This window comes from Amblyraja radiata, chromosome 4 (genome assembly GCF_010909765.2).
Source record: "Amblyraja radiata isolate CabotCenter1 chromosome 4, sAmbRad1.1.pri, whole genome shotgun sequence".
Lineage (NCBI taxonomy): Eukaryota > Metazoa > Chordata > Chondrichthyes > Rajiformes > Rajidae > Amblyraja > Amblyraja radiata.
Genome location: NC_045959.1, coordinates 102,217,455 through 102,505,812, shown reverse-complemented (window position 1 = coordinate 102,505,812; position 288,358 = coordinate 102,217,455). Strand labels below are relative to the sequence as shown.

At 46.3% G+C, this 288,358-nt stretch overlaps 2 protein-coding genes across 2 annotated transcripts; both read right to left on the bottom strand.

The window, feature by feature from the left end:
• Positions 1–68,904: 68,904 nt before the first annotated feature.
• Positions 68,905–189,446, bottom strand: cdh17 (cadherin 17). Its single transcript, XM_033020111.1, has 18 exons — positions 189,152–189,446; positions 173,960–174,029; positions 155,760–155,861; positions 155,369–155,503; positions 149,228–149,366; positions 145,389–145,544; positions 136,081–136,271; positions 128,690–128,827; positions 126,415–126,565; positions 125,754–125,984; positions 121,948–122,024; positions 117,948–118,139; positions 115,362–115,606; positions 108,849–108,979; positions 106,028–106,258; positions 103,429–103,548; positions 81,111–81,227; positions 68,905–69,952 (listed from the first exon to the last, which is right to left on the bottom strand). Exons 2-18 carry the CDS (start codon positions 174,014–174,016, stop codon positions 69,840–69,842), a joined length of 2,526 nt encoding a protein of 841 aa, XP_032876002.1. The 5' UTR covers positions 174,017–174,029; positions 189,152–189,446; the 3' UTR covers positions 68,905–69,839.
• Positions 189,447–248,025: 58,579 nt separating this feature from the next.
• Positions 248,026–288,106, bottom strand: gem (GTP binding protein overexpressed in skeletal muscle). The gene is made up of 5 exons (XM_033020110.1): positions 287,435–288,106; positions 281,273–281,647; positions 258,825–258,901; positions 253,180–253,384; positions 248,026–248,869 (listed from the first exon to the last, which is right to left on the bottom strand). Exons 2-5 carry the CDS (start codon positions 281,598–281,600, stop codon positions 248,592–248,594), a joined length of 888 nt encoding a protein of 295 aa, XP_032876001.1. The 5' UTR covers positions 281,601–281,647; positions 287,435–288,106; the 3' UTR covers positions 248,026–248,591.
• Between the last annotated feature and the right edge of the window lie 252 nt (positions 288,107–288,358).

Here is a 288,358-nt window from a genome sequence, read left to right as displayed (position 1 = left end):
CTGCGCTCCAAGGAATAGAGTCCCAGCCTGCTCAACCTATAGTCCTGGCAACATCCAGCTCACACCCTCTAGTTCTGGCAATATCCTCGCAAATCTTCTCTGTACCCTTTCCAGCTTGACAACATCTTTCCTATAACATGGTACCCAGAAATGAACACAATACTCTAAATGTGGCCTCACCAATGTCTTATACAACTGCAACATGACCTCCCAACTTCTATACACAATACTCTGACTGATGAAGGCCAATGTGCCAAAAGCCTTTTTGTCCACCTTATCTACCTGCGCCTCAACCTTCAAGGAACCATGCACCTGCACTCCTAGATCCCTCTGCTCTACAACACTACCCAGAGGCCTACCGTTCACTGTGTAGGTCCTGCCCTTGTTAGACTTCCCAAAATGCAACACCTCACACTCCTCTGTATTAAATTCCATCAACCATTCCTCAGCCCACCTGACCAACCGATCCAGATCCTGCTGCAATTTTTCCACAACCACCCACTTTTGTATCACCCACTATAGCTAGAATGTCCGCCTAGGCCGCTGAATATCCCAGATACCGGCCTACAAAGTCGGCCGTGGAAGTCAGATATGGGAACGGATCTACCGGCTCCAGAGCCCCGGCTACAGGGGGTCAAATTCAACCCACCCGTCTTCCGAGGAAGGATTTCAAGTGCGCGCTCGTAATTTTGTCCGGATTGAAGGAGGTGCCGGATCACCAGTTGCCGGAAAACCGGTTGGTGGACCAGTATTATGTAATTAGATTTCAGAGAGCGGTGATCGGCAAGTCATTGATGATCCTTTAAATGGCAATGTGAGGTATATGCACTGTATGGTCTGAATCATCAGGTCAGGCGGCATCTGTAGAGATCATGGATAGGTGACGTTTCGGGTCGGGACCCTTCCTCAGACCTGAAATGTCACCCTTCCATGTTTTCCAGAAATGCTGTCGGGCCTGCTGAGTTACTTGGTGAATAATTATTAGTCAATTCTTCTTTATTATCTCATGTACACATGTACAGTGAAATTGCTTTTTTTGCATACAGTTCAGTAAAATATTGTCATATCTAAGCACAATCCATGATTAGTACAAAGTGCATACAGAAATAGTCCACTGAGACCGCATGCAAGAGTCGCCAGGTTTTGGCGCCAAGCCCGGTCCGCGCGCTGGGTCTCCTGGAGCGGGGCCCGATCCAGGCGAGCCCCAGGCTGCTGCAGGGCCTCCAGCCCTCGCCTCCCTCGGGATCGTCCAGCGAACCGTCGTCCATCTCCTCGCCCGGCCACCTTCAGCCTACGTGCCCCCGGCGTGTCTCCCGCAGCTGACCTTGAGGGCGAGGAAGGAAGGTAAGAGCTCAGTTCACTCTCTTACCGGCCCTTGCTCATGAGTCCAACACCGCCGGCTCCTTCCATCTGCCTCAAGTCCCTGGAGGAGAGAAGATGTTGGTTTACCCCATGCGTAAACCAGCGTCTGTAGTTCCTTGGTTCTACTTTCTACTATCTACCATGTTTCTACCTACTTTCTTTCGGGCGGCACGGTGGCGCAGCGGTAGAGTTGCTGCCTTACAGCATTTAGCACCATAGACCCGGGTTTAACCCGGGCTACAGGTGCTGTCTTTCTGGAGTTTGTACGTTCTCCCCATTACCTGCATGGGTTTTCTTCAAGAGCTTCATCATGCAACGGTGAAAGCAACAGGTGTCCTAAACTTTCTGAGGCGCAACTTTCATCATTGTTCAACTTCTGTCAAGGAGAAGCTATACTTCACCCTCGTTAGACCTCATTTGGACTACGCAGTTGCAGCATGGGACCCATACACAAATAAAAACATTTCTTCCATCCAACGTGTCCAAAGACAGGCAGCTCGATTTGTTACTAACACCTATGAGAGAGAAGCGAGTGTCACCAAACTTCTGAATTCTCTGGGGTGGAACCCTCTCCAAGACAGATGTGAAGCTCACCGTTTGACCCGTTTTTACAAAATGTTAAATGGTCAGCTCGACATAGATTACAAGACCTACACCAAACCCAAACCAATTAGGAGCAGACGAGGGCATTCGATCCAATTTGTGATCCCAGCTACAAAGACAGATGTATATAGCAATTCGTTCTTCCCCCGCACAATTAAAGCATGGAATAATCTCCACCCAACTATAGTTACCCAACCAGATGCAACTAAATTTAAAGTAGCTCTTTCTTCCCAATAACCCTTTCTGGCTTAAGCCCTCCCTCCACCACCTCCAGTTTAAATTCCATTTGGAATATTTTGGAGGACCAAGAAATCAAGAACCAAGCTTTGGTTTCCTCCCATATTCCAAAGATGTACAGGTTTGTAGGTTAATTGGCTTGGTATAAATGTAAAGATCGGCCCTAGTGTAGGATAGTGTTAATGTGCGGGGATCGCTGGTCGGAGCGGACTCGGTGGGCAGAAGGGCCTGCTTCCGCGCCTGTATCTCTAAACTAATAAGGCCTGAATCACCTTTTACAGCTGATTTCTTTCAATACAATTCAATCTCATCGTGGATAAAGCATCCACTTGGGTATTGTCTTTCGGTGTCAAGTATTTCCATTCTAAGGACAGTCGTTTTAGTCATTTGAAGCAAGCTGCTTCATCTGATGAATGTGAATCATTCAAGACTCACCCTGTCTGTGCCGAGAAGGATTTAGAAACAGGACAGTTAACAAACTGATATTTGGAAGAAGCAATTATGAAGCTATAATTAAAATAGATTCAAAAGAGACCTTAGGAATATTGAGGCAATGGAAAATTGTGTAACTCATTTTGTTGCCTGAAGCTATATTTTGGCATTTGGTGGGCTGGGACGTAGCCATTAGGCTTTTCTCCAAGATGATGATACATCAGGGGCCAATGCATTTCTGTTGTAAGAAATTTCCATCAGAAATTGATATCTTTTGCTAGTTTGTGAATAGTTCCATTGAAAATGCTGTTGACTGCAAAGTCTTTCTTTTGTCAAGCAAACACCGATCGTAATTAAGTGTAGGAAGGAACTGCAGATGCTGGTTTAAACCGAAGATAGACACAAAAAGCTGGAGTAACTCAGCGGGTCAGACAACATCTCTGGAGAAAAGGAACAGGTGGCGTTTCAGGTCGAGACCCTTCTTCAGACTGAGATTCAGGGGAGAGGAAAACGAGAGATATAGACGGTGATGTAGAGAGATGTAGAACAATTGAATGAAAGATATGCAAAAAAGTAATGGTGATAAAGAAGACAGGCCATTGTTAGCTGTGTGCTAGGTGAAAATGAGTTACAGACAATGAGACTCAACAAGACGACTTTGAAGCTGGTACGATTTGGGTGGGGGAAGGGGAGAGAGGGGGGAAGGGGAGAGAGGGGGGAAGGGGAGAGAGGGGGGAAGGGGAGAGAGGGGGGAAGGGGAGAGAGGGGGGAAGGGGAGAGAGGGAGAGAGGGAGAGAGGGGGAGAGAGTTGAAGTTAGAGAAATCAATATTCATACCGCTGGGTTGTAAGCCACCCAATCGAAATAATGAGGTGCTGTTCCTCATATTTTGTTTGGCCTTAGTCTGACACTAATTAAACTGATTCAACTGATACTTATTAAACTAATTAACCATTGCATGAACAAATTAACCATTGAATTAACAGGCACTATCTCTGGAGAGATGGAATGGGTGACGTTTCGGGTTGAGACCCTTCTTCAGACTAGGGGAGAGGGAGAGGGAGACATGGAGGTATGGGAGGGTAAGATGTGAAAACAAAGTTCAAAGGGAACTAAGTTCAAAGAAAATGTAGAATAGATCATTGTTAGCTAGGGTAAGGTGATAACGAGGCAGAAAAAGATAAAATGTAATTAAAATCTAGTCTACTCCACCGTTCAATCATGGCTGATCTGCCTTTCCCTTTCAATCCCTTCTCCCCATCACACCTGACACCCGTACTAATCCAAAACCTGTCAATCTCCACCTCAAAAAATACCCAATGAAGGTCTCCACGGCATTCTGTGGCAATGAATTCCACAGATTTACCTCCTCGTTTCCTTTCTAAAGGTATGTTCTCTTATTCGGAGGCTGTGGCCTCTGGTCCTTGACTCTCCCACTAGTGGAAACATCTTCTCCACATCCACTCTATTGTGGCCTTTCGCTATTCGGTAAGTTTCAATGAGGTGCCCCCTCATCCTTCTAAACTCCAGCGAGTACAGGCCCAGTCCCTTCAAAGATTCAAAGGACAAAGGGCAAAGGACATTTATTGTCACATACACCAATTGGTGAAGTGAAATTTGAGTTACCATGCAGCACACAAATAAGATAAACACAACACTATAGAATTTAACATAAAACATAAAACATCCCCCCACAGCGGAAGCAACGTTTCCCACTGAGAGGGAAGGCAACAAAGTTCAGTAAATAGTTCTTGTAAATAGACACTAAAAGCTGGAGTAACTCAGCGGGATGGGCAGCATCTCTGGAGAGAAGGAATGGGCAGCATCTCTGGAGAGAAGGAATGGGTGACGTTTCTAGTACTGAACCCTTCTTCAGATTAGTAAACCTCCTCTGGACCCTCTAAATAGTTGCTCTTCATATTCCCTTCCCAATGGCTTTGTAATCCTTTGTCTGCAGTGGTTGGTTCGTACACACACAGGGGATCATATTTCCATTCTAACTGGCCAATCCATTTGTTAACAATAATATTTTTTGCAGTATGAGCTTATTCGGAAAAAATGCCCTACGAGCAGTTTCTGTACAAATCTCTTTTTTTCCGCTTTTGGTTGTGTGATTTGATCTGTGCTGACAAGTGGTAATTGAGGCATTGAACCTTATCAATGTTTGCATTATGGAAAGTTGAGAACTACTGTAAGTGTTTATAAAAAGAATTCCAGAGCCCAAAACATCTTGCATTTAATGTACGGAAAATGTTAGCAACAACTTCTTCCTGCCCATCCGTCTTATTTTTAGAAGATAGACACAAAATACTGGAGTAACTCAGCGGGACAGGCAGCATCTCTGGATAGAAGGAATGGGTGACGTTTTGAGTCGAGACCCTTCTGCAAACTGAGAGTCAGGGGAGAGCAAGACACAGAGATATAGAAACATAGAAAATAGGTGCAGGAGTAGGCCATTCGGCCCTTTGAGCCAGCACCGCCATTCAATATGATCATGGCTGATCATCCAAAATCAGTACCCCGTTCCTGCTTTCTCCCCACATGCCTTGATTTTGTTAGGCCTAAGAGCTAAATCTAACTCTCTCTTGAAAACAAAACAATTGGCCTCCACTGCCTTCTGTGGCAGAGAATTCCACAGATTCACAACTCTAGGTGAAAAAGGTTTTCCTCCTCTCAGTCCTAAATGGCTGACCCCTTATTCTTGCATTGTGACACTGTGACATTCTTGCTATTGAGGGAGTGCAACGTAGGTTTACAAGGTTAATTCCCGGGATGGCGGGACTGTCATATGCTGTGAGAATGGAGCAGCTGGGCTGGAGTTTAGAAGGATGAGAGGGCATCTCATTGAAACATAAGATTTTTAAGGGCTTGGACACACTAGAGGCAGGAAACATGTTCCCGATGTTGGGGGAGTCCAGAACCAGGGGCCACAGTTTAAGAATAAGGAGTAAGCCATTTAGAACGGAGACGAGGAAACACTTTTTCTCACAGAGAGTGGTGAGTCTGTGGAATTCTCTGCCTCAGAGGGCGGTGGAGGCAGGTTCTCTGGATGCTTTCAAGAGAGAGCTAGATAGGGCTCTTAAAAATAGCGGAGTCAGGGGATATGGGGAGAAGGCAGGAACGGGGTACTGATTGGGGACGATCAGCCATGATCACATTGAATGGCGGTGCTGGCTCGAAGGGCCGAATGGCCTGCTCCTGCACCTATTGTCTATTGTTTATTGTGACCCCTGGTTCTGGACTCCCCATCCAATGGAAGGGTAAGGTACGACAACGAGAGGTCAAAGAGCACGAAGAAGAAGGAAAATGTAGAATAGATCATTGTGAGCTGGGGGGGAAGGAGGCCACGAGGTGTACAAAGGTACAATTTAATCAGGAGGTCAGTCAAACTGGTCGGAGATCGAGGATGGGGGGGGTGGGGGGGGTGTAGAGAGAGGGAAAGCAAGGGTTACTTGAAGTTAGAGAAGTCAATAATCATACTGCTATTTTTGGCATTTTGTCCATACACAGAAATCTTGCAAAGTATTTTTTCCCCATTTGCACCAAAGATGTTCATTAATTGCTTTGAAGATAAGAGTTTTGCGGTCAGCAGATGTCTTTTCCGCTGCTGCTGGCTCAAATGAATGGAAATCACAAGCCATCAGAAGCCTTATTTTATCATAAAGCACAAGTCCTTTAATCAGAAAGTTTGACATTGCACAAAGTACACGTTAAAACTTGCCTATTTATGGCCATCTGCTCTAAACAATAGATTATTTCTGAAAACAGGAAATTCTTGGCTATGTTTGGAGACACAATGAACTGCAGATGCTAGTTTGCAAAACAAACACAAAAAGTGCTGGAGTAACTCAACGGGTCAGCCAACATGTGTAAGAAGGAACTGCAGATGCTGGTTTACACCAACGACATACACAAAATGCCGGATTAACTCAGCGGGTCAGGCAGCATCTCTGGAGAACATGGATAGATGACGTTTTGGGTCAGAACGCTTCTTCAGAGTCCTCCAAAGAACATCCTCTTCTTCGGGAGATTTGTTTTATTTGATTGTGATAACCCTTTGGCAATTATTAAGGATATTATTTTCAAAAGTTGGCAGTGTTATATTTAGTTTAGTTTAAGTTAGTTTTAGTTTAGTTTAGTTCATTGTCACGTACCGAGGTACAATGAAAAGCTTTTTGTTGCATGCTAACCAGTCAGCAGAAAGACAATACGTGATTACAATCGAGCCATCCACAGTGTACAGATACATGCAATAGTGCAAGATAAAGTCCAGCAAAGTCCGATCAAGGACAGTCTAAGCATGGGCGGAAATCGCTTTTAAAACATGAGGGGGACACAATTTCCTGGTGGCCCAATGACGTGCATGAAAACTAACAATTTTATCTCCTCCCACTCCCCCCCCCCCCTTACACACACACACGCATCTTACTATAACAATCCTGGGGCCTGGGGAAGACTTGAGAGACAGTGAAAGAAGGCCAAAAGTGGTGTAAATTAAATGAGATATATATTGGCGCTGAGGCCTGAAATCGAGGAGCTGGCGGCCTCCAACTGGAATCGACCTTGAGGGCTCCGGTCGCAGAGCCTGTGGACTTACCATCACGGAACTGGCTGACTTCGGAGGCTGTGGTGGTGTTGCGGCTGCGACTCGACTTCGAAAGCTTCGGCCGCGGGCCCTGTGGATGGTAACATCGGGAGCTCGCAGGTCCCTGGTTGGTGACCGACTTTCGGGAGCTCCAGCAACAACAGCAGCTTCTTCAGCCCCGAATCGTAGGGCTTGAATCGACCCGTTCGCGGGGCCTTTCATCGCCCGGTGCGGCTTAAAATAGGCCGCGGGATCTACCATCACCCGGCAGGGGCTTCAACATCGAGAGTCTCGATCGCCTCGACGCAGCAGTTTGACTGCCTGACCACGGGAGAAGAAGCAGGGAAGAGATAACATGGGGGGGATTGTCCCCCACCTCTCAAAACATGGGGGGACACGCCCCCCGTCCCCCCCCGGGATTTCCGCCCATGTGAGTGCGAGGGTCTCCCATGAGGTTGAGAGTAGCTAAAGACTGCAAGTTTAGGGATAAAGGAAACAGGTCCAAGCTAATGAGAAGATTAGTGTGTGACTAACGGGCCGGCACAGTGGCGCAGCGGTAGAGTTGCTGTCTTCCAGGGTCAGAGTCCCGGGTTCGACCCTGATTACGGGTGCTGTCTGTACGGAGTTTCTACGTTCTCCCTGTGATCTGCGTGAGTTTTCTCCCGCTGATCGGTTTCCTCCCACGTACAGGTTTGTAGGTTAATTGGCTTTGGAACAATTATAAAATTGTACCTGGTGTGTAGGATGGTGTTGATGGTTCAATAGGGCTTTATTTGTCACCTACCCAACTGCACAGTGGAGTTCTCTTTGCATGTATCACACATGCAGGCACTGCCATTATTGGCTCCATTTTTCAAAGTCCCAAGTCTGGTCGGCCCTTGCGCTCGATGTACTGGAGCAGTTCCTGCCAACCGACGCCCCTCTCCTCTCCTCGCCCGGCCATCTTTGTGTCCCGGGGGCGCCTCCTGCAGACGACCTTGAAGGCGCTGGAGGCATTACCCCGGTTCACCCTCCCACCGGTCCTTGCTCCTCGCGCCCAACGTCTCTGGCCCCCTCCCGGTTACGCCGACCAAAGGGACTGTATCTATAAAGTCTCTAAAATCTGAAAAATCTCTAATCAACATCTGTTCCCTGGTTTCTTATAATGAGGAAGTGGTTCACTTGCACCTCCTCCAACCTATTCTACTGCATCTGTTGTTCAAGATGTGGACTCTGATACATCGGCGAGACCAAACGCAGACTGGGCAATCGTTTCGCAGAACACCTTCGCTCAGCCCACCTGAACCAACCTGATCTCCTGGTTGCCGGACACTTGAATTCTTCTTCCCATTCCTACGCAGCATGATCTGTCCTCGGTCCCCTCCATTGTCAAAGTGAGGATAAACGCAAATTGGAGGAACATCCTCTCATATTTCGCTTGGGCAGCTTACAGCCCAGTGGTATGAATATTGATTTCTCTCACTTCAGGTAGCCCCGGCATTCCCTCTCTCTCTATCCCTCCCCCACCCAAGTTGCACTAGCTTCTGATTTTCACCCTGCAAACAGCTTACAATGGCCTGATTCCTTTATCATCGTTACTTTTTTGCATATCTTTCATTCATTGTTCTTTATCTCTCCACATCACTGTCTATATCTCTCGTTTCCCTTATCCCTGACCAGTCCGAAGAAGGGTCCCGACCCGAAACGTCACCCATTCATTCTCTCCAGAGATGCTGCCTGTCCCGCTGAGTTACTCCAGCGTTTTGTGTCTATCTTCCTTATTAAATTTAAGGGCCTGTCCCACTTGGCGATTTTTTTCGGCGACTGCCGGCGTCATATCAGAGTCGCCAAAAGATTTTGAACATTTCAAAATCCAGCGGCGACAAAAAAAATGTTGCGACACTTGAAAAAACACCGCGCGCCAATACGTCATCAAGCCGCGCCACGCCGTGTATTTTTTAGTGACCTGATACCTCAGTCAATGATGCCGGCAGTCACCGAAAAAATCGCCAAGTGGGACAGGCCCTTAACTATACGGCACCCAGTTACTGCAAACTTCTCTGCTCCTTTACTTGAACCAGAGGCCAACAGCATATTTATTTAGCTTAAACAAAACCTAATCTGCACAGCAAAACTGACTTGAAGTTCTTTAACCAGCAGTTTAATGTGACAATGTCTGATGTAGGAGAGAGGATGTTTCTGGGAAGCCTTTACAGAGAAGATGAAAAGAGTCATAGTGATCCAGCGTGATAAATAGGTCCTTCGGCCCAACTTGCCCACGCCGCCAACATGCCCCATCTACACTAGTCCCATCTGCCTCTGTTTGACCCACATGCCGCTAAACTTATCCTATCCATGTACCTATCTAAATGTTTTGGTTTTTTTTTAGTTTAGTTTAGAGATACAGCATGGAAACAGGCCCTTCGGCCGACCGAGTCCGCGCTGACCAGCAGTCCCAATACACTGGCACTCTCCTACACACAGGGACAATTTGCAATCTTTTCCGAATCCAATTAACCTATAAAACCTGTACGTTTTTGGAGTGTGGGATGAAACCAGTGGACCTGGGATAAAGCCACGTGGTCATGAGGAGAACGTACAAACTCTGTACAGGCAGCACCCATATTCAGGATCGAACCCAGATCTCTGGCGCAGTAAGGCAGCAACTCTACCGCTGCGCCACCGTGCCTTCAAAAACGTTTCTTAAACGTTGAGATAATACCTGCCTCAACTACCTCCTCCAGCAGCTCGTTCCATACGCCCACCGCCCTTTGCGTAATAGCTTGTCCCTCGGGTTCCTATTAAATCTTTCCCTCCTCACCTTAAAGCCATGTCCTCTGGTTCTTGATTCCCCTACCCTCGGTAAAAGACTGTGCATTTGTACTATCTATTCCTCTCATGATTTTGTACACCTCTATAAGTTCACCCCCCATCCTCCAGCGCTCAGAGGGAAAGATTTCTTATAGCCGTGACATGCTTCTCAGAAAGATGGTTGCAAGGCAGCAGAAATAGGTAGTTCTGAAGTTTGAAGAAGGGTCTCGGCCCGAAACATCACCTGTATATTCCCTCCACTGATAGTTTAGTTTAGAGTGTGAACCGACCAGCGATCTCCGCACATCCTACACACATCCTACACACACTCTACACTTATACCAAGCCAATTAACCTACAAACCTCTACCTCTTTGGAGTGTGGGAGGAAACCCGAAGTTCTCGGAGAAAACACATGCAGGCCACCAGGAGAACGTGCAAACTCCGTACAGACAGCACCCGTAGTCAGGATCAAACCCGGGTCTCTGGCGCTGTAAATGCTGCAAGGCAGCAACTCTACCGCTGCGCCACCGATGCTGCCTGAGCCGCTGAGTTACCCCAGTACTTTGCGTCTCTTTTCTTAATGATAAACTGCTCGCGACACATGTACAAGTGTAAAATTCAACGTTTAATCTGTTCAATATAATCAGAGGAAATATCAAAGCAGCTATTCCTTCACTAATATTTCATCTTCAAACTTTCCAGAGGCATTTAAAATTCACTCATTGGATGATTGTAAATGAGTTGTATGGAACTGCCTTTATACCAGTAACTTGTTTAAAATACATTGAAATGTTTTTATTCCTGACAAGGTTACACATATTCAAACTGGAAAAGCACTTAAGATGACTTAGATCTTGCATTCTGTCTTTCTATTATCATTTGGAACGCATGATTAATTTACATCCACAAAGTATCGCATTAAAAGTTGTCAGTTTTCATGTAAAACTGTGCAGCCTGGGATTAGTAAATCCTGGGGTCAGGTCGGGGGGGGGAGTTCCCCCTCCGCCACGGGTACCATGTAATCCCGTGCTACTTGCTCCATGGTCGGGTAGTCGGCGTCTAAACCGTCTACCACACCAAGTTTTCCAGGTGAGGAGAGGGCTGTGGACCCCCAGCAGGACCAAAAACAAGACCTGTCAAAGAGCGGATGAGGTCCTAACAAGCCGACGGCCATCCACACTTCAGTAGAAGTTGTGACCACTGTCCTACACGGCATTGTACGGAATGATGATAAAGCACACACTCCAAAATCCTGTACTTCCAGCGGCGGAAGTCCACAGGAACTGGAGGACAGAGACGTGTGGTGCGTCCGTTACCGTTCCTGTCAGAAACCAGCACCACTGCGTCGCTAATGTTGTCAACGGACGAATGGAATTTTTTTTTTAATGGAAATTCATAAGTGATAGGAGTAGAATCAGGCCATTTGGCCCATACGGGCAGCTTCATTCCTTACAGCGCTTGAGACCCAGGTTCGATCCCGACTACGGCTGCTGTCTGTACGGAGTTTGTACGTTCTCCCCGTGACCGCGTGGGTTTTCTCCAAGATCTTCAGTTTCCAAAGACGTACAGGTTTGTAGGCTAATTGGCTTGGTGTACGTGTAAAATTGTCCCGAGTGTGTTTAGGATAGTGTTGATGTGCGGGGATCACTGGTCAGTGTGGGCTCGGTGGGCTGAAGGGCCTGTTTCCGCGCTGTGTCTCTAAATAAAGTCTACTCCACCATTCAATCATAAATGGTTGATTTATCTCTCCTTCCTAACCCCATTCTCCTGCCATCTCCCCATAACCCCTGACACCCGTACTAATCAAGAATCTATCTACCTTGGCCTTAAAAATACCCATTGGCTTGGCCTCCCCAGCCTTCTGTGGCAATGAATTCCACAGATTCACCATCCTCTAAAGAAATTCCACCTCATCTCCTTCCTAAAGGAACGTCCTTTAATTCTGAGGCCATGACCTCTGGTCCTAGACTCTCCCACTAATGGATGGAAAAAGTAGGGGGTCTATTGTGACTGTTGAGATCATATTTCTGCATTCTAACATTTGACTTAGAGGGACCATTTTAACAATCAACAACCCAAACATGGCAGGCTTAGTGGAAACTAGTGACCTGACCTTGGGACACAGCCAAAAGCTAATTCTGTCAGAATTTCGCTGCTGCCTATTTGGACTTACGGGTTATTTTGCTAGATCACTTACTTATCGAAGCCTTCTCCTCCAATTTAGTTTGATCTGACCATTTTGCACTTGGCTGTGTTCAATAAATGATCTAAAAACAAAGAATAATGTTTATCTTTCTATATATGTTCCTACTACTTTGACAGGCATGCCTAGCTTTTGGACACAAAATGCTGGAGCAACTCAGCGGGACAGACAGCACCTTTGGAGAGAAGGAATGGGTGAAGTTTCAGCTCGAGACCCTTCTTCAGACCAACGTTTTAGTCTTGCAGAAGCAACGAACTGGAGTTGCCGGTTAATACACAAAAGGACACAATGTTCTCAAGTTATAGGAGTAGAATTAGGCCATTCGGCCCATCGAGTCTACTCCGCCATTCAATCATGGCTGATCTCTGCCTCCTAATCCCATTTTCCTGCCTTCTCCCCATCCACTGACCTGGCCTCCTCAGCCCTCTGGGACAATGAGTTCCACAGATTAACTACCCTCTGACTATAGAAGTTCCTCCTCACCTCCTTTCTAAAAGAACGCCCTTTAATTCTGAGGCTATGACCTCTCCCACCAGTGGAAACATCCACTCTATCCATGCCTTTCATTATTCTAACATTTAGAGTAACTCAGCAGAGACAGGCAGCATCTCTGCAGAGAAGGAATGGGTGACGTTTTGGGTCGAGACCCTTCTTCAGACTAGCGTTTATGGTCAGGTTCTTTCTTCAGACGTATCACATCATCAGTATTTTAGCTCTGATCATGCTTTCAAATGTCAATTTTTTACCCATTGTTCTTCTGTCATCTCTCATGGAGTCATAGAGTGATACAGTGTGGAAACAGGCCCTTCGGCCCAACTTGCCCACACTGACCAACATGCCCCATCTTTACTAGTCCCACCTGCCTGCGTTTGGCCCATTTCCCTCTAAACCTGCCCTATCCTCTCCACCTTCCCCATCTTCAGTCGGGAGAAAGAACCATGCCCGGGCACTCCCCGATTTACGTGAAGGTCACGCCCTGTGAACCCTTATGTACGTCAGATTTGACGTAATTCGGAATCACCAACTAACCAACTGTTGGGGCACTTTCTGTGGCGCATGGCCTTCTGGGTAAGCACTGCCTCCATTGCCGGCCTGTTTCCGGTGAGTGATCGCACAATGCTGTGGAAATTGCAAACGGCCTTGATTGCATCGGATTAGGGCAGCATAGTTGCTGCCTCTCTGCGCCAGGATCGATCCTAACTACTAGGGTGCTGTCTGTATAGAATTTGTACATTTCTCCCTGTGACCACGTGGGTTTTCTCCGAGTGTTCTGTTTTCTTCCCACACTCCAAAGACGTACGGGTTTGTGGGTCAATTGGTTTAAGTAAAATTGTAAAATTGTCCCTAGTGCGTTGGATAGTCCCTAGTGCGTTGGATAGTGTTAGTGTCCGAGGTGATCATGGACTCCGTGGACTGAAGAACCTGTTTCCTTGCTGTATCTCAAAAGTCCAAAGTCAACAGGGAGAAATGTTTTAATGTAAGTGTGAGTTTAAGTAAGCTGCTTAATGTGTAAGTCGAGTAGTGTCTGTACATAGAATGATTTGACAGAGGAGGTAGTTGAGGTAGGCATTACAAAAAACATTAGATAGGCACAAAACTCTGGAGTAGTCACAAAACGGGACAGGCAGCATCTCTGGTGAGAGGGAAGGGGTGACGTTTTGGATCGAGACCCTTTCAAGGGTCTTGACCCGAAATGTCACCCATTCCTTCTTGAAGAAGGGCCTCAACCCCAAACGTCACCCATTCCTTCTCTCCAGAGATGCTGCCCGTCCCGCTGAGTTACTCCAGCGTTTTGTGTCTATCTTCGGTTTAACTTCATTCCTTCACATCACAAAAGCATCGACAAGACACTTGGGCAAGTACACAGATAGGAAAGATTTAGAGGGACCAAATGGACCAAAAAGAGTCATAGAGTCATGGAGTGATACATTGTGGAAAAAGGCCCTTCGGCCCAACTTGCCCACACTGGCCAACAATGTCTCAACTACACTAGTCCCACCTGCCTGTGCTTGGTTCATATCCCTCCAAACTTGTCCTATCCATGTACCTGTCTAACTGCTTCTTAAATATTGGGATAGTCCCAGCCTCAACTACAGTACCTCCTCGGGCAGCTTGTTCCATTCACCCACCACCTTTTGTGTGGAAAAAGTTACCCCTCAGATTGCTATTAAATCTTTTCCCCTTCACCTTGAACCTATGTCCTCTGATCCTCGATTCCCCTACTCTGGGCAAGAGATTCTGTGCATGTACCAAATGGGACAAGCTTGGATGGGGCTTCTTGCTTGGCCTGGATGGGTTATGCCAAAACGCTTGTTTCCATGGTTCTAATAGCATGAGATCGAAGACGACGTGAAAAGAGAAAGTGACGGAGGTGTAAAATTACATTCTTAGTTTTAAAAAAAGAAATTTCTACAAACATTGAACATTTCGCAACAAAAATAGAAAATGCTGAAAAAACAGCAGCAATTGCTTTGACGCTCAAATCTATGTCCTTTTTATTTCTCCCGAGATGTTGTCTGATCTGCTGAGTATTTCCATGGTTTGAGATAAAGGCTTCAGTTTTATTCATTAGAAAGAACCCTGGTGGGCATGGAGTCATACAACGTAGATACAGGCCCTTCGGCCCAACGTGCCCACATCAAGGATAAGGCAGGTTTGGAAGGATATGGACCAAACGTGGGCAGGAGGGACTAGCGTTGCTGGGACATGTTGGTCAGTGTGGGCAGGTTGGGCCGAAGGGCCTGTTCCCATGCTGTGGCACTCTATGACTCACTGACCAACATGTCCCATCCACACTAGTCCCACCTGCCTGCATTGGGCCCATATCCCTCTAAACCAATTCTATCCATGTTACAACAGTCCCAGCCTCAACTACCTCCTCTGGCAGCTCGTTCCATGCACCCACCACCCTTTGTGTAAAAAGGTTATCCCTCAGGCACCCATTAAATCGTTACCCCCCTCACCTTCAACCTATGTCCTCTGGTTCTCGATTCCCTCTGCGCAAGAGACTCTGTGCGTCTACCCGATCTTTTCCTCTCATGATTATGTGGTCGTCTGGATAGGAAGTTAAATATTTTTTTAAACAGGATTTTAATTAATAGCTTAAGTACCCACTGGTATTTTTTCAGCTGTAGTTTTGAATCGAGCAATGGTGGAACACTTGATTAAAATATTTAAGCATCATGCACTCGATGGAATCGGGAAGTTTATTGAAGTATAACAAGAATTTCATAGAACAGTACAGCACCGGATCAGGCCCTTCGGCCCACGATGTCTGTGGTGAACCAGATGCCAAGGCCAACCATTGTGTGCCTGCACATAATCCACGTCCCTCCCTTCCCTGCATATCCATGTGCCTATCCAAAAGCCTCTTAGATGCCTCTATCGTATCTGGCTCTACCACCACCCCCGACAGCATGTTCCAGGCACCCACCACCCTCTGTGTACAGAAGTTTGTTGGCATGAGCAAGTTGGGCCGAAAGGCCTGTATCTACGCTGTATGACTATATACGCCCCGCACATCTCCATTTCCTACGGTCTGGAAGCCCATCGGTAAAATGAACAGTGGCGCAGCGGTAGAGTTTACAGCAAACGCAGCACCGGAGACCCGGGTTCGATCCCGACTACGGGTGCTGTCTGTACGGAGTTTTTACGTTCTCCCTGTAACCTGCGTGGGTTTTCTCCGAGATCTTCGGTTTCCTCCCACATTGCAAAGACGTGCAGGTTTGTAGGTTAATTGGCTTTGGTAAATGTAAAAATTGTCCCTAGTAGGTGTGGGATAGTGTTAATGTGCGGGGATCGCTGGTCGGCGCGGACCTGGTGGGCCGAAGGACCTGTTTCCGTGTGGTATCTCTAAACTGAATACAACTCTAAACTAAACTAAGCTCAGTCTCAGTTTTGCCGTCAAGAGCACAGCCTGACCTGCTGAGTATTTCCAGCATTTTCTGTTTTTATTTCATGAGAACACAGTAACATATAAAACGCCATCAGGACTGAGGTGCCGGCTTCACCGTTCAATATGATCAAGGTTAATCATCTTCTCCTGCCCCTGTGATATTCAAGTTCAGGAACAGCTTCTTCCCAACAACTACACAGCTATTGAACATTTTGAACTCCCTAAAGACCATAAGTCATAGGAGCAGGATTAGGCCATTCAGCCCATCGAGTCTCCTCCGCCATTCGATCATGGCTGAGCTATCTTTCCCTCTCAACCCCATTCTCTTGCCTTCTCCCCATAACCTTTGACGCTCTTAAAAAATCAATATGAGATTCTGAAATTATGAGAGACATATCTCGGGAACCTTATTCCCATAGAGAAAAGATCAAAGGCTGTAGGGCACAGCTTTAGGCGAGAGGGGAAAAGTTTAGTGGAGGGGTGCGGGACATGTGTTTTACACCGGCGGTGGTGGGTGCCTGGAATGTGCTGCCAGGGATGGTGGCTGAGGCAGACATGAAAGTGGCATTAAATGAGGATTTTAGATAGGCACATGGATTAAGCGGGGCGGATATAGATAAGCAAGGTGGATATAGGTAATAGTGGGCTGAAGGACTTGTTTCCAAGCTGTATCATTCAATTGAATTCAAAATAGACACACTGGATAGGACAGGTTTGGAGGGATATGGACCAAATGCTGGCAGGCACGACTAGTGTGGCTGGGACATGTTGGCTAGTGTGGGAATGTTGGGCCGAAGAGCCTGTTTTCACGCTGTATCACTCTATGACTCTAAGAAGCTGCAATCCCAGCTATTTACTCTAAGTAGTGCACAACTTCATCATTTGCATAACTTCCTCTCCCATTCCCACACTGACCTTTTTGTCCTCCATTGCCAGAGTGAGGCCCAGCACAAATTGGAGGAACACCACCTCATATTTCGCTTGGGCAGCTTACACCCCAACGGTATGAACATTGACTTCTCTAACTTCAAGTAACCCTTGCTTTCCCTCCATCCCTCTCCCTTCCCAGTTCTCCGACCAGTCTGACTGTCTCCGAGTACGTTATATCTCTGTTTGCTTTGTTGTTGCCTTCTCCCAGCTGACAATGATCGATTCTACATGTTCCTTGATCTCCATCCCCTTTGTCCTGTGTTCGCACCTTACACTTCCTTATCTGTGTATCTCCCTCTTCCCTGACATCAGTCTGAAGAAGGGTCTCGACCCGAAACGTCAGCCGTTCCTTTTCTCCGGAGATGCTGCCTGTCCCGCTGAGTTACTCCAGCATTTTTGTGTCTCTCATCGGAGGGGAGCAGGCAGTGACAGCTTCGAATGTTTCCGATAACTTGTTACACAAAACAGGCACCTCAACTTTCAGCTGCGTATTGTCTTTCTTCATCTTTTCATTGGACAATTTTTGTCCTTGTCAAAACTGACAGCTGTTCTGTACTTACGACACCCGTAAAACATTGAGCAGAGCACAACATCGCTCTTGTGCAGGTTCTGTCTGTAATTGCTGCAAACGCACACCAAACACATGAATCACCATACATTCCCAGCACCGCTTACACATTATTTTGCCCACTGCCTCGCTAGTCAAGGCATTAAAAAAACATTTGCCTGCTTTCAACAGAAAGTGTTTTTGCAGTATAAATTACAATTATTAAAGTCATTGATATTTATTACCTGTTTGTGGAAGGTTTACATGTGTTTCCATGGGATCTTTCTGGTTTGAAATAGTTTAGTTCAGTTCAGTTTCAATAAGTTCATACGTTTCAGGTGCGGAAATAGGCCATTCCGCCCATCAAGTCTACTCTGCCATTCAATCATGGCTGATCTATCTTTCCCTCTCAATCCCATTCTCCTGCCTTCTCCCATAACCCCTGACGCCAGTACAAATCAAGAATCTATCAATCACTAAAAGCTGATTGATCTCTAAACTATCTAAATTAAAATCTCTAAACTAAACTAAATTAAACCAAACACGGCTGACCTACCAGGTGTCAAGATTTGATGAACCTGCCGAAAATGTAGATGGGCGGGCATGTCTTGCGTACCTCGGGTACTGTCTGTATGGTGAGTACATGTTCTCCCTGAGACCGCGTGGGATTTCTCCAAGATTTTTGGTTTCCTCTCACACGTACAGGTATGTAGGTTAATTGGCTTGGTGTAGTGTTAATTGGCTTGGTAAAATCGTCCCTAGTGTGTGTAGGATAGTGTAAGTGTGCGAGGATCACTGGTTGGCATGGATTCAGTGGGCCGAAGGGCCTGATCAACTGTTCCTCTAAACTAAACTAAACTAAACCAACTTGTCCTTTGACTCTAATGGATACACTGTGTTCTCCCACAACAAACTGTGTGTTAAAAATATTATAATTCATATTGCATAATGCCACAAAAGTCATGAAATGATTCTCACAAAGTTTTTGTACCGGGTGCAACCTTTGAAGACCAATTATGTAATGGCCGTATAAATGTATTTAAAACACCCACTGCACTAACAAGAACTCTGGTGATGATTAGGTAATAATGTGCGCAACTAATCATTCTGAAGAAACATGTCGGATTAGTTTACGACGCTGAAACTGTAATTACATGTAAATTGAGAAAAGATAACAGGCTAAAAGTCGTGTGGCAATCGAATAAGAAATTGAAACTTTTCCCAAACTGACAAAACCCATGAATCAGTAAAGTTTGCAGAATGTGACGATGTTTAAATCGGAGAAGCCTTGTGTTTTTTTAACACTCTTTATAGTTTTTCTCCTCTCTTTTATAACTTTGGATCTTTCGCGGGGGTTTTGTCTAAATCATTGTTAAACTCTCCATGTTGATCTCAAAGTCTGCCAAGCCTTACTTCAAATGTCAGTTGACTTTATATGGAGGGCTGAGGTCAGAGTAAGGCAGTATCTAGGATACGTGTTTCCAAAACAGTGGTCCATACAAATGATCGAATGGGTGATAATGCGTGTAAAAGGAAAGGACCAAGATTACAAATCTTCATCAGTCAAAGTAAGTTTAAAGTGAAATACATAAAGTGCATGCTCAGGAACACTGGATAAAGACCATGTTTGGCTTTGATTTTTCGCCACCACCTCTCTCATTCACTTTTAGCATTTTGAGGACCATGGTTTAGTTTAGAGATTCAGCGCGGACACAGTCCCTTCGGCCCACCGGGTCCGCGCCGACCAGCGATCACCCGTGCACTAGCACTATCCTACACACGCTAGGGACAATTTGCAACTATACCAGGCCAATTAACCTGCAAACCTGCACGCCTTTGGGGCGTGGGAGGATACTGGAGGTACCCAGAGAAAACCCAGGCAAGTCACAGGGAGAACGTAAAAACTCCGTACAGACAGCACCCGTAGTCAGATTCGAACCCGGGTCTCTGATGCTGTAAGGCAGCATCTCAACCGCGGCCGCCCCCTAGTTAGAAATGTTTCGCAAACATCCTTTGTTTAAAAGAAATAAAATAATCTAAGACGCTTAACAGAAAGAAAAGTGTTTCAACCTAAGTTTAAAATCTGCTACTCACACAATGTCACCGTGTTCTTTTAGTTACATTGCGGTAATGAAGGCCTGAGCTGTAGGGAGAGGCTCTTTTAGTTACATTGCGGTAATGAAGGCCTGAGCTGTAGGGAGAGGCTCTTTTAGTTACATTGCGGTAATGAGGGTCTGAGCTGCAGGGAGAGGTTCTTTTAGTTACATTGCGGTAATGAAGGCCTGAGCTACAGGGAGAGGTTGAGCAGGCTAGGACTCTATTCCTTGGAGCGCAGGAGGATGAGGGGTGATCTTATAGAGGTGTATAAAATAATGAGAGGAATAGATCGGGTAGATGCACAGAGTCTTTTACCCAGAGTAAGGGAATCAAGAACCAGAGGACATGGGTATAAGGTGAGGGGGAGGGAGATTTAATCGGAACCTGAGCGGGCAACCTATTTACACAAAGGATGCTAGGTGTATGGAACGAGCTGTCTGAGGAGGTAGTTGAGGCAGGTACTACCACAATGTTTAAAAAACATTTGGACAGGTACATGGATAGAATAGGTTGAGAGGGACATGGGTCAAACGCAGGCAGGTGGGATGAGTATAGATGGGGCACGTAGGTCGGTGTGGGCAAGTTGGGCCAAAGGGCCTGTTTGCACACTGCAGGACTCTATGACATTATCCCGCGTCGAATTCAGGAATGATTTGAATATACAATCACGATGCACCAGATATGAGGTTAGAGAAACTCCTGTTTAGCATCAGTTTAGCACTGGGTAATTCCCAGTGGCTGATCATGTGCAACTAAAGTAAAAAATATTATTTGGTGCATTGAGACCACACATATAATTTTGGCCATCTTAGAGCATAGTCATTAGGACACCATTTATGCTGTGCTTTCAAAATCGCACGTAACCATCAGATCAACTTAGTGTGTAGGAAGGAAATGCAGATGCTGGTTTAAACCGAAGATAGGCACAAAATGCTGGAGTAACTCAGCGGGTCAGGCGGCATCTCTGGAGAACATGGAGAGAGTCATAGTTGTGCAGCACAGAAACAGGCCCTTTGGCCCATCTGTCTCACTGTCCCTCTGTCTCTCCATCTCTCTGTTTCTCTCTCGAGCTCACATCTCAGTTTCAGTGCGGGCAAGTTGGGCCGAAGGGCCTGTTTCCACGCTGAATGACTGTATGACCCTGATTTATGAATTTAAGAGTCAAGAGTGTTTTATTGTCATGTGTCCCAGATAGAACAATGAAATTCTTACTTGCTACAGCACAACAGAATATGTAAACATAGTACACTGTGAACAATATGATAAACGAGAGAGAGAAAAAATAGTTCAGTGTGTATATATACACATACTCAGAAGTAAACACACACACATACTCTCAAAAAAAAATAATAATAGTACAGGTAATAATAAAAATAATAGTCTATTGTAATTCAGAGCTTACATGTAGTTCAGAGGTTATCCTGGCATTCAAATTTCCTTCACCGAATCCGTCCCTCCCCGACCTATCCTGTAACATGAAACTAATTTGACCAAGGATCTAATTCTGCCCTAGGGTCATCGACCTGATGTCAACTCCTCTGAACTGCTGAGTATGTCCAGCATTTTCTGTTTTCATTGGAGTATCTGGGTCATATTCCGATGGCACTCAAGAGGATGGAGATGGGGATAGACACGAAATGCTGGAGTAGCTCAGCGGGACAGGCAGCATCTCTGGAGAAAAGGTAAGAGTAACGTTTTGGGTCGGAACCCTTCTCCAGACTGGAGTGGAGGCTGTGGCCCCGCTGAGTTACTCCAGCACTTGGTGGTTTGCTCAAGATTCCAGCACCTGCAGTTCCTGGTGTCACCAGTTACCCCGAGGCCAGTCCTCTATCTTCATATTAAGCTAATTCGCAGTAGATTCATTAATTCATGTTTTCCGATGTTCCACAACCCCCTTTCCCGTAAGCCGATATAAAATTGGCAGCATCCTGTAGATGAATGGTGAACTTTACTGGATCGCTTTGGAGCTGTTTAGTATCATTCCTGTTGATGTGTAAACCGAAAACATAAGCTGCCACCAGCGGCTAATCAGCTGGAAAGCAACATCACTGCCAAAAACTAACAGACAACTAACTGCGTAAAAGGGCTGTGGAAGTTAAATCATAAGGTTCATAAGGTAATAAGTCATTTGGCCATTTTACCCATCAAGTCCATTCCGCCATTCAATTTTACTTCGGAGTCACATGAGTGACTATGTGAAGAAGACCCCGGTCGTCCGCATGTGCGTCATTACGACGCTCGCATGGCCAAGCACCGGACTGGCAGGCACGTCGCTCCTGCCAGCGGTAAGTTTAAACTTTAGGTAAGTCTGTATTTCTTACCTGTTTTTTGATTTTTTTGCAGGAACCTCTTGTTACAGAGGTTTCCTGTCCGATCCTTCGCGAAGGCCGACGAGGGAAACCAGCGATGGGCTGTGGGGAAACCCGGGTCTGACCACGGAAGCGGGTAGCTGGCGAATGTCGGGTTCGTGATTACCAGTCACTGACAAGACGGTCAGTGGCTTCCAGACGCTGTGGTTCCCGTGGAGGGGAAATCCAGCAGCAATGCGGCGCCCAGACCGCAGTGGTCCCCAGGATATGGGGTAAAACCGACCAGAACAGTCAGCCCTGGTGCCGGGAGGGTTCCCCTCCGGTAATGTAAAAAAATTGGAGGTTGGCCAGGATGGAGATCCTTATGGAGAGGATGCTCCATCTAGATACACTAGCAGGAGTTGTGTAAGCGCGGGCCTATGGGAGAGCCCGCGCCAGCAGCGCCTTGGACAGGGCTGCTTAATGTGGATGCCGAGTCTGCGGCAGAGCCGGGCATATGGAAGAGCCCGCGCCAGCAGCGCCTTGGACAGGGCTGCTTCATGTTCATGCCAAGTCTGAGGCAGCGCAGGGCCTTTGGGAGAGCCCGCGCCAGCAGCGCCTTGTAACAGGGCTGCTTAATGTCAATGCCGAGTCTATGGCAGTGCCGGCCTATGGGAGAGCCCGCGCCAGCAGCGCCTTGTAACAGGGCTGCTTAATGTATGACAGCAGCACCTGTAGAAGGGCTGCATAATGTCCCCCTCATGGAGGAGGTGAGCTTACCAGGGCAGTTTTGTTCTGACCCTGAGGTTGGAGGTATTGCAGAACAGCATACCCCAAGGCATGGAAGGCGCCGGGTCAGGATTAGTCTGACGCCGAGTCTATGCCAGCGCCGGCCTATTGGAGAGGCCGCACCAGCAGCACCTTGTAATAGGGCTGCTTAATGTCTCCCTCTTGGAGGAGGAGAGCACGCCGGGTCAGTGTAAATCTGACGCCGAGTCTGAGGGTATAGCCGTGGAGCATACCCCAAGGGATGAAGGGCACGTGTCAGAGGTGCCATTCCTGGCAGCAAGGTTTGCCATCCCAACACAATGCAGTGAACACCGCTATCAGGGGGACATTAGAGCCACCCGCCGAATCTTCTATTCAGGTAAGACCTATTCAACAGGAAAAACCTGGAGGACGAAGCACAAGCTGTTGGACCAATCAAGGCCAACGACGAGCAAAGCTTCATAGTTTTGGCGACAACGCACCCCACGTCTTCATCAGCAGTAAGTGGTTCACTGAAGCTGGTGGCAGCATGAAAGCTGGCCAGAGGTTCCACGGGCTCTACAACTAAGGGACCACTTACAAGTTGGTAAGATTTACACTTCGTTGTACAATACACAAATGATTAAGACATTGTCATCTACTTAGAGGCATCTAACCATGTAAAACTGGACAATACTAGCATTCCAAGCAGGTTGGAATTGGGCCAGAATTGTGTTTTGAGGCAGGCTCAGTATTTGGCCAGGATTGCATTCGAGACAGGGTCAGCAATATGGGCAGAGTGGTCTTTCGAGGCAGGCTCAGAATTGTGGCCAGAATTGTCTTTCGAGACAGGCTCAGAATTATGGCCAGAGTTGTCTTTTAAGACAGGTCAGAATTATCAGATAGGCTCAGTATTATGGCCAGGATTGTCTTGCAAAACAGACTCGGAAATCGGGCCAGAATTGTCGTTCAAGGCAGGCACGAAATGATGGCAGGTGTGGCCTGTCGTTATGAAAGATGGCTGATTAACAACTGATTTCATAGGGTGTTCCCATTTACAGCGATCATCTGAGATATTTGGAGGAGGCAATTGCTATGATGAGGCAATAATAACAGTATGATGACAATAAGCACTCAAAGCGGACTACTCACAGTTCAAAAACACTTGTTATGTCTTGTTTGGGTGATATTTTAACGCTGTATTTTGCTAAAATCCACTGTTTCAGTCTCAAACTATATTTGAGAAATTAGGCTCCTCTATCCAGTAATAATAAAGTTTTACCAAATTAAGTTGGTCATTGGGATTTATTGGCCTATGACTCCGCCCTGGGCAACATATTGGAGTTAATAGAAACCTGTAACAGCCTTGTTGTTATAAAGCAGCCTTCTATTCATTAAGACTAATTGGCAATATAATAGCTGTGATTCAGCTGTGCAAGTGGGAGAACTGACATCATGCTAAATGGTAAACTCTAAAGTGCCATGTAGGTCATTGTTAACACACCTATGCTATTACCAGTTGAAGCTACCAAAGTCACAATGATGGACAAACAGTATTCAGTATTGCATCCAGTAGTTTGGTCAGTAAATATTTCAGTTATATTGCAAAATGATGCTAATGGCCGTAACGTGGGAAATTGCGAATGTCATCTCTAGTTTGGAGGTGGAGGAGATTTGCATGAGTTACCAATTCTTCAGTTATTGGTATCAACTATCTATACCACGTGCATTCTATGGGTTAAAGAGCGATTGAGCGAATATGCATAATCTGCATGCTCAACTTCAGGTTGATACACTATGATGGTGGCAAATGTTAGTCACGTGGGTGCAATCAAGTAAAAGTATCCTGTAATAGTTACCTAATCTCATTTTCCATTGGAGTATCATCAAGTACAGATCAATGACAACACAGAATGGGTGTTGGGTCGCACAGTGTTTATGAAATTCTGGTTCAATGGAACATCGAATATCGATATGTTGTTTTCATGCTTATTCACAGGTTGCAAAAATATGTGGCATAACAGTGGCGAAAGATACATTCTCGCTACAAAGAGGAGGAATGGTCTTTATGTCTTCCTCCATTTTGCTTCATCAGTCGGGTCTTCAAATAAAGTCATCAAGAGCCCGCTTTAGGTTTCCTACTGTCTGATTGGCCTATGCAGCTTTGATTCCAGATTTGTTGGGAATAATAATACAACCTTATACGGTTATTCTAAACGTGAACTTTGCTGGTTCAGCCTGAGGCTCGGGAAATCAGCCGTTGCATGATAAAATCAAGTTATGTTCTGCAGATTCTCAATAGACTGCCCTACGGCTTCGGTTGTCACACCTATCTTTGTATGTGTTCAGAGTGCTGGGATAGCACCAGAAAAGCAGTACATTTTCTCTTCAGGAGATGGGAAGCGTTTGTTTAATGCTCATGTTACATTTAAAACGGTACAGATTACTGACGCCTTGGAGTTCATTTTAAATGGCTTTTGACAATAATTGAGTTATAGGGTCATTAACGTGCCTTCTCATCATATTTGCTGCAGCAAACGAGTCCCACTCTGTCGGGTTCACCCCGGATATCGAGTTTGTAAAGGATATCTTTAACACAAGTTCTCCCAGGACAAGTACAATGCAGTATAGGATGTTGACATTGTGTTAACACTATTTCACCAGGGGGTTCCAACTACATCCTTAGCTTTGGCGGATCTCATAGGGTAGTTATCCTTCTGGCGCTGGTTTAGCGCAACAGGTCAGTCGCTGCATAATTGCGACGGGGCAGGATGATTACATCTGTAAATAATATGTATAATATTTTATGTTTATAATTTACTTAAGCAGAGCAGAAGGGGTGTCAGGTCTCAAAATAGTTCAAGGCATACCCAGGGACCTTTGGTTATGTGAGGGCACACATATACAACAATATGTCAAGGTCACCAAGAGCCTTTGAGGCTCTGAACTAGCAATGCTTGTTAGTTGCAAAAAAATTTATAAGAACGTATCTGTTCAGAACATTTCCAGGTGATAAAACGGAGTTTGATTATGCAGGAGTAGATACTGATTCCAGATCTCACTCCACCAGGGCTGCTACAACATCAGCAGCAAGGGTTATTTACGTTCCACTGGACCACATCCTAACGGCTGCAGCATGGTCAAACGAACAAATTTCCAAACATTTTATAATAACCCGTTGCCACACCAGGGGTATTTGTCAACTCTATTTTACGTTCTATTTATAGTTTCCATCCGGATGAGAGATGTGACTATTATTATTACTTCATTTAACAGCATCAGCATGTTTTAAATCTATGTCATGACTGTATGCATTATGAATGTTTCCCTCATTTGTCAATGAAGCAGTTGTGGTTGTGTAGACTTGTTTCTCACGGCATGAAATCACAGAGCTTTGAAATCTTCACGTAGTCACTCACATGACTCCGAAGTAAAATAGTAAGATTAAACGAGAACTTACCAGTTTGAAGTTTGATCTTTATTTTATGAGGAGTTACGATGAGTGATTACGTGCCCTCTGCTCCCAACCCTCATAAAGGTCATCTGGTAGTTCTAGTCTTCTTTAATCTTACTATGTTACTTCAATTACTGTTATCTGTGATTTCACACCGGTGCTTTGAAGATTGACGCGCATGCGGATGACCGGGGTCTTCTTCACGTAGTCCCTCATCGTAACTCCTCATAAAATAAAGATCAAACTTCAAACTGGTAAGTTCTCGTTTAATCTTACTATTATGGCTGATCTATCTCTCCCTCCTGACACCCGTACTAATCAACCAACAATTACTTTAGAGTCATGGAAGGGGTTTTACCAGTGGGTCAGAGTTATGTTGTTGTATCAATATTACGTGGCCCATTATTTTATGTGTATGTGTGAGTATAGTATGTGTGTGCGCGCGCGCGTGTGAGTGTATGTATATATATACACATCGAACATTTTTTCTTGTTTATTATACTGTTTACAGTGTATTATGTTTAAATATTCTGTTGTGCTGCTGCAAGTAAGAATGTCATTGTTCTATCTGGGACATATGACAATAAGACACTCTTGACTCTTGGTCCGGCCAAACAGATAATACAACTGGGCTCTGGAACCAAGTGGAGAAGCTTGTGTGGAAAATCAGCGGTGGACCTGTTTTTGCAGAGATTATTTTTTTATACGTTTCTCAGTTTGTGTCCTTGCTAAAGTTGTGTTGTTTATTTTAAAGTTAAAATATGGTCTGAGATGATGCTTCAACATTTATTTTTATGTTTGAATTATTGAAACTGTGCGGCACGGTGGTGCAGCGGTAGAGCTGCTGCCTTACAGCGCTAGAGACCCGGGTCAGATCCTGGCTACGGGTGCTGGCTGTACGGAGTTTGTACGTTCTCCCCGTGACCTGTGTGATCTCCCCGTGATCTCCGAGATCTTCGGTTTCCTCTCACGCTCCAAAGTCGTGCAGGTTTGTAGGCTAAATGGCCTGGTGTAATTGTAAATTATCCTTGGTGTGTGTAGGATAGTGTTAATGTGTGGGGTTTGGTGGGTCTGTTTCTGCGCTGGATCTCTAAACTAAACTAAACTTCCAAAGACTGGAAAAACCCAGTGGCGATCGAGTGACTGAAAATAATGATCAAACCAAATTAGGTGTTGGTTATCTCATACTTGCTACTGAAGCAGTAATTAGTTCCCAGAATTAGGCCATTTCCCCCTGATGATACATGACATTATCCCAGCAGCAGCTGTTACAAAACGACTGCCGTTGGTTCACTGTGCAGAGTGGGAGGCAAGTGAGGGATCAGAGATAAGGGGGGAGACACTCCCTATGCCAAACAAATGAGATCCTCACCAGAACTGTGATATACCAGTGTGTACGGGGGAACCACAGATGCTGGTTTATACTGAAGATAGACACAAATGTTGGAGTAACTTAGCGGGTCACGCAGCATCTCTGGAAAAAAAAGATGGGTGGCGTTGTGTCAAAGGTCGGGGGGAGTTGCAGTTGCAGTTGCAGCATGGGACCCATACACAAATAAAAACATTTCTTCCATCCAACGTGTCCAAAGACAGGCAGCTCGATTTGTTACTAACACCTATGAGAGAGAAGCGAGTGTTACCAAACTTCTGAATTCACTAGGGTGGAACCCTCTCCAAGACAGACGTGAAGCTCACCGTTTGACCTGTTTTTACAAAATGTTAAATGGTCAGCTCGACATAGATTACAAGACCTACACCAAACCCAAACCAATTAGGAGCAGACGAGGGCATTCGATCCAATTTAAGATACCAGCTACCAAGACAGATATGTACAGTAATTCGTTCTTTCCCCGCACAATTAAAGCATGGAATAATCTTCACCCAACTATAGTTACCCAGCCAGATGCAACTCAATTTAAAGTAGCTCTTTCTTCCCAAAAACCCTTTCTGGCTTAAGTCCTCCCTCCACCACCTCCAGTTTAAATTCCATTTGGAATATTTTGGAGGACCAAGAAACCAAGAACCAAGAGTTCCCCCCCCCCCGCCACGGGTACCATGTAATCTCGTGCTACCTGCTCCAGGATCGGATAGTCGGCGACTAAATCGTCTCCCCCACCTGGTTTACCAGGTGAGGAGGGGGCTGTGGACCCCCAGCAGGACCAAAAACAAGACCTGTCATAGGGCGGATGAGCTTCTAGCGAGCCGACGGCCATCCACACTTCAGTAGAAGTTGCGATCACTGTCGTACATAGCATCGTAAGGAATGATGATAAAGCACACACACACCAAAATCCTGTACTTCCAGCGGCGGAAGTCAGCAGGAGCTGGAGGACAGAGACGTGTGGTTTGTCCATCACCGTTCCCATCGGAAACCAGCACCACTGCGTCGCTAATGTTGTCAACGATGATGATAATCTAAACTAGAGAGCATACGTGTATGGTGAGAGGGGGAAAGTTTAACAGGAACTTGAGGAGCAACTTTTTCAGGCAGAGGATGGTCAACTTGGGGAAAGAACTGCCCACGTGGGCATCACCCATCCTTTTTCTCCAGAGATGCTACCTGACCCGCTGAGTTACTCCAGCACTTTGTGACTATCTGCTGTGATATACCAGTCTCCATATAACACAGTGTTATTTCGGCAACTTCAATTATAAATCTGCTTATTTTGAAAAGCCAATTACATTGAATCAGTCAGCACCAAAGTGTGGTTTAATTAGGCGATGGTGTTGGTTAAGTCCAATTTTTGATTTGTGAAAAGTTTGAAAATATTTTTATTTGCAAATAAAAATATATGAATTATACATGAATCTGAAAAATACATAAATATCAATCAACATTTGAAACATCATTGAGATTTAGAACATACATCATAGAACAGTGCAGCAGAAGAACAGGACTGAAGAAGGGTCTCGACCCAAAACGTCACCCATTCCTTCCAAAGGGCCTGTCCCACTTTCATGACCTAATTCACGACCTTTTTTACTCGTGGACATTTTTCATCATGTTGAAAAATGCCCCGACCTACTTGATGCCAAGAGTACCTACGACTAGCATCACAACCTGCTACGACCTACCTACGACCTCGTGACGACCATGCTGCGAGTACGAGTCAAGGGCAAACTCGGCAGAGGTCGTGAATTAGGTCGTGAAAGTGGGACAAGCCCTTAAACAGAGATGCTGCCTTTCCCGCTAGGTTACTCCAGCATTTTTTGTGTCTATCTTTGGCAAGAACAGGCCATTCGGTCCACAATATCTATGCTGAACGTGATGCCAAGACCAACTCTTATCTGCCTGCATGTCATCCACATTCCTCCATTCTATGCCTATCCATGTGCCCTTAAAAAACACTCTGAAATGCCACCATTGTATGTGGTTCCACCGCCACCCCACCCCCAGCAGCAAGCTCCAGGCACTGTGACCAGGTTCAGGAATAGCTACTTCCCCATAGCCATCAGGCTATTAAACCTGGCTCGGACAAAACTCTGATTATTAATAACCACTTTCTGTTATTTGCACTTTATCAGTTTATTTATTCATGTGTGTATATATTTATATCATGGTATATGGACACACTTATCTGTTTTGTAGTAAATGCCTACTATGTTCTGTGTGCTTAAGCAAAGCAAGAATTTCATTGTCCTATACAGGGACACATGACAATAAACTCACTTGAACATGAACTTGGACTATGTGAAAATGTGACCACTGTGGAGATGGGACTCTTTGATCTGAGCAACTTTTAGCTACCATCTACACAAATGAATGAATGATTTCACTTTTCAAAGGCCAATGCCATTATTATTGTCAGGAAAGGTAAACCACTTGACATTTATTGGGATTGAAATGCACCCAATCATGGATAATGGTTTCAAGGTTTATCAAAGTTCTAAAAATGTCTTGTTTTAAACTAGTCATAAATATTAAAATCCGAAGAATCTCAGTTTAGAATCCAATATTGAAGTCATTGAGTCGTGCAGCACGGAAATAGGCCCTTCGGCCGAACGCATCCATGCCAACCAAGATGGCCCATATAAGCTTGTCCCATTTACCCGCGTTGGCCCATATCCCTTTAAATCTTTCCTGTCCATATACCTTTCCAAATGTCTTTTAAATGTTGTTGTTGGACTTGCCTCAACAACTCCCTGTGGCAAAGATAGACACAGAGTGCTGGCATAACTCAGCTGGTCAGGCAGCGTCTCTGAAGAAAATAGCAATGGTGACATTTTGGGTCGGGACCCTTCTTCAGACTGTGTTCAGAACGGTCCCGACCCGAAACATCGCCCATCCTTTCTCTCTGAGCATGATGCCTGACCCGCTGAGTTACGCCAGCATTTTGTGTTTGTCTTTGGTGTAAACCCGCATCTGCAGTTCTTTGTTTCTCTTTCCTCTGGCATTTCATTCCATTTACCCACCATCCTCTGTGTGAAAATGTTGCTTCTCAGGTTCCTATGAAATCTTTCCTTTCTCCCTGTAAACCTATGTCCTCTAGTTCTTGATTCTGCTGCCATGGGATTACTATATGTTCTTGATTCACCCTATTTATTTCCCTCGTCATTTGATACATCTCTATAAGATCACCCCTCAGCCTCAGTAACCGAGACACAGTAAAGCCCCTGTCCCACATAGGCGATTTTTTCGGCGACTACAGGCGACTAGGCTGTCGCCAGATGGTCGCGGGGTGACGCCTGTATTGTCGTGAGTAGTCTCCTTCAGTCACCTAAAGAGTCGTAACGTTTTTCTGGTCGCCGCTGGATTTTGAAATGTTCAAAACTTTTCGGCGACCGTGGGCTTGACGTAGCTTGTCCTTCTCCTGTCGTAGATGCTGTCACCCGTTGTCGCCAGGATGACGCAGGTTGTTGCCGGGTGACGTTGGTTGTCGCCGGTGCAGACTCCGGTGAATTCCATTGACGACTACCTACGTCAACCTACGTCAACCGGCGACAGGTACCGGCGACTGAGTTGTCTTCAGCTGTCTTCAGTTGTTGCCGACAGGGTCATAGCTTGTCGCGGGTGGACGTAGGTTGACTTCAGTTGTCGCCTGTGTGGTCGTAGGTTGTCGTAGGTGTGGTCGTAGGTGGGCGTCCTAATGGGTCGCCAGTTGTCGGTAGCTTGACTAGGTGGTAGGTTGCCGTGGCTTGTCGTAGACATTGTCGTAGGTGGGGTGGGGGGGGGGGGTCCAGTCGCCACTTTTTCGGCGACCTGCTACGACTATGACATTTGCTGGCAGTTGCCGAAAAAATCGCCTCAGTGAGACGGGCCCTTAAAGATCAGTGTTTCTCCTCATAGATAAAGAACAGTGAAATTCTAAACAGTCTCAGTCATGCCAGCTGAGTTCATGCTTTAAAATCCGGACAAAAGGATGAGAGCAAGCTATTATCTGGTTTCTGTAGTCTTTTGGTGATTTATAGTCTTTCGTCAGCCTTTAGTCAAGAAGGTGGTGAATCTGTGGAACTCTTTGCCACAGAAGTCTGTGGATGCCAAGTCAGTGGATATAGTTAAGGCAGAGATAGATTAGACCTTGTCAGAGGTTAAGGGGAGAAGGCAGGAGAATGGGGTTCGGAGAGAGAGATTGATCAGCCATGATTGAACGGCGGAGTAGACTTGATGGGCCAAATGCCCTAATTCTGCTCCTATCACTTATGCTCTTAAAATAGACACAAAATGCTGGAGTAACTCAGCGGGACAGGCAGCATCTGAAGGAACGGAGTGACATTTCGGGTCAAGACTTTTCTTCAGACAAAGTAGTTCTGCAGGGTGGCCAGTAGGAGGTGTCCATTGCCCAGAAATGTGTCAGTTGTGTTTATATGTTCTTCAATTGCTAATTAACTGAACACAAATTATTTCAAATTGGAGGAACAGCACCTCATATTTCTCTTGGGCAGCTTGCAACCCAACAGTATGAATTCTAATTTCAAGTGACTCCCACATTCCTTCTCCCCCTCCCCTCCCCTCCCCTCCCTCCCCCCCCAACAATCTCTCCCCCACCCTAGTCATCCTATTGGTTCAACCGTTGGCACATCTTCCATGGCCCATTGTGGACACCATCCTTTCCGAGGCATTTATCGCAAAGGTGGACCTGGATGAAACTATTACTGTTGCCCTCTTCCGAGATTATTTTGGAAACAAAGACTGACTGCATCTTTTCTCAACACTCGAGCCTGCAAAATGAGTCATTGGAGCAGAGTGCATTCAACCCAGATGTGAAAGTTTGCCAAAATGTGAGAAGCCAATTGATTCTAAATATCCACAACTGTTTTCATGTCAGCAAACATTAAACAGATTTGCACTTCCCGCATCCATCTAATCCCATGGTGGGAAAAACTACGGCTCAAGTAACACTCCAAATGATTCCCGGATTACTCATAGATACCAATTTAGTTGAGTTTAGTTTTGTTTAGTTTAGTTTAGTTTAGAGATACAGCGCAGAAACAGGCCCATCGCCCCACCGAGTCCGCACCGACCAGCGATCCCCGCACATTAACACTGCCCTACGCACATTAGGGACGCGGGTGCTGTCTGCCCCGACTACGGGTGCTGCCTGCACGGAGTTTGTACGTTCTCCACGTGACCGCGTGGATTTTCTCCGAGATCTTTGGTTTCATCCCATACTCCGAAGACGCAGGAAAAATGTTCCCAATGTTGGGCGAGTCCAGAACCAGGGGCCACAGTCTTAGAATAAAGGGGAGGCCATTTAAGACTGAGGTGAGAAAAAACTTTTTCACCCAGAGAGTTGTGAATTTGTGGAATTCCCTGCCACAGAGGGCAGTGGAGTCCAAATCTCAATGGGGTTAGGTCAGGTAAGGGGGAGGTGCAGCGAGACTTGGGCGTCCTTGTACACCGGTCACTGAAAGTTGACTTATAGGTACAGCAGGCTGTGAAGAAAGCTAATGGAATGTTGGCCTTCATAACAAGAGGATTTCAGTATAGGAGTAAAGAGGTTCTTCTGCAGTTGTATAGGGCTCTGGTAAGACCACATCTGGAGTATTGTGTACAGTTTTGGTCTCTTAATTTGAGGAAGGACATCGTTGTGATTGAGGCAGTGCAGCGTAGGTTCACGAGATTGATCCCTGGAATGGCGGGAATGTCATATGAGGAAAGATTGAAAAGACTAGGCTTGTATTCACTGGAGTTTAGAAGGATGAGGGGGTATCTTATAGAAACATATAAAATTATAAAAGGACTGGACAAGCTAGATGCAGGAAAAATGTTCCCAATGTTGGGCGAGTCCAGAACCAGGGCCACAGTCTTAGAATAAAGGGGAGGCCATTTAAGACTGAGGTGAAAAAAAACTTTTTCACCCAGAGAGTTGTGAATTTGTGGAATTCCCTGCCGCAGAGGGCAGTGGAGGCCAAGTCACTGGATGGATTTAAGAGAGAGTTAGATGGAGCTCTAGGGGCTAGTGGAATCAAGGGATATGGGGAGGAGGCAGGCACGGGTTTTTGATTGGGGACGATCAGCCATGATCACATTGAATGGCGTTGCTGGCTCGAAGGGCTGAATGGCCTCCTCCTGCACCTATTTTCTATGTTTCTATGTACAGGTTTGCAGGTTAATTGGCTTGGTATGAATGTAAATTGTCCCTAGTGGGAGTATGATAGTGTTAATGTGCGGGGGTCGCTGGGCGGTGTGGACTCGGTGGGCAGGAGGGCCCGTTTCCGCGTTGTATCTCTAAACTAAACTAAACTAGCCGGTGAAGAAGGGCTCGCTGGTGCAGACCAGCAGCATCGACATCTAGTTTCAAAGTGAAACAATACAAAGTGCTGGCATAACTCAGCTGACTGAACCAGACTGTGGAAGGGCCCCGATGTCACCTCTCCGCGTTCCCCGGAGATCCTGAGCTGCTGAATCACTCCAGCACTTTGTGTCCTGGCGGTGGGTGAAGAAGGCTTCACGGGTGCGCCTTGTGAGTTGGGAGTGGGGTCAGAAGCCGGGGCTCTAATCAGGTGGGGAGACGGTGTGAATCGGGGATGGGTTGGCAGCTCCGGCTGCTATATCTGGCATCTGTTATAAGCGGGTCGTCAAAACGAGGACTTACTGTATAGGGGGGTGGCACGTAAGGTCATCGGGTCAAAGGGTGTGAAGCACGGACCAGCACAATCCATGTGGAGGACAAGGCAGCTTCCAGCATATATTGTTACTACACGAAACGCATAATTTCTTACCCGTTATAAAACGCCGAAAAAGTCATTTTTTGCGCTGTAAATAATTGTGGAAATCGGGGTAAGCGTGAGAGTCATTTATCCTACTTCAGAATTGCAAAAGTGAGGAGAGATTATGGTGGAGAGAAGCGAGAGCTGAAGGGAAAACAACAGCTTGGCGAACATTGGCCGTGCAGATATCGAGATTGAAAATATTGGGAATTATCGGGTTTGCTCGCTGCATTTCATCAACAGCAAGGCATTATTTGTGTTTTTTCTTGATTCCTTTTGTATCTAAAAAGTTTCAGAAGTGATAAATCGCTTCACTACCGTCATTTCTCCTCGCTTTTGGAATTCTGAAGTAGGATAAATGTCTCTCACGCTTACCCCGATTTCCATAATTATTTACAGCGCAAAAATTGACCATTTTGGCGGTTTTTAACGGGCCCGCTACGCTGGAAACAATGGTAAGTGCTTACCTGCAGTTCATCGCGTGTACTACAGTTGGCGTAGCGTGGCAACAGTATGGGTCACGGGTCGTGACCTGACTGCCGTGCAAACTCCCTATTGTCTTTGCCAAACAGTTGATGTTCGTAAGTGATAGGTGCAGAATTAGGCATTAAGCCCATCAAGTCTGCTCTGCCATTCAATCATCCACTCAATTCTTCCCTCTTAGCGCCATTTTCCTGCCTTCTCCCCAGACCTCTGACACCCGTAATAATCTAGAATCTGTCTCCATCATAAAAAAAATCCACTGACTTGGCCTCCACCGCCTTATGTGGCAAAGAATTCCACAGATTCACCACCCTCTGACTAAAGCAATTCCTCCTCATCAACTTCCTGAGGACCGTCCCTTAATTCTGAGGCTGTGACCTCTAGTCCTAGACTCTCCCACTAGTGGAGACATCCTCTCCACATCCACTCTATCCAAGCCTTTCCAATTAGGAGGTAAGATTGAGAGCTCCACTCGCAACGCCATCTGTGGCCGCTATGGGAATTCCAACTGAGCACTGGGAATTTTATCCAGATTGGGCAGGTGGGTTGGGCGGAAAACCAGTTGCCGGAAAATCGATTTCAACCTGTACCACCAAGTCAAACTCGAGTACTAGGGAGGCATGGTGGCGCGGCGGTAGAGTTGCCGCTTTCCAGCACCAGAGACCCGAGTTCGATCCTGACTACGGGTGCTGTACAGAGTGCAGAATATAGTCGGCAGCATTGTAGCATTGTTCCATGGACAATGTCCGAAGTCTACAATGAAGGATAATAATAATAATAATAAATTTTATTTAATGGGCGCCTTTCAGACATCTCAAGGACACCTTACATAGTAATCGGAATAAAAACATATAATCGGAATAGAACAGGTAAAAAAGACATCACAGAGACACAAATTAAAAACAGAATTCAATCCAAAAACAGAAAATCAAAAACACAGTGTGAAGAGAGAGCAGCGGCAGCCAAAGCGCGCCAGCGTCCACTCTCCCTTCACGGCAGCCATCTTGGACACAGACCTACAGGACTACAATTAGACAAAAAAATCATCCCCCCACACAGGATAGCACTGTGGGGGAAGGCACAATGTCCAGTCCCCACCCCATGTTCACCCCAAAGTCAGGCCTATTGAGGCCACCGCAATTGCCTCTACGGAGGCCCGATGTCCCTGGCCGTTCTCACCGGGTGGTCTTGCCCCGGCGTCGGGAGAGTCCTTTCGGCGGCTGGGCCACCTGGAACGGCCGCTTCCTGGTTGGAGCCCGCGGCTGCCGAAGCCGACAAGGCCGCGCCGGTTTGTGAGAGGGCTGTTCAGAAGCCTGAAAACAGAGGGGAAGAAGCCACTCCTGAGCCTTTTAAGCTTCTATATCTTCTTCCCGATGGGAGTGGGATGAAGAAGGAATAACCAGGGCTGGACAAGTCATTGATTATGTTTAAGAAAGAACTGCAGATGCTGGTTTAAATCGAAGGTAGACACAAAATGCTGGAGTAACTCATCAGGTGAGGCAGAATCTCTGGAGAAAAGGAATGGGCAACGTTTCGGGTCGAGACCCTTCTCCAGAGATGCTGCCTCACTCGCTGAGTTACTCCAGCATTTTGTGCCTATCATTGATTATGTTGGCATTTTTTTCAAGGACGTGCAATGTGTAGATGGAATCGGTGGTAGGAAGTCTGGTTAGTGTTATGGCCAGGGGAAGGAACTGTTCCTGAGTCTGGTGGTGTGCGCTTTGAAGGTTCTGTACCTTCTGTTGGAGACTAGTCAGTGTGATGGATTGGACTACATTTACAACTCCCTGCATTTTCTTGCGATCTTGGGCAGAGCTTGCCCCACACCAAGCTGTGATGCAACCCGTGTTTTTATGGTCATAATAAGGTCATAATGTCATAAGTGATAGGAGCAGGATTAGGCCATTCCACCCATCAAGTCTACTCCACCATTCAATCGTGGCTGATCTATCTCTCCCTCCTAACCCCATTCTCCTGCCTTCTCCCCATAACTTCTGACACCCATGCATCTGTAGAAGTTTGTAAGGGGCATTTGGAGACATGCTGAATTTCCTCAGTGTCCCACATAAGTAGACACTTGAAACAAAAGGTTGTTTGGAGTAGGAGGGGGAGTGAAGTGGTGCAACTTGCGAGAAAACCAGCCCTGAAACTGAAGCAAGAAACCTCACATTGCAAAGTAAATATTACTGACACGATTTATTGCAAACACAATCAGAACCTCACACAGTAAAACGCTTTTATGTGACAGGGAGAATTTGCCCTGCCTAACTGTATCCTATAAAAATCGCAAAGCAATTAGAAACTCATCACATTTTGAGGGGAAGTCCCTGTTTGTCAAGATATGAGTTATGGGATCATTGGTTTCAACTCACCATGGTTACAAAATATATTTAGTGCAGCAAATTGGAACCATATGCAATAGTCTTCAATTTGAGAACGTCTTTTCTCACGAGTTGCAGGGTGTTTTTGGGAGGCACGGTGGCGCAGCAGTAGAGTTGCTGCGGTTCGATCCTGACTACGGGTGCTTGTCAGTGCGTTCCCCCCGTGACCTGCCTGGGTTTTCTCCGAGTGCCTTGCTTTCCGCCCACACTCCAAAGAGTGTAGGTTAATTGGCTTAGTTAAAATTGTAAATTGTCCCTCGTGTGTGTGTGTAGGATAGTGTTAGTGTGTGCGGATTGCCAGTCGGCACAGGCTCAATAAGCTGTATCTCTAAAGCTAAAAACCGAAACTAAATGTTAGACTTTAGACTTTAAAGTTTAGAGATACGGCTTGGAAACATGCCCTTCAACCCATGGAATCCGCGCAGAACAGCGATCTCAGTTCGATACTGACTACGGGCGCTTGTCTGTACGGAGTTTGTACGTCCCCCCCGGGACCTGCGATCAAACCTGGGTCTCTGGCGCTGTAATGCAGCAACTCTACCTCTGCGCCGCTGTGCCATTGATTAAAATTAAAATGTATTTACTTCCATTTCGTACACATAGAAACATAGAAACATAGAAAATAGGTGCAGGAGTAGGCCATTCGGCCCTTCGAGCCTGCACCGCCATTCAATATGATCATGGCTGATCATCCAACTCAGTATCCTGTACCTGCCTTCTCTCCATACCCCCTGATCCCTTTAGCCACAAGGGCCACATCTAACTCCCTCTTAAATATAGCCAATGAACTGGCCTCAACTACCTTCTGTGGCAGAGAATTCCAGAGATTCACCATTCTCTGTGTGAAAAATGTTTTCCTCATCTCGGTCCTAAAAGATTTCCCCCTTATCCTTAAACTGTGACCCCTTGTTCTGGACTTCCCCAACATCGGGAACAATCTTCCTGCATCTAGCCTGTCCAACCCCTTAAGAATTTTGTAAGTTTATTATAAGATCCCCCCCTCAATCTTCTAAATTCTAGCGAGTTCAAGCCGAGTCTATCCAGTCTTTCTTCATATGAAAGTCCTGACATCCCAGGAATCAGTCTGGTGAACCTTCTCTGTACTCCCTCTATGGCAAGAATGTCTTTCCTCAGATTAGGAGACCAAAACTGTACGCAATACTCCAGGTGTGGTCTCACCAAGACCCTGTACAACTGCAGTAGAAACTCCCTGCTCCTATACTCAAATCCTTCATACACATTATATTTCATACATATAATCTCTTACTAGGGTGAACTGTTTTAAATATCTGGGAGTCCACATCTCCAATCCAATCCAATCCAACTTTATTTGTTAAGCACTTTAAAACAACCAATGTTGACCAAAGTGCTGTACAGAAGAATAAACAAGACATCATAAACAGACAACATAACAGCAAAGTGCTTTACATAAATTAAATAATAAGTTCCATTACAAACCATAGAAAATGGTTAAAAAAAATGAATAAAATGGACACAACACATTTTAGAGTTCAACACAAACGTCCCCCCACAGCAGAATCAAAACTTTCCACTGTGGGGAAAGGCACCAGAAAGTTAAGTCCTCTTCCTCTGTGAAACACCCGAGGTCGGGGCCCATTTGTGGCCTTGCAGCCAGTCCGATGATTTTCAGAGCCCTCTTGCCATGAAGATGGAACTTCGGCGTCGGGTGAAACATTCCTCAGCGGCTTGGAGAAGTCTGGAGCGGCTGCGTCCTCCATGGGGACCGGGGCACTCGTAGTCCTCAGGCCGCGCCGGTTGTAGCTCCGACCCCGGCGAACTCGAAACCTGGCTCTGCGGCGCTCCAAATCCAGCGCCGCCCGCGGCCAGACGCCCGCAGCCCCAGCTCCGCGATGTTGGGATCGACAGCCACAGCGTTCCGGAGCTTACCGCACGGCGACCCGGTAAGGCATCGCCCGCTCCCTGTTGGTATCCCAGCGCTGCACCACCGCCGCCGAAGCTGTAGTCCCGGCCGGTCCCGACAGGAAACGCCGCTCCATTCTCGATGGTAGGCCGCGAGGACGGGGTGAAGAAGCAGCTTGGAGGAATGCTGCCTCTCCGACCAGGTAGGGGACTAAGAAATAAAGTTTCCCCCTTCCCCACCCCCACCCACCCACATAGAAGACCTCCACTAACATTTTTTAACAGGACTTAAAATAAAATAAAATAAAAAAGGAATAGAGACGGACTGTGGACAGGCAGCCATACACAGACGGCGCCCACTCCCGCATATCCGCCATCCGAGGATATGACATGGACATCACACGCCGCAGCACTCGTGAGTAAGGCAAGGCAGCGCCTTTACCACCTCAGGCAATTGAGGAAATTCAGAGTGTCTCCGAGGATCCTCCAGTGCTTCTACGCAGCGGCGGTAGAAACCATCTTGTCCGGGAACATTACCATCTGGTTTGGGAATTGCTCTGCCCAGGACAAGAAGGCTCTGCAGAGAGTAGTGCGTTCGGCCAAACGCACTATGGGAACTTCACTTGCCCCCCTGCAGGAACTCTACATCAGGACGTGCAACTCCAGAGCCAACAATATCATGAGAGACCCCTTCCACCCCTGCAACGGACTGTTCCAGCTGCTATGGTCAGGCAAACGCCTCCGTTGCCATGCGGTGAGAACGGAGAGGTTGAGAAGGAGTTTCTTCCCAGAGGCCATTCGGACTGTAAACGCCTATCTCACCAGGGACTAACTCGACTGAACGTTTTTCCTTCCATTATTTATTATGTAAAAGAATATGTGTGTTATGATTGTGTTTATAGTTTGTTTGGTTGTTTGTCTTTTGCACAAAAGTCCGCGAGCATTGCCACTTTCATTTCACTGCACATCTCGTATGTGTATGTGACAAATAAACTTGACTTGACTTCATGAACCTGCTGTAGTCTACTGTAAGTGTGGGGCACTCCTGCGCATTGGTTTCCGCCAGTTGAGAAATAAAATAAATATATTAAATACACATTAGACTTCAGAGATGCCGCGTGGAGAAACAGGCCCTTCGGCCCACCGAGTATGATCACCCTGCACACTAGCACTATCCTACATCACTGGAGACAATTTACTATTTACAGAAACCAATTAACCTACAAACCTGCATATCTTTGGAGTGTGGGAGGAAACCGGAGCACCCGGAGGAATCCAACGTGGTCACGGGGAGAACGTACAAACTCCATGCACACAGCACCCGCAGTCAGGATCGAACCGGGTGTTTCTGGCCGCTGCAAGACAGCAACCCTACTGCTGCGCCACTGTGTTATTTAAAATAAATTATTTTAAAGCTTTACTATGCAACAAACATGTAATTGAGTTCCTAAAAATGAAAATAACCAGCATTAAGGTGACCATGTTCCAGACGTATACCCATGACTGCGTAGCCGGTCATAGTGCGAACTCCATCATCAAGTTCGCCGATACCACCACTGTGGTTGGATGAATCACAGATGGGGACGAGTCAGAGCATAGATGTGAGATCGACCGATTGACCATATGGTGTCAGCACAACAACCTGGCTCTCAACACCGGCAAAACCAAGGAACTGATTGTGAACTTTAGTAGGGGAAGGATAAGGACCCACAATCCTGTTTATATCAACGGGACAATGGTGGAGAGGATCAATAACTTCAAATTCCTGGGCGTGCATATATCAGAAGATCTTTCTGGGGCCCAGCACACCGATGCAATTGTAAATAAGGCACATCAGCGACTCTACTTCCTGAGAAAATTATGGAGATTCAGCGTGTCGAAGAGGATTCTCCTAAACTTCTACAGGTGCACAGTAGAGAGCATTCTGACTGGTTGCATCCTGGCCTGGTTCAGCAACTTGAACGTCCAGGAGCGAAAAAGAATGCAAAAAGTTGTGACCACTGCCCAGTCCATCACCGGCTTTGACCTCCCCACCGTCGAAGAGATCTATCGTAGTCGCTGCCTCAAAAAGGCAGCCAAAATCATCAAGGACCCACACCATCCTGGCCACACATTTATCTCACCCCTGCCATCAGGAAGAAGGTACAGGAGCCTGAAAACTGTAATGTCCAGGTTCAGGAACAGCTTCTTCCCCACAGCCATCAGGCTATTAAACACAATGAATAAGCTATGAGCTCTGAACTGCAAAAGACGATATTATTATTTGTTATTTGCACTATATTTGTTATTTATTGAACTTTTTCTTTTTTTCCCCCCATTTTATACAATGTTTACATATTCACATATTCTGTTGTGCTGCAGCAAGTAAGAATTTCATTGTCCCATCCGGGACATATGACAATAAAACACTCTTGACTCTTGGCTCTTGAACAAAGAACTGTACAACACAGGAACAGGCCCTTCGGCCCACAATGTCTGTGCTGTGCACGATGCCTACTTGAACTCCTCCATTTCTACCTGCTCCCATTCCCTCATTTCCCTGCACATCCAACTAAAGGCCTCTTAAAACGCTACAATCATGTCTGCTTCCACCACCACCACCCCTGGCAACACATTCCAGGTACCCACCATTCTCGGTGCAAAGAAACCTGCCCCCCGCGCATCCCCTTTAAACTTACCCCTTTCACCTTGAAGCTATGCCCTCTAGTATTTGACATTTCCAGCTTTGCATCACTGCCCTCTCTCTTCAACGAGTATGAAAGTTCTGAATCCAAGCCACCCCAAGTAAACATGAATCCCATGCATTTTAATCTTCTGGATCAACCTCCCATGAGGGACCTTATCAAAATCCATGTCGACAATATCCACTGACCCGCCCTCATCAAACACCACCACCTTCACAAAGAACTCAGTTGAGATTGTAAGACATGACTGACAAACCCATACTGACTGTCTCTAATTCATAAATTCGTGGCCATAGGTTTCAGGAGCAGAATTAGGCCATTCGGCCCATCAAGTCTATTCCGCCATTCAATCATGGTTGATCTATCTTTCCTTCTCAACTCCATTCTCCTGTCTTCTCCCCATAATCCCTGACACCCGTACTAATCAAGAACCTGTCAACCTTCGCCTTCTGTAGCAACTTCTACAGACTTCTGTAGCAATGAATTCCACCGATTCACCACCCTCTGACTAAAGAAATTCCTCCTCATCTCCTTTCTAATGGAACATCCTTTTATTCTCTGGTCCTAGACTCTCCCACTAGTGGAAACATCCTCTCCACATCCACTCTATCCAGGCCTTTCACTATTCAGTAAGTTTCAATGAGGTCCCCCCCCCCTCGTCCTTCTAAACTCCAGCGAGTACAGGCCCAGTGTCGTCAAACATTCATCATATGTTAACCCAAACATTCCAGGGATCATTCCCGTAAACCTCCACTCGACCTAATAACTCTAATTGCCCATTCTGGATTAATTAACCCTCGATGATCAAGGAAAATTTAGAATGGTTCATTGTTAGCTGAGGGGAAGGTGACAACGAGGCATACAACAGTAAAATTTAATCAGGGGACAATGACAAAGATTCTGACAAGCGCGGTCTTTGAAACATAGGGATAATTAGGGTTTTTTTTGGTAATGGTTTGTAAAAACTAGATTAATATAGACAACAGCCTCGTGTGAACTGTAATATACTACCTGGCATCTTTTTATCGACTAAAAAACACTGGTCCAAGTGCTTACATCTGGTGTAGGAAGGAACTGCAGATGCTGGTTTAAAGCAAAGATAGACACAAAATGCTGGAGTAACTCAGCGGGACAGGCAGCGTCTCTGGAGAGAAGGAATGAGTGACGTTTCGGGCTGAGACCCTTCTTCAGACTTCTCTCCAGAGATGCTCCCTGTCCCGCTGAGTTACTCCAGCATTTTGTGTCCATCTGCTTATGTATAATGATACTTGTATTGAACTGTATACAAAAATGAATGTCACCGTATCTCGGTACATGGGACAAATCAAGTGCCATTGTACCACTGGTGTTGGCCATAGCAAGTATGCTCCATGAATCTAATGCGTACAAATAAAGCTGTGATATATAAAATATATATTAAGGTGGGTTTAGATTTGGAGATAAATACACTAACAGCAGAAGCAGGAAAGGGAATAAGGAAACAAATTTCTTTGGTTCTCTCTCCACAACTTCTCGATTGCATGTTCCGCGCCCTTCCTAAAGAGCTGTAATAAAGATTCTATTAGGACATATTTCCCCTTCCTGATTATCTTCAGTGCAAATGAAGCAAAAGACATTTTTTAATCCTTAACAAGCGGCCACAAATTACCTTCCAACTCTTTGATGAATTGAAAAACAGACCACTTACTGCAGCTTGCAGTTCACCACTAAATATAATTGCATTCAAAAGATTAACCCATATTAACCCAAATCAGGATATGGAGTTTGCATTACGCTTGGGACCCCACTGACACAAACGTCATAGGAGCAGAATGAGGACATTTGGCCCATTTGGCCCATATTCCATCATTCGTTTTAGAAAGAACTGCAGATGCTGGAAAAATCGAAGGTAGACAAAAATGCTGGAGAAACTCAGCGGGTGAGGCGGCACCGATGGAGCGAAGGAATAGGTGACGTTTCGGGTCGAGACACTTCTTCAGAAGTAGGGTCTCGACCCGAAAAGTCACCTATTCCTTCGCTCCATTGATGCTGCCTCACCCGCTGAGTTTCTCCAGCATTTTTCTCTAACTTCGATTCCATCATTCAGTCATGAGAGATTTTTTAGTTTCCACTTCCGATAATCCAGCTTCCTTCCACATCCCAAAGATGGCCCGGTAGTTCAAATGGCTACTGTAAATTGTTTATTTTAGTTTGGAGATACAGCGCGGGAACAGGACCTTCGGCCCACCGAGTCTGCGCCGACCTGCGATCCCCGCACACGAACACTATCTTGCATGAACTATGGACAATTTACGCTTATACCAAACCAATTAACCTACAAACCTGTACGTCTTTGGAGTGCGGGAGGAAACTGAAGATCGCGGAGAAAACCCACGTAGGTGACGGGGAGAACGCACAAACTCGGTACAGACGGCACCCGTAGTCGGGATTGTACCCTGGTCCCTGGCGCTGTAAATCAAATCAAATCAAATCAAATCAACCTTTATTGTCATCTTGCAAGCAACAGTTGTACAGTGCAAAATGAAAAGACGTTTCCCAGGGAATAGCGGAGCATCGCACATGAAATTTAAAACGTTTCACACATAATAACACTAAAAACAATCCAGTCCCTGATGGAACAGTATAAATAGTTAAAAGCAGGTAAAACACAACGTTAAAATACAATAAAACCAATCATAAAAATGTCCGGGGCAGCTGATTTGAGTGGCCAGTGCCAGTTATTAAAGTGTCCGTGCCAGCCGCAGAATCAAGTGACTGAGTACAGAGTGACTGTTTAGCAGCCTCACAGCCTGTGGTAGGAAGCAGGCTTTGATGCTTCGATATCTCTTGCCTGATGGCAGGAGATCCAGGTGTATGTGGAGGGGGTGCAGTTTGTCCTTAGCAATTCTCTGAGCTTTTTTCAGCCAGCGGCTCCTGAACAGTTCTTGTACCGAGGGTAGGGAGACGCCAATGATCCTCTCTGCACCCCTCACTACCCTCTGCAGAGCCTTCCTGTCCGAGCAGTTGTAGGTGGAGTACCACGTATTTATGCAGTACGTGAGTACAGACTCCACCGTACCCCTGTAGAAAGTCCTGAGGATGTTGGTGGGGAGTGAGGCCTGTTTTAGTTTCCTCAGGAAGTGCAGTCGCTGATGGGCCCGTTTGACGGTCCCAGTGGTGTTCCTGGACCAGGTGAGGCTGTCTGTAATTTGCACACCGAGGAACTTTATGCTCTCCACTCTCTCCACTGCAGTGCCACTGATGTTGAGCGGTGTATGCTTTGGCTGCGCCCTCCTGAAGTCGACAACCATCTCCTTCGTTTTGTCGACATTTAATTCTAGATTGTAAGGTAACAACTCTACCGCTGCACCACCGTGCCGCTTTCTTAGCATAGGTAAGGGGCAGCAGATTCAAAGGGGATCTGATGTCATGCTGGAGACACCAAAACGGCGGCACGGTGGCGCAGCGGGAGAGTTGCTGCGTCACAGTTGCCAGACACCCGGGTTCGATCCTGACCTCGGGTGCTGTCTGTGCGGAGTTTGCACGTTCTCCCTGTGACCGCGTGGGTTTCCTTCGGGCGCTCCGGTTTCCTCCCACACTCCATAGACGTGCAGGTTTGTAAGTTAGCTGGCCTCTGTAAATTGTCCCTAGTGTGTGGGATAGAACTAGTGTAGGGGTGATCGCTGGTCGGTGGGGTGAAGGGCCTGTCTCCACGCTGCATCTCTAAACTAAACTAAACTAAACTAAAAATCAAAATGGAAGAATGCTAGTGACTGGATTGCAAGAGAGGGTTAAATGGTGTTTTCTCTGTACAACAGTAGATAGGTAAGGATTACCATGGAGATAATCCTTGCATCTGCCAAAAACAAAACTATTGAATGTCACACTTTGAAATTGCATCAATATTTTGCTGCAGTTTGGAGAGCATTGTCCACATTTAAACTCTCATCCCTCTGAAAATTAAAAATATTTACAAGTTGATACGTGCATTAAAGGATTACGCCAACATTCATAATAGAATGAACATTAAGCATTCATCATAACAATGTTCTAATTCTTTAAATGTGGAGTCACGCCAGGATTTGAAAGCCGATTTAATTTTATTCCAATTGATTGAATTTGTTTGGTACGGGCGTCAGGGATTATGGGGAGAAGGCAGGAGAATGGGGCTGGGAGGGGAGAGATAGATCAGCCATCATTGAATGGCGGATAGACTCAGTGGGCCAAATGGCCTAATTCTCCTGTTATCACATGATCTTATGATGCTATGTTCATCTGAAGCAATAATTATGCAAAATGGACCATCAATTGCTTATGCATGAAGAATGTTTTCAGTATGGGTACTTTTAAAGCGGAGATTGACTGGTGCTTGATTAATAAGAGTGACAAAGGTTATGGGGAGAAGGCAGGAGAATGTGGTTGGGAGGGAGAGATCGATCAGCCATGATTGAATGGCGGAGTACACCTGATGGGCCGAGTGGCATAATTCTGCTCCTATCACTTATGATCTTATACTGAAAAACCTCCAGCGTATAAACCTCTGAAAGTTAACTCTATTCTCACCAGGTACCACGAGCACTATACGACAAAGCGCAGGTTTTATGAATATTTTTACTGATCTTAGATTTCATGTTGAAGATAGATGCAAAGTGCAGGAGTAATGCCCCTGTCCCACTTGGGAAACCTGAACGGAAACCTCTGGAGACTTTGCGCCCCACCCAAGGTTTCCGTGCGGTTCCCGGAAGTTTTTGTCAGTCTCCCTACCTGCTTCCACTACCTGCAACCTCCGGCAACCACCTGCAACCTCCGGGAACCGCACGGAAACCTTGGGTGGGGCGCAAAGTCTCCAGAGGTTTCCGTTCAGGTTTCCTAAGTGGGACAGGGGCATAACTCAGCAGGTCAGACAGCATTTCTGGAGAAAAAGGTTGTGTGACGTTTTGGGGTCGGGACCCTTCTTCACGCTGAGATCCAGACTATCCTTTTTCTCCAGAGATGCTGCCTGACCCACTGTGTAACTCAGGCACTTTGTGTCTATCTTAGATATCAACTAACATCTGCATTGCCTTTCTACACATATATTTCACACTAACAGATTCTTAAATATTGATCTGCTCACGTGATATCCATGTGAACAGGAGTCTCTCCCAAGACTATGTTAATCCTAATCAATTAACTTATTTTACAACGTCTCAGACATATAGTGCCAGAGGAACTCAGCGGGTCGGGCAGCATCTCTGGAGAACATGGATAGGTGACGTTTCAGGCCAGGACCCTTCTTCAGACTCTTGGCTGGAGGTTACGGACAGATAATGGGTCTGGGGTCTGAAGAAGGGTCCTGACCTTTGGGGAAAAATGTTCCCCATGTTGGGGGATTCCAGAACCAGGGCTCACAGTTTAAGAATAAGGGGTCGGCCATTTAGGAACAAGGTGAGGAAAAACATTTTCACCCAGAGAGTTGTGAGTCTGTGGAATTCTCTGCCACAGAAGGCAGCTGAGGCCAATTCACTGGATGTTTTCAAGAGAGAGTTATGCCCCTGTCCCACTTAGGCGATTTATTAGGCGACTACAGGCGACTAGGCTGTTGCCACATGGTCGCTGGGGTGTCGCCTGTATGGTCGTGAGTTGTCTCCTCAGTCGCCCAAAGAATCGTAGCTTGACGTCGACTGGGTGGTCGGTTGTTGTAGACGTTGTTGTCGTGGGGTCCAGGCGCAGGTTTTTCGGCGACCTGCTACGACTATGACGTTGCTCAGGATTGAACCTGCGTCTTTAGCAGCAACTCTACTGCTGCGCCACCGTGCCGTGTGTTCGCAGCATTCTATCTCAAAATCATCTCAGAAGAGTGTGTGGTCTAAAATCTTGCTGGCACTGCAGCTCGAATGGTGTTGTGTTGAAAATGCCCCGTTTGCCTCCTCTGGAGCATGTGAAAACATCTCTTGGCACTGTTTCAGAGAAGATCAGGAAAGATAACCCTGAGAAAGACACAAGCAAAGAACTGTAGATGCAGGAATCTTGAGTAAAACACAAATGGCCAGAGGAACTTGGGTCAGGCAAAAGGTCATTCAGAATTGGAGTAGAATTAGGCCTTTCAACCCATCAAGTCTACTCCGCCATTCAATCATGGCTGATCTATCTCACCCTCCTAACCCCATTCTCTTGCCTTCTCCCCATAACCTCTGACACCCGTACTAATCAAGAATCTATCTATCTCTGCCTTAAATATATCCACTGACTTGGCCTCCACAGCCTTCTGTGGCAATGAATTCCACAGATTCACCACCCTCTCACTAAAGAAATTTCCCCTCATCTCCTTCCTAAAAGAACATCCTTTAATTCTGAGGCTATGACCTCTAGTCCTAGACTCTTCCACTGGTGGAAACATCCTCTCCACATCCACTTTATCCAAGCCTTTCACTATTCTGTACGTTTCAATGAGGTACCCCCTCATTATTTAACAAGGTCCGCCCTCATCTGCAGCAAATTGTGGACGCTGCCCAGATCATCACATAAACCATCCTTCTGTCCATTGACTCCATTTATACCTCATGCCGCCTCGGCAAGGCCAGCAGCATAATCAAGGACAAGTCGCACCCTGGCCCCTCCCTCTTCTCCCCTCTCCCATCAGGCAAAAGGCATAGAAAACGCACACCTCCAGACTCAAGGACAGTTTCTTCCCAGCTGTTATCAGGCAACTGAACCATCCTAATGCAAGCAGAGAGCAGTCCTGAACTACTATCTACCTCATTGGAGACACTTAAGAGGCATTTAGATAGGCACATGGATATGCAGGGAATGGAGGGATTTGGATCACGTGCAGGCAGATTAGATCAGTTCAGCTAAGCAGCATGATTGGCACCGACATTGTGGGCCGAAGCACCTGTTTCTGTGCTGCACTATTCTATGTTCATAAGATCATATGGTCATAAGTGATAGGAGTAGAATTAGGCCATTCGGCCCATCAAGTCTACTCCACCATTCAATCGGGGCTGGTCAATCTCTCCCTCCTAACCCCATTCTCCTGCCTTCTCCCCATATCCCCTGACATCCGCACTTATCAAGAATCCAATGTTCTATGTTTACGGGGCAATGTTCTGTGTTGTTAGCTTACACTAGTTCTATGAATAACCCATTTTGTTGACCACCCCCTACACATGTGCCTCTCTGTTGCTGTGAGGCAGCAACTCTACCGCTGCGCCACCTTGCCGACCTGACGGATTGAAAAGGACTTTTGAAAGGAAGTCACCTTTGGAGTATTTAAAACTTTAAGTCTTCTCTTGCACAGGGATTGGCACACGTACTTTCCACTCTATTGATAGCTATGGTTTTTCCACATTACCTTATTTAATTTCAAACAAAAGAAGTAAGGATTATGAAAAGAGTCATTTTAGTACTTTTATTTCTGGTTAATACAAACATAACGTTTGGCAGTTTATTTTCCATGATACAACTTGTCTTTTTCCATTACACGCTGAATCCAGTACGCGTTTGTACTTTTCATCTTCAGTTTAGTTTAGTTTGGAGATACAGCGCGGAAACAGGCCCTTCGGCCCACCGAGTCCGCGCCGACCAGCGATCCCCGCACAATAACGCCACCCTACACACACCAGGGACAATTTTACATTCACACCAAGCTAATTGACCTACAAACCTGTCCGTCTTTGGAGTGTGGGGAGGAAACCGGAGATCTCAGAGAAAACCCACGCAGGTCACGGGGAGAACGTGCATACTCCGTACAGACAGCACCCGTAGTCAGGATCGATCCCGGGTGTCTGGTGATGTAAGGCACCAACTCTATTGCTAAGCTACTGTGCCGCCCGGCTTCTCGAAAGTTTATGAAGGAACATGTTTTACCAAGAAACATAGAAACATAGAAAATAGGTGCTGGAGTAGGCCATTTGGCCATTCGAGCCAGCACCGCCATCCAATATGATCATGGCTGATCATCCAAAATCAGTACCCCGTTCCTGCTTTCTCCCCATATCCCTTGATTCCGTTAGCCCTGAGAGCTATATCTAACTCTCTCTTTAAAACATGAAGGGCAACTACCACAATCATGTATCGTCCTTCCGCTGCCTGGTTAGCACGCAACAAAAGCTTTTCACTGTACCTCGGTACACGTGACAATAAACTAAACTGATCATTTGATTCTTGCCATGTTATGCAAAGTCAACCTGATGTCTGGAATGCCGACTGGTTTGAGCTTTTCACTTCTTTCTGCTTCTTTGTCCAAATCCACACTTGTTAGCTTTAACCATAATTGACTTGGCTTCATATCTTGCCATTTGTTCCTTACTTTTCACTGAAGAAAGTGTTAGAACTTGTGGCCAACAATCAGTCAATCAGCAAGCAAGAAATGCTCACCCCTGCCAGCGTATTGACATTCAAAATCTCTTTCATGTGTTGCCTTAAGTAACATTGACATTGTTACTGAAATCTTGAACCTGCCAACAACTTCACAATGCTCAAACAACTCCAGATTCAGCGACAGCTTCTTCCCAGCCGTTATGTATTGTCTTTCAGCCGTCAGAATTAAAGGACGTTTTTTTGGGAAGGAGATGAGGAGAAATTTCCTTAGTCAGAAGGTGGTGAATCTGTGGAATTCTTTGCCACAGTAGGCCGTAGAGTCCAAGTCAGTGGATATTTTTAAGGCAGAGAGAGATAGATAGATTCTTGATTAGTTAAAGCCCTGTCCCACGGTACGAGTTCATTCCAAGAGTTCTCCCGAGTTTGCCCTGATTCGAACTCGGAGATTTACGGTAATGGCCACTCGTCGGTACTCAGGGCTCTCGTGGAAATTTTTCATCATGTTGAAAAATCTTCACGAGTCTTCCCGTGCTTACCTGCCGTTAGCGAGTCTTCCCGTGTACCTGCCGTTAGCGCTAAGCGACATCCCGAGCTCCGACGTACCCGCTACGTTCATTCTCCATGCTTACCACGAGTTTGATTTTTTTTAAACTCGGGAGAGCTCTTGGAATGAACTCGTACCGTGGGACAGGGCTATAAGGGTGTCAGAGGTTATGGGGAGAAGGCAGGAGAATGGGGTTAGGAGGGTGAGATAGATCAGCCATGATTGAATGGCGGAGTAGACTTTTAATTTAGTTTAGAGATACAGAGCGGAAACAGGCCCTTCGGCCCACCAGGTCCGCGCCAACCTGCGATCCCCGCACATTAACACTATCCTACACCCACTAGGGACAATTTTTACATTTACCAAGCCAATTAACCTACAAACCTGGACGTCTTTGGAGTGTGGGAGGAAACTGAAGAACTCGGAGAAAACCCACGCAGGTCACGGGGAGAACGTACAAACTCCATACAGACAGCACCCGTAGTCGAACCCGGTACACATGACAATAAACTAAACTGAACTAAACTAAACAATATACAAGACAACAGAGAACAATCCTACCAACTACTAGAGAGCGGTCCTGAGCCACTATCTACCTTTGTGGAGACCCTCGGACTATCTTTAATTGGGTTTTTACCTTACACTAAACGTTATTGGCATTATTCCTTTCATCATGTATCTGTACACTGTGGATGGCATGACTGTAATCATGTATTGTCCTTCCGCTGATTTGTTAGTACGCAACAAAAGCTCTTCACTGAGCCTCGGTGCATGTGACTATAAATTAAACTGAACAATACACAAAGCAACAGAGAAACAAAACAAAAGGACATTGCCAACTATTTTAACTCCCCTTCCTATTCCCACACTGACCTCTCTGCCCTGGGCCTCCTCCATTGCCAGAGTGAGGCCACACGTAAACTAGAGGAACAGCACCTCATAATCTACTTGGGTCGCCCACACACCTGCAGTATGAACATTGAGACACAAAATGCTGGAGTAACTCAGCGGGTGAAGCAGCATCTCTGAAGAGAAACAATGGGCGGCGTTTCAGGTCGAGACCCTTCTTCAGACTGATGGCAGGGGAGTGGGCGGGACAAAGATAGAATGTAGTCGGAGACAGTAAGACTAGTGGGAGAATTGGGAAGGGGAAGGGGATGGAGAGAGAAAGCAAGGGCTACCTGAAGTTGGAGAAGTCAATGTTCATACCGCTGGGGTGTAAACTACCCAAGCGAAATATGAGGTGCTGTTCCTCCAATTTGTGCTGGGCCTCACTCTGACAATGGAGGAGGCCCAGGACAGAAAGGTCAGATTCGGAATGGGAGGGGGAGTTGAAGTGTTGAGCCACCGGGAGATCAGGTAGGTTAAGGCGGACTGAGCGGTGGTGTTCAGCAAAACGATCGCCAAGCCGATGTGAGGAAGTTGACACCTGGAACAGCGGATACAGTAGATGAGGTTGGAGGAAGTGCAAGTGAACCTCTGCCTCACCTGGAATGACTGTCGAGGTCCTTGGATGGAGTCGAGGGGGGAGGTAAATGGACAGGTGTTGCATCTCCAGCGGTTGTACCTGGGGAGGGGCTGGTTTGGGTGGGAAGGGACGAGTTGACCAGGGAGTTATGGAGGGAATGGTCTCTGCGGAAAACAGTAAGCAGATGGGAAGACGTGGATAGTAGTGGGATCCCGTTGGAGGTGGCGAAAATGTTGGAGGTGAAAGGTGAGGACAAGGGGGACTCTGTCCTTGTTACAAATGGGGGGAAGGGGAGTAAGAGCAGAGTAAGAGGGTATGAACATTGAATTCTCCAAATATAGGTAACCACTAATTAGCAATGTTACAAAATTTTGAGATTTTAAAAATCGTCTGCAAACGCACACCTCCAGATTCAAGGACAATTTCAAGGGCAAGGACTATCCCATCAGATAAAGCATAAAAAGAAGTTTAATTTGACACCTAATTCACTTTCATATCTTCAGTATTAAAAAAGTTATGGCCATTTTCATACTCGGAAATTAGCATCTTGTTCCCTATTGCTTTTCCATTGACAACACAAAAGCTGTGATCGAGGACAGTCAAAAGCCCATAACTTTCTTTAAAAATTAAGAGAACTGAAATAAATTTTCAGTTATTATAGATTGAAGCATCCTGAAACAAATATGAAACAATCTTACTTGGATGACCTGAAATTAAAGCATATAATTAGTTAGTTACCCAATTGTAGTTAATTACATAATTCAATTACTAGATCTAAACATCTATCCATTTCTTAAGAAAAGATCAACATTATTAAATAGCCTGTGTCCAAATAACATACACACAAGAATTCACGATATAACATGATTTTTAAATCTCATTGTCATGGATTTATAGGCCAAATGGAAGGAATTTAGTGTTTAATACCTGCAAATTAATGGCCATTTAAATCATCTTGCGAGTGGGTTTTTCTGGAACGCGATGGTTTGGAACGTTGCCATTGCAGTGAATCTGAACCCCATGTCGGCATGAAAAATACTGCCAGTTAGGATGGGCTCCAAGTCACCTTCTCGCAACTTAAAATTTTGATTAAAGGGATCTTAAGAAGCACTTTTTAATGTAAAAATAAACAGCCTACCTTGCCTTGTCCCCTACATAAGATGCGTCCCGTTGTCGGCGTTCGCGGCTTTAGAAGATGATTTTTAATTTACTATAGCAATTAAATTATCCAACTTAGTTTAAAAATAAGTGCAGAGAACGGCAGTCGCAGCTATTGTTCGTCAGCAATTAAACAGGCTGATCAACATCGATTTAAACAGCCTGGAGGAAACGGCGTTTTAAACCCGCCCCCCTCTCAAAGGCGCCAAAGTCGCGCACACGGGCAGTGACAGAACTGCAGCGCCGCTGAAGGTAAGTTTTGCAACATACCTACTCTAACTGACCACACCCACCCCTTTTCTTACCCCTCTCCGTCCCTCACCCATCCCCTGAGCCCCATCTGGATTCCCACCTATTTCTCCATTCCTCCCCCCCCCCGCTACTTTTCTCACAGGTCTTCACAATTTGCATCTCTTCCAGCCTGTCTCACAACTTCTGTTTTTATCTCTGCCCTTTGTCCAACCATCTGCCTACACAAACAAAAACCTTCACCTGTGCCCACTTGTTACCTGTTAAGTTGCGTCCCGCCTCGCCCCTCTTGCAGCTTTCGTGTCCCCCCTGAAGGGTCTCGACCCGCAACGTCACCTAATCCATCCATGTTCTCCAGAGAAAATGTTGCCATGACTCGAGGGCCTGAGTTACAGAATAGGGCGAGGTTGAGCGGGCTAGGACTCTGTTCCTTGAAGCGCAGGAGGATGAGAGGTAGTGTTATAGAGGCGTACAAAATCACGAACGGGTAGATTGGGGAGTCGCTTGCCCAGTGTAGTGGAATCAAGAACCAGGGAATGGCGGTGCTGGCTCGAAGGGCTGAATGGCCTCCTCCTGCACCTATTTTCTATGTTTTTATGTTTCTAGAACACAGGTTTATTAGTGGGGAAAGATTTAATAGGAACCTGAGATGTAACTTTTTCGCACAATGGGTGGTGGGTGTATGGGACAAGGTGCTGGAGGAGGTAGTTGATGCAGGTACAATCACCGTTTTTATGAAACATTTGGACAAGTACGTGGATGGGACAGGTTTCAAGATTCAAGAAAGTTTATTGTCATGTGTCCCTGATAAGACAATAAAATTCTTGCTTTGCTTCAGCACAACATAACATTGTAGGCATGACTACAGAACAGATCAGTGTGTCCATATACCATTAAATAAATATATACACACATGAATAAATAAACTGATAAAGTGCAAATAAACAGATAATTGGCTATTAATGTTCAGAGTTTTGTCCGAGCCAAGTTTAATAGCCTGATGGCTGTGGGGAAGTAGCTATTCCTGAACCTGGTCGTTGCAGTCTTCAGGCTCCTGTACCTTCTACCTGAAGGTAGCGGGGAGATGAGTGTGTGGCCAGGATGATGTGGGTCCTTGGTACTGCCAGCCTTTTTGAGAGGGATATGGGCCAAAACGCAGGCAGGTGGGACTAGTATAGATGGGACATGTTGGCCGGTGTGGGCAAGTTGGGCCGAAGGCCCTATTCCCTTGCTATAAGACTCTAGATGTTGCCTGACCCGCTGAGTTACTCCAGCACTCTGTGTTAAATCTTTCCCGGTTCATTACGCCAACACATTTTGCATTCCAGAGGCATTATAAATTAATTAATTTCCTTCTGAATGCAACAGTTTCTCGGGGGTATAAGGATGGAGGAGAAGATAAGGCTGTGCATGTGGGTGATCAAGTTACAGGAGTGTGTGTAAAAAAAAAATCAAAGGTAAAAAGAACAAAGCTGTTCCACATTTTAACTTGCCTCAACATTTCAACCAGTCAGAAATGGTATCAGTTTTGTGGATCAGATTACAAGAGATTACTAAATGGAGAGATAAGGTTAGGAAGGCACTATAGCATATACATCGTTCCTCTGGGTCAGTGGAAAAAATGCAATAGGGTACATGTTGTGCTTTCTGAAATGACCTGAATTAATGTAGATCAAAAACCTCACGTAAGCCACGATTACCACCGAGGTTTAGATTTCTTTAATTACGAACGTTTGCCAATGCCAGATGTCCTTTTATGCCTTCTGCTCCCATTGAACTGAACGCCAGTACTGGAGACTGAATCTTTCTACAGAGCGCGAGAAACTGCAGCAAATTGTGGACGCAGCCCAGACCGTCGAACAAACCAACCTCCCTTCCAGCAGTGACTCCATTTACATCTCACGCTGCCTCGGCAAGGCCAGCAGTATAATCAAGGACGAGTCGCACCCTGGCCGCCCCCTCTTCTCCCCTCTCCCATCGGGCAAAAGGTACAGAAGCGTGAAAACGCACACCTCCAGCTTCAGGGACAGTTTCTTCCCAGCTGTTATCAGGCAACTCAATCATCCTACCACAACTAGAGAGTGGTCCTAAACTACTACCTACCTTATTGGTGACCTTTGGACTATCTTTGCTGGCTATATCTTGCACTAAACTTTTTCCTCATCATGTATCTATATGATGTTAATGGCTCGATTGTAATCATGTTTTGCCTTTCCGCTGACTAGTCAGTATCTCTAAACTAAAACTATACACTCTGATGCACAGCTGACTTCTTAAAGGATTAAATCGATGTTGGTCCTGAAATGGAATAGGTAGGCAACTGGGGTAAAACTTAGCGAGGTTGCTGTGTAGTATTCCAACAGATTACTGAAGATCCACACTCACGTAAAACACTTTGTATTAATTTGTTTCCTAATCCCTAAACGCTTTGCCTAAGCATTTTTCTTCATTAATACTGGAATATAAGAAAATGACAGCAGAAGAAGATTGAAAATGTTCGTCTGGTAAATTCTAGTAGAAGAAAGCATTATTTGAAGGATTTTCAGTGACCTGATTTCAATATTAGTAGAAACTAGACCAAGTGGGACCCGTTGAGTCCCGTCCCCTCAATGCCCGGTTGCGGGGGGGGGGGGGAGGGGGGGAGCCTGCGGCGTCACACACACACACACACACACACACACACACACACATACACACACACACACACACACACACACACACACACACACACACACACACACACACACACACACACACACACACTAACCACCCCCCACATACACACACTAACCCCCCCCACCCCCCGTGATATTATATTAATATTATTCATTTGCTCCTTTTCCCCCATCCCCCACCCTATCCACTCACGCATAGCCCCCAACTGCACAGGTGCGGTTAGAGAGGGAGGGGTGTAGAGAGGGAGGGGGAGGGGTAAAGAGGGAGAGAGTGAGGGGGTAGAGAGGGAGGGGGAGGGGGAGGGGGAGGGGTAGGCGGTAGAGATTGACGGGCGGGGGGAGCGCGCGGTGTCACAGGGAAGGGCTGGTCCCCGAACGCAATACTTCACCACTCACCCATAGCAGAGCTGCCAACTCTCACGCATTGAGCGTGAGAATCACGCATTTCGCCAAATTCTCACGCTGATCACAGAATTTCTCACGTTCTGTCGTGAGAAATTCTGTGATCAACGAGAATTTCTAAACGAATATCAACTGCACGGGCCGCGGGTGTTGGAGAGCTGGGGCGGAGGGAGGGATGGAGCGGACGGGGAGCCGGGGTGGCGAGTGTGTGCGAGGCTGGCGAGTGTTTGCGAGGCTGGCGAGTGTTTGCGGGGCTGGCGTGTGTTTGCCGAGCTGCGAGTGTTTGCTGGGCTGGCGAGCCGCTCGCTGCAGCTCCCGCCATGGAGCAGCCTCAGTGCAAGAGTCCCGGGCCATCGGAGGCTGCCGTGAGAGTCTCTGTGCTGAATTCGCCCTGTTGACCGGCATGGACCAGGCTATGGCTCGGTGCATCCAGGAGGACAACCAGTGGCTGCTGGAAGTAGGTACCAAGCACTGGGTAGAAACGGTGGAAGATAGTGGACTTCAAATGGGGGTGGTTGGAGAAAGCATCCTGCTTGCCTGCTAGATTTTCACTTACTGTAACTGCAGGAAAAATGTTCCCGATGTTGGGGGAGTTCAGAACCAGGGGTCACAGTTTAAGAATAAGGGGTAGGCCATTTAGGACTGAGACGAGGACAAACTTTCTTCACCCAGAAAGTTGTGAATCGATGGAATTCTCTCCCACAGAAGGCAGTGGAGGCCAATTCACTGGGTGTTTTCAAGACAGTACCCCATTTAGCTCTTGCGGCTATCAAAACCAAGCGATATGGGGGAAAAAACAGGAAAGGGGTACTGATTTTAGATGAACAGCCATGATCATATTGAACAGCAGTGCTTGCTTGAAGGGCCGAATGGCCTATTCCTGCACCTATTTTCTTTGTTTCTATGCTTGAGTATATGGTAATAAAACTCGACCACTTGATTTTGAAGCATTCATGCATGGTGGAGGTATTTAGAGTGATACAGTGTGAAAACAAGCCCTACAGCCCAACTTGCCCACACCTGCCAACATGTCCCAGCCACACTACCTGCTTTTGGTCCAAATCCCTCCAAACCTGTCCTATCCATGTATCAGTTTAACTGTTTCTCAAATGATGGGATAGTCCCTGCTTCAGCTAACTCCTCTGGCAGCTTGTTCCATACACCCACCACCCTTTGTGTGGAAAAAGTTACCCCTTAAAAAGTTACCTTAAAAATACTTCAAACAAAAAATATTGAAATCATATTTCTACAATCCACTAAAACATGATTTTAATACATCAAATTTCAAAAAGTCCCTACCGTGGGAATGGAGCACCCCCCTCCCACACCCTCACCCACTCGGTCGCTCCACCCGCTCGCCGGTTCCCTCAAAGCCAGTGATCAGTGATCGCTCAGCCTCCCCCCTTTCAAAAACGCTCCAATCCAATTTAAAGCATATATATTGCAATCAAGTGTAAGTTAAAAGACTCGCTACAGTACAATTTCAAGCTGAAAAATGCAAAAGCTCCATACCAATGGGAGAAGGGACACCCTCCTCCCACCCCCCCCCCCCCTCCTCCCACCCCCTCCTCCCACCCCCCCCCCCCTGTAATATAATAATGTATGCATGTTGGTAGGTGCAATCAAAACAAAGATCTTTTTATTATTGTTGTGTTATGAATACCACAGAAAACATAATGTATTCTCAAGATCACATTAAATAGAATATTATTGCTTAAATATATATTTATTGGACTTTGCATTTCGGAAAAGTCCCAGCTGAGAGGAAGACAGCAGATTACTGAAAATATTCAGGGTGAAAATGACAAGGACAGTTTGTTAGGAAAATGAATGAAATGGTAACAGAATACTTATACAGCTGAGTGAGTATAATTTTATGGATGAGAAATTGTGTTCAACCAATTGATGACGTATTTGACAAAGTAACTAGCATGCTAGATAACAAGGAAGTCAATTGTTATGCAAATTTTGATATACAAAAATTTGGTCCGTGAAATGCCCCATAAAAGATTACCGCATTAGATAAGCACCTGTGGACTTGAACGTAATAGGTTAAGTCCAGGGAGTCAGATATGGGGCTTCATGTTTGGGCCAGATATATTGTGCAGAGGGGCTAGGAATAAGGCCACGTGTGCATCCAGAGTCAAGGTCTGGAATGCAGTCAAAGGTGGGGCAATGGGAGTGTTCAGCACTGGGAACCTAAGCAGGTAAGGAGCTATGATCAGGGTAGAATAGGGGGCCAGGTGTAAGGCTGGACTTGGGGTCAGGTATGTGAGAAGGTATGCAACTGGAGTCAGGGTCAGGAGTCGTACCAGGTGTGCAGTGAGACCCAGGTTGGTCAACATCGGCCAAGTGCTTGATTATAATCTGATCTCCATACATGAATACACTAAGATCATTCATGTGCTACACCTGTTGATCAGAGCCCGGCTCTACTGTGGAATGTAATTAGGAATGTAATTTAGCCTAACCTTATTCATAGCTAATCCAAATTAAAGCATAAATATTGCATTCAAGTTAAAAGACTCACTACAGTATGCACCAGATTGCACAATTTCAAGCTGAAAAATGCAAAAGCTGCATACCTCCCACTGCTTGGATAGCAGTAACAGGATCGGTCCGAGTCAGCATGGATTTACGAAGGGGAAATCATGCTTGACTAATCTTCTGGAATATTTTGAAGATGTAACTCGGAAAATGGACAAGGGAGAGCCAGTGGATGTAGTATACCTGGACTTTCAGAAAGCATTTGATAAGGTCCCACATAGGAGATTAGTGGGCAAAATTAGGGCACATGGTATTGGGGGTAGAGTGCTGACATGGATAGAGAAGTGGTTGGCAGACAGGAAACAAAGAGTAGGGATTAACGGGTCCCTTTCAGAATGGCAGGCAGTGACTAGTGGGGTACCGCAAGGCTCGGTGCTGGGACCGCAGCTATTTACAACATACATCAATGATTTGGATGAAGGGATTCAAAGTAACATTAGCAAATTTTCAGATGGCACAAAGCTGGGTGGCAGTGTGAACTGTGAGGAGGATGCTATGAGAATGCAGGGTGACTTGGACGGGTTGGGGGAGTGGGCAGATGCATGGCAGAAGAAGTTTAATGCGGATAAATGTGAGATTATCCACTTTGGTAGCAAAAACAGGGAGGCAGATTACTATCTAAATGGCGTCAAGTTGGGAAATGGGGAAGCACAACGGGATCTGGGGGTCCTTGTACATTAGTCTATGAAATTAAGCATGCAGGTACAGCAGGCAGTGAAGAAAGCGAATGGCATGTTGGGCTTTATAACAAGAGGAATCGAATATAGGAGCAAAGAGGTCCTTCTGCAGTTGTGCAGAGCCCTAGTGAGACCACACCTGGAGTATTGTGGCAGTTTTGGCCCCCTAATTTGAGGAAGGACATTCTTGCTATTGAGGGAGTGCAGCGTAGGTTTACAAGGTTATTTCCTGAGATGGCGGGACTGTCATATGCTGAGAGAATGGAGCAGCTGGGCTTGTACACGCTGGAGTTTAGAAGGATGAGAGGGAATCTTATTGAAACATATAAGATTGTTAAGGGTTTGGACACGCTAGAGGTAGGAAACATGTTCCCGATGTTGGGGGAGTCCAGAACCAGGGGCCACAGTTTAAGAATAAGGGGTAAACCATTTAGAACGGAGACGAGGAAACACTTTTTCTCACATAGAGTGGTGAGTCTGTGGAATTCTCTGCCTCAGAGGGCGGTGGAGGCAGGTTCTCTGGATGCTTTCAAGAGAGAGCTAGATAGGGCTCTGAAAAATAGTGGAGTCAGGGGATATGGGGAGAAGGCAGGAACGGTGTACAGATTGTGGATGATCGGCCATGATCACATTGAATGGGCCGAATGGCCTACTCCTGCACCTATTGTCTATTGTCTATTGCCTCTCACAATTTCTCACTCCCAACTCTCACCCAATGTTGCCAGCCCTGCACATAGGTCCCGATACTCACCATTCCCTAGAGAGGGAGAGGGGGCAGAGAGGGAGAGGGGGCAGAGAGGGAGAGGGGGCAGAGAAAGAGGGGGAGCAGAGAGGGAGGGGGTAGAGAGGGAGGAGGTAGAGAGGGAGGGGGAGGGGATAGAGAGGGAGGGGTAGAGAGGGACAACTTGTTCTATTTGATCTTATTTGATTGTGCACACCAGGTTGATTGCATTCGTGGAAACACGTGAAGGTTGCAATCTCCCACACCTGTCCCATTGTGATGTCATATGTAAATGAGGTCCATTGTGATTGAACGTCTGAGAGATGGCACTGTGACATCATCAATGGAAAGTGCTGCGAGTCTCCCACTGAAAAGCAGATCATTTTTTAAAATAAACGATTAAAACTTTTAAAACTTTGGAAATTTACGTCGGACTGCGACGGGAAGATGTTTATCCCGTCGAGGGAATAAATGTGTGTGGCATGTGTGAAAATGGGAAGGCTGTGGCCAAGCGTTTTGGAAGAAGATACAAATTAAGGAGATTAAGGAGATTAAAAGAAAGAAACATAGAAAATAGGTGCAGGAGGCTATTCGGCCCATTGAGCCAGCACCGCCATTCATTGTGATCATGGCTGATCGTCCCCAATCAATAACCCGTGGCTGCCTTCTCCCCATATCCCTTGATTCCACTAGCCCCTAGAGCCCTATCCAACTCTCTCTTAAATCCATCCAGTGATTTGGCAGGGAATTCCACAAATTCACAACTCTCTGGGTATTTTTTTTTTTTCTCACCTTAGTCTTAAATGGCCTCCCCTTTATTCTAAGACTGTGGCCCCTGGTTCTGGACTCACCCAACATTGGGAACATTTTTCCTGCATCTAGCTTGTCCAGTCCTTTTATAATTTTATATGTATCTATAAGATCTCCCCCTCATCCTTCTAAACTCCAGTGAATACAAGCCTAGTCTTTTCAATCTTTCCTCATATGACAATCCCGCCATCGCAGGGATCAATCTCGTGGCCAACACAACCCTGCATACACAAGGAAATTTAGAATGGTGAGAACAAAGGGAAGAGTTTTAGTATTAAGAGCGGCGTTTTATCATACTAGATGTATAAAATTTTAAAATGGGTTACATCAACCTAAAAACTGAGGATTCTTACACTGCAGAATTTAAGTTGGTTAATCAAAATACAAAATATCAATTAATTCTGATGAAAGGTGTCCAACTGAATAGCCAGCCATTGTACCATTCCAATACTTCTGCCTTTAATTAAAACATAGTAGTCACTGAAAAAATCAATTTGAAGAGCAAAGGAGAAGAAATATATAAGGAGTGCAGAATATATGAGCGTAGTGCTGCACATATTGTTGGGCCTACTCCCGCACATATTGTCTATTATCTAATGTAGGTCTCAGCATTGTATTCAATTGGACTTTGGGTATGGAATTGTATTACAATGATGAGAACCATATTTAGTTTAGTTCAGTTTAGAGATACAGTCCGGAAACAGGCCCATCAGCCCTTCAAGTCTGCGCCGACCAGCACACCAACACTATCCCACACACTAGGGACAATTTACAATCTTACCAAAGTCAGTTAACCTGCAAACCTGTATGCCTTTGGAGTGTGGAAGGAAACCGGAGCACCTGGAGAAAATCCATTCAGGTCACGTGGAGAACGTACAAACTCCATACAAACAGCACACGCAGTCAGAATTGAACCGGGGACTCTGGCGCTGTCAGGCAGCAACTCTACCACTGCGCCACCGTGCCACCCCAATTTTTGCACCTTCTCGTTTGCTCTACCTATTGAGCGTGTACTTGAGTTTGGCTTGATTGGATTTACATATAGTATGTGATTTGCTTGGATACCATTCTAAACAAACCTATTCACTGCACCTCGCAAACATCCAGATTCAGAGACAGTTTCTTCCCAGCTGTTATCAGGCAACTGTTATCAGGACCCTATCAACAACTAGAGAGCGGTCCTGAGCTACCATCGATCGCATTGGAGCCCCTTGGACTATCTTTAGTTGGACTTTACTGGACTTTATCTTGCACTGAACATTATTCCCTTTACCATGTGTCTGTACACTGTGGATGGCTTGATTGTAAACATGTATTATCTTTCTGCTGACTGAATAGCACATAACAAAATCTTTTCACGGTACCTCGATACACGTAACAATAAACTAAACTAAACTAAACTTAATCAGATAACACAATAAACTAGCTCTACACATTTGAATTTCTATGCTTCTATTTTTTCAGACAAAGCACAGTGGTGCAGCGGTAGAGTTGCTGCCTTACAGAGTCAGAGAACCGGGTTCGATCCTGACTACGGGTACCGTCTGTATGGAGTTTGTACATGACCTCCCACACTCCAGAGATGTACAGGTTTGTAGGCTAATTTAGACAATAGACAATAGGTGCAGGAGTAGGCCATTTGGCCCTTCAAGCCAGCACCACCATTCAATGTGATCATGGCTGATCATCCACAATCAGTACTCCATTTGCATGGTAAAATTGGCCCTAGTGTTTGTAGGAGAGTGCTAGTGTCGGGGGGTCGCTGGTCGGCACGGACTCGGTGGGCTGAAGGGCCTGGTTCTATGCTGTATCTCCAAACTAAACTAAACTAAAACGAAACTAAATAACGTGACAAGGAATACTGTCATATATATGATATACGGTGCAGGCTCGAAGGGCCGAATGGCCTACTCCTGCACCTATTTTCTATGTTTTTTTCTATGAGGAGCTGTTCACAACGGAGGCTAAAATAAATTGATATTAATGTAGCCTTGGGGCACGTCATGCTTTTTATTTGTTGTGTCACTGATTCTGCTGCTATTATATTTTCCAGTTTGGTTATCTTTACTCGTTGTTAGTCAATGACAATGGGTGGAAAATTACGACACATCACAGCCCCTCCTGAATGCTTGATCTTCGATGGCACACGACAAGGGAATACTCAGCACAAAGGAGGGGAGGGAAAAGCTGATTTCCATGTGTGGCGCGGCGGCACAGCGGTAGATCAGCTGCCTCGCAGCGCCAGAGACCCCTGTTCGATCCTGACCTCGGGCGCTGTTGGTATGTTGTGCAGTGTTCAAGACTCTGATAGATGCTGGGAAGAACCATGTTTTCTGGCTCCTATACCTTTGGGCTGCATGGTGGCGCAGCGGTAGAGTTGCTGCCTTACAACGCCAGAGACACAGGTTCAATCCTGACTACAGGTGCTTGTCTGTATGGAGTTTGTACGTTCTCCCTGTGACCGATGGGGTTTTCTCCGGCTGCTCCGGTTTCCTGGAAGGCGACTCCGGACTGTCAAAGCTGCCACAGCCAGACGTAAAACAGCTTTATTCCACGAGTAGTAGCTCTGCTCAATAACCAAAAATCTGTAACCTCCTTTTGCTCTGGTATTTTATTTAATTCACATGTTTAATCAATAATGTTTTATTATTAATGTTTAATGTTTTATATGTCATTCCTAACTGTCACTGTATGTCATGTTGTCACTTGTGGGCGGAGCACCAAGGCAAATTCCTTGTATGTGAATACTTGGCCAATAAACTTATTCATTCATTCATTCCTCCCACACTCCAAAGACGTACAGGTTTGTAGGTTAATTGGCTTCGGTAAAATTGAGAATTGTCTATAGTGTGCGTAGGATAGTGTTAGTGTGCGGGGATCGCTGGTCGGCGAGGCCCCGTGGAGCAGAAGAGCCTGTTTCCGGGAAGTATTTCTTAACTAAACTAAACTAAAGGCTGAAAAATCAACCCGTGCAAAATGTGAAAAACGGTTGAAGAAAGTAGTTTAAAAGCACTTCTGGGGCGGCACGGTAGCACAGCTGGTAGAGTCGCTGCCTCACGACACCGGAGACCCAGGCTCGGTCCTGACCTCGGGTGTTGTCTGTGTGGAGTTTGCACGTTCTGCCTGTGACCGCGTGGGCTTTGTCCGGGTGCTACAGTTTTCACCCACATCCCAAAGATTTGCGCGTTTGTAGGCTAATTGGCCCTCATGGGTTTAAGGTGAGGGGGGAAAGACTTAATAGGAACCTGAGGGGTAACGTTTTTACACAAAGGATGATGTGTGCATGGAACGAGCTGTTGGAGGTGGTGATATCGCAACGTTTAAGAAACATAGGCACATGGATAGGACAGGTTTAGAGGGATATGGGCCAAACGCAGGCAGGTGGGACTAGTGTAGATGGGACATATTGGTCGGTGTGAACAAGTTGGGCCGAAGGGCCTGTTTCCATGCTGTATGACTATGACTATGATTCTGTAACTTGTCCCTGGAGTGTAGGGAATGATGAGTAGAACGTGGGATAGCATGGAACTAATGTGAGAATGGATTCACCATGTACTCGGCGGGGCGAAGGGCCTGTTTCCATGCTGTATCTCTAAACCAAACTCTAAAACCAGAATACTGCACTCCTTGCGATTGTAAAAGTTACCATTCTCTTTCCAGAGCCTGGGAAAATGAGGCAATGAGCCTTCAATAATGTGTAGTAGGAACTGCAGATGCTGGATTAAACCAAAGATAGACACAAAATGCTGGAGTAACTCAGCGAGACAGGCAGCATCTCTGGAGAGGAGGAATGGGTGACGTTTCGGGTCGAGACCAGTCTCGACCCGAAATGTCACCCATTCCTTCTCTCCTGAGATGCTGCCTGTCCCGCTAAGTTACTCCAGCTTTTTGTGTCAACCTTCAATAATGCTGTAAATCGAGTCTATCATTACAAATCAGAAGTCAGTCTTGGTCTGTGCGAACAAGTTATCCTCTGGATTGAAAGCAAACATTTCCTGAGCAAATGGAGTGTGATTTCGTCAGCAATTACGTCAATAATCTGGGTCACAAAGTCTCTCTATCCTTGCCGCAGAATGCTTTCCCACAAATCCAGTCTTTAATTTTTACTGTGTGGGAAGCAACTGCAGATGCTGGTTTAAACCAAAGATTGACACAAAATGCTGGAGTAACTCAGCGGGACGGGCAGCATCTCTGGAGAGAAGGAATGGGTGATGTTTCGGGTCGAGACCCTTCTACAGTCTGAAGGGTCTGGACCCGAAACGGCACCATTCCTTCTCCCCAGAGATGCTGCCCGTCCCACTGAGTTACTCCAGCATTTTGTGTTTAATTTTTACTGACTGTTGAGACAGTTTTGAGTCAGCATACTGTTCCATGTTCAAGGCCTGTGGCCAACCTAAATGAATGCAGATGCACTGTAGAAGGCATACTGTCGGGTTGGGGTATGGCTTGGCTTGGGAACGGCTCTGCCCAAGACCCCAGGGCGGCACGGTGACACAGCGGCAGAGTTGCTGCATACAGCGCTTACAGCACCGGAGACCTAGGTTCAATCCCGACTACGGGTGCTGTCTGTACGGTGTTTATACGTTTTCCCTGTGGGTTTTCTCCGAGATCTCCGGGTACGTCCCACACTCCAAGGATCCAAAGGTTTGTAGGTTAATTGGCTTGGTATAAGTGTAAAATTGTCACTAGTGTGTGTAGGACAGTGTTAATGTGTGGGGATCGCTGGTCGGTGCGGGACTCGGTGGGCCGAAGTGGCCTGTTTCTGCGCTGTATCTCTGAACTAAGCCATATTAATGGATGGTACACAAAATTGCTGGGGAAACTCAGCGGGTGCAGCAGCATCTATGGAGCGAAGGAAATAGGCGACGTTTCGGCCCGAAACGTCGCCTATTTCCTTCGCTCCATAGATGCTGCTGCACCCGCTGAGTTTCCCCAGCAATTTTGTGTACCTTCGATATTCCAGCATCTGCAGTTCCCTTTTGAACATATTAATGGATGTATTGGATCTTATCTAAGCAATATAATACTCAAACCACAAAACGGAAAACGTCACATTCAAGTTTATTTCAAAAGGTTACCTTGCAGAATATAAACCCTCACAAAAGCTAAATATGCCACAGCAGAAGATTCCGTGTTGACTTTTTACAATGACTTTGTTGCCCACCAGCTTTGAAACGGTACGCACCTCCTAACAAGACTTCACAATGAAAAATTGCCCTCGGCCCAAAAGACAGATCTGCTTATTCAAGAAAGGAGCAGGTGGGCTCGTATTCTGTGGGTTCATCCCATGGAGTGTCTATAAGTTTTAAGTTCATAAATGATATCATAGCCCGCCGAAAAATAAATGTAACCTGATACAGAGCCATCATGATAACCCTGATGGCTGCTGTTATTTATAATGCCAGTAATCCCTGAGAGGCATAAGAACACAGGAAATAAGCACAAGATTACGACATATTACTCGTTTAAGCTTGCATCAACGTTTAACTTTTCGACTGGTCTTCCAATTCATCTCCATCTTCCCATATTCCTTGATTCCGATAAGATTTTTTTTTTTTTAAACTCTCCCTTTCCCAAGATATTATCTGAATTATCAGGGTTTACTTGTGCAGAACATTGCAAAAATTCACGGCAATTTGAGTGAAGAAATGTCTTCTTTGATGACGAATTCCTTCTTCTGAGATCTGAACACGAGTTCGAAACACAGGCAGGGTGAAAATATTCTCCCTGCAATCCCTCATTAAGCACATGAAGAATTCTGCATGCTTTAACAGTTCAAATTTCACTCTTCTAAACTCTTGACATCATGACCCAAGTCTCCTCAAAGGACAACCTCTTTTTCCCGGGAATCAATGTTTTGTTGCACATGTACAGTATGCTTACTTAGAAGATAGACACGAAATGCCGGAGTAACTCAACGAGACAGGAAGCACCTCGGGATAGAAGGAATGGGTGACGTTTCGGGTCGAGATCCTTTCCTTCCACCCAGAGATGCTGCCTGTCCTGCTGAGTTACTCCAGCATTTTGAGTCTGTCTTCAGTGTAAACCAGCATCTGCAGTTCCTTCCTACACATCTGCTTGTTCAAGATGGGAGACCAGAAGGCAAGCTGTTTTAGCCGCAGTAAGACCTTCGAGACCTTAACGTAATTATAATACGGCTTTGCCCTTATCCCTCTTCAAACCCTTTACATTGAAGACAGACACAGCATTTGTTTCCAGAATTAGTTGCAAATACTTGCATGCTATTTTTTTGTATTTAGATGCAAGAACAAAAGGGTTTCCCCTTATCGCCAACATTTCCCATTTCCTTGCTATTTAAAATATTTCTATTTCTCCGACTAATCTAGATAACATTTCTGTACACATACTGAGGAGTCCATTCAACACAAGATGATCACTGCAAGTCAAAAATAAACTCGGCAGATAGCTGTATTCTAAAATGAGCATATATAGCCACCAACCAAAAAATAAAAGTGGCTACAATGAGTACGTACACATTTTTTACAAGCAAAACAAGCAGAATAACAATTGCCACCTCAAGCATGCTCACACCAAATTACAAGCATTTCCGCGGAACTATTTCTCAAAGGCTTGTCCTTCGAAACCCTCAGCAGCAAAACAAAAGCACTATAATCATCCTTCTTCTCATGTCATTAACATTATTAACACAGAGAAGGAAAATTTAGAACGACCGACACAAAAATATCATTCAAGCATAATTCTTATTTACACGGTCCTTTCATTGACAGGAAGAGCCAGAAAGATTATGAGATAAAAATTGTTCTTGGCCCAACGAAGCCCGCCCAACTGGATGATGGTCTTTGCACATCCACAAGCCTTTCCACTACTCACTTTTTAATTTCACGTTTCGTGTATTTTGTTTTTTTTATGACTGTCGGCAGATCAATTTCCCTCCTGGGATAAATAAAGTTCTATCATATCGTATCGGATTGCCACGGGAGAGCATTAGTTCTGTAGCCACAGTTTCCCCACAGCCTACCCAAAACATGATCTCCCCGGCCACTGTACCCGCTAAATCTCTTTCCTAATTCACCTTTTCCAGCTGGCACTGAGACACACCAGCAACCATCCCCCAACATTTTGTTCAGGAGCAGTCTTCGTGTGAGAACCCAGGCAGTGTTTGGCATTAGGGTGCTCACCATGATCATCATATCTAGGCCCTCACCCAGTAACCCTACACCGCCATTTTGTAGAGGACAATGGATAACAATCGTGAATAAGACTTCTTTGCCACAGCTCTGTTTCTCCATCCACGGATGCTGTCTGACCTGTTGCATCGTTCCAGAATTTGTTTCATTTTTAATTTAAAACTCAACGGTACCTGCGCCTTGTTATTTCTTGTTTGTTTCCTTATCGCAGGGCCGTTAGTAGTCATGGCTACAACCGCCTGAGCTCACCTGTCAGAATGTTCCCGATCACCTGGATCTACGGTGGCGCAGCGGTAGAGTTGCTGCCTTACAACGCTTACAGCGCCAGAGACCCGGGTTCGATCCTGACTACGTGGCTCCTGGCTTGTCTGTCCGGAATTTGTACATTCTCCCCTTGAACTGCGTGGGTTTTCTCCGAGACCTTCGGTTTTCTCCCGCACGCCCAAAGACGTAAAAGTAAATTGTCCCTAGCGTGTGTAAGATAGCGGGGATCGCCGGTCGGTGCTGACTCGGTGGGCCGAAGGGCCTGTTTCCGCACTACATGTCTCTGAACCAAACTAAACTAAACTAAACCTCAGATCAGATCACCTATCAGGGTCAGAATGGTCACATATTGTGCGTGTGCGAAGGCTTTTTTAGCAAGTTCCTTACAAATCAAACATAAATCACATAAATCACAGAAGAAAAGTAAAAATCATTTCAAATTGTATCATTACATCATTGTAGTGACTTCATCAGAATGGAATTGATGCAAGGTGTGAAACAGTCATGTACAAAAGTAAACAGGCATTTTGTAAAAAAAAACTATAAATCCTTGATCATTTCATCTCCGAAGCCAAAAAGAAACAGAGATTTGAAGCCCCACGTCAGGATGAAGATTGCGTTCATTGAGAAATTTTCCCTGATTATTTAACAAATAAAGTATTTAAATGAACAATGACTGCTTTCTTTTTGGCAATGAAATATTTGGGGTACAGACCATTTCTCAATCCCAAATTAATTGATAATAAATTGTGCAGATCAGCGGAGCCGAACAAAACTCTAAAAAACCTGCATTGTCAGTCCGAATAAGATGGAAATTTAAACACTGGAAAATGACTCTTATGGGTAATATTCCAAGTATAATGTAATGATAATAACAGCAGAGGGTAATGTAATGATCGCACACAAAGCACACAACCCTACGCTCTTTTCAGGTCCTGTGAGATTCTATTCATAGATGTGTGCGCCATGGTAAAAATCGAAAGTTATTTTAGTGTTTCAAACTTGTTTGCACGGTAAAAAAGAATAATCCCTGGTTGAAGTTGTGACGGGGTCTTCAATAAGTTGGCAAGCTGACCCTGTGAGATCATTTCTTTCCCGTGGAGTGGACAGGTAAAAATCTGCCGTTATGCAGTCGTCAAGGGCTCAGCTTCCTTATTAGTAAGCTCCAGTCGATATGGATCGGTTTTTTCCTTCTTTTTCGGTTTCATTTTTAAAAACACAAACAAGAGGATCAAAGCTGTGGAGAGATTAATGAACACGTCAAATTACTTCTCCGCAGGCGCTTATAAAACTGTATATTTGTAACAGAAACAGTGTCGGACATGCACGGCTTGGGCCTTGATCAATGGGCAGGAGCCTCTGACAGTCCGCGGGCCGTCACCCTATCCCACGGCGACAGGCCCGGCCCGCCCGCCGCGGAACCGGGAAACCCGACCGGAGAGCGAAGCCGCCGCGCCCGGCCCCGAATGCATTTTATCCCTGGACGCATCACGGCCGGGTTTGGGAACAGCTCCATCCAAGGCCGCAAGATTTGTGGATGCAGCCCAGGCCATCGCACAAACCGACCTCCCTTCCGTCGACTCCATTCACACCTCACGCTGCCTCGGCAAGACCAGCAGCATAATCAAGGATGTGTCGCACCCTGGCCACTCCCTCTTCTCCCCTCTCCCATCGGGCAAAAGGTACAGAAGTGTGAAAACGCACACCTCCAGATTCAGGGACAGTTTCTTCCCAGCTGTCATCAGGCAACTGAACCATCCTACCACAACCAGGAGCAGTGCTGAACTACTATCTCCCTTTTTGATGACCCTCGGACTATCCTTGATCGGACTTTGCAAGCTTTACCTTGCACTAAACGTTATTCCCTTATCAATTACACAGTAAATGGCTCGATTGTAATCATGTATTGTCTTTACGCTGACTGGTCGGCACGCAACAAAAGCTTTTCACTGTACCTCGGTACACGTGACAATAAACTAAACTGAACTGAACTGAACTGTTCATGCCGGAGGACCGGAGAGGAGGGCGGAGGGAGACGGCGATGGCTGTGGATGCAGGAACAAAGGGACGGGAAGAAGAAACAGCCAAGGGGGGGGGTCTTACCTTCCGCACCCTCAATGTCGGCTGCGGGTGGCGCCCCCTGGTTTACGGAGGCTGAAGGTGGCCGGGTGAGAAAATGGACGACAGTTCACGGGACAATACGGGCGGAGGTGACGGCTGCAACGGGCCTCTATGGCGCCAAAACCTGGCGACTCTCTTGCATATGGACTCAGTGGGCTGTTTCTATACCTTCAGTACATAATCTCGGAACGCATTTACGTACGGCAATAATTCTAATGAACTGTATGCAAAAAAAGTTTTTCTTTGCACTTTAGAGATACAGCGTTGAAACAGGCCCACCAATCCGTGCCGACCAGCGATCACCCTGTACACTATCACTATCCTACAAACTAGGGGAAATTTCACAATTTTTACCGGCCAATTTGCCTACAAACCTGAAAATAGGCGCAAAATGCTGAAGTAATTCAACGGGACAGACAGCATCTCTGGAGAGCAAGAATGGGTGACGTTTCAGGTCGAGACCCTTCTTCGGTCTCGACCCGAAACGTCGTCCATTCCTTCTCTCCAGAGATGCATAGATACATAGATACATAGAAAATAGGTGCAGGAGTAGGCCATTTGGCCCTTCAGCAATATGATCATGGCTGATCATCCAACTCAGTATCCCGTACCTGCCTTCTCTCCATACCCCCTGATCCCTTTAGCCACAAGGGCCACATCTAACTCCCTCTTAAATATAGCCAATGAACTGGCCTCAACTACCCTCTGTGGCAGAGAGTTCCAGAGATTCACCACTCTGTGTGAAAAATGTTTTTCTCATTTCGGTCTTAAAGGATTTTCCCTTATCCTTAAGCTGTGACCCCTTGTCCTGGACTTCCCCAACATCGGGAACAATCTTCCTACATCTAGCCTGTCCAACCCCTTAAGAATTTTGTAAGTTTCTATAAGATCCCCCCTCAATCTCCTAAATTCTAACGAGTATAAGCCGAGTCTATCCAGTCTTTCTTCATATGAAAGTCCTGACATCCCAGGAATCAGTCTGGTGAACCTTCTCTGCACTGCCTCTATGGCAATAATGTCCTTCCTCAAATTAGGAGACCAAAACTGTACGCAATACTCCAGGTGTGGTCTCACCAAGACCCTGTACAACTGCAGTAGAACCTCCCTGTTCCTATACTCAAATCATTTTGCTATGAAAGCTAACATACCATTTGCTTTCTTCTACTACTGCACCTGCATGCCTACTTTCAATGACTGCGGTACCATGACACCCAGGTCTCGTTGCATCTCCCCTTTTCCTAATCGGCCACCATGCAGTCTACTTTCCTGTTCTTGCCACCAAAGTGGATAACCTCAGATTTATCCACATTATACTGCATCTGCCATGCATTTGCCCACTCACCCAGCCTATCCAAGCCACCTTGCAGCCTCCTAGCATCCTCCTCACAGCTAACACTGCCCCCCAGCTTTGTGTCATCCGCAAACTTGGAGATGTTGCTTTCAATTCCCTCCAAATCATTAATGTATATTGTAAATAGCTGGGGTCCCAGCACTGAGCCTTGCGGTACCCCACTAGTCACTGCCTGCCATTGTGAAAAGGACCCGTTTACTCCTACTCTTTGCTTCCTATCTGCCAGCCAGTTCTCTATCCACATCAATACTGAACCCCCAATACCGTGTGCTTTAAGTTTGCATACTAATCTCTTATATGGGACCTTGAATGCCTTCTGAAAGTCCAAATATAACACATCCACCGGTTCTCCCTTATCCACTCTACTAGTTACATCCTCGAAAAATTCTATAAGATTCGTCAGACATGATTTACCTTTCGTAAATCCATGCTGACTTTGTCCAATGATTTCACCACTTTCCAAATGTGCTGCTATCCCATCTTTAATAACTGACTCCAGCAGTTTCCCCACTACCGACGTTAGACTAACTGGTCTGTAATTCCCCGTTTTCTCTCTCCCTCCCTTTTTAAAAAGTGGGGTTACGTTAGCTACCCTCCAATCCTCAGGAACTACTCCAGAATCTAAAGAGTTTTGAAAAATTATAACTAATGCATCCACTATTTCTGGAGCTACTTCCTTAAGTACTCTGGGATGCAGCCTATCTGGCCCTGGGGATTTATCGGCCTTTAATCCATTCGATTTACCCAACACCACTTCCCGACTAACCTGGATTTCACTCAGTTCCTCCATCTCTTTCGACCCACGGTCCCCTGCTTTTTCCGGCAGATTATTTATGTCTTCCTTAGTGAAGACAGAACCAAAGCAGTCTGCCATGCCCTTGTTCCCCATGATCAATTCACCTGTTTCTGACTGCAATGGACCGACATTTGTTTTAACTAAACTGTTTCTCTTCACATATCTATAAAAGTTTCCTGACAATTTTCTTTCATAATCTATTTTCCCTTTCATAATTAAGCCCTTTGTCCTCTTCTGCTGGACTCTGAATTTCTCCCAGTCCTCTGGTAGGCTGCTTTTTCTGGCTAATTTGTATATCTTTTGTTTTCATACTATCCCTGATTTCCCTTGTTATCCACAGATGCACTACATTCCCTGATTTATTGTTTTGCCAAACTGGGATGAACAATTGTTGTAGTTCATCCATGCAGAACCCTTGTTTCTGAATTAACTATGTCACTCTCCATCCTAATGAAGAACTCAACCATATTATGGTCACTCTTGCCAAAGGGGCCACGCACAACAAGACTGCTAACTAACCCTTCCTCATTACTCAATACCCAGTCTAGAATAGCCTGCTCTTTCGTTGGTTCCTCTACATGTTGGTTTAAAAAACTATCCCGCATACATTCTGTAGATTGGTTTATGAATGCAACCAAGCATATATATCTTAGCATCACTAATCCCGCCTCACTGTATCATTTATACTAACACCCACTTCTCCCGCTACGCAGTTCAGTAGCAGGCTATATTAAAGACTATCTTGAAGTTACACGTGTGTAATGTCTCATTTACATGGTGTCAGATAAGAGACAACTCGCGTCTCCTGTTTACTGATTTTTATTTCTTTCATTAAGTGTTCATTTTCATTTTGTCGATGGCTTCTTCCTGCCGGAAGCCTGCCCAGCTCATCTTCGATTCGGATATCGCGGAGCGCTGGGCTACTTTTGAATTGGACTACCGCCACTACATGAACATCGCTCATCGCAATGAACCAGACGAAGTTAAAGCCTCTCTTCTACCCAACCTTGCCGGCCCAGATGCCATGAGAAGAGCGAGAACTTTCCAGTACTCCCCAGCGGTCCTGGGTGCCGACAATCAGGTACTGATACCCATAGAATCAGCCGACGACCCGAATGTCCTGTTACGCAAATTCAGGGAGATTTGCGACCTGCCCTCTAATCACATTTTAGAAAGGGCGCGATTCTTTACTCGCAAACAGTTGCCAGACGAACCTGTTGAGAGCTTTATCGCTGACTTGCGTTATTTAGGCCAGAGGTGCCGATTCGAAGCCATGACTGTCCAGTTGACCAGAGACATTTTGGTGACAGGGATGCTCGATCAAAAGCTGAGATCTGAGCTCCTTCGCAAACCCAATCTGACCTTAGACGAAGCCGCACACGCCTGCAGAATGGCAGAGGGCATTGACCCACCAAACAGTCAGCGCGATTCAGACACCAAATCAATGAATCTGACTGGGTTCAATAGACCGCGGGCTCGAACGGAGAATGCAAAGTTTATGTCCCGGGCCAACCCTGCATCTAGTAGTGAGCCCCCCATGAAGTGCCCAAACTGCAACTATCTGCACTCCAGGCAGTCGCCCTGTCCTGCCTACGGAAAGGCCTGTAACTATTGTAAGAAAATGAACCATTTCTCTGCTGCCTGTCGTTCTCGTGGGAAAGTTCCCCCAGGTTCCAGACCTAACCTAAACATGCTGATGCAGGTCGATAACAAATACGGCTCCCCGTCCTTGCTCGGCGCTGCCCACGATGCCGATCCAATTAATTCGCAAGGGGAGGCAAGTGTGTACTCACTCCTTCATGCACCTGGCCGACTACCCGATCCAACTGTTCTGATAACTGTCAACAATTTCGACTTTCATGCTAGCTCGACACGGGGGCGAAAGTGAACGTAATGTCAATAAGCCTTTTCAACAAGATAAGGAATAATGAGCTCATGATTGCAGACCGCTCCACTCTGCATGCCTATGGGGGCGAGGTGCTGATACCGCTGGGAAGAGCAACTTTCACTTGCGTGCTGAAAAAGACAACGCGCGCTTTGACCTTCTACGTTTTGAACTCTAACTCTGTGACTTTGCTGGGCAACCAGGCGTGCCAGGATCTGGGACTGGTGTTGTTCGACAAAACTGTCCACAAATTGCTACTATCGATGGACCCGATAAAGGAATACCCTGATCTGTTTGATGACAAACTGGGCAAGCTGCCCGTCACCTACAAAATATCTACCGACCCGAAGGTAGCGTCCGTTATTCGTGCACCACACCGTGTGTCGCACGCCATGAAGGACAAAGTTGAGTCCATGCTAGACAACATGGTCTCCATGGGTGTGCTAGAAGCGGGCAGCGAGCCCACCGAGTGGGTGTCTACCATGGTTGCCACATTAAAAAAGGATAAGAATGAAATTCGTGTGTGCATCAACCCAAAAGGCTTGAACCTTGCCATCAGGCGCCCTCACTATCCCATGAGGACAGTTGAGGATGTTGCAGCACAGGTCGTGCAGGCCACCATCTTCTCTGTCCTCGATGCGAAGAGCTCGTTCTGGCAGATACCGCTGGACAAAGAGTCATCAGACCTCACCACGTTTTCAACACCGTTTGGCAGATTCAAGTTTCTGCAAATGCCATTCGGCATCAATTCTGCCAGTGAAGTGTTTCAGAGGACCATGGAGCAGCTTCTCGCTGGCCTACCATGCGCTATCATCGTTGCCGATATCCTGGTCTACGGCAAAGACGTGATAGAGCACGACCAAAACCTACGGTGCGTCCTTGAGCCGGCTCGCCAGATCAACCTCAAGCTCAACCCCAATAAGTGCAAGTTCCGGGTCTCCGAGGTCACATACGTTGGTCACGTATTCACTCCCGCCGGACTCAAGCCCGACCCACAGAAAGCTGCTGCCATCACTGAGATGCAGGCCCCCACCGACGTGCTTGGCCTGCAGCGCTTCCTGGGTATGGTGAACTATCTTGGTAAATTCATACCAAACCTCAGTAAATTGAGCTCGCCCCTGCAACAACTGACTAGAAAGAACACCGTTTGGTCCTGGTTCCCGCAGCACCAACAGGCTTTCAATGCTTTAAAGTCCAAGCTGACCAGTGCTCCAACTCTGACATGTTTCGATTTGAAACGCCCTGTAACTGTCACCTGTGATGCCTCACGATTCGGGCTCGGTGCAGCCTGCCTACAGCCTTCTGCCGATGGTACCCTGCTTCCTGTTTCCTATGCCTCCCGTACCATGACCGACACGGAACAACGCTACACGCAGATCGAGAAAGAGCTGCTTGCTGTCGTTTTCGCCTGCTCTAAGTTCAAGGACTTTGTCTTTGGGAACACTTTCACGGTCGAAACGGACCACCAGCCACTGGTGACGATCCTGAACAGACCCATCCACGCCGCACCTGCTCGACTGCAACGCATGATGATGCAGCTCCAACGTTTTGACTTCACCCTCGTTTATAAAAAAGGTACTGACATGCACGTTGCCGACACCCTCTCCCGTGCACCTCGAGCGTCCTGTGACCGCCACCCCCATGAACGGGAAGACCTTCTGGTACTCGGCGTTGACTTCGTTCCCACTAAACAACTACAGTGCCTAGCCGAACATACTGCCCCGACCCCACTCTCCAAAGACTGTCATCAGTGATTAAAGGGGGTTGGCCAGACAAGCGCGCTAGCGCTCCAGCAGAGACACAGCCGTTCTTTCTAGTCCGCGACGAACTGGTCATACAGGACGGCGTTATAGTCAAGGGCCACAAAGTCGTGATCCCTTCATCGTTTTACGACAAATACTACTGTGAGGCACACAGCGGTCACCCGGGAGTCGATGCTACACTCGCCCACGCACAGAGCCGATTCTACTGGCTGGGAATGGCCAAATACATACGAGACCGTGTCTCGCCTTGCCCCACCTGCAACAGTCTCGCACCCCACCAGCAGAGGCAGCCCCTACTGCTACAGCCTGCACCAGCCCTGGCCTGGACTTCGATGGCAGCTGACATTTTCGAGTGGCGCGGTAAGCACTACCTCGTCCTTGCAGACTCGTTCTCCAACTGGTTTGAAATAGAACTCCTGACCTCCCTCATGTCTGAAATGGTCATCCGCAAGCTGCGGAAACACTTTTCTACATTCGGTTCACCTGTCCGTCTGCAGACCGACAATGGTAGACAGTTTACCAGCCACGAGTTTAAGCTCTTTGCCAACCGATGGAACTTCGACCACGTTACGAGCAGCCCTGAGTACCCGCAGAGTAACGGTCCTTGCTGAGCGCGCTGTCAGGAGCGCTAAACAACTGATGAAGCAAGCGCAGCCTGGCGAATTCGGACTTTTACCTTGATCTGCTGAACCTCAGGAATATAGCCAGAGACGCAACCCTGGGATCACCAGCCCAGCGGCTTATGTCCAGAACGACACGACCACCGATTCCGATTGCCTCAGCACAAGCTGATACCTCGTGTGCTGGAGGCCTGCCTCCATCCAAACGCGCATTCAGGAGAAGCACGATATTCAGAAACGGTCACACGACAGGTCGTGCAAACCCCTCATGCCTCTGCTGCCGGGACAGGTTGTTTGTCTACAAACTGCGAGTGGATATTCCCCCCTGGCCACCGTGGTTGGCACAGCTGACGCGCCTCGATCTTACCTTGTGGACTATGAAGGGACAGTTTACCGCAGAAGTCGTCAACACCTGTTGGCTGTGCAGGAACCCCGTCCGCCGCCAGCTGGTCCCTACGCTCCACCACTTCTGTTCCCGCCGTCTGCTGCAGATCCAGTTACCAGCCCCTGCACGTCCCCCACCCCTCGCATATTCCGTTCTCCTCTGCGTGGCGCGGCTATCACTAACCGCAGATTCACCCCTCCTGTTTGTGTATCCGCCCAGCCGCCTCCAGCCTACTCCACGTCCTTCTTGCCTCCGGTCCTGTCGCCGCCCTCTAATCTTTCCGATGATGGGGGGGAGGGTTTGGTCCGTACGCATTCGAGCCATGTCAGTAAACCGCCTGTTAGATATGGTGATTTTGTTTAACTTTAATGGCACGGGTACCCACCATACTCAATCTTCTAAGGGGAAGGATGTAGATTGGTTTATGAATGCAATCAATCATATATCTTAGCATCACTAATCCCGCCTCACTGTATCATTTATACTAACACCCACTTCTCCCGCTACGCAGTTCAGTAGCAGGCTGGAGCCAGTGACTACTAATATGTTGTTAAGTCTGAATGTATATTAAAGACTATCTTGAAGTTACACGTGTGTAATGTCTCATTTACAGATACTATCCTTGATTTCCCTTGTTATCCACGGATGCACTACTTTCCCTGATTTATTCTTTTGCCAAACTGGGATGAACAATTTTTGTAGTTCATCCATGCAGTTTTTAAATGCCTTCCATTGCATATCCACCGTCAACCCTTTTAGAATTAATTGCCAGTCAATCTTGGCCAATTCACGTCTCATACCCTCAAAGTTACCTTTCTTTAAGTTCAGAACCATTGTTTCTGAATTAACAATGTCACTCTCCATCCTAATGAAGAAATCAACCATATTATGGTCACTCTTGCCCAAGGGGGCACGCACAACAAGACTGCTAACTAACCTTTCCTCATTACTCAATACCCAGTCTAGAATAGCCTGCTCTCTCGTTGGTTCCTCTACATGTTGGTTTAGAAAACTATCCCGCATACATTCCAAGAAATCCTCTTCCTCAGCACCCCTGCCAATTTGATTCACCCAATCTATATGAAGATTGAACTCACCCATTATAACTGTTTTACCTTTGTTGCACGCATTTCTAATTTGCTGTTTGACGCCATCCCCAACTTCACTACTACTGTTAGGTGGCCTGTACACAACACCCACTAGCGTTTTCTGTCCCTTAGTGTTTCACAGCTCTACCCATATCGATTCCACATCCTCCAAGCTAATGTCCTTCCTTTCCATTGCGTTAATCTGCTCTCTAACCAGCAACGCTACCCCACCTCCTTTTCCTTTCTGTCTATCCCTCCTGAATATTGAATATCCCTGGATGTTCAGCTCCCAGCCTTGGTCACCCTGGAGTCATGTCTCCGTGATCCCAACTATATCATAATCATTAATAGCTATCTGCACATTCAACTCATCCACATTATTACGAATGCTCCTTGCATTGAGACACAAAGCCTTCAGGCTTGTTTTTACAATTATGTTGAAAAGTGGCCCTTTTTGATTTTTGCCCTGGATTTGTCTGCCTGCCACTTTTACTTTTCACCTTGCTACCTATTGCTTCCACCCCAATTTTACACCCCTCTGTCTCTCTGCTCACCCATTTAAGAACCCCACCACCTCTTATTCTCTGTTTATTATTGTTTTCTTCTTTCCCCCTACATGTTGAGTCTGAGTGCTTTCCTTCTCTGCCTCCTGCCTCACACACTGTCTACTAGCTTTCTCTATTTGAGTCCCTCCCCCCAACCGTTCTAGTTTAAAGTCTCCCCAGTAGCCTTTGCAAATCTCCCCGCCAGGATATTGGTCACCCTCGGGTTCAAGTGCAACCCGTCCTTTTTGTACAGGTCGCACCTTCCACAAAAGAGGTCCCAATGATCCAGAAATTTGAATCCCTGCCCTCTGCACCAGTCCTTCAGCCACGCATTTATCCTCCACCTCGCTCCATTCCTACTCTCACTGTCGCGTGGCACAGGCAGTAATCCCGAGATTGTTACCTTTGCGGTCCTTCTCTTTAACTCCCCTCCTAACTCCCTAAATTCTCCTTTCAGGACCTCTTCATTTTTTCTACCTATGTCATTGGTACCTATATGCACCACGACCTCGGGCTCCTCTCCCTCCCATTTCAGGATATCTTGGACACGTTCAGACACATCCCAGACCCTGGCACCAGGGAGGCAAACTACCATCCGGGTCTCCCGACTGCATCCACAGAATCGCCTGTCTGACCCCCTAACTATAGTCCCCTATTACTAATGCCCTCCTCTTCTTTTCCTTACCCTTCTGAGCAACAGGACTGGTCTCTGTACCGGAGGCCCGGCCGCTGTCACTACCCCCAGGTAGGCTGTCCCCCCCAACAGTACTCAAACAGGAGTACTTATTGTCAAGGTGTACAGCCACCGGGGTACTCTCTAGTCCCTGCCCCTTGCCCCTCCTAACCGTGACCCACTTGCCTGCCGCCTGTGGTCTTGGAGTGACCACCTCTCTGTAACTCCTCTCTATGACTTCCTCGCTCTCCCTGACCAGCTGCTGCTCCAGGTTCCTAATATGGTCCCTTAGGAGCCCCATCTCGACGCACCTGGCGCAGATGTGGACGTCTGTAAGGCTGTCAGGTTCCTTGATCTCCCACATCTGACATCCAGAACAGTAAACTGCCCTGGAACTCATACTCCCCTCTTACCTAGGATACAATACAATACAAACTGCCACAATACAATCAGCAGGGATCTGACTCCAAATCAGCTCCCTCTTGTCAGCTTCCACCAATCAGCGGCTTCCTCAAGGCCACTTGTTTTTGAAGTGCGAGCGGAACTTGGAACGTTGCAGATTTGGGTTCCTCTCCTCCCTCGGCGACCTCTCCAACGGCTCTCGGGCCTCTGTAAGCAACAAGCCCCGCGCTCGGGTTTTAACCCTACCGCTCGGGTGTAGCTCCTCCCTCGGCGACCTCTCCAACGGCTCTCGGGCCTCTGTAAGCAACAAGCCCCGCGCTCGGGTTTTATCCCTACCGCTCGGGTGTAGCTCCTCCCTCGGCGACCTCTCCAACGGCTCTCGGGCCTCTGTAAGCAACAAGCCCCGCGCTCGGGTTTTAACCCTACCGCTCGGGTGTAGCTCCTCCCTCGGCGACCTCTCCAACGGCTCTCGGGCCACTCCCGAGATGCTGCCTGTCCCGCTGAGTTACTCCAGCATTTTGTATCTATCTTCGATTTAAACCAGCGTCTACAGTTCTTTCCTACACAACCTACAAACCTGCACGTCTTTGGAGTGTGGGAGGAGACCGGTGCACCCGGGGAAAACCCACGCAGTCGCAGGGAGAACGTACAAACTCCGTACAGACAGCACCCATAGTCAGGATCAAACCTGGCCACCGTGCTGCTCTGCCAATGTACCTTGGTACATGTGGTAAATAAAAAAAACATTGAACCATTGAACACTCACCTATAAGAGCGGCCGTTCCAAGGAGTACTCCAACTGCAAGTCCAACTTTGGAATAAGAGGAATCATTTTCCACGGGAATGAAGCACACTTTGTTGTCTGTGCACTTGCACACTTGAACTAAGGAGGAAAACAAAGAGACTCATTGAAGATATACATGATGTAAGACCGATAAGAAAGCGCCGATTGAGGACCTCCGAGTGTGTTCGACCATGCCGACGAGAGGGCCTGTACATCCGGCCGTCCGTAGCGGCGACTAAGGAGGGTTTATGGCCCCGACCACGGGTGAACAAGGAGGAGGACTGACTGAACTTTGTGCCTTCCACCACAGTGAAGAATGCTGTGGTGGATGTTTGTGTGTTCTTCTTTAATTGTACAACCGCTGGCAAGTTCATTTCACTGTATGTGTACGTGACGAATAAAACTGACTACTGACTATGGACTATTGTCTAAGACCAATAATAGGTCATTAAATTCCCAAATCGTAGAAACATAGAAACACAGAAAATAGTTGCAGGAGTAGGCCATTCAGCCCTTCGAACCAGCACCGCCATTCAATGTGATCATGGCTGATCATCCAAAATCAGTACCTCATTCCTGCTTTTTCCCCCCCATATCCCTTGATTCCATTAGCCCTAAGAGCTAAATATAACTCTCATCTTGAAAGCATCTCTCTTGAAAAAAATCGACGTTGTTACTTTGAGCGAGGAGATCACCCAGAGACAGCCACGAAAGTGAGAGACTGAAAATCTCCCGGGTGACGTCCAAATCTTCTCTGGAGCCTGAGAGGTTGAGGGGTAGACTTACAATACCTGATAGAAGTATATAAAATTATCAGAGGCATAGATAAGGTAGACAGTCAAAATCTTTTTACCAAAGTAAAATGTCCAACTAGAGGTTGAGAACTAAACACTAGGTTAGTCTAAGGTACACAAAACTGCTGGAGAAACTCAGCGGGTGCAGCAGCATCTATGGAGCGAAGGAAATAGGCGACGATGTACTAGCCCTGGAGGCAGTGCAGCGAAGGTTTACAAGATTAATTCCTGCAATGAGGGGATTGACATATGAGGAAAGGTTAAGTAGGCTGGAACTCTACTCTTTGGAGTTTAGAAGAATGAGAGGCGATCTCATTGAAACATATAAGATCGTGAGGGGCCTTGATCGGGTGGATGCACCGAGGATGTTCCCAATGATCGGGGAAACTAGAACTAGGGGACATAGTTGCAGAATAAGGGGGGGCTCTTTTAAAACTGAGATGAGGAAGAACTTCTTCACCCAGAGGGTGGTTAATTTATGGAATTCACTGCCCCAGGGAGCAGTGGAAGCAGAAACGTTAAATATATTTAAGTCTAAAATAGATGGTTTTTTAGCTGCCAAGGGGATAAGGGGCTACGGGGAGAGGGCAGGGATATGGACCTAGGTATGGTTAGTATAGTAAGACCTGAGTGATCTCCTGGACAAGTGTCGATCGCCTGGATTGGGGTCGGAGAGGAATTTCCCGGATTTTTTTCCCGAATTGGACCTGGGTTTTTATCCGTTTTTTTGCCTCCCCCAGGAGATCACGAGGTTCTTGGGGTGGAGAGGGGTGATAGCGGTATAAAGGGGAGGGTAGTGTCTTGTGTTCTGTGTCTTGTGTCTACTGTTTGTGGGTAAGTGTGTCTGTTTAGTGTTCAGCCATGAGCGAATGGCGGTGCGGGCTCGACGGACCTGGTGGTCTACTCTCGCACCTACTTTCTATGTTTCTATGTTAAGGGTTTCGGCCCGAAACGTTGCCTACTTCCTTCGCTCCATAGATGCTGCTGCACCCGTTGAGTTTCTCCAGCACTTTTGTCTACCTTCAATTTTCCAGCATCTGCAGTTCCTTCTTAAACACTTAACCTACAAACCTGTACGTCTTTGGAATGCGGGAGGAAACCAAAGATGTGGTACCGTGGTACATTCGACAATAAACTAAACTAGACTAACCTAGTGTTCATGAAGGAACTGCAGATGCTGGAAGATCGAAGGTACACAAAAATGTTGGAGAAACTCAGCGGGTGCAGCAGCATCTATGGAGCGAAGGAAATAGGCGACGTTTCGGGCCGAAACCCTTCTTCAGACTGATGGGGGGTGGGGGGGAGAAGGAAGGAAAAAGGGAGGAGGAGGAGCCCGAGGGCGGGGGGGATGGGAGGAGACAGCTCGAGGGTTAAGGAAGGGGAGGAGACAGCAAGGGCTAGCAAAATTGGGAGAATTCAATGTTCATGCCACCGGACGCAAGCAACCCAGGCGGAATATGAGGTGCTGTTCCTCCAATTTCCGGTGTTGCTCACTCTGGCACTTCCCGTTCTTCAGGGAACGGGGATTCCCCTCCGCCAGCATAGATGAGGCTCGCACCAGGGTCTCATCCATACCCCGCAACACTGCTCTCTCTCCCCATCCCCGCACTCGCAACAAGGGCAGAGTCCCCCTAGTCCTCACCTTACACCCTACCAGCTGGCAAATACAACAAATAATCCTCCGCAATTTCCGCCACCTCCAACGTGACCTCACCACTTGCCACATCTTCCCATCTCCCCCTATGTCTGCCTTCCGCAAAGACCGCTCCCTCCGGAACTCCCTTGTCAATTCTTCCCTTCTCTCCCGTACCACCCCCTCCCCGGGCACTTTCCGTTCCGTTGCAACCGCAAGAAATGCAACACCTGTCCCTTCACCTCCCCCCTCGACTCCATTCAAGGACCCAAGCAGTCGTTCCAGGTGCGACAAAGGTTCACCTGTATCTCCTCCAACCTCATCTACTGCATCGGCTGCTCTAGATGTCAGCTGATTTACTTCGGGGAGACCAAGCGGAGGTTGGGCGATCGTTTCGCCGAACACCTCCGCTCAGTCCGCAATAACCTACCTGAACTCCCGGTGGCTCAGCACTTCAACTCCCCCTCCCATTCCCAATCCGACCTCTCTGTCCTGGGTCTCCTCCATTGCCAGAGTGAGCAACACCGGAAATTGGAGGAACAGCACCTCATATTCCGCCTGGGTTGCTTGCGTCCGGTGGCATGAACATTGAATTCTCCCAGTTTTGCTAGCCCTTGCTGTCTCCTCCCCTTCCTTAACCCTCGAGCTGTCTCCTCCCATCCCCCCCGCCCTCGGGCTCCTCCTCCTCCCTTTTTCCTTCCTTCTCCCCCCCACCCCCCATCAGTCTGAAGAAGGGTTTCGGCCCGAAACGTCGCCTATTTCCTTCGCTCCATAGATGCTGCTGCACCCGCTGAGTTTCTCCAGCATTTTTGTGTACCTTCGATCTTCCAGCATCTGCAGTTCCTTCATGAACACTAGGTTAGTCTAGTTTAGTTTATTGTCGAATGTACCACGGTACCACATCTTTGGTTTCCTCCCGCATTCCAAAGACGTACAGGTTTGTAGGTTAAGTGTTTAAGAAGGAACTGCAGATGCTGGAAAATTGAAGGTAGACAAAAGTGCTGGAGAAACTCAACGGGTGCAGCAGCATCTATGGAGCGAAGGAAGTAGGCAACGTTTCGGGCCGAAACCCTTAACATAGAAACATAGAAAGTAGGTGCGAGAGTAGACCACCAGGTCCGTCGAGCCCGCACCGCCATTCGCTCATGGCTGAACACTAAACAGACACACTTACCCACAAACAGTAGACACAAGACACAGAACACAAGACACTACCCTCCCCTTTATACCGCTATCACCCCTCTCCACCCCAAGAACCTCGTGATCTCCTGGGGGAGGCAAAAAAACGGATAAAAACCCAGGTCCAATTCGGGAAAAAAATCCGGGAAATTCCTCTCCGACCCCAATCCAGGCGATCGACACTTGTCCAGGAGATCACTCAGGTCTTACTATACTAACCATACCTAGGTCCATATCCCTGCCCTCTCCCCGTAGCCCCTTATCCCCTTGGCAGCTAAAAAACCATCTATTTTAGACTTAAATATATTTAACGTTTCTGCTTCCACTGCTCCCTGGGGCAGTGAATTCCATAAATTAACCACCCTCTGGGTGAAGAAGTTCTTCCTCATCTCAGTTTTAAAAGAGCCCCCCCTTATTCTGCAACTATGTCCCCTAGTTCTAGTTTCCCCGATCATTGGGAACATCCTCGGTGCATCCACCCGATCAAGGCCCCTCACGATCTTATATGTTTCAATGAGATCGCCTCTCATTCTTCTAAACTCCAAAGAGTAGAGTTCCAGCCTACTTAACCTTTCCTCATATGTCAATCCCCTCATTGCAGGAATTAATCTTGTAAACCTTCGCTGCACTGCCTCCAGGGCTAGTACATCCTTTCTTAAGTATGGACCCCAGAACTGTACACAGTATTCCAAATGTGGTCTCACTAATACTGTGTACAGCTGCAGCAAGACCTCCGTGTTTTTATACTCAATCCCCCTAGCAATAAAGGCCAAAACTCCATTGGCCTTCCTGATTGCTTGCTGCACCTGCATACTAACTTTTAGTGATTCATGTACTAATACCCCTAGATCCCTTTGCGTTGCATTACAACGCAGCTCCTCCTCATTTAGAAAATAACTTGCCCTATCATTTTTTTTCCCAAAGTGAATGACTTCACATTTATTAGTATTAAATTTCATCTGCCAAGTTGTTGCCCACTCACCTAGCTTATCTATATCCTTTTGCAGACTCTTCCTATCCTCCTCATCCCCTACTTTTCCTCCCATTTTTGTATCGTCCGCAAATTTTGATATATTACACTTGGTTCCCTCCTCCAAATCATTTATATAAATTGTGAACAACTGGGGTCCCAGCACCGACCCTTGCGGAACCCCGCTAGTTACCGGTTGCCATCCCGAGTATGAACCATTTATCCCCACTCTCTGCTTCCTATTTGTTAGCCAATCCTCTACCCATGCTAATATATTACCCCCAATCCCATAATTTTTTATTTTTAGCAATAGTCTCTTATGTGGCACCTTGTCAAAAGCCTTTTGGAAGTCCAAGTATACCACATCCACCGGTTCCCCTTTATCCACCCGGGTTGTTACTTCCTCAAAGAATTCGAGCAGATTCGTTAAACAGGACTTCCCCTTCACAAAACCATGCTGGTTCTGTCCGATGAAGTCATGTTTATCCAAGTGCCCCGTTAGTGTTTCTTTAATAATTGTCTCTAACATTTTACCCACCACCGATGTTAGACTAACCGGTCTATAGTTACCCGCCTTCTGTTTACTTCCTTTTTTAAATATAGGTGTTACATTGGCCATTTTCCAATCCACTGGGACCGTTCCTGCCTCCAGGGAGTTTTGGAAAATTATCACCAATGCATCCACAATCCCCACCGCTATCTCCCTCAAGACCCTTGGATGTAATCCATCAGGCCCAGGGGATTTATCCTCCTCCAGTCTCATTAATTTCCCTAATACCACCTCCTTGGTGATCTTAATAGTATTTAGCTCCTCCATTCCTACCGCCCCCTGTTTATCCAGCGTTGGAATATTTTTTGTGTCTTCTATGGTGAAGACTGATACAAAATACTCGTTTAATGCCTTTGCCATTTCCATGTTCCCCACCAACAACTCTCCAGTCTCACCCTCCAATGGACCAACGTTCACCTTAGCCACCCTTTTTCTTTTTATATAGCTATAAAAACTCTTACTATTAGTTTTTATGTTGTTCGCTAAATTCCTTTCATAGTCTATTTTCCCCGTCTTAATTAATCTCTTAGTTATTTTTTGCTGACCTTTAAATGCTTCCCAATCCTCTACCCTCCCACCCTTCTTCAGATTTGCTGATTGGTGGAAGCTGACAAATGGGTGCCTATTTCCTTCGCTCCATAGATGCTGCTGCACCCGCTGAGTTTCTCCAGCACTTGTGTCTACCTCAGGTTTGTAGGTTAATTGGCTTGATAAATGTAAAAAAATTGTCTAACTTCCAGTAGGTGGACTCTTCGGAAGGTACAAGGTACAAGATACAATGAAAAGCTTTTGTTGCGTGCTAACCAGTCAGCGGAAAGCCAATACATGTTTACAATCGAGCCATTTACAGTGTACAGATATATGATAAGGGAATAAGGTTTAGTGCAAGGTAAAGCCAGTAAAGTCTGATCAAAGATAGTCTGTGGGTCCCTGATGAGGTAGATGGCAGTTCAGGACAGCTCTCTAGTTGTTGGTAGGATGGTTCAGTTGCCTGATAACAGCTGGGAAGAAACTGTCCCTGAATCTGGAGGTGTGCATTTTCTAACTTCTGTACCTCGTGCCTGATGGGAGAGGGGAGAAGAGAGAGTGGCCAGGGTGTGACTCATCCTAATTCTACTCCTATAACATGAATTTCTGAACTTACAACTGAACCATCCTGGACACACTAGAGGCAGGAAACATGTTCCCGATGTTGGGGGAGTCCAGAACCAGTGGCCACAGTTTAAGAATAAGGAGTAAGCCATTTAGAACGGAGACGAGGAAACACTTTTTCTCACAGAGAGTGGTGAGTCTGTGGACTTCTCTGCCTCAGAGGGCAGTGGAGGCAGGTTCTCTGGATGCTTTCAAGAGAGAGCTAGATAGGGCTCTTAAAAATAGCGGAGTCAGGGGATATGGGGAGAAGGCAGGAATGGGGTACTGATTGGGGATGATCAGCTATGATCACATTGAATGGCGGTGCTGGTTCGAAGGGTCGAATGGCCTACTCCTGCACCTATTGTCTATTGTCTATTGTCACCAACTAGAGAGCAGTTCTGCCCTCCCATCTACCCCAATGTAGACCTTCGGAATATCTTCAATCAGACTTTACTGGACTTTATCTTGCCCCAAACGTTTTACCCTTTACCCTGTATCTATACGCCATGGACTGCTTGATTGTAATCATGAATAGTCTTTCCGCTGCCTGGCTAGCACGCAACAAAAAAAGCTTTTCACTGTACCTCGGTACACGTGACAATAATAAACCTAAACTTAAACATTTAAAAAAATCATCCAGATATAATTGCTGGTTTTAGTGTGTAAAACAGAATTCTCTGTGTTTGACGTCCACAAACAGGATTTTCTTCACATTCTTATATTTTAGGAATAAATTCTTCGTAACAGCAGCAAGTAATGAAGCAACAAATAAATAACCTCTCCCACCCAGACTGATGATTAAAGGGCCTGTCCCAATTTCACGACCTAATTCACGACCTCTGCCGAGTTTGCCCTTGACTCATACACGCAGCATGGTCGTCACGAGGTCATAGGTAGGTCGTGATGCTATTCGTAGGTACTCGTGGCATCAAGTAGCCCGATGAAAAATGTCCACGAGTAGAAAAGGTCGCGAATTTGGTCGTGAAAGTGGGACAGGCCCTTTAAGGGGAGTAAGTGATGGGCATAGAATCTAATGCCCCTGTCCCACTTAGGAAACCGGTTGCGATGCTAGTTGAAGGTGGTTGCCGGAGGTTGCAAGTAGTGGAAGGTCTTACCTTCCACTACCTGCAACCTCCGGCAACCACCTGCAACCTCCGGCAACCACCTTCAACTAGCATCGCAACCGGCTTCGACTAAAAAATTACTGATTTTTAAAACGGCAACCTATTTTTAGTCGCGGCCGGTTTTGAATGTTTTGAACTAATTGCCGGAACATAGAAGAGGCTGAAACCACTTTCGACCATTGGGGAGACTGACAAAAAACCTCCGGGAACCTCCGGGAACCGCACGGAAACCTTGGGTGGGGCGCAAAGTCTCCAGAGGTTTCCGTTCAGGTTTCCTAAGTGGGACAGGGGCATAAGTCTAGACAAGGTTGTAAAGCTTGGGCTTGTAAATTCAGCACACTTACTTAGCACACTAGTTTTTAACATGTCCGGATAGTGCAATTCTCTATTGGCAACCAAAGAGGAAATAGTCATTAAATGAGTCCCAAACATGAACTAAGGCACACATTTTTGGTGAGGTTGAGGTGGTACTCCATTAGTTTAGCCGTCCACTGTTAAAGTCATAGAGCACGTACTGTGGAAGAGAGAACAGTACCGCACAGGAACAGGCCCATCGGCCCACAATGTCCGTGCCGAACATAATGGCAAACTAAACTAATCTCATCTGCCTGCATGTGATCTACATCCCTCCATTCGCTGCTTGTCCAATTGTCTATCTAAAAGCCCCTTAAATTCCATTATCGTATCTGCCTCCACCAGGAAACAGATAGGCAAATCATGCAATACAGCGTGGAAACAGGCCCTTCTGCCCACCGGGTGATCGCCGACCAGCGATCGCCCACACACTAGTTCTATCCTACAATCCGAGGGATTTCCAGAAGGGATTTCCATTATCCTGCAAACCTGCACGCCTTTGGAGTGTGGGAGGAAACCGGAATACCCAGAGAAAACCCGCGCAGACAAGCATCCATAGTCAGGGTGGAACCCAGGTCAGCAACTCCACCCTCTGCGGTAGGCCCAAGAGGTAGTTCCATACCACATTCTCAAAGGTTATTATGGAAGAGCTAGCCAGCCACATCCCTGACCAAATGAATAAATAAATGTCTGAAATAAATGCTGTTTTAATTTAATTTAGCTGGTTTAGTTTAGTTTGGTTTATTGTCACATGTACTGACGTACAGTGAAAAGCTTTTTGTTCTGTGCTATCCAGTCAGCAGAAAGACAATACATGATTACAATCGAGCTGTCCACAGTGTACAGACACAGGATGAAGGGAATGAAGTTGAGTACAAGATCAAGTCCCTGAAGTAGACAATAGACAATAGACAGTAGGTGCAGGAGTAGGCCATTCGGCCCTTCGAGCCAGCACCGCCATTCAATGTAATCATGGCTGATCATCCTCAATCAGTACCCCGTTCCTGCCTTCTCCCCATCTCCCCTGACTCCGCTATCTTTAAGAGCCCTATCTAGCTCTCTTTTGAAAGTATCCAGAGAACCGGCCTCCACCGCCCTCTGAGGCAGAGAATTCTACAGACTCACAACTCTCTGTGTGAAAAAGTTTAGTGCAAGATAAAGTCAGACTGAAGAAGGGTCACGACCGGAAATGGCTCCCATTCTTTCTCTCCAGAGATGCTGCTTGTCCCGCTGAGTTACTCCAGCATTTTGTGTCTATCTTCAGTGTAAAGTCCCTGAATGTTATTCACATTATTCCCTTTTTCATGTATCTGGATTCTGGATGCTATGGATGGCTCAATTGTAATCATGTATTGTCTTTCCACTGACTGGTTAACATTCATCAGAAGCTTTTCACTGTACTTTTCGCTATATCACATGTGACAATAAATTAAACTCAAACTCAAATTCCAGTAAAGTCCGATTAAAAATAGCCCAAGGGTCTACAATGAGGTAGATAGTAGCTCAGGACCACACTGTAGTTGGTGATAGGATGGTTCAGTTGTCTGATAACAGCCGGGAAGAAATTGTCCGTGAGTCTGGAGGTACAGTGGCTTGCAAAAGTATTCATACCCCTTGAACTTCTCCACATTTTGTCACGTTACAACCACAAACGTAAATGTATTTTATTGGGATTTTATGTGATAGACCAACACAAAGTGGTGCATAATTGTGAAGTGGAAGGAAAATGATACATAGTTTACAAATTTTATTACAAATAAAAAACTGAAAAGTGTGGCGTGCAAAAGTATTCAGCCCCCCTGAGTCAATACTTTGTAGAACCACCTTTCGCTGCAATTACAGCTGCAAGTCTTTTGGGGTATGTCTCTACCAGCTTTGCACATCTAGAGACTGAAATTTTTGCCCATACTTCTTTGCAAAATAGCTCAAGCTCAGTCAGATTGGATGGAGAGCGTCTGTGAACAGCAATTTTCAAGTCTTGCCAGAGATTCTCAATTGGACTTTGACTGGGCCATTCTCACACATGAATATGCTTTGATCTAAACCATTCCATTGTAGCTCTGGCTGTATGTTTAGGGTCGTTGTCCTGCTGGAAGGTGAATCTCCGCCCCAGTCTCAAGTCTTTTGCAGACTCTAACAGGTTTTCTTCCAAGATTGCCCTGTATTTGGCTCCATCCATCTTCCCATCAACTCTGACCAGCTTCCCTGTCCCTGCTGAAGAAAAGCATCCCCACAGCATGATGCTGCCACCACCATGTTTCACAGTGGGGATGGTGTGTTCAGGGTGATGTGCAGTGTTAGTTTTCCGCCACACATAGCGTTTTGCATTTAGGACAAAAACTTCCATTTTGGTCTCATCTGACCAGAGCACCTTCCTCCACATGTTTGCTGTGTCCCCAACATGGCTTGTGGCAAACTGCAAACGGGACTTCTTATGGCATTTTTTCAACAATGGCTTTCTTCTTGCCACTCTTCCATAAAGGCCCGATTTGTGGAGTGCACGACTAATAGTTGTCCTGTGGACAGATTCTCCCACCTGAGCTGTGGATCTCTGCAACTCCTCCAGAGTTACCATTGGCTGCTTCTCTGATCAATGCTCTCCTTGCCTGGCCTGTCAGCTTAGGTGGACGGCCATGTCTTGGTAGGTTTGCAGTTGTGCCATACTCTTTCCATTTTCGGATGATGGATTGAACAGTGCTCCGTGAGATGTTCAAAGCTTGGGATATTTTTTTATAACCTAACCCTGCTTTAAACTTCTCCACAACTTTATCCCTGACCTGTCTGGTGTGTTCCTTGGGCTTCATGATGCTGTTTGTTCACTAATGTTCTCTAACAAACCTCTGAGGCCTTCACAGACAGCTGTATTTATACTGAGATTAGATTACACACAAGTGGACACTATTTACTAATTAGGTGACTTCTGAAGGCAATTGGTTGCACTGGATTTTATTTAGGGGTATCAGAGTAAAGGGGGCTGAATACTTTTGCACGCCACACTTTTCAGTTTTTTATTTGTAAAAAAATTTGAAAACCATGTATCATTTTCCTTCCACTTCACAATTATGCGCCACTTTGTGTTGGTCTATCACATAAAATCCCAATAAAATACATTTACGTTTGTGGTTGTAACGTGACAAAATGTGGAAAAGTTCAAGGGGTATGAATAATTTTGCAAGCCACTGTATGTGTTTCCACACTTCTGTATCTGTTGCCTGATGGCAGAGGGGAGAAGAGGAAGCGACTGCTGTGACTCGTTCAGAGGGTCATTTCAAAACTGAGAGCACAAGAGTAAAATTGTCAACCCCCAGGGCGCAGAGGTAGAGTTGCTGCCTTACAGCGCCAGAGACCCGGGTTCGATCCCGACTACAGGTGCTGCCTGTACGGAGTATATACGTTCTCCCCGTCACCTGCGTGGGTTTTCTCCAAGATCTTTGGTTTCCTCCCACACTCCAAAGACATACAGGGTTGTAGGTGAATTGGCTTGGTATAAATGGAAATTGTCCCTAATGTGTGTAGGATAGGGTTAAGGTGCGGGGATCGCGGGTCGGTGCTGGCTCGGTGGGCCGAAGGGTCTGTTTCCACGCTGGATCTCTAAACTAAACTGAACTGAACTATATGACCCAACAGGCTGAAACATGATCAAATGGGCTTCAGTGATCAGGATAGACACAAAATGCAATGTAAAAATGCAATGGAACTCAGCGGGTCAGGCAGCATCTCTGGAGAAAAGAAATAGGCGACGTTTCAGATCGAGACCCTTCTTCAGTGATCAGGTTTTTCTCTACAAAGGCAAATCTTGTTTTCCTTGCACAATGTATCAGAATTGATCTTAATGCTTTGAAATGTATTTTCATTCATACGTATTATATATTTGGTAGCCTGGTTGTATCTCACTGTTTACTACATGGCACATCATGAGACAAATCCGTACAAATAAATAACCATGATTATTTTCAATTTAGGTTTAATCAGGTTTATAACAATCATGGGAATATTTTCTTATGTGTGTTATCTTTCCGTCACTTGCAATCTGAAATATATTATCTTTGCAAATGTTGCGTGACTAAAATTATATCCATATTGCAAAATGGAAAACACATTTAGTTAAAAGGTTATTTCTCACGGGACTTGTGGTTTAAAAAATATTTTAACCACTGGAACAGGAAATAAACTTAATGAATATGCATTGAAATACAAACCTTCTGTTGATATTTAAGACAATAAAATATAAAATGTCTGTCCTTGAAAAGACTGTCTCAATGCAAAATATGTTCACCATATGGGCGGCACGGTGGCGCAGCGGTAGAGTTGCTGCCTTACAGCGCCAGGGACCCGGGTTCGATACTGAACTTAGCTGCAGTCTGTACGGAGTTTGTACATTCGCCCCGTGGGTTTTCCCCGGGAGCTCCGGATTCTTCCCACATTCCAAAGACGTGCAGGTTTGCAGGTCAATTGGCTTTGCTGTAATTGTAAATTGCCCCCCAGTGTGTGTAGGATGCTGCTAGAGTGCGGGGATCGCTGGCTGACGCGGACTTGGTGGGCCGAAGGGCCTGTTTCCACGCTGTATCTCTCACTTAAACTACATGAAATCCCCAAGTAGAGCAATGTGTACTGAGAATACACATAAGGTGATGGAGCTTTGCTGTGATATTTTTCATTGAATTGGAAATGATAGATTAGAAACAAAGAAAATAGGTGCAGGAGTAGGCCATTCGGCCCTTCGAGCCAGCACTGCCATTCAATGTGATCATGGCTGATCATCCAAAATCTGTACCCCGTTCCTGCTTTATAACAAGATCCCTTGATTTTGTTAGCCCTAGGAGCGATATTTGAATGCAGATTATACATTGAGGACATATTCCTGTGTCGCCAATGTTCCAATGTGTTATACTCTGCCCTGTAATGGATCAAAGAGGAGAACCCATGGACCTCTTATCTATATGAGAGGGAAGGAACAAGAGTCCAAGGAGTCCAAGCATCGTGGCAGGTGACTCGACAGTGTGGGGAGCAGACAGGCGCATCTATGGATTTGGACATGAATCCAAGAAAGCGAGTTGCCTCCCTGGTGCAACCAACAAGGATGTCACAGAATAACTTCTGGCCTTTCTAAAGGGGAAGGGTAAATAGTCAGATGGTAGTACTGAAAGCTTTCGTTAAAATAGGGGATAAAGTCCTGTGAATTGAATTTAGGGAGTTTAGTTTAGTTTGGTTTGGTTGTCTAAAGAAGGGTCTCGACCCGAAACGTCACCCATTCCTTCTCTCCAGAGATGCTGTCTGACCCGTTGAGTAACTCCAGCTTTTAGTGTCTTTCTTCGGTTTAAACCAGCATCTGCAGTTCCTTCCTACACATTTGGTTTGGTTTAGTTGAGTTTAATAATAGTGTGGAAATAGGACTTTGGGCCACCGAATCACAGACGTACAGGTCTGTAGGCCTATTGGCTTCTGTAAATTGTCCCTAGTGTGTACGATAATGTTAGTGTACGGGGTGATCGCTGGTCAGCGAGGACTCGGTGTGCCCAAGGTCTTCTTTCCACGCTGTATCTCTAAAGTCTAAAAGACTCCATGATTCTAAATGTGTAAAGGGCCTGTCCCACGAGCATGCGATTCCATGCGGCAAGCGCAACCTAACGTGGTCGCTTGAGCCGTACGGCCCCGCGGGGCCGGTCCCACTTCGATCGCCGGAGCCGTATGGAGTTGTGCGGAGCTGGTCCCGACATCGCGTGGGGCTCCAAAAAACTGACCGTTCAAAAATTCCGCGCGGCAACGGCCTGCCGGCCCGCAGCCGCCTCAACGCCGTACGCCGGGCGTGCGCAGTGCCTCGACGCTGTACGCAGCGTCTTGACGCCATACGTCACACGCGAACTTACTGCAGACTTCGCTCGAACTTCACGTCACTCACTCAACCTCCGCGCGGCCCCTGCTTCCGATTTGGTCACGCTTGTCGCATGCAGGTGCATGCTGGTGGGACCGGCCCTGTACGGGGATCACTCGACCTCCGCGCGGCCCCCGCTTCCGGTTTGGCTTGCCGCATGCAGGTCGCATGCACGTGGGACAGTCCCTTAAGAAAGAACTGCAGATGCTAGTTTAAATCAACGGTAGATACAAAATGCTGGAGTAACTCAGCGGGTGAGGCAGCATCTCTGGAGAGAAGGAATGGGCGATGTTTCGGGTCGAGACCTTTCTTCAGACTGATGTCAGGGGAGGGGGTCAAGACAAAGATAGAATGTAGTTGGAGACAGTAAGACTAGTGGGAGAACTGGGAAGGGGAAGGGGATGGAGAGAGAAAGCAAAGGCTACCTGGTTAGACACCTAACCCTCACCTTAATGATTCTAAATGCTGTATTAACTCAGCGAGTCAGGCAGCATCGATGAAGGGAATGGGACAGGAGTTTTCTGCAGACTGATTCCATATTGGTATTAAAGTGTTAACAACTGGGAAATAGTTACAATAAACAGATTAAGCAACTTACTAGATATCATAAGATGATAACTCAGGCTCATGTGACCAAAGGCTAACAGATGCATGGTGACGTACAGGTTTGTAGGTTAATTATGTTGGTAACCATATAACCATATAACAATTACAGCACGGAAACAGGCCATCTCGGCCCTACAAGTCCGTGCCGAACAATTATTTTCCCTTAGTCCCACCTGCCTGCACTCATACCATAACCCTCCATTCCCTTCTCAACCATATGCCTATCCAATTTATTTTTAAATGATACCAACGAACCTGCCTCCACCACTTCCACTGGAAGCTCATTCCACACCGCTACCACTCTCTGAGTAAAGAAGTTCCCCCTCATGTTACCCCTAAACTTCTGTCCCTTAATTTTGAAGTCATGTCCTCTTGTTTGAATCTTCCCATTCTCAAAGGGAAAAGAGTGTCCACATCAACTCTGTCTTTCCCTCTCATCATTTTAAAGACCTCTATCAAGTCCCCCCTTAACCTTCTGCGCTCCAGAGAATAAAGACCTAACTTATTCAACCTTTCTCTGTAACTTAGTTGTTGAAACCCAGGCAACATTCTAGTAAATCTCCTCTGTACTCTCTATTTTGTTGACATCCTTCCTATAATTGGGCAACCAAAATTGTACACCATACTCCAGATTTGGTCTCACCAATGCCTTGTACAATTTTAACATTACATTCCAGCTTCTATACTCAATGCTCTGATTTATAAAGGCTAGCATACCAAAAGCTTTCTTTACCACCCTGTCTATATGAGATTCCACCTTCAAGGAACTATGCACGGTTATTCCCAGATCCCTCTGTTCAACTGCATTCTTCAATTCCCTACCATTTACCATGTACGTCCTATTTTGATTTGTCCTGCCAAGGTGTAGCACCTCACATTTATCAGCATTAAACTCCATCTGCCATCTTTCAGCCCATTCTTCCAAATGGCCTAAATCACTCTGTAGACTTTGGAAATCCTCTTCATTATCCACAACACCCCCTATCTTGGTATCATCTGCATACTTACTAATCCAATTTACCACACCTTCATCAAATCATTGATGTACATGACAAACAACAAAGGACCCAACACAGATCCCTGGGGCACCCCACTAGTCACCTGCCTCCAACCCGACAAACAGCCATCCACCATTACCCTCTGGCGTCTCCCATTCAGCCACTGTTGAATCCATCTTGTTACTCCTGCATTTATACCAAACAGTTGAACCTTCTTAACCAACCTTCCATGAGGAACCTTGTCAAAGGCCTTACTAAAGTCCATATAGACAACATCCACTGCTTTACCCTCGTCAATTTCCCTAGTAACATCTTCAAAAAATTCAAGAAGATTAGTCAAACATGATCTTCCAGGCACAAATCCATGTTGACTGTTCCTAATCAGACCCTGTTTATCCAGATGCTTATATATATTATCTCTAAGTATCTTTTCCATTAATTTGCCCACCACTGAAGTCAAACTAACAGGTCTATAATTGCTAGGTTTACTCTTAGAACTCTTTTTAAACAATGGAACAACATGCGCAGTACGCCAATCCTCGGGGACTATTCCCGTTTCTAATGACATTTGAAATATTTCTGTCATAGCCCCGGCTATTTCTACACTAACTTCCCTCAATGTCCTAAGGAATATCCTGTCAGGACCTGGAGACTTATCCACTTTTATATTTTTCAAAAGTGTCAGTATTTCTTTTACTTTGAAACTCATAGTATCCATAGCTACTCTACTAGTTTCCCTTACCTCACATAATTCAATATCCTTCTCCTTGGTGAATACCGAAGAAAAGAAATTGTTCAATATCTCCCCCATCTCTTTTGACTCTGCAGATAGCTGTCCACTCTGTCTCTCCAATGGACCAATTTTATCCCTCGTTATCCTTTTGCTATTAATATAGCTGTAGAAACCCTTTGGATTTACTTTCCCCTTACTTGCCAAAGCAACCTCATATCTTCTTTTAGCTTTTCTAATTTCTTTCTTAAAATTCTTTTTACATTCCTTATACTTCTCAAGTACCTCATTTACTTCATGCTGCCTATAATTATTGTAGATCTCCCTCTTTTTCCGAACAAGATGTCCAATTTCCCTTGAAAACCAGGGCTCTTTCCAGTTTTTACTGTTTCCTTTCAACCGAACAGGAACATAAAGATTCTGTACTCTTAAAATTTCCCCTTTAAATGTCCTCCATTTCTCTTCTACATCCTTCCCATAAAACAAAATGTCCCAGTTCACTCCTTTTAAATTATTTCGCATCTCATCAAAGTTAGCCTTTCTCCAATCAAAAATTTCAACCCTAGGTCCAGTTCTGACCCTCTCCATAATTATCTTGAAACTAATGGTATTGTGATCACTGGACCCGAAGTGCTCCCCAACGCATACCTCCGCCACCTGTCCCACCTGGTAGAAATGTATATTTATGGTATATCTCTGAACTAAACTAAACTAAAAAAGAGGCATTTAATTACATCTTTGCAGAGCAGAGGAAACTAGTTTTGCTGGAATAGGAACTTGGCCCAGAGACAAGATGGGCATGAATGTGCAAAGTCGGCAGATAAATGAGATTGAGTTAAACAAATATGGATCAAACGGCTAATTAGACTCAATGCCAAAGTGGCCCAACCAATGCTGCAATCAACAACAGACTACAAAGCCTCCTCAGTTAAATATATCAGTAGAAAGAGTCATAAAGCGATGTGGAGCACTAGTCCGACCGCACCTTAAATATCTCATCAACTTTGCTTCTTCAAAGAAAACGTGACAAGCAACCGAACGGCTGCAAGATGAGCAGAGACAAAGGGTGAGGCTGATGTGTAGATTTGCAAGGAGGTCATTTATTCAGTGTTTTTAGTTGAGAGATACCATGTGAAAACAAGTCCTTTTGGCCCACCGACCAGCAATCCCCGCACACTAAAGGGCCTGTCCCACTTGGCGATTTTTTTTCGGCGACTGCCGGCGTCATATCAGTGTCGCCAAAAGATTTTGAACATTTCAAAATTCAGCGGCGACAAAAAAAAATTTGTGACACTTGAAAAAATCATTATCACGGTGACCTGAGACGTCAGTCAATGATGCCGGCAGTCGCTGAAAAAAAATCGCCAAGTGGGACAGGCCCTTAACACTATCCTACACATACTAGGGACAATTTACAATGTCATCAAGCCAATTAAGCTGCAAACATGCGCGTCTTTGGGGTGCGGGAGGAAACCGAAGATCTCGGAGAAAACCCACGCAGCTCAGGTGGAGGACGTACAAACTCCATACAGGCAGCGCCCGTAGTCGGGATCGAACCCGGGTCTCAGGCGCTGTGAGGCAGCAACTCCACCAGTGTCGCTGCTAGTTCTTCGACAGAGTGGTGCAATCAGTCTAAGTCTATCACTTTATCCCCAGTACATTTATTTATCTATTTATTTATTTATTTATTTATCTATTTATTTATTTATTTATTTATTTATTTATTTATTTATTCCGAACAAGTAAAGACATTAACGACATTAATATTAACAAAATCGAAATTATCAAACAATTGGACATTACAATCAATATTTACAAAGCAATGAGAAGAACAAAATCAAAGTTCCAATGTCCAACTCTGTGTCTGTACAAGCTCGAAAAGGAGTGAGAAGAAGAATAACTTATGCAAACAACTTATGACGTTGCATAAATGGTTTAACATTGATATTTCTTAGTCATCAATAATTTGAATTATTATAGGATAATAATATGGATACAGACTGAAGAAGAGGCCCAACCCAAAACGTTGCCCGTCAATTCCCTCTTGACTTGCTGAGTCACTTTGTGCTTTTCATATTGGAAGGGTTCTATTGGTTCTGCTTCCTCCACCTCTTTGACTTAAATATTTCAGATTATTTGGTGCATTAGATAAATTCTCACCTCTCTTGATTGAACAGTGGAGTAGACTTGATGGGCTAAATGTCCTAATTCAGTTAGAAACATAGAAACATAGAAAATAGGTGCAGGAAGAGGCCATTCAGCCCTTCGAGCCAGCACCGCCGTTCATTGCGATCATGGCTGATCGTCCCCAATCAATAACCCGTGCATGCCTTCTCCCCATATCCCTTGATTCCACTAGCCCCTAGAGCTCTATCTAACTCTCTCATAAGTTCCTAGAACTTATGAACTCTTGTTCAATTTATGAGGTCTAGCAAGATGAATATCTCTGGAAAAATGCATCTAAAAAATATTATTAGTGCAATATAATCATGATCATAATCATACTTTATTAGCCAAGTATGTTTTGCAACATACGAGGAATTTGATTTGCCATGATAGTAAATAGTATTCATAGGAATAAGCAGAACTATTGCGCTAGATTAAAATCATTTAATTTAGTTTTGTTGAGAAATACAGCATAGAAACAGGCCCTTCGGCCCACCAAATCTGCCCCGACCAGCGATACACTAGCACTATCCTGCACACAAGGGGTAATTTACAAACTTTATCAAAACCAATTAACCTACAAGCCTGTTCATCTTTGGAGTGTGGGAGGAAACCAGAGCACCCGGGGAAAACCCACGTGGTCACAGGGAGAGCGCACAGACTTTGTACAGATAATACCCTTAGTCAGGATTGAACCCGGGTCTCTCGTGCTGTGAGGCAGCAACTCTACAGCTGCGCCATCCTGCCGCCCCCACTCTTCATCTTCTTTTAGGAAGGAGATGAGGAGAATTTTCTTTCGTCAGAGGGTGGTGAATCTGTGGAATTCATTGCCACTGAGGGCTGGGGAGATCAAGTCAATGGATATTTTTAAGGCGGACATAGATAGATTCTTGATTGGTACGGATGTCAAGGGTTATGGGGAGAAGGCAGGAGAATGGGGTTAAGAGAGAAAGACAGATCAGCCATAATTGAATGGCGGACTAGACTAGATGGGCCAAATGGCCTAATTCTGCTCCTATCACTTATGAACTTTTAGCTCTGCTCCATTGTGGAAGAAATCCACAGCTCAACACTTCATATTAACATGCACCTTATTAGTTAATGGCATTTACAAGTAGTGTCATAGAGTCATAGTCATACAGCGTGGAAACAGGCCCTTCGGCCCAATTTGCCTATGCCGACCAACATGCCCCATCTACACTGGCCCCACTTGCCTGATTTTGGCCCATATACCCCTCAACCCATTCATGTGTCTGTTTTTATGTTTCGTAAACATTGCGATAGTATCTGCCTCAACTACCTTCTCCAGCAGTTTGTTCCATACGCCCATCACCCTTTGTGTAAAAAAAGTTCCCCCTCAGGCTTCTATTAAATATTCCGCATATTGAGGGAGTGCAGCGTAGGTTCACGAGGTTAATTCCCGGGATGGCGGGACTGTCATATGCTGAGAGAATGGAGCGGCTGGGCTTGTATACCCTGGAATTTAGAAGGATGAGAGGATATCTTATTGAAACATATAAGATTATGAAGGGTTTGGACACGCTAGAGGCAGGAAACATGTTCTCGATGTTGGTGGAGTCCAGAACCAGGCGCCACAGTTTAAGAATAAGGGGTAAGCCATTGAGAATGGAGATGAGGAAAAACTTTTTCACACAGAGGGTTGTGAATCTGTGGAATTCTCTGCCTCAGAAGGCAGTGGAGACCAATTCTCTGGATGCTTTCAAGAGAGAGTTAGATGGAGCTCCTAAAGATAGCGGAGTCAGGGGATATGGGGAGAAGGCAGGTTCGGGGTACTAATTGTGGATGATCAGCCATGATCACAGTGAATGGCAGTGCTGGCACGAAGGGCCGAATGCCTACTCCTGCACCTATTGTCTATTGTCATTGGAAATCTCTGGCGCAATCTGCCTACCCTGCACCCGTGTCGCAATGTTCTTCCCTATATGGTCCCCAATACATCTCACACCAAATTGTGCGCAAGTAACCCAGAGGCCATAGAAAGCAAACAGTAGGGTAGTATCACAGTTTAGTCTGGGAACAGTTCTGCCCAAGACCGCAAGAAACTGCAGACAGTAGTGGACGTAGCTCAGTCCATCACACAAACCAGACCTCCCACCGTTGACTCCATCTACACTTCACGTTTGGAGATACAGCATGGAAACAGGCCCTTCGGCCCACCATGTCCACACTGACCATCGGTCACCCGTCCATACTAGTTCTGCATTTTCCCACTTTTGCATCCACTCCCTGCACACTAGGGGTAATTTACAGAGGACCGACGAACCTACAGACCCGCACGTCTTTGGAACGTGGGAGGAAAAGGCATAGAGTGGATGTGGAAAGGATGTTTCCACTGGTGGGAGAGTCTAGGACCAGAGGCCACAGCCTCAGAATTAAAGGCCGCTCTTTTAGAAAGGAGCTGAGGAGGAACTTCTTTAGAAAGAGTTAATCTGTGGAATTAATTGCAACAGAGGGCTGTGGAGGCCATCAGTGGATATTTTTAAGGCAGCGATAGACAAACTCTTGATTAGAACGGATGTCAAGGGTTATGGGGAGAAGGCAGGAAAATGGGGTTAAGAGGGAAAGATAGATCAGCCATGATTGAATGGCGGCATAGACTAGATGGGCCTAATGGCCTAATTCTACTCCTATAACTTGTGAACTTGCGAACGTGAAAATGGAGCACCCAGCAGTCACAGGAAAAACGTGCAAACTCCACGCAGATAGCACACGAGGTGAAGGGTCACGGTGGTGCAGCGGGAGAGTTGCTGCCTTACAGCATTTGCAGCGCCGGACACCCAGGTTCGATCCTGACTACGGGTGCTGTCTGAACGGAGTTTGTACGTTCTCCCCATGACCTGGGAGGGTTTTCTCCGAGATCTTTGGATTCCTCCCACACTACAAAGACGTACAGGTTTGCAGGTTAATTGCCTTGCTGTATGTTTAAATTGTCCCGAGTGTGTGTAGGATAGTATTAATATGCGGGGATCGCTGGCCGGTGTGGACTCGGTGGGCCGAAAGGCCTGTAACTCTAAACGAAACGAAACGAAAAGATTGAACCCGGGTGCCTGGCGCTGTGAAGGAGTGGCAACTATGATTTCTTCATGAGAAGGTAATTGATGCCAAATTGCACATGAATAATGGAGGAGAATTTTAAGGAGGCAATAGACAATAGACAATAGGTGCAGGAGTAGGCCATTCGGCCCTTTAAGCCAGCACTGCCATTCAATGTGATCATGGCTGATCATCCATAATCAGTACCCCGTTCGTGCCTTCTCCCCATATCCCCTGACTCCGCTATCTTTAAGAGCTCTATCTAACTCTCTCTTGAAAGCATCCAGAGAATTGGCCTCCACTGCCTTATGAGGCAGAGAATTCCACAGATTTACAACCTTCTGTGTGAGTTTTTCCTCATCTCCATTCTAAATGGCTTACCCCTTATTTTTAAACTGTGACGTCTGGTTCTGGACTCCTCCCTGGACTAATTGGCGATGAACCAACTCTCTCAACAGACTCTTGACATTCTCCCTCCACACCCCCAACCACCATCCACGCATTGGTGTTCTATTACTGATGAACAAAAAGATTAATTTTGATACATTTTATATATTACTTGGCAACCTTAATTATTATGTTTGAAATAATTTTTTGTTACATTAAGTCCCAATATTATTATGTTAAATGTATTAATACATAACACAGGAAATAGTTATACTTTTATTGCAGATTTCAGTTAGTAAAAATTATAGTTTAACAAAATTTTATATCATTGCTATTTTTCATAATTTTCTTAAGGCTCAGAAGCAGTCATTAAAGTTTTGAAACCTCATGAATAAAGGTTAGGCATAAAATGGGTTGATGTGCATGAAGGAACTGCAGATGATGGTTTAAACCAAAGATAGGCACAAAATGCTGGAGTAATTCAGCGGGACAGGCAGCATCTCTGGAGAGAAGGAATGGGTGACGTTTCGGGTCGAGACCCTTCTTCAGTTTGGTTACTGGAGATATAGAAGCAGGTGGAGGGCATTTAGCCCCTTGATTAGTACGGGTGTCGGGGGGTTAAGGGGAGAAGGCAGGAGAATGGGGTTGTGAGTGAGAGATAGATCAGCCATGTTTGAATAGCGGAATAGGCTTGATGGGCCGAATGGCCTAATGCTGCTCCTGCAACTTATGAGCTTATGAACCCTTACCTGTCATGAAATCGTTTCCTTGTAGAGGCGGGGTGCCACTATCAGAAATCACCACAGAAATCTTGTATTGCGTTTCATCCTCATGTTTGCCAAACTTCAAGGTGACGGAGGCGTGAGTATCTGGAAAGATAAACTCTGTGGTGATTTTTGTTCAGTAAGGGAAGTCGAAAATAGATCAGTCCCTAATATTAATTCATTACAAATGGTTGAAATGGGAAAATAAAATCTGATATTTTAAGTATTATTTCGAAGTAACGTAGAAATTATTTGCTGATGCGATTTCTTTAAGAACCTGAATATCAGATGTTAAGAGAGAGTTTTCAAGAGAGAGTTAGATATTCAGATTCAGATTCAGATTATTTAATGACCACACAGTCAAGCTGGTGGAATTCATATTCAGTACAGGATGTTACACAATAGGCTGATTCCCGTCAAACATAACATAAAACACAAACAACATACAGTATACAGTACATGCACGAGGTGGCTTTGTGATATTATCATAGAGTGTTCAGAGTTCGAATTGCATATGGATAGAAACTGTTTTTAAATATAGCTCTTAGGGCCAAGGGAATCAAGGGATATGGGGAAAATGCCAGAACGGGGTACTGATTTTGGATGATCAGCCATGATCATATCGAATGGCGGTGCTGGCTCGAAGGGCTGAATGGCCTCTCATGTTTTCTATGGTTCTATGTTAACTTTGAAAAAATGTTTGGATAAAGTAAGACTGTGTTTACACTCAAGATCTAATCAAGAAGAAGACTGCAACTGAACCATCCCACCACCAACTAGAAAGCAGTCCATCTTTGAGGTATCTCAGCAGACCTATCCATTTGAGGTACCATATACCTTATTGGAGAACCTCGACTATCTTTAATCAGACTTTACTGGGCTTTATCTTCCACTAAATGTTATTTCCTTTAAACACTGTGGACGGCTCTATTGATAACGGGCTGTCCCACTAGGAGGTTGAAGACCTCCTTCGACTATGTTGAAGACTAGCTTCAACTAGCTACGACTAACTTCGGGAAAATTGGCCACCAAATAGTGGAGAGTGAAGACGACCTCCTTCGATCTCCTTCGACCTCCCATCGACTATGATGAAAACTATCTACGACTACCTTCGACTACCTTCGACTACCCTCGATTACCTACGACCAACATGCCAACCTACTACGACCTACTTTGACTAAACCTACGAGTAAAAAAAGTATTGATTTTTTCCATGGAGACCTTTTTTTACTCGCAGGCATTTTTCAACATGTTGAAAAATATGCATCGACCTAGCTGAGGCCTCGAGTATACGGGGACTACTCTCGAGCATGAAGGAAAGTTACAAAGACATCCTACGACCTCGTGTCGACCATGCTGCGAGTATGAGTCGAGGGCAAACTCGCCAGAACTCGCGGATTAGGTCGCCCAAGTGGGACAGCCCCTTTATGATGTATAGTCTTTCTGCCGACTGGATAGCATGCAACAAAAAAGCTTTTCACTGTACCTCGGTACACATGACAATAAACTAAACTAAACGAGACTGAGATTTCCAGCCATTGGTCCAAGCCAGAGGAACACAGATTCCAGCAATTTAAGATATGCCAACTAAACGTAATTCGTCGCATGAAGTCTCTCAAATTGCTGCCATGGTATGCACGGAAGCAAAACAACTAGCTTTAAAATGCAGTTTAGCTTCTAACAAAGGGCCATTTTCAAAATGGCGGCGGACGGAGGAGAGGATCAGTGTCGCCAGGACAACGGGCCTATAAGGCCAAGATAAGCCTTCTTAGAACTTTGGAACTTTGTTCGTGACAGAAATGTTGCTCAGTGAATTCTACTATTACACTACAATCATTGCACTTTTGTACTTATCTATGATTGTGCTTGTCTACAGTATCCACAGTATCTACAACATCTTCCCGAGGTGCAGTGGCCCCAACGCTGCAGATCCTCGCGGTTAGCGGCAGTACCTTGCCCGAAGGATCGCCGGTTGGCGTAATCGGGCGTGAGCTGGAGAAGTCAGGCGTGAGAAGACTTCTACCACATGGAACTCATTGCCACAGAAGGCTGTGGAGGCCAAGTCAGTGGATATTTTTAAGGCAGAGATAGACAGATTCTTGATTAGAATGGGTGTCAAGTATTAGGCAGGAAAGAAGGCAGGAAAATGAGATTAGGAGGCAGAGATCAGTCGGAGTGCTCGAAGGGCCGAATGGCCTAATTCCACTCTTATAACTTGTGAACTTATGAGCACGGGCCAGTGGGAGGGTGAACCGGGGCAATGCCTCCAGCGCCTTCAAGGTCAGCTGCAGGAGGCGCCCCCAGGACACAAAGATGGCCGGGCGAGGAGAGGAGAGGAGAGGAGAGGAGAGGGACGTCGGTTCGCGGAAGCTGCTCCAGTACATCGAGCGCTCGGGCCAACCGGACTTTGAATAATGGCGCCAAAATGGCGGAGCCCACATGTGTGATACATGCAAAATTGATTTCACTCCGCAGTTGCAATAAAGCACTATTGAACTATATGCAAATGGCAAAAAACGGTGACAATAAGCATAGAATGACATTATTAAAAATAAACAAAACCGAGTTATGAGAACCTACTTACCATTTATTGGATACATTTTCAGCGCTTTTCCATGTACTTGACCCAAAGAAAACTTGAATGGAGGACCTAGTTCTATATCGTCATCAACGGCACGGATAGTCACTTCCTTTTCTTCATCGCCTGGCATGCAGATGAAAAATGACGAGGTATCTTCCGCTAATTTGGGACGGTTGTCATTAACATCTCGTAAATTAACGTAGATGTCCACCGTAGATTTTTTCCTCGGATCATCTGTAAGAAAAACGAAAGCAAAAATTTGCATCGCGTGAAACATTGAGGAGGTTTTACTTAAAACGAAATTTCCTGGGCCGCACGGTGGCGCAGCGGTAGAGTTGCTGCCTTACAGCGCTGGAGACCCGGGTCCGATCCTGACTACGGGTGCTGTCTGTACAGAGTTTGTACGTTCTCCCCGTGACCTGCGTGGGTTTTCTCCGGTTGATCCGCTTTTCTCCCACACTTCAAAGAGACGTACAGGCTTGTAGGTTAATTGGCTTTGGTAAAATTGTAAGTTGTCCCCAATGTGTGTAAGATAGTGTTAGTATGCGGGGATAGGTGGTCGGCGTGGACTCAGTGGGCCGAAGGGCCTGTGCCGTGCTGTATATGTCTCAACTCTAATTTCTTACCGTCTTGGATGGAGCTATTCCCAAACCATGCTGTGATGCATCCCAATAAAATGCTTTCTACGGCTCATCTGTCGTGGTTAGTGAGAGTTATTGGGATACGTCAAACTTCCTAAGCCTACTCAGGAAGTTGAGACGTTGCCGTGCATTCTTGGCCTTTCTTGGGGTTTCTTCAGACTGAACTTTACTAAATAGTTTTATTATTGAACTGAATGACTTCCTGGAGTTTTGGCAGTACTGATCTTTGTGTATGATGCAGGATTAGTACAGGTGTCTGGGGTCATGTGTGTATATATTTATACAACGGTATATGGACACACTGATCTGTTCTGTATTCATGCCCACTATGTTCTGGTGTGCTAAAGCAAAGCAAGAATCTCATTGTCCTATCAGGGACACATGACAATAAACTCTTTTGAACTTGAACTTGAAGGCAGGAGAATGGGGTTCAGAGGGAGAGATAGATCAGCCATGATTGAATGCTTGAGTAGGCGATGGGCCGAATGGCCTAATTCTGCTCCTATCCTTTATGAACATTAATTTATAATCCGTTCTCTACTATCCTCCACATTTCATGCCAATCCACTTTGTTGCCCTGTGTTATTCCTTCTTTGCCTCCCATTCTCCCCACCTGATTGCAGATACAGGCGATCGCACCTCTTCAGCTCTTGACACTGAAGGACCTTTAGGTCACAGTGGCACAGCGGTAGAGTTGCTGCCTTACAGCGAATGCAGCGCCGAACACCTGGGTTCGATCCCGACTACGGGTGCTGTCTGAACGGAGTTTGCACGTTCTTCCCATGACCTGCTTGGGTTTCCTCCGAGATCTTCGGTTTCCTTCCCCATTCCAAAGACGTACAGGTTTGTAGGTTAATTGGCTTCGTAAATGTAAAATTTGTCCCTAGCGGGTGTAGGGTAGTGTTAATGTGCGGGAATCGCTGGGCGGCACGGACCCAGTGGGCTGAAGAGGGGGCGCCGGAGGAGCAAGATGGCAGCCCTGCCGGCAGTCTGTTCGTTTTTTTCATCCTTCTTTATTGTTATTTTTATCGTTTGTTTAAAGTTTGTTTTAATATTCTTCTGTTTGTTTTATGTGGGGGTCGGGGGAAACATTTTTTTTTCAGGTTCTTACATTCCCGGAGCTGTGATCAAGTTTAAGATCACATTCTCCGGGCTCTGCGGCCTACCATCGATGGAGATGGAAGCCGCCTCGGACTGTCGTGAGCCCCAACATGGGGCGCGGACTTACCATCGGAGCGGATCCCTTGCCTGAGATCGCTCCCACTGCGGCCTGCTGACTTACCATCAAGGGCTCACAGTCTCGGGAGAGGCTAGTCAGGAGCTCCAACGCCACAGAAGGTTCGTCCAGCCCCGACGCGAGATTTGATCGCCCGGAGCGGGGGAGCTGACATCGCCCCGATGCGGGAGCTGAACTCCTCGACGCGGAGGGCCCAAACGCCGCCGGCTACGGGAGTTAAGACCATCCCGTCAACGGGGGGCTCGAGGCCCCCGACCAAGGAAGAACAACAAGGGAAGGACTTGGAACTTTTTTTTCACCTTCCATCACAGTGAGGAATGTGTAGAAGTCACTGTGATGGATGTTTATGTTAAAATGTGTTTTCTGAGTCTGTTGCCTTTTTAAAATTGTATGACTGACCTGGCCAGTGAATTTCACTACACCAATTGGTGTACGTGACAATAAATGAACTTATGAACTTATGAAGGGCCTGTATCTCTAAACTAAACTAAGCTAAACTTTCGCCAGAGGGTGGTGAATCTGTGGAATTCATTGCCACAGATGGCTACGGAAGCCAAGTCATTGAGTATTTTTAAAACAGAGATTGACAGGTTCTTGGTTGGTAAGGGTGTCAAAGGTTCCAGGAGAATGGGGTTGAGAGGGAAAGATAGATCAGCCATGATTGAATGGCGGAGTAGACATGATGGGCCAAATGGCCGTATTCTGCTCCAGCAACTTAAGAACTTATGAGATCAAGAGTCAAGTCGGATGTGTTTTATTGTCATATGTCCCTAAAAGGAGCAATACAATTCTTACTTGCAGCACCACCACATATTACTCTGTAAAACCCATAATAAACAACAGAGAAAGATCAATATGGTTTGTTTTTTTAATGGGCCGATTGGCCTAATCCTGTGTCTCATGAACTTATGAACATTACACTTGTAGAATTAATTCCAGTGCTTACCTTTCTCCATTGCGGTGACAATCATTTTGTAGATTCTTTCCTTCTCCGCATCAACATCACCATTTACAAAAATCTCCCCAGTTTCGGCGTCAATCTTGAACCATTTGCGTGGATCGTGTGTTAGATGATAACTAAGGCAAGGCAAGGCAAGGCAAGGCAACTTTATTTATATAGCACATTTCATACACGAGGCAGACTCAAAGTGCTTCACATAAAAACATGTCATACAATAAATGAAATAATAAAATGAAATAAAATAGAAGAACTAAAAGAAAAGAAAAGCAAAATTAAAAATGCATTATAAAAAGTGCAAAAGTTAAAAGTGCAATGTAGTTAAGATTTAGCTGAAAGCTAAAGTAAACATAAAAGTTTTCAGTCTTGTTTTAAAAGTGGTCAAAGTTGAGGCAAGTCTTAAATCTTCAGGAAGTTTATTCCAGCTATTTGTTGCATAGTAACTAAATCCTGCTTTCCCATGTTTTGTATTTACTCTGGGAATCACTAAGCAAAAACCAGTCCATTAGCATCAGTGCACACAGTCAGAATAACATGCAGTTCCTCACATAAGCCACACTGTGCAATTAATAAATACTGGAAGTTCTTGTAGAAAGCAATTTTGTACTGATAGTTTGTACAAGGCTTACTTTGATTTGAAGTAAAACAAAAGTACTGTAAATATTCAATGTGTCAGGCAGTAGCTGTGGAGAGAGAAAGTTATGGGCCTGTCCCACTTAGGCGATTTTTTGGGGCGACTACAAGCGACTGCCGCAAAATTTTCAACATGTTGAAATTTTTTCGGCGACATTGGCGACAATTTTTACTGTCGTAGTTTGTCGTAGATTGTCGCCAGGTGTCATAGGTGAATGTTCAAGAAGGAAACATAGAAACATAGAAAATAGGTGCAGGAGTAGGCCATTCGGCCCTTCGAGCCTGCACCGCCATTCAATATGATCATGGCTGATCATCCAACTCAGTATCCCGTACCTGCCTTCTCTCCATACCCCCTGATCCCTTTAGCCACAAAGGCCACATCTAACTCCCTCTTAAATATAGCCAATGAGCTGGCCTCAACTACCTTCTGTGGCAGAGAGTTCCAGAGATTCACCACTCTCTGTGTGAAAAATGTTTTTCTCATCTCGGTCCTAAAGGATTTCCCCCTTATCCTTAAACTGTGACCCTTGTTCTGGACTTCCCCAAAATCGGGAACAATCTTCCTGCATCTAGCCTATCCAACCCCTTAAGAATTTTGTAAGTTTCTATAAGATCCCCCCTCAATCTCCTAAATTCTAGCGCGTGCAAGCCGAGTCTATCCAGTCTTTCTTCATATGAAAGTCCAAACATTCCAGGAATCAGTCTGGTGAACCTTCTCTGCATTCCCTCTATGGCAATAATGTCCTTCCTCAGATTTGGAGACCAAAACTGCAGATGCTGGAAAATCGAAGGTAGACAAAAGTACTGGAGAAACTCAGCGGGTGCGGCAGCATCTATGGAGCGAAGGAAATAGGCAACGTTTCGGGCCGAAACCCTTCTTCAGTCGTAGGTGAATTCCATTAAAACTAGTCCCTGGCACTCGCCTAAAGAGTCGCCTAAGTGGGACAGGCACATAAATGACACAGGACAATTACCTTGCGGGGGAACTGATGATATATCATCTATGTCAAATCTTTTTAAGATTTAATCCATATAGTCATACAGCACGGAAACAGGTCTTTCAGCCCATTTCTCTCGCCGACCAACATACCCCATCTAAACATCCCTTTGACCAGTATTTGGCCTACATTCCTCTAAACATGTCCTATACATTAACCTATTTAAATGCCATTTAAATGCTGTTACAGTACCCACCTCAATTACCTCCTCAGTCAGCTAATTCTATATACCCACCACACTCTGTGTGAAAATATTGCCCCTCAGGTTCCCATTAAATCTTTCCCCTCTTGCCTAAACATAGGGTCATTAGTTTTCAGTTCCCCTGGGCATTCACTCTATTCCTATTCTAGGAATCTATCTATTCCTGTCATGGTTTTAGTCTATCCAGTCTATCTATTCCTGTCATGATTTTATAATATCTATAAGATCACCACTTATCCTCATGCACTCCAAGGTATAAAGTCCTAGCTTGCCCAGCCTCTCCATATAGCTCTCAGGCCCTTGTGTCCTGGCAACATCCTTGTAACTCTTCTCTGCGTTCATTCTAGCTGTCCAGTTAATCCACAAACTCGCATGGCTTTGGGATGTGGGAGGAAACCGGAGCACCCGGAGGAAACCCACACGGTCACAGGGAGACCGTGCAAACTCCACACAGACAGCACCCGAGGTCAGGATCGAACCCGGGTCTCAGCAGCTCCACCTGCTACGCTGCTGGGCTGACCTGACTTCCAACTGAACAGATTGGCAAACGGTTTGTTTTAGTAGTGGCTTGTTTTAGAAATGAACGGCTTAATGGACAATTTTACTCATTTAGAGTTATCCATCCATAGAGCCTTACAATGTGGAAACAAGCCTTTTGGCCCAACCTGCCCACACCGGCCAACATGTCCCAGCTACACGGGTATCGCCTCCCTGCATTTAGCCCATATCCCTTTAAACTTGTCTTATCCACTTAGCTGTCTAAATGTTTCTTAAATGTATCTTCCATACAACCTGCCTTAACTACCTCCTCTGGAAGCTTGCTCCATACACCCATCACCCTTTGTGTGAAAAATATACCCCTCAGGTTCCTATTAAATCTTTTCCACCTTCACCTTAAACCTATGCCCTCTGGTTCTCATTTCCCCAACTCTGGGCAAGAGGCTCTGTGCATCCACCCAATCTATTCATCGCATCATTTTGTTCGCCTCTATAAGACCAGCCCTCATCCTCCTGCGTTCCAAGCTGTCCCAGCCTGCTCAACCTCTCGCTATAGCTCAGACCCTCGAGTCCTGGGCAACATGCTCATACATTTTCTCTGCACCCTTTCCAGCTTGACAACGTCTTTCCCAAAACATGGTGCCCAAAACTGAATACAACGCTCTCAATGCAGCCTCACCAATTGCAACATGACCTCCCAACTTCTCTACTCGATATTGGCAGCCTTGTTTCTAACATTCACATGTTGGGACCTGTCACCAGCAATCTGTTGCTCCGGGACTGGACTTTGAAATGCTTCCTTTACTGGCAACTCCCTCAATAGAAATTGAAAGCACCTACAATAATATTAAGCAATCAAATCCACACAGCTTACTGGTACAGCCAACTGCGATGCCACACGTTGCATTTCCAGCTATGATCTTTTTGCCATTCATTTAGAATCTTGGGGCGGCACGCTGGCGCAGCAGTAGAGTTGCTGCCTTACAGCGCATACAGCGCCAGAGACCTGGGTTCGATCCCGACTACGGTTGCTGTCTGTACGGAGTTTGCACGTTCTCCCCGTGACCTGCGTAGATTTTCTCTGAGATCTTCGGTTTTCTCCCACACTCCAAAGACATACAGGTTTGTAGGTTAATTGGCTTGGTATAAATGTAAAAATTGTCCCTATTTTTGTTTTGTATATTTTAGAGATACAGAGCGGAAACAGGCCCTTCGGCCCACCGAGCCCGCGACGACCAGCGATCCCCGTACATTTACACTATCCTACGCACAGAATGGACAATTTACACTTATACCGAGAATACAAACCTAAGCCAGTTAACCTACAAACTTGCACGTCTTTGGAGTGCGGGAGGAAATCGAAGATCTCGGAGAAAACCCACGCAGGTCACGGGGAGAACGTAGAAACTCCGTACAGACAGCACCCGGGTCTCTAGTGTGTGTAGAATGGTATTAATTTGCGGGGATCATTGGCCGGTGCGGACTCAGTGGGCCAAAGGGCCTGTTTCCGTGTTGTATCTCAAAACTAAACTAAACTAAACTAAACTAAACTAAGATGAATCAAAGGAAAGGCATCCTATCCATCTATCCCACCAGGACCCCAACACTGAGCCCGTTTCCCAATTAAAATCAGCGTTGTGCTAGAAATCACTTGCTTTATGTATTGTATTCAAATGTGTAATAGAGGAATGATTCATATCCTTTATACCATTCATAAGCACACCAACCCTCCTTGCTCCACAAAGATAATACCACTCCCCTGTAGTCACCTCTGCCCTAGAGAAATAGTCACCAATAGCCTTTGTCACAAATATTAATAGGACACTCACCAGCTCACCAGCAGTCATAGGTTCAGAGGTGATGGGAACAGAGTCAGGCCATTTGCCCATCAAAACTACACCGCCATGGCTGATCTATCTTTCCATCTCAACCCCAATCTCCTGCCTTCTCCCCATAACCACTAACATCCTTTGCCCCGCTCCTCCTCTCTCCCAGCCTATCACCACCCCCCCACCACCATAAGACTGAAGAAGCATCCTGATCCGAAACGTCACCTATCCATGTTCTCTAGAGATGCTGCCTGACCTGCTGAGTTAAGGGCCTGCCCCACTTTCACGACCTAATTCACGACCTTTTTTACTCGTGGACATTTTTCATCATGTTGCCAAAACGCCCCGACCTACTTGATGCCACGAGTACCTACGACTAGCATCACGACCTGCTACGACCTACCTACGACCCCTGCACACTAGTTCCATCCTACACACTAGCGCCAATTTATAGATGCCCATTAATCAACAAACATGCATGTCTTTGGAGTGTGGGAGTAAAGCGGAGCTCCCAGAGAAAACCCATGCAGGTCACAGGGAGAACGTGCAAACTCCGTGCAGACACCACCCGTAGCCAGGATCGAACCTGGGTCTCTGGCGCTGTAAGGCAACAACTCTACCGCTGCGCCACCCTGCCGCCATGATGAAAATATCACTCCATATCAATAGTTAATGATCTCACCTGATTTAGCTTCCACTGAAGGTAGACACAAAATGCTGGAGTAACTCAGCAAGTGAGGCAGCATCTGTGGGGAGAAGGAATGGGTGACGTTTTGGGTCGAGAAGAAGGGCCTCGACCCGAAACATCACCCATTCCTTCTCTAATTAGATGCTGCCTCACCCGTTGAGTTACTGCAGCATTTTGTGTCTACTTTCGATTTCATCCATAATCTGCAGTTCTTTCTCACATTGCTTCCACTGATACCAGTTTAAATCTAAATCGTAATCTTAATTATTCTTTGTGACTTTGATTTTTGGATGGTCTAGGATTCAAGTGTTGTGTGAACGGTCTTCCAGGAAAGTGAAAGAACAAAAATAATGATCAGGTCATCCACGATCTTATAGAATGACAAACTGGTTTGAAGGTTCCTGTTCTTATTTGTTTTGTTCTTATCTACATGTTGATTTCCTTGCCAAGTGTATCAATGACTTTGTACCCACATGTTATTTTAACAACAGAAAGATCATTCAGCTTCTTTCGATTTTCAAAGCAATCAAATTTTCAAGCAATCAAACCCCCTGTATAAGTAATATTATTTCATACACTTCCCCTTCCGTCTGCTATACAAAATTTCAAACCAGGTCTATATACTCTGGTTTAGAATCTAAAGAAGGGTCTCTACCCGAAACGTCACCTATCCATGTTCTCCAGAAATGCTGCCTGACCCGTTGAGTTACTCCATCAGTTTGTGTCCTTCTATGGACCCTGAATACCCGATCAAAAGGTCAATATTTTTATTTTATTCTGCTATAAATTCTATTACAGGCACTGATATCATCTTGACAAAAATTGAGTTATTAAAATCATGTTGGTACCTATAATTTTCAAAGATATTTACAAATCAATGAGGACACCGATTCCTTTTCACAAAGTAATCAATATTCTATTAAATATCTTTCGTGGGAGTTTTCTTTATTGACCCATTTTTAACCTTTAATAACAATTCGATAATAACCTGAATCATAACTACCCAAGTGAACTGTTACCAATATTTATGTATATATGTGTGTGTGTGTGTGTATATATATATATGTGTGTGTGTGTATATATATGTGTGTGTGTGTATATATATGAGTGTGTGTATGTATATATATATATATGTGTGTGTGTGTGTGTGTATGTACAGTAGTTGTCTATGTCTGTCTGCATATATGTATACAATTATGTGTATATATGTGTGTATATGTGTGTGTGTGTGTGTGTGTATATATATCTCTGTATATCTGTATATCTCTGTGTGTTCATTTATATATATATATACATATGCATATACACATATGCGCACGCACACACATATATACATATACATGCATAAATATACATACACACACACACAGGTAGACACAAAATGCTGGAGTAACTCAGCAGGTGAGGTAGCATCTCTGGAGAGGAATTGGCGACGTTTCGGGTCGAGACCCTTCTTCAGAATGTGTGTATGTGTATATGTATACATGTATATGTGTGTGTGTGTGTGTGTGTGTGTGTGTGTGTGTGTGTGTGTGTGTGTGTGTGTGTGTGTGTGTGTGTGTGTGTGTGTGTGTGTGTGTGTGTGTGTGTGTGTTTGTGTTTGTGTGTATCCATGTATGTTCCTGAAAATAAATCATAGCTGTTTAGTACCTTATGTTACCACCTTCAGGATCAACAGCCTCCACCTTAAACAAGAAATCTCCTTTGGAGGCATTTTCAGATATCCATACGTGATATAAAGGCTCCTTGAAACATGGCGGTTCATCGTCATCGGTCACATTAACAAACAGTAAAGTGAATGAGCTGGTGTTGTAGTACACTCCAGTGACCAATGGTTCAGGGTTTGTCGCACTGATGTTTAATCTATAAACTGGATGCGTTTCGAAGTCCAGGCGCTGAAACAACAGGGTAGTGGATAATGAATGGCTCAAAAGAGACTTTTACTCATTGACTAAAATCTTACTGCTATCTGTAAGATTCACACAACAAATGTTACTGATGTAGTTGCTGTGTGATATTAATAAATGTGAATAGTATCCATGTAACAAACAAACATTCTTTTTTTTCTAAATGATGCATTATTTCATTCACCTTTTACTGTGTTTAGTTTTAGCTCTAGAGATACAGTGTGGAAACGGGCCCTTCAGCCCACCGAGTCCATGCCGGCCATCGATCACCCGACCACACTAGTTCCACCCTACACACTAGGGACAATTTACAGAACCCAGTTTAGACTTTAGTGATGCAGCGGCGGAAATAGGCCATTCGGCCCAACGGGCCCGTGCCGACCATCGATCACCAAGCACTAGTTCTATCCTGCACACTCGGGACAATATACAGAAGCCAATTAATCTGCAAACCTGCACGCCTTTGTAGTGTGGGAGGAAACCGGAGCACCTGGAGTAAACCCATGTAGCTGCAGGGAAAACGTGCAGACTCCATATAGACAGCACCCGTAGTCATGATTGTAGTGGCCATTTGGCTTAACTTAGTATGTTATGAATTATGGCATTTGCCTTTAAATTTTGTCTGCCTGTACTGATGTGGGTGGGATTTATTACGCAGTCGGAGGCGTGTTTGCTGCTGGGATTCTTGCGCAGAAGCTTGGCGGTTTTTAGTTTTCGATCAGAAGGAGCATGGAAGAATGGCATAGCTTTCAACCATGTCAGGGCTTTCTACCATTTCGTAGCCACATGCCGGAGTTTGACTACGAGTAAGATTAAAATGTACTCAAACAAGAAGAAGTTTGGATGAATATTTCACTGTTTTACTTCGACAACTAATCGACAAGAAACTATTAATCAACTGTGTTTTGAAGATTTATCTTTGGACGGCTTTGAATGTCTCGCGGAGAGCTCCCATGCATAAAGACGCTATCTCCTTACCCCCTTTGTCTTCAACATAATGGCTAGAGGAAGAAATTCCTTGAACGATATAATAATCCGCCACTACAATGATCGGACCCGGGTCTCCGAAGCTGTAAGACAGCAACTCCACTGCTGCGCAGCTGTGCAGTGCTTGTATAAATATTAGCAAATCCTACATTGCTGAAAGATTCATGCATGTTTGGCCTCTTGCCCTCAAAAGCAACACTTCCCCTGCACTGTCCTTATTTTTTCCCTTTCAATGGTTCAATGGCACTTTATTGTGACATGTACCCAAGTCAAGTGAATTTTATTTAGATACACTCTTCAGTGACAAGTCTTCTATAATTCAGGCACAATCATACCAAGTGTAAGAGTGTAAGATAATAGACCAAACTGGAGTCAGTTCAAACCAAAGCTCTCTGGATTCTTTCAAGAGAGAGCTAGACAGCTCTTAAAGATATGGGGAGAAGGCAGGAACGGGGTACTGATTGTGGATGATAAGCCATGATCACATTGAATGGCGGTTGGCTCGAAGTTGGCCTGCATCTATTGTCTATAAATCAGTATAAGTACCTTTGTGTCCCAAAGACTGTATCAATTTCCCAAGACACATCCTTTAACATTCAACTCTATCATTTATCAAAATCAATGTATCATATACCATAATTTGCCATCTAACCTTACCTGATGTATCACACAGTAAGACTTACTTCACTTGATGTTGAGGAGAGAACTGCAGATGCTGGTTTACATTGAAGATAGACACAAAACGCTGGAATAACTCAGCAGGACAGACAGCATCTCTGGACAGAAGGAATGGGTGACATTTCGTATCAAGACCCTTCTTCAGACAGGGTCTCAACCCAGAACATCACCCATTCCTTCTATCCAGAGATGCTGCCTGTCCCACTGAGTTATTCCAGCGTTTTGTGTCTATCTTAATTTGATAAGAAATAAAAGATTGATGCAGCATTCCACAAACTATGTTACGCACAAACTATGTTAATCTTGCATCATGTGGAAGAAAGAACTGCAGGTGCTGGTTTAAACCGAAGATAGACACAAAAAGCTGGAGTAACTCAGCGAGACAGGCAGCATCTCTGGAGAGAAGGAATGGGTGACGTTTCGGGTTGGGTCTGAAGAAGGGTCTCGACCCGAAACGTCACCCATTCTCTCCTTCTCTCCAGAGATGCTGCCTGTCCCGCCCGGTTACTCCAGCTTTTTGTGTCTATCTTCGATTTAAACCAGCATCTGCAGTTCCTTCCTACACACCAGGTACATGGATAGGTCAGGGATATGGGCCGAACGCAAGCAGGTGAGATATCTTTAATCTTGCATCACTTTTGATGATCACATTTTCAGTACTTACCCTAGATAATCGTACAAAGCCTCTATTTGTATGTTCATCGGTTACTATTTTGAACGTTCCATTTTCATCTCCATCCACAACCGTGTACAGTATTTCCGAGCTTCCTGTTAAAGGCTCATCGTCATCTGTAGCCTGGATTTCCATTACAATATGGTCTAATTGAGTGGTTTCTGGTAAAGTGATGGAACCATACTAGGAAAGAAAAACATAAAACAGATAAAGCTGAGGCTCTATAAGGCGCAGGTCAGACCACATTTGGAATATTGTGAGCAATTTTGGGCCCCATATGTGAGAAAGGATGTGCCGGTGCTGGAGAGGGTTCAGAGGAGGTTTACGAGAATGATCCCAGTGGGTTAACATATTAAGAGCGTTTGACAGCACTGGGCCTGTACTCGCTGGAGTTTAGAAGGATGGGGGGGACCTCATTGAAACTAACCGAACAGTGAAAGGCCTGGATGTGGAGAGGATATTTCCACTAGTGAGAGGGTCTAGATCAGAGGCCACAGCCTCAGAATAAAAGGACATACATTTAGGAAGGAGATGAGGAGGAATTTCTTTAGTCAGAGGGTGGAGATTCTGTGGAATTCTTTGCCACAGAAGGCTGTGGAGTCAGTCAATGGATATTTTTAAGGCAGAGATAGATAGATTCTTGATTGATACAGAGTCAGGGATTATGTGGAGAATGCAGGAGAATGGGGTTGAGATGGAAATACAGATTAGCCAAGATTGAATGGCAGAGTACACTTGATGGGCCGAATGGCCTAATTCCGTTCCTGCCGCTGATTAACATAAAGACATTGTTGCATGCATCATCAACAACAAATTGCTTTCATAAGTTCATGTTCATAAAGGATAGGATCAGAATCGGGCCATGCGGCCCATCATGTTTACTCTACCATCCAATCATGGCTGATCTATCTCTCCCTCCTAACCCCATTCTCCTGCCTATTCCCCATAACCCCATAACACTGCTTTCTGCTGTATCTTTGAGACTGCAGGTACCCAGTGCAGGCTTGATAGGGGACATGCAAGGATGATGCTTCCCCTAACCAGGGTTGTCTCGAACCAGGGGTCACCCTCTCAAAGTTGTGACATGTTGAGAAGTTAAACCAGGGTAGGACTTTCAGAGTGAATGCTGGAGCGCAGGGGAGTGTTATAAAACAGAGGGACCTCGTTGTATCTCCAAACCAATAGTTCTTGGTGTACAACTCCACGGTCCCCTGAAGCTGGTATCACAGGTGGATACGATGATGAAGGCGGCTTTTGGTACATCGGCCTTCATCAGTCAGGGCATAAAGTATAGAAGTTGCAACATTATGTTGCAGTTGTATCAGACGTTGGTGAGGCCACACCTCAAATGTTGTGTTCACTTTTGTTCACTCTGCGACTGGAAAGATATCATTAAGCTGGAAAGAGTACGTAAAGGATTTATGAGGATGTTGCCTGGACTTGATGATTTGAGTTACAGGGAGAGGTTGCAGAGCCTAGGACTATATTCCTTGATGGAATGGGTTTAGAAGAATGGGGGGGGTGGGGGGGAGGGGACCTCATTGAAACGTACCAAATAGTGAAATGCTTGGATAGAGTGGATGCGGTGAGGATGTTTCCATCAGTGGGAGAGTCTAGGACAAGAGGTCATAGCCTCAGAATTAAAGGGCGTTCTTTAGGAGATGAGGAGGAATTTCTTTAGTCAGAGGGGAGTGAATGTGTGGAATTCTTTGACACAGAAGGCTGTGGAGGTCAAATCAATGGATATTTTTAAGGCAGAGATAGATAGAATCTTGATTAGTGCAGGTGTCATGGGTTATAGGGAGAAGGCAGGAGAATGGGGTTAGGAGGGAGAGATAAATCAGCCAAGATTGAACGGCGGAATAGACTTTCGGCCCGAAACGTCGCCTATTTCCTTCGCTCCATAGATGCTGCTGCACCCGCTGAGTTTCCCCAGCAATTGTGTGTACCTTCAGCGGAATAGACTTGATGGGTCGAATGGCCTAATTCTGCTCCTGTCACTTATGACTTTATAACCTTGTGATGGGTAGGAACTCATAGAGGTGTGCAAAATCATGAGCGCTATAGATCGTGTGAATAGGGTGAATCATTTTCCCTGGGACGGGGGATTAAGAACTAGAGGGCGCAGAGTTAAGGTGAGAGGGAAAAGATTTAGCAGGAATCGGAGGCGCAACATTTCCACCCAAGCGGTGATATGTGTTTGGAATAAGCTACCAAATGGAGTGCTTCAGCCGGGTACAACACCAATGTTTAAAAGTCATTTGGGAGGGTTATACAGATAGGTCAGGTTCAGAGGAATCAGGGCCAAATGTGGGCAACTGGGTCAAGCTCAGATGCGGCATGGATGAATTGGACCGATTCTGTGCTGAATGACCTGAAGACTCAATGACTCTAAAACATCTTTAGATATGTAAAAAGGAAAAGATTAAAAAGTGGGGGAGTCCAGAACCAGGGGCCACAATTTAACAATAAGGGGTAAGCCATTTAGAACGGAGATGGAGAAACACTTTTTCACACAGAGAGTTGTAAGTCTGTGGAATTCTCGGTCTCAGAGGCCGGTTTTCTAGATACTTTCAAGAGAGAGCTCTTAAAGACAGCGGAGAGGATATGGGGAGAAGGCAGGAACGGGGTACTGATTGTGGATGATCAGCCAAGATCACAATGAATGGCGGTGCTGGCTCGGAGGGCCTATTGGCCTACTCCTGCACCTATTGTCTATTGTCTATAATAAGGGGTAAGGCCATTTAGAGCTGAGATGAACAAAACCTATTTCACCCAGAGAGTTGTGAATCTGTGGAATTTTCTGCCACAGAAGGAAATGGAGGCCGATTCACTGGATATTTTCAAGAGAGAGTTAAGAACCTGTCCCACTTTCACGACCTAATTCACGACCTCTGCCGAGTTTGCCTTTGACTCATACTCTCAGCATGCTCATCATGAGGCCGTAGTAGGTCATAGTTAAGTCGTGATGCTAGTCGTAGGTACTCGTGGCATCACGTAGGTCGGGGCATTTTTCTAACCTGATGAAAAATGTCCACGAGTAAAAAAGGTTGTGAATTAGGTCGTGAAAGCGGGACAGAGCCTTTAGATGTAGCTCTTAGAGCTAAAGGAATCAAGGGATATGGGGTAAAAGCAGGAACGGGGTACTGATTTTAGATGATCAGCCATGATCATATTGAATGGCGGTGCTGGCTCGACGGGCCGAATGGCCTATCCTGCACCTATTGTCTATGTTTCTATGTTTCTATAAGGGGGCGAGGAGATGAGAAAAACTTTCTTTACTCATAGAGAAATGAATCTTAGGAATTATCCACCCAACTGGGCTGTGGCCACATAGCAAAACATCCACATCGCGGGGCTGGGAACTGGAAGTATCCCGAGCTAATTCTGCTACCACCATCATCTATTACAAGTGATGGCTCCCACTGATTGTCACCGGAAGCTTGCGTCCTTTTCAAGACGGACGATGACAGCGATGTCAACATTTGAAACATGGAAAATGGACAGGAAGGAAAAAGACTGGGCTGTGGAGATAGAAATAAATAGATTTTAGCCATCAGGAGAATCGAATGATATAAGCTCAGTTCAGTTACGTGGCCAGCCGCGATCCTCTTGAATGGTCAAGCAGCCAAGGAGGGCCAAGAAGGGCAGAATGGCCATCTCCTTTTGTTTCTCACATTGTTCCTATGGATCGATCAGCGACGTGGAGAGGGGGGGACGTATGCTGCATGGGCAACAGCCTGTCCTCCATATGATATCGCCTAGGCTTGCATCCGACCAGGATGCATCACCCATGGTCAGTCATGACCGAGAGACGCCTACTACTGTGACTACTGTCACGATAAATATATGGCCTGATACAAAAACATTCATAAACTCCGGTTTACAATCAGGCCGTGCCTTAGATTTAACCGCATAATACCCCCGGCATCGCAAACCATTCATTATCCAGCGACTGTTTCAAATAATCTTAGTTTAATTTGACATTTACCTCCATTTTTTCAAAGATAGGGATCTTGTCGTTGATGTCAATGACGGAGATATTGACGACGCATACGGTGCTTAGACCTAGAAATATTTAAAAAATGTAATTACAAAATAGTCCTGATTTAGAATAGGACAAACTCTCCATGAAATAGAAACCACCCCTAAATTAACCTGGTGTTTGCCAACATTTGAGCATCCGGATGTTGAGGAATAACGGCTTCAAACCCAGAGCAGGATTCAAGGGCAGAACTATTCATTTGGAGACAAGATTTCAAATCTTGGCATGTCATCTGAGGAATTTACGTTCGATTAGGTGGGTTTTCTCCGGTTTCCTCCCACATTCCACAGGCAGGTGGGTTTGTAGGTCTGAAGAAGGGTCTCGACCTGAAACGCCACCTATTCCTTTTCTCCAGAGATGCTGCCTGACCCGCTGAGTTACTCCAGCATTTTTGTGTCTGTCTTCGGTTTAAACCAGCATCTGCAGTTCCTCCCTACACGGGTTTGTTGGTGAATCGGCTTCTGTAGATTGTCCCCTTGTGTGTAGGATAGAACTCAGTGTACGGTTGATCGCTGGTCGGCACAGGCTCAGTGGGCCGAAGGGCCTGTTTCCGCATTGTGTCTCTAAACTAAACTAAACTGAACCAATTTGATGAGGGACATGACACCCAAGGGGATGTTTTTTGGTCACGTTGCCATTTAGAACGGGGACGAGGAAACACTTTTCCACACAGAGAGTTGTGAGTCTGTGGAATTCTCTGCCTCAGAGGGCGGTGGAGGCCGGTTCTCTGGATACTTTCAAGAGAGAGCTAGAATGGGCTCTTAAAGATAGCGGAGTCAGGGGATATGGGGAGAAGGCAGGAATCGGGCACTGATTGGGGATGATCAGCCATGATCACATTGAATGGCGGTGCTGGCTCGAAGGGCCGAATGGCCTGCTCCTGCACCTATTGTCTATTGTCTATTGTTGCATTGAAGGAACTGGATATGGTGGAGGATGATCCAGTGAATGCGGAGGTTGGTGTGGTGGAAGACAATGATATGATTCCCTTTAGTATTACCCCCAAATAACAGCAGCCTGGTTCAGGCCCTCCGTCCTTGCCAAGGGACACTGTGCAGCGAGACCTGAATGCTCCACAAGGGGTGGAAGATTGCAACCTTCACGTGGTCGACTAATGCAATCAACTCGACGTGTACAAAGGGAAGATCAAATAGAACAAGTTATCCAACAACTTTAGGCTGTGCACGCCACACGAAAGAAGAAGAAGAAGAAAGCTCCACAAGGGTTCTTCCTGGTTAGCAGCATATGAAGCAAGATGCAAACGCATGTTGCTAATTCCCAATCCACAGCCCTCTCCTAGCCCGTAGCAGCTCCAACTGAGCTCCACAAGCTAAAATCGGCTGCCTGAAACCACAGGCAAAAAAATAAACAGGATGACTGTCGCACTTAAACCGGTTTCAGAAACATTTAAGACAGACACAAAATGCTGGGGTAACTTAGCGGGCCAGGCAGCATCTCTGGAGAGAGGGAATGGGTGATCTTTCGGGTCGAGACCTTTCTTCAGACTGATTAAGAAACATTTAAACAGGTACATGGATAGGGTAGGTTTAGAGCGATGTGGGCCAAATGCAGGCAGGTGGGACTAGTGTCGATGGGGCATGTTGGTCGGCGTGGGCAAGTTAGGCCGAAGGGCCTGTTTCCACGCTGTATGATTATGACTCTAAGATCAGCTCCAAAAGGAAATGGCTCAATTTTGCGATCCTTTCGACCAATTTACCATAGAAAGGATGTGGGAATTTTTTAAAATTTGATTATTGTGCTTTTAAGTAGCATAGATTTGTATTGTTCAGAAAGAACACCAAGGTATTATAAACGTGAAGGTGGACAAAAATGCTGGAGAAACTCAGCGGGTGAGGCAGCATCTATGGAGCAAAGAAAATGTTTCAGGCCGAAACCCTTCTTCAGACTGATGTGAGAGTGGGGGGGGGGGGAAGAAGAAAGGAAGTGGGGGAGCCAGTGGGCTGAGGGAGAGCTGAGAAGGGGAGGAGAAAGTAGGGACTACCTGAAATTAGAGGTCAATGTTCATACCGCTGGGGTGCAAACTGCCCAAGCGAAATATGAGGTGCTGCTCCTCCAATTTACGGTGGTCCTCACTCTGGCCATGGAGGAGGCCCAGGACAGAAAGGTCGGATTCGGAATGGGAGGGGGAGTTGAAGTGCTGAGCCACCGGGAGATCAGGTTGGTTATTGCGAACCGAGCGGAGGTGTTGGGCAAAGCGATCGCCAAGCCTACGCTTGGTCTCACCGATGTAGAGCTGCTGACATCTAGAGCATCGGATGCAATAGATGAGGTTGGAGGAGGTGCAGGTGAACCTCTGCCGCACCTGGAAAGACTGCTTGGGTCCTTGAATGGAGTTGAGGGGGGGGGGGGGGGGGGTAAAACGTAAATGCATTTTGTTCTGCTGAAGTGATCCAGGAGACTATAAACGATAAGCATTTTATTACTTTGTCTAATTGATCAATATCTTTTCATACTGTTCACTGTTTAGGGAGATCCCTGGTCACAGGTATTTAAAATGGAGGATGGATGATCAGTGGTTAGCATGGACGTAAGGGCCTGTTCCCACTTGCCGATTTTTTCGGCGACTGCCGCCGTCCTTGACTGACGTATCAGGGTCGCCGAAAGGTGTTGAACATTTCAAAATCCAGCGGCGACAAAAAAAATGTTGCGACACTTGAGGAAACACCGCGCGTCATTACGTTGTCACGCAACGTCACGCCGCTCCACGCCGCAACTCTTTGGGTGACCTGATACGTCAGTCAATGATGCCGACAATCGCCAAAAAAATTGCCAAGTGGGACAGGCCCTTCACTGTATCTCTAAACTAAACTAAACTAAACTGAACTAAACTAAACATCTCCAGTTTGTTTTTCCCTAGTTTGTTCTTGTCAAAACATGAGCATAATCAGGAATCCTGCAAAATCATGGCGATCAACATTTTGCAAACCTGTATTTCTGAAATAAATCCCTCCAACAGCACGTTTGAGGAGAGTCCTGAGATTCTGCAGATGCATTGCTAATATCCAGACATCAATGAGCCATAGAGTCATACAGCGTGGAAACAGGCCCTTCGGCCCAGCTTGTCCACACCAACCAACATGCCCCATCTACACCTGCCTGCTTTTGGCCCATATCCCTCTAAACCTACCCTATCCATGTACAGTACCTGTCTAGATGTTTCTTAAACATTGCGATAGTCCCTGCCTCAGCTATAGCTCATTCTTAGTTTAGTTTAGTTTAGTTTAGAGATACAGCGGGGAAACAGGCCCTTCGGCCCACAGAGTCCGCACCGACCAGCGATCCCCGCACATCAACACTGTCCTACACTCACACTGGGGACAATTTACATATACACCAAGCCAATTAACCTACATACCTGTACGTCTTTGGAGTGTGGGAGGAAACCGAAGATCTCAGTGAAAACCCATGCGGTCATGGGGAGAGCGTACAAACTCCGTACAGACAGCACCCGTAGTCGGGATGGAACCCGGGTCTCTGGTGCTGCAAGCGCTGTAAGGCAGCAACTCTACCGCTGCGCCACCGTGCCGCCCTGTAAATTGTCCCCATTAAATCTTTCCCCCCCTCACTTTAAACCCATGTCCTCTGGTTATCGATTCCCCTACTCTGGGCAAGAGGCTCTGTGTGTTTACTCGACCCATTCCTCTCACGATTTTGTACACCTCTAGCAGATCACCCCCTCACCCTCGCATACTGTACCGCACTAGTTTTAGGTAGTTGAGATTCATACAAACCTCCCGCATCTCCCAATTGATCTGTGGCTTGGACTCTTATAATGTAGTCGGGTGCATTTTTCTTTTCCAGCATCCCATTGAAACGTTGGATATTTCCATCATAATCACCAATCGTGAACATGTCAGGTGCAGGAATCTTTGGCTCTTGATCAATGATTTTATACTTCAGCATGGAGTTCTTTGTCCCATCTTCATCAAAGTCCTTCACGATTACAGTTCCAATAACGCTTCCTGAATTTAGAAAATGTGTAAATATATATATACTTCATTAAAGCTCACCTTTTACTTAGAGCGTAGAACATAGGTCTGGATAGGGTGGATATGGCAAGGAGGTTTCCACGTGGGAGAGTCTAGGCCCAGAGGTCGCAGCCTCAGAATTTAAGGATGTTCCTTTCGGAAGTAGATGAGGAGGAAGTTCTTTAATCCGAGGGTGGTGAATCTATGGAATTCTGCCACCGAAGGCTGTGTAGGCCAAGTCAATGGATATTTTTAAGGCAGAGATAGATAGATTCTTGACTAGTACAAGTGTCAGGGATTACGGGGAGAAGGCAGGAGAATGGGGTTGAGAGGGAGAGATAGGTCAGCCATGATTGAATGGCGGAATAGACTTGATGGGCCGAATGGCCTAATTCTTCTCCTATCTCTTATGGGTTACACTCACCTCTTTGTTCATTTTCTTGCACCTCAAGGAATGTCACTTGTTCTTGACAAAATGGTCTGTTGTCATTGATATCCTTAACAGAGACCGCAATTTCCAATGGGTCTTCCAGCTGTTCTCTATTATTATCCAGAGCGAATGCCAGCAGCACATACTAAGCACGTAACAAAAAATTAATACACTCAATGATGAAGATTATTATGGGTCTGTCCCACTGCGGCAACCTAATTCGCGAGTTTAGAAGAGTTTAGGAGAGTTTGAAAAGATGTCATGTAGAAGACATCCTTCGACTATGTAGAAGACCTCCTTCGACCATGTTGAAGACTAGCTTCGACTAGCTTCGGGAAAATTAGACACCGAATAGCGGAGAGTGAAGACGACCTCCTTCGATCTCCTTCGACCCCCCTTCGACCTCCTTCGACTATGTTGAAGACTATCTACGACTACCTTCGATTACCTTCGACTACCCTCGATTACCTACGACTCACATACCGACCTACTACGACCTACTTCAGGACGACAGATGGCACAATGGGCTAAGTGTTCGGCTGGCAACCGGAAGGTGGCCGGTTCGAACCCCGCTTGGAGTGCATACTGTCGTTGTGTCCTTGGGCAAGACACTTCACCCACCTTTGCCTGTGTGTGAATGTGTGTGAGTGATTGGTGGTGGTCGGAGGGGCCGTAGGCGCAGATTGGCAGCCACGCTTCCGTCAGTCTGCCCCAGGGCAGCTGTGGCTACAGAAGTAGCTTACCACCACCGAGTGTGACTGAGGAGTGAATGAATAATGTGATGTAAAGCGCCTTGAGTATTAGAAAGGTGCTATATAAATCCCATCCATGATTATTATTATTATTACTTCGATTTAACCTATGAGTAAATAAGTATCGATTTTTTCCATGGCGACCTTTTTTTACTCGCGGGCATTTTTCAACATGTTGGAAAATACGCCACGACCTAGCGGGGACTACTCTCAAGCATGAAGGAAAGTTACAAAGCCCTCCTCGGACCTCCAAGGACCTCGTATCAACCAAGCTGCAAGTTGGAGTCGAGGGCAAACTCGCCAGAACTCGCGGATTAGGTCGCCGCAGTGGGACAGCCAGTAGATAGAAAAATATAAACATGTTGAGATCACAATAAATATTTTGTTATGTAAATAATCGAGCAAGATATAATTGTCTTATCATGTAAATTCTTAACGCCATGATGGCACGGTAGAGTTGCTGCCTTACAGAGCTTGACACCTGGGTTCAACCCTGACTACAGGTGCTGTCTGTACGGAGTTTGCGCATTCTCGCCGTGACCTGCGTGGCTTTTCTCTGGGAGCTCCGGTTTCCTCCCACACTCCAAAGACTTAGGTTAATTGGCTTTGGTAATATTGTAAATTGTCCCTAGTGTGTGTAGGATAGTGCTAGTGTGCAGGGATCGCTGGTTGGTACAGACTTGGTGGGCCGAAATGCACTATTCTACACACACTGGCCAATTAGCCTACAAACCTGCACGTCTTTGGGGTGTAGGAGGAAACCAGAGGACACGGAGAAAACCTAAGTGGTCACAGGGTGAATGTACAAACTCCTTACAGACAGCACCCGTAGTCAGGATCAAACACGGGCCTCTGGCATTGTAAGGCAGCAACTCTACCGCTGTGCCACTATGCTGCCCTTAAAAGAAAATCCTCGGTAACAACATTTATCGTTGTATCCATTGGAATTGGTGAGTTAATTTTATACTCAGGCAGGAGCCTTGCCTCCTATTTTTCAACACCTATCTTATCAAAATCTATTTAATTTCTAAACTCTACATTAGAGTTAAGTGGCTTTGGCGATAACTTGATTGACTCGGTTAATTGGCTTTGGTATAAAATTGTAAATTGTTCCTAGTGTGTGGGGCCAGAGGCTATAAGCCTCAGAATAAAAGGACGTACCTTTAGAAAGGAGATGAGGCGGAATTTCTCTAGTTAGGGGGTGGTGAATCTGTGGAATTAATTGCCACAAGACAATGGAGGCCAAGTCAGTGGATATTTTTAAGGGTGGAGGTAGACAGATTCTCGATTAGCATGGGTGTCAGGGGTGATGGGGAGAAGGCAGGAGAATGGGGTTGAGTGGGAAAGATAGATCAGCCATGATTGAATGGCGGAGTAGACTTAATGGGCCGAATGGCCTGTTTCTGCTCCTGGAACATAACAACATGTGATTACATTCTTGAACATCCAATAAAACTTTGCGGCATCTCAGAAAGTAGTTGGTCCTGTGACATAATCCAACATTTCCATGTACTTACTTCACTAATCTCTTCTCTATCCAGTGGTTTGGTCACATTAATGTCACCGCTGGCATCAATTACAAATGGAAAGTCGGGATAAAGCCTCTTGTCCTTTGGCTTCAGCTCATATATTGCACCAGGTTTATTCCACTGCACCTACATTGAGAAAGAAACAATGAATGCTCGCATTTTCCTACTACGTGGAAGAGTAGTAAATAGGAGACAGACACAAAATGCTGGAGTAACTCAACGGGACAGGCAGCATCTCTGGATAGAAGGTGTGGGTGACGTTTCCGGTCGAGGCCCTTCGTCAGCTTGACCTGAAACACCACTCATTCCTTCTCTGCCGCTGCCTGTCCCGCTGAGTTCCTCCAGCATTTTGTCTCTATCGTCGGTTTTAACCAGCATCTGCAGTTCCTTCCGACAACAGTAGTAAATAGGAGATCAGTTCAGATGTCGCGTGGGCCCAGGTACAGTGAAAAGCTTTTCTTGCGTGCTAACCAGTCAGCAGAAAGACAATACATGATAACAATTGATCTGTTTATAGTGTCTAGATACATGTTTAGTGCAGGGTGATAGAAATAGAGATTTAAGAGTGTGGAACGATTGTAATTATGAGTTTGTTGATCTGCTTCTGCGGCTGGCACGCAAATAGTCGCCTGGGTGGGGCGCCATCTTGGATTCAGAATGCTCTCATTATTTTAATAGAGGGCATAAAGTCAGGCAAGTATATTATCCTTCATCTTCATTTCCACACCTGGCTACAAAAAAAGGCAACTTAACAATTAGTTCAAAAACTAGATACGATATCTTTGTTCCATCAAACTCACAGTCCCAGTCCCAGTTTACGCACAGATTTTTCGTGAAATTTTTCGTGAAATCGCATCGCAAACATCGCAAACATTGTCTCCTTTATTCGAAACAAGCAATTATTCATATAGTTATCTCAGACATTGTTTAATTACTCATTTAATTACTTCATTCTATTTATCTCCAAAATGAATTGCGCTGTTGACACGAGGAGAATTGCAGATGCTGTTTTTTTTTTTTTAAAGATGCAAAGTGCTGGTGTAACTCAGTAGGTCAGCCAGCATTTCTGGAGGACATTGATAGGTGACGTTTCGGATCAGGACCCTCCTTCAGACTGTCTTAAGTGGGAAGCTGGAAGAGAGGAAGGGCAGGACAAAGCCTGGCGAGTGATAGGTGGTTACGGGTGTGGGGTGTTTTAGATAGACCTGTGATGAAAAGCCAGAAGGTGTGAGATAAAAGGATTGAATATCAATCAATCAATCAATCAATCAATCAATCAGATTTATTCATCAGATACACAATAAAGTTCAGTGAAATGAACTTTGAAAATGAATAGGTGTGAATTGTGAAGCCAGATGAGGGAATATAGGTGGAAGGGGAGGGGAGAATAGCGAGAATTGGGTGCAAGTCCAGGTGGGACACAGGGAAGAGAGGAGAGGGGAGGTTGGGGGTGGAAGGAATAAAGGGGTGATTTGTTTGTAGGTTTGTTACCTAAAATTGGAGAATTGAATGCTCATCCCAATGTTGATTTTGATTCGGCAGTGGCGTAAATCAATTTATTTTGTATTATTGACAATATTATGGTAGATGTAAAACCACTTGCTTCATGCCTCTGCACATTGGTATTGATCTTTGCTGGGGTGTAGGAAAGAACTGCAGATGCCGGTTTAAATAGAAGGTAGACACAAAATGCTGGAGTAACTCAGCGGGTTCGGCAGCATCTCTGGAGAGAAAGAATGGGTGACGTTTTGGGTCGAAACCCTTCTTCAGTCTTTCCTTCTCCTTTCCTGTCCAACGCATTCCTTCTCTCCAGTGATCTTTGCTGGAATTAGTTTACAGCAGGATGGACAGAAGCTAGTTTAGCTGCCACAATGGCTCGTGATTCCTCCCACCACTAGACACTGAGGGACCACGATCCTCTGTTAAAATCTACTCAGATTTATTACAGATAGAATGTTTGGGGGAAAAAAAATTATGCCAGGTTGGCTCAATGTAAGAAATTATGTCAATTATATAATCATCTTTAATTTAGTTTAGTTTAGTTTAGAGATACAGCACGGAAACAGGCCCTTTGACCCACCGAGTCCGCACCGACCAGCGATCCCCGCACACTAACACTACGCTATGCATGCTAGGGAAAATTTACAATTTTTACCAAGCCAATTTGCCTAAAAAACCTGTACGTCTTTGGAGTGCGGGAGGAAACCAGAGAACCCGGAGAAAACCCAGGCAGGTCACGGGGAGAACGTACAAACTCCGTACAGACAGGGCCCGTAGTCAGGATCGAACCCGGGTCTCTGGCGATGTGAGACAGCAACTCTACGCTGTGCCACCGTGCCGCCCCTATAATAATGTATGTGGTTGGAGTGAAGGAAGCACAGAATTGCCCCCTGTTGTATGATTGGAAAAATGTCATGAATAAAATATAGTTGGGAAATAAAAGTTGTTCCACGTCCGAATGAATTTACGTGAAAGTCCACATTACAGCGTTAAGAATAACCAAACCTCTATAATCAGACTTGGAATGTTTTCTCTGGAACGCCAGAGGTTAAGAGGAGACCTGATGGAAGTATATTAACATTATGAGGTCATTTAAGTGCCTTGAGTATTAGAAAGGCGCTATATAAATCCCATCCATTATTATTATTATTATTATAGACGGTCAGGATGTTTTCCACAGAGTTGAAATATCAAATATTAGAGGGCACAGCTTTAAGGTGAGAGGGTCAAAGTGTAATGGAATTGTCTGGGGCACGTTTTTCACACATTGGACTGGTGCCAGGGCGGTGACACGGTGGAAGGCTGGGGAGGCCAAGTCAATGGATATTTTTAAGGCAGAGATAGATAGATTCATGATTAGTATGGGTGTCAGGGGTTATGTGGAGAAGACAGGAGAATGGGGTAGAGAGGGCGAGATAGATCAGCCATGATTGAATGGCGGAGTAGACTTGATGGGCCGAATGGCTTAATTCTGTATCTATCACTTATGAACGTATGATAGTGGCATTTATGAAGCTTTTGTATAGGCACATAAATATGCCAGGAATGGAGCGGGTAGATGAGATTAGTTTGTATTGAGATTATGTTCCAGCACGATCATTGTGGGCCAAAGGGCCTGATACTGTGCTCTATTATTCTATGGTCTATATTTCATTGTAACATGAATTTCATTGTATTTCATTTGGGAGATCTGCCCAATGATATACTGCTTTGCTCCTAGTTTGATTGTAGGTCAATAACCAAGATGGTATTAATTGGCCTAATTGCGTACTATGCATGTTGACGGTGTCATTACATGTGCAAACAACACTGGGGAGGAAACATAAGATTAGCTACCAGGACACTGTACACACAGAAGTGTATAAAGAGGAGGTTGGACTGGGGTTGGTAAACAGCATCCATTACACACTCAATGATTAGAACAAAACACCAGAGGCCAGCCTATTAATAGAAGAAGCAATGATAAACACAAGGCAAGTATGCCTGTGGCAAACCAAGGCACATCTGCAGAGCAAACCCCCTACTGAGGAAGCGCAGGAAAAATAAATGATGGGCATGTAGTCTGAAGAAGGGTCTCGACCCGACACGTCACCCATTCCTTCCCTCCAGAGATGCTGCCTTTCCCGCTAAGTCACTGCAGCATTTCGTGCCTTGGATTTCGGATATTGGTTTGCCAATGGAGACAGACCCCTTCACACAACCTCGGCCTGGCCACCAGCGTACTCAAGGACCAGTCACTCCCTCTTCTCCCCTCTCCCATCAAGTGTGAAAACGCACACCTCCAGATTCAGGGGCAGTTTCGTTCTTCCCAGCTGTTATCAGGCAACTGAACCATTCTCTCACCAGCTTGAGAGCGTACCTGACCTCCCATCCACCTCATCAACCCTCGGACTACCTTTAATCGGATTTTACTGGACTGTTTTACAGTTGGATTGTGATCGTGTAGAGTCTTTCCGCTGACTGGATCGCACGCTAAAAAAAAATGCTTTTCGCTGTACCTCGGTGCACCTGACAAGAATAAACTAAACTAACATAAAGATGGGCCCAGTTGACTATCGTTGTTAGTTTAGTTTAGAGATACAGAGCGAAAACAGGCCCTTCGGCCCACCAAATCCGCGCCGACCAGTGATCCCGCACACTAACACTATCCTACACACACTGTGGACAATTTACAATTTCACCAAGCCAAGTAACCTACAACCCAGTACGTCTTTGGATGTGTGGGAGGAAACCGAAGATCTCGGGGAAACTCATGAGGTCACGGGGAGAACGTGCAAACTCCGTACAGACAGCGCCCGTAGTTGGGGTCGAACCTGGCACTCTGTAAGGTAGCAACTCTACCGCTGCGCCGCCGTTAACGGGATAATTGGCTTGGTATAAATGTAAAAATTGTCCCGAGTGTAGGATCGTGTTAATGTGCGGGGATCGCTGGTCAGTGCAGACTCGGGGGTGGGGGGGGGGGGGGGGGGGGGGGGCGAAGGGCCTGTTTCCACGCTGTATCTCAGAACTAAACTAAACTTATCTTGTTTTCCCTCTTTCCTAGATTCACCTTAAATTTAAAAATCAGTTTCACTTTCCACAGACGGTGCCCAACCTGTTAAATTTATCGAGCATTTTCTGACTTATTACTACATGCCGAAATGAGTCAGTCTCAGATCCTGTCACATAAATGTTGACCCAGTTAGTTACACAACCTGTTATCACCACTGTTCCTAAGCTGCACTGATCTATGTTCTATGTGTCATCCATTATTTGTCTTGGTCTCCAAGGCCTCAGCTCCTTCTCTCTCTACAAATGTTCAGTTTTTAGTATAGTTTAGAGATACAAGGTGGAAACAGGCCCTTCGGCCCACCGAGTCCACGCAGACCAGCGATCCCCACACATTAACACCATCCTACACACACTAGGGACAATTTAAATTTGTACCAGTCCAATTAGCCTACAAACCTGTACGTCTTTGGAGTGTGGGAGGAAACCGAAGATCTCGGAGAAAACCCACGCAGGTCACGGGGAGAACGTACAAACTCCGTACAGACAGCACCCGTGGTCAGGATCGAACCGGGGTCCCTGGCGCTGTAAGCTCTGTAAGGCAGCAACACTACCTCTGCGCCACCGTTCCGCTCTTAGGTCTTAGCTTTTTCCTCTGCGCACAAATGCAGCTGAACCGCTGAATATTACCCGAAATTTTCAGGCTTTTGTCTTGTTAGCTCGCCTTGTTTGTGCAAGTATGAAGTTAATTTTAGAAATGTTACCAAGATTGCGGCAAGCAGATCCTTATCGCTGAGTGAAAAATGGGATGAACGCCTTTATAATGGACGATGACGAATAAAATAAGGAGGAGGAAGTGTGATTCAGAGTAAAGTGACTGAAACCAAAAGTCAGAACATGAAACTGAACACTAATGCAATTAATTCTAAACGATTAATACTCCCCACTATATATTTTGCACTTTGGAAGAAGGCAGCTTAATTGACCATCATGAATAATAATTTCCTTTTCGAGTACATATTCTGCTAATTCGCAGATAATTTTTTCTGACAGATGAAATGGCCAATTATTGCGTAACTGCAGCAACCATAAAAAATAGTTGGGAAATTTACCACAAAATTGCTTTGATTGGGGTTCCCTCCCTTTGTCTCATCATTACTCATAATCTCAGACCAAAATACACTCAGACATGATTCTTTTTTCAGGAAATTTTCAGCCACTTTTAATTCTGACACAGCAGATAACCACCAGTCAGTACAGCAACATTAATGTGGAGACCAAGAGAGAGCTTAATAGACAGTCTTAAAGACAGCGGAGTCAGGGGAGAAGGCAGGAACGGGGTACTGATTGTGGATGATCAGCCATGATCACATTGAATGGCGGTGCTGGCTCGAAGGGCCGAATGGCCTACTCCTGCACCTGTTGTCTATTGTCTATTGTCTATTAATGGAGACCATTAATGGTGGTGCCGCATTTGGAGTATTGTGTTCAGTTTGGTCACCCTGTTTTTGGAAAGATGTTGTCAAGCTGGAGAGGGTGCAGAGGAGATTTACAAGGAACTTGCCAGGACCTGAGGGCCTGAGCTATAGGGAGAGGTTGAGCTGGCTGGGACTCTATTCCTTGGAGCGCAGGAGGCTGAGGGATGACCTTTCAGAACTGTGTAAGATCATGAGTAGTATAGGCAGGGTGAACGCACAGAGTCTTTTACCCAAGGTAGGGGAACCAAGAACCAAAGGACATTGGTTTAAGGTGAGAGGGGAAAGATTTAATAGGAAACGTTCATGCTCAGAGGGTGGTGGGTGTATGGAACAAGCTGCCAGAGGAGGTAGTTGTGGCAGGTACTGTAACAACCTTTAAAACACATTTGGACAGGTACATGGATAGAGTCATAAAGTGATAGAATGTGGAAACAGGCCCTTCGGCCCAACTTGCCCACACCACCCCAGCTACACCAGTCCCACCTGCCTGCGCTTGATCCACATCCTTCCAAACCTGTCCTATCCATGTACCTGCCTAACTGTTTCCTAAACGTTGGGATAGTCCCAGCGTCAACTACCTCCTCTGGCAGCTTGTTCCATACACCCACCACCCTTTGTGTAAAAAAGTGAAGCCCTCAGATTCCTATTAAATATTTTCCTTTCCACCTTGAACCTATGTCCTCTGGAAAGATTTTGAGGGATATGGATCAAACACAGCTCTGTGGGAGGTATTTCTGAAGAAGGGTTTCGACCCGAAACGTTGCCCATTCTTTCTTCCAGAGACGCTGCCTCACCCGCTGAGTTACACCAGCATTTTGTGTCTACAGGTATGTGGGACTTGAGTACATAGGGCATCTTGTTCGGTGTGTGGGAAAATTGGGCCGAGGGGCCTGTTTCCACGCTGTATGGCTCTATGGCTCTATTCTGTCCATTTAGATATGATGGTCATGATGGTTCTTCTCCGTGGATTGTCACCTTGTCGAGGGGGAGAAGCTTGTGTGGTCCTGAGATCCTGAGAGCGATGCCGTCTGGAGCTATGCTCCTGGTAGGGCCACCCATGGCGGTAAGGTCGAGGGGGAGGTCTCCGACAAAGAGCAATCCAACCAAGACCTCAACGGTGGAACAGGCGGAGGACGATGGCTGACCTTAGTGGAGCGTCACGACGGTTGGGAAGGCGGATGAAGGCTGCAGCAGAAAAGGGTCTCCGATCGTCTTGGACTCCACGACACTGGATCCTGTCCCAGATCTGTCAAGGACCGTGGTGGGGTGGTTGTCTGTGCACCAGTCTCCCCACGTTAAACAAAGTCATGCACAGGTGTCGTCCCAAAAGAGGACAGTCATACTGGTTTCAAGTGACTGCCGATGAATGGTCATGGATAGAACTAACTAATTCCCAGCAGTCGAAGGTCTTACCTTTGTGATTGCCTGGGGGAATGGACCAGTAGAATTCTCCACAACATCTATTTCTCCAGGTGACTTCCACAGATTCTCTTTTACGGCAATCGTTACCACTACGTTTGTACTGAGAGGTATTTTGGCAGCATCCTTTGCAGCAACGATCACATTGTACTCACTTTCCTTTAATGGATCGAGTGACTCATATCCTGAAATAAAGCATTTTAAGAAAACATTAAGTCAAGGGTCAAGTCAAGTCAAATATAGAGAGTTAGGGGTCAAGAGTGTTTTATTAGGTCATATGATCATAAGGAATAAGAGTAGAATTAGGCCATTCGGCCCATCAAGGGGCGGAACTGTGACCCAGCAGTAGAGTTGCTGCCTTAAAGCCCTGTCCCACGGTGCAAGTTCATTCCAAGAGCTCTCCTGAGTTTAAAAAAAATCAAACTCGTGGTAAGCACGGAGAACGAACGTAGCGGGTACGTCGGAGCTCGGGCAGGTACTCGGGAAGACTCGCTAACGGCAGGTAAGCTCGGGAAAACTCGTGAAGATTTTTCAACACGTTGAAAAATGTCCACGAGAGCCCCGAGTACCGACGAGCGGCCATTACAGTACCGACGAGCGGCCAGTACAGTACCGACGAGCGGCCATTACAGTAAATCTCCGAGTTCGAATCAGGGCAAACTCGGGAGAGCTCTTAGAATGAACTCGTACCGTGGGACAGGGCTATTAGAGCGTTTGCAGCACCTGAGACCCGGGTTTGGCCCCGGCTACATTCTCCCCGTGACCTGCGAGGGTATTCTCCTACATTCCAAAGACGTACAGGTGTGTAGGTTAATTGGCTTGGTATAGTGTACAAATTGTCGCTGGTGTGTGCAGGGCAGTGTTAATGTGCGGGGATCGCAGGTCGGTGTGGAATTGCTGTATCCTCGCTGTATCTCAAAAACAAAAAACTAAAAACTAAAAGGTCTACTCCGCCATTCAATCTCCCTCCTAACCCCATTCTCCTGCCTGTTCCCTATAACCCCTGACACTAATCGACAATCTATCTAGCTCTGCCTTAAAAATATCCACTGACTTGGCCTCCACAGCCTACTGTGGCAATGAGTTCCACAGATTCACCATCTTGTTGTCATATGTCCTATGTTCTGAAATGGAACAATGGAATTCTTACTTGCAGTAAACACAACAGGAACGTAAGCATAGCACTCTACAAGCTCCAGAATAAACAACAACAAAAGAGGGGATCTTAGTGAAACATATAAGATTATTCAGGGTTTGGACACCCTAGAAGCAGGAAACATGTTCCCGATGTTGGGGGAGTCCAGAACCAGGGGCCACGTTTTAAGAATAAAGGGGTAAGCCATTTAGAACGGGGATAAGGAAACACTTTTTCACACAGAGAGTTGTGAGTCTGTGGAATTCTCTGCCTCAGAGGGCGGTGGAGGCCGGTTCTCTGGATACTTTGAAGGGAGAACTAGATAGGGCTCTTAAAGATAGCGGAGTCAGGGGATATGGGGAGAAGGCAGGAACGGGGTACTGATTGTTGATGATCAGCCATGATCACATTCAATGGCGGTGCTGGCTCAAAGGGCCGAATGGCCTGCTCCTGCACCTATTGTCTATTGGCTATTGTCTATCAGTTCAGTATTTATATATTATATATATAAATGTTTTGTATAATTTTAGGTATATATTAAATAATATAAGTATACATAATACATATGTATATACATGTATACATGTCTGAGGAAGAGTCTCAACCAGAAACGTCACCTATTCCTTTTCTCCAGAGATGCTGCCTGACCCGTTGACTTACTCCAGCACTTTGTGTCTATTTTCGATGTAAAACAGCATCCGAGTTCCTTCCAACACACTGGGGTTTTTTTCTTAATTTAATTTAATTTAGGTTTTTTTGTATCATATATTTACTCTTGCATTTACAGGCCGGTTACGTTTAGTTTAGTTTAGAGATGCAGCGCGGAAACAGGCCCTTCGGCCCATGTCGGGGAGCGCTGACCAGCGATCCCCGCACACTAACACTATCCCACACTCACTAGGGGCAATGTTTACATTTACCAAGCCAATTAACCTACAAACCTGTACGTCTTTGGAGTGTGGGAGGAAACCGAAGATCTCGGAGATAGAAAACCCACGCAGGTCACGATGGAGAACGTACAAACTCCGCACAGACAGCACCCGTAGTCGGGATCGAACCCGGGTCTCCGGCGCTGCATTCGCTGTAAGGCAGCAACTCTACCGCTGCGCCACCGTGACAGCCTACTGCAAGTAAGAATTGCATTGTTCCATTGTCAGTACAATTAAATACACTTGGCTCTTGACAATATAACAATGGACACAATGTGCTGGAGTTACTCCAGCACTTGATGTCCTTTTGTGTATTAACCCGCAACTGCAGTCCCTTGTTTCCACAATGTAACAATGGAAATGATGGCGCAGCGATAGAGTTACTGCCTTGCAGCGCCAGAGTCCTGGGTTCAATCCTGACTACTGGTGCTGTCTGTATGCAGTTTGTACTTTCGCCCTGAGCGCGTAGGTTTTCTCCGGGTGCACCGGTTTCCCCTCACATTCTAAAGACCTACAGTTTTGAAGATTAAAGGTACACAAAAATGCTGGAGAACCTCAGCGGGTGCAGCAGCATCTATGGAGCGAAAGAAATAGGCGACGTTTCGAGCCGAAACCATAGATGCTGCTGCACCTGCTGAGTTTCTCCAGCATTTTTGTGTACCTTCGATCTTCCAGCATCTGCAGTTCCTTCTTGAACAGTTTTGAAGATTAATTGGCTTGGGTAAAATTGTGAATTGTCCTTATTGTGTGTAGGATAGTGTGCGGAGTGATCGCGGGTCGGCACGGACTTGGTGGGCCGAAGGGCCTGTTTCCACGCTGTATCTCTAAAGTCTAAAGTGTCTTCACCAATTGCCAGCCAGAGGTTCATGAAGATAGCGTTGAACTCTCAAAGCCTAATAGTGATGGGTAATAAAAGCAGGTGTAGCCAGTAACACACACACCCCTGACTCTATTGAAAATATAATCAGTCAAAGGCAGATAAAATGTGGAGGAAAGAACTGTAGATGCTGGTTTAAACCGAAGATAGACATGCAATGCTGGAGTAACTCAGCGGGACAGGCAGCATCTCTGGAGAGAAAGAATGGCTGACTTTTCGGGTCGAGACCCTTCTTCAGACTGAAGCTGAAGATGGGTCTCGCCCCGAAACGTCACACATTCCTTCTCTCCAGAGATGCTGCCTGTCCCGCTGAGTTACTCCAGCACTGCATGCCAATCATCAGTCAAAAGCAGCTTGATTTAAGTATGAATACCAGCAAAAGGCAAGTGACTTCAATTGATTTCTAGTGCACATCGGTAAGGACACGTTCCTCCTTCAAAGGCAGAAATCAAAGGGAAGGAATGAATACACCTTTTGTATGGGTTGGCAAAGTGTTATTAGAGGGCAGCTACAGGGATCATCTTTGAATTTTCACTATCTATGTAGATGATGTACATGAAAGAGCAGGGGGCAACATGACCATATTTGCTGATGATGTGAAGTTGGGTGGGAAAGTGAGGAGGTCTAATGAGAAGTGAATGTGTTTGGGCTAGGTGGGTGGGTGGGCAAGAGCACAAAAGGCAAAGCACCCTCTTCTCCCCTCTCCCATCAGGCAAGAGGTAGAGAAGTGTGAAAACGCACACCTCCACATTCAGGGACAGTTTCTTCCCAGCTGTTATCAGGGCAACTGAACCATCCTACACCAGCGACTGGAGGCATGTCCTAATCTACATCTACCTCACTGGAGGCCCTCGGGCCATCTGTAATCAAACTTTACTGGACTTACAGTAGTTTAGTTTAGAGATACAGCGCGGAAACCTTTGGCCCACCGGACACGCTAGAGGCAGGAAACATGTTCCCGATGTTGGGGCAGTCTAGAAGTCAGGGGCCACAGTTTAAGAATAAGGGGTAAGCCATTTAGAACGGAGACGAGGAAACACTTTTTTTCATAGAGAGTTGTGAGTCTGTGGAATTCTCTGCCTAAGAAGACGCTGGAGGCCCGTTCTCTGGATACTTTCAAGAGAGAGTTAGATAGGGCTCTTAAAAATAGCGGAGTCAGGGGATATGGGGAGAAGGCAGGAACAGGGTACTGATTGGGGATGATCAGCCATGATCACATTGAATGGCGGTGCTGTAAGGCAGCAACTCCAGAGCTGTGCTACTGTGCCACTCTGTAGTCAGTGGGAAACGCATCCAATTAACATCAATAAAGTTGAAATATGCTGTGTCAACCGCAAGCATACAGGAAAAAGGAAATAATGAAAGAATTTTCAAACTAATCAAATATTGCCGAAACAAAAGGTTGTGGCTATTTGTATGTAACGAACAGGTGCAGTGCCTCGACAGGACCAATTCAGAAAGATATGACAATATGACTCATGGTACACATTCTCAAAGCATTAGTGTAGGAAGGAACTGCAGGTGCTGGTTTAAACCGAAGGTAGACACAAAAAGCTGGAGCAACTCAACGGGTTGGGCAGCATCTCTGGAGAAAAGGAATGGGTGACATTTCGGGTCGAGACCCTTCTTCAGACTGAGAGTCAGGGGAGAGGGAGTCACGGCGATAAGGAAGTGTAAGCGATCAAAAGAGATGAAGATCATGGAAAATGTAGACAAGCTGGGAGAAGGTAGCAAAAAAAAAAAAGATAAAATGTAATCAGGGACAGTCAGACTGGTCAGAGAACTGGGAGGCGGGGAGGGGGATGGGGAGAGAGGGAAAGCAAGGGTAACTTGAAGTTAGAGAAGTGAGTATTCATACCGCTGGGGTGCAAGCTGCCCAAGCGAAATATGAGGTGCTGTTCCTCCAATTGGCACTGGGCCTCACTCTGACATTAGTTTAGGGCGGCACTGTGGCACAGCGGTAGAGTTGCTGCCTTACTGCGCCGGAGATCCGGGGTTCCATCCTGACTACGTGTGCTGTCAGTGCGGAGTTTGCACGTTCTCCCCGTGACCTGCGTGGGTTTACCCCGGGTGCTCCAGTTTCCTCTCACACTCGAAAGACGTACAGGTTTGTAGGTTAATTGGCTTCGGTAAAAATTGTAAATTGCCCCTAGTGTGTGTGTAGGATAATGCTAGTGTGCGGGAATCACTGGTCGCGTGGACACGGTGGGCCGAAGGGCCTGTTTCTGCACTGTATCTCCAACTAAAATTAAAAAATGTGTTGTTTCCAACACATTTATTTCATGACGACAATAAAGAACGTGACATAGAAATTCACGTTGGCTGATAATAAATAGAGACATTATTGTCTCAGCTGTCCAATTTACTGTGTTATGTGAATAATATTAAATGGCTTATTTATTATGTGCGATACTGCCCAAGACATGAATCACTGCTCTTAAAAATTTCACGATCGATCGGTAATTCCTCCGGAGGTTGACTGGACTTGTTTCCAGTTACAATGGTTCTGGGAATACTTGGCACAGTGTTCACTCTTTCTACTTTATACAACAAGCTGGAATCTAGATACATAAAGTGCTGCAGTACAGAAACAGGCCCCTTTCGCCCACCATGCTGACTATCTACCACCCATTCACCCCCCCTCCCCCTCCACTCACCTCCCTCTACCCCTCTCCCCCCCCTCCCACCCTCCCCCTCACCTCCCGCCCCCCCCCCCCCCCACCTCCTCTCACCTCCCCATCCCCCCTCCCCCCCCTGTGGGGGTGGTTAGTGTGTGTGTGTGACGCCGCAGCCCCCCCCCCCCTCCCCATCTCCCCGCAACCGCACGTTGAGGGGACGGGACCCAACGGGTCCCCCTTGGTCCAGTTTACACTAATCCCGCACTAATCTATTAGTTTAGTTCAGGTTTTTTTTTAGTTTAGTATAGTTTAGAGATACAGAGCGGAGACAGGCCCTTAGGCCCACCGAGTCCGCACCGACCAGCGATCCCCGCACACCATCATTATCCTACACACATACTAGGGTCGATTTACATATATACCAAGCCAATTAACCTACAAACCTGTATGTGTTTGTAGGAAACCGAAGATCTCGGAGAAAACCCACGCACGTCATGGAGAGAAAGTACAAACTACGTACAAACAAGTACCCGTGGTCAGGATTGGACCCAGTTTTTTTTTAATGTAAATACTGGTTCTGTTCTGTTCTGTTGTTCTGTTTTCAAGAATTTCATTGACCTATCTGGGACACATGACAATAAAGCTCTCTTGACTCTTGGCAATGACGCTTTCAGTTCACTGTACATCAAGTATGTGTATGTGTCAAATAAACTTGACTTGGCTTGACTTGACTTGGGTCTCTAGCGCTGTAATAGCCCTGTCCCATGGCACGAGTTCATTCCAAGAGCTCTCCCGAGTTTAAAAAAAATCAAACTCGTGGTAAGCACGGAGAATGAACGTAGCGGGTACGTCAGAGCTCGGGGACGTCTCTTAGCGCTAACGGCAGGTACTCGCGAAGACTCGCTAACGGCAGGTAAGCTCAGGAAGACTCTTGAAGATTTTTCAACGTGATGAAAAATGTCCACGAGAGCCCCGAGTACCGACGAGTGGCCATTACCGTATATCTCTGAGTTTGAATCAGGGCAAACTGGGGAGAACTCTTGGAATGAACTCGTACCGTGGGACAGGGCTTTAAGACAGCAAGTCTATCGATGCGCCAGTGTGCCGCCTTAATCTGAAGAGGGTTCCGACCTGAAATGTCACCTATCCATGTTCTCCAGAGATGCTGCCTGAACTTCCAACACAATGAGTCTTTTTTTGTAAACCAGCATCTGCAGTTACATGTGTCGACACTCGAGTTCTAAGTTATCTGACTTTCTCATCCACTTCCTATACTGTGTCTATTTTTGTACACCAGCCTCTTGCAAAGCAGCATCCTTGTGTCTACTGACCTAATCCAACTATATACTCTCCACATTGTTATCGGTTCCACCCCCCGATTCTACTGCTCACCTGCACACTAGGAGCAATTTACAGCAGCCAATTAAACTACCAGACCACACGGGCTCGTTTCCCTGCTGTATCTCTAAACTAGAAACTAAATTACATGTCCATGGCTCCATTCAAAAGAATGGGGTTCCTGCACTTGTGATACCTTCAGGGGCAGAACAAGAGGTCCATTGGTCCACAACTAATTCATATTCATAGGAGCAGAATTAGGCCATTCGGCCCATCAAGTCTACTCCGCCATTCAATCATGGCTGATCTATCTCTCCTTCCAACCCCAATTCTCCTGCCTTCTCCCCATAACCCCTGACACCTGTACTAATCAAAAATCTATCTATCTCTGCCTTAACTATATATCCACTGACTTGGCCTCCACAGCCTTCTGTGCCAAAGAATTCCACAGGTTCACCGCCCTCTGGCTCAAGAAATTCCTCCTCATCTCCTTCCTAAGGGGTAAGCCATTTAGAACGGAGATGAGGAAACACTTTTTCTCACAGAGAGTGGTGAGTCTGTGGAATTCTCTGCCTCAGAGGGCAGTGGAGGCAGGATCTCTGGATGCTTTCAAGAGAGAGCTAGATAGGGTTCTTAAAAATAGCACAGGGGATATGGGGCGAAGGCAGGAACGGGGTACTGATTGGGGATGATCAGCCATCATCACATTGAATGGCGGTGCTGGCTCGAAGGGCCGAATGGCCTACTCCTGCACCTATTGTCTAATGTCTAAAAGAACGACCTTTTATTTTGAGGCTGCGGGCTCTGGTCCTAGACTCTCCCACTAGTGGAAACATCCTCTCCACATCCACTCTGTCCAAGCCTTTCACTATTCTGTATGTTTCTGTACGTTTCAATGAGGTCTCCCCTCATTCTTCTAAACTCCAGCGAGTACAGGCCCAGTGCCGTCAAAGGCTCATCATGTGTTATTGGCAGTTCTCCTCTGTACCAGCTGGTAGAGCTGCTGCCTCACAGCACCAGAGACCACGGTTCAAACCTAACTCCAGGTCCTATCCGTGTGGAATTTGCACACTCTCTCTGTGACCACCAGGGTTCCCTTCTGGTGCTCTGCTTTCCTCCCACATGCCAATGGATAATTGGCCCTCTGTAAGTTGAGCGTGTAGTGTGTGGGGAGTGGATGCGGAAGTGGGATAACATAGAAACAACGTGAATGGGCGATTGATGGCCGGTGCAGGCCCAGTGGGCCGAAGGGCCATTTCCATGCTGTTTCCATCTTTCAAGCAATCAATCATTTCAATGATCCAGCTGTGTATGAAGGAACTGAAGGAGCTGGTTTAAATCGAAGGTAGACACAAAATGCTGGAGTAACTCAGCGGGACAGGCAGCATCTCTGGAGAGAAGGAATGGGTTCTTCAGTCTGAAGAAGGGTCTCGACCCGAAACGTCACCCGTTCCTTCTCTCCAGAGATGCTGCCTGTCCCGCTGAGTTACTCCAGCATTTTGTGTCTTCAATGATCCCACTTCTGGCTACCGATAAGATCCAGCCCATATCACATATGCATGATTTAATACTGATGCAAAGTGAATGCAAAAAAAACCCCACAACTAATAATAATAATAATAATAATGGATGGGATTTATATAGCGCCTTTCTAATACTCAAGGCGCTTTACATCGCATTATTCATTCACCCCTCAGTCACACTCGGTGGTGGTAAGCTACTTCTGTAGCCACAGCTGCCCTGGGGCAGACTGACGGAAGCGTGGCTGCCATTCTGCGCCTACGGCCCCTCCGACCACCACCAATCACTCACCCACATTCACACACATTCACACACAGGCAAAGGTGGGTGAAGTGTCTTGCCCAAGGACACAACGACAGTATGCACTCCAAGCGGGATTCGAACCGGCCACCTTCCGGTCGCCAGCCGAACACTTAGCCCATTGTGCCATCTGTCGTCCCAAATTAAACAATAAGCTTTAATGATATTTATATTCTAACCTTGCCAGATACATTCTGATATCTCCAACACTGGGTGGACCTCAAAAATCATGCTGTGGTTCAGTTTAGTTTAGTTTAGTTTAGTTTAGAGATACAGCATGGAAACAGGCCCTTCAGCCCACCGAGTCCACACCATTCAGCAATGGCCTGTATACTAGTTCCACCCTACACACTGGGACAATTTACAGAAGCCAATGAGCCTCCAAACCTGTACGTCTTTAGAGACCCGGAGAAAGCCCACGTGGCCACAGGGAGAACGTTACAAACTCTGTACAGACAGCGCCGGTAGTCGGGATGGAACCGGGGTCTTTGGCGCTGTAACTTCTACCACTGTGTCGCTGTGGTGTAATGTTTTGAAAGATATATTACAACATTAGCACTGAAATGCTTTTTGTGTTAACGCACCTGCTTGAGTGGTGGAAATTTTCCCAGTTTCTTTATCGATCTGGAAAAAGTCAAATTCAGTTTTGGGCAGCTGGCTTTGGATGCTGTACTGGATTTGACCATTAAGAGTATCGGGGTCATCCAAATCCGTGGCTTCTACCTTCATGAATGGCTTGCCTGTGAATGCATAAAAAAGAAAGTGTCTTCGGGTGATAAACATTAGTCGTCAAATTTTATTTCTATAGCACATCTAAAAACAACTCTCGTTGACCAAAGTGCTTTACATCAGTGCAGGTACTAACGTGCTACATACAGTGGTACATAGATCTAACAATACATACATAAATACATCCATACAGCGCTCCCTCAGAGGACCTCAAAAAACGCTTGTGAGTTTCAAGTCTAGACTTAAAAGAGTCGATGGAGGGGGCAGTTCTGATGGGAAGAGGGACGCTGTTCCATAGTCTAGGTGCTGCAACCGCAAAAGCGCGGTCGTCCCTGAGCTTATGCCTGGACCGCGGGATAGTCAGTAGCCCCAAGTCAGCCGACCTGAGGGACCTGGAGGTAGAGTGGGGGTTAGCATATTTTTGATGTAGGAGGGGGCAAGCCCGTTAAGGGCTTTGTATACATATAGAAGGAGCTTGAAATTGATTCTTTTTTTTAATTTTTTTTTAAATATTTTTTTATTGGAGATAGGTACATAGGTACATAGGTACATAACCTATTTACATCATTACACTTACATTTTTGAATTGATAATATTGTCAATTATTATTACATTGTCTCCAATACTTTTTGCCTTTTTTTTTTTTTAAACTAGATAGAACTAAAGAGATAGATGAAGTAAAGAAATAAAAGAAAAAGAAGAAAAACAAAAACAAAAACAAAAAAAAAGAAAAAAAGGAAAAAGATAGTTAAAGAAGAATGGAAAAATGTATTAAAATAAAAAAGACTTCATTCGAGATATATTCGTACATTTCAGAGTATAGTATTTCATCCATTCTTTAGCCCGCGTGCTAGTCAGGTTCCTGTGCTGAACCATTCTGACCCTTTAAATAATCAATAAAAGGAGACCATGTTCCAACGAATAATTCCTGTTTGTCCAACAGGGAAAATCTGATTCTTTCCACGTTTAAGGTCTCCGTCATTTCTATAATCCACATTTTGATTGTGGGGGCCGTAGGGCCTTTCCAAAATTTTAGAATTAATTTTTTTCCTGTTATTAAACTATAATCAGTAAAGTTTCTTTGTGTTGTTCTAAGTGTTTGATTTAATTCTAATATTCCGAGTATTATTAATTTTGGATCTGGGTCCAATTGTGTGCTGGTTACTTTAGATATTATACTAAAAATATTTACCCAGAATTTTTTAATTTTTATACAGTTTGCAAACATATGAGATAATGTAGCTTCTAAATGTTGACTTGAAATTGATTCTAACTAAGTTATTGGCTCAGTTTGATTTAGTTCAGTTTAGTTTATTGTCGCGTGTACCGAGGTACAGTGAAAAGCTTTTGTTGCATGCTAACCAGTCAGCAGAAAGACAATACATGATTACAATCGAGCCAGTTGCAGTGTACAGATACATGATAAGGGAATAACGTGGCAAAATCTAATCAAGGATAGTCCAAGGGTCATCAAAGAGGTAGATAGTAGTTCAGCATTGTTCTCGGGTTGTGGTAGGATGATTCAGTTGCCTGATAACAGCTGGGAAGAAACTGTCCCTGAATCTGGAGGTGTGCATTTTCACACTCCTGTACCTTTTGCCTGATGGGAGAGGGGAAAAGAGGGAGTGGCCGGTGTGCGACTCATCCTTGATTATGCTGCTGGCCTTGCCGAGGCAGCGTGAGGTGTAAATGGAGAAATTGAGTTCTTGAGCCCTCGAATCCTGGCAACATTAGGACGGCTCAGTAGCTCAACGGTAGAGCTGCTGCCTTACAGCGCCAGAGACCCGACTTCTTCCCAACTGTTATCAGGCAACTGAACCATCCTACTATCTACCTCTTTGTTGACCCTTGGACTATCCTTGATTGGACTTTGCCTTACAGCGCCAGAGACCCGGGTTCGATCATGACCTTGGCTGCTGTCTGTACGGAGTCTGTACGTTCTCCTTGTGACCCCGTGGGTTTTCTCCGGGTGCTCCGGAATAAATAAATACACGAGAAAAGAAAGCAGGAAAAGACCCCTCCCCTCCCTCCCCTCCCTACAATCCGTCTATAGAAGGGTCCTGACACAAAGCGTCACCTATCCATGTCCTCCAGAGATGCTGGATGACCTATCAGACAACTGAGCCATTTGTTTAAGAAGGAACTGCAGATGCTGGAATATCGAAGGTAGATAAAAGTGCTGGAGAAACTCAGCGAGTGCAGCTCTCCCTCAGCCCTCTGGCTCCTCCTCTTCCTTTCTCCTTTCTTCTCCCCACCCTACATCCGTCTGAAGAAGGGTTTCGGCCCGAAACGTTGCCTATGTCCTTCGCTCCATAGATGATGCTGCTGCACCCACTGAGTTTCTCCAGCACTTTTGTCTACAGACAACTGAGCCATCCTACCACCAACTAGAGCGGACCTGACCACCTATCTGCCTCATTGGACACCTTCAGACTATCGTTAATCTGACTTTATCTTGCATTATACGTCATTCCCTTTATTATGCATCTGTACTCTGTGAACAACTTAATTGCAATAATGTACAGTCTTTCTGACTGGATAGCATGCAACGGAAGAGCTTTCCGCTGTACCTCAGTGCATGTGACAATAAACTCATCTAAACTAAGTTGTTCACCTCTAATACAATTTCTAAACCGTAACCAATCTAAACTACACTGAGTTCACCTTCAGTACAATGCCCAAACTTTGTCTTGAAAGTAAACTAAGCTGCAATGTGCTTATGTGGCCCAGCATGGATTTAATAATAACAGCGTCAGAGATCGGGTTCGATCCTGGCCCCGCGAACTGTCTGTGTGGAGTTTGCACATTCTCCCTGCGACTGTGTGGGTTTCCTTCAGAAACTCTGGTTTTCTCCAATTTGCAGGTTTGTAGCCTCTGTAAAATGTCCCTTGGTGTGTAAAGAGTGGATGAAAAAGCGGGGATAACGTGGAACTAGTGTAACGGTCAGCATGGTGGGCAGAAGGCCAGTTTCCATGCTGTATCTCTGAACTAAACTAATTTGACGAACCGTTTGGGAAAGAACCACAGATGCTGGTTTACACCGAAGATAGACACAAAATGCTGGAGTAACACAGCGGGACCGGCAGCATCTCTGGAGAGAAGGAATGGGTGACGTCTCGGGTCTGAAGAAGGGTCTCAACCCAAACTATCACCCATTCCTTCTCTCCAGAGATGCTGCCTCTCCCGCTGAGTTACTCCAGGATTTTGTGTTAAACTAATTTTGCACTCCCAAAACATCCTCTCATACTTTCTTTCCTCTGACGTAAATACTAATCCCACCCCATCTTCTCCACCTTGACTCCGACAGGACAGTCTCGTTGATATTTAGCGGACAATTTAAAAAAAAAATCGATCTTAAAAGGCGGTACGGTGGCGTAATGGTAGAGCTAGTGCCTGAAAGCGGCAGAGACCCAGGTTCGATCCCGACTACGGGTGCTGTCTGCACGGAGTTTGCACGTTCTCCCCGTGACCTGCGTGGGTTTTCTCCGAGATCTCCGGTTTCCTCCCGCACTCCAAAGGCGTGTACGTTTGTAGGTTAAAAGGCTTGGTATAAATGTATGAACGTAAAACTGTCTCTAGTGTGGGTAGGGTAGCATTCATGTGCTGGTCGATGCAGATTCGGTGGGCCGAAGGGCCTGTTTCCGTGCTGCATCACTAAATATAACTAAACTAAATGATTCAAAGCGTTACTAACCGGGTCTGGAATTCTGCCACACGATCCCTTCATACTTGCTCTCCACAAATACAGGTTCGTTGTCATTTATATCTTGAACTATGATTGTCACCATGGCAGGTCCTTCAACCACCTCTTGTTTCTCATTGAGACCTTCTATCTGTATACGAAGAAACCAAGAAAGCAATGATTAACCACGTTAAATTCTTCTGTTGACCAAATGAATGATAGGGGATGAGGTGGGAGTGGATCAGCCGCATGTATGAATTAGCATTAGCCAAGAAGGCACACCCTCCAGGGGTTAGGAGGGAGAGATAGATCAGCCATGATTGAATGGCGGAGTAAACGTGATGGGCCGAATGGCCTAATTCTACTCCTATTCCTTATTAAACTTCTACTTCCTTCGGAGACTGACGACATCTGACATGTCTCCAATGACTCTCACTAATGGCCCTGTCCCACTTACGCGACTTTTTCGACATTTCAACATGTTGAAAATCCAGCGGTGACCAGAACAAGGTACCACTCTTTGGGTGACTACTCACGACCATACAGGCTTCACCCCGCGACATGCCACCAGGGTGTCGCCTGTATGGTCGTGAGTCGTCTCCTCAGTCGCCCAAAGAGTCGTGGCGTCTTTCTGGTCGCCGCTGAATTTCCAACGTTGAAAATTTTCGCTGACGTGCAGTCACCGAAAAAGTTGTGTAAGTGGGACAGGCCCTTTACTTCTACAGATGCACCACAGAAAGCACGCCATCCAGTTGCATCACAGCTTGGTTTGGGAACAGCTCTGCCCAAGACCACACAAAATTGCAAAGTTGTGGATATAGCCCAGCCCATCACGCAGACCAGACTTGCCAACATTCAGAAAAGATTTACGAGAATGTTGCCAGGACTAGAGGGCATGAGCTATAGGGAGAGGTTGAGTAGGCTGGGTCTCTATTCCATGGAGCGCAGGAGGATGAGGGGAGATCTTACAGAGGTGTACAAAATCATGGGAGGAATAGATCAGATAGATGCACAGAATCTTTTGCCCAGAGTAGGGGAATCGAAGACCAGAGGACATAGGGTCAAGGTGAAGGGGAAAAGATTTAATAGGAATCCGAGGGGTGACTTTTTCACACAAAGGGTGGTGGGTGTATGGAACAAGCTGCAAGAGGAGGTAGTTGAGGCTGGCACTATCCCATCATTTAAGAAACAGTTGGACAGGTACATGGATAGGACGGGTTTGGAGAGATGTGAACCAAGCGCAGGCAGGTGGGACTAGGGTAGCTGGGACATTGTTGGCTGGTGTGGGCGAGTTTGGCCAAAAGGCCTGTTTCCGCACTGTATCACTCCATGACTCAATGACTCTATTTACACTTTACGCTGTTTTAGAAAAACAGCCAATGTAAATCGAATCCTTGTCCCATCCCAGTAATCCCTCCTTCTCCCGGCTCTCGTCGAGCAGGAGGTGCAGAAGCATGAAAGCGCACACCACCAGACTCAGGAACAACTCTTCCCCTCTGTTATCAGGCTTCTGAATGGTCCTTCCATAAGCCAGGCTACTGTCCGATTCACCTCCACCCTTTTGATAGCATTGGACTTTGTCCATGAACCTGATGCATAGCAATGCCGAAAACTATATTTTTAGTCAGAGGGTGGTGAATCTGTGGAGTTCTTTGCCACAGAATGCTGTAGAGGCCAAGTCAGTGGATATTTTTAAGGCAGAGATAGATAGATTTTTGATTAGTACAGGTGTCAGAGGTTATGGGGAGAAGGCAGGGGAATGGGGTTAGGAGGGAGAGATAAATCAGCCATGATTGAATGGCGGAGTAGACTTGAAGGGCCGAATGGCCTAATTGTACTCCTATCACTTATGACCTTATTTTCTGCACTTTGTATTTTTCCCTTTGCTACAACTATTGTACTTGAGTTTGACTTTGATTATACACAGCATAGTAGTTTGTTGTACAATCTTTGTAATTCATTTATTTAATTTCCAATACAAACTTATGGACTTCCAACAAAGAGATATTGACTGTTTCTGCCACAGAACAATATGTATGGGACACCCATGAATCTAAATTAACAATACAATATAGTCATAGAGTGATACAGAGTGGATACAGAGAGGTAGTGCAACTTGCCCACACCGGCCAACATGTCCCAGCTACACAGTCCCAGCTACACTAGTCCCAACTGCCAGCATTTGTTCCATATCCCTCCAAACCTGTCCTATCCATGCACCTGTCTAATTGTTTCTTAAACATTCGGATAGTCCCAGCCTCAACTACCTCCGCCGGCAGCTTGTCCAATACACCCACCACCCGTTGTGTGAAAAAAGTTACCCCTCAGATTCCTATTAAATCTTTTGCACTTCACCTTAAACCTATGTCCTCTGGTCCTCGATTCACCTACTCTGGGCAAGAGACTCTGTTCATCTACCTCTCATGATTATATAGACCTCTATAAGATCACCCCCCCCCCCCCCCCCCCCCCCCCCCCCCCCATCCTCCTCACTCGCTCGTGTGTCAGACGCCGTTCTGCCATCGCTTTTCCACAGCCAGTGCCTCTGCGGAGATCGTCCACAGTGCAAGCCCATCCTCCTGCCCTCCAAGGAACAGAGTCCCTGCCTACTCAACCTCTCCCCATAGCTCACGCCCTCTAGTCCTGGCAACAGCTTCTTAAATCTTCTCTAGCTTACAGTATTCCCAAGAATATTATTATGCATCTCCAAACCATGACAATTGCTCTAAATTCTTACATTGAACATCAGGTTCATAAAGTCTTACAGCACGAAAGTCTTACAGCACAGGTTCATAAAGTCTTACAGCACTTTAACCCAACTCGTTGATGCCAGCCAAGTTAGTCCCAATATAACATTACGTTATAAATTCAAGTATTCATTTCTCCTTTTGGAGATTTAGTTTTCACGAAGGGGTTTCATATGGGGAGAAGGCAGGCACGGGTTATTGATTGGGGACGATCAGCCATGATCACAATGAATGGCGGTGCTGGCTTGAAGGGCCGAATGGCCTCCTCCTGCACCTATTTTCTATGTAATAAGCATGAGTTTTGCATTATATCGGTATATATTCTGGGAAAATGCTGCAACATATTTTAATAAGAAAGAAAAGAGATTATAATCACCACCATTTCAGTTTTAATGCAAAGTGGTTCTCAGTCTCCCAATTTTTACAAGTCTCATTTACAGTCTCAGCAAAAAGCCGACCACTCCCTTCTATGTATTCACACACAACTTTCAATTCACAAATGTATTAAAGTTGCAACATCCCCAATTATATGATCTTTACACCACCTATTCTTGCGTAAGAATCAGAAAGGCAAACCCTACTGCCTGGGAATTCTGCAAGCTATGTAGTACACTTTCATTGAAAAATATCAGTCCAGAACCAGGGGCCACAGTTTACGAATAAGGAGTGAGCCATTTAGAAGGGAGATGAGGAAAAACTTTTTCGCCCAGAGAGTTGTAAATCTGTGGAATTCTCTGCCTTAGTGGAGGAGGCCAATTCTCTGGATGCTTTCAAGAGAGAGTTGGATAGAGCTCTTAAAGATAGCGGCATCAGGGGATGTGGGGAGAAGGCAGGAACGGGGTACTGATTGTGGATGATCAGCCATGATCACAGTGAATGGCGGTGCTGGCTCGAAGGGCCGAATGGCCTACTCCTGCACCTATTGTCTATTGTTTATTGTCTAAAATACAAAGGGAAATTTGGGGTCATAGAGAGTCATGGAGTCATACAATCCATAAACAGGCCCTTCGGCCCAACTCGGCCTTGCTGACCAAGATGCTCATCTAAATTAGTCCAATTTCCTCTATTTGGTCCATATCCTACTAAACCTTTCCTGTCCATGCACCTGCCCAAGTGTCTTGTAAATATTCTTATTGCACCAGCCTCAACCACCTCCCCTGGCAGCTTGTTGCATATACCCACCGACCTCTGTGTAGAAACGTTGCCCCCTGGGTTCCAATGAAATCTTTCCCCTCTCATTTTAAACCTAGGTCCTTTAGTTCCTGATTCCCCGACCCTATGCATTCATAGTATCAATGGTCCCCTCATGATTTTATAAACTTCTATACCATGACCCCTCAATCTCCAGTCCTACAAGGAACACAGTCCCAACCTCTCTCTACATCTCAGTCCATCAAGTCCTGTCAGCATCCTCGTGAATCCCTTCTGCACTCTTTCCAGCTTAAGGAAATCTTTCGCAGAGCAGGGTGGCCAAAACTGAGCACAATATTCCAAGTTCAGCTTCACCAATGTCCTGTGCAACTGCAATACATCGTCCCAACGTCTATATGCAATGCCCTTACTGATGAAGGCCAGCATTTCAAAAGTCTCTTCACCACCCAGTTCACCTTTACACAACTTTCAAGAAACTATGCCCTCGTACTCCGAGGTCATTGTGACTTACGACACTCCCAGGGCGTTACAAATCACAGTGAACGTCCATCTATGGTTCGACTTCCTAAAATACAAAACCACACACTTAGGCGTATTGAACGCCACGTCTCATCCCTTGGCCCGCATACTTAGCTCAACAAAATCTTCTGCAACTATTGCTAACCTTTCTCACTGTCTACAATGGCACCTGACTTAGAGTCAGCTGCAAACTTACTAACCATCCAACACTAACATGCCAGACGAAACCTCCCCCAACTAATCCGTAATATCACTTCTGCTTGACTAATCATATTCGTTTAGGAAGGAACAGCAGATGCTGGTTTACACCAAAGATAGACACAAATGCTGGCGTAACTCAGCAGGGTAGGCAGCATCTCTGGATAGAAGGAATGGGTGACATTTTGGGTCGAGACCCTTCTTCAGACTGAGAGTCAGGGGAGAGAACAAACCATATTTGTTCTATGGTTTCAGTGATTTTGTATAGGTCAAAAGGTCATAAGTGATGGGAGCAGTATTAGGCCATTCAGCCCATCAAGTCTACGCCATTCAATAATGGCCGATCTATCTCTCCCTCTTAACCCTAATCTCCTGCCTTCTCCCCATAACCCCTGACATCCGGACTAATCAAGAATTTATCTCAGGATAAATGGATAGGTTGGGTGAGTGGGCATGGCAGATGCAGTATAATGTGGATAAATGTGAGGTTATCCACTTTGGTGGCAAGAACAGGAAAGTAGACTATTATCTGAATGGTGGCCGATTAGGAAAAGGAGAGATGCAACGAGACCTGGGTGTCATGGTACACCAGTCATTGAAAGTAGACATGCAGGTGCAGCAGGCAGTGAAGGAAGCGAATGGTATGTTAACATTCATAGCAAAAGGATTTGAATATAGGAGCAGGGAGGTTCTACTGCAGTTGTACAGAGCCTTGGTGAGACCACACCTGGAGTATTGCGTACAGTTTTGGTCTCCTAATCTGAGGAAAGACATTCTTGCCATAGAGGGAGTACAGAGAATGTTCACCAGACTGATTCCTGGGATGGCAGGACTTTCATATGAAGAAAGACTGGATAGACTCGGCTTGTACTCGCTAGAATTTAGAAGATTGAGGGGGGACCTTATAGAAACATACAAAATTCTTAAGGGGTTGGACAGGCTAGATGCAGGAAGATTGTTCCCGATGTTGGGGAAGTCCAGAACAAAGGGTCACAGTTTAAGGATAAGGAGGAAATCTTTTAGGACCGAGATGAGAAAAAAAAATTTCACACAGAGAGTGGTGAATCTTTGGAATTCTCTGCCACAGAAAGTAGTTGAGACCAGTTCATTGGCTATATTTAAGAGGGAGTTAGATGTGGCCCTTGTGGCTAAAGGGATCAGGGGGGTATGGAGAGAAGGCAGGTACATGATACTGCGTTGGATGATCAGCCATGATCATACTGAATGGTGGTGCAGGCTCGAAGGGCCAAATGGCCTACTCCTGCACCTATTTTCTATGTTTCTATGTTTCTATCTATCTCTGCCTTAAAAATATCCACTGACTTGGCCTCCACAGCCCTCTGTGACAAAGAATTCCACAGATTCACCACCCTCTGACTAAATAAATTACTCCCCATCTCCTTCCTAAAGGGATGTCCCCTGGGTTGGGGAAGAAAAGAATAGGTTTGCTGTTTGACATTCCATATAATATTTTCAACAACCAAAAAAAAACCCTTTCCCAAATAATAATTATATTTCCTCATAAGATTACTTTTACCTGTACTTTGTGGACAGCTTGTGTTTCACGATCCAGGGTTTTATTGAGATACAATAGGCCGTCTTCAATTCGTAGGGTGTCTTGGACTCCATCCGTAATATTAAACGTTTTTACAGCACTGTTACTTGATGTAAACTACAGTAAAAAGAAACTTGATAGTAAATGCACGATAGATCACGATTTTCTTGGCCATCCAAAGTACAAGCGGCAAGAAAAAAATAATCAGCATATCTGTATATTCACTTAATCAGTACACATGACAATAGACTAACCTCAAACTCTAAATGTACAGCAATGTATGTAGTATAAAGTCTTAATCCATTTATTTGTCACTGTTTAGATTTGCTTTTGCACAATTTGTCCATATTGATTGAAATTCTAAAAGATTTACCAGATATATCATTAACGGGACAGTGGTTCCCTCAAGAACAGTCAGATCCATTGTCTTCAAAGGTCCTTTTGGAAGTTTTCCATTAATTTCCGTGAGTAGTACCTGCAGTGAATATAAATAAATGAATCATACGCAGTCGGAGGCTACGTTGATAATGATGAGCTGTTGCAAAAACACAATGACACGTCTTATAAACGGGGATTATGTCTTGGCATCTTGTATTGGTGAGTCATAGTGAACAGGTACCTACTGTATGCTGCCCGCAGGAGATCTGAATGTACTTGATATTGAAATAATATTACCAGTTATCCTGACCAAATATGTTCAGCGCGACAAAATGGCACGTCTCTATTTCACTGCACCAAGCATAACGTCCGATAAATTCTGCAGTTTTAATTGATTGAGGTGATTGAAAGATACAGCATGGAAGCAGGCCCTTCAGCCCACCGAATCCACGCGGACCACCGATCACCCGTTCGCACGATGTTTGCCACTTTCTCACCCGCTCCATACGCACTGGGAGCCATTTTGCGGAGGCCACTTAACCTGTAAATGGATTGACTGTGATCATGCGTTGGCCTCCCGCTGACTGGTTAGCACGCAACAAAAAGCTTCCCACCGTACCTCGGTACGCGTGACTATAAACTAAACTGAACTCATAAACTAAACTGAACTACAAACTCCCACCTCTTTGCAATGTGGGAAGAAACCGGAGCACCCGGAGGAAATCCATGCGGTCACGGGGTGAGAGTACAAACTCCGTACGGATAACACCCGTAGTCAGGACCGAACCCGGGTCTCTGGTGCTGTGAAGCAGCAGCACTACCAGCTGCACCACTGTGCCGCCCAGCTCTCTATAAGGACAGCCACCACTGTGTAAATCAAAGAATGGAGCGCAGATGCTCAAATGTGGTCGCTTATTTCAGTAACTTCTCTATGGAAGTGATACTGGGGACTGGGACCTTATGCGGGGAAATTCTGATCCTTTTTAACAAGAGTTTAAGGTGCATATGCGGACAAGAAGGCAACAGAAGGAATGCGGTGATTCACTTGTGGGAAACGTGGTTTAAACAAATGCACAGGGGATAGTAGATGCTGGAATCTTGTCTGAATCAGACTGACGAAAAGTTCTGACCCAAAACATCATAGTCATAGCATGATGCAGCGTGGAAACAGGCCCTTCGGCCCAACGTGCCCACACCGGCCAACATGTCCCAGCTACACTAGTCCCACCTGCCCTGCACTTGGTTCATATCCCTCCAACCCTGTCCTATCCATGTCTCTTATCCCCTATCTAACTGTCTCTTAAACGTTGGGATAGTCCCAGCCTCAACTGCCTCCCCGGGCAGCTTGTTCCATACACCCACCACCCTTGGTGTGAAAAGTTGGTGAGTTACCCCTCAGATTCCTACCAGCTTTCAAGAGAGGGTTAGATTTAGCTCTTAGGCCTAAGGGAATCAAGGGATATGGGGAAAAAGCCGGAATGGGGTACTGATTTTGGATGATCAGCCATGGTCATATTGAATGGCGGTGCTGGCTCGAAGGGACAAATGGCCTACTCCTGCACCTGTTTTCTATGTTTCTATGTTTCCATGTTTCTACCAAGTTTCTACCATGTTTCTACCATCAGCGATCCTACTCACTAGGGCCAATTTACAATTTTTCCGAAGCCAATTAACTTACAAACTGTACGTCTTTGGAGTGTGGGAGGAAATCGGAGCACCCGGAGAAAACTCACACATTCACGGGGAGAACGTACAAACTCCATACAGACAGCATCCATAGTCAGATTCGAACCCGGGTCTCTGGCGCTGTAAGGCAGCAACTCTACCGCTCTGCTACCATGCTGTAGCTGCTGAATTTCACTTTGTATTTAGCTTTGATTGTGCTTATCTATAGTATAATCTTACCGGATTATACTCTTGCCAAGAGTAGGTGAATCGAGGACCAGAGGACATAGTTTTAAGGTGAGGGGAGAAATATTTAATAGGAATATGATCACAAAGGGTAGTGGGTGTAAGGAACAAGCTGCCAGAGGAGGTAGTTGAGGCTGGGACTATCCCAACGTTTCGGAGACAGTTAGACAGGTACATGGATAGGACAGGTTTGGAGGGATATGGACCAAACGAGGGCAGCTGGGACTAGAGTAGCTGGGACATGTTGGCCGGTGTGGGCAAGTTGAGCCGAAGTTTATTATTGTCAATAACTCTGACTCTATGATTCTATAAACAAAACAAAGAATTTCACTGTACCTAGATACATGTGACAATAAAGTATTGTTGAATCACTGACCTTCTTCATACTATCTATATCACATTACTCATTACACTGGCTCATCGTAAAATAACTCCCTTTGCTTCCTGACTGTGCATTTCAGCACATCCCAATGTCAATGAAAGTAAGCATGCAGGTACAGCAGGCAATGAAGAAAGTGAATGGCATGTTGGCCTTTATAACAAGAAGAGTTGAGTATAGGAGCAAAGAGGTCCTTCTGCAATTGTACAGAGCCCTAGTGAGACCACACCTGGAGTATTGTGTGCAGCTTTGGTTCTCTAATTTGAGGAAGGACATTCGTGCTATTGAGGGAGTGAAGCGTTTATTACAAGGTTAATTCCCAGGATGGCGGGACTGTCATATACTGAGAGAATGGAGCAGATGGGCTTGTACACTCTGGAGTTTAGAAGGATGAGAGGGCATCTTATTAACACATATAAGGTTATTAAGGGTTTGGACATGCTAGAGGCAGGAAACATGTTCCCAATGTTGGGGGAGTCCAGAACCAGGGGCCACAGTTTAAGAATAATGGGTCAGCCATTTAGAACGGAGATAAGGAAACACGTCTTCATACAGAGAGTTGTGAGTCTGTGGAATTCTCTGCCTCAGAGGGCGGTGGAGGCAGGTTCTCTGGATACTTCAAGAGAGGGCTAGATAGGGCTGGTAAAGATAGCGGAGTCAGGGTAAATGGAGAGAATGCAGGAACGGGGTACTGATTGGGGATGATCAGCCATGATCACATTGAATGGCGGTGCTGGCTCGAAGGGCCGAATGGCCCACTCCTGCACCTATTGTATATTGTCTATTGTCTAAAACTTGATGCTCATCTTTCTGCCCTGCCATGGCCCTCCCTTATGAGCGTTTGTCAGCACTGGGCCTGTACTCGCCTTGGTCTTCTATAATGAGGGGGGACCTCATTGAAAGTTACAGAATAGTGAAAGGCCTGGATAGAGTGGATGTGGAGAGGATGTTTCCACCAGTGGGAGAGTCTAGGACTAGAGGTCACAGCCTCAGAATTAAAGGATGTTCCTTTAGGAAGGAGATGAGGAGGAATTTCTTTAGTCAGAGGATGGTGAATTTGTGGAATTCTTTGCCAGAAAAGGCTGTGGAGGCCAAGTCAGTGGATATTTTTAAGGCAGAGATAGATGGATTCTTGATTAGTACGGGTGTCAGGGGTTATGGGGAGAAGGCAGGAGAATGGGATTAGGAGGGAGAGATAGATCAGCCATGATTGAATGGCGGAGAAGACTTGATGGGCCGAATGGCCTACTCCTACACCTATTGTCTATTGAATGGCCTAATTCTGCTCCTATCACATGACCTTATGACCTTATAATCACATGGAATGGTATCAGGTTTGGCACGGACATTGCGGGCCGAAGGGCCTATCACTGTGCTGTACCTTCCTCTCTTGCAACAATGGACCATTGTAGCTTTCTTTGATCATCTTCTGCTTAGATCTGTTCTTTTCACACCTTACATGTTCTTTGTATCCTTCCACATCTCGTTTCCCTCTCCCCTGACTCTCAGTCCGAAGAAGTGGGCCTCAACCCGAAACGCCACCCACTCCTACACCCCAGTGATGCTGCCTGAGCCCTTGACTTACTCCAGCTGTTTAGAAACATAGAAACATAGAAAATAGGTGCAGGCCATTCGGCCCTTCGAACCAGCACCGCCATTCAATGTGATCATGGCTGATCATCCAAAATCAGTACCCCATTCCTACTTTCTCCCCATATCCCTTGCTTCCGTTAGCCCAAAGTGCTAAATCTAACTCTCCCTTGAAAATATCCAGTGAATTGGCCTCCACTGCCTTCTGTGGCAGAGAATTCCACAGATTCACAACTCTCCGGGTGAAAACGTTTTTCCTCATCTCAGTCCTAAATATCCTACCCCTTATTCTTAAACTCTGACCCCTGGCTCTGGACTCCCCCAACAGCGGGAACATTTTTCCTGCATCTCGCCTGTCCAATCCCTTGGGGATGTTATATGTTTTTATAGGGTCTAAGAATCTCTGCAATCCGTTTAGCTAAAAGCCGCTGCTGTATCGTGTAGTTACCGGACACATGATTTGGAAAATAGCAGATTTTGATTTTAATTTTACTTTTTTCCCCCCATTCTATAAAACAGATGACGCACAGGTCTATTTCGTGCTTCGGTAGGAATTGTGTGCGCGCGGTAACTTTGGAATGGTCCAAAACACACATGGCTACACCTCGTGTGTATAAACTATTCCAACGTTATCTTGTGCACACAATTCCTACCGACGCACTCAGACCTGTGCATCATTTGTATACTATAAGAGCAGGGAGGTTCTACTGCAGTTGTACAGGGTCTTGGTGAGACCACACCTGGAGTATTGCGTACAGTTTTGGTCTCCTAATCTGAGGAAAGACATTCTTGCCATAGAGGGAGTACAGAGAAGGTTCACCAGACTGATTCCTGGGATGTCAGGACTTTCATATGAAGAAAGACTGGATAAACTCGGCTTGTACTCGCTAGAATTTAGAAGATTGAGGGGGGATCTTATAGAAACTTACAAAATTCTTAAGGGGTTGGACAGGCTAGATGCAGGAAGATTGTTCCTGATGTTGGGGAAGTCCAGAACAAGGGGGTCACAGTTTAAGGTTAAAGGGGAAATCTTTTAGGACCGCGATGAGAAAATCATTTTTTACACAGAGAGTGGTGAATCTCTGGAATTCTCTGCCACAGTAGGTAGTTGAGGCCAGTTCATTGGCTATATTTAAGTTAGATGTGTCCCTTGTGGCTAAAGGGATCAGGGGGTATGGAGAGAAGGCAGGGATGGGATACTGAGTTAGATGATCAGCCATGATCATATCGAATGGCGGTGCAGGCTCAAAGGGCTGAATGACCTACTCCTGCACCTATTTTCTATGTTTCTATAAGATCCCCTAACTTTGGTGCGAACCAGCATCTGCAGTTCCAACCTGCGCTGCACTGCTCTATGTTCTCCGTCACTGTCATGGCCTTCATGTAGTCGGAGATGCCCTGCAGCCCAGCCTGATGCTGCACAGGTGCAAGTCAAGCAGCCAGCCTGCAGTGTGGTCTCCCCCGATGTTCCGTAGCCCAGACAATGTCAGAAATTGCTGGAGGCTCTACACAGATCAAACCCATGAAGAGAAGAGACAAGGATCCCTCATCACAACTGGAAATGTGAGAACACAAGCAATGGTTTCATTTCCAGAGACGGGGACGGCTGGAGATAACAGAGGGAATGTCTGCAGAAGAGGGCAGACCTGGATTGTCTCGGTAAAGAGAAATGAATGCCCTGACAGCCCAAAACAAATATATTCCTGTTAGGTTTTAGTTTAGTCTTAGCGATACTGCGCCGAAACAGGCCCTTCGGCCCACCGAGTCTGCGCCGACCCACGATCCCCGCATATTAACACTATCCTACACACACTAGGGACAATTTACAATGATACCAAAGCCATTTAACCTACAAACCTGCACCTGCACATCTTTGGAGTGTTGGGGGAAACCGGAGCACCCGGAGAAAACCCACGCAGGACACGGGGAGAACGTACAAACACCGTACAGACAGCACCCGTAGTCAGGTTAGAATCCGGGTCTCTGGCGCTGTAATGGGCCTGTCCCATTAAGACGATATTTTAGGCGATTACAAGCGACTAGGCTGTCGCCACATGGTCGCTAGTGGTCGCCGGGGTGTCGCCTGTATGGTCGGGAGTAATCTCCTCAGTCGCCCAAAGGGTCTTTCTGGTCACCGCTGGATTTTCAACATGTTGAAAATTTCTCGCCGACTGTGGCGACCGTGGGTTTGACGCCAATGAGCGTAGCTTGACGTAGGTGCTATCGTAGGTTGTCGCCCGGTTAACGTAGGTTGTCGCCAGGTGACGTAGGTTGTCGCCGGTGCTGACTTTGGTAAATTCCATCGTCGTATTCACCGACAATTGCCTACAAATCGTGGGACAGGCCCATAAGGCAGCAACTCTACTGCTGCACCATCGTGCCGCCCGTTATGGGAATATCCAAAGGCTAACTTTGGATTGGAGTATAAGAGCAGGGAGGTTCTACTGCAGTTGTACAGGGTCTTGGTGAGACCACACCTGGAGTATTGCGTACAGTTTTGGTCTCCTAATCTGAGGAAAGACATTCTTGCCATAGAGGGAGTACAGAGAAGGTTCACCAGACTGATTCCTGGGATGTCAGGACTTTCATATGCAGTAAGACTGGATAGACTCGGCTTGTACTCGCTAGAATTTAGAAGATTGAGGGGGGATCTTATAGAAACTTACAAAATTCTTAAGGGGTTGGACAGGCTAGATGCAGGAAGATTGTTCCCGCTGTTGGGGAAGTCCAGAACAAGGGGTCACAGTTTAAGGATAAGGGGTAAGTCTTTTAGGACCGAGATGAGAAAAACATTTTTTACACAGAGAGTGGTGAATCTGTGGAATTCTCTGCCACAGAAGGTAGTTGAGGCCAGTTCATTGGCTATATTTAAGAGGGAGTTAGATGTGGCCCTTGTGGCTAAAGGGATCAGGGGGTATGGAGAGAAGGCAGGTACAGCATACTGAGTTGGATGATCAGCCATGATCATATTGAATGGCGGTGCAGGCTCGAAGGGCCGAATGGCCTACTCCTGCACCTATTTTCTATGTTTCTATGTTTCTATGTTTCTAACACCTCAAACATAGCCACTGTTTGCACATAGGTTAAACTGACCTTTCAGCTGACAATTCTGATCACTGGATGTTTCTTTATATTAAATTGCATTGGCAATTTCTTGAGCCACTGATCAAGCCTGCCAAGATCCTTCAGTACATATTTGGAGTTTATCATTACAGCTCTATGTTCCCTGAGGCTTTGTATGCACTGGGCATGGATGCACTATAGAAAGCCCACTGTCACGTTGCCTCACAGCTTGGGTAACAGCTCTGGTCAAGACTGCAAGGAATTGCAGATGGTGTCGATGTCACTCTGTACTACGTAAGGTCATAAGGTCATGTGATCGGAGTGGAATTAAATCATTCGGCCCATCAAATCTACTCCGCAATTCAATCATGGCTGATGTATTTCTCCTTCTCCTGCCTTCTCCCCATAACCTCTGACACCCGTACTAATCAAGAATCTATCTATCTCCGCCTTACAAATATCCACTTGCCTCCACTGCCTTATGTGGCAAAGAATTCCACAGATTCATCCCCCTCTGACTAAAGACATTTCTCTTCATCTCCTTCCTAAAAGAACGTCCTTTAATTCTGAAAGGACTACCTCGGAAAAGAAGCCAACATAATCAAAGAACTTGTCCCATTCCTTCGTCTCCCTGCTCCCATCGGGCAGAAGGTACAGGAGTTTGAAAACATGCACCACCAGACTCAGGAACAGCTTCTTCCCCTCTGTTATCAGGCTTCTGAACCGTCATTCCATAAGCTAGGGTACTGTCCGATTCACCTTTACCCCATTGTGGACATTGGACTTTGTCAATGGAACTGATGTGCGACAAAGCTGAAAGCTGTATTCTGGCCTCTGTGTTTCCCCCTTGTTTTGTTTAGAGATGCAACCTGGAAAGAGGCCCTTCGGCCCACCGAGTCCACTTCGACCATCTCACACTCTTTCAATGATATCCCACTTTCCTACTCCCTAGACAGCTTGCGGACGACAATTAACCTGCAAACAAGCACATCTTTGGGAATAGGGGAGGAAAACGGAGCACCTGGAAGAAACCCACGGGTGTCACAGGGAGAAAATGCAAACTCCGCACAGACAGCAGCCAAGGGCAGGATCGAACCCGGGTCTCTGGCGCTGCGAGGCAGCAACTCTACCAGCTATGCCACCGTTCCGCATGTTGCTTATATATAGAATTATTTTATTGGAAAACATGCAAAACAAAGCTTTTCACTGTACCTCAGTACACATGACTGCAATAAACCTAAACATAAACCTTTCCTTCCTACTGAAGAAAAGCAAGATTTCTTGGTTTGAGAACAGCCCCTTCCACGACAGTAAGAAATTGCAGAGAATTGTGGACGCAGCCCAGACCATCACACAAACCAACCTCCCTTCCATTGACTCCATCTACACATCACTCTGCCTCGGCAAGGCCAGCAGCGTAATCAAGGACCAGTCTCATCCTGGCCACTCCCTCTTCTCCCCTCTCCCATCAGGCAAGAGGTACAGAAGAGTGAAAACGCACACCTCCAGATTCAGGGACAGTTTCTTCCCAGTTGTTATCAGGCAACTGAACCATCCTACCACAACTGGAGAGCAGGTACCATATACCTAATTGGAGACCCTCGGACTATCTCTAATCGGTCTTTACTGGACCGCATCTTCCACTAAACATTAGTCCCTTCAACCTGTATCTGTACACTGTGGACGACTTGATAGTAATCATGTATAGTTTTACCTGACTGGATAGGGCGCAATAAAAAAGCTTTTCACTGTACCTTGGTATAGGTGCCAATGAATTAAACTAATCTAAATCATTTATAATATATATGTATAAGCAATGCAGCACGGTGGCGCAGGGGTGAAGTTGCTGCCGACAGTGTATTTATGCAGTGTAAATGGATTGATTGTAATCATGTATTGCCTTTCTGCTGACTGGTTAGCACGCAACAAAAAATGTACCTCGGTACACGTGACAATAAAATAAACTGAACAGTGCCAGAGGCACAGGTTCGATCCTGACTACGGGTGCTGTCTGTACATAGAAACATAGAAACATAGAAAATAGGTGCAGGAGTAGGCCATTCGGCCCTTCGAGCCTGCACCGCCATTCAATATGATCATGGCTGATCATCCAACTCAGTATCCTGTACCTGGTTTCTCTCCATACCCCCTGATCCCTTTAACCACAAGGGCCACATCTAATTCCCTCTTAAATATAGCCAATGAACCTCAACTACCTTCTGTGGCAGAGAATTCCAGAGATTCACCACTCTCTGTGTGAATTTTTTTTTCTCATCTCGGTCCTAAAAGATTTCCCCCTGATCCTTAAACTGTGACCCCTTGTTCTGGACTTCCCCAACATCGGGAACAATCTTCCTGCATCTAGCCTGTCCAACCCCTTAAGAGCTTATGCGTTCTCCCCGTGACCTGCGTGGGTTTTCTCCAGCCGCTCCGGTTTCCTCCCACACTCCACAGACGTGCAGATTTGTAGGTAAATTGACTTCGGTAAGAATTGGAAATTGTCCCTAGTGGGTGCAGTAGGATAGAGCTAGTGGACGGGCATCGCTGGTCGGTGCGGAATCGATGGGCCGAAGGGCCTGTTTCCGCGCCGTATCTCTTCGCTAAACTGAACCAAACTAAACTAGGTGACGCAAACGTTTATGAATCCAACGCAGAATTAGTTTAATGACATAGCAAAGTCGGCAAAGGCAAGTGCAATGGTGCGGATTGTTTGTTGCTCATTGGTAAAGATCGTTAAAAGAACATCGGGAGTTTCACATCACACGCAGGTGTAAATGCATCGCAGCAACGACGTCAATTATATTGCCTACAGATTCCTGCAGCACAAACCGCCCCGAGGCAAAACTCTGAGAGAAGTGAAATTGTAAAGAAAGAGATGCCAAACAAACATGTCCGTTCATGAAGAAAGAAGCCTTTTAGCTTCCAGGGGAAATCGGTGCATAATTCCCATGAATAACAAGTTACAGGCAAGGAGACCATAAATATCACACAGCGAAATGCTCGCCTTAGCTCAGAGGGTTATTCTCTAATCGGAGAGTGCGTAGGAAGAAACTGGTTTAAACCAAAGATAGACACTAGCCTGCCACAGAAGGCAGTCGAATGGTCTAATTCTACTCCTATCACTTATGATCTTATGATCCAGACACAAAAGCTGCAGTAACTCAGCGGGTCGGACAGCATCCCTGGAGTAAAGGAATAGGTTCTTTTTAGGGTTTTTTTGAGATACAGTGAGTAAACAGGCCCTTCGGAACACCGGGTCCGCGCTGACCAGCGATGCCCACACATTAACACTAGGGACAATTTTTACATTTATACCAAGCCAATTAACCTACAAACCTGTACGCCTTTAGAGTGTGGGAGGAAACCGAAGATCTCGGAGAAAATCCACGCAGATCACGGGGAGAACGTACAAACTACGTACAGACAGCGCCCGTAGCCGGGATCGGACCCGGGTCTCCAGCGCTGCATTCGTTGTAAGGCAGCAACTCTACCGCTGCGCCACCGTGACGTCTCAGGTCGAGACTTCAGACCCGACCCAAAACTTCAGCTGTTCCTTTACTCCAGAGATGCTGTCTGACCTGCTGAGTTACCGCTGAGTTACTCCAGCAGTTTGTGCCTATCTTTGGGACAAATGAGCATCTGCAGTTCCTTGTTCCTATGATGGTGCACTTTAACATTGTTTCAGCGATTTAATCTCGGCTGACACCTGGAGAGTGGGTGAACATTTGCCCGGTGACTCACCTGCTTAACCCTGGCTTGGTTCCAGCATCTCCCATGCAGGTGGAAGTTGTACCCGCCTGAAGCTAGTAGGTCTCACATTAAACGTATGGATCAAAGCACATTGGCATCAGCGAGATCAAAACCAAAGGTTTAACCCTTGACATTGAGTCCAGCATCTCGCAACAGATGAAACTAATAGGAAGTGCCACAGAGGGCTGTGGAGGCCAAGTCAGTGGATATTTTTAAGGCAGAGATAGATAGATTCTTGATTAGTACGGGTGTCAAGGGTTATGGGGAGAAGGCAGGAGATGTGATTAGGAGGGAGAGATAAATCAGCCATGATTGAATAGCGGAGTAGCCATGAGAGGCCTAACTCACCTCCTATGACCTTTGAACTTGAATAGGTTTAAGGTGAAGGGGAAACGATTTAATGGGAATCTGAGGGGTAACTTTTTCACACAAAGGGCGGTGGCTGTATGGAACAAGCTGCCAGAGGAGGTAGTTGAGGCCCGGACTACCCCAACATTTAAGAAGCAGTTCGACAGGTACATGGATAGAGGGCTTAGAGGGATATGGACCAAGCACAGGCAGGTGGGACTAGTGTAGCTGGGACATGTTGGCCGGTGTGGGCAAGTTGGGCCGAAGGGACTGTTTCCACGCTGTATCACTCTCTGACTCCAAAATGAACTTATGAAGGGATTTAAAGGCAGGAGTTTAAAGGGAGCTGTTGGACAAATTGTTTTTAATACACAGTGGGTGGTGGATGCCTGGAAATTGTGGAGGCAGATACAATAGTGGCCTTAAGATAGGCAAATGGACATGCAGGGAATGGAGGGATATGGATCATATTCCAGGCTGATGAGATGACTACACAAAAGGACACAAAGTGCGGGAGTAACTCAACAGGTCAGGCAGCATTTCTGGAGAACATGGATAGGTGATATTTCGGCTCGAGATCCTTCTTCCCATTGATTGTAGGGGGGGGGGGTGGGGAGAAGAAAGCTAGAAGTGGGGTGTGGCAGGTAAATAGGTGGACACGGCGGGGGGGGGGGGGGGGGGTTGATAGGCAGATGGTTGGAGCAAAGCCCAGAGATAAAAGCAGAAGGTGTGAGACAGGTTTGAAGAGATGCAAATTGTGAAGCCAGAGGATGGAAAATAGCAGCAAGGGAAAGAATTTGGTGGGAGTCCAGATGGCACCCAATGGATGGGAGGGGAGGGGAGGGGAGGGGAGGGGAGGGGAGGGGAGGGGAGGGGAGGGGAGGGGAGGGGAGGGGAGGGGACAGGACGGGAGGGGAGCCGAGGGGACTATGGGTCAATGAGCCTGTTCCTGTGCTGTTCAATGTTCTATGTTCTATGTAAGTGGCTTCTTAACCTAAGATTTCATGATTCTGATATAAAAATTATAGAATAATGTAAAATATAATAAAATAAAAAATTATAACATTATGAAGGGCATAGATAGGGTAGACAGTCAGAACCTTATTCCAAGGGTGGAAACTGCTTTAAGGTGAGAGGGGAAAAGTTCAAAAGAGGTGTGTGAGACAGGGCTTTTTGCACTAAGAGTGGTGGGTGCCCGGAATGCACTTCCACGGGAGGTTGTGGAGATAGATACGATAGTGGTGTGTAAGAGGCTCTTAGATAGGCACATGGATATGCAAGGAGTGGAGGGATATGGATCATGTGCAGGCGTAGGAAATTAATTTAACATGGCGGTGTGCTTAGCACAGACATTGTGGGCCGAAGGGCCTGTCCCTGTACTATACTGTTCTATGTTCTATAATATAACCCAAGACCCTATGCTTACCTGAATGTTTCTGATTTTACATTTTCAACTATTTCCTGCAAAATCCATGTGAGAATTTACCCACTGGGTCATTTTGAATGGCACAAAGCCACTCCACCAAGCTGGAGGTCTAACACATTTGCACACCATTTCCAACTAATAATCTTTTTGTTCCGTTTGGAAATATAGCACGGAAACAGGCTCTTCGGCCCACCGAGTCCGTGCCAGCCAGCGATCCCCGCACAATGACACTATCCTTCACACACAGGGGACAATTTGCTCTTATACCAAGCCGATTAATCTGCAAACCCGTACGTCTTTGGAGTGTGGGAAGAAACGGGCGATCTTGGAATAAACACAGGCAGGTCACGGGGAGAACGTACAAACTCCGTAGAGACGGTACCCGTAGTCAGGATCGAACCCGGGGCTCTGGCGCTGCAAGCGCTGTAGGGCAGCAACTCTACCGCTGCGCCACCATGCTGCCCCTTCTGCAAGTTAATCGCACCCCCTCCCCTCCCCCCTTCTCCAACAGAATGTGTAAATCAGTCTCATAAATCAAGGACACTCCTTATCTACACTGGAACAGACAGACTCAATTAAAACGTTTAATTTTTAACCTTCTCTGCCACGGCCATTGGTTGCTGCGTGAGTTTACTAATCTAACCTCGCTTGATAACCAAGTCATTGCTGTTCACTTGTGAAATAAGTCATTGTAAGAAAATATTTATGAATGGATAACATATTAATGTGCATAATTAGGGCTTTTCTTTCAGTGTTTTATTTAGTTTAGTTTAGGTTAGAGATACAGCGCGGAAACAGGCCCTTCGGCCCACAGAGTCCGCACCGACCAGCGATCCCCGCATCACTAATCCCACACACACTGGGGACAATTTTACATTTATACCAAGCCAATTAACCTACAAACCTATACGTCTTCTAGTTTGGGAGTAAACCGAACATCTCGGAGAAAACTCGTGCAGAAGACTATACAAACCGGGAGAATGTACAAACTCCTAACCCTAACCCTAACCACTACAGACAAGCACCCGTAGTCACGAACGAACCGGGGTCTCTGGCGCTGTAAGGCAGTAGCTCTACTGCTGCGCCACCAGGCCGCCGTAATATTGTCCTAAAGGCCCTGTCCCACTTTCACGACCTAACTCACGACCTCTGCCGAGTTTGCCCTTGACTCATACTCGCAGCATGGTCGTCACGAGGTCGTAGGAGGTTGTAGGTAGGTCGTGAGGTTAGTCGTAGGTACTCGTGGCAGCAAGTAGGTCGGGGCGTTTTTTCAACATGATGAAAAATGCCCACGTGTAAAAAAAGGTCGTGAATCAGGTCGTGAAAGTGGGACAGGGCCTTAAGGATGAATTAGTCAAAATGTCTGCAATGTCTCAAACAGATGCCAAACAAACTTGTCCATTCTTGAAGAAAGACGAAACGCTTAATAATTCCCCCCGGTTATCAATAAAGCCTAATTTAATGAACAAGCTTCTTGTTTATTGCTGGGTGAACACATAGTTCAAGGTGTTTATTAGAGGCATTAAAAAGAGATGAGTTTCACATTTTCACAGTGGGCCCAAGCCCAGAGCCCAGAGTTGTTGTTTTGTGAAATTGTTTCCTCAGGCAAACTCTTTCTCAATTGTTGTCTATCTGGGACTGAACAAAGAAGACCTGTTTCTGAATTTAAATTCAGGTTATGCAATCCGTGCCTGGTTCCCACTGCTGAAGGTGTGGCAGGAAGATAATTGGGTAAATATTTGTGCAGGAGCATTCAATGCCAGGCGAGAGGTGAAATAATTGCTTGTCTTTCTTTGACACTAAAGTCCTGAGAGCATTAGGTGCTGCAACGCCATTGACCAAAAATAAATAAATTAAATTATCTCATGTAAATGCTCATCGTCAGACTAATTAGGAGGTGATCTTACAGAATTATGAGAGGAATAGATCGACTAAAAGTCTCTTGCCCAGAGTAGGGGAATCGAGAGCCAGAGGACATATACCTCTGAGCCAACAGTGTCGAAACAGGCACTTCGGTCCAACTTGCCCACACCGACCAACATGTCCCATCTACACTCGTCCCACCTGACTGCCTTTGGCCCATTTACCTCTAAACCTATCCCATCCATGTACCCTGTCTAAATGTCTCTTATACGTTGCGGTAGCCCCTGACTCAACGACCTCCTCCGGCAGCTCATTCCATGCACCCACCACCCTTGGTGTAAAAAAGTTACCCCTCTGGTTCCCATTAAATCTTTCCCACCTCACCTTAACCAGCGGACAGAGGAACATAAGGCATTCATTTTTTTTATGCCAAGGTTGTTGAAGTGTGGAAAGAGCTGCCAGAGGAGATAGTTGAGGCAGATACTATTGCAACGTTTAAGAAACATTTAGACAGGTATATGACAAGTACACGGATAGGACAGGTTTAGAAGGAATATGGGCCAAATGTAGGCAGGTAACACTATTGTAGATTGGGCATGTTGATTAGTATGGGTTCTTGATTAGTCAGGGTGTCGGGGGTTATGGGGACAATAGACAATACACAATGGGTGCAGGAGTAGGCCATTCGGCCCTTCAAGCCAGCACCACCATTCAATGTGATCATGGCTGACCATCCACAATCAGTACCCCGTTCCTGCCTTCTCCCCATATCCCCTGACTCCGCTACCTTCAAGAGCCCTATCTAGCTCTCTCTTGAAAGTATCCAGAGAACCGGCCTCCACTGCCCTCTGAGGCAGAGAACTCCACAGACTCACAACTCTCTGTGTGAAAAAGTGTTTCCTCATCTCATTCTAAATGGCTTACCCCTTATTCTTAAACTGTGGGCCCTGGTTCTGGACTCCCCCAACATCGGGAATATGTTTCCTGCCTCTAGCGTGTCCAAACCTTTAATAATCTTATATGTTTCAATAAGAACCGCCCTCATCCTTCTAAATTCCAGAGTAGACAAGCCCAGCCGCTCCATTCTCTCAGCATATGACAGTCCCGCCATCCCGGGAATTAACCTTGTGAACCTACGCTGCACTCCCTCAATAGCAAGGATGTCCTCCCTCAAATTTATAGACCAAAACTGCACACAATACTCCAGGTGGGGTCTCACTAGGGCACTGTACAACTGCAGAAGGACCTCTTTGCTCCTATTCTCAACTCCTCTTATTATGAAGGCCTACATGCCATTCGTTTTCTTCACTGCCTACAGTACCTGCATGCTTACTTTCATTGACTGATGATCAAGGACCCCCAGATCCCATTGTAGTTCCCCTTTTCCCACCATTTAGATAATAATCTTCCTTCCTGTTTTTGCTACCAAAGTGGATAACCTCACATTTATCCACATTAAACTGCATCTGCCATGCATCTGCCCACTCACCCAACCTGTCCAAGTCACCCTGCATTCTCATAGCATCCTCCTCACAGTTCACACTGCCACCCAGCTTTGTGTCATCTGCAAATTTGCTAATGCTACTTGTAATCCCTTCATCTAAATCATTAATATATATTGTAAATAGCTGCGGTCCCAGCACCGAGCCTTGTGGTACCCCACTAGTCACTGCCTGCCTTTATGTGAGGTTATCCACTTTGGTAGCAAAAACAGGAAGGAAGATTTCTGAAAGGGATCCGTTAATCTCTACTCTTTGTTTCCTGTAATTGCCAACCAATTTTCTATCCATGTCAGCACTCTACCCCCAATACCATGTGCCCTAATTTTGCCCACTAATCTCCTATGTGGGACCTTATCAAATGCTTTCTGAAAGTCCAGGTACACTACATCCACTGGCTCCATTTTCCAAGTTACATCCTTAAACAATTCCAGAAGATTAGTCAAGCATGATTTCCCCTTCGTAAATCCATGCTGACTTGGATCGATCCTGTTACTGCTATCCAAACGTGCCGCTATTTTATCTTTTATGATTGAATCCAGCATCTTCCCCACCACCGATGTCAGGCTAACTGGTCTATAATTCCCTGCTTTCTCTCTCCCGCCTTTATTAAAAAGTAGGATAACATTAGCTACCCTCCAATCCACAGGAACTTATCCTGAATCTATCGAACATTGGTAAATGAACACCAATGTGTCCACGATTCCTAGAGCCACTTCCTTAAGTCCCCTGGGATGCAGACCATCAGGCCCTGGGGATTTATCAGCCTTCAGTCTACCTAATACCATTTTCTGCCTGGATTTCCTCAGTTCCTCCGTCACCCCAGATCCTCTGGCTAGTACATCAGGAAAAATGTTTATGTCCTCCTTAGTGAAGACGGATCCAAAGTACATGTTCAACTCATCTGCCATTTCCTTGTTCCCCATAATAAATTCAGCCTTTTTGGTCTTCAAGGGTCCAACTTTGGTCTTAGCTAATTACTTCCTCTTCACATACCTAAAGAAGCTTTTACTATCCTCCTTTATATTCTTGGCTAGCTTACCTTTGTAGTTCGTGTTTTCTCCCTGTATTGCCTTTTTAGTTATCTTCTGTTGCTCTTTAAACGTTACCCAATCCTCTGGCTTCCTCATCATCTTTGCTACGTTGTACTTCTTCTTTTCTATTTTTATACTGTCCCTGACTTCCCTTGTCAGCCACGGTCACCCCTTACTCACCTTGGAATCTTTCTTCCTCTTTGGAATGAACTGATCCTGCACCTTCTGTATTATTCCCCGAAATACCTGCCATTGTTGTTCCACTGTCATCCCTGCTAGGGTATCTTTCCAGTCAACATTGGCCAGCTCCTCCCTCATGGCTCCATAGTCCCCTTTGTTCAACTGCAACACTGACACCTCCGATTTACCCTTCTCCCTCTCAAATTGTAGATTAAAACTTATCATATTATGGTCATTACTTCCTAAAGTCTCCTTAACCTCAAGTTCCCAAATCAAATCCGGTTCATTACATAACACTAAACCCAGAATTGCCTTCTCCCTGGTAGGCCCCAGTACAAGCTGCTCTAAGAATTCATCAAAGAGGCACCACAAACTCCCTTTCTTGGGCTCCAGTACCAACCTGATTTTCCCAGTCTACCTGCATGTCCCATAACAACCGTAGCATTACCTTTACGACATGCCAATTTTAACTCTTGATTAACTTGCACCCTATGTCCAGGCTACTGTTTGGGGGCCTGTAGATAAGTCCCATTAGGGTAATTTTACCCTTACAATTCCTTAGTTCCATCCATACTGACTCCACACCTCCTGTTACAACGTCACCCCTTGCAAGGGACTGAATTTCATTCCTCACCAACATTCCCCACCCCCTCTGCCCAGCTGTCTGTCTGTTCGATAGGATGTATACCCTTGAATATTCAGTTCCCAGCCCTGGCCCTCTTGCAGCCATGTCTCTGTAATTCCCACAACATCATACTTGCCAATTTCTAACTGAGCCTCAAGCTCGTCCACTTTATTTCTTATACTTCGCACATTCATATACAGCACTTTGACTTCGGTATTCACCTCCCCTCTCACCTCCGGTCCCTATCGGCCCTGACCTTACTCTCTTAGCCCTTCTCGAACTTTCCTTCCCATTAAGTCAGGAGAATGGGGTTGAGGGGGAGAGATAGATCAGCCATGATTTAATGGCAGCGTGGACATGATGGGCCGAATGGCCTAATTTTGCTACTATCACTTATGAACTTATGTTGGCCAGCATTGACAAGTTGGGCCGAAGGGCCAGTTTCAACACAGTAGACTCTATGACCCTATGAATAATTAAATATTAATTGCTAAATAAATACCGATACAAGATTTTACAAAACTTACTAGTGCAACAGAAAGGAAAAGCAGCTGTTCACAGAGTCGATGACGGTAATTCTTCATGGTTCAGCTGTACCTGTAACAGAGAGATAAATGAATAATAAGACTACGCAATATCAAACAAAAGAGGGCAGAGTTAAAACAATTCATTGTATTTCACTGGATGATTTTAAACCATTCTCTGCAGAAATAGCAGATGAACATGTATAAACTGTGGGAGGCACGTAGGCGCAGCGGTAGAACTACTGACTTAGCCAGAGACCCGGGTTCGATCCCGACTACGGGTGCTGTCTGTACGGAGTGTGCACGTTCTCCCCTTGACCTGCGTGGGCTATCTCCGAGATCTTCGGTTTCCTCCCACACTCCAAAGGCGTACAGGTCTGTTAGGTTCAATGGCTTGATATAAATGTATAAATGTAAAACTGTCCCTAGTGTGTGTGTAGGGTAGTGTTAATTTGCGGGGATCGCTGGTTGGTGCGGACTCTATGGGCCGAAGAGCCTGTTACCTTAATTAACTAAATTAAAACAAGACTAAACTAAATGATCTCCAATGATGTATTATTAGTAAATCATTCCATTTTTTTTTATCTTGACATTTGTGGGGTTTTTTCTCTTTCTTTCTTTCTATCTATTAAAAATAACTAGAATCAATCTACAATTGATAATATTAATAATGTACGACTGATATACATGAAATGTTTTTACCATAATATGTGTTTGCTTCTAATAAAAATAATTTTTAAAAATTAAAAAAAAAGACTAAACTAACTTTGAAATCATTTCAAATACCGAGTCTGAACTTCTCTGTAATGTGAAAAGAATTATTGTCAATGACTAAGTTGTGATTTAAGAGTAAAAACAGGCCACTTTGCTCATCAGGGAGGCTCCATTAAGGTTACCACTGATCTGATTGTAACCCCAACTCCACATTCCCAACTACCACCGTCACCTTTTACTCCTTTCCTTATCAAAAATCTATTTGTCTCTGTCTTAAAAATATTCAACGACTGACTAAGGAAGAGACTTCCAAAGACGCAAGGCCCTGCAAGAGATAAAATATGCCTCACCTGGGCCTAATGTGCATTTTATCCACATCCACCTTTGAGATTTTAAGGACGTAAGGTCATAAGTGATAAGAGCAGAATCAGGCCATTCGTCCCATCAAGTCTACTCCGCCATTCAATCATGGCTGATCTATCTCTCCCTCCTAACCCCATTCTCCTGCCTTCTCCCCATAACCCCTGACATCCGTACTAATCAAGCACCTATCTATCTCTGCCTTAAAAATGTCCACTGACTTGGCCTCCACAGCCTTCTGTGGCAATGAATGCCACAGGTTCACCACCCTCTGACTAAAGAAATTCCTCCTTATCTCCTTTCTAAAGGTATGTCGTTTAGACTGGTCCTTGATTATGCTGCTGGCCTTGCCTTGCTGAGGCAGCGTGAGGTGTAGATGGAGTCAATGAAAGGGAGGGGCCAGATGGGTGGAATAAGTGACAAAGGCTGCAGTTGAACATACTTGATTAGAACGGGTGTCAAGGGTTATGGGGAGGAGGCAGGAAAATGGGATTAGGAGGCAGAGATCAGTCATGATTTAATGGCGGAGTAGACCCGATTGGTCGAATATCCACTGATTTTGCCTCCACAGCCTTTTGTGGCAAAGAATTCCACAGATCTACCACTCTCTGACGAAATAAATTCCTTCTTATCTCCTTCCTAAAGGAACGTCCTTTAATTCTGAGGCTGACCTCTGGTCCGAGACTCTCCCACCAGTGGAAACATCCTTTCCACATCCACTCTATCTATGCCTTACTCTATGTAAGTTTCAATGAGGTCCCCCCTCAACCTTCTAAACTCCAGCGAGTAGAGGCCCAGTACCGTCAAATGCTCAACATATGTTAACATAGGTGGCATGAAGGCGCAGCGGTAGAGTTGCTGCCTTACTGCGAATGTAGCGCCGAAGACCCGGGTTCGATCCCGACTACGGGCGCTGTCTGTACGGAGTTTGTACATACTCCCCGTGACCTGCGTGGGTTTTCTCCGAGATCTTCAGTTTCCTCCCACACTCCAAAGACGTACAAGCTTGTAGCTTAATTGGCTTGGTAAATGTAAAAACGCTCTCTAGTGTGTGTAGGATAGTGTTAATATGCGGGGATCGCTGGTCGGCGTGAACCCAGTGGGCCGAAGGGCCTGTTTCCGTGCTGTATCTCTAAACTAAACTAAAACTCATTCCTGGAATCGTTCTTATAAACCTCCTCTGGACCTTCCCCAGAGCCAGCACATCCTTCATCAGATATGGGGCCCAGATTTGCCCACAGTACTCCAAATGTGGCCTGACCAGCGCCTTATAGAGCCTCAGAATTACATCTCTGTTCTTCTATTCCAGTCCTCTTGATATAAATGCTAGCATTGAATTTGCCTTCCTTACTACCGATTCGACTTGCAAATCAACTTTTTCAGGAGTCCTGCACCAGCACTCCCAAGTTATTGTGTTACATAACGAGATGTGCACTGGATAAAGGATAAGAAATAATGGATAAGGCATAGGAAGCGAGAAATCGGAAAATGAACAGGCCATTCGGCCCTTCAATCCGATGTGATATTTAGTGACTTCAGGTCCTGTCCCACTTCGGCAATGTTTTAGGCGACTACAGGCGACGAGGCTGTCGCCACATGGTCGCGGGGTGACGACTGTGTGGTCGTGAGTCGTCTCCTCAAGTCGCCCAAAGATTCGTAGCGATATTCTGGTCGCCGCTGGATTTTGAAATGTTCAAAACTTTTTGGCGACAGTCGGCGACAGTGGGCTTGAAGCCAATGAGCGCAGCTTGCCTTCTCCTGACGTAGGTCCGGGGTCGCAGGTTGTATCCAGGAGACGTAGGTTGTTGCCAGTGCTGACTTTGGTGAATTCCATTGGCGACTACCTATGTCAACCGGCGACAGGTACCAGCGTCAAGAGATGTCTTCAGTTGTCTTCAGTTGTTGCCGACAGGGTCGTAGCTTGTCGCGGGTGGAGGTAGGTTGACTTCGGTTGTCGTAGGTTGTCGCCTGTGGTGGTCATAGTTGTCGTAGGTGTGGTCGTAGGCGGACGTAATATGTCGCAACGATTGGGTCACCGGTTGACGTCGAGTACGTGGTAGGTTGTCGTAGACATTGTCGTAGGGGGGGGGGTCCAGTTGCCGGTTTTTCAGCGACCTGCTACGACTATGACAGTCGCCGGCAGTCGCCTAAAAAATCGCCTAAGTGGGACAGGCCCTTTCCTCTTTCAATTTCACCACTTTCCAAGTGGTGACGGCAAGGCAAGGCAAGGCAAGGCAAGGCAACTTTATTTATATAGCACATTTCATACACGAGGCAGACTCAAAGTGCTTCACATAAAAACATGTCATACAATAAATGAAATAATAAAATGAAATAAAATAGAAGAACTAAAAGAAAAGAAAAGCAAAATTAAAAATGCATTATAAAAAGTGCAAAAGTTAAAAGTGCAATGTAGTTAAGATTTAGCTGAAAGCTAAAGTAAACATAAAAGTTTTCAGTCTTGTTTTAAAAGTGGTCAAAGTTGAGGCAAGTCTTAAATCTTCAGGAAGTTTATTCCAGCTATGTGTTGCAATGTAACTAAATCCTGCTTTCCCATGCAAAAACCCTATATACCAAAACACTCTACGCACAAAATAATATCCGCTATCTATCGATCTCTGCTTTGACCACAGCAACCAAGTATAAACAGGCTGTTGGAGTAGAGAATTCCAACGTTTCAAGGATTCAGTCTTCTGGTTGGCCAGTCGAGGGGATCTTATTCCATGGGGTGCAGGAGACTGAGGGGTTACCTTATAGAGATGCAGAAAATCATTAGGGGAATAAATAGAGTAAATTTACACAGTCTTTTACCCAGAGTAGGGGAATCAAGAACCAGAGGATATAGGTCTTAGGTGAGACGTGAGAAAGATTTAATAGGAACCCGAGGAGCAACTTTTTCACGCAGAGGGTGGTGGGTGTATGGAACGAGCTGCCAGAGGAGGTAGTTGAGGCAGGTACTATAACACCATTTGGACAGGTGCATGGATAGGAAAGGTTTGACCAGTATGGGCCAAGTGTGGGCAGGTGGGAGTAGTCTAGGAGGGATCTTGGTCGGCATGGGCAAGTTGGGCCGAACGGCCTGTTTCCATGTTGTATTACTCGATGATGTCTATATACAGAAATGTATTCCCATCTCAGTCCCACATGGTCAGCTTCTTGATCTGTGTTGAATCTGAGTTCTCTAGTTAGTGAAAATAACCCTATGATTGAGAGGGACTGGATGGATCAGCCATGATTGACTGGCGCAGTGGACTTGGTTTAGTTTAGTTTAGTTTAGTTTAGTTTAGTTTAGTTTAGTTTAGTTTAGTTTAGTTTAGTTTAGAGATACAGTGCGGACACAGGTCCTTTGGCCCATCGATTCTACGCCAACCAGCGATCCCCGCACACTAACACTATCTTATATGCACTAGGGACAATTTACAATTATACCAAGCCAATTAACCTATAGACCCGTAGTGTCTTTGGAGTGTGGGAGGAAACCGGAAATCCTGGAGAAAACCCACGAGGGTCACGCGGAGAACGTAAATCTCTGTACAGACAGCACCCGTAGTCAGGATTGAACCCGGGTCTCTGGCGCTGTAAGGCAGCGACTCTACCGCTGCGCCACAGTGCTGCCCTGTCATCCTTCAAATGTTGTTGAGGGATCTCACTGGTACTCCACCTGAAGCCTTTGCACTGCTGTATCTCCTTACACCAAGCTCCTACGTGGGAAGGATTAGCTTGACTGCCCCTTCTACTCTGGCCCAGGGGGTCTGGAAGGGCAGGTTCTACAAGTCAGCGAGTCCAGGTGGGATAGCATCCCATCATAGAGTCACAGAGTCGTAGAGTGATACGGTGTGGAAACAGGCCCTTCGGCCCAACCTGCCCACACCGGCCAACAATGTCCCCGCTACATCTGCGTCACATCTTGCATCACATCGTTGCATCACATCTTGCGTTGGGAACAGCTCTGCCCTAGTCCACAAGGGCGGTACGGTGGCGCAACGGTAGAGTTGCTGCCTTACAGCGCTTGCAGCGCCGGAGACCCAGGTTCGATCCCGGCTACGGGTGCTGTCTGTACGGAGTTTGTACGTTCTCCCCGTGACCGCGTGGGTTTCCACCGGTTGCTCCAGCTTACTCCCACACTCCAAAGACCTCCAGGTATGTAGGTAAACTGGCTTGGTATAAGTGTAAAGTGTCCCTAGTGTGCTGGATAGTGTTAATGTGCGGGGATCGCTGGTCGGCACGGACTCAGTGGGCCGAAGGGCCTGTATCCGGGCTGTATCTCCAAACTAAACTAAAACTAAACTAAGAGTTGTGAACATAGCCCAGTTCATTACACAGATCAGACTCCCCACCATCGACTCCATCTGCACTTCACGCTGCCTCTGGAAAATGGCCAACATAATCAAGAACCATTTTGACCCTGGTCACTCCATCTTCTCCCCTCCCTCTCCCGTCAGGCAAAATGTACAGAAGCTTGAAGCACGTGCCATCGGATTCAGTACCAGCTTCTTCTCCACTGTTATCAGCCTACTGAACCATCCTCCACAAGCTAGGGTGTAGTCTTGATCTTCCAGCCTACCTTATTACAGATCTTGCACTTTTCCTCTGTGACTATTACATTATAATCTGCACTCTGGTATTTTTCTCATTGCAGTCTCTACGTATGGCTCAAGTGTACAACGATAACCAAACTCCCTTCCATTGACTCCATTTATACCTCACGCAAGGCCAGCAGCATAATCAAGGACGAGTCGCACCCTGGCCAATCCCTCTTCACCCCTCTCCCATCAGGCAAAAGGAATAGACATGTGAAAATGCACACTTCCAGATTCAGGAACAGTTTCCAGGGAACTGAATCATCCCACCGCAACCAGAGAGCAGTCGTGCATTACCATCTACCTCATCGGGGACCCCTCAGACTATCTTTGATTGGACTTTACTGGACTTTATCTTGTACTAATCATTATTCCCTTATCATTGAGTCATAGAGGGATACAGTGTAGAAACAGGCCCTTCGGCCCAACTTGCCCACACCGGCCAACATGTCCCAGCTACACTGGTCCCGCCTGCCTGCGCTTGGTCCATATCCCTCCAAACCTGTCCTATCCGTGTACCTGTCCAACTGTTGGGATAGTCCCAGCCTCAACTACCTCCTCTGGCAGCTTGTTCCATACACCCACCACCCTTCATGTGAAAAAGTTACCCCTCAGTTTCCTATTAAATCTTTTCCCCTTCACCTTAAACCTATGTCCACTGGTCCTCGAATCCCCTACCAGAACTGAACACAATATTCCAAATGCGGTCTCACCAACGTCTTATACAACTGCAACATGGCCTCCCAACTTCTATACTCAATACTCTGACTGATGAAGGTCAATGTGCCAAAAGCCTTTTTGACCGCCTCCACCTGCGACTCGACCTTTAAGGAACCATGCACCTGTACTCCTAGATCCCTCTGCTCTACAACACTACCCAGAGGCCTACCATTCGCTGTGTAGGTCCTTCCCTTGTTAGACATCCCAAAATTCAACACCTCACACTACTCTGTATTAAATTGCATTAACCATTCCTCAACCCACCTGGCCATTCGATCCAGATCCTGCTGCAATCTTTCACAACCACCTTCACTATCTGTAAAACCACTCACTATTGTATCATCAGCAAACTTGCTAATCTTGCCCTGCATGTTCTCATCCAAATCATTGATGTAGATGACAAACAGTAATGGGCCCAGCACCGAACCCTGAGACACACCACTCATCACAGGCCTCCAGTCTGAGAAGCAACCTTCCAACATCACCCTTTGCTTCCTTCCATGGAGCCAATTTGCTATCCATTCAGCTATCTCTCCTTGGATCCCAAGCGATCTAACCTTCCAGAGCAGCCTACCATGCGGAAACTTGTCATGTATCTGTACACTGTGAATGGCTCGATTGTAATCATGTATTGTCTTTCCGCTGACTGGTTCGCAGGCAACAAAAGCTTTTCACTGTACCTCGATATACGTGACAATAAACTAAATTGAACTGAACTGAACTGATTTGGTTTGATTTGACTGTTTCGAACACAGACAAAAGTATCAGTGCACATTAGATCAGATTAGATTATTTAATGACCACACAGTCAAGCTGGTGGAATTCAGGTTCAGTACAGGATGTTACAAGGTAGGCTGATTCCCGTCAAACATAACATAAAACACAACATCATACAATATACAGTACATGCATGGGGAGGATATGTGCTGTTGTCATAGTGTGTTCAGAATTCGGATTGCGTGTGGGTAAAAACTGTTTTTAAATCGAGATGTCTTGGCGGGCAGTGAGCTGTAGCGCCTTCCTGATGGCAGCAGGTGGAAGATGTGGTGAGCTGGGTGGGAGGGGTCAGAGATGATTTTCTTCACCCTTGACACGGACCGTTTGTGATGGAGTGATTCTATTGATGGAAGGGGAGTGCTGATGATTTTGGATGCTTTGTTAACTATGCGCTGTAATTTATTACAGTGACAATTATAAACCAATACGAATACCAATGAAGACTATATGTCTCCCATTGCTCCACTTGTAAGAAAAGCCTTCGTCGCAAGATTCAATCAAGTTAATCTACATTCCAACGGCTAGAAAAGTTGTATCCTCCTTTAGCTGATCCTTCACACCACACTCTGAGTGTGATCTCACCAACACCTTAACGGGCGACACAGAGACGCAGCAGGTAGAGCCGCTGCCTCACAGCACCAGAGACCCGTGTTTGATCCTGACCCCGGGTGCTGCCTGTGTGAAGTTTGCACGTTCTCCCTGTGACCGCGTGGGCTTCATCTGGGTCCTCTGGTTTCCTCCCACATCCCAAAGTTGTGCGAGTTTGTAGGTTAATTGGCCCGCTGTAATTTGCCCCCTAGTCTGTCGGGAGCGGATGAGAAAGTGGGACAACATAGAACTAGTGTGAACGGGTGATCGATGGTCGGCATGGGCTTGGTGGGCCGAAGGGCCTGCTTCCATGCTGTATTTCTAAACGTATCTAAACTAAACTAAACTAAAAACTGTACCATTTCAGCTAGACTTTCCTCATCTTGTGTCCCAACCTCCTGTAATTCAAACTATTATATAATTTGCCTTCCAAATCACATTGCATATTAATAGGTTACTAGTCTCCCAATACTATCTCTTTAATTACAATCTGCTTCCACTGAAATGTATAACTTCATATTATAACACAAAGTGCAAGAGGACCTGGGTGGGTTAGTCTGAAGAAAGGTCACATCCTCAGTCTAAAGAAGGGTCTCGACCCGAAACGTCGCCCATTCCTTCGCTCCAGAGATGCTGCCTCACCCGCTGATTTTCTCCAGCGTTTTGTCTGCCTTCTCACATCCAGAAACGTGACCAATCCACATCCTCCAGAGATGCTACCTGACCCGCTGAGATTAGTTTAATTTTCGAGATGCAACGTGGAAACGGGCCCTTCGGCCCATCGAGTCCCCGCCGACCAATGATCACCCGTTCACTATTTCTTTCCTACGCACGAGGAGCAATTTACAGAAGTCAATTAACCTACAAACCTGCACGTCTTTGGAATGTGGGAGGAAACCGAAGCACCTGGAGAAAACCCACGCGGTCACAGCGAGAACGTACAAACTCCGTACAGATAGCACGGGTAGTCAGGAGCGAGCCCGGGTCTCTGGCGCTGTAAGGCAGCAACTCTACCGATACACATTTGCACTGCCCCTGTGCCTTACTTCAGCACTTTCTGTTTTTTTGTAAACCAGCATCTGCAGTTCCTAGAGTCTCTATACAATCAGTTTTATTCGTTTTATTCATAAAGTGCAAGTGAAATGAATTTGCCAGCAGCGGTACAATGAAAAAGAACACACAAAAACACAATAAAAATGTAACACAAACATCCACCACAGCATTCATCACTGTGGTAGAAGGCACAAAATTTGGCCAGTCCTCCTCCATTTTCCTCATGTTATAATCCATTTGTCATTATCTTGCCCATTCATCTAATCAGCTGTTATCAGGCAACTGAGAGTAGTCCTGAGCTACTATCTATCTCAAGGAGACCCTCGGGCTATCTTTGATTGAACTTTTCTGGACTTTATCTTGCACTAAAAATTATTCATGTTATTCCATGTACACTGTGAATGGCTCGATTGTAATCATGTGTAGTCTTTCCGCTGACCGGTTAGCACGCAACAAAAGCTTTTCACTGTACCTCGGTACACGTGACAATAAACTAAACTCATTCTCCTTTGTCTTCCCTTTGTTTCCTGTTCATAGTTAACTTCACATCAGTAAATTTACATACAATACACATTGTCCACTCCTTACATGTTATGTTCAGATTTAGGAACATAGACAGGATAGACTTGCCCTTCAGCCCACAATGTCTCTGCCAACCATGACACCAATTTAAGCTGCACATCAGTGCAGTGAGTATAGCAGTTGGGAGGCCATGTTGCAGTTGTATAAGACGTTGGCGAGGCCGCATTTAGAGTATTGTGTTCAGTTCTGGGCACAGTGTTATAGGAAAGATGTTGCCAAGCTGGAAAGGGTACAGAGAAGATTTACGAGGATGTTGCCAGAACTAGAGGGACTGAGCTACAGAGAGCGATTGAGTAGGTTGGGACTCTATTCCTTAGAGCGCAGGAGGATGAGGGCTGAACTTTTGGATGTGTATAAGATCATGAGAGGAATACATCGAGCAGATACACAATCTCATGCCCAGAGTAGGTTTAAGGTGAAGGGGAAAAGATTTAATGGGAATCTGAGGGGTAACTTTTTCCACAAAGGGTGGTGGATGTGTGGAACAAGCTGACAGAGGAGGTAGATGAGGCTGGGACTATCCCGACATTTAAGAAACAGTTATACAGGTACATGGTTTGGACAGGTTTCGAGGGACATGGACCAAATATTTCCACACGGAATCACTCTATGACTCTATCACCATTCGAGCCAGGTTATATTTCTGAGGTCACCAATGTTTGTCTTTATTGCCACAGTTACGGTACTTGTGGGAGAGTCTTGCACAACAGGCCATAGCCTCAGGGTAAAAGGAGGCTATGACCTAATCGCATGACAATAGAAAGGAGATAAGGAGGAATTTCTTTAGTCAGAGGGTGGTGAATCTGGAGGTCAAGTCAATGGATATTTTCAAGGCGGAGATTGACTTGATGGGCCGAATGGCCCAATTCCGCTCCTGTAATTTATGGACTAGATTTTACTTTGTGTTGTTGAAGACGACACTGCCCATTTTTATTACAATCCAGAATTGGCCACATTTTGAATGGTTGGTTTTGCAGAATCTGTGTTGAGGCCTCACTTTGAGACTATAGCATTGCTCCATTCAGACCTACTTTATTTGAAGAAGAGTCTCGACCTGAAACGTCACCCACTCCTTTCCAGAGCTGCTGCCTGTTCCGTTGAGTTGCTCCAGCATTTTGTGCCTACTTTCGACACCAGCATCTGCAGTTCTTTCCTACATACTTTATTTGATGCTGTTTTGGTTGTTCAGTTCAGTTTGGTTTATTGTCACGTGTACTGAGGTACAGTGAAAAGCTTTTGTTTCGTGCTAACCAGTCAGCGGAAAGACAATGCAAGATTACAATTGATCCATCTACTGTGTACAGATACACGATAAGGGAATAACGTTTAGTGCAAGGTAAAGCCAGCAAAGTCTGATCAAGGATAGTCCGAGGGTCACCAATGAGGTCGACTATAGTTCAGCACCGCTCTCTGGTTGTGGTAGGATGATTCAGTTGCCTGATAACAGCTGGGAAGAAACTGTCCCTGAATCTGGAGGTGTGCTGTTTTCACACTTCTGTACCTCTTGCCCGATGGGAGAGGGGAGAAGAGGGAGTGGCCAGGGTGCAACTCATCCTTGGTTATGCTGCTGGCCTTGCCGAGGCAGCGTGAGGTGCGGATGGAGTCAATGGAAGGGAGGTTGGTTCGTGTGATGGTCTGGGCTGCGTCCACAATTCGCTTCAATTGCTTATGAACTTATGAAGTAGGACTAGATTTGAGTTTGTTTTGTTGTAAGAGACGGCGATATCGTCACTGTCCGTTTGTATTCTTCTTCTTCTTCTTGCGTATGGCGTGCACAGCCTAAAGTTGTAGGAAAACTTGTTCTATTTGATCTTATTTGATTGTGCACGCCGGGTAGATTGCATTTGTCAAAACAGGGCGGACCACGTGAAGGTTGCAATCTCCCACCCCATCCGTTTGTATTCCAATCCAGCCTTGTCCACATTTTGAATGGTTGGTTCTGCAGAATCAGTGTTGAGGGACTACAGCATCGCTCCATTCAAACCAACTTTATTCGATGCTGTTTTGGTTGTTGGTATCTCTCACGGCGATACCCTTGATTTGTTTTGCGATTCTAACAGCCTCCTGACCTGTGGTGTATTGAGTACGGCAGGTGTGCTAAGATTCAACTGGCGAGGCACAACAAAGACCTTGTTCCTACTGTCTAGGGGAGGCGTGTATCAGGTGCGTGTTGATGTCTATTGACGTCCGTGCTCGGATAATGGTGCATATGGCCATGCTCAGCTGCACATCTGTTCCTTCCGTAAGGTGACCATTTATATCCCACGGTGAATTCCACCAGGGCCAAGCTCGTTACTTGCAGGGTCTTTATTCCGGCATCGCACAAGCAAAGGCTTGTCCCACCTCAGCCATTCCTTCGTCTCCCCGCTACCTTCGGGCAGAAGGTAGGGAAGCTCGAAAGCGCGCTCCACCAGACTCAGGAACAGCTTCTTCCCCTTTGTTATCAGGCTTCTGAACGGTCCTTCCATAAGCTAGGGTACTATCCGATTCACCTCTACCCCATTGCGGACATTGGACTTTGTCTATGGAACTGATGAGCTACAATGCTGAGAAATGTATCCTGCACTCTGTATCTTCCCCTTTGCTCTCCCCTTGTATTTGTTTGACAAGTGTATTTGTCTATAGTATATCTGATTTGTCTGGATAGCCTGTAAAACAAAGCTTTTCACTGTACCTCTGTACACTTGATAATAATAAACTGAAACCTAAATATTGCAGTTTCCACGGGTTTCTGTGCCGAGTTTGCTCATGTCTTCATTGTTTCATGGTGGCATGTACTCAGTTAATTATTCATCCATTCTATTTGGCACTTCGCAGAGTCCATTGACCCAGGTACTCCCCAGAGAGAGCTTCCGAATAAGGTCATAAGGAATAGGAGTAGAATTGGGCCATTCAGCCCATCAAGTCCACTCCGCCATTCAATCATGACTGATCTATCTCTCCCTCCTAACCCCATTCTCCTGTCTTCTCTCCATAACCCCTGACACCCGTACTAATCAGGAATCTATCTATCTCTGCCTTAAAATTGTTCACTGACTTGACCTCCACAGACTTCTGTGGCAATGAATTCCACAATGGTGGTGTTTAAGAGGCTCTCAGATAGGCAAAGTTTAGAGGGATATGTGCCAAATGCAACCAAATGGGACTAGCACACCTCTTTGTAATTTCTTGGACGGCATGGATGGGTTGGGCTGAAGGGCCTGTTTTTGTGTTGTATAACTCTCTCTCTCTTGCTGCGTCACATGAATCTGCAGGGAATGGAGGGATATGGATCCTGTGCAGGCAGTGGAGATCAGTTAAACTTGGCATCATGTTCGAAGGATGTCTCTCACACAACACATTGGGGGGTTTAGAAGATACGTCAGAAGCTGAAATCTAGGTGCTGCTTGTGCTTGGACAAATGTTAAGGCCAATAAACTTTAAATTCTTCCATTTCTCCCAGCTCCACCCTTCAATTATGGCACATCTAGTTGGAGTAGCTCAATATCGCAAACAATAATTTAAAGCCAGAGGCAAAAGTGAGCTGGCACGGAATATTGTTAAGACAGGGGCCAACGCTACAATAACCATGCCAGGAAGATAAATGCTCATGACATGAGTGTAAGAAAGGTAAGCTATTTTCAGTCCTGTTCACAGCACAACATAGAACTTAGAGCCCAGAACATGGAATTTAGAACATGGAATTTAGAACATAGAACTTAGAACATGGAACAGAGAACTTAGAACATGGAACTTAGAACATGGAACATGGAACTTAGAACATGGAACTTAGAACATGGAATTTAGAACTTAGAGCCTTGAACATGGAACTTAGAACATGGAACTTAGAACATAGAACTTAGAACATGGGACAGAGAACTTAGAACATGGAACTTGGAACATGGAACTTAGAACTTATAACATGGAACATGGAACTTAGAACATTGAACATGGAACTTAGAACTTAGAACATGGAACATGGAACATAGAACAGTACAGCACAGGAACAGGCCCTTTGGCCCACAATGTCAAACATGATGCCCAAATAATCTAATCTCCTCTACCTGCAAAGTTCAAAAACGTGTAAATTAAACATATCGACTATGCTATCAGCAGTAAATTTACAAGTGCAAACGGGTGATGGATGGTTGGCATGGACCCAGTGGGCCGAAGGGCCTGTTTCCATGCTGTATGTCTAAATTGGTAAAATCAACAATTTGCAGTAACTACAACGAGGCCTCAAAAACTACTTCTGAATTAGTAAAAAGAGTACATGAGATTCCTGTTGATTTGCTGGAAGTTGTTGAAGACCAGAGTTACATATTTTAAACTACAAAGAAGCTTCCATAATAGCGGAGTCAGGGGATATGGGGAGAGGGCAGGAACGGGTTACTGATTGGGGATGATCAGCCATGATCACATTGAATGGCAGTGCTGGCTCGAAGGGCCGAATGGCCTACTCCTGCACCTATTGTCTATTGTCTATTGTCTATAATGGACTAACTCGACTGAAATACCACAAGATGGTCTCGTCTATGAGCTCTTATTGCAAAGAACAACCATCTTGCGGCTTTCCATAAAACAGAAACTTAACCTACATTTCATTTTACTTCCCTGTTTCCATCAATGCATCAACATCGCTGAACACATGAGGAAAATGGCAGCTCTGAAAATCGATATAAATGAATAAAGCAAGTGATCATGCCGCTGCACCACACACCTCTCGGGCAGAGGCCTACCCAACCAATATCCACCTTTCCTAAACTTCAAGCCATGCCTTAGTCATTGTTCTGGTAACCCAACACGATATTATATGAAATTGAGAGTTTAAATACAAATTTAAAGAAATCAATTTTTAAACAAAACTATCCCGAGGTTTAGACGATCTCGATAAGGAGGGAAACATTTTGAAACGTAGTTACGCTGACAGAAAACATGAGCCTGAAAGCAATTAGTTCTGAACATGGTAATTACACTGCTCAAGGTCTGGGCTCGATTTTATCCCATTTTATTTTATTTCCTGTTTTACTGGAGACACTAAATGTTTTCTTTCTGCATTACAAAATCATTACATGCAAAATTATTCCCACTCATTCTTACTGTAAGCTGGTCAAGACAGCCATGCTACATGCTACAGCACAAAAATATATCAGGATCATAGAAAGCCCTGCATTTCACACGTTAATGTAGAGAAGGTATACCAATGATGAAAGTAAGACTGCATGCAGAAGCATGTACAAAAGGAGGTATAGGAACCGGCTGCTGTAAACTTGTTTGACCAGATTGTAACAGGTTGTATTAATCGGGTGGGGTCTCACCAAACCAACCACCTACAGTCACCATTTTTCTTTACATGTACAAGAACTCATTGCTGATCCTTCCCTTTCAAAGAAATGCCTCACTACGGTCAGAGTCGTTAAACAGCAAACAAAGATAGCACAAAAAAAAAGTCGATCGCCAGGGATGGCGGAACGAAAACATGAAACAAGAGCGCACGGACTTGCGTTTCCATCATCCTCGCGTCACTGAAAATATTTTCAAGGGAAATTAACGAAATGCTTTCTCTTTACATCTGTGATTCCATGTTTTGGCAGGTAAAACCATTTTAACAAAGGAAGATTGCAAATCAGCTGCAGGGACATTTTCTTTAACATATTATAAGTTTAAATGCGAGCTTGCAGCCAGCTGTCCTGTCAGTCGCACCACATTAGCTAAACAACACAACCCATAGACTCTGTGGATCAACACAAAGGTTTAGTTTTAAGAACCAGCGCGAGATTGCCAATGCTCGCACGGCCGAGCGTTCATCCCACACGCGCGCATGGAGTGAGTTTTCAGTTACCTGTTGCTCAGGTGGCTGCCTCTTGCTTTATCCCCACTCCGGTTCAGAGTCTGAGAGGAACAGGGCCAGACGCTGATTAGCAGTTCGACTTTGGCAAACTTTAACCACCGTCACTTCCCTGCAGCTTAATGATCTGCCCAGGCGCACAGCTCGTAAAACCCAAATGACATGCTTCTGACAAATAAGGCGGAAAAAAAAAGGTCCCTGATTCAAATTGTTTCAGACATACACAAAAGTGCAGCAACAGTCAGTCAGTCCTGCCGAGCTGCCACACCTACTGTGCAAACATCAATGGATAAGACACACCTCCTTGCCGTTACCATGCCCACTTTTGAATTTCCATATCGTTTAAACGGTTGGGATTTTTTTTTTTAAATCCAGTTTAGGGATTTGCATTATCCATTTATTCCCAGCACAACAACAAGCAACAAAGAAGTGTCTCGGCCTCGAAAACGTCGCCTGTTCCTTTTGTGTCTTTATCTTCGGTTTAAACCAGCATCTGCAGGTCCTTCCTACACCTATTCCTTCCCTCCGGAGATGCTGCCTGACCCGCTGAGTTACTGTACTCCAGTTGCCCCAAATCACCAGCCACCGAATGGCGAATGAGGTCTGATTGACCTGGACAACGACATGTTGGCCTGGCTCGCCTCAACGGAGCTGCAGGTCTAAAAGACATACGACAGAAGAAGAAGTGTTCGTATTAACGTGTAACCCTGCGCATATTTTAAACATCTTTATTAGACAGCACCTCTGTGGGGGGGGGGGGGGAAAGAAGAGGTGACTTTTCAGGTCGTGACCCTTCTTCAGATCCGAAACGCCTCCCATTCCTTCTCTCCGGAGATGCTGTCTGACCCGCTGAGTCATTCCAGCATTTTGCGTCTATCTTCGGTTTAAACCAGCACCCGCAATTCCTTCCGACACGTTAAGCAACAAATAATCCTCTGCTTTATTCCACCAGGATTTAATTTTTTTCCAATAAAAAGAGGCAATCGTGACCATTGCTTCGATATACACGTGTGTGTGTGTGTGTGTGTGTGTGTGTGTGTGTGTGTGTGTGTGTGTGTGTGTGTGTGTGTGTGTGTGTGTGTGTGTGTGTGTTTTTTTGCTGTAGTGCCTGCCTCAGTTTACCCTCACCGGTAACCTCTCGTAGACCTAGGCCTTGTTTGAAAGAGACTGGGGATTGAACATTCCTGGGTGGTCCTGTATGTCTGGGCTGATCTGGGCCAAGGGAGAATGTCTTCCCACGCATTGAACTACCTCCTCTGGCAGCTCGTTCCACAAACCACCAAAGTTTATTGCCATCAAAGTGTGAAAAAGTTGCCCCTCAGGTTCCTATTAGGGGATATGGGGAGAAGGCCGGAACGGGGTACTGATTGGGGATGATCAGCCATGATCACATTGAATGGGGGTGCTGGCTCGAAGGGGCGAATGGCCTACTCCTGCACCTATTGTCTATTGTCTATAAATCTTTCCCCTCCAACCTTAAACGCATGTCCTTCATTTAGTTTAGTTTAGAGATGCAACGTGGAAACAGGCCCTTCGGCCCATCGAGGCCGCGCCAATCAGCGATCCCTACACATTAACACTGCCCTACACACACACTCTAGCAACAATTTACATTCATACAAATCCAATTGACCTATGAACCTATACGTCTTTGGAGTGTGGGAATGTCGGAGAAAACCAAAGATCTCGGAGAAAACCCACATTCTCATGCCCTCTGGATCTTGATTCACCTGCTCTGGGTAAAAAAAGACTTGGAGGAAGTTTGAATATTTTAATCGGTTTTATTTGCTTCTTCTGCCATTTTTAGGATGCCAGAAGCTAATTGAGAGGTTTACACATTTTCTAGCCAGTTACACTAACTAATTGTAACTCCAATTGTAGAGATAGAGACCATTAAATGGCCTGTGCTCCAGTAATTAGTTGCGCATTTTCTGTTCAAAGAGTACTTGGTTTAGATGGGGCGGCACAGTGGCACAGTTGCTGCCTTACAGCGCCAGAGACAAGGGTTCGATCCTGACGACGGGTGCTGCGTGTATGTACGTTCTCCCCATGACCCGTGTGGGTTTTCTCCGGGTGCTCCAGTTTCCTCCCACACTCCAAAGGCGTGCAGGTTTGTAGCCTAATTGCCTTGGTATAATTGTAAATTGTCCCTTGTGCATGTAGGATAGCATTAGGGTGCGGGGATCGCTGGTCGGCGTGGACTCGGTTAGTTTATTTTACACCAGAGTGCAATGAAATTCCTTGTTCACATGAAGCTTACAGGGTAAACAATGATGATAAATACACGATAAGTGCAAAACAGAAGAATGGTGTCAGATTGTAGGCAACATTGGTGGTGAATCTGTGGAATTCATGGCCATAGAGGCTGTGGAGGCCAAGTTCATGGATATTTTAAAGGCAGAGATAGATAAGATTCTTGATTAGTACGGGTGTCAGGGGTTGTGGGGAGAAGGCAGGAGAATGGGGTTAGGTAGATCAGCCACGATTGAATGGCGGAGTAGACTTGACGGGCCGAATGGCCTAATTCATCTCCAATCACATGACCTTATGACCTTATAACATTCCAGTAATGCAAAAAGAAAATGTAAGTCTAAATCTGGAATGAATGAATGAGGTTGAGTTAAGAATAAAAGATTTGGCAGCAACTCAGGAGTCAAAATTGTTTGATTGTCATATGTACCAACATGTCTGTAGTGCAAAAGAATATTAAAATACAAATATGGAATAAATGAATGAGGTTGAATTAAGAATAAAACGCCTAGGCAGTCCCTCAAGAGTCAAGAGTCAGGAGTATTTAATTGTCATATGCACACAACGAAACAATGAAATTCTTACTTGCAGCAGTATAACACACTGTAAATAAAATATTCATAGACAATAGACTATAGACAATAGGTGCAGGAGTACGCCATTCGGCCCTTTGAACCAGCACCGCCATTCACTGTGATCATGGCTGATCATCCCCAATCAGTACCTCGTTCCTGCCTTCTCCCCATATCCGCCTGACTCCGCTATCTTTAAGAGTTCTATCTAACTCTCTCTTGAAAGCATTCAGAGAATTGGCCTCCACTGCCTTCGGAGGGAGAAAATTCACAACCCTTTGTGTGAAAAAGTTTTTCATAACATAAAGTTTTTAGATAACATATAACAAACTAAAAAATAATATATTAGAAACATAGAAACATAGAAAATAGATACAGGAGGAGGTCATTCGGCCCTTCGAGCCAGCACCGGCACCTGCTGAGTTTCTCCAGCATTTTTGTCTACCTTCGATTTTTCGAGCATCTGCAGTTCTTTCTTAAATATATAGAATTGGGGTCAGTATTTTAGACTTCGCACTACTATTGTCTATTTAATTGTCCGATAGAATTTTTTTAAATACATAATGATATTTTTGTTGTTGTTTATTATGGGTTTTACAGAGTAATATGTTTACATGCCTGTGGTGGTGCTGCAAGTAAGAATGTCATTGTTCCTTTTCGGGACATAGGACGATCAATAAAACACTCTTGACTCTTCATCTCTTAAGTTTATAGGTTGCAGGAGCAGAATAAGGCCATTCGGCCCATCAGGTCTACTCCGCCATTCATTCATGGCTGATCTATCTCTCCTTCTCAACCCCATTCTCCTGCCTTCTCCCCGTAACCCCCGACACCCGTACCAATCCAGAATCTATCTATCTCGGCCTTGAAAATATCCGCTGACTCGGCCTCCACAGCCGTCTGTGGCAATGAACTCCCAGAAGGTAAATGAGAATAAAGGGAATGACTGGGGTGGCAGGCATTCCTTGACGATACATCCAGCCTCTCTGATGAGACGTACTGTGAAGATGGCTGGGCCGTGTTCACCACTCTACGGGCTCAGGCAGTCGAGATCAGAGCATTCCGCCTCACCAGGCTGTGATACTGCCGGCTGCCTGCCCCTTTTCCGGGGTAACGTCCAGGTGGTGGTGTTAGTGAGGCTCCCTGGGGGATTGCCAGGACTGCCGGGCACCGCGGGGGGGGTAGAATGCATCCTGGACAAGGATTGTAACATAAGCTGTCGGTAGTCGTTTATTTAGTATATTTGTTTGCCGTGCATTATGGTGGTGGATTCTGGTTTGTTTTACTGTACTGTAAATTTTATTTTTAATAATTAAACACATTTTTGGTTTAAAAAAAAATCTGTGATACTGCCGGCGACCTGCTCCTTTTCCGGGGTTACGTCTGCGCCCGGGGGGTACTAGTAAAGGACTACACGCTGTCCACGGGCAGCCAGGGGGATTTCCGGGACCATAGAAACATAGAAACATAGAAACATAGAAAATAGGTGCAGGAGTAGGCCATTCGGCCCTTCGAGCCTGCACCGCCATTCAATATGATCATGGCTGATCATCCAACTCAGTATCCTGTAACTGCCTTCTCTCCATACCCCCTGATCCCTTTAGCCACAAGGGCCACATCTAACTCCCTCTTAAATATAGCCAATGAGCTGGCCTCAACTACCTTCTGCGGGAGAGAATTCCAGAGATTCACCACTCTCTGTGTGAAAAAGGTTTTCCTCATCTCGGTCCTAAAAGATTTCCCCTTTATCCTTAAACTGTGACCTCTTGTTCTGGACTTCCCCAACATCGGAAACAATCTTCCTGCATCTAGCCTGTCCAACCCCTTAAGAATTTTGTAAGTTTCTATAAGATCCCCCCTCAATCTTCTAAATTCTAGCGACTACAAACCGAGTCTATCCAGTCTTTCTTCATATGAAAGTCCTGACATCCCAGGAATCAGTCTGGTGAACCTTCTCTGTACTTCCTCTATGGCAAGAATGTCTTTCCTCAGATTAGGAGACCAAAACTGTACGCAATACTCCAGGTGTGGTCTCACCAAGACCCTGTACAACTGCAGTAGAACCTCCTTGCTCCTATACTCAAATCCTTTTGCTATGAATGCTAACATACCATTCGCCTTCTTCACTGCCTGTTGCACCTGCATGCCTACTTTTAATGACTGGTGTACCATGACACCCAGGTCTCGTTGCATCTCCCCCTTTCCTAATCGGCCACCATTCAGATAATAATCTACATTCCTGTTTTTGCCACCAAAGCGGATAACCTCACATTTATCCACATTATACTGCATCTGCCATGCATTTGCCCACTCACCCAGCTTATCCAACTCACCTTGCAGCCTCGTAGCATCCTCCTCACATTGGGCTTCCTCAGTAAAGATGGGGAAATAGGAATTTGAGATTATTTGTTTTGCTTGTATTGTGGTGGTGGGTTTGTTTTGAATAGTTTAGTATTGTACATATTATTGTAAATAGTTGCATAAATTATTTTTGGTTAAAAAAAAAGGCGGTGATACATCCCATCACAGAGCGAAACGGTGGCGTAGCGGTAGAGTTGCTGCCTCACAGTGCCAGTAAACCTGGTTCGATTCTGACTACGGGTGCTGTCGGCACGGAGTTTATACGTTCTCCCTGTGACCGCGTGGGTTTTCTCTGGGTGCTCCACTTTCATAGAAATATAGAAACATAGAACCATAGAAATTAGGCGCAGGAGGAGGCCATTCGGCCCTTCGAGCCAGCACCGCCATTCATTGTGATCATGGCTGATCGTCCCCTGTGCCTGCCTTCTCCCCATATCCCTTGACTCCACTAGCCGCTAGAGCTCTATCTAACTCTCTCTTAAATCCATCCAGTGACTTGGCCTCCACTGCCCTCTGTGGCAGGGAATTCCATAAATTCACAACTCTCTGGGTGAAAAAGCTTTTTCTCACCTCAGTCTTAAATGACCTCCCCTTTAATCTAAGACTGTGGCCCCTGGTTCTGGACTCGCCCAACATTGGGAACATTTTTCCTGCATCTAGCTTGTCCAGTCCTTTTATAATTTTATATGTTTCTATAAGATCCCCCCTCATCCTTCTAAACTCCAGTGAATACAAGTCTAGTCTTTTCCATCTTTCCTAATATGACACTCCCGCCATCCCAGGGATCAATCTCGTGACCCTACGCTGCACTGCCTCAATCACAAGGATGTCCTTCCTCAAATTAGGAGAGCAAAACTATACACAATACTTCAGATGTGGTCTCACCAGAGCCCTATACAACTGCACCCTCCCGCATTCCAAAGGCGTACAGGTTTGTAGGTTAATTGGCTTCTGTAAATTGTCCCTAGCATGTAGGATAGAACTAGTGTACGGGTGATTGCTGGTCAGCGCGGACTTGGTCGAGTTTCGTCTATTGTCACGTGTAGTGAAAAGCTTTTGCTGCGTGCTAACCAGTCAGCGGAAAGAGATCACATGATTACAATCGAGCCATTCACAGTGTTATCCTTCACATGATAAATGGAATAACGTGGATATCGTTTAGTGCAAGATAAAGCTAGTAAGTGGCGGGCAGAAGGGCCTGATTCCATGCTGTATCTCTAAACGACATTGTTTCTATAGCGCACCTTGTGAACATGCCGAATCTTCTCAGCCGCATAAGAAAGTAAACAGGCTGATAAGCTTGCTTGAGCACAGCATCAGTGTGAAGGGACCAGATTAGGTTGCTGGAGATTTGGATGCTGAGAGAAACCTGAAACTCAACCTCTATCTCCAGAACAGATCCATCGATGAGGACATGGATAGGAGAAGTTTGGCGGGGTATGGACCAAACGCGAGCAGGTGGGACTAGTGTAGCTGGGACATGTTGGCCGGTGTGGGAGTTGGGCCGAAGGGCCTGTTTCCACACTGTATCACTCTATGACTGTAGGACAGGGCTGTGTTCACCCCCTCACTTCCTCAGGTCAATGATCTACTCTGCCGGTCCTGCTGATATAAAAGGCTGACGTGAATGCATATCAGACCTCTGCCACTGAGACGCAGGGACGGGGAAAGGTGCCTAAGTGGAGCTTTGTTTGCCTGTTCAAAACAGACATGAGAGGCATGTCCCAGCTCACCCAGAAGAGCTAAGCATTCTGATGGTGAATCAAGTGTGTTTTACTGTCATGTGTGCCAGAACAGATCAATGAAGTTCTTACGCAACAGGGCAGCAACAATACAATACACAATACCATTTATTTGTCATTTGAACCTCACATGAAGTTCAAATGAAATTTGGTTTCTGCAGCCATACAAGAAAAGAACCAAGACACACACCAACACAATTTACACAAACATCCATCACAGTGAATCTCCTCCTCACTGTGATGGAAGGCAAAGTCTTGTCTCTCCCCTGCTCTCAATTCTTCTCCCGGTGTCAAAGTCAAAGCCCCCGGCGGGCGCTAGCAAGTCCCGCGGCTGTTTAAACCGCGCCGGGCGATGTAAGGCCCCGCTCCAGGCCACTTTCACTCCGCAATTCGGGCGGGAGAAGTCGCTGTTGCTGGTGCTTCCGTAGAGCGGGTCTCCCACCGGGGACCCGCGAGCTCTCGGTGTCACATCCACCGGAGTCGGTAGCAGCAGCGCGCCATCACGCTCTGCCACGCTCCGAAGCCGGCCGCTCCACGATGGTTGGTCCGCAGCTCCGCCGCTCCGTGATTGAGCCCCAGTCGTTCCAGTTGGAGGGCCGCTCCACGGTGCTAGGCCCCAACGACTACGGAGACCCGACAGGGAAAAGGTCGGGTCCCCGTACAGGGAAGAGATTTAAAAGTTTCACAGCCGTGTATCTCTGGCTTCTTAAAAGTTGTCTGCACTTCTTCTCCTCGCTTCTCCCTCCCCATTCCCCCCCCCCCCCCCCCCACTTTTAAAGGACATACCATACACTGTGTTTTAGCTGTCTTAATTACAGCGCCAACGGTATGTGTATGTATCACTTTGGCTTTGCACCGTGTGAATTTCAGACAGCGTTCCCCCGCTTGCCCTGTCCCCCGCCTTTGCGATGTGTGTGTGTTAAAGTCGTCTTAAAAATCGCCTAAGTGGGACAGGCCCAAAAGATACTGCCTGTCCAGCTGAGTTACTCCAGCATTTTGTATCTATCTTTGATTTAAATCAGCATCTGCAGTTCCTTCCTACAAAGTTTAAGGAGATGTGCGGGGAAAGTTTTTCTTCACACGGAGGCCTGGAATTCACTGCCAGGAGTGGTAGTTGAAGTAGATACAGAAGTGGCTGTTGAGGCTTTTAGATAGGCACATGGATATGCAGGAAATGGAAAGATATGGATCATATGCAGGCAGAGGAGATTAGTTTTTAAGTGACATTAAGTTTGGCACAGACATTGTGCAGGGCTGCCAACATTGGGTGAGAGTTGGGAGTGAGAAATTGTGAGAGACCACGCCCGATGGAGCATAGCGACCGGGGGGGGGGGGGGGTGTGAGGAACCTCCCATTGGTACGGAACTTTTGCCTTGTGCAATATGGTGCATACTGTAGCGAGTCTTTTAACTTACACTTGAATGCAATATATATGCTTTAAATTGGATTGGAGCGTTTTTGAAAGGGGGAGGCTGTGCGACGATCACTGATCACTGGCCTTGGGAGTACCCGGTGAGGGAGTGGAGCAACCGAGTGGGGAGAGGGTGTGGAAGAAGGGTGTCCCCCCTCCCTGGGTAGGAAAGTTTTGAAATTTGATGTATTAAAATTATGTTTTAGTGCATTGTAGAAGTATGATTTCAATGTTTTTTGTATGATGTATTATTAAGAGGTAACTTTTTATGGGGTAACTATATCCACACAAAGGGTGATGGGTGTATGGAACAAGCTGCCAGAGGAGGTAGTTGAGGCAGGGACCATCCCAACATTTAAGAAAAAGTTAGACTGATACATGGATAGGACAGGTCTGGAGGTATGGACCAAAAGCAGGTAGCGTAGCTGGGACATGTTGGCGGGTGTGGGCAAGTTGTGCCGAAGGGCCTGTTTTCACACTGTATCATTCTATGACTACATTATACCTCCACCATGCATGAATGCTTCAAAATCAAGTGATCGAGTTTTATTGCCATATTCTCAAGCATAGAAACATAGAAAATAGATGCAGGAATAGGCCATTCGGCCCTTCGAGCCAGCACTGCCATTCAATATGATCATGGCTATTCATCTAAAATCAGTACCTCTTCCCTGTTTTTTCCCCATATCCCTTGATGTCGTTAGCCCCAAGAACTAAATGTAATTCTCTCTTGAAAACATCCAGTGAATTGGCCTGCACTGCCTTCTGTGGCAGAGAATTCCACAGATTCACAACTCTGTGTGTGAAGAATGTTTGTCCTCATATCAGTCCTAACTGCCCCCCCCCCCCCTTTATTCTTAAACTGTGACCCCTGGTTCTGAACTCCCCCAACATAGGGAACATTTTTCCTGCAGTTACAGTAAGTGAAAATCTAGCAAGCAAGCAGGATGCTTTCTCCAACCACCCCCATTTGAAGTCCACTATCTTCCACCGTTTCTACCCAGTGCTTGGTACCTACTTCCAGCAGCCACTGGTTGTCCTCCTGGATGCACCGAGCCACAGCCTGATCCATGCCGGTCACCTGGGCGAATTCGGCACAAAGACTCTCACGGCAGCGGCGCAACACTTCGACGCCTTGCACTGAGGCTGCTCCATGGCCGGAGCTGCAGTGAGCGACTCACCAGCCCGGCAAACACTCGCCAGCCCCGCTCCCCGTCCGCATCTGTCCCCGCCGCTGCTTCCGCTTCCAACACCCGCGGCCCATGCAGTTGATATGAGTTTTGACATTTTCGTTGATCACAACAGTGCGAGATAAATTTGTGATCAGCGTGAGAATTTGGTGAAATGCGTGATTCTCACGCTCAATGCATGGGAGTTGGCAGCCCTGCCTCTCAATCCCCATCTCTCTCCCCCTCTTTCCCTCTCCCTCTCTCTCTCCATCTCTCCCTCCCACCTCACTCTCCCTCCCGCTCTCTTCAGCTTTCTCTCCTCTCAACCCCCCTCCCTCTCTCCCCCTCTATCTCTCCCCTCCCCCTCTCTTTCCCCTCTCTCTCTCCCCCTCTCTCTCCCTCCTCTCTTCCCCTCTCCCTCCCACCTCACTCTCCTCCCTCACTCTCATCCCCTCTCTCCCCCTCTCCTCTCTCTCCCTCTCTCTCCCCTCTCTTTCCCCTAACTCTCTCCCCTCTCTTTCCCCTAACTCTCTCTCCCCCTCTCTCTCTCTCCCCTCTTTCTTCTCTTTCTTCTCTCTCTCCTCCTCCCTCCCTCTCTATCTCTCTCCTCTCTCCCCCTCGCTTCCCCCTCTCTCTCTGTCTCTCCTATCTCTCTCATCTCTCTCTCCCCCCCTCTCTCTCTCTCTCATCTCTCTCCTCTCTCCTTCTCTCTCTCCCTCTCTCCCTCTCTCTCCCATTTCTCCCACCTCACTCACCCCCCTGCTCTCTCTCCCCTCTCTCTTTCTCCTCCATCTCCTCTTTCTCTTTGACCCCCATCTCTCTCTCTTCCCTGTTTCTCTCTGTCCCCCTCTCTCCCTCTTCCCCCTCTCTCTTTTACCACCCCTCTCACTTCCCCTCTCTCTCCCATTCTCTCCTACCCTCTCCTCCCTCTCCTCCCCTCTCTCTCTTCCCCCTCTTCCCTCTCACCCCTCTCTCTCTTCCTCTCCTCTCCCACCTCACTCTCCCCCTCTCTCTCCCCTACCTCTCTCTCCCCCTCTCCCTTCTCTCTCTCCATTCACGCCCCCTCTGTCTCTTCCCTCTCTCTCCTCTCACCCCTCTCTCTCCCCCCTGTCTCCCTGTCTTCTTCCCCTCTCTCTCTCTCTCTCCACCTCCCTTTGAGAGTCTATCCCTTCGGCACAGAGACTCTCGCGGCAGCGGCGCAACGCTTCCGACGCCTCCGACGGCCCGGGACTTGCACTGCTCCATGGCCGGAACTGCAGCTAGCGACTCGTCAGGCCCGCAAACACTCGCCAGCCCGGCAAGCACTCGCCAGCCCGGCAAACACTCGCCAGCCCCGACTCCCCGCATCTGTATCCGCCCGCTGCTTCCATCCCTCCCTCAGCCCCGGCTCTCCAACACCCGCGGACCATGCAGTTTATCTGAATTTTGAAATTTTCGTTGATCACAGAATTTCTGATCAGCGTGAGGGCGTGAGAAGTTTATTCAAATGCGTGATTCTCACGCTCAAAGCGTGAGAGTTGACAGCCCTGCATTGTGGGCCAACACCCTGTTCTTGTACTGTACTGATCTATGTTCTATGTGGAAGACAGACACAAAATGTTGCAGATGCTGCCTCAGCGGGACAGGCAGCATCTCTGGAGAGAAGGAATGGATGACGTTTTGGATCAAGACTCTTCGTCAGACTTATGTTCTTTGTGGATCGACTTTTGTTTAGTTTAGTTTATTGTCACGTGTACCGAGGTACAGTGAAATGCTTTTTGTTGCATGCGAACCAGACAGTGGAAAGACTATACATGATTACAATCAAGCCATCTGCAGTGTAGTTTAGTTTAGTTTATTGTCAGGTGTGCTGAGGTTCAAGTGAAAGCTTTTTTGTTGCGCGCTAACCAGTCAGCGGAAAGACTTCACATGATTATAATCGAGCCGTCCACAGTGTTCAGATACATGATAAGGGAATAATGTTTAGTGCAAGATAAAGTCCAGTAAAGTCCATTTAAAAATACTACGAGGGTCTCCAGTGAGGTGGATAGTAGTTCAGGACTCTCTATTTGTGGTAGGTTGATTCAGTTGCCAGTTAGCAGCTGGGAAGAAACTCTCCCTGAATCTGGAGGTGTGTGATTTCACACTTCTGTACCTCTTGCCCGATGGGAGAGGGGAGGAAAGGCAGTGGCCAGGGTGCGACTCGTCCTTGATTATGCTGCTGGCCTTGCCGAGGCGGCGTTTGGTGTAGATGGAGTCGACGGAAGGGAGGTTAGTTTGCGTGACGGGTCTGGGCTGCGTCCACAATTCTCTGCAATTTCTTGAGGTCTTGGATGGAGCTTTTCCCAAACCAAGCTGTGATGCGTCCCGATAAAATGCTTTCCCCGGAGCGTCTGCAGAAGTTGTTGGAGACATGCCGAAGGAAGGAGAGGTGTTGGTGCGCCTTCTTGGCCATTGCTTCGAGGTGGGTGGTCCACGACAAATACCTGGTTATAATTTCTCCGAATCACTTGAATATTTCAACCAACGCTACTTCAGCGCCATCAGTGCATAATGTTTACCGCTTCGCTTCCTGAAGTTGATCACTATCTCTTTTGTCTAGCTGACATTGAGAGAAAGGTTGTTGTTTTGCTCTGGTTACCACCCACACTCCAAAGCCGTACAGGTTTGTAGGTTAATTGGCTTTGGTAAAATTCAAGTTCAAGTTCAAGTGAGTTTATTGTCATGTGTCCCTACATAGGACAATGAAATTCTTGCTTTTCTTCAGCACACAGAACATAGTAGGCATTTACTACAAAACAGATAAGTGTGTCCACATACCATAATATAAATATATACACACATGAATAAATAAACTGATAAACTGATAAAGTGCAAATAACAGATAATGGGTTATTAATAATCAGAGTTTTGTCCGAGCCAGGTTTAATAGCCTGATGACTGTGGGGAAGTAGCTATTCCTGAACCTGGTTGCAATTGTAAATTGCTCCTAGTTTAGTTATGTTTAGTTTAGAGATACAGTAGGTACGTTACAAAACTTACCTTCAGCGGCGCTGCAGTTCTGTCACTGCCCGTGTGCGCGACTTTGGCGCCTTTGAGACGGGGGCGGGTTTAAAATGCCATTTTCTCCAGGCTGTTTAAATCGATGTTCATCAGGCTGTTTAGTTGCTCAAGAAAAATCGCTGCGACTGCCGTTATCTGGAGATATTTTTAAACTGCGTTGGATAATCTAATTGCTAGAGTAAATTAAAAATCATCTTCTAAAGCCGTGAACGCCGACAACGGGACGGATCTCACGTAGGGGACAAGGCAAGGTAGGCTGTTTATTTTTACATTAAAAAGTGCTTCTTAAGATGCCTGTAATCAAAATTTCAAGTTGCGGGAAGGTGACTTGGGACCCATCCGAACCAGCAGTATTTTTCCTGCCGACATGGGGTTTAAATTCACCGCAACTGCAACGTTCCAAACCAGCGCGTTCCACAAAATCCCACTCGCAAGATGATTTAAATGGTCATTAATTTACAGCAATTAAACACTAAATTCCTTCCATTTGGCCTATAAATTCATGACAATGAGATTTAAAAATCATATTGTGAATTATTGTGTGAATGTTATTTGGACACAGGCTATTTAAAAATGTTAACCTTTTCTTAAGAAATTGATAGATGTTTAGATCTAGTAATTGAATTTTGTAATTAGCTACAATTAGGTAACTAACTAATTATATGCTTTCATTTCAGGTCATCCAAGTAAGATTGTTTCAAATTTGTTTCAGAATGCTTCAATCTATAATAACTGAAAATTTCATTCAGTTCTCTTAATTTTTAAGAAAGTTATGGGCTTTTGACTGTCCTTGATCACAGCTTTTGAGTTAAGTCAATGGAAAAGCAATAGGGAACAAGATGCTAATTTCCGAGTATGAAAATGGCCATAACCTTTTTAATACTGAAGATATGAAAGTGAATTAGGTGTCAAATTAAACTTCTTTTTATGCTTTATCTGATGGGATAAACTGAAGACTTGATTTTTAAAATCTCAAAATTTTGTAACATTGCTAGATACAAGCCCTTTGGCCCACCGAGTCTGCGCCGACCAGCGATCCCCGCAAACTAGCACGATCCTACATACACTGGGCACAATTTACAATTATACTAAGCCAATTAACCTACAAAACCTGTACCTCTTTGGAGTGTGGGAGGAAATCGAAGATCTTGGAGAAAACCCACGCTTGTCACGGGGAGAATGTACAAACTCCGTACAGACACGTCCCGTAGTTGGGATCGAACCCGCGTCCACGGTGCTGCAAGCACTGTAAGGCAGCTACACTATTGCTGCGCCACTGTGCTGCCCCTAGTGTGCAAGACAGTAATAGCGTACGGGGTGATCGCTGGTCAGAATGGACTCGGTGGGTCAAAGGGCTCTGTATCTCCAAAGTCCAAAGTCTAAAGTCTTCAGAATGTTAACCTTAAAGATCCCAACAACAAAAGCATTCGTAATTATAGGGTTCTAACCCTTGGTTTTGTTGGATACAATGCATTGTCCCAAACAAAGATAATTGGACCAGAGTGCGGCACGGTGGCGCAGCGGCACAGTTGCTGCCTTACAGCGCCGGAGAGCCCAGTTTGATCCTGACTACGGGTGCTGTCTGTACGGAGTTTGTACGCTTTCCCCGTGACCGCGCGGGCTTTCTCCAGGTCCTCCAGTTTCCTCCCGCGCTCCAAAGACGTACGGGTTTGTAGGCTAATTGGCTTCGGTAATATTGTACATTGTCCTGAGTGTTTAGGATAGTGCTAGCGTGCGACGATCGCTGGTCAGCGCGGACTTAGTGGGCCAAAGGGCCTGTTTCTGCAATGTATCTAAGAAGTCTAAAGTCTTAAAGGTCCCAACAACAAGTGCGTTAATAATTATAGGGTTCTAAACCCTGGGTTTTGCTGGATACAATTCATTGTGCCAAACAAAGACTGGGTGGAGTGGAGTAGATCAGTACTTTCTGCCTTAGACATTTTCTCTCCTGATTCTGAGAAATGTCAATTGGGGGTTGTAGATTAATGTCACTCATACTGTGGCTTCGCCCACAGGCTTATCAGAGAGTGCTCTCTCTCTCTCTCTCTCTCTCTCTCTATTAGACTAGTAGTATGCACGCTGAGATGAAAGCTCTTTGAGTTACCTCTGCAGAGTCGCTAATAAAAGACTATGGATCCTAATCACTTTGTGTGAGCCTGATCTTTATCCAACGTAGTGTCAGAAGTGAGATCCGCTCCCACGCCTCCACTCGGAGACCAGTGCTTGGTGCGGGGGGGGGGGGGGGGGGGGGTGAGATGTTGCTGGAGTATCAGAGGAACAAAGGTCCACAGAGAACTGCGTAAGCTAAATCATAAGGTCATAAGGTCATAAGTGATAGGAGCAGAATTAGGCCATTCGGCCCATAAAGCCTACCTCAACATTCAATCATGGCTGATCTATCTCTCCCTCCTAACCCCATTCTCCTGCCTTCTCCCCATAACCCCTGATACCTGTAACAATTCCCACTAACAATTGAGAGAAAATTCTGTGACCAGTATTGGCCTGTACAGAAGGTTTGCTAGACTAATGCCTATATTGTGTGAGTTATCTTATTGAAGGTAGACAAAAATGCTGGAGAAACTCAATGGGTGAGGCAGCATCAAAGGAGTGAAGAAATAGGTGACTTTTCAGATCGAGACCCTTCTTCAGACTGATGTGGGGGTGGGGGGGGGGGGGGGCGGGAAGAAGAAAGGAAGAGGCGGAGACAGTGGGCTGTGGGAGATATGGGAAGTGGAGGGGAAGGAGGGAGAAAGCAAGGACTACCTGAAATTGGAGAAGTCAATGTTCATACCGCTGGGGTGTAAACTACCCAAGTGAAATATGAGGTGCTGCTCCTCCAATTTGCGCTGGGCCTCACTCTGGCCATGGAGGAGGCCCAGGACAGAAAGGTCGGATACAGAATGGGAGGGGGAGTTGAAGTGCTGAGCCACCGGGAGATCAGGTTGGTTAATGTGAACTGAGCGGAGATGTTGGGCGAAGCGATCGCCAAGCTTACGCTCAGTCTCACCAATGTAGAGCAGTTGTGAGCATTGGACAGATTGAACGTACCTATGTAGGAAGGAACTGCGGATGTTGGTTTAAACCGATGAAGGTTGAATGAACTTGTACCTGTTGGAATTGAAAAGGGGGAAAGAATTTTTGATGGAAACATGTAAGGTTCTGAAGGATCTGTTTATGTGGAGAGGATTTTTCCACTGGTGGGAGAAGATGAAACTAGACCCTGAACAATTCCAGTTTTACTGTCATGGAAGCTGGGGTGGGATAAGCATTCATCTAATTTAGTGTAGTTTAGAGATACAGCATGGAAACAGGCCCTTTGGCCCACCGAGTCCACGGCGACCATCGATCACACGTTCACACAAGGTCTATATTATCTCACTTCCTCATCCACTCCCTACACACGAGGGACAATTCTCATCCATTCCCTACATACTAGCTGAACAGAAGCCAATTAGCCTAAACACCCATAAGTCTTCGGGATGTAGGAGGAAACCGGAGCACCCGGAGGAAACCCAGGCAGTCCACAGGGAGAACGTGCAAACTCCACACAAACAGTACCTGAGGTCAGGATTGAACCTGGGCCTCTGGCGGCGCGAGGCTGCAGCTCTATCAGCTGTGCCACTGTGCCCCTCCCTCTCCCCCCCCCCCCCCATTTTATACTATTATTGATTGCCCTATTATGACTTTCCATCCATAATTCAGTGAAATCACGAGAACTGAACTGAACAACTCTCAGTCTGAAGAAGGGCCTCGACCCGAAACGTCACCCGTTCATTTTCTCCAGAGATGCTGCCTGACCCGCTGATCTACTCCAGTTTTTTGTGTCTATCTTCAACGTAGAAGTCTTACTGATTGCTGGAACTGTTTGCAAACCATCGGAAACATTCTGTGGAATAACATTTCCAAATAAGCACCCCGCACGTTTTGAACAGTTATATTTTAGTTTTCCATTTTAGTTTTTTTTCGATTTTAGGGACATAGCGTGGACACAGGCCCTTCGGCCCACCGAGTCCATGCCGACCAGCGACCGCGCGAACACCAACACTATCCTGCACACCAGGGGATAGTTTACAGAAGCCAATTTGCCCACCAATCTGCACGTCTTTAGAATGCGGGAGGAAACCGGAGCACCCGAAGGAAACCCACGCGGTCACGGGGGAGAACGTGCAAACTCCACAGACCCGATAGCACGAGAAACTCTTAACCTCACGCCAACCGGTTCACTAGATGCGAAAGTACTTACAATTTTAGACTTCTGTTCCCGGATCTGTTGTTGCTTTATTTGTCTGTCGTGTTAGGCTGAGGAGACATTGGCAGTTTGATCGTTGAAATCCCTGTTCGTTTTGGGATCCTCGAGTCACCAGGAAGTGTGAAGTGAATGGAAAGAGCATTCGCTCCACAAATTCGGAACCGCTGGAGTGTCTCAAAGGAACAGAAGGTGCAGGAATAAAGAGAGTAGGAGAGGGCCGAAGGTAACGCTGAGAGAGTTCTGTGCGACTTAAACAGGCTGCTGCCGTCACCCGTAGCAATGTTGTCGGGTTTTCGTTGAACTTGTGAAGGAGGTGGAAGCAGCTGATGGCAAAAACACGAGCATTGTCAGATGTTCCAGTCAGAAGAGAGCCTCCAAAGGAAATGAGGTCCATTGCAGTACAGGAAACGATGATTTAATGTCGTGGAATGACATGATGGATTGAATTGAATTGAATTGCCTTTTATTTGTCATCCAGACCGAAGTCTGAACGAAATTTAAGCAGTCATTACATATAATACAATACAATAAAAAACAACAATAAACACATATTAACATCCACCACAGTGAGTCCACCCAACATCTCCTCACTGTGATGGAGGCAAAAGTCTTAGGGCTGCAGTCTCTTCCCTCCTCTTCTCCTTCTGCGCTGAGGCGATACCCCCCGGGCGATGTTAAAACCTGTCCTGCGGCTCAAACACCGCGGCCCGGGGTAGTCGAAGCTGCCGCTCACCAGACCTGCTGACGCAGCCGCTGGCCCGCGGCCGAACCCCCGGTCTCAGGCCACCGCCGCCAGAACTGCCGTCCCAGCCCCCGGAGCATCGTTCCAGCCCCGAGCCGGATCGCCCTCACGTGAGTACTGCCACCGTCTCAGCCTCGCGCCAGGCCGCCGCTCCTCCCTCGCGCCAGGCCGCCCCGACCGGGCGCCGCTCCTCCCTCGCGCCAGGCCGCCCCGACTGGGCGCCGCTCCTCCCTCGCACCAGGCCGCCGCTCCTCCCTCAGGCTGGGAACGCCGTACCTCCCCGAGCTCGGCTACTCCGACGGGAGCACCGTTCCTTCCTCGGGCCGGCCGTCACAGCCCCTCACGAAAGCCCTGCTCCAGCCCCGAGCCGGGCCGTCCTCACGGGAGCGAGCTCAGTGCGAGTCCTGGCAGGCTCTGCCTCCTGAGCCTCGAGGTCGCCAGCTCCGCCACTAGGCCTCAGCGCAGACGGAGACAGAGAAGGGGAATACGACAAAAAAGTCGCATTCCCCCGCAGGGAGAGACAGCAAGCCCCGTTTCCACCCCCCCCCCCCCCCCCAAACACAAACTAAAAACCAAAACTAGACTAACCAAAACGAAAATAAACAAACCAAAAAACACAAAACTAACAGGACTGCCGGAGAGCCGCTGCAGCCAGAGCCGCGCCGCCACTAGGATGATTTGTTGTTTGCATACTGTCGTTGTGTCCTTGGGCAAGACACTTCACCCACCTTTGCCTGTGTGTGAATGTGTGTGAATGTGTGTGAGTGATTGGTGGTGGTCGGAGGGGCCGTAGGCGCAGATTGGCAGCCACGCTTCCGTCAGTCTGCCCCAGGGAAGCTGTGGCTACAGAAGTAGCTTACCACCACCGAGTGTGACTGAGGAGTGAATGAATAATGCGATGTAAAGCGCCTTGAGTATTAGAAAGGCGCTATATAAATCCCATCCATTATCATTATTATTATTTAATGATGGAGGCTTGCCCTAGGATTAGGCAAGAGAAGCATTGACACACAGATCAGTTTGCGAAATAAAGAACTGTGAACGCTTTTTGCGTACGGGCTTGAGAGAGGTTTACGCAGTCATTTTTAGTTTTGCCTAGTTCGGTTCGGTTCAGAGGTACAGCGCGGAAACAGGCATGACAGCCCGCAGAGCGATCGCCGGCCAGCGTTCCCCGCACACTAACGTTGTCTTACACACGCTAGGGACAATTTTCACATTTTAACCAAAAGCCAATTAACCTACAAACCCGGACGTACGTCTTTGAAGAGTGGGAGGAAACCGGAGCACCCGGAGAAAACCCACGCCGGTCACGGGGAGAACGTACAGACAAGCACCCGTGGTCAGGATCGAACCGGCACTGTGAGGCAGCAACTCTACCGCTGTTCCATCGTTCAGCCCTAATAGTCATAGACTACCACAGCACGGAAACAGACCCTGCGGCCCGACTCGTCCACGATGACCAAGATGCCCCATCTACGCTGGACCCACCCGTCCACATTTGGCCCCTTGGGCCCCTCTAAACCTGCCCTCTCCATGTGCCTGTCTAGCAGGCGGAGGGGGAAGGTCTGGGAGAATGGGCTCGTTTTTGAACGAGTGCAAGTGAAAAATTAAGGCAGTAACCACAATGCGTGAAGGCTTTGAGGGTAAATGTCAAGAGTCAGATAGAAAAAGAACCGCGAAAATTCGGGTAAACTGTTTGCTCAAGAAGGAGAGATTCAGGACTTAGCTGGGATAATTCATCCAACGAAGCAAGGGAAAGGTCAAAGAGCAGAAACCTTGCATCCATATAAATTAAGTATATTCATTAGTTTATGTTCATAGGTTCTGAGAGCAGAATAAGGCCATTAGGTAGGGTCTACTCTACCATTCAATCATAGTTGATCTATCTTTTCCTCTCAACCACATTCTCCTGCCTTCACCCCGTAACCCCTGACACCCATACTAATCAAAACTCTATCAATCTCCGCCTTGAAAATGTCCATTGATTTGGCCTCCATAGCCGTCAGTGTGCACATTAGTCGGGAAATGGTGTTAGGTAAACCTTTGGGACTGAAGGCAGATAAATCCCCGGGACCCGATGGTCTGCATCCCAGAGTACTCAAGGAGGTGGCCCTAGAAATCGTGGATGCATTGGTGATCATTTTCCAATGTTCTCTTGACTCTGGATCAGTTCCTGTGGACTGGAGGGTACCCCACTTTTTAAGAAAGGAGGGAGAGAGAAAACGGGGAATTATAGACCAGTCAGCCATACATCAGCAGCACATTTGGAAAGCAGTGACGGGATCAGTCAGTCAGCATGGATTTATGAAGGGGAAATTATGCTTGAGTAATCTTTGGGAATTTTTTGAGGATGTAACAATTGGAATGGATAGGGGAGAGCCAGTGGATGTGGTGTATCTGGACTTTCAAAAAAGCCTTTGACAAGGTCCCACACAAGAGATCAGTGTGCAAAATTGGAGCACATGGTATTGGGGGTAGGGTATTGACATGGATAGAGAACTGGTTGGCAGACAGGGAGCAAAGAGTAAGAATTAACGGGTCCTTTTCAGAATGGCAGGCAGTGACTAGTGAGGTGCCGCAAGACTCGGTGCTGGGACCCCAGTTATTTACAATGTATATTAACGGTTTAGAGGAGGGAATTAAATGTGACATCTCCAAGTTTGCGGATGACACAAAGCTGGTTGGCCGTGTGAGCTGCCAGGGTGACTTAAGGCTCATGTTCATTTATGAACATGAACATATAAACTGTTGGAGTCTCTTTTCCCCCTGAACTATCCACAGCCATCAAGGATCAACATTAAATTGGTCTGGTGTAATTTCCTTAAATGTGCTGAGACAAATATAGTCACATTCCCTTTCATTATAAGTAAAGTCAGATGCACTGAGATTAATCCTCAAGGAGTAAGCAACAGGATAATGTCCCTGTCCAGTAGTTCTGTGATATCAAAATACATACATGAGTCAAATGTGCACGTGAGGTAATTATATTCATGTCCATAAGTTCTAAAGATACATCCTTTTATTTTTAGGCTGTGCCCTCGCGTCCTAGACTCTCCCACTAGTGGAAACATCCTGGCTTGTTATCATACATGTGCTGTTAGCACACGGTGTGCTGCTGCCTCACAGCACCAGAGTCCCTGGTTCGATCCTGACCTCGGTTCCTGTCTGTGTGGAATTTGCACGTTCTCCCTGTGACCGCGTGGGCTTTCTCCGGGTGCTCCGGGTTTCCTCCCACATCCCAAAGACGTTGGGGTTTGTAGGTTAATCAGCCTCTGTAAATTGTCCATAGTGTGTAAGGAATGGATGCTGCTTCATAGGACCTTGGTTAGGCCGCATTTGGAGTGTTGTGTGCAGTTCTGGTCGCCCCCCTTACAGGAGGGATGTGGAGGCTTTGGAGAGGGCAGAAGAGGTTTACCAGAATGCTGCCTGGATTCGAGGGTATTAGTTCTGGGGAGAGGTTGGATTGTTTTCCCTGGAGTGTTGTCTGTTGAGGGAAAACCTGACAGAAGTTTATAAAATTATGAGAGGCACAGATAGGGAAAACAGTCAGAACCTTTTACCCAGGGTGGAAGTGTCCAATACTAAAGAACTGTGGACGGCATGGTGGCGCAGACGAATGGCCTACTCCTGCACCTATTTTTCTATGTTTCTATGAATTCCACAGATTCACCACCCTCTGACCAAAGAAATTCATTCACTTCTTTCTAAAGGCACGTCCTTTTATTCTGAGGCTGTGCCCTCTGAGCCTGGACTCTCCCACTAAGTGGATTCATCCTCTCCACATCCACCCTATCCTGACCTTTCACTATTCGGTAAGTATCAATGAGGTCCCACCCCCCCATCCTTCCAAACTCCAGTGAGTTCAGGCCCAGTGTCGTCAAACGGAGACAAGAAATAAATCAGAAGAGGCGGCACAGCTGCCGTCCGCAGTTCTTAGAGTCGCTGCCTTACACGCTTATAGCGCCAGAGACCCTGACTACTGGTGCTGTCTGTACGGAGTTTGCACGTTCTCCCCGTGACCCGTGTGGCTTTTCTGCGGGATCTCCGGTCTCCTCCCACATTCCAAAGACGTACAGGTTTATAGGCTAATTGGCTTTGCTAAAAATTGTAAATTGTCCCTAGTGTGTGTAGGACAGTGTTATGGACGGGGATCGCTGGTCGGTGCAGACTCGATGGGCCGAAGGGCCTGTAACTCTAAAACTAAAACCAAAAATAAACTGTTTAAAAATCGGTCAGTTCTGTTTCATGTGGCAGTCGAGAAAGCAAACAAAATATTGAGCGATAATCCAAAAATTCAAATTAAGGCCGTAATTCATAACTTCAAACAGTTGGCTAAAGTTTAGGTTATTTGTCGTCTGAATCATTAACAATGCGTTCAGTGTCTGATGAAACCTGACCTGAAACATTGCTTTAGAGTCATAGAGTGATACAGTGTGGAAACAGGCCCTTCAGCCCAACATGCCCATACTGGCCAACATGCCCCAGCTACACTAGTCATAGAGTGACACAGTGTGGAAACAGGTCCCTCAGCCCAACATGCCCATACTGGCCAACATGCCCCAGCTACACTAGTCATAGAGTGAAACAGTGTGGAAACAGGCCCTTCAGCCCAACGTGCCCACACTGGCCAACATGTCACATCTACACTAGTCCCACCTGCTTGCGTTTGGTCTATATCCCTCCAAACCTGTCCTATCCATGTACCTGTCTAACTGCTTCTTAAATGTTGGGATAGTCCCAACCTCAACTACCCGCTCTGGCAACTTGTTCCATACACCCACCACCCTTTGTGTGAAAAAGTTAGGTTCCTATTAAATCTTTTCCCCTTCACCTTAAAACTGTGTCCCCTGGTCCTTGATTCCCCTACTCTGGGCAAGAGATTCTGTGCATTTACCCGATTTATTCCTCTCATGATTTTATACACCTCTATAAGATTCCCCCTCATCCTCCTGCGCTCCAAGGAATAGAGACCCAGCCTACTCAACCTCTCCCTGTAGCTCACACCCTCTAGTCCTGGCAACATCCTCGTAAATCTTCTCCGAACCCTTTCAAGCTTGACAATACCTTTCCTGTAACGTGGTGTCCCAAATAATTTCTCTTTCCACAGACGCTGCCTGAGTTAATAGTGTTGCCTGAATTTTTTAATTCACTCAGTTTGTCAATGTCTCAAAAAAATGTAAAATATGTACCTAAAATTGTAAGGCGTGGATTCCTGAATCTTATCACATCCACTTCCTGTGTAGAAAGGTCATTTAAAAATAAGCAGGCGTTCTATTGCTGCATATGGTATTTGCTGTATATGGTATATATGTCAGGACATTCATATGAAGAAAGACTGGATAGACTCGGCTTGTACTCGCTAGAAGTTAGAAGATTGAGGGGGGATCTTATAGAAACTTACAAAATTCTTAAAGGGTTGGACAGGCGAGATGCAGGAAGATTGTTCCCGATGTTGGGGAAGTCCAGAACAAGGGGTCACAGATTAAGGTCTTTTAGGACCGAGATGAGAAAAACATTTTTCACACAGAGAGTGGTGAATCTCTGGAATTCTCTGCCACAGACGGTAGTTGAGGCCAGTTCATTGGCTGTATTTAAGAGGGAGTTAGATGTGGTCCTTGTGGCTAAGGGGATCAGGGGGTATGGAGAGAAGGCAGGTACAGGATACTGAGTTGAATGATCAGCCATGATCATATTGAATGGCAGTGCAGGCTCGAAGGGCCGAATGGCCTACTCCTGCACCTAATTTCTATGTTTCTATGTTTCTATATCACACTGGGATATGCAGGATAAAGTTACAAAGACTTTGTAAATTCACCAGTAAGAATTCATCAACTTCTGTCACTCGAAGTGAATGAAAATCAGAATGCTGCGGACATATTTTCAGCTGAAATGTTCTCTGCATCAAAGCTTGCTGACCTACCAGGGGCGGCACGGTGGCGCAGCTGTAGAATTGCTGCCTGACAGTGCCAGAGACCCAGGTTCGATCCTGACTACGGGTGCCGTCAGTACAGAGTTTGTACCTTCTCCCTGTGAGTGTGTAGGGGTTTTCTCCGGGTGCTCCGGTTTCCTCCCACACTCCAAAGACATGCAGGTTTGTAGGTTAATTGGCTTGGGTGAGGATTGTAAATTGTCCCTAGTGTGTGTGTGTGTGGGCTACTGTACGGGCATCACTGGTCAGCAGAGACTCGGTGGGCCGAACGGCCTGTTTCCGCGCTGTATCTCTAAACTAAAACTTAACTAAACTACCAAATGTTTGAAGAAGGGCTTCGACCTGAAACGTCGCCTATTTCCTTCGCTCCGTAGATGCTGCCTCACCCACTGAGTTTCTCCAGCACTTTTTGTCTACCTTCGATTTTCCAGCATCTGCAGTTCCTTCTTAAACATACCAAATGTTTTATTCTTTCCTCCTATTATTTCTTCATTTGCATTGGATGAAGAAGAAAAAAACAAAATGAGACCACATAATTTAGGGGAAAATATTTATGGGGTGAGGGAAAGAATCACACCATAAAAGACATGGGCAGTTCAGTTCAGTTCCAGTTCAGCTCAGTCTTAAGGTCCTTCGGCCCAAAGTATCCGCGCCGACCAGAGATCACCCCGTACACTAGTCCTATGGTAACCCAGCAGAAAAGGTTATTGGCTGCAACCTTCCCTCCATTGATGAACTGTACACTGCAAGGGCCAGGAAGCGAGCGGGCAAGATCATCTCTGACCCCTCTCACCCTGGCCACAAACTCTTTGAATCACTTCCTTCTGGAAGGCGACTCCGGACTGTCAAAGCTGCCACAGCCAGATATAAAAACAGTTTTTATCAACGAGTAGTTGCTCTACTCAACAGCCAAAAATCTGTAGCCTCCCTTTGATCTGGTATTTTGTTGGTTCACATGCTTGATCAATGGTGTTTTATCATTAATGTTTTATTATTATTAATGCTTAGTGATTAGTCATTCGTAACTGTCACTGTATGTCATGTTGTTACTTGTGGGCGGAGCACCAAGGCAAATTCCTTGTATGTGAATACTTGGCCAATAAACTTACTTACTTACTTGCTTACTTACATCCGACACACTAGGGACAATTTATAGATGGCAATTAACCTGCAAGTCTGTACATCTTTGGAATGTGGGAGGAAACCGGAGCACCCGGAGAAAACACACATGGCCAAAGTGAGAACGTACAAACTCTGTAATAATAATAATAATGGATGGGATTTATATAGCGCCTTTCTAATACTCAAGGCGCTTTACATCGCATTATTCATTCACTCCTCAGTCACACTCGGTGGTGGTAAGCTACTTCTGTAGCCACAGCTGCCCTGGGGCAGACTGACGGAAGCGTGGCTGCCAATCTGCGCCTACGGCCCCTCCGACCACCACCAATCACTCACACACATTCACACACAGGCAAAGGTGGGTGAAGTGTCTTGCCCAAGGACACAACGACAGTATGCACTCCAAGCGGGATTCGAACCGGCTACCTTCCGGTTGCCAGCCGAACACTTAGCCCATTGTGCCATCTGTCGTCCCATACAGCACAGGGTAGTCAGGATTGAGCCCGGGTCTCTGGCGCTATGAGGCAGCAACTCCACCACTGTGCCACTGTGCATGTTGGAAACACTGACTGGAAGGCGTTTGCAGCCCAGGCCACCCTTGACTCCCACACGGACATTGATTCCTACACATCCTCTGTTCTGGACTTTATAAACTCCACCATCAATAGTGTCACCTCCCTCAAACAGGTGACCATATTCCCGAATCAGAAGCCATGGATGAACAGCGAGGTCAGGCTACTGCTGAAAGCACGGGACACCGCTTTCAGGTCAGGCGATGCTCGAGCCTACAGTTCAGCCAGGGCTAACCTGAAGAGGGGCATCAAGAAGGCCAAGCACTGCCATAAGCTCAGGATTGAGGAGCACTTCAACAACAACTCCGACCCCCGACGCATGTGGCAAGGCATCCAGGCCATCACGGACTACAGACCCTCCAACACCACCCCCACATCCAGCGACGCCTCCTTCCTTGAGGAGCTTAACCACTTCTATGGCCGCTTCGACAGGGACAATCTAGAGACAGCCATCAAGGCTGTGCTACCTGCCGATCACCAACCCCTCACACTCACCCCCTACGACGTATTCGTGGCACTGAGTAGGATTAATGCACGTAAAGCTGCTGGCCCTGACGGCATCCCCGGGCGCGTGCTCAGGGCCTGTGCTGCGCAGCTGACAGACGTCTGGACTGACATCTTCAACCTGTCACTTGCCCAAGCAGTTGTCCCCACGTGCCTTAAATCCACCTCCATCGTGCCAGTGCCAAAACACTCCACTGCGGCAAGCCTCAACGACTTCCGCCCAGTTGCACTTACCCCCATCATCACCAAGTGCTTCGAGAGGCTGGTCCTGGCACACCTCAAAAGCTGCCTACACCCCACACTGGATCCCTATCAGTTTGCCTACCGCAAGAACAGGAGTACGGAGGATGCCATCTCAACGGCACTTCACTCCGCCCTCTCCCACCTCGACAACAGAGACACTTACGTAAGAATGCTGTTCATCGATTACAGCTCAGCATTCAACACCATTATACCATCAAAACTGATCACCAAACTCGGTAACCTGGGCATCGACCCCTCCCTCTGCAACTGGATACTGGACTTTCTAACCAACAGACCCCAGTCTGTTAGGTTAGACAAGCACACCTCTTCAACCCTCACCCTGTTCCACAGGGCTGTGTGCTGAGCCCCCTCCTCTACTCCCTCTTCACCTATGACTGCACACCTGTACATGGTACTAACACCATCATCAAGTATGCAGATGATACAACGGTGATTGGCCTCATCAGCAACAACGATGAGTCGGCCTACAGGGAGGAGGTCCAGCACTTAGCAGCATGGTGCGCTGACAACAACCTGGCCCTTAACTCCAAGAAGACCAAGGAGCTCATTGTAGACTTCAGGAAGTCCAGGGGCGGCACGCACACCCCCATCCACATTAACGGGACAGAGGTGGAATGTGTTTCTAGCTTCAGGTTCCTGGGAGTCAACATTTCCGATGACCTCTCTTGGACCCACAATACCTCAACTCTGATCAAGAAGGCTCACCAGCGTCTCTTCTTCCTGAGGAGACTGAAGAAGGTCCATCTGTCTCCTCAGATCCTGGTGAACTTCTACCGCTGCACCATCGAGAGCATCCTTACCAACTGCATCACAGTATGGTATGGCAACTGCTCTGTCTCCGACCGGAAGGCATTGCAGAGGGTGGTGAAAATTGCCCAACGCATCACCGGTTCCTCGCTCCCCTCCATTGAGTCTGTCCAAAGCAAGCGTTATCTGCGGAGGGCGCTCAGCATCGCCAAGGACTGCTCTCACCCCAACCATGGACTGTTTACCCTCCTACCATCCGGGAGGCGCTACAGGTCTCTCCGTTGCCGAACCAGCAGGTCCAGGAACAGCTTCTTCCCGGCGGCTGTCACTCTACTCAACAACGTACCTCGGTGACTGCCAATCACCCCCCCACCCCCCGGACACTTATTATCACTTATTATTATTTATTTAAATCATTTGCTATGTCGCTCTTCCAGGGAGATGCTAAATGCATTTCGTTGTCTCTGTACTGTACACTGACAATGACAATTAAAATTGAATCTGATAAGTATATGGGCATGTTGGTCGGAAGGTGGGCCTAGAGTAGATGGGGCATGTTCATCGGCCTGGGGCCCTGCATATCTCCTTTAAACCTTGCCCCTCTCGCCTTAAGGCTCTGCCCTCTAGTATTCGATGTTCCAATCCTGGGAAAAGAACTGCAGATGCTGGTTTAAATCGAAGATAGCAGCAAATGGATGGAGCAACTCAGCGGGTCTGGCAGCATCTTTGGAGAGAAGGAATGGGTGACGTTTCGGGTCGCGACCCTTCTTCAGACGGTTCAATGGCGCCCGTGTTCCCCACGTCCTAAGACGTGCAGGTTCGCGGTGTTATTGGCATCTGTGAACATTGTCCCAGAGTGGACAGGAATGGTGAGATAGCACAGAGCTAGTGTGGGCTCGGTGGGCTGAAGGGACTGTTTCTAGGCTGTATCTCTAAAATAAAACGTAATCATAAATGTTTAAGATTTCCTGCTGGAAGATAGCATCTCCAGTAGTACAGAGCTCCGACAGCAGCACACCAGATAATGAATCAACGCCTTGATGTACGAGTGTTTGAAGTGGGCTTGGTACGTACAACCTTCTGTCCCACAGAAGCCTACCACCCATATGAACAGTGAACTAAGTGAAGTGTTGCATTAAATACGTGCGCAGGTCACTAGGCATATCTCTATTTACAGCCCCAGCATCTCTGAGCAAAACATTCAAAGGATCAAGGTAACCTTAGATTGACCTCTGATTGGAAACTCGGTATCATCTCTGCAATTACAGTTGCTGCAATCCTTTCCCGAATGCTTTCCCAACATAAGCATGACTTTTAATTGTCATCGGCTACTTCATTTGGTTTTTTTTTCTTTTTGAGTATTGAATCTCTTCATACAAAATAAACTAGGCTTGTGATGTTTTCAAGAGAGAGTTAGATTTAGCTCTTAGGGCTACGGGAATCAAGGAATATGGGGGGAAAGCTGGATGATCAGCCGTGGTCATATTAGAAACATAGAAACATAGAACATAGGTGCAGGAGTAGGCCATTCGGCCCTTCGAGCCTGCACCGTCATTCAATATGATCATGGCTCATCATCCAACTCAGTATCCCATCCCTGCCTTCTCTCCATACCCCCTAAACAGTTTTGCCACAAGGGCCACATCTAACTCCCTCTTAAATATAGCCAATGAACTGGCCTCAACTACCTTCTGTGGCAGAGAGTTCCAGAGATTCACCACTCTCTGTGTGAAAAATGTTTTTTTCATCTCGATCCTAAAGGATTTCCCCCTTATCCTTAAGTGATATCCTTAAGCGAATGGAGCGCCGGAGACCCGGGTTCGATCCCGACTACGGGCGCTGTCTGTACGGAGTTTGTATCTGCGTGGGTTTTCTCCGAGATCTTCGGTTTCCATATTGAATGGCGGTGCTGGCTCGAAGGGGTGAATGGCCTACTCCTGCACCTATTGTCTATGTTTCTATGTTTCAATGTGAGGGGCGTGGAACAGGGCCCCATTGCGATTGGCGTCAGTCAGTCCATGAGGATTACGGAGGGCCTTTGTAAATCAGAGAGATCCCGGCTTGCGATTGTGACCAAAGATCTATGATCTTTGATTGTGACCCAATGCTTGAAGATACAGGTGGCTGAGAGCAGGGCTGGACTCAGCTGACTGTTATGTCTTCCACTATCACAGAGTCGAGCGTTCAATTGTACACACACAAGGAATGCATACTTTGATGAGAGACGGCAGATAGCTGAGAGCTGTGGAATGAGCTGCGGAGGCCATAGAGGGTGAAATTCTCCGCGTACCCCAGTTACCCAGACGCCAGTGTTGGGAGATCAGTCTGTGGCTCTCATCAGGATTGATGGAAGACCACAAACATCCAAATCTTTGAGGGAGGTGCGGACACAAGAGGCAGGTACCGTCACAACAGGCAAGTACTGTCAGTTCACAAGAAACATCCTCTCCACATCCGATCGATCCAGGCTTCGCACTATTCGGTAAATTTCGGGCGGTCACCGTGGGGCAGCGGTAGAGTCGCTGCCTTACAGCGAATGCAGCGACGGAGGCCCGGGTTCGATCCCGACTGCGGGTGCTGTCTGTACGGAGTTTGTACGTTCTCCCCGTGACCTGCGTGGGTTTTCTCCGAGACCTTCGGTTTCCTCCCACACTCCAAAGACGTGCAGGTTTGTAGGTTAATTGACTTGGTGAATGTAAAAACTGCCCCTCGTGGGTGTAGGATTGTGTTAATGTGCGGGGATCGCTGGTCAGCACGGACCCGGTGGGCCGAAGGGCCTGTTTCCACCCTGCACCTCTCAATTAAACTTTCTCAACTCATCTTTCTAAACTCCAGCGAGTACAGGCCCAGTGCCGTCAAACGCTCATCATATGTCAGTCGACCCAATCTTTCCTCAGCCCACTATCGCAAGAGTAAGGGACTATCACAACATTTAAGAAACATTTGGACATGTACACGAAGGGATAGGTTTAGAGGGATATGGGCCAAACACAGGCAGATGGGCCGAAGGGCCTGTTTGCATGTTGTACAACTCGATGACTCTTAGAAATATTGCAGCACTTTCATATCTGATATAGAAGGCTGGGGTTTCGAACTCCAGCCGAGAGTCTTTCACATGAAACCAAGCTAATATGTGCGGATAAAAAGGGGTGGCACAGTGGCTCAGCGGTAGAGTTGCTCCCTCACTGCGCCAGAGACCTGGGTTCGATCCTGACCGCGGGCACTGTCTGTACGGAGTTTGCGCTTTCTCCCTGTGCCCACGTGGGATTTCTCCGGGTGCTCCGGTTTCCTCCCCCATTCCAAAGACGTGCGGGTTTATAGGTCAATTGGCTTCTGTAAAATTGCCCTTCGTGTGTGGGATAGAACTAGCGTATGGGTCGGTGCAGACTCAGAGGGCCGAAAGGCCTGTTTCCATGCTCTAAAAACCTCTAAACTAACCTAAAAATCATGTTTCTCGTCACCCACCTTGCATTGTCCCCAATCTGGTCAACTGTGTCCCGTAGCTTTGACCAGCTCATCAACACATTTGTAATGTACCAAAATGTTGAGTACATTTGCATGCATTGACCAACACAATACGGCACGGTGGCACAGCGGTAGAGTTGCTGCTTTACAGCGCTTGCAGAGCCAGAGACCCGGGTTCGATCCCCGACTGCGGGTGCTGTCTGTACGGAGTTTGCACGTTCTCCCCATGACCGCGTGGGTTTTCTCCGAGATCTTCGGTTTCCTCCCACACTCCAAAGACGTACAGGTTTGTAGATTAATTGGCTTGGGATAAGTGTAAATTGTCCCCTAGTGTGTGTGTGTAGGATAGTGCTAGTGTACGGGGTGATCGCTGGTCGGTGCGGACTCGGTGGGCCGAAGGGCCTGTTTCCGCGCTGTATCTAAAACAAAAAAACTAAAACAGGAGCTATCAATAGCTAATTGAAAGTGCATGCAGTAACACGTTGAATAAAACATTAACCAATGATCACTGCTTTGGGCTTGCAACCTCACGATTAATATTTACACAGCATAAATATTAACTTTTTGTCTGTTGACTGAAAATATGACAAAATAAAAAGTCACAGTCATAGGGTGATACAGCATGGAAACAGGCCCTTCAGCCCAACTTGCCCATGCCGGCCAAGATACCCCAGTCATATTTGCCTGTATTTGGCCCATATTCTTCCATCTGTCCAAGTGCCTTTTAAATTTATTATGGTAGCTGCCTCAACTACCTCTTCTGGCAGTTTGTTCCATACACCCATAAACGTTGCCCCTTAAGTTCCGATTAAATCTTTCTCTTCTCACCGTAAACCTATATCCTCTGGTTCTTAATTCCCCAACTCTGGGTAAAAGATTGTACTCAAGCTTGTGTGAATAATTTGTTTTATTTGTACATTATTTGTGCCTCGCCAACAGTCTGTCTGTCCCTTCCTTCTTTGTTGCATGTTCGTATGTGTTAAATGTATGTTTTTAGTGTTCTTTAGCTTGTTTTATGTGGGGTTGGTGGGGGGGGGGGTGTCGGGAGAACCTTTTCTTATTCTCTTACCTCAAAGGAGATGTTTTTTTTCCCATATCGTTTCTCCGTCCGCACTGCGGCCTAACATCGAGGAGCTGGAGGCCTCTGCTGGAGGCCGACTTCGGGAGCTCCAGCCGCGTGGGCCTGCGGACTTACCATCGTGGAGCTCGCGATCCCTGTCAGGGATCAACTTTGGAGCTCGAACCGCGAGAGCCTGCAGACGATAACATCGTGGAGCTCATGGTCTCTGGTTAGAGATTGACTTCGGGAGCTCCAAGCCGAAGGTTCTTCGATCGCCCCAACGTGGGGGCTTCGATCGCCCCGACTGCAGATGGTTCGACTGTCCCGACCACAGGAGAATAAAGAGGACTTTATTGCCTTCCATCACAGTGAGGAATGTGGGGAAACCGCTGTGGTGGATGTTTATGTTAACTTTTATGTAGGTGTGTGTCTTGTTGCTTTTTTTATAGTATGTCTGTGCGGTCATTCTAATTTCACTGAACCTTAATTGGCACATGTGACAATAAACTGACCTTGAAACCTTGAACTCTGATGAAGAACACCAGAACTTAGTTTTAGTTTAGAGATACAGGATGGAAACAAGGCCCTTTGGCCCAACCGAGTCTACGCCGCCCATTGATCTCCTGATCACATGAGTTCCATGTTTTCCCACTTTATTGTCCATTCCCACACACTAGCGGCAATTTACTGGAGGCAAATTCACCGACAGACCCGCACGTCTTTGGGATGCGGGCGGAAACCGGAGCACCCGGAGGTAACCCATGAGGTTAACGTGCAAACTCCACACAGCCAGCACCCGAGGTGAAGATCGTGTCACCCGAGGTGAAGGTCTTTGGCACTGCGAGGCAGCAGCTCGAGCAGCTGTGCCACTGTGCTGCCCTTAACAGCAATAGCACCTTAGGCTGAGAAAAGTTGTTATTCTGGTTAGCCTCATTAAATCACCAAAGCTGGTTCACAGCAGTTAAATGAAAATCTAACCAATGAAGAAACACTACGCCCTTTTCAAGTGCAAAACAGGAGCAGTCATAGCTGGAGGTTATTTTCGAATAAATTAGTACCTGACTAGGTTGGTGCAGTGTCAAACAATGAATCAGTAACCTCAGCATTGAGGTATTCTGTGCCAGCCCATTGTATCAGATATTATGCAATGTATTTCTCTCAAAATTCCTTACTATTTACTACAATTTACTTCTTCCCAGCTATCAGGCAACTGAATCATCCGACCACAACCAGAAAGCAGCCCTGAACTACTATCTACCTCATTGGTGACCCTCGGACTATCCTTGTCCGGACTTTGCTGGCATTACCTTGCACTAAATGTTATTCCCTTATCATGTATCTGTACACTGTAACGACTCGATTGTAATCATGTATTGTTTTAAACCCAGACTCGCCACCCCGTCAGCCATGTGTGTTTTTCCTTTACCATCGCTTTTCATTCATTGTTCTTTATCTCTCCACATCACCGTCTGTATTTCTCGTTTCCTTTATCCCTAACCAGTCAGAGGAAGGGCCTCGACCCGAAACGTCACCCGTTCTTTCTCCCCAGAGATGCTGCCTGTCCAGCTGAGTTACTCCAGCTGTTTGTGTCTATCTTCGGTTTAAACCAGCATCTGCAGTTCCTCCCTACATATTTTGTCTGTTCCACTGTAAAATCTCCTCAAGGTAAGTCTACTTTGAAATAGTTCTCCTCCTCTCTCCAACGAGAGTTCAGCAACATCCTCTCTTGCTGCTCCGACTCCAGGACCATGTTTTGACCCAGGCATCACCGTCTATATCTCTTGTTTTCCTTATCCCTAACCAGTCAGAAGAAGTGTCTCGACCTGAAACGTCACCCATTCCGCTCTCCAGAGATGCTGCCTGTCCCGCTGAGTTACTCTAGCTTTTTGTGTCTATCTTCTATTGTCTTTTTTGCTGACTGGATAGCACGTGACAAAAGCATTTCACTGTACCTCGGTACACGTGGCAATGAACTCAACCGAAACTGGACTGAACTGAAATGTAATATAATAGTGATAAGTTGAGTTTAGAGATACAGCGCGGAAACAGGCCCTTTGGCCCACCAAGTCCACGGCAACCAGCGATGCCTGTGCACTAACACTGCCCTACACACACTAGGGACAATTTACAATCCTGTTGAATCCAATTAACCTGCATACCAGTATGTCTTTGGAGTGCGGGAGGAAACCCGAGCACCCTGAGAAAACCCACGCAATCACGGGGAGAACGTACAAACTCCGTACAGACAGCGCCCGTAGTCAGGATCGAACCCGGGTCTCCGTCGCTGTAAAGCAGCAACTCTACCGCTGCACCACCGTGCTGCCCCAAGTAGCATAACATAGAAACATAGAAACATAGAAAATAGGTGCAGGAGGAGGCCATTCGGCCCCTCGAGCCAGCACTGGCATTCATTGTGATCATGGCTGATCATCCCCAATCAATAACCCGTGCCTGCCTTCTCCCCATATCCCTTGATTCCACCAGCCCCTAGAGCTCTATCTAACTCTCTCTTAAATCCATCCAGTGATTTGGCCTCCACTGCCCTCTGTGGCAGGGAATTCCACAAATTCACAACTCTCTGGGTGAAAAAGTTTTTTCTCACTTCAGTCTTAAATGGCTTCCCCTTTATTCTAAGACTGTGGCCCCTGGTTCTGGACTCGCCCAACATTGGGAACATTTTTCCTGCATCTAGCTTGTCCAGTCCTTTTATAATTTTATATGTTTCGATAAGATATCCCCTCATCCTTCTAAACTCCAGTGAATACAAGCCTAGTCATTTCAATCTTTCCTCACATGACAGTCCCGCCATCCCAGGGATCAATCTCGTGAACCTACGCTGCACTGCCTCAATCACAAGGATGTCCTTTCTCAGATTAGGAGACCAAAACTGTATGCAATACTCCAGATGTGGTCTCACCAGAGCCCTATACAACTGCAGAAGAACCTCTTTACTCCTATACTGAAATCCTCTTGTTATGAAGGCCAACATTCCATTAGCTTTCTTCACTGCCTGCTGTACCTGCACACCAGCCTTCAGTGACCGGTGTACAAGGACACCCAGGTCTCGCTGCACCTCCCCCTTGCCTAACCTAACCCCATTGAGATAATAATCTGCCCCCTTGTTTTTGCCGCCAAAGTGGATAACCTCACATTTATCTATATTATACTGCATCTGCCACGCATCTGCCCACTCACTCAACCTGTCCAGGTCACCCTGCAACCTCCTAACATCCTCTTCACAGTTCACACTGCCACCCAGCTTTGTGTCATCCCCAAACCTGCTAGTGTTGCTCCTAATTCCCTCTTCCAAATCATTAATATATATGCTAAACAGTTGCGGCCCCAACACCGAGCCTTGCGGCACTCCACTCGCCACTGCCTGCCATTCTGAAAAGGACCCGTTCACTCCTGCTCTTTGCTTCCGGTCTGCCAACCAATTTTCTATGCATGTCAATACCCTACCCCCAATACCATGTGCTCTAATTTTAGTCACCAGTCTCCCGTGCGAGACCTTATCAAAGGCTTTCTGAAACTCTAGATACACTACATCCACTGGCTCCCCTTCATCCATTTTACTTGTCACATCCTCAAGAAATTCCAGAAGATTAGTCAAGCATGATTTCCCTTTCATAAATCCATGTTGACTTGGACTAATCCTTTTACTGCTATCCAAATGCCCCATTATTACCTCTTTAATAATTGACTCCAGCATCTTTCCCACCACCGAAGTCAGGCTAACTGAAAGTCAGTGAAAGAACTGTGACAACACTGAAAATTATGTGACATAGAAATGCAATAAAAATGTACAAATATTAAACAGAGAAGGGTGACAGTTAGTTCAACAAAACATTATTTAGTTCATGTCACACAAAGTGCTGGAGTAACTCGGTGGGTCAGGCAGCATCTGTGGAGTACACGGATCGACATTGTTTTAGGTCCTGACTCGAAATGTCCCCTGTCCCTGTCCTCCAGAGATGCCAAAACAAGGAACTGCAGATGCTATTTTACAAAAGAAGGCACGGTGTGCTGGAGTATCTCAGAGGGTCAGGGAAGCATCTCGGGTGAACATGGATAGGTGATGCTTTGGGTTGAGACCCTTCTTCAGACTGGTTGTAGGGTCAATAGACAACAGGTGCAGGAGTAGACCCTTCGGCCCTTCGAGCCAGCACCGCCATTCAATGTGATCATGGCTGATCATCCATAATCAGTACCCCGTTCCTGCCTTCTCCCCATATCCCTTGACCTGAAATGTCGCCTATCCATGTTCTTCTAAGATGCTGCCTGACCCGCTGAGTTACTCCAGCACTCTGTGCCTCCTCCTCCAGGAATGCTGCCTGACCTGCTGAGTTACTCCAGCACTCTGGGCCTCCTCCTCCAGGGATGCTGCCTGGCCCGCTGAGTTACTCCAACACTCTGTGCCTCCTCCTCCAGGGATGCTGCCTGACCCGCTGAGTTACTCCAGCACTCTGTGCCTCCTCCTCCAGAGATGCTGCCTGACCCGCTGAGTTACTCCAGCATTCTGTGCCTCCTCCTCCAGGGATGCTGCCTGACCCACTGGGTTACTCCAGCACTCTGTGCCTCCTCCTCCAGGGATGCTGCCTGACCCGCTGAGTTACTCCAGCACTCTGGGCCTCCTCCTCCAGAGATGCTGCCTGACCTGCTGAGTTACTCCAGCACTCTGTGCGTCCTCCTCCAGAGATGCTGCCTGACCTGCTGAGTTACTCCAGCACTCTGTGCCTCCTCCTCCAGGGATGCTGCCTGACCCGCTGAGTTACTCCAACACTGTTTTGCTTGAGATTCCAGCATCTACGGTTACTTGTGTCTCCTTTATAATATTAATTTTTCTTGGAAATGGATTATTGCTTGTGAACTGAATCATCAACATCCACGTCCCATCCCCTCACCGACCCTGATAAGGCCACTTGTTATCTCAACGTACTTTAGTCCTGCTGTTCTGATTGTAAACTGCGGCGTACATTTTCTCACAATAGCCACAAACACCTTGCGTGTGGTAGTAATGGCGGCAGGGAGAAACCCGATACTACTGTAGCACCTGTTCGGAGAAATGTTATATCTGTGTAGTTTAGCTAGAAGCATAGATTCTATATAGGCAATTCCTACAAATACCATGGCAAAGAGACTTCCTCAGCTTAGATACATAGAAACATAGAAAATAGGTGCAGGAGGTCGGCTCTTCGAGCCTGCACCGCCATTCAATATGATCATGGCTGATCATCCAACTCAGTATCCCATCCCTGCCTTCTCTCCATACCCCTGATCCCTTTAGCCACAAGGGCCACATCTAACTCCCTCTTAAATATAGCCAATGAACTGGCCTCAACTACCTTCTGTGGCAAAGAATTCCACAGATTCACCACTCTCTATGTAAAAAATGATTTTCTCATCTCGGTCCTAAAAGACTTCCCTCTTATCCTTAAACTGTGACCCCTAGTTCTGGACTTCCCCAACATCGGGAACAATCTTCCTGCGTCTAGCCTGCCCAACCCCTTAAGAATTTTGTAAGTTTCTATAAGATTCCCCCTCAATCTTCTAAATTCTAGCGAGTACAAGCCGAGTCTATCCAATCTTTCTTCATAGAACATGACAGAGCTTAAATATATGGTGTAGCTTGATAAAATATTTAGTTTAGTTTAGCTTAGTTTAGTTGAGTTTAGTTTAGTTTAAGCCAGAGTGGTGAATCTGTGGAATTCATTGCCACAGAAGACTGTGGAGGTCAAGTCAATTAAATATTTCAAGGCGGAGATTTATAGGTTTGTGATTAGAACGGGTGTCAGGGGTTATGGGGAGAAGGCAGGAGAATGGGGTTGAGAGAGAAGGATAGATCAGCTATGATTGAATGGCGGGGTAGACTCGATGGGCCGAATGGTCTAATTCTGCTCCTGTAACTTATGAACTTATGGACTTTTGTTTAGAGATGTCGAGTGGAAACAGGCCCTTCAGCCCATCGATCCCTGCCAACCATTGATCATTCGTATCCTAGTTATCCTAGATCATTCGTAGTGAGACCACACCTGGAGTATTGTATACAGTTTTGGTCTCCAAATTTGAGGAAGGACATTCAAGAGAGAGCTACTTTCAAGAGAGAGCTGGATAGGGCACTTAAAGATAGCGGAGTCAGGGGATATGGGGAGAAAGCAGGTACTGATTGTGGATGATCAGCCATGACCACATTGAATGGTGATGCTGGCCCGAACGGCCAAATGGCCTACTCTTCCACATATTGTTTATTGTCTATTGTAACCATTGATATCCTCGTTTCAAAACCTACACACTAGAAGCAATTTGCAGAGGCCAATTAGCTTACAAACCCACATGTCTTCAGAATGTGGGAGGAAACCGGAGCACCCGGAGAAAACCCATGCGATCACAGAGAACGTGCAAACTCCACAAGACAGCATACGCAATCAAGGTCGAGCCCGGGTCTCTGGCGCTGTGAGGCAGCAACTCTACCGCTGCGCCATCTTGCCACCCTTTATAGGCCAGATTGTGAAGAAACTCCAGCCAAGAGATGCACCATGTTTTTAAAGGGATGAATTAATTAAAGGTGTTCGGCTGGCAACCGGAAGGTAGCCGGTTCGAATCCCGCTTGGAGTGCATACTGTCGTTGTGTCCTTGGGCAAGACACTTCACCCACCTTTGCCTGTGTGTGAATGTGTGTGAGTGATTGGTGGTGGTCGGAGGGGCCGTAGGCGCAGATTGGCAGCCACGCTTCTGTCAGTCTGCCCCAGGGCAGCTGTGGCTACAGAAGTAGCTTACCACCACCGAGTGTGACTGAGGAGTGAATGAATAATGCGATGTAAAGCGCCTTGAGTATTAGAAAGGCGCTATATAAATCCCATCCATTATTATTATTATTATTAATAGTTAATCCAAGTGGTTGCGCACCCAAAGATCTTATTGTAATTTTCCTCACTTAAGTTAGTTTAGAGATACAGTGTGGAAACAGGTCCTTCGGCCCACTGCATCCGCACCGACCAGCCCTCTCCCACTAGTTCCATGTTATCCCAGTTTCCCATCCTACACACTAGGGACAATTTATCGGGACCAATTAAACTACAAACCCACGAGTCATCAGAATGTGGGAGGAAACCAGAACACCTGGAGGAAACCCACGCGGTCACAAAGAGAACATGCAAACTCCACACAGACAGCATCCGTAGTCAGGATCGAACAGCATCCCTGGCGCTGTGAGGCAACTGCTCTACCACTGCACACCACTCTGCTGTCCGTAAGAAAATAATGTAGAGATTTTGGGTGTAACGCACGATTTGTGTCGATATAGCTGTCTTGGTTGCTTTGGGCTTTTTGCACTAATATTGGGGTTATTAAATTAATGTTCATTTGTTTCCATGCTGTATGACTCTATGACTGTAGTAAGAAGTGGGGATCGCTGGTCGCTGCGGACTCGGTGGGCTGAAGTTTGTTTCCGCGCTGTATCTCCAAACTAAACTAAACTAGATTTGCGTTCTTGCTTGTGCTGCTCTGGGTTCATCTTCCAACAGAACACGTTGTCTCCTGAGAGGAACAGTGCTGCAGTGAATAACTGCAACTGCATGCAGGTTAAGATGCCACATCACCTGCCTTCCCCGCGGTGCTGGCCCTGCATCTGGAATGGTGCCTTGGTCGCTACCTTCTGACCATAGGTTAATGACGAGTCAATGTCAGACAATGGGTGAAATTCCTTTGCATTTGTTACTGCCGTTTCCATTCAGGTTACATTCTTGCAGGGTCAGGTCAAGCACGCCGTTTAGTTTAGTTTAATTTAGTTTAGTTTGGAGATACAGTGGGGAAACAGGCCCTTCGGCCCACGGACCAGCGACCCCCGCACACGCACACTATCCTACACTACAATTTGCAACTTTTACCGGAGCCGATTTTGATCTTTGTAGTGTGGAAGGAAACCGGGGCACCTGGAGGAAACCCACTCAGTCACAGGGAGAAGGTACAAACTCCGTATAGACAGCAGCCGTGGTCAGGATTGAACCCGGGTCACTGGCGGTGTAAGGCAGCAATTCCACCGCAGCGCCACAGTGCTGCCCGGCTAAACTTGGTTGTCCATCTTCATAACCTGAACAGGTTGGTCATTCCTATCACACACAAATCTGACAATCAGTGCCGGCTCTCCAAATTCACCAAAGCTGCCGATGTTCTTCATTATGTGCTATCATTTAGTTGCTTATTGTTTCTGCGACTCTTTGACTCCTCGGGTCAATCTGGTAAGTCGTTACCTTCTGAAATGACCGTGGATTGAAATAATCTTCCAATCTCCGCGCTACATACAAGCGGACAACAAAGAGGGAAGGGACAGACAGACTGTTGGCGAGGCACAAATAATCTTTGCTTCTCTGCGTAGGGAGGAACCGCAGATGCCGGTTTAAACCAAAGATAGTCACAAAAAGCTGGAGAAACTCAGCGAGACAGGCAGCATCTCTGGAGAAAAATGAATAGGTGACATTTCAATAGACAATAGACAATAGGTGCAGGAGTAGGCCATTCGGCCCTTCGACCCAGCTCCGCCATTCAATGTGATCGTGGCTGATCATCCCCAATCAGTACCTCGTTCCTGCCTTCTCCCCATAGCCCTTGGTTCTATCTTTAAGAGCACTATCTAGCTCTCTCTTGAAAGTATCCAGAGAACCGGCCTTCACCGCCCTCTGAGGCAGAGAATTCCACAGACTCACAACTCTCTGTGTGAAAAAGTGTTTCCTCATCTCTGTTCTAAATGGCTTACCCCTTATTCTTAAACTGTGGCCCCTGGTTCTGGACTCCCCCAACATCAGGAACATGTTTCCTGCCTCTAGCGTGTCCAAGCCCTTAATAATCTTATATGTTTCAATAAGATACCCTCTCATCCTTCTAAACTCCAGAGTATACAAGCCCAGCTGCTCCATTCTCTCAGCATATGACAGTCCCACCATCCCGGGAATTAACCTTGTAAACCTGCGCTGTGGGTCTGAAGAAGGGCCTCGACTCGAAACGCCACCTATTCCTTTTCTCCAGAGATGCTGCGTTACTCCAGCTTTTTATGTCTACAGTATGTTTACTTCTCTCTCAGGCGATCAAATTAGTAAATGCGTATTAAGTCTCACGGTCAATCTCTATTGATGGAGTAGACTTATAGAACATAGAGAATAGAACCGTACAGTCCTTCAAACACAATGCCAAATTAATCTAATCTCGTCTGCCTGATCCATATCTGTCCATACCCTGCATATCCATGTAACTATCTAAATTCCTCTTGAATGTCATTATTGCATCAACCTCCATCATCACCCCAGGCAGCTCGTTCCAGGCACCCACCACCCACGGTGTGTGTAAAAAAAAACATGCCCTGTGCTTCTTGTTTAAACCTTACCCCTTTCATCTAAGTCTGAAGTTTAGATTCCGTATAGTTTGGAGATACAGTGCGGAAATGGGCCCAGTGTCGACCAACGTTCCCCTACACTAGCACTAACCTACGCACCAGGGACAATTTACAATTCTTATCGATGCCTACAAGCCTACAATACGTCTTTGTAAAGCGCCTGGAGAAAACCCACACGGTCGCAGGGAGAACGTGCAAACTCCGTATAGTCAGCACCCGTAGTCAGGATCGAGCCCGGGTCTCTGGCGCTGTGAGACGGCAACACTACCGCTGCGCCACCGTGCCATCCCCAGTTCTCCAGTCTTCTACACTTCCACCCTGGGTAAAAGGTTCTGACTGTTTACCCTATCTATGCCTCTCACAATTTTACAAACTTCTGTCAGGTTTTCCCTCAACAGACAACACTCCAGGGAAAACAATCCAACCTCTCCCCAGAGCTAATACCCTCTAATCCAGGCAGCGTTCTGGTAAACCTCTTCTGCCCACCTCTCCAAAGCCTCCACATCCCTCCTGTAATGGGGGCGACCAGAACTGCACACAACACTCCAAATGCGGCCTAACCAAGGTCCTATGAAGCAGCATCCATTCCTTACACACTATGGACAATTTACAGAGTCTGATTAACCTACAAACCCCAACGTCTTTGGGATGTGGGAGGAAACCCGGAACACCCGGAGAAAGACCACGCGGTCACAGGGAGAACGTGCAAATTCCACACAGACAGGAACCGAGGTCAGGATCGAACCCGGGACTCTGGTGCTGTGAGGCAGCAACACACCGTGCTTATAGCACATGTATGATAACAACAGCACATGTATGAAACAGCCAGGATGTTTCCACTAATGGGAGAGTCTAGAACGAGAGGGCACAGCCTAAAAATAAAAGGATGTATCTTTTGAAAGGAGATGAGGAGGAATTTGTTGAGTCAGAGTGTGGTGAATCTGTGGAATTTATTGCCACAGACGGCTGAGGAGGCCAAGTCAGTGGATATTTTTAAGGTAGACAGATTCTTGATTAGTATGGGTGTCAGGGGTTAGAAACATGGAAACATAGAAAATAGGTGCAAGAGGAGGCCATTCGGCCCTTTAAGCCAGCATTGCCATTCATTGTGATCAGGGCTGATCATCCCCAATCAATAACCAGATCCGGACTCATGTATGTATTTTGATATCACAGGACTACTGGACAGGGACATTATCCTGTTGCTTCCTCCTTGATCATTAGAAGGGCTGTCAACTCTCACGCTTTGAGCGTGAGAATCACGCATTTGAGCAAATTCTCACGCCCTCACGCTGATGACAGAATTCTCACGCTGTCTTCAGTCCCTGCACAGTTTGTCTCTTTGCGCCACGTGACAGCGATCTCTGCGGTCTGGGGAAGCGCGTCGATCCCGGGGCAGCGGGTGTCAGCGCCTCTGTGCGCAGGCTGCGAGCGCTGCGCTGCCGGCCACCGCTGCAGCCTCGCTCCTTCCCTCCCTCCAGCCCTTCAACTCACACGGCAGCGCCAGCGCCGCCAATCCATGCTACACCGTGCCCGCTAGTCTCTCCATTGGGCGTCCAGGGAGAGAGAGGGAGGGGAGAATGAGAGAGAGAGAGAGAGAGAGAGAGAGAGAGAGAGAGAGAGAGAGAGAGAGAGAGAGAGAGAGAGAGAGAAAGAGAGGAAAAGAAAAAAGGGAGGGATGGTGGCAAAGAAAGACAGGGGGAGGGAATGTAGAAAGGGGGTGAAGGGGGGAAGGAGAAAGGGGAGAAAGAGGGAGGGGGAGGAAAGAGAGGGAGGGGGGAGGAAAGAGGGAGGGATGGGGAGGAGGGAGGAAGAGGAGGAAGGAGGGAGGGAGAGAGGAGGAAAGAGAGAGGGATGGGGAGAAGGGGGAAGGAAAGGTGTGTGTATGTGTGTGTGTCTCCCTGTGTGTGTCTCCTTGTGTGTGTGTGTGTGTGCCTCCCTGTGTGTGTGTCTGTGTGCGTGTGTGTCTCCCTGTGTGTGTGTGTGTGTGTGTGTGTGTGTCTGTTTGTCTCCCTGTGTGTGTGTGTGTGTGTGTGTGTGTCTGTCTGTCTCCCTGTGTGTGTGTGTCTGCCAACTGACACGTATTGAGCATGAGATTCACACATTTCACAAAATTCTCACACTCACACGCTGATCACAAATTTCTCACGCTCAAAAATCTGCAGGTACTGGAAGCTCAAAATAAAGCAAAAATTGTTTTAGAGGTGAGTAAAAACCACGCGGAGGATATAAGGTGAATGCATAGTCTTTTTCCCGGGATATGTGATTCAAGCACTAGAGGGCATTGGTTTAAAGCAGGGCTGTCAAACTACCAGCCCACAGGATGATTTTTGGGGGGAAAAAGCAGTTTAGTTTCTCCCGTGCAGATGGTGTGACAGGTGAGACACGGTGGTGGTTTCAGCACCAACCCCCCCCCCCCCCCCCCCCCTCCGGAGCCAGGAGCGGACCGGGTGTGTGGGGACATCGGTGCCGCCTCCGGAGCCACGGGGTTGAGTCTCGGCTAAGGCTCCGCTCCAATGCCCGACCCCTGGGTCATTGACATGGAACACCTGGGCCGGCCCGCATTCCCAGGGGGTGGGGGGGTGGGAAACGCTCCCCGGGCATCGCCAAATCTCCGCTCACGCCGGATGTTGTCGCCACTTCACTGACACACACTCTCACACACACACACTGGCACACACAAGGTTTAAAGGGACATAGGCCAAATGTGGATAAATGGGACTAGTTTAGATGGGGCATCTTGATCTGCATGGACAAGTTGGGATGAAGGGCCTGTTTCCATGCTGTAAGACTATGACACATTGTAGAAAGGGTGCAATTGCTCTGGAGAGGATCCAGGGGCGATTTATGAAGATGTTGGCAGGGCTGGATTTTTTTTTTCATTTTGAAGAAAGATTTGATAACTGGGATTGTATTCTCTGCAGCAGCGGAGGTGAAGAAAAAACTTAGTCGAGGTGAATAATATTATGTGAATAAGACTTGTGTCCCTTAACATATAGTGTAGGAAGGAATTGCAGATGCTGGTTTAAACTGAAGATAGACATTAAAAACTAGAAAAACTCAGCAGGACAGGCAGCATCTCTGGAGAGAACGAATGGGTGATGTTTCGGGTCGACACCTTCAGACTGAAGAGGTTGAAAACCAGCCATAAAACACAATGACTGGTGATGACTGGGACGATAGATGGCACAATGGGCTAAGTGTTCGGCTGGCAACCGGAAGGTAGCCGGTTCGAATCCCGCTTGGAGTGCATATTGTCGTTGTGTCCTTGGGCAAGACACTTCACCCACCTTTGCCTGTGTGTGAATGTGTGTGAGTGATTGGTGGTGGTCGGAGGGGCCGTAGGCGCAGATTGGCAGCCACGCTTCCGTCAGTCTGCCCCAGGGCAGCTGTAACTACAGAAGTAGCTTACCACCACTGAGTGTGACTGAGGAGTGAATGAATAATGCGATGTAAAGCGCCTTGAGTATTAGAAAGGCGCTATATAAATCCCATCCATTATTATTATTATTATTATTATTATTATGTGTTTAAGAAGGAACTGCAGATGCTGGAAAATCGAAGGTACACAAAAAAGCTGGAGAAACTCAGCGGGTGCAGCAGCATCTATGGAGCGAAGGAAATAGGCAACGTTTCGGGCCGAAAACCCTTCTTCAGACTGGAGATGTGTGTTGTCTAACTAAGGGCAGAAATCAGAATCATGTGTTCATCTTTATTGACGTGACACCATAATAAATATATTACAGAAAAAAATATTTAATGGGGTGGCACGGTGGCTCAGTGGTTGAGTTGTTGCCTTACTACCACATGGGTTTTCTCTGGATATTCTGTTTTCTCCCATACCCAGTGCCGGTTTGTAGGTTAAATGGCCTGTAAATTGTCCCTGGCGTGATGGATGGAACTGGTGTATGATAGATTGCTGTTCGGTGTGGACTTGACGCCTGTTTCCATATATATTTTTTACATATATATCGTAATTTCATTGAACCATATATGATTGAATATGTGGCATTATTTTCTTGTTTCTATAGTCAAAGGGTAAGGTTGATTGATTTATTTGTGCAGAACAGTGATGGAAGTCCGACTTTTGCCTTGTTTCCCAGTGTTTTTCTGCATATATATGCATAACAGCATAAATTATAATCTGATTTCCATACATGAATATACTCATTCATGTGCTGCACCTGTTGATCAGAGCCTGGCTCTATTGTGGAATGGAATTAGGAATGTGATTTAGCCTTATTGTCATTAAATGTGAAATATTGAAATTTAAAGTTTAAAATATTTTTAATTAGGAATGTAAGTTAGCCTAAACTTATTCATACCTAATCCAATTTAAAGCATAAATGTTGTATTCAAGTGTGAGCTAAAAGGCTCGCTACAGTATGCACCAGATTGCACAATTTCAAGCTGAAAAATGCGAAAACTCCATGCCTCCCTAGGGGGACACCCCCCTCCCACACCCTCCCCCCCCACCAGACCAATTTAATTTTTATCCTTGACGGTTATGGGTAGTTGTGCAGGGGTTTCAAACTCGCGGTGCTCAAAGGCGCACAGGATGATTTCCCCGGCGCCAGAGCAGGCTGCAGCTGTCCACGGTGCCGGAACGGACTGCGTGCGGGCGTGCATGGGGCGATCCGGCACGCATGAAGTCCCATTTAGCCTGTGACCTAAAATTAGTTAAAATATGTTTGACACCCTGGTTCAGGGTGAAAAAAGACTCCAACGCTTTATAAGTTCATAAGTTCATGTGATAATAGCAGAATTAGGCCATTCGGCCCATCAAGTCTACTCCACCATTCAATCATGGCCGATCTATCTCTCCCTCCTAACCCCACTCTCTTCCCTTCTCCCCACAACCCCTGACACCCGGACTAATCAAATTTAGTTTATAGTTTAGTTATTTAGTTAATAATCAAATCAAGTTTAATTTAGCAAGAAGAAAGTACAGCCTTTAAAGACTTGTTTCATTCTCTGTTCCAGTAATTCCTTTCCCCATTCATATCTATTTGGTTCACTCTATGATCCACATAACTCATAGAATCATGCAGTGTGGCAAATGGCCCTGCGGCCCATCTCGTCCATGCTGACCAAGATGCCCCATCTAAGCTTGTTCCATATAGAGTCGTAAAGACATACAGCATGGAAACAGGCCCTTCGGTCCAACTTGCACATGCAGACCAAGATGCCTCATCTGCACTAGTCCCACCTGCCCGCATTTGGCCCACATCCCTCTAAACCTTTTCTATCCTGCCTATATATCTTTTCAATTATGTTATCGTCCCTGCCTCAACTACTTCCTCTGGCAGCTCCTTCCTTTTACTCGACACAATCTGTGAGAAATATAGAAACATAGAAAATAGGTGCAGGAGTAGGCCATTCGACCCTTCGAGCCAGTACTGCCATTTAATGTGATCATGGCTGATCATCCCCAATCAGTACCCCGTTCCTGCCTTCTCCACATATCCCTTGATTCCATTAGCCCTAAGAGCTCTATCTAACTCTCTCTTGAAAACATCCAGTGAATTGGCCTCCACTGCCCTCTGTGGCAGAGAATTCCACAGATTCGCAACTCTCTGGGTGAAATGGTTTTTCCTCATCTCAGTCCTAAATGGCCTCCCCCTTATTCTTAAATTGTGACCCCTGGTTCTGGACTCCCCCAACATGGAGAACATTTTTCCTGCATCGAGCCTGTGCAATCCCTTAATAATTTTATATGTTTCTAAAAGATCCTCTCTCATCCTTCTAAATATAGAATATAAGCCCAGTCCAATAGTTGCCTCTCAGGTTCCTGTTAGATTTCCCCCCCTCACCATTAATCCTATGTCCCCTGGTTCTTGATTTTCCTAGTCTGGCTAAAAGACTGTGTGCATTAACCCTATCTATTCCCCAAATGATTTTCTGCACCTCTATGTTCAATCCCTCATCCTCCGGCACTTCGGGGAATAGTCCTAGCCTGCCCATCCGCTGCCTGTAGCTCAGGCCCTCAAGTCCTGGCAAAATCCTCACAAAACCTCTCTACCCTCTTTGCAATGTAACCACATCCTTCCTATAGCAAGGTGACCAAAACTGAACACAATCCTCCAAATGTGGCCTCACCAGTGACTTGAGCAACCTGTACCATCCCCACATTTGGCCCATTTCCCGCTAAACCTCTCCTATCCATGATACCCCCGGCTACCATTTCTCCCTTTCATTACTCACCCACCCTCACCATGAGACCACCCTACAAGCCAGAGTATAGACATTCCTTTCATCCATTCCTTCTCTCCATATGCTGCCTGTCCCGCTGAGTTACTCCAGTGTACTATGGTGTAAACCATCATTTCTATACAAGCCAGCCAGCTGCCCTTCACATTTCCTCTCATCCTTAACCAGAGGCACGGAAATCGCAATCAAAATATGGAGGGGACTGGGGGACAGGGGGGACACAATTTCTTGGCGGCTGCGCGCGCATGCGCACACTCACACACACACTCGCGAGGCTTCGGAGGCTCAATCCAGCGCTAAATGCAGCTCAACTCTGCCCAAACCTACAGCCCTGCCTGCACTGACGGGACACCAGCGCTGCTTCTCCGCGCTGGCTGTAAACCAGGGCCATATTTCCCGCAAGCCCAGGCAGGGCTGTAGGTTAACCTGGCGGGGCAGGCAGAGCTGAGCTGGGTTTAGCGCTGCTTCTCTGCGCTGGCTGTGGGCCTGGGGGTACAGCTCCCGTCTGACTCCTGACCTCTCTGGCCACCCGTGGGGTGGGGGGGCACTCGGGTGGGGACGAGACCCGGCCGGGATCGATCCTGGCTGCGGATGAGGCGCAGGTCTGTGCCACGTCTCCCTCCTCCAATCACCGTGCTCTATCCTCAGTCCCACCCCGCCACTTCCGCCTCTGACCGACACCTCCCTCCTCCAATGATCGCGCTGAATCATCATGTCCCTCCCCCATTGCCTGCTGGCCGACGTCTCTCTCGTCCAATCGGCGCCCTCGATCATCAGTCCCACCCCCACTGTCTCGCGGAAAGCGGTGATTTCACCGAGTTTTTAAATCCGGATTACAAAAAATGGAGGGGGTGGGGAATCCCCCACCTCTCAAAACAGGGGGGGGGGGGGGGGGAACACCTGCCCCTCCCGGGATTTCCGCCCCTGACACCACCTACTCTCTCTGCATTTCCAAGCACTGGTGGGAACAAGCCAGGATTCCTTCACTCTCATCCAGGTTACTTTATGTAGAAACAAAGAATCACAGATGCTGGTTAATACACAAATGCACAGAGTCTCTTGGCCAGATTAGGGGAATCGTGAACCAGGGGAGATAAGTATAAGGTGAAGGGGGAGAGATATAATAGGAACCTGAGGGGTCACTTGTTCATAGAGAGGATGGTGGCTGTATAGAACGAGTTGCTGGAGGAGGTAGTTGAGGCAGGTACCATCGCAAGGTGTAAGAAACATTTAAACAGGTACATGGATAGGACAGGTTTGGAAGGATATGGGCCAAACGCAGGCAAGTGGGGCCAGAGTAGATGGGGCATGTTGGTCAACATGGGCTTCCACACTGCATGACTATGACTCTATGACTCAATGACACAAAGCGTTAGAGAAACTCTTCATTACAAGAGGAGTTGAGTATAGGAGCAAAGAGGTCCTTCTGCAGTTGTACAGGGCCCTAGTGAGACCACACCTGGAGTATTGCGTGCAGCTTTGGTCCTCTAATTTGAGGAAGGACATTCTTGCTATTGAGGAAGTGCAGCGTAGGTTCACCAGGTTAATTCCCGGGATGGCGGGAATGTCATATGCTGAGAGAATGGAGCGACTGGGCTTGTACACTCTGGAATTTAGAAGCTTGAGAGGGGATCTTATTGAAACATATAAGATTATTAAGGGTTTGGACACGCTAGAGGCAGGAAACATGTTCCCAATATTGGGGGGGGGGGGTCCAGAACCAGGGACCACAGTTTAAGAATAAGGGGTAAGGCATTTAGAACTGAGATTAGGAAACACTTTTTCACACAGAGAGTTGTGAGTCTGTGGAATTCTCTGCCTCAGAGGGCGGTGGAGGCCGGTTCCCCGGATACTTTCAAGAGAGAGCTAGGTAGGGGTCTTAAAAATAGCTGAGTTAGGGCATATGTGGAGAAGGCAGGAACGGGGTACTGATTGGGGATGATCAGCCATGATCACACTGAATGGCGGTGCTGGCTCGAAGGGCCGAATGGCATACTCCTGCACCTATTGTCTATTGTCTATTGTCTAAATCAGCAAGACAGGCAGCATCTCTGGAGATCATGGATAGGTGACATTTCGGGTCGGGACCCTTCTTCATACTGATCGTAGGGGGAGAGAAGAAATCTGGAAATGGGAAGAGGAAAGGCAGAGAGGGGCAGGAAACAAGTTGACACAGGCAATGGGTTTTTTTTGGCAGGCAGATGGTTGGAACATAGGAACAAAGGCCAGTGATAAGAACAAAAGGTGTGATACAGAATTTAGGAATTAGTTGCTTGTTGTGAAGCCAGATGGAGGAGAGTAGAGGGGGAGGGGAGAAAGGGAGGGGGGTGTATTAAGTTAGAGGTTACTTTAAATTGGAGAATTCAATATTCACACCGTTGTATTACAAGCTAGTCAAGTGGAATATGAGGTTTTGTTCTTCCAGTTTCCCCCCCCCCCCCCCCCCCCCCCTCCCAATCGAATCAAAGAGATATTGTTAGCTTTCGACATTTAAGAAAGTTTTAAAACTGGCATCCGCCCACGCTCAACTGAATTTGCCAAATAGATTAACTTAAAATTGCCCTTTGTAAGCTTCCCTGGTTTTAATGAACACGCTCGATAGAAATGTTCTCAAGCAAGCTTTGAAATCTGACTTCTCGCTCAAATGCCGCAAACCACATGAAGTTTATTGAACCATGACCTTGGTCAAAGGTATCAATTTCAAGCCGAGTTTTTGGCAGGCCTTCAAATAAATGCTTCATTAAAGCATTAAATGTTCCGTCAAATAAGGCGGTGAGAAAGGGCGCAATCATATTACCGTGGACTATCATATCTTAGTTTTTACGAAAAAGAACTGCAGATGCTGGAAAAATGGAAGGTAGACAAAAATGCTGGAGACACTCAGCGGGTGAGGCAGCATCTATGGAGCGAAGGAATAGGTGACGTACGTTTCGGGTCGAGACCCTTCTTCAGACTGATGTGGAGGTGGGGGAAGAAGAAAGGAAGAGGCGGAGACAGTAGGCTGTGTGGGAGAGCTAGGAAGGGGAGGGGAAGGAAGGAGAAAGCAAGGACTACCTGAAAGACTTTCTTCTTCCTGCCCCCCCCCCCCCCCCCCCCCCCCACCTCCACATCAGTCTGAAGAAGGGTCTCGACACGAAACGTCACCTATTCCTTCGCTCCTTAAATCTTAGTTTTTAGTTCAGTTTAGTTTAGAGATAAAGAGCGTCAAACAGGCCCTTCGGGCCCACTGAGTCCGCGCCGACTAACGTTATCCCACACACGCTAGAGACAGTTTACAATTATACCGAAGCCAATTAACCTACAAACCTGTATGTCTTTGGAGTGTGGGAGGAAATTGGAGATCCCAGAGAAAACCCACGCAGGTACAAACTCTGTACAGGCAGCACACGTGGCCAGGATCGAACCTGGGTCTGGCGCTGTGAGGCAGCAACTCCAGGCCGCCCTCTTTAATATTTTAAATTTGCTTCACCCTGAGTTTTAGCAAGTTATAGCCAAGGAAATAATAACATCTTTCCCAGAGCAGGATAACCAACCCTAAACACAGTCGGGGGCGGCACGGTGGCGCAGCGGTAGAGCTGCTGCCTCACAGCGCCAGAGACCGGCTTCAATCCCGACTACTGGTGCTGCCTGGACGGACTTTGTACGCTCTCCCCGTGACTGTGTCAGTTTTGTCTGGTGCTCAGGTTTCCTCCCACACTCCAAAGATTTACAGCTTAATTGGCTTTGGTACAAAAATGTTAAATTGTACCTAATGTCACAAGTCAATGACTCATACACCGTGGAAACAGGCCCTTCGATCCAACGCCCACACCGACCAACATGTCTACACTAGTCCCACCTGGCTGTGTTTGGCTCATATCCCTCTCAACCTGTCCTCTCCCAGTGTGTAGGATAGTGCTGCTGTACGAGGTTGTACGGGGTTGATCGCTGATCGCCGCGGACTCGGTGGGCCGAGTGGGCCTGTTTCCGCGCTGTATCTCTCAAGTCTAAACTCATACACCAGGTGAGGTCTGAACCCAGATGTTAAACTTGATCAGGTCTCTCCAAAATATGGAGGAAGGGTTTCGGCCCGAAACGTCGCCTATTTCCTTCGCTCCATAGATACCCTCTCCAAAATATTGTCTATACCCTAAGCATTTCCGGAACTACACTCCAGGCACTCCATTTGTATGATGTAAGGAATCTCCAGGGCTTGCCCAGTGGCTTCAGCCTCCGTTCAAAGCATAGTTGGCAGCAGCTGCAACTACCACGAACGCAGCCCTTCAACAAAATGTCTTTCTGGCTCCACATTTCACTCCTTATCTGACACCTTCCGTCTCCTTTTCACAAGTTCAGATTCAAACTTTATTGTCATTGTGCAGTGTACAGAGACAACGAAATGCAGTTAGCATCTCCCTAGAAGAGCGACATAGAATATGAGCAATAAATAAATATATTTACATGCATAGTCATAATAGTGCAATTATTATTTTTTTTTTTTTCCTGGTGGGAGGAGTGTCCGGGGGGGAGGGGGGGGTGATTGGCAATCACCGAGGTACAGTGTTGAGTAGTGTAACAGCCGCAGGGAAGAAGCTGTTCCTGGACCTGCTGGTCCGGCAACGGAGAGACCTGTAGCGCCTCCCGGATGGTAGGAGGGTAAACAGTCTGTGGTTGGGGTGAGAGCAGTCCTTGACGATGCTGAGCGCCCTCCGCAGACAACGCTTGCTTTGGACAGACTCAATGGAGGGGAGTGAGGAACCGGTGATGCGTTGGGCAGTTTTCACCACCCTCTGCAGTGCTTTCCGGTCGGAGACAGAGCAGTCGCCATACCATACTGTGATACAGTCGGTAAGGATGCTCTCGATGGTGCAACGGTAGAAGTTCACCAGAATCTGAGGAGACAGATGGACCTTCTTTAGTCTCCTCAGGAAGAAGAGATAATAGGTTAATAGGAGTAGAATTAGACCATTCGGCCAATAAGGTCAATCATGACTGATCTCTGCCTCCTAATCCCATTTTCCTGCCTCCTCCCCGACAACCCTTGACACCCGTCCTAATCAATCTTGTTCAACTCCAGCCTTTGTCACTTACTCCACCCATCTGGCCACTCCCTACCATTGACTCCATCTACACCTCTACAGCAAGGCAAGGCCAGCAACATTATCAAGGACCTGTCTAAACGACATACCTTTAGAAAGGAGATAAGGAGGAATTTCTTTAGTCGGAGGGTGGTGAATCTGTGGAATTCATTGCCACAGACGGCTGAGGAGGCCAAGTCAATGGATATTTTTAAGGCGGAGATTGACACTTGATTAGTACGAGTGTCGGGGGTTATGTGGAGAAGGCAGGAGAATGGGGTTGAGAGCAAAGATCCTATAGCGAGCAAGATAGTCCACTCGACGAAAAAGACGTAGTACAGGCAGATTCATGGGTAATCTTCGGCCCCATTTCCGTAACGGCTTCGGTCTCCGCACCAAAGACCCCATAGCGGAGCAAAGATAACTAGTGCGGTGACGGAAGCCGGTTACGGAAACATCCTCGTAAAAATAAAAGATCTTTGGTAAAAAAATCTTCTCCTCATTTTCTTTCTGCCTCTCTGCCTCACAATAAAAAGCAAAAAGATCCCTATGTTCCTTCCACAGATCAGCACAGCTGGTACGCCAGGGTAAGGTTGCGGGGAGGTGGCAATGTATTTTTATGTAATGTTGTCCCTTGTCTGGGCCTTGTGTCCGAAATAAAGTTGATCATTACATATAAAAATCTGGAGAAATATATATGTGTGTGTTATATGATTATATACATCTAGATCACATTTATATTTGTGTGTATGTGTGTTCTTTCCTACACAATCTAATCAGTTGTATGGTCGCTGAATAAAACACAGCACATGAGCCATTAAAAATAATTTTTTTTAAACATTAAAAAAACATTAAAAAAAGAAATTTAACAGAATTATAATTTATTAACACAAACTGTTCCCCCACAACGTTGATTACTCTGCGAGAGGGATAACCAAAGTCGGGTCGGGATTACTGAAATGGCTGCGGGGTTACTGAAATGGCCGAAGAAATGGTCCACGTTCCGCTCCGTTGCGTACTACACGTCAGCCCATTGGATTTAGCAGGAGTGGACTATCTTGCTCGCTGTAGGATCTTTGGTTGAGAGGGAAAGAAAGATCTGCCATGATTGAAAAGTAGGGTATTGATGGGCATAATGGCCTAATTCTGCTCCTATAACTTACGAACATGGAATTTGCCCCTCTCACCTTAAAGCTATGTCCTCTAGTCTTTGACCTTTTTCACCATGGAAAAAAAGATTCTGACTGTCTACCCGATCTAAGCCTCTCATAATTTTATATACTTCCATCAGGTCTCTCCTGGTTCATAAGTTCATGTGATAGGAGCAGAATTAGGCCATTCGGTCCATCGTCCTTTAATTCTGAGGCTATGACCTCTGATCCTGGAGGCTCCCACTAGTGGAAGCATCCTCTCCACATCCACTCTATCCAGGTCTTTCACTATTCGTGTAGGGAAAAATAAAATCATTCATGTTAGAGCTGACAGGACAACATTTGTTTTCAATGATGAATAACATTCTCTCTCCTCTACCCTACCCCTGCCTCCAGCCACGATAAGCTTGAGAAGAATTTAATTGCAAAGGATCTGAAATTTGACTCCACCGCCCTGTTCCTGCAGAGAAGATATTTGGAATATAGTGTAAATTTCTAAACATTTGCAACATCAAGGTACCGTGAAATCCGGTGCAAAAATATATATTCAGATCTCATGTTTCAATATAAAATTGATATCCAGCTACTTTCTAAATTGAAAATAATAAGAACGCATAAACAATATTTCTATTCATCCGTGGGACGCGGCCTTCAATCGCCCATCCCCGATTGGGGCTGGGTTGAAGGTGACGAGGTGCTTTTTGAACCTCAGTGTGTGTCGAAGGAACTATCCACACTCTCACCTCTCTCTTAGATTGAATTGATTGAACGATGTAGCATGGAAACAGGCCCTTTGGCCCATCGAGTCCACGCTGACCATCGATCGAAACTGGCCCTCCTGCCCACCAAGTCCGCACCGACTAGCAATCCCCGCACGCTAACACTATCCTACACACACTAGGGCCAATATACCAACCCAATTAACCTACAAACCTGTACTTCTTTGGAGTGTCGGAGGAAACCGGAACTCCCGGAGAGAACCCACGTGGTCAAGGGGAGAATGTACAAACTCCGTACATACACCATTCGTAGTCGAGATCAAACCCAGGTGTCTGGTGCTATAAGGCAGCAACTCTACCCCTGCGCCACCGTGCTGCCCAATAACTTCTCCTAATAGCTAAACTGGTTCTCCCAATGGCTAAACTGGAGACCCAATCCTCCAACCTACCTCATTGCGGCCAATGGACTTTTTCTCTGGAACTGCAACGCCACAATGCTGAAATCTGTATCCTACACTGGCATTTCCTTCTTTTTGCTCTACCTGTTGCATTTGTAAATAGCTTGATTGTATTCATGTATGGTATTATCCGATTTAATTGGATGGTGCATGAACTGAAACTTTTCACTATCTCAATGGGTCAATGGTGATTACATTCTCATACTGTATGTGCAAAGTGCTAACACGGTGAAATTCTTTCTCTGACAAACAGTCCAGTACCCCAGATCCTCGATTAGTAAGTGTACAAGCACGGTCTACCGAGCCCGCAAGCAAGAGGCACCATATTTTGGCGTCCACTCTCCAGTTGTTATGAGCAGTGCCCGTTCCAGGCGAGTCCCAGGCTGTTGCGGGCCTCCAGTCATCTCCTTCCTTGGACGTAGGGTCGCCAACTTTCTCACTCCCAAAGAAGGGACAAAAGGTCAAAATAAGGGACAAATTCCCGATGGCAATTTGTTGACGGACTCGGCCGTGGCTGGGTGAATGATGAGTTGGCCCGGGTGCTGGACTGTACACAAAGCCCAGCCGGCGGGCCAGCTGAGGAGTTTTGGCCCGGGCCGCGCGACGTCGCGCGCAAAGTCCGGCACCCCATCCAACTCATGAACCGATGATCGTCCATGAGAAGGAGGGGTGGTGGTGGTGTCGGCGGTAAGCGAAGGTCCGAAGGTCGGACAGCTGGCCGGGCTGCCGACCGACGGGGCCACGGGCGAGGCGCTGCTGCTGCTGCTGCACTCCATGGGCTGCACTACGTCGGGACGGGTGAGACGGGGCCCGGACGCGGCGCTCCGACCCGACAGTCTCCTCGACCCGAGTAGTAACGGTCAAATACGGGACAAAAGCGGTCCTGTATGGGACAAACCAATTTAACCCCATATACGGGATGTCCCGGCTAATACGGGACAGTTGGCGACCCTAGTTGGACGCCACGTCACTCTCCTCGCCCATCCACCTTTGTTACCCGGGGGCACGTCTCATAGTCGACCACGAGGAGAACGTACACACTCCGTACAGATAGCGCCCGTAGTCGGGATCGAACCCAGGTCTCTGGCGGTGTAAGGCAGCAACTCTACCACTGCGCCACTGTAGACCAGACTCCGGTTCCCTCTCATCTCCTACCGGCCTCACTCCCAACACCATCGTTACTGGCTACCCTCTTCCTGGTCTCTGGTCTTCGGGGGGGGAAGAGCAGCGACCGGCATTCCCCTTCCAGGCCGGCGTTCCGCTGGGGACCGGCTCAGCAGGTTCCCCCCTAAAGCCACGATCCGCTGATCCGGGTCTTGAGTTCATCCCACCGGGAGCTTTCGCTCCACAGGACAATAATAAACCACTATCAATACTTCATTAGATCTCAATTTTGGCCGGAATTTCTTTAGTTTAGTTCAGTTTAGAGATACAGCGCAGAAACAGGCCCCTTAGACCATCGAGTCTGCGCCAACGAGCGATCGCCCCGTACACTAGCACTACCCTACACACACACTAGGGACAATTTTACATGACTACCAAGACAATTAACCTAGACCTGTTGGAGGAAACCGGCAATCGCAGAGAAAACCCACGCAGGTCACGGGGAGAACGTACAAACTCCATACAGACAACAGCCGCAGTCAGGATGGAACCCGGGTCTCTGGCGCTGTGAGGCAGCAACTCTACCGCTGCGCCACCGTGCAGCCCTGTTGTATTTTCTCTTACACTGGGTAACTATAATTCCAGTATTCTGTGAACATGTTGCATCCTCAATTTATTCGTCTCATCATGAATACACAAGTAGATTCATTCATCATTTTTATTAAATATTTGCATATTGTCGTATGAAAGTATACTTAAACGATTTAAAGAACATTCCAGTATAAACATAAAACCATATAACCTAACCAATGAATAATGCGATAATGAAATATTAAACATATATCATGTCATCGATTAAAGAAAAATCTGCAAAACGAGAAACACTATTTAACAATTCATTTTACAAATAGGGACTTTTTAAGGGAAATTTAAAAGAATTATAATAATCTTTCAAAGTCGGACTTGCCCCTCACATTCTTCATTGAAATACTTGCAGATAAGGAATTATTTCAAATGTAATATTTAAATAGGCAGTCAATGAAAACAAAAATAAATTGATATGTCGTTTCTCCAAATAGATTCAAATAAACCTATTATGGAAGCACGTTTGGTGGACCGATCTCTTAAAGATTTTTTAGCATTATATATTGGGGCAGCACAGTGGCGCCGCGGTAGAGTTGCTGCCTTACAGCGCCAGAGGCCCAGGTTCGATCCTGACTGCGGGATGCCCTCAGTATGGAGTTTGCATGTTCTCCCTGTGACCAGGTGGGTTTTCTGCAGGTGCTCCGGTTTCCTCCCACATTCCTAAGACATGCGGTTTGTAGGTTAATTGGCTGGGTGGGCCGAAGGGCCTGTTCTATGCCGTATCTCTAAACTAAACTAAAGTGACGATCACTATTTCATACAGTAACAGTTATCAACTTCAATGTAGACAAAAAAATCATACAATGTTTAAAATTCTCATTGATCTTGCACTGAAAACGCAGCGTGACAATTACTGAATGTTTCGTTTCAGTTTAGTTTAGTTTAGAGATGCAGCACGGAAACAGGCCCTTTAGCCGACCGTGCCCGCGCCAACCAGCGATCCCCCACATTAACAGGGACAGTTTTACATTTATACCAAGCCAATTAACCTGCAAACCTGTACGTCTTTGGAGTGTGGGAGGAAACCGAAGATCGCGGAGAAAACCCTGATATATGGTATATGGACACATTTATCTGTTTTGTAGTAAATGCCTACTATTTTCTGTGTGCTTAAGCAAAGCAAGAATTTCATTGTCCTATACAGGGACACATGACAATAAAGTCACTTGAACTTAAACTTGAACTTGAACTTGAAAACCCACGCAGGTCACAGGGAGAACGTACAAACTCCGTACAGACAGCACCCATCGTCAGGTTCGAACCCGGACCCTTGGCACTGTAAGGCATCAACTTTACCGCTGCACCACCGTGCTGCTCATTAAATGGTCCTAATAAATATACATTGGTACAATGGTAAGATCTCTGCTGAAAATTTGATGGGGTTACTAAGTTTTTTAGTTAATTGGCAGAGTTGGCTAATTCAGTATTTTGAGACACCAGAACTCATTTCTCTTTTAGGCCCTTATTGGCAACAAATTTAGGCCCCTATCTCAAAAAACAAAGTGTTCTAACAGACCTCCACACACCAATACGCACAACAAATTATTTAAAGTACTAGCCTGCATAATTTACACAGTTATAAATTGAAGTTCAGAGTAAAATTAATAAACACTAGGCTGCATGAAAATGCATTATAAATCAGTAACTTCCATCATAAATACAACGTTTTATCAACATTATTATTAACAAAATTAAAAAAGACTTGGTAACATTTTTCATAAATCTTTTCTGGAAAAATATGTACAAAAATACATGATGGTCAACAGTGAGTTATTTGAAAAAGATAAGTTAGAAATATGCTGGTTTATCCACCTTAATCCTTCGATAATATTGAATGGAATACAAAGTCACTACTTTAATTGTACTGGACATTACTGAGGCCGCACTTGGAGTATTGTGTTCAGTTTTAGTCATAACTGCTATAGGGACTATGCCATTAAGTTGGAAAGGGGGCAGAGAGGAGGTGTACAAAATCATGAGAGGAATAGATTGGGTAAACGCACAGTGTCTCTTGCCCAGAGTAAGGGAACCGAGAAAGACAGAAGTTTGAGGTAACAGGGGAAAGATTTAATGGGAACCTGAGGGGTAATTCTTTACACAAAGGGTGGTGGGTGTATGGAACAAGCTGCTGGAGGAGTTAGCTGAAGATAGATACAAAATGCTGGAGTAACTCAGCGGGTCAGGCAGCATCTCTGGAGAGAAGGGATGGGTGACGTTTTGGGTCGAGCCCCTTCTTCAGTCAGGGGAGAGGGAAATGAGAGATATAGACAACGATGTACACAGATATAGAACAAATGAATGAAAGATATGCAAAAAAGTTACGATGATAAAGGAAACAGGCCTTTGTTAGAAACATAGAAACATATAAAATAGGTGCAGGAGGAGGCCATTTGGCCCTTCTAGCCAGCACCGCCATTCATTGTGAACATGGCTGATCATCCACAATCAATAACCCGTGCCTGCCTTCTCCCCATATCGCTTGATTCCACCAGCCCCTAGAGCTCTATCTAACTCTCTTTTAAATTCATCCTGCGAATTGGCCTCCACTGCCCTCTGTGGCAGAGAACTCCACAAATTCTCAGGGTGAAAAAGTTTTTTTCTCATCTCGGTTTTAAATGGCCTCCCCTTTATTCTTAGACTGAGGGCCCTGGTTCTGGACTCCCCCAACATTGGGAACATTTTTCCTGCATCTAATCTGTCCAGTCCTTTTATAATTTTGTACGTTTCTATAAGATTACCTCTCATCCTTCTAAATTCCAGTGAATACAAGCCCAGTCTTTCCAATCTTTCCTCATATGACAGTCCCGCCATCCCGGGTATTAACCTCGGGATCCATCAATAGCAAGGATGTCTTTCCTCAAATTAGGAGACCAAAACTGCACACAATACTCCATATGTGGTCTCACCAGGGCCCCGTGCAACTGCAGAAGAACCTCTTTACTCCTGTACTCAAATCCTCTTGTTTTGAAGGCCAACATGCCATTAGCTTTCTTAGCTGTTTGCTAGGTGAGAACAAGAAGCTGGTGCGACTTGGGTGGGGGACGGACGAACAGAGATAGAAGAGAGATAGGGGTTACTTACAGTTAGAGAAATTAATCTAGATTCATACCACTGGGTTGTAAGCTGCACAAGTGAAATTGAGGCTGGTACCATCAAAATGTTTCAGAAACAATTAGGCAGGTACATGGATAGGGTAGGTTTAGAGGGATATGAGCCAAACACAGGCAGGTGTGACTAGTGTAGATGGGGCATGTTGGTCGGCGTGGGAAAGTTGGGTTGACACACTGTGGGCCTCTATATCATAAAATCATATTGAAAACCTTTCTTAGACGGACAATGGGGGGGAAATTCACCAGCACAGTAGTCGTGCTGTCAAAGTAGACACATCTGAAAGTCCAATTGAGTCCAAGTACGCAATCTAATGTAGATTGATAAACCCAAACCGTCACGATAATAGCTTGGCAATGGAACAGCCGCCGCTTCATCTGCGGCAACTGATACATTTTATAGCACGGAAAGGTCATGGCAAGATTTTGACCGCACTTTATAAGCCATCTTTTTGTTGTTTTTCGCGACCAGTCTGTCCAGGAATCGCCGTGCTTTCCTGGGGATGCTCTCTCTCCTTTTGTACTGGGCCATTCTCTGCTCGATCACTTCTTTGGTGTCTCTCCTGAGCCGGACTTGTCGCACGATTCCTTCAAACAGCTCCTGGACGTTATGCTGCACGGCGGCGGAGGTCTCGATGAATTTGCAGTCAAAGACCACAGCGCAAGATCTCCCCTCTGCGGAAGGCAAAATACACTTGGAATCAACAGCTGTTCTACAGTAGCTGCGGACTCTTATACATCGGCGAGACCAAACGTAGACTGTATCCATGGAATTTACAAGGATGAAAGGGTATCTTATAGAAACATATAACATTCGTAAGGGATTGGACAGGCTAGATGCAGGAAAAATGTTCCCCATGTTGGGGGAAGTCCAGAACCAGGGGTCACAGTTTAAGAATTAAGGGTGGGCCATTTAGGACTGAGATGAGGAAAAACTTCTTCACCCAGAGAGTTGTGAATCTGTGGAATTCTCTGTCACAGAAGGCAGTGGAGGCCAACTCACTGGATGTTTTCAAGAGAGAGTTAGATTTAGCTCTTAGGGCCAACGGAATCAAGGGATATGGGGAGAAAGCAGGAACGGGGTGCTGATTTCGGACGATCATATTGAATAGTTCTGGCTGGTGTTGGCTCGAATGGCCTACTCCTGCACCTATTTTCTATGTTTTTAGCCTGGGTGATCGTTTTGCTGAACAACTCCGCACAGCCCGCCTGGACCTACTTGATCTCCCTGTTCCCAAACATTTTAATTCCCCTTCCCATTCCCACACTGACTTTTCTGTCCTGGGTCTCCTCCATTGTCAAAGTGAGGCCAAATGCAAATTGGAGGAACAGCGCCTCATATTTCACTTGGGCAGCCTACACCCCAGCGGGATGAACATTGACTTCTGTAATTTCAAGCAACCCCTGCATCCCCTCTCTCTCCGTCCCTCCCCAACCCTAGTTGTACTAGTTTCAACGTCATCCTGCTGCGTCTCATTGTCTGCAACTCATTTTCACCCAGCCCACAGCTAACAATGGGCTCTATCCTCTATCATTGTTACTTTATTGTTTATCTTTCATTCATTTCTTCTATACCACCCTACATCACCATCTATATCTCTCAGCTCCCATTTCCCCCCGACTCTCAGTCTGAGGAGGGGTCTCGATCCGAAACGTCACCTATTCCTTTTCTCCAGCGATGCTGTCTGATCTGCCGAGTTGTTCCAGCTCTTTGTGTCTAAAATACAGATCGAAGGAAGTTGCCCCAATCTCTTTAGTTTAGTTTAGTTTAGTTTAGTTTAGTTTAGAGATACAGCGTGGAGACAGGCCTTTCGACCCACCGAGTCCGTGCCGACCAGCGATCACCCTTAAACTTGTCCTATCAATGGAAAATGGTTTATTTATTATCACGTGTACTAAGGTACAGTGAAATACTTCCTTTGCATTCAACTTGGCAAGGGGGGTCAACGACAGACGTTTCCTCGTGGCGATCCCTGGAAGCGACAACGTGAGTCACTTTGTGACGCGTCGGACGACAATTCTGTCAACATGTTTGACGATGACAGAAGCGAGCTACATCGTCTGACACACGAGCAAACGAACTTGGCAAGACTAACCCCACACGTGAGCTCAATCCCCAGTTAGAACAGAGTGCACAGAACAACCCACTGAGTCTACCTGCCAGGGTTTCAGCTTGCCCGATTGCAAGTGGGCCCCTGATGAAGTGGGCCCCCTATATCAAGTGGGCCCCCTATATCAAGTGGGCCCCCTTTGTCTCCTGGCAACCAATATTTTTAGACCCAGTCCGCCACTGCATGCAAGAGCCATTTTGGCTCCATTGTGTTCAGTCCAGTCCCAGCTGCAGCAGGCCGCAAAGGCCCACTGGCTCCTGAACACGAGGGACAATTTACAGAAGCCAATTAACCGACAAACCTGTACACGTCTTCGGAGTGTGGGAAGAAACCGGAACACCGGGAGAAAACCTCAGCGGGTCACGGGTAGAACGCACAAACTCCGTACAGGCGGCACCCGTAGTCAGGATCGAACCTGGGTCTCTGGTGCTGTAAGGCAGTAACACTACCACTGTGCCACCGTGCCACTCACAGCTGCTGTTGACATTTTCCTTCACAAGTTCACATAAACTCTTTATGTGAGGCTCCCTGGATAAACTGTGCTTTATGGACTGTGAGCCCAATGAAATGAATGTAGATTCTTACAGCATAATCAGAGGTTCTTAGCCCAACTTGCCCAAAGCTGACCAAGATGCCCCATCTACACTAGTCCCACCATCCCCATTATTGGCCCATGTCCCTCAAAATCTTTCCTACCCATGTTCCTGCCTAAATGTCTTTTTAATGTTGTTATAGTACCTGTTCCATGTACCCCACCACCCTCTGTCACGGTGGCGCAGCGGTAGAGTTGCTTCCTTACAGCGAAAGCAGCGCCGGAGACCCGGGTTCAATCCCGACTACGGGTGCTGTCTGTACGGAGTTTGCACGTTCTCCCTGTGACCGCGTGGGGTTTTCTCCGAGCTCTTCGGTTTCCTCCCACACTCCAAAGACGTACAGGTTTGTAGGTGAATTGGCTTGGTGAATGTAAAAATTGTCCCTAGTGGGTGTAGGATAGTGTTAATGTGCGGGGATCGCTGGTCGGCGTGGACCCGGTGGGCCGAAGGGCCTGTTTCCGCGCTGTATCTCTAAACTAAACTAAACTAAACTCTGTGTGAAAAAGTTGCCCCTCACCTTTCCTATTAAATATGTCCTCTCTCACCTTAAACCTATGACCTCTGCTCCTCGATTGCCCTACTCTGGGCAAACGACTCTGTGCATCTACCCGATCTATTCCTCTCATGATTTTATACACCTCTACAAGATCACCCCTCATCCTCCTGCGCTCCAAGGAATAAAGTCCTCGCCTGCTCAACCTCTCCCTGTAGCTCAGGCCCTCGTGTCCTGGCAACATCCTCCTAAAAATCCTCTGCACTCTTTCCACCTATACTGCAGGTTAGTTACTTTTAACTATTAAAACAAGGAAGACGAAGAAATAATCCTTTTTGATCGGTCTCGTGAATGCAACTAGAAATTAAGCTTCAACTAAACCTCGAGCTGGAATGAACTGCGGATGCTGGTTTAAACCGAAGATAGACACAAAATGCTGGAGTAACTCAACGGGACAGGCGGCATCTCTGGAGAGAAGGGATGGGTGACGTTTCGGGTCGAGACCCTTCTCCGACCAGAGTTAAACCCACGGATTTACTGATGCTTCGACTTCTGAGTAATGTTCATGCAGTCATCAATAACATTTTCATTTTAAGATGCCCACATTAAGTCGAGTATCACACAGTAAATTACATTTTACAGCGCTGATAACAGTCACAAGGGCCAAAGCAGACGTCATTCTGCAAGAGCACGACAAAGGCTATAAAAATGCAATCATTATTTTGATGCAAGAGGTTGGGGTCGAAAGGTTACTCAGTGCAGGGAATGGAAATATCTGAACTTTGAATAGCCGTACAATTTCTTTTAATTTCTACTTTAATAAGGCACCACCATTAATTAAATACCACCAAAAAAAGGCCGCTCCAATAATGTAGCATTTTCTTAATGCTGGTTGGACTACCAGAGGTTCATAAGTGATAGGAGCAGAACTAGGCCATTCGGCCCATCGTTTCTACTCTGCCTTTCAATGGGGATCTCATTGAACCATGTAAGATTGTTAAGGGCTTGGACACGCTAGAGGCAGGAAACATGTTCCCGATGTTGGGGGAGTCCAGAACCAGGGGTCACAGTTTAAGAATAAGGAATAAGCCATTTAGAACGGAGACGATAAAACACTTTTCCTCACAGAGAGTGGTGAGTCTGTGGAATTCTCTGCCTCAGAGGGCGGTGGAGGCAGGTTCTCTGGATGCTTTCAAGAGAGAGCTAGATAGGGTTCTTAAAAATAGCGGAGTCAGGGGATATGGCGCGAAGGCAGGAACGGGGTACTGATTGGGGATGATCAGCCATCATCACATTGAATGGCGGTGCTGGCTAAATGGTCTACTCCTGCACCTATTGTCTATTGTCAATCATGGCCGATCTCTCTTTCCCTCTCAACCACATTCTCCTACCACCCCCTCCCCCCCCACAACCCCTAACACCCAAACTAATCAAGAATCTGTCTATCTCCGCCTTGAAAATATCCACTGAATTGGCCTCCACAGCCTTCTGTGGCAAAGAATTCCACGGATTCACCACCCTCTGACTGAAGAAATTCTTCCTCATCTCCTTTCTAAATGTGCGTCCTTTTATTCTGAGGCTGTGCCCTCTGGTCCTAGACTCTCCCACTGGTGGGAACATCAAATCTAGAATGCCAGATGAATTAAGAAACGTGTGTTTAAGAAGGAACTGCAGATGCTGGAAAATCGAAGGTTGACAAAAGTGCTGGAGAAACTCAGCGGGTGCAGCAGCATCTATGGAGCGAAGGAAATAGGCAACGTTTCGGGCTGTGACCCTTCAGAAACATACCTGCCACGGAGACCTCCCGACAACGCACGAGGTCACACTTATTCCCGACTAATATAATCGGAATATCTTCGGCCTGTCGTATTCTCCGGAGCTGAATGCGAAGCTCGGAAGCTTTCTCAAAGCTTGCTCTGTCCGTGATGGAGTAGACAATAAGATAGGCGTCGCCTATCTGCAGACAGTGATCCCGTACCCAGTTATGTTCATCCTGTTGCCGAACACAAATGCACACAAAAGCATCAGAATCCATACCTTTCCTGGGTTTATTGACATCGTCAGACACAACAATTAAATCTTTTGCAAGTTACAGCACAATGAAAATAGCTAGACCCTCACATGGAAAGTCTACACAACCGAAACTGCAGAGGGCATGTTTACACGGATTTTGTGTGGAATTCTCTGCCTCAGAGGACGGTGGAGGCCGGTTCTCTGGATACTTTCACGAGAGAGCTAGATAGGGCTCTTGAAGATAGCGGAGTCAGGGGATACGGGGAGAAGGCAGGAACGGGGTACTGATTGGGGGTGATCAGCCATGATCACATTGAATGGTGGTGCTGGCTCGAAGGGCCGATTGGCCTACTCCTGCACCTATTGTCTATTGTCTATTGAATGTAAGTATTTTCATGTATTTTGTGTTTTTATGTGTGTGGGTGTGTGTTGTGTTTTTGTGCTTTTTAAAGTTTTTATGACTGTAGGCAGATCAATTTCCCTCCTGGGATAAATAAAGTTCGATGATATCGTGTCGTATCCTACTCAATTGGTCCGTTGCATTGTAAGGCTGGGCGGCACGATCCTGACCACGGGTGCTGCCTGTACGGTGTTTGTACGTTCTCCCCGTGACTGCGTGGGTTTGCTCCGGGTGCTCCGGTTTCCTCCCGCATCCCAACGTCATGTTGGTCAATTGGCTTCTGTAACTTGTCCCTAGTGTGTGTCGGAAAGGACTGGTGCACGGGCGATCGCAGGTAGGCATCGCTTGCTGGGCTGATGGGCCCGTTTCCACGCCACTATCTCTAAAACTAATAGTCCTGGTGTAATTTCCGCAAATGAAAATGTCCGCATTCACCACAAATGTAGCTCTTTCCTCTAGATAGACACAAAAAGCTGGAGTAACTCATTGAGACAGGCAGCATCTCCCTAGAGAAGGAACGGGTGATGTTTCCGGTCGTAAAAGGGTCTCGGATTCAGACGAGGGAATTAAATGTGACATCTCCAAGTTTGCGGATGACACAAAGCTGGGTGGTAGTGTGAGCTGCGATGAGGATGCTATGAGGCTGCAGGGTGACTTGGTTAGGTTGGGTGAGTGGGCAGATGCATGGCAGATGCAGTATAATGCGGATAAATGTGAGGTTATCCACTTTGGTGGCAAGAACAGGAAGACAGATTATTATCTGGATTGTGTCAGATTAGGAAAAGGGTAGGTGCAATGAGACCTGGGTGTGCTTGTACATCAGTCACTGAAAGTAAGCATGCAGGTGCAGCGGGCAGTGAAGAAAGCTAACGGCTTATTGCCCTTCATTGTGACAAGATTTGAGTTTAGCACCAACGAGGTCCCTGGTGAGACCGCACCCGGAGTATTGTGTGCAATTTTGGTCTCCTAATTTGAGGAATGACATTATTGCTATTGAGGGAGTGCAGCGTAGGTTCACCAGGTTAATTCCCGGGATGGCGGGGCTGACATATGTTGAAAGAATGAGTCGACTGGGTTTATATTCACGGGAATTTAGAAGGATGAGAGGGTATCTTATAGAAACATATGTATAATTCTTAAAGGAATGGACAGATTAGATGAAGGAAAAATTTTCCCAATGTTGGGGGAGTCCTGAACCAGGGGTCACAGTTTAAGAATAAGGGGTAGGCCATTTAGGACTGAGATGAGGAAAAACTTTTCCACTCAGAGTTGTGAATCTGTGGAATTCTCTGCCACAGAAGGCAGTGGAGGCCAATTCACTGGATGTTTTCAAGAGAGTTAGATATACAGCAGCTCCTAGGGCTAACGGAATGAAGGGATAAGGGGAGAAAGCAGGAACGGGGTACTGATTTTGGATGATCAGCCATGATCATATTGAATGGCAGTGCTGGCTTGAAGGGCCGAATGCATAATTGTCTATTGTCTAAAAGCACAATCAATTACATATAAAGGCACAGTACATGGTTTAAGATCAAGAATGAAATAAAATCAGTGTCTTACAAGGTGACAACTATTCCAATGTGTCCACAGCTGGGATTGGTAGCGTGTCGTGCTAAACCGTATGTTTGATAAGGCCAAGGTGATTTCATTTTCAGAGTCATTAATCCGGTAAAGAAATTTATACATAAGATTTCTCACGACGATTTGTAAAGTATTGACTCCTGAAGCCACAAACATTTCACTTGCACTACACCATCTAGGTCTGTTATGTAATATTCTCGTGACATCATTACATCCTTCCTGTATCTGTCATTGTTTGGTTTAGCTTAAATGGCCGGCATGTGTTTGTCCTTTGTAGAAATCTTTTTTTTTCCTCGCAAAATCAACGTCAAATCACACGTTCCAAAAAAAAGCTGCTAAATGGGTGGGCCCTTGCGTTGGGAAATTGCTGTTGTGCTTTAGCCCATGTGAGTGAGTGAGTGAGTGAGTACATCAGATGCTGGTTGTGTGAGCTCACGGAACAGCTGCTCATCCACCTGCAGGCTAGTACATTAGCTCCGCCACTGGGCACTCACTGCACATGCTGCCATGGAGATGAGAGGCAGGGAGGGAGGGAGAGGGAGAGAGAGGGAGAGGGAGAGAGGGGGAGGAGAGGGAGAGGGAGAGGAAGAGAGAGGGGGAAGAGGAAGAGAGGGAGAGAGAGAGAGGGAAAGAGAGAGGGAAAGAGAGAGGGTGAGAGGGAGAGGGAGAGGGAGGGAGAGGGTAAGAGAGACGGAGAGAGAGAGGGGAGAGACAGAGAAGGAGAGAGAGAGGTCTGTGGAATTCGCTGCCTCAGAGGGTGGTGGTGGCAGGTTCTCTGGATGCTTTCAAGAGAGAGCTAGATAGGGCTCTTAAAAATAGCAGTCAGGGGATATGGGGAGAAGGCAGGAACGGGGTACTGATTGGGGATGATCAGCCATGATCACATTGAATGGCGGTGCTGGCTCGAAGGGCCGAATGGCCTACTCCTGCACCTATTGTTTTTTTGTCTATTGTCTATTGAGAGAGAGGGAGAGAGAGAGGGAGAGAGGGAGAGGCAGGGGGAGGGAAAGAGGGAGCGAGAGAGAGGGGGAGAGAGAGAGGGAGAGAGAGAGGGAGAGAGGGAGAGAGAGGGAGAGAGAAAGAGAGAGAGGGAGAGAGAGAGGGAGAGAGAGGGAGAGAGAGGAGAGGGGAGGGAGAGATAGTAAGAATAAGAGAAGCAAGCTAGAGAAAGAAAGGAAGAGAGGATATAGAGAGGGAGAGAGAATGAGAAAACAAGCATGAGAGGAAAGAGAGAGAGAGCGTGATAGGGAGAAAGGGAGAAAGAGAAAGAATGAGCAAGCAAGAAAAAGAAAGGGGGAATGAAAAAAAGCTAGAGAGAGGGTGGGAGTGAGGAGAGAGAGAATAAGAGAGAGCAGGCAAGAGGAAGAAAGGGAGAAGGAAAGAGAGAGAGAAAGTAAAAGAAAGAAAGGGAGAGAAATAGAAAAAGATAGGGAGAGAAAGTGAGAAAAAGAGAGAAAGAAAAATAAAGAAAGCAAGAGAGAAAGACAGAGAGAAAGAGAGAGAGAGAAAGACAGAGAGAAAGACAGAGAGAAAGAGCAAGCAGGCAGAGGGGAATTGGAAGAGGAAGAACAACATTATCTGGAGAAACAAGGAACTGGAGAAGCTGCTTTATAAAAAAAGCACAAAGTGCCGGAGTAACTCAGCGTGCAAAACACAAAGTGCTGGAAATGATCTGAGTGGCTGACAGTGGGAAGAAAAGGTTTCGACAGCCTTGGAAGGCAAAGGTGATCTGATCAATTGGGCAGAAAATTGAGAACTGGAATTTAATTTGAGAGTATGAGGTGATGCACTGGGGGAGGAGTCATCAGGTCAGGGCGTAACTAATAAATGAGTGGAAAAATCAAACAACCTACTGATTCTGCAAATCTGAAATAAAAACACAGCCTGCAGGAAATGTTCAGCGAGGTGTCGCAGCGCTAGAGTTACAGCGCTTACAGCACCAGAAACAAGCCCTTTGGCCCATCGAGTCCGTTCCTACCAGCGATCCCCGCACGTTAACACGACCCTACACCCACGAGGGACAATTTACAATTTTACCGAAGCCAATGAACCTACAAACCTGCACGTCTTTGGAGTGTGGGAGGAAACCGGAGCGCCCGGGGAAAACCCATGCAGGTCACGGGGAGAACGTACTGTAAACTCTGTAGAGACAAGCACCCGTAGTCAGGATCGAACCCTGGTGCTGTAAGGCAGCAACTCTACCGCTGGGCCACTGCGTCGCCCTGTAATTGTGGCGTAGTCAGAGCTCAGTAAAGATTCAACTGAACCGCCCTGTTCTTCTACTCAATAACACTACTCTCCCACTTGGGCATCATTTGCGCGTCCCGCAGATGGCGCGCAAGGATTTTGTACATCCCAAAATCCTGGGGCGCCGCGCGTCACCATGCACCATGCGCACGTAATTCGCACCACGCGCGTCGTGCGTCATGACGCGTAAATGATGTCGCGTAAATTACGCGCAAATGACGCCCAAGTGGGACGGGCCCTTTAAGAAGCTCAAGCTCCCAAAAGCGTTGCTAATCACTCTAACATGTCCTAACGCCTCCAAAAACCTATGCACATGAACCGTCAGGCCCATTCTGTTCCTGCCTGCCATTAAAAACAATGCCAATATATATTTTTATACGTTATAATAGAATTAGGCCATTCGGCCCATCGAGTCCTTCAGCCATTCAATCAAGGCTGATCTCTGCCTCCTAATCCCATTTTCCTGCCTTCTCCCCATAACCCTTGACGCCCGTTCTAATCAAGAATTTGTCCAGGCCCTGCCTTAAAAATATCCACTGACTTGGCCTCCACAGCCCTCTGGGGCAATGAGCTCCACAGATCAACTACCCTCTGACTAAAGAAGTTCCTCCTCACCTCCTTCCTAAAAGAGCGCCCTTTAATTCTGAGGCTGTGACCTCTGGTCCTAGACTCTCCCACCAGTGGAAACATCCACTCCACATCCACTCTATCTACGCCTTTCATTATTCTGCGAGTTTCAATGACGTCCCCTCCACAACCTTCCAAACTCCAGCGAGTAGAGGCCCGGTGCCGTCAAACGCTCATCATACACTATCTGTATTATCTGTGTCATCTCTTTCCATGCCGTCTGCCAAAATACACTGGTTTACATTTCACAGTCAACTCCATTAACTAGAAATTCACGTGCAGTTTTACAGCACTGCGCACAGGGCCAATAATAACTGAAAATTGTGCTCATATAACTCTCATGTTCGGACAGAGCTAAATATTTTACATCGCAAATATACTTGTTCCACACGCAGCGGGTGTGTTGTCTTGCCAGGTTAAGAAAGGCATAGAACCTGTGATTTTCCTGGAGCTACAATGATAGTTAACTGATAATATTAGCTTTACATACAGTACATAATAGGGATCTGTAATTACATTCTGCTTGGTAAACTATGACTCAAATGAGAGGAAATAATTATAATACCTTGTTTTCCCATGTATCCATTACCATAAGAGTTGTCCCCTCACCATCGACTGTAATCATTCGTTCATAGGTGTCTTCTACAAAGAATGAAGAAATGGATATTTATAAAAAATCAACTCACTATAGAAATTCATCATTAAATCAGAGTATTATTCTGCTTATTAATCATCACTACAGAATTATTAAATTGATTGACTGACTGACTGGGGTGGGAGATTGCAACCTTCACGTGGTCCGCCCTGTCTCGACGAATGCAATCAACCTGGCGTGCACAATCAAATAAGATCAAACAGAACAAGTTGTCCCACAGCTTTAGGCTGTGCACGCCATACGCAAGAAGAAGAAGACTGACATCGATCGATTGATCGGTTGATCGATGCATGGATCAAACGAACGAACGTGCGAATGAATGAATGAATAAGTTTATTGGCCAAGTATGTACACATACAAGGCATTTGCCTTGGTGCTCCGCTTGCAAGTAACAACATGACACACAGTGCGAAAAATATACATCTTCTAGATGCGCTGGGACGCATCCTCGGTGATGTGATCTGGGGTCATCGGGTGTTTCGGGTCTCACAACATCAGACACCCTCGCCCAGGCGACCCAGCCGGGGTTGATCAGGCCCCGACTTGTGTCCCAGCAGCAACCGCCCACGGATCAGCCATCTTAGTAACTACTCTGCAGGGGTTGGGAGACTCTAGTGCGTGGAGGGACTGGGCTCTGTGGGGCGAGTCCTAGCTGGGCTCCTCCACAGTAAACGATGAAGAATAAAACATAAAACTAAAACATTAAGAATAAAACATTATAGTTTAAACATGTGAATGAAATAACACGTGAATGAATGAATGAATGAATGAATGAATGAATGAATGAATGAATGAATGAATGAATGAATGAATGAATGGATGAATGAATGAAAGATACAGCACAGAATCAGGTCCTTTGGCCCACGAGTCATCAATCGCCCGTTCACACACGCTCTGCGGTGTCCCACTTTCGCGTCCATTCCCTGAACACTGGGGGAAATTTACAGTGGCTAATTAATATGCAAACTAGCACGTCCCTGGGATGTGGTGTGGAGGGGGGGGAGCCTGAGCTTCCAGAAGAGGCCTGAGCGGTTCACAGGGAGAACGTTCAAACTTGGCACAGACAACAAGTGAGGACAACAGGATCACACCCGGGTCTCCGGCTCGACCAGCTGCGCCATTGGACGCCAATTGTCCCATCCAGTCTGCGCCGGATCCTTCCGGGAGCAAAGCCATCAGTCCCAATTCCCTGATCGTTACCCATTATCCCGAGGTCATCTTCTCCAAGGTGTCCATCCACTTCCTTTGAAGCCACTAACAGATATTGCTTCCACCAACCTGTTCAGAAGACACTTCCATATCGCAATGGCTCCTCAGCTAGATATGCAAAGTTATTGTCTTCCATTTCATGTTGTCTGTGATGTCCCTGATGGCCTGTGCTTCCCCCATGGTGATCAGGCCATCCACTACCTCACCTCTAAACATATCCCTCTGTATCTGAAGAAGGGTTTCGGCCCGAAACGTTGCCTACTTCCTTCGCTCCATAGATGCTGCTGCACCCGCTGAGTTTCTCCAGCACTTTTGTCTACCTTCGATTTTCCAGCATCTGCTGTTCCTTCTTAAACACATCCCTCTGTCTGTATCTTGTCTGTTTGAATGACAATAAAAGGCATTCTATTCTATTCTATTCTATCCAACCTGCACTTTTCTTTTCCATTCCCCCCTCCTACTTGGGACGACAGATGGCACAATGGGCTAAGTGTTCGGCTGGCAACCGGAAGGTAGCCGGTTCGAATCCCGCTTGGAGTGCATACTGTCGTTGTGTCCTTGGGCAAGACACTTCACCCACCTTTGCCTGTGTGTGAATGTGTGTGAGTGATTGGTGGTGGTCGGAGGGGCCGTAGGCGCAGATTGGCAGCCACGCTTCCGTCAGTCTGCCCCAGGGCAGCTGTGGCTACAGAAGTAGCTTACCACCACCGAGTGTGACTGAGGAGTGAATGAATAATGCGATGTAAAGTGCCTTGAGTATTAGAAAGGCGCCATATAAATCCCATCCATTATTATTATTATTACATCCTGACTTAATATATAACTCTGAGAGGAAGTTTTTGGTCATCTTTTGAATGATACTTTATAAATGATGAATGATTTCTTTTTTCACACAAAGGGCGGTGGGAGTATGGCACCAGCTGCCAGAACAAGGAGGGAAGAGACAAAGACTTTAAGACTTCTGCCTTCCATCACAGTGAGGAGGTGCCTGGTGAACTCACTGTGGTGGATGTTAAATCTGTGTTTATTGTGTGTTTCTGTTATTTTTATTATATGTATGACTGCAAGGCAACAACATTTCGTTCAGACCGAAAGATCTGAATGACAATAAAGGATACTTTGACTTTGAGGCAGGGACTATCCCAATGTTTGAAAAACAGTTCGACAGGTAGGTGGATTGGACAGGTTTGGAGGGATATGGACCAAAAGCGGGCAGGTGGGACTAGTCTAGCTGGGACATGTTGGCTGGTGTTGGCTAGTTGGGCCGAAGGGACTGCTTCCACACTGTATCGCTCGATGACCCCATGAATGATACTTTATTGTCACCTGCGAGAAGTCACAGTGGCATTCTTTGGTCACGTACTCAAGGTATGCCAAGAGTCACCACATTAAGGACGCTAACAAAGTTACAAAGGGTCCACCTTTGTTCTTCTCCCCCCCCCCCCCTGCCCCTCCACACCTCCCCCCCCCCCACCCCTTACCCCCCCCCCCCCCCCTCCCACACCCTCCCCCACCCATCACAGCAGTTCCTCCATGCTAGGTCTCCATTTGTTCAACTTTTTTTAATATCTTCGCTGTGACTCAGCGTCAACCTATTTTGCTAATGTTTTAGTTTTAGAGGTACAAACTACTCTCTCCACAGATGCTGCCTGACCCGCTGAGTTATTCCAGCATTTGTTGTCGTTTTATGGGTTGAGTACTGTACAGAAAATAAAGTTGCAGAGTAACGATCCAACATCTTGTACAGCATTGCTGGGATTATCTCTGATACTATCATTCGAAGATATATGTTGGAATATAATTTTTTCACGCAATGCCTTGCATAAAATAGTCAAGTTTGGCATGATTTGAATGTTTACACAAGATCATATGGGTTACAGGAGTAGAATTAGGCCATTCGGCCCATCGAGTCCACTCCGCCATTCAATCGTGGCTGATCTCTGCCTCCTAATCCCATTTTCCTGCCTTCTCCCCATAACCCTTGACACCCGTTCTAATCAAGAATTTGTCTCTCTCTGCCTTAAATATATCCACTGAATGGGTCTCCACAGCCCTCTGTGGCAATGAGCTCCACAGATTAACTACCCTCTGACTAAAGAAGTTCCTGCTCACCTCCTTTCTAAAAGTGCGCCCTTTAATTCTGAGGCTGTGACCTCTGGTCCTGGACTCTCCCACCAGTGGAAACATCCTTTCCACATCCACTCTATCTATGCCTTTCATTATTATGTAAGTTTCAATGAGGTCCCCCCCCCTCAACCTTCTAAACTCCAGCGAGTGGAGGCCCAGTGCTGTCAAACGCTCATCATATGCTAACCCTCTCATTCCTGGGATCATTCTTGTAAACCTCCTCTGGACCCTCTCCAGAACCAGCTCATCCTTCCTCAGATATGGGGCCCAAATATGCTCACAATATTTCAATTGCGACCATACCAGCGCCTTATAGTGACTCAGTATTACATCTCTGTTCTTGTATTCTAGTCCTCTTGATAGAAATGCTTCCTTACTACTGATTTGACTTGCAAATTGGGAATCCTGCACCAGCACTCCCAAGTCCCTTTGCACCTCTGATTGCTGGATTCTCTCACCATTTAGAAAAGTTCTATTCATAAGTTCATGAGTGATAGGAGTAGAATTAGGCCATTCGGCCCATCAAGTCTCCTCCGCCATTCAATCGTGGCTGATCTATCTCTCTCTCCTAACCCCATTCTCCTGCCTTCTCCCCATAACCTCTGGCACGCCTACTAGATTAGATTAGATTAGATTAAACTTTATTAATCCCCTTATTCAGGGGAAATTCTGATGTCCTTGCAGCACACTAATAAAAATACAACATAGATTCAAAAAGAAGTTCAACACAAAAACATCCCCCCACAGTGATTCCCACTGTGGGGGAAGGCACAAAGTCCAGTCCCCATCCTCTTGTCCACCCAAAGTCGGGCCTATTGAGGCCTCCACAGTCGCCGCCACGGCGCCCGATGTTCTCGCCGGGTGATGGTGCTTCGGCGTCGGGAGAACCCCCAGCGGCTTGGGGTGCCAGGAACGGCCGCCTTCCCTACCGGAGACCGCGGCTTCCAAGCCAACAGACCGCGCCGGACGGAGCTCCGCACACTGGCGATCTCAGCAAGAGATCCCAGGCTCCGGGATGTAACGTTCAGCGTCGCAGCTGGCCGCTCCACAGAACCGCGGCTCCACAATGTTCTTATCGGCGGTCCCAGCATACTGGAGTTCCTGCGCGGCGACCCAGGAAAGGCATCGCCCGCTCCGCAATAGCGCTCCAGCGCTGCGCCGCCGCCAAAGCCGATGTTCTGCGCCGCCGCCAAAGCCGATGTTCTGGCCAGGTCCCCTCAGGGAAACGTCGCTCCAGGACCCGCTGGTAGGCCGCGAGGACAGGTCGAAGTCGCTGCTCGGAGGAAGGCAACCCCTCCGACCAGGTAGGGACTCGAAAAGCAGTTTCCCCCTTCCCCCCCACCACCCCCCACACATAAAAAGATTAGGCCCCCTGACTGTACACTCAACGTACTAAAAATAATAAAAAAGAAGGGAAAAAAAAACGGACAGCTGCAGGACAGGCAGCCGTTCAGGACAGCGCCTCCTCTGGATCAAGATAAAATCAAGAAACTATCTATCTCTGCCTCTGAAAAATATCAATTGACTTGGCCTCCACAGCCGTCTGTGGCGAAGAATTCCACAGACTCACCACCCTCTGACTAAAGAAGTTTTTGTGATTGCAAGTTAATTTGTCTTCTCGTTCTATCAGCTTCAAAACATCTCACAAGCACATTGTAAAAACATTATCTGCATGCTTCTCCTGTTAGTCATTGAGTTGAACCAATAAATACCAGAGTCTTGTTAAAAGCAGGTGAAATTCCTTATCTGTGGTGAATCAGTGGACCATATTCAGGGTTACATCAACCTCAGAGGCCTGAGGTTAGGGTGGGATCTGCACTTCATCACCATTTAATGGCGAAACCTGGAATGTTTTAATTGTTTCTCCTCAATCGGAAATGTAAATGTGATCGCATTCCTGTCACTTGCATGCAGAGGCTAGATCACATTCTTCTTCGTAATTAGTATCGTTTAGTTTAATTCATTACTGTCATGTGTACCGAATAGGGTTGCCAATTTTCTCACTCCCAAATAAGGGGCAAAAGGTCAAAATGAGGGACAAATTCCCGACGGCAATTCGTTGACCGACTCGGCCGTGGCTGGGTGAATGATGAGTTGGCCCGGGCGCGGGACTGCACACAAAGCCCAGCCGGCGGGCCAGCTGAGGAGTTTTGGCCCGGGCCGCGCGACGTTGGGCGCAGTGTCCGTCATCCCATCCAACTCGTGAACCGATGATCGGCCATGAGAAGGAGGGGTGGCGGTGTCGGCGGTAAGCGAAGGTCCGAAGGTCGGACAGCTGGCTGGGCTGCCGACCGACGGGGCCACGGGCGAGGCACTGCTGATGCTGCTGCTGCACTCCATGGGCTGCACTACGTCGGGACGGGTGAGGTGGGGCCAGACGCGGCGCTCCCACCCGACAGTCCCAGAAGGAGCAGTCAAATACGGGACTAGGGCGCTCCCGTATGGGACAAACCAATTTAGCCCAATATATGGGATGTCCCGGCTAATACGGGACAGTTGGCAACCCTAGTACCGAGGTACAGGGAAAAGCTTTTTTGTTACGTGCTATCCACGATTATACTCAATTACAATCAAGCCATCCACAGTGTACAGATTTATGATGTAGGGAATAACGTTTAGTGCAAGATAAAGTCCAGTAACGTCCGGTTAAAGATAGTCTGAGGGTCTCCAATGAGGTAGATGGTAGGTCAGAACCGCTCTCTAGTTGGTGATCGGACAAAGCCAGGCAACAAAATGCAATCTGACCTGAAACGCCACCCATTTCTTTCTCCAGGGATGCTGCCTGACCCGCTGAGTTACTCCAGCATTTTGTGTCTCTCTTTGGTGTTAGTTATCTGATAACAGCTGGGGGGGGGGGGGGGGGGGGGGGGGGTTATGGGGAGAAGGCAGGAGAATGGGGTTGAGAGGGAAAGATTAAACGGTGTAGACTTAATGGGCCGAATGGCCCGATTCTACTCATACAACTTATGAAACTTACAAAACTGTCCTTGAATCTGGAAATAAGCAAGGCTAGTTTCTTCCCAGCTGTTATCAGGCAACTGGATCACCCTGCCATCAAGTAATGTCTAGTCCTACACTGACATCTGTTGCAGCTCTTTGAAATAAAGTATTGTTTGCTGAAGGCTCTGAAAAAGGTCCCGCCCCGAAACGTCGCCTATCCATGTTCTCCACGGATACTGCTTGACCTGCTGAGTTACTCCAGTGCTTTGTGTCTAACTTTGGTTTAGTTTAAGCAGATAGACACAAAAAAGCTGGAGTAACTCAGCGGGACAGGCAGCATCTCTGGAGAGAAGGAATGGGTGACGTTTCGGGTCGAGACCCTTCCACAGACTGGTCGGGGATAAGGGAAACGAGAGATATAGACGGTGATGTGGAGAGATATAGAACGATGGATGAAAGATATGCAAAAAAGTAACGATGATTAACAAAACAGGCCATTGTAAGCTGTTTGTGGGTGAAAACGAGAAGCTGGTGTAACTTGGATGGGGGAGGGATAGAGAGAGGGAATGCCGGGGCTACCTGAAGTGAGAGAAATCAATATTCATACCACTGGGCTGTAAGCTGCCCAAGCAAAATATGAGATGCTGTTCCTCCAATTTGCGTTTAGCCTCACTCTGACAATGGAGTAGACCGAGGACAGAAAGGTCTGTGTAGGAATGGGAAGGAGAATTAAAGTGTCCGGCAACTGCGAGATCAGGTTGGTTCACGCGGGCTGAGCGAAGGTGTTCCGCGAAACGATCGCCCAGTCTGCGTTTGGTCTCGCCGATGTATAGAAGTCCACATCTTGAACAGCGGACACAGTAGATGAGGTTGGAGGAGGTGCAAGTGAACCTTTGCCTAACCTGAAAAAACTGTCATTGTCCCTGGACAGAGTAGGGGGAGGAGGTATAACGACAGGTGTTGCAACATAGCGGTTGCAGGGGAAGGTACCTGGGGAGGGGGTGGTTTGGGTGGGAAGGGATGAGTTAACCAGGAAGTTGCGGGGGGGAACGGGGAGGAGGAGATGGGAAAATGTGGCTAGTGGTGGGATCCTGTTGGAGGTGGCGGAAATTCAAGAGGATTGCGTGTTGTATGCGACGGCTGATGGGGTGGACAGTAAGGACTAGGGGGACTCTGTCTCTGTTGCGAGTGAGGGCCTCATCTATGATGGGAGAGGGGAACCCCCGTTCCCTAAAGAATGAGGACATCTCGGATGTCAGTTGAAGCAACTGCTGTTAAAAGTTTAGAGCGTTAAAATGAACTTTATTAATAAAAAGAAAATCTCTTGCTTCCCCTTATAACCAGAATGTACTTTATTGCAATTTATTGGGGTGGCACATAGAAACATAGAAATTAGGTGCAGGAGTAGGCCATTCGGCCCTTCGAGCACTATTCAATATGATCATGGCTGATCATCCAACTCAGTATCCCGTACCTGCCTTCTCTCCATACCCTCTGATCCCCTTAGCCACAAGGGCCACATCTAACTCCCTCTTAAATATAGCCAATGAACTGGCCTCGACTACCCTCTGTGGCAGGGAGTTCCAGAGATTCACCACTCTCTGTGTGAAAAAAGTTCTTCTCATCTCGGTTTTAAAGGATTTCCCCCTTATCCTTAAGCTGTGACCCCTTGTCCTGGACTTCCCCAACATCGGGAGCAATCTTCCTGCATCTAGCTGTCCAACCCCTTAAGAATTTTGTAAGTTTCTATAAGATCCCCTCTCAATCTCCTAAATTCTAGAGAGTATAAACCAAGTCTATCCAGTCTTTCTTCATAAGACAGTCCTGACATCCCAGGAATCAGTCTGGTGAACCTTCTCTGCACTCCCTCTATGGCAATAATGTCCTTCCTCAGATTTGGAGACCAAAACTGTACGCAATACTCCAGGGGTGGCACAGAGGTAGAGTTGCTGCCTTACAGCGCCAGAGACCCAGGTTCGATCCTGACTATGGGTGCTGTTTGTGTGGAGTTTGTACGTTCTCCCGTGGCCTGTGTGGGTTTTCTCCGGGTGCTCCGGTTTCCTCCCACACCGCAAAGATGTACAGGTTTGTAGGTTTATAATTGACTTCAGTTAAAAATTGTAAATGGGCCCTCGTGTGTCGGATAGTGCTGGTGAGCGGGGATCGCTGGTCGGCGCGGACTCAGTGGGCCGGATGGCCAGTTTCCATGGGAACAGTAGAGGAAGTTGCTGCTCAAATAGGCAACGCATCAGTATTCTCCGTTCTGGATGCCAAGAGATCGCTTTGGCAGATTCCACTGGACGCAGACCCACGGAGTAACTCGTGTTCAAGAAGGAACTGCAGATGCTGGAAAATCGAAGGTACACAAAAAAGCTGGAGAAACTCAGCGGGTGCAGCAGCATCTATGGAGCGAAGGAGATAGGCAACGTTTCGGGCCGAAACCCTTCTTCCACAGAGTTACTCCACGCAGTACCTCAACTGATCAGGCAGCATCTGTGGTGAGAATGGGTCGGCAACGTTTCAAATGCATTGAAGATCGCTAACAAGAAATGTAGAAATAATGAAGCTAAAGGTTGTGCGCTCACATAGGGTGAGGTTGGAGTGTCAGAGTGGCACAGTAGCACAGCAGTAGAGTTGCTGCCTTACAGCGCCAGAGACCCGGGTTCGATCCTGACTCCGGGTGCTGTCAGTACGGAGTTTGTACCTTCTCCCCGTGACCTGCGAGGCTTTTCTGCGGGTGCTCCGATTTTCCCCCACACTCCAAAGACGTACAGGTTCGTAGGTTACTTAGTATCATTGGTATCATTGTATATTGTCCCTAGCGTGTGCAGGGTATAGTGTTAAAGTGCGGGGGGATATGCTGGTCGGCGCTGACTCGTGTATCTCCAAACTAAACGGAACCAAGAGGAGCAGAGGAGACAAGATGGCTGATGTTGCACGAGCAGCTGGAAATGAAACAAAATGTCCAGAGAGGGTAGAGGGCCGGCAGGGAAAGGTAGATGGGGACCCAAGAGAAAGGGATAAGTTGGGGATGGGAGAAAGGAGTGTCTGAGGGTGTAGAGATGTCAAGTCAACTTAAGTTAAGTCGTCAATTTAGAAGGATGGGAGGGGATCTTATTGAAACATATAAGATTATTAAGGGATTGGACACGCTAGAGGCAGGAAACATGTTCCCGATGTTGGGGGGAGTCCAGAACCAGGGGCCACAGTTTAAGAATAAGGGGTAGGCCATTTAGAACGGAGACGAGGAAAAACATTTTCTCCCAGAGGGTTGGGAATCTGTGGAATTCTCTGCCTCAGTAGGGCAGTGGAGGCCAATTCTCTGGATGCTTTCAAGAGAGAGTTAAGAGCTTGCCCCATTTGGGCGTCATTTACGCGGCATCATTTACGAGTCACGACGCATGCGTGGTGAGGCGTGATGGCGTTGGCAGTGACGCGCGGTCCTCGCGAGCCACCTGCGTGACGCTCAATTGACGCACGTGGGACAGGCCCTCTAGATAGAGCTCTTAAAGATGGTGGATTCAAGGGATATGGGGAGAAGGCAGGAACGGGGTACTGATTGTGGATGATCAGCCATGATCACAATGAATGGCAGTGCTGGCTCGAAGGGCCGAATAGCCTACTCCTGCACCTGTTGCCTATTGTCTACTGTCTGAAGAAGGGTCCCGACCTGAAAATTCACCTATCCATGATCTCTAGAGATGCTGCCAGACCCGCTGAGTTACTCCAGCACTTTGGGTCCAACTTTTGTTTAGTTTACCAGTGCTCAGATCTTCCTTGGAACTCATAGTGAACAAGCGTAGCCCAGAAGGAACACAAGCTTACAGTTCTGATTCTGCATTCGGTAACAAATTAAGTTTGGGCTACGTCACGTGATGCTAACTTATTCCAAAAAAAAAAATGTTCTGATGCAGCAGATTTCTTAAACGAAACATTGAAGGAATATCTTTAAGTAGCTAGACACAAAATGCAGGTGTAACTCAGCGGGACAGGCAGCATCTCTGGAGAGAAGGAACGGGTGACGTTTCCGGTCGAGACCCTTCTTCAGACTGAGAGTCAGGGGAGAGGAAGTAAGTAATAAGTAAGTAAGTTTATTGGCCAAGTATTCACATACAAGGAATTTGCCTTGGTGCTCCGCCCACAAGTAACAACATCTCAAACAGTGACAGTTAGGATTGACTCAGAAAACACTAAACATTAATAATAATAAAACATTAATGATAAAACACCATTGATCAAGCATGTGAACCAACAAAATACCAGATCAAAGGGAGGCTACAGATTTTTGGCTGTTGAGTAGAGCAACTACCCGTGGATAAAAACTGTTTTTATGTCCGGCTGTGGCAGCTTTGACAGTCCGGAGTCGCCTTCCAGAGGGAAGTGATTCAAAGAGTTTGTGGCCAGGGTGAGAGGGGTCGGAGATGATCTTGCCCGCTCGCTTCCTGGCCCTTGCAGTGTACAGTTCGTCAATGGAGGGAGGGTTGCAGCCAATAACCTTTGAGATGTGGCAGGGTGAGGCGTGAAAATGACAGATCAAAGCAGACACTGGTCAAGGAAATGTAGAATGGTTCACCGTTAGCTGAGGGGCAGGTGTCAACGAGTCAGCAAAATTAATCATGTGGACACTAGGATGGGGGAGGGACGGAGCGAGAGGGAATGCAGGGATTACTTGAAGTTAAAGAAATCATATTCATGCTGCTGGCTTGTAAGTTGCCCAAGCAAAATAAGAGGTGCTGTTCCTCCAATTTGTGTTTGAAGAGGTCTCGACCTGAAACGTCCCCCATTCCTTCTCTCCACAGATGCTGCTGTCCTGCTGAGTTACTGCAGCACTTTGTGTCTATCTTTGCTGTAAACCAGCACCTGCAGTTCCTTCCGACACATTTTTTTAAAGTAGCTCTCATGATATGGGTTTGCTGGCAAGACCGAGCATTTATTGGCCGTGGTGAGCAGTGTTTCTGCGTCATTTGAACTTCGACAACCCGCACTTCAGTTTTATTACAATGTTGATAAGCTAACACGGAAAGCAAAGCGTATTTTTATGTCTTTAGTTTACTTTAAGTTCGTTTATTGTCATGTGCCAGTGTCCCATAGCGCCTGTGATTTAGACGAGGGAATTAAATGTGACATCTCCAAGTTTGCGGATGACACAAAGCTGGGTGGCAGTGTGACCTGCAAGGAGGATGCTATGAGGCTGCAGGGCGACTTGAATAGGTTGGATGAGTGGGCAGCTGCATGGCAGATGCAGTATAATGTGGATAAATGTGAAGTTATCCACTTTGGTGGCAAGAACATGAAGGCAGATTATTATCTGAATGGTGTCAGATTAGGAAAAGGGGAGGTGTAACGAGACCTGGGTGTGCTTGTACATCAGTCACTGAAAGTAAGCATGCAGGTACAGCAGGCAGTGAAGAAAGCTAATGGCATGTTGGCCTTCATTGCGAGAGGATTTGTGTTTAGGAGCAAGGAGGTCCTACTGCAGTTGTACAGGGTCCTGGTGAGACCGCACCTGGAGTATTGTGTGCAATTTTGGTCTCCTAATTTGAGGAAGGACATTATTGCTATTGAGGAAGTGCAGCGTAGGTTCACCAGGTTAATTCCCAGGATGGCGGGACTAACATTTGATGAAAGAATGGGTCGACTGGGCTTATATTCACAGGAATTTAGAAGGATGAGAGGTTATCTTATAGAAACATATGTATAATTCTTAAAGGATTGGACAGGCTAGATGCAGGAAAAATGTTCCCGATGTTGGGGGAGTCAGTTGACGAGAATGTCCCATGTATGCAGAGGAATCAACAGTTTCAAAGCACTAAAGTCTTGATAAAGTCTGTACAAGTTTATCAACTACCCAGGTGATCTAAGTTATCCAGTGATGCCGCCTGTCCCGCTGAGTTACTCCAGCATTTCGTGTTTATCTTCAGTGTAAACCAAGCATCTGCAGTTCCTTCCCACACACTAACACAATTACAGAATGACCTGTACACCACCTCAACCAAACATGCACATACAAGGAGTGGGGCCCACGCCCTCCGGTAGTCCCGGATCACCGCTGCGGTTGTCAAGGGGACCCGTGCCGCGAGAGCGAGGAAGGACCCTCGTGAAATCAACGAGGAACATGGCGGGCCATTTGGAAGAGTGAGCTGGACCATCGAGGAGCGGGGGGGGGGGGGGGCGGTGGAAGCTCCCGGTGAGTGCCGTGAAGCCGTCCAAGAGGGGGGGTGCTGGAGATCGGACAGGCCGCCGAGAACAAAGAGGGTCCCAGTGTGGGGTGGGGGGTCTGCCGAGAACAAAGAGGGCCCATCGGGGACAGTAATGAACACTTTGTAACTTAGTCAGCGCCCTATAAGTGGCCGATGTTGGGAGAGTCCAGAACCAGGGGCCACAGTTTAAGAATAAGGAGTAAGCCATTTGGAACGGAGACAAGGAAACACTTTATCCCAGAGAGGGTGGTGAGTCTGTGGAATTCTCTGCCTCAGAGGCCGGTTCTCTGGATACTTTCAAGAGAGAACTAGATAGGGCTCTTAAAGATAGCGGTCAGGGGATATTGGGGATGATCAGCCATTATACATTGAATGGTGGTACTGGCTCGAAGGGCCGAATGGCCTACTCCTGCACCTATTGTCTATGGTCTGTTGTCTATTGACTTCTTGCATACCTCGTGTATGGTACGCAAAATAAATAATTCCGCTGTGACTCGTCACGTACGTTAATAAAGTATCAATCAATATTAAAAATGCAACAATGGTAGAAAATGCTGGAATCATTCAGCAGGTCAGGCAGCATCTGTGGAAGATGAAACAGTTAACATTTCGGTCTGGGAACCTTAGTCGGAGCTGAGTTCTGTCAAATCTCCCCAGAATCAAAGCATGAAGCATTTTTCCTTCCAAAGATGCCTGAACTGTTGAGTGTTTCCAACATTTCCAGTTTCTATTTTTAATTTCGAGCATCTGCACATTTTCGATTTTCCTTAAAAATCCAACATCAGCTGCAGCCAAACCTTCCAAATGGAAATGCCTCATGGTCATGTTGTACTGGCTCTGTTCCTATATTCAAACTGTATATCGGAATCTGAAGAAGGCTCTCGACCCGAAACGTCACCTGTCCATTCCCTTTAAAGATGCTGCCCGACCGGCTGGGTTTAGTTTAGTTTAGTTACAAATGCAGCGCGGAAATAGGCCCTTCGGCCCACCGTGTCCGCACCGACCTGTGATCCCCGCACACTAACACTATCCTGCACACACTAGGGACAATTTACATTGATACCAAGGCATTTAACCTACAAACCTGTACGTCTTTGGAGTGTGGGAGGAAACCGGGGCACCTGAAGAAAGCCCACGCAGGTCACGGGGAGAACGTACAAACTCCGTGCAGACGGCGCCCGTGGTCAGGATCGAACCCGGGTCTCCGGCGCTGTAAGCGTGTAAGGCAGCAACTCTACCAATTACATTTGCTACCATGTTTTATTTCCACATAGTGTGCACATTCAGGAACCAATTGTGTGCAGTTTTGGTCCCCTAATTTGAGGAAGGACATTCTTGCTATTGAGGGAGTGCAGCGTAGGTTTACAAGGTTAATTCCCGGGATGGCGGGACTGTCATATGCTGAGAGAATGGAGCGGCTGGGCTTGTACACTCTTGGAGTTTAGAAGGATGAGAGGAGATCTCATTGAAACATATAAGATTGTTAAGGGCTTGGACACACTAGAGGCAGGAAACATGTTCCCGATGTTGGGGGAGTCCAGAACCAGGGGCCACAGTTTAAGAATAAGGAGTAAGCCATTTAGAACGGAGATGAGGAAACACTTTTTCTCACAGAGAGTTGTGAATCTGTGGAATTCTCTGCCTCCGAGGTCGGTGTAGGCAGGTTCTCTGGGTGCTTTCAAGAGAGAGCTAGATAGGGCTCTTAAAGATAGCGGAGTCAGGGGATATGGGGAGAAGGCAGGAACGGGGTACTAGAAACATAGAAACATAGAAATTAGGTGCAGGAGTAGGCCATTCGGCCCTTCGAGCCTGCACCGCCATTCAATATGATCATGGCTGATCATCCAACTCAGTATCCCGTACCTGCCTTCTCTCCATACCCTCTGATCCCCTTAGCCACAAGGGCCACATCTAACTCCCTCTTAAATATAGCCAATGAACTGGCCTCGACTACCCTCTGTGGCAGAGAGTTCCAGAGATTCACCACTCTCTGTGTGAAAAAAGTTCTTCTCATCTCGGTTTTAAAGGATTTCCCCCTTATCCTTAAGCTGTGACCCCTTGTCCTGGACTTCCCCAACATCGGGAGCAATCTTCCTGCATCTAGCCTGTCCAACCCCTTAAGAATTTTGTAAGTTTCTATAAGATCCCCTCTCAATCTCCTAAATTCTAGAGAGTATAAACCAAGTCTATCCAGTCTTTCTTCATAAGACAGTCCTGACATCCCAGGAATCAGTCTGGTGAACCTTCTCTGCACTCCCTCTATGGCAATAATGTCCTTCCTCAGATTTGGAGACCAAAACTGTACGCAATACTCCAGGTGTGGTCTCACCAAGACCCTGTACAACTGCAGTAGAACCTCCCTGCTCCTATACTCAAATCCTTTTGCTATGAAAGCTAACATACCATTCGCTGATTGGGGATGATCAGCCATGATCACATTGAGTGGCTCGAAGGGCCAAATGGCCTACTCCTGCACCTATTGTCTATTGTCTATCATGCTCAAGAAATACCACGTGTAGGAAGGAACTGCAGGCGCTGGTTTACACCGAAGATAGACACAAAATGCTGGAGTAACTCAGCGGGTCATGCAGCATCTCTGACCCGCTGAGTTACTCCAGCATTTTGTGTCGATCTATAAATACCACCATCGATTACAAGAACCACTTACATGGAGTGGCTGCCTGCTGTTCTAATAGAGGGTCGTCTTTGTTTACACAGCTGTAACTTGAGATGTCAAACCTAATCACTGCTTTTAATTATCAATACTTTCAATGGAAGTATTCTGAGGGCCGGTTCTTGCTGACATCAGCGGTTCCTATTTTAAACACATACCCACTGATTAAGTCTCAGTTCTCCCTAACAGGGCAGCACGGTGGCGCAGGGGTAGAGTCGCTGCCTTACAGCGCCAGAGACCCGGGTTCGATCCTGACTACGGGTGCTGTCTACACGGGGATTGGACATTCTCCATGTGACCAGCGTGGGTTTTCTCCGGGAGCCCCGGTTTCAGCCCGCACTCCAAAGACGTACCGGTTAATTTACAAGTTGCCCCTGATGTGTGAGATGGTGCTAATGTATGGTGGGCCGAAGGGCCTGTTACCACAAGGGCCTTTAAAGCAACTTTAAAGTCTAATGTAACGGCGTTAGCAAGATATAATGGGAAATTATATTATTATTAATAACAGAATTATTATTAAATTACATTAGTCATACAGCGTGGAAACAGGCCCTTCGGCCCAACTTGCCCACACCGGACAACATGTCCCATATACACTAGACCCACCGGGCTGTGTTTGACCCATATCACTCTAAACTTGTCCTATTCATGTGTTGTCTAATTGGTTCTTAAACGTTGCGATAGTACTTGCCTTAACTACCTCCTCTGGCAGTTCGTTCCGTACAACTACCACCCATTGCGTGAAAAAGTTACCCCTCAGATACCTATTAAATCTTTCCCCCCTCCCTCACCTTAAACCAATGTTCTCTGGTTCTCGATGACCCTACTCTGTGCATCTACCCGATCTATTCCTCTCATGATTTTATACACCTCTATAAGATCACCCCTCATCCTCCTGTGCTCTGAGGAATAGAGTCCCAGCCTGCTCAACCTCTCAATAGGCAATAGACAATAGGTGCAGGAGTAGGCCATTCGGCCCTTCGAGCCAGCACTGCCATTCAATGTGATCATGGCTGATCATCCCTAATCAGTACCCCGTTCCTGCCTTCTCCCCATATCCCCTGACTCCGGTATCTTTAAGAGCCCTATCTAGCTCTCTCTTGAAAGTATCCGGAGAACAGGCCTCCTGAGGCAGAGAATTTCACAAACTCGCAACTCTCTGTGAGAAAAAGTGTTTCCTCGTCTCCGTTCTAAATGGCCTACACCTAACTACTTAAACTGTGGCCCCTGGTTCTGGACTCCCCCAGACAAGTACATGGATATAACAGGATCTCTCAGGCCCTCGAGTCCTGGCAACATCCTCGTCAGTAACATATAACAACATTTCTCGTTCTAATGTAGAAATTGGAGGTCTTGAAGAGCTGCACGCCAAAAATGTAACAGCAGTGTCGCCCTCAGCATGAACACCCTTTAACATTCTCATTCTTACAGAGTTACGCAATCTGAACGAGCGCATCATGCCTTGGCAAGAACAGGCAAGAAAGGAAATTAGTTCCAAGATAACTTTCCACTGCCCATGCCAAAGAGGTTTCCATGTTGAGAGGAGTGTGTGTTCTTGCTGCATGTTGAGGACTTGCACTCAAGGTGTAGGCTGACATGCAAGTGCAGACCGCTGCTGAAAGAGTCATTCCTTGAATGAGACTCTGAACAAAGGCTCTCAGTGTCTTCTGAGGTGTGTGTCGAAGATTCAATGTCGCCCTTCAAAGCAGAACCAGAGGTTCTCTCTCCAACCTGATCAGTATCTATTTCTCAAACAAAGTCGTCCGCAGAGAATGAAATATCTGGCCATTTGTCTTATTACTGTTTGTTTCGGCCTACTTTATTGCAAATTGGCAGCCAGATTTGTTTATCTTGGGTTAGGGATATCACCTCAAAATAATGAATTGCAAAGTGAACGCAGCGGATCATGAAAGGGACGAAAGGCAATACGCAACGTTCATGAGAGCAGCAGTGGGCCATTCGGCCCATCGAACATGTTCTATCGTCCGGCAAGATCGCAGCTCATCTTCCATCACAACGCTACTTTGCTGCCCAAGCCCGCCATACCTTCGTTCCACGGCTATTTTCAGGATGGCACAGTGGCACAGCGGTAGAGTTGCCTGCCTAGTAGCGCCAGAGTCCCGGGTTCGATCCTGACTACGGGTCCCGTCTATGCAGAGTTCCTACGTTCTTCCCTGTGACCGCATTGGGTTTTCTCTGGGCGCTCTGGTTTCCTCCCACACTCCAAAGAATCGCAGGTTTGTGTGTTAATTGGCTTCGGTAAAATTGTAAATTGTCCCTAGTGTGTAGAATAGTGCTGGTGTACGGGTGATCGCTGGCTGGCATGGATTCGGTGGGCTGAAGGGCCTCTTTCCGGTAGTAAGGTAGGCAAACGCAATGCTAATATTTATTTCAAGAGGACTAGAATACAAAAACAGGGGTGAAATGCTGAGGCTCTATAAGGCGCTGGTCAGTCAGCATTCGGAGTATTGTGAGCAATTTTGGGCCCCATATGTAGAAAGAATTTGCTGACTCTGGAGAGGGTCCAAATAAGGTTTACAAGAATAATCCCAGGAATGAGCGGATTAACATATGATGAGCGTTTGACGGCACTGGGCCTGTACTCGCTGGAGTTTAGAAGAATGAGGGGTGGACCTCATTGAAAATTACCGAATAGTGAAAGGCCTGGATAGAGTGGATGTTTCCACTTGTGGGGGAGTCTAGGACCAGGGGTCATAGCCTCAGAATTAATGGACGTTACTTTAGGATAGAGATGAGGAGGAATTTCTTTGGTCAGAGGTTGGTGAATCTGTGGAGTTATTGATTAATATAGGTGTCAGAGGTTATGGGGAGAAGGCAGGAGAATGGGGTTAGGAGGGAGAGATAGATCAGCCATGTGTGAATAGTGGAGTAGACTTGATGGCTTAATTTCTGCTCCTATCACTTATGAACGCGATCTTTCCGTGCTGTATCTCTAAAGACTAAAGTCTAAAATCCAATGCAATCAACGGTCTATCTACCTTGCCCACATATTCACCACCCTCTCGGTGACTGTTGTAAATGGCCCACTTGTTATTCTGGGACTCTGATTCCTAATTCTTGACTACTTAGCCAGGAGAAACACCCTCCCCACCTCCAACCTATTGAGCCCCCAAATGAACTTGGCATGACTCAAGATTCGCGGCACAGTAGCGCATCTGGTAGAGTTGCTGCCTCACAGCGCCAGAGACCCCTTTTTCACACCGAGAGTTGTGAGTCTGTGGAGTTCTCTGCCTCAGAGGGCGGTGGAGGCCGGTTCTCTGGATACTTTCAAGAGAGAGCTAGGATAGTGCTCTTAAAGATAGCGGAGTCAGGGGATATGGGGTGAAGGCAGGAACGAGGTACTGATTAATAATAATAATAATAATAACTTTATTTATAAAGCACTTTAAACAACTGCAGTTGCCACAAAGTGCTGTACATGAGAACTCATGGACAAAAAGCTATTACAAACCATTAAAAACCGTAAAACGAAGGACTATAAAAAACACACTAAAAATTAAAAGACATTAAAAGCACTAAGAACAGGAGCAATGCCTCAGCCAGTGTCGAAAGCCAAAGAATAAAAATGAGTTTTTAGGGAGGATTTGAAGATGGACAGTGAGGGGGCCTGTCTGATGTGCAGCGGCAAGGTGTTCCAGAGTGCCGGAGCAGCAACAGAAAAGGCTCTATCCCCTCTGAGCTTCCGCTTAGACCTTGGTACCTCAAGGAGCAGCTGATCAGCTGACCTGAGGCACCGGGCAGGAGCATATAGGTGGAGCAGCTCAGAGAGGTAAGGTGGGGCGAGCCCATTCAACGATTTAAAAACAAATAAAAGAATTTTGAAATGAACTCGAAAGTGCATTGGGGATGATCAGCCATGGTCACATTGAATGGGGGTGCTGGCTCGAAGGGCCGAATGGCCTACTCCTGCACCTATTGTCTATTGTCTATTGATCCTGACCTCGGGTGCTGTCTATGTGGAATTTGCGCGTTCTCCCTCAGATTGCGTGGGTTTCCTCAGGGTGCTCTGGTTTCCTCCCACATCCCAAAGGACGTGCGGGTTTGTTGGTTAACTGGCCGCTGTAAATTGCCCCCAATTCACGGGGAGAAGTTGTGAAAGTGGGATAACATAGAACTGGTGGTAGACGGGTGATCGATGGTCGGTTTGGAGGGAATCAATAAAATCTCCTCTGTTTCTTCTGAACTCTGGATAAGCAGACCCAGCGAGCAATTTAATGAACCCTGTGGGAAATATATCCTTCTGTAGGCTAGGCAACTAAAACTGTTGACGATATTCCAATTGCGGTCTCACCAATGCCCTTATATAATCATTGTAAGATGTCTTTACTCTTGTTGTTTAGTTACAAGAGACACAGCGCGGAAACAGGCCCTTCAGCCCACCGAGTCTGCACCGGCCAGCGATCTCCACACATTAATACTGTCCTACACACACACACACACTGGGGACAATTTACATTTTATACCAAGCCAATTAACCTACAAACCTGTACGCCTTTGGAGTGTGGGAGGAAACCGAAGATCTCGAAGAAAACCCCCGCAGGTCACGGGGAGAACGTACAAACTCCGTACAGACAGCACCCGTAGCCGGGATCGAACCCGGGTCTCTGGTGCTGTAAGGCAGCAACTCTACCGCTGCGCCACCGTGCTGCCCACAGTCAAATCGTCTTGCAGTAAAAGGCCAACCTATTATTTGCCTGCTGCATCCAAACGTTAGTTTCCACTCGTGGACCCAGCCTTTTACCCAGAGTAGGGGAATCAAGAACATGGTTATGACAAGGGGGGGAAGATTTGATAAGAACCTGAGGGGCAACTTTTCCACATGGAGCATGGTGGCTATATGGTACAAGCTAACAGAGGAAGTGGTTGAGGCAGGTACTATAACACTTAAAAGACATTTGCACAGATACCACCAGGGGGCGCCGCACAATGTCGATTTTTTTGTTATTTGTAGTGTGTTTTAGAAGTTTGTGTTCTCTGGTTCGCTTTATGTGGGGGGAGGGGGGAGGGGGTCGGGGGAAACATTTTTTCAATCTCTTACCTTGCCGGGGATGCGATTGTTTTCCGGGTTGTATCTCCGGTCGCTCTGCGGCCTAAAATCATGGAGCTAGAGGCCTTGCTCGGGACTGACTTTGAGCCCCACCGCGGGGCCATGGACCTTGCCTGGGATCGACTCTCCAACCGCTGCCTACGGATTTCAACATCGCGGAGTCCGCAGTCTCAGGTAGAGACCGGTCGGGATTCTCCAGTCGCGGAAGGTTTCAACCAGCCCCGACCCAAGGTCAGATTGCCCGGCGCGGGGGAACTGACATCCCACGATCCAGGAGCTTGAACTTTTTATCGCCTTCCATTACAGTGGGGAATGTGGGGGAGTCACGGTGGTGGATGTTTATGTTAAAATGTATTTTGTGTGTTCCGCTGCTTTTTAATGGTATGACTGTACGGCAAATCAAATTCCTCGTATGTTGCAAAACATACTTGGCTAATAAAGTACGATTATGATTATGATTACATGGATAGGAATGGTTTAGAAGGAAACGCGGGCAGGTGGGACGAGTATAGATGGGGCATCTTGGTCAGCATGGACAAGTTGGGCCGAAGGGCCTGTTTCCGTGATGTATGACACTATGACCAAGTAAACATGAAATCTCCCTGAACAAGGACGCATGTTGGCACAGCGGTAGATGTTCCTCCCTTAATGCGCTTGCAGCGCCGGAGACCCAGGTTCCATTCCGACCACGGGTGCTGCCTGTACGGAGTTTGCACGTTCTCACCGTGACTGCGTGGGTTTTCTCCGAGATCTTCGGTTTCTTTCCGCATTTCAAAGGCCCTACAGGTTTGTAGGTTGATTGGCTTGGTATAAGTTTAAATTGTCCCTAGTGTGTGTAGGATAGTGTTAATGTGCGGGGATCGCTCGTCAGTGTGGTCTTGGTGGGCCGAAGGACCTATTTCCCTGTTGTATCTCCAAACTAAACTAAACACAAATCCACAAGCCCCGATCTCCCAACATTTATAAAGTATTCAGGATCTATTATTTACCAAAGTACTGAAGCTCATTTTTGTCCACGTGGTTGACCACTCACTCATCTTCTCTAACCCACCCACCAATGAAGCTTCTTTGCAGTGAAACACAAATTGTGGAGTAACTCAGAGGGTCAGGCAGCATCTCTGGAGAAAATGCTGGGGTGTAAGGTGCCCAAGCGAAATATGAACTGCTGGTAGACAAAAGTGCTGGAGAAACTCAGCGGGTGCAGCAGCATCTATGGAGGGAAGGAAATAGGCAACGTTTCGGGCTGAAACCCTTCTTCAGTCTGAAGGAGGGTTTCGGCCCGAAACGTTGCCTATTTCCTTCGCTCCATAGATGCTGCTGCACCCGCTGAGTTTCCCCAGCACTTTTGTCTACCTTCGATTTTCCAGCATCTGCAGTTCCTTCTTAAACAAAATATGAGGTGCTGTTCCTCCGATTTGCGTGTGGCCTCACTCTGACAGTGGAGGAGGCCCAGGACAGGAAGGTCAGTGTGGGTAGACACATAATGCTGGAGTAGCTCAGCGGGTCAGGCAGCATCTCTGGAGAAAAGGAATAGGTGACGTTTTGGGTCGACACCCCCCATCAGACTCGGTGGGTCAGTGTGGGAATTGGATTATTTGCATCCTCACCTTAACCCGCATTCCCATTTAATCTGTGCTATCAACAGACAGATGAAGGGTCTCGACCCAAAATGTCACCCATTCATAGTCACAACTTGCCCACACCGGCCAACATGTCCCAGCTACACTAGTCCTACATGCCTGCGCTTGGCCCATATCCCTCCAAACCTGTCCTATCCACATACCTGACTAACTGTTTCTTAAACGTTGGGATAGTCCCTGCTAAAATGTTACCCCCTCCGATTCCTGTTAAATGTTTCCTCCCTTGACCTTAAATCTATGTCCTCTGCACCTCCATTCACCTACTCTGGGCAAAATACTGTGCATCTCTACCCAATCTAATTCCTCTCTCCATTCCTTCTGTCCAGAGATGCTGCCTGTCCCGCTGAGTTACTCCAGCTCTTTGTGTCTATCTTCAGTGTAAACCAGAATCTGCAGTTCCTTCCCACACATTCCTTTGATATAGTTGGTGAACAGTCGAGTATTTCTAAATGCAATTGAAGTTCTTACATTTTTTTGTTTTTAAAAGGTGAATTCCTTACCCCCTGACATGTCCCAATTGTCCAGGTTATTCTGCAGTCCAGCGAATATACTGGTCAGGGTGGACTTTCCGACTCCCTCTTCGCCGATCACCACCACTCGGTAGAGGCTGCTGTTGGAGTCAGTGGAAGTGGCAGAGTCGGAGGACTCGGAGGACCAGCTCCCCCTGTAGGGCTGCTGGGGATCCATGCACGACTTGGAGCGCACCATGTGCAGCACGCTGCCCCTGCTCCACAGCTGCCGACCGTCCGCGGGGACACTCCACCGCTGCTGGGCAGCCCCCGGCCGCAACGACGGGCTACTGCGCCGTCTAGAGTCGTTCAGAGTCATGCTTCCCAATCCAGGCTCGCACACACACGCACGCAGACACCCCTCCGCTGCAAACACACACACAAAAACAGCTCGTCAAACTCCATTTCACAACTTCGACTTTATGTTCTTTGGAAACTTCAATTCAAATGCACAAAAAGTTCGAGACTTTTGGAAACTTTATTAATCTAAATGTACAAAAAGTTCTGGACTTTTAAACTTTAGAAATGTTGTTATTAACTCAAATGCACAAAAAGTTTTAGACTTCATACTTTCTTTTGCAAACCATTATTAATTCAAAAGTACAAATAGTTTGAGAATTTCGACTTTTTTTTGGAAACGATTATTAATCCAAATGTGCTAAAAGGTTTAGAGCTTTAAACTTTAGGAACTTTGTTATTAATTCAAATGTGCAAAATGTTTCAGACTTTTATACTTTAGACTTTTTTTTAAACTTTATTCAAATGTACAAAATGTTTTAGACTCTTAAACTTTAGAAACGTTATTTATTAATTCAAATGCACAGATTTAGACTTTTTTTTAGAAACTATTATTTTATTCAAATGTGCAAAAGTTTTTAGACTTTTAGACTTTTTTTGATACTTTATTCTTAATTCAAATGTACAAAAAGTTTAAACTTGAGATTTTTTTTTGGAAAAGTTATTATGAATTCAAATGCGCAAAAAGTCTTAGACTTTTGAGACTTTAAAGCTACTTTAGGAAAGTTGAGAAACAAGGAATGAAGATTGAATTCTCCAGTTTTAGGTTATCTCTAACATCGAACCCCGCCCCCCTGACAACCACCTTTTAACCCCCTTTTTCTCCCCTCCCCTGTCCCCCACCTGGACTGCCACTATTTCTCCTCCTGCTGCTACTTTCCTTCCTCTAACCCAGTGCTTCTTAAATTATTTCAGTGTCATTCACCCTTTATCACAAAATTTCATTCACCCTTGACAAATGTTCTTATGTCTTTTTGGTAATAGAAACATAGAAACATAGAAAATAGGTGCAGGAGGAGGCCATTCGGCCCTTCGAGCCAGCACCGCCATTCATTGTGATCATGGCTGATCGTCCCTTATCAATAACCCGTGCCTGCCTTCTCCCCATATCCCTTGACTCCACTAGCCCCTAGAGCTCTATCTAACTCTCTCTTAAATCCATCCAGTGACTTGGCCTCCACTGTCCTCTGTGGCAGGGAATTCCATAAATTCACAACTCTCTGGGTGAAAACGTTTTTTCTCACCTCAGTCTTAAATGACCTCCCCTTTATTCTAAGACTGTGGCCCCCGGGTTCTGGATTCGCCCAACATTGGCAACATTTTTCCTGCATCTAGCTTGTCCAGTCCTTTTATAATTGTATATGTTTCTATAAGATACCCCCTCATCCTTCTAAACTCCAGTGAATACAAACCTAGTCTTCGTCTTATTCTCCCTTGTGTACAGTTTTATATATAATTTATTTTGTCACACGAGCAAAAAAACAAAATTAACTAATTTCTTAAGTGTTTCTTTTATTCAACATCCTATAAATATGTAAAGAAAACTAGGAGTGAAATTTATTTTTTTAAATTACCACTGGAGTTGGAAAATCATTCTATCAAAATGATTTTTAAAAAAACAACATCTAAACATTGGGCTTCAGCCCCATCCTACTGTTTCGGGCTTTGATTACTGCAGTTTTTTCCTGGGAAAACTAGCTCAAAAAACCATGGAGTATGTAAATTGGCAACACAAAGCAAAGTTACAGTTGCCTACGGCGATCCTCCAGTGTTGCCGTTTATACATTTATGATCCCACTAGCTCGTCTGATCTTCCCTAAAAGGTTATATCACAGTAAATTTGGGAAATATCCTGCTACTTTGAAATTAAAAACCATAGGTTGAGCGAAAAAAACATATCAAAATTCCCAGCTCCACTGACATTCAAACCAATAAGAGCTTACTAACCACTTTAATGACAATGCCTTTTTTGTCAATGCCTTTTTTAAGTATAGAAAAAAAAATATATAAATATCTGAATAAATTGTCATTCACCCCTCTAGCTTAATTCACCCCAAAATAATTTCATTCGCCATTGGGTGAACCATTCACCAGTTTAAGAAGCAATGCTCTCCAATCCTGTCTCATACCTTTTGTGTTTTATCTCTGGCCTTTGCTCCAACCATCTGCCTATCAGCCATGATCACATTGAATGGCGGTGCCGGCTTGAAGGGCCAAATGGCCTACTCCTGCACCTATTGTCTATTGTAACCCCCCTCCCATCTCCCTCTCCCCTGCATCACCTATTCCCTGTCATACGTCATGCTGCCTCACCCCTCCTCCCGTCTACCCCTTCACCCCCTCCCCCCCCACCTCCTATAATCAGTCTGAAGAAGGGTCCCAACCTGAAACGTCACCTATCCATGTTCTCCCGAGATGCTGCCTGACCTGCTGCGTTACTCCAGCACCTTGTGTCTTCTTTCGCACAAGTGATCTGTTTATCATCAGTGCAGCTTGCAACTCTAATGGGCTTGATATTTTAGTTGAGGTTTAGGCTTTATAATGTCACATGTACCGAGGTACAGTGAGAAGCTTTATTTTGCACGCTCTCCAAACAAATCGTATGTACCATACTATCGCAACAGATGCATAAATAAATGAAAGTCTATTTTTAAAGTTAAAAATACCGTTGAAACATATACCAGTAAGAAAGAACATACCATAAGAAAGATCATAGGTAGACAAAAATGCTGAGAAACTCAGTCGAGACCCGAAACGTCGCCTATTCCTTCGCTCCATAGATGCTGCCTCACCTGCTGAGCTTCCCCAGCATTTTTGGTCTACCTTCGATTTTTGCAGCATCTGCAGTTCTTTCTTAAACATCAGAAAGATCATAGTGACTGTTAGAGCAACAAATTCAAAGACAGTTGCACGCAAAAGCATTTTTTAAAAAAACCACTAATTGATCGCAAATAACCAGAAAAGGAAACAAAATGAAACTGGAGACACAAGGAACTACAGGCGCTGGCATCCTGAGCATAATCAAGGACCAGTCCCACCCCGGTCACTCCCTCTTCTCCCCTCTCCCATCAGGCAAGAGGTACAGAAGTGTGAAAACGCACACCTCCATATTCAGGGACAGTTTCTTCCCAGCTGTTACCATCCTATCACCAACTAGAGAGCGGTCCTAACCTCCCATCGACCTCCTCTGACACCCTCGGACTATCTTGCATCGGACTTTACCGGACTTTATCTTACATTAAATGCAATCATGTATTGTCTTTCTGCTGACTGGTTAGAGCGCAACAAAAGCTTTTCACTGTGCACGTGACAATAAACTAAACTCAACTAAATTGCTAGTGATACTCGGCGGGTCAGGCAGCATCTCTGGAGAAAAGAAAATGAGATCCTTCTTCAGGGTGGGAGTTCTTCAGATCAGAATTCTTCAGATTACAATGTCTGAAGAAAAGTCCCAGCCCGAAAGGTCAACTATTCCTTTTCTCCAGAGATGCTGTCTGACCCGCTGAGTTACTCCAGCATCTTGTGTCTATCTTCGGTGTAAACCAGCATCTGCAGTTCCTTCCTGCACAGTCTGAAGGTCCTGACCCGAAACGGTCATCTGCCCATTCCCTCCACAGATGCTGCCTGACCCGCTGAGTTAACATAGAAAATAGGTGCAGGAGTAGGCCATTCGGCCCCTCGAGCCAGCACCGCCATTCAATATGATCATGGCTGATCATCCAGAATCAGTGCCCCGTTCCTGCCTTCTCCCCGTATCCCTTGATTCCACTAGTCCTAACAGCTAAATCCAACTCTCTCTCTTGTTTCTCCAGCACTTTGTGTTTTGATCATATCAGCACCAACAAGAACCATCACATCAACTGTGTTGATTAGAGCAAAGAGTTGAAAAGCATTCACATGTAAACCTGATCACCAAGGTATTTATCTCATAACTAATTCATCCATAATAAACAAGAAATTAAATAAAATTATTCACTGGAATGGGAGATGGACACAAACAATAGACAATGGACCTGATGCAGGAGGAGGCCATTCGGCCCTTCGAGCCAGCACCGCCATTCACTGTGAACATAACTGATCATCCACAATCAGTACCCCGTTCCTGCCTTCACCCCGTACCCCTTGACTCCGCTATTTTTAAGAGCCCTATCTAACTCTGTCTTGAAAGCATCCAGAGAACCGGCCTCCACCACCCTCGGAGGCAGAGGATTCCACAGACTCACAACTCTCTGTGTGAAAAAGTGTTTCCTCATCTCCGTTCTAAATGGCTTACCCCTTATTCTTAAATCCTGGTTCTGGACTCCCCCAACATCGGGAACATGTTTCCTGCCTCTAGCGTGTCCAAACCCTTAATAACCTTATATGTTTAAATAAGATATCCTCTCATCCTTCTAAATTCCAGTGTATACAAGCCCAGCTGCTCCATTCTATCAACACATGACAGTCCCGCCATCCCGGGAATTAACCTTGCAAACCTACGCTGCACTCCCTCGATAGCGAGAATAGCAAACTGCTGGAGTAACTTAGCGGGACAGGCAGCATCTCTGGATAGAAAAAAGAATGGGCGACGTTTCGAGTCGAGACCCTTCTTCAGACTGAGTCAGGGGAGATGGAAACGAGAGATAAGGTGTGAAAACGAGACATCAAAATGGATGTGGATCAAGGGAAATGTAGAATCATTGTTATCTGGGGAAGGTGACAATGAAGCATACAGAGATAACATTAAATCAATGGGACAGTCAGACTAGTTGGAGAACTGGGAAGGGGGAAGGATGGAGACTGAGAGAGAGAGGGGTTCCTTTCCCACGAATAACATCTTCGCCCTCATGCAACTTTCAACAAACTTTTTCAACTGGCTTGTAACTCGCTGCAGTAAAAGAGTCAGGGACCCAAAAGCTTTCTCGCAAACCACTGACACAAGACTGGTAAAGATTACGTGGAGAAAAACACACAGAGTGCTGGGGGGAACTACAGCGGGTCAGGCAGCATCTGTGGACAGACTGTCCGGAACAGACCGTCCATTCCTTCCACAGCCCGAGCCGCCGAGACCCTCCGGCACTTTTGCACTTTACTCAAGATTCCGGCACCTGCAGTTCCTTGTCACAGCAAAGAAACCCCCACGCGAATAAAACGCATGGGAAACGAATGCAAAACGACGGGCCGCTCTAACCCTCCTTTTAATTCCCTCGCACGCTTTGCAAATGAAAACATTTCGCAAAACACAAACTCGCCTGGCACATGATTTGCCTTGGAAAGGGATTGTTTATTGAACGATATTTGTAATTCTTTCACGGCGTGAAGAGGTTTTGAAAACTGAATTCTATCATGATTTTTGCATTCTGCAGAAAATGCTATATATATATTTAGATAATTTGGAAAAATATATATATGTTTTGCAATTTATTGTTCATTGAATTCGAATTCAAAGACTGCAAAAAACATCATATATATAGATATATATCTATATATATGATTATATATATATATATATATACGACTTTTTTTGCATTCTGTAGAAAATGCTAATTCACATTTATATATATATAATGCGAACGCATTTTCTACAGAATGCAAAAAAATCATATATGTATATGGGGGATTTTGCGTGTGTGTATATATATATATGATGTTTTTTGCATTTTGTGAATTTGAATTCAGTACACAATAAAATTGCAAAACATATTTTTTTCCAAATTATTTAAATGTTCTAAATTTATAAGTTCTTTCACGGCGTGAAGCAGTTTTTCAATTTATTGTGCACTGAATTCTACTATGCTTTTTGCATTCTGTACAAAATGCTATAAAATATATATATATATCCACACCGAGCAACAGATAGTAGCTAAAGTTACTTACCCTACTCCTGCTGTGAGCTCCGGCGTTCTGGTTTGTTTCTAGTTGCAACGTTTAGGGTTGTTGATTTAAAATCTAATCCTCTGTGATTGTGCCGTCGATTCGCTCTAATTCTCTCTGCTTCTCTCTTCTGGTTTATATTAAGCAGATCTGATCAGAACAGGGCTTTTCCGTGATGTCACTAAACTCCAAGCTCCCCCGACACTCCATGGAAGTAAAACTCAGACCACAAATCTCCCTCCCTGTCTCCTCCCTTCATGGTCCCACTCCCAACACAAAGAAGTCACCCGTTCCCTCTCGCCGGAGACGCTGTCTGTCTGTCTGTCCCGCTGAGTTACTCCAGCGTTGTTGTGTCTTATCTTTGGTAGAGAGAGAAAAAACCCCTTGTGTTTCTATTACTGAACGAAGCAAATAACGGCGTCAGTCATGTTCACTCATTTCAGTTCACGGAAACTTTTAAGTCTTGATTTTTTTTTTCGTTCTTAAATCCGAAGAATGCGGTCACAAACAGATTGAAACTCAATTTCCAAGCGGGGAAGCTAATGTTGCGATTCTTCATTGAATCCAGTCCGGGTCTCCCCCGATACAGCATCGTCCCCTCTCCTGTACATACACATTCCTTTACTGCACCTACCCAGAACGCTTTATCTCCATTTCAAAACTTTCCAAACAACATTTTGGAGCATAACCAAGGGCTCCGGCACCGTGCCTTTAAGTTCAAGTGAGTTTATTGTCGTGTGTCCCTGTATAGGACAATGCAATTCTTGCTTTGCTTCAGCACACAGAAAATAGTAGGCATTTACTACAAAACAGATAAATGTGTCCATATACCATGATATAAATATATACACACATGAATAAATAAACTGGTAAAGTGCAAATAACAGAAAGTGGTTGTTAATAATCAGAGTTTTGTCCGAGACAGGT

Excerpts from the sequence above, each read along its gene's own strand:
- cdh17 (XM_033020111.1), bottom strand. The coding sequence starts at position 174,016 with ATGAAGAATTACCGTCATCGACTCTGTGAACAGCTGCTTTTCCTTTCT. Across the intron at positions 136,272-145,388 it reads AATTTCCACCACTCAAGCAG|GATATGAGTCACTCGATCCA; the intron begins GTGCGTTAACAC and ends GCTTTATTTCAG. Across the intron at positions 125,985-126,414 it reads GCAAGAAAATGAACAAAGAG|GAAGCGTTATTGGAACTGTA; the intron begins GTGAGTGTAACC and ends TTCTAAATTCAG.
- gem (XM_033020110.1), bottom strand. The coding sequence starts at position 281,600 with ATGACTCTGAACGACTCTAGACGGCGCAGTAGCCCGTCGTTGCGGCCG. Across the intron at positions 258,902-281,272 it reads CAATTGGGACATGTCAGGGG|AAGACACCTATGAACGAATG; the intron begins GTAAGGAATTCA and ends CATTCTTTGTAG. Across the intron at positions 253,385-258,824 it reads TGGATACATGGGAAAACAAG|GATGAACATAACTGGGTACG; the intron begins GTATTATAATTA and ends GTTCGGCAACAG.